Consider the following 288,358-nt stretch of genomic DNA (forward strand, 5'->3'; position numbering starts at 1 on the left):
ATATTGACCAAGTTTAATAAGATAGTTGAGAATTTGGTCCCAGTTTTGACTTAGGAGGCCTCTAGAGTTAAAAATCTTGATAAAATTAATTCAGGTTGGTATGACCAAGACTGTAGGGATGCAAAGAATAAGATAAGGGTCTGTATAAAGGTTCCGCAGGTAGTGGAAAAGCCACAACTGCAATCTTATAGAACGGACTATAAATCCATAGTTGCAAAGAAGAAAAAGACTTTGTAACTCAAAGATGGGAGACACTTTTAAAAGCCTTTGAGGAGGGGGATTAAAACTCCTATTGGAAATTGATTCTGGGCGAAGAGATTCATGGAGAAACAAGTCTTCATTGCTGCATTACGGCTGGAGCTTGGAAGTAGCATTTCACAAATGTATATGGTAAGCTCGGAGTTAACTAGAAAGTAACATTGAATTCTAGTATGATAAGTTTCCCTGGAAATGTTATCCTATTATTTGATATAGAGGAGGTCAGGAGGGATATTATAAGTGAAAAGAGTGGGAAAGCCCCCGGACCTGATGGGATACCACTTGATCTATATAAGGATGAGGCAACGTTTTGGGCCCCAACACTGTGTAAAATCTTTAATTCAATAATAAGATTGGGGAGAGTGCCAGCCTCTTGGAGAAATGCAGTGGTTGTTCCGCTACATAAAAAAGGAGGGAGGGACTCACCGGTCAAGTACTGATCTATTTCTCTCCTTGACAGTGTGGGGAAAGTATATGCTAAGGCAGTTTTGCTCTGCCTTCAATCCTGGGTCAAAAACAACATTATTAGCGGCCTACAGGCAGGGTTCCAAAAACATAAGAGAACTGTCGAGTTTTCGGCTGTTCCTATTGATCCAGAAGTGCAGCTCCTGAAAATGAAGTTCTATACTGTATTTATGGATGTCAGGACAGCGTTCAACAGTTTCTCAAGGGAAACCCTGTGGTGGATTATGAGTGAGATGGGGGTCCCTCCAAAATTGATTTCTGCCATTCGGCTTCTGTACACTGTTAATAAGGCAGTTGTCCACTTCGGATTAGCCGGAGAATTTACTGATCCGTTTGATGTAGAGAGGAGGGTAAGAGGCTGTGTCGGTGCACCCCTTCTCTGTAATATATATATATTTATATATATATATATATATATATATACATATATATATATATATATATATCGAAGAAGTAATCAGGTTATTAAGTCAGAGTTGTATGGACTGTCCAAAGATGCAGTGATATTGTCTACTTCACCACAGGAATTGAGAACGACTTTGGATATATTTTTAAATAAATATGAAACCATTGGATTACAACTGAACACAGATAAAACAAAGATGTTGGTGTTCAAACCCCAGTTTACAAAACAAATAAATGTGAATAAATGTATTACTACTGTTCAGGGAGAAAGGATAGCTCAGGGGCAATGCGTTTGTCTTGGATGCAAGACAACGCTGTGCGGAAGGATAGCTCAGGGGCAATGCGTTTGTCTTGAATGCACGACAACACTGCGCAAAACAGATTTGTATCCTGATCACGCGCTTAGAAACCCCTTGCTGGTGTTAAGCGCATAATAAAAGAACAATTATAATGTATATAAAAGAAGGCAAATTGGAACAGGCAGTGTTCTAAGATTATTTCGGCATCAGATATCATGAGAACTGTGGACAGTCTTCTCAATTCTCCAAAGCTTGTTCCAATCTGGGAAAGTTTAGTGGGGCTACCCATTCTTTCTTTTTAAAACATGGGAGAGGGGCAATTTCGCCTGCTTTGAAGTTATACCGAAAGCAGGCGATACTGGCTTCAACTTTTGGTTCACAAATTTGGGGTTATGGTAATATGGGAGTATTGGAGACAATGGAAAATAAGTTTCTTAAAAACATACTGTTATTGCCACAGAGCTCACCGTCAGCACTATTACATTTGGAAATGGATATCTGTCCTATAGGAGACTTATTAGCTGCAAACCCAGTGTATTAGTGGCTTAGCTTGTGGTGTTCAGATAGCATAGGGAAATATAGAGAAGCATTAAAACATCTATTGAATTTGGAGGGGGGCAATGTCTTCCATGGGTTGTACATTATCAGAAGCAACTAATAGGGCTGAATGAAGCTGTATTATGGAAAACCTCAGAAAAAATACATACATCTGTTTTACCTAGGATAAAAATAAAAATAAAAATGAGGAACAAAGAGTTGATGTTGGAAGCGGCTGGAAGTCTCAAATTGGAACTGCTTAAATTGAATTGGCTTTGAACATTACCTTGACCTCATACAAATACCATTTGAGAAATCTCTGTATATTCGGTTTAGGATTTGAATGCACCATTTAGCATTCATTACGAAATCTTGGGGTCAAGGTGGATTAGGCATGTGCCATTATGTGGCCTAGGCATGGAGAATGTTATCCATTTTTTGTTTATCTGTGTTAAATTGAAACATCTGAGAATTCAATACTTAAGATGACATTTTAAGGCAGCCAGGCTTCGATCATCTATCAAAGCAATGTAATTCTATATGTCTTACTGAGCACCATATTGTCTTTGCTGTAGCCCATTATATTCACAGGGCATGGTTGCTGAGGTTGAAATTAATGGATAAGGGTATGACCGTTGGGTGATAACATTATTTTATATAGAGTTCATACCTTGGCTTTTAGTGGTTGACCTAAATTTGGGGATTTTTGATGAGGCTGCGAGTATACTCTCCTTTTTCCTTTTTAAACTCTTTTAGAGACGAGTACATACAAATTGCTTTAAATTTGTAAGGTGACTTATTGTTCTATTTTATATTTATGTTTTTTGTTTTTCTGTTTTTATATGTACTTTATGGTTTATATACCGAATAAAATATTAAAGTAAAATATTTTTATGAATGTATTTTCATCTTAAGGGCTAATTGCACAGCTCTAGCCTTCAATCGAGTTATAATAGAAGTATTATTTGATGTCGCTCCGAAGTGAAAACCCAGGTAGTTCACATTCTTTATGGGAATTAAATTGGAATCATAAATGGACCAACTAAATCAATCCGGTTTTACAGCATTCCTATTAAAATGGATTTTATCCAATTTATCCACATTGATAATTAGGTCATTATTCACAGCATATTTTGCCACTGCATTCAAAAGTCTCTGAAGCCCCAAAGGCGTATGTTCGGCTACGATCAAGTTGTCGGCATACGCCAACCATGTTATCGGTACAATATGAATTTTGGGTCTTGCCAAGGAAGCATCAACCATATAATCACCCAAATCAGAAAGGTAAAGATTGAAAAGACAGGGTGCAAGTATAAACCCCTGTCGTAGTCCACGAAAAGAGGAAATCACCTTAGTAAGAGAACCCTGTCCGTTCAATCTTACCTGAAGGGATGTGCCCTCATGCAAGTGTCTAATTATCCCCAAGAAGGCTAGTGGAATGTCCCACTTTTTTATGTTTCCACATAATATCTGTTGATTGACCATATCGAAGGCTTGTGTAAGGCAAAATAAAGTGCTGCTGTATCTTTTTTCGCCATGCAGTTTCACATAGGCAGGCGATAACAATCCATTTACGACTGTGCTCATCTCCCTTGTGACGAATCTGAGGATGTCGTCCCTTCTCCCCTATGGGGAGACCTTTCCCATGGGGCCAGGGCGATGCATCCACAGTAGAATAATACCATCCCTCGGAGAGGAATAGCTGAAGCCAGACACAGAAGGTGAAGCGTGGAGGAAACAGAACACGCGACCGGCGAGAAGTCTCCTGCAAGAAGATGCCCAAATGCTACCAGAGCCTGCCTGAGGAACAAAACTGCCTGGGAACCGTCGGTACCGGCATGAAGGAAGCAAACAGGTAGGCAGGTTGCCCGGGAGCTGTGAGAGGTCCGGGGAAGCAAAGGGGTGAGCTCAGGAACTGCAGAGAGAGAGTCTGAGACCCTAAATCAAAAGAGAGACAGTTATATACGTGGCAGGAGAGTGAACCAAGCAGATGCAACACAAATGTGGGAGTCTGTGACCCACACCCAGGAGACAGATGGTCTGGGACCCTAAATAAAGGAGAGACTGTGTATACTTGGCAGGAGAGTGAACCAAGTAGATATAATGCAACTTTATGTGTCTGGGTCACCCATATGGGAAACCAAAGTTCAAAGCAAAAAGGGTATGGGATCCTAAAAGAAGAAAAGAGACACTACAGGAGAAAGCATTTGGTTGGGGCGGGGGGGGCGCACCAAGCTGTTTAAGTCTGGGACCCGGACCCATATGAGAGATTAAGGATAAAAGGGTCAAGAATCCTAAGACTGATAAGGAAAAGGAATCCTAAAATGGGTACTGAAGCATGCCAAGCTAACAGGATACAAAAACTGTGAAGTTAAGAAACTGTTCCTTTTGAATTGTACAGAGATGTAAAATAAGGAGAACTGTAGGGGAAAGGAACACCATTCTAGCATTGAGATCCTATGCCTGAGAGCGGAGCATAGCAAGCTGGTAGGTTACAGGAACAGAGAAGTCAAGCTACAGTTCCTCGTGAGTTTCCAGTAACTTAAGATAAAAGAACTCTAGGGGAAAGTACCCCCTGCCTATCCTTTGGAAGCGTGTATTTTGGAACATTATTTTCCAACACTTTATTACCAGCGACACTGGTAACCTTTCTGTTGTTGGAAAGTACAACAAATACTTTTTACTTTAGGAAACGAGCATCCTTGCACAATTATTTGAGATCGTTAGTCTTAGGGACAATAGTAGGTTTTGGAAACAACAGTGAAAGACCTTTTAATTTTGGACTTTCTGACAATTACACTAGGTTTCTTTGAGGCAGGGAAACCCCTCTTAGAATTAGGGAAAGACAGGCGTTTTTCCAACCCTTTTATTATTAATGAAAATCTATATCCAAAATTATACCACCAATGTGCCGAGCCTTACTTCTGCACCCTTACAAACTATGAATAGGATTTTTTTTAAAGTTGATTAGTAGCTATTGCCCACCCTTCAAGTACGTTTTGCAGCATCAAGAAGGGTGATAGGTCTATAATTCGCAGGATTAGTCCTATCGCAGTTCTTATGAATTGGAACAATGATAGACAACATCCACGAGAGGGGGTGCTCCTGGTAGACAACATTTCTCTAAACAGCATAGTTAAATAGTGGCCCACTGAGTCACATTACTGTTCAAGATGTGATTACTAATTCCATTAAGGACTGGTGCTCTTGATGCCGATGCTTTCATAGTACTTCTCTCTGCATCCAGAACATTGAATGTCAAGTTCCAAGGTACAATATGTGCAACAGTATTCTTTTCTTCTTGAGGACGCTTATATAGATTTAAAATTTGGGATTTCCACAAGCCCTCATTAACCCAATTGCTTTGCAGAATTTCGTGTGGAGAACCCAGCTGACTAATAAGCACCCAAAAGTTGCTGGAGATTTGGGTGATTACCTCACTCAACATATTCTCACCATCCTTTTGATTCAGCACTAAACTATAGGCTTTTGCCCAATTCCTATATTGCTGGTTTAATTTGAGGGCCTTGGCGATATGTCCAGCATCACCAAGATCCGCTTTCCTTAGAGATCTAAAACTACTACGCAGTTCTTCCTTTTTTATCTGCACAGATAGATAAAAACAGTGGTGGTGACACCGTTTTTAGAGTTTTTACTTCTATTGTCGTATTTGCCATTCCACAAAAAGATCATAAAATGTAATGCTGTAACCGCATCAGATTTCTCCTATATGGACGTGTTTGGAAAAATGTGTGCCCATACATTTGTTCAATCTTCCTGTATTGCCAAAAATCTTAGTCACACGATTACCCTGTTGCGATGCGACTACATTATTATGAGCAGAAAGGGTCTCAATCTTTAAATAAAAATCAAAAACTGCAGTCAGCTTATTGTGATCACTAAGGAAAGTTTCAATAATGTCAAACACAGTGCATATTTTTTTAAAAGTGGTCTAAAGCAGTTGTCGATGTTCGAACCCATAGAACAATTTTACCATGTACACCTATATTTTTAATTGCGCTCAATATTCCCATTGGCTATCATTAAGTTGCAATCACAAAAAAAGAGTTCCATATCCTGCCAGACTTCAAACCGGGGGCTGAGTTGGTTACAATCATTTCATTGCAATCAGAATTCAAATCCCCAGCCACCATAATATTTTTGACATCGCTTCATTTTTTCAAACACTTTCTATTGTTTTCGTTCGTAACATAACAAACCAGACAATACATCAATATGTCACCTTAGCATTATGCTTCATGTGGATCAACCCTTAGGCTCTTGCTAATACCCCAACAGCCACCACCCGCTCTAACCCAACAGGCTGTCTGTATTGTACTTGGTTCTGTTACATGAGCAATGTTTAATGTTACCCTGAGAATATCACAATTGACCGTTCCAAAGGGTACTAACTGTTTAGTGTGACCTCTGTGGAGGTGAACATAGCTTGTGTTAGTAGTCTCCAGGATTCAATATCTGCTCCGGTTTCCGTCTGACCCCGGCGGATTGCTTTTTGCCAGGCTGAAGTTTCTGCCATTGTCCATTTCTGTTGGTCACTCCACCACTGTTCTACCACAGGACCTTTTTGGGATTTCCATTCTATTGCTATTCTATGTTTTGCTAGCACATAAGCTAAGTCTTTCAGTCTGCTGATATGTCTCCTACTGGCGTAACAGGGGCCCCCGCAGCCCCCGCGGTGCGGGGGGCCCCACTAGCACATGTCCTGGGAGGGGGCCCCACTTGAAAAAAAATGAATTTTCTTTTTTTTAAATTTTGTTTTTTTTAATGTCTTTTTTAAATCACTTTGCCTTCATAAAGAAATTATTTCTGTAACAGAAATAATGTATTTATGAAGTCAGAGTGACTTGAAAAAGAAACAATCAGCCTCATTACAAGTTTGGCTGTAGCCTTGCCGGTAAAACCGCCAGGCTGCCGCCAAACTTGCGCTTTTTTCCAGCATCCGCGAATGGGCAATTACCGGGTCATTACGGCCCAGCCAGACCTGGTAATTACCCATTTGCGGGCGGCGGAAAAAAATGCTCCCCATTCCCATTTAATCCCCATAGGGTTCAATGGGAATGAGGAGATCGGATGCACCGGCACCATTTATAATGGTGCCGGTGCACCCGACATGCTCTGCTCACGGGTGCCCTGGCGGGCGGGAAGGCACCCTCGAGCAGAACTCATAGTTTGCCGGTCTGGTAACAACAGTACCGGCAAGCTTACCGGTACCGTTGTTACCGGACCGGCAAACTTATACTGAGGCCCAATTTCTTTTTGAAGTAATAGGGCTCCCATCAATCCCATGACGTGTGTCTGTGAGTGTATGGTGAAAGGGTGCACACAAATGTATGGGTGACTGGGTGTGCGTGTGTGCGTGTACGGTGAAAGGGTGCACACTTAAATGATTGGGTGGCTGGTGTGCATGCGTGTATATGGTGAATGGTGTTTGTGCTTGTGCTCAGGGGTGCAACAAAACCTACATTTCAGGGGGCTGATGCTTCAAATGTTGGGGGAGGCGCTAACTTCACGAGTGGTGGGGGAGGCAAACTTTTTTGTGTGGGGGCATATAACTTCTTTACGCATTTTAATGAGACTATTCTAGTGCAGCTTCAATGTTACAAGCAGTTAACTCTCTCCTTTAAGTGTGAAAGCACCCTCTTATGAACTGTTGTGAGAATGAAAGGTCTCCTGTTCCCTTTCTACACTTCCAATCACTTCCCTGCCATGAAAGTGCCAAACACACATCACAATTTCAATTGCCTAAAAAATGTGGCATTTGAATGCAGGTACTAACAGTGAAATGCTTTACGTTAGTAACTGCTTGGCCCTTGTTAACCCAGGTGCCGTTTAACATTGTTGTCCTGTTCTGTCGGGTAACTGCTCTGAAGGTCAGCCAGGTTGAGTCAACATAGCCCAAAATTACTGGGGGCGAGTGCTGCAGCCCAGTCAACTGAATATTGTTAAGACCCTACTTGTGTTTAATGCCTTAATTACTTATTGGTAATCGTTATTACTCCTAGTCCTATTCTTCCTTGTCCCTGTAATTGTGTATGAGGCAGTACTTGCCTCATACACAAGCACTGGGATGAGGTAGAGGTACATGGAGGAAATGCCTGACTTAGCTACCTGTATCGTTCATAACTCCTAATCCCACTCTTTCTCATCCCAGTACTTACCTATGAGGCCAGGAGCCTCAAACGTAAGCTCTAGGACAAGGAGGAGGGACGTTAAAGTAATTCTGGGCCAAGGAGCTGATTTTGGTGGTTGGGGTAGGGCATGGGGGGGAGGGGGCATGTGTGGGAGGTGGGATTGTGCGATAAATCATAATGGTTGTCCATGTCCAGGCTAAGCAGGCATGATATGTTGTATTAGTGGCCAGAGGGGCATTTTGGTGCAGCCAGTCTAGTTATTCCTCAAATTGGTATGACTTTTCTTTAACTGCGCATTTCTGATAAAGCAGTCCTGCTAAGTGTAATTACCTGGCTAGATTGGCATTTGGGTGCTGCCAGTTTAGCCATTTCTTACTGCAGCATTGTATATTTTTTTGAGCATCTGTGGTAAAATGATATGATAGAAGTCTGTTATAACACGCCTGTACAGAGGTGATTCTTGGCGCGACAAGCAATGGAGTGAAGATAGAGGGAGTGACAAGACAAATGATCTTACTAGGCATTGTGTCATTCAAATCGTGCAAGTGCGAGAACGAGAAATGCAAGGGGAAAGGGAGAGGGGAGTGCAAGGAAGAAGGGCGGGGAAAACAGGGCTGTAATGCTCTGAGTAAGTGCAGCCAGGACAGTGCAGCTCTGAGTAGTGCAAGGAGAACAAGGGACTGTAGGGTTACAGTTACAGTCCCTATGTGCTTGGTAGGCCATCGGCAGTGCAAGGGTGACTGATCAAGAAAGAGCCTGGACTCAGAGAGACTCTGAGGGTAGCCAAGCAACCAGTCGGTACAGCAGACAGGTAGGTCAGGTAGGTCAGCAGGGGAGGGAGAGAGCAAAAGCAGAGGAGAAGAGGAAAGTTTTGAGCTGCTTACGGACATCAGGTGGTCCGCTAAAGTTTGAGAGGGGCAGGGAGGCCATTCCAGAGGGAGGCATCTGCAGAGGAGAGAGATCTACCACCCCCACTCTCTGCCTGAAGAAGCATCTAGCCCCTAGAGAGTTGGAGGTAGCCGGTGGAAGGGCTAGAGAAAAAAGGTATTTTGGAAGAGAGCGTTGGTTGTAGTGTGGGCCCAATCCCAGAAAGCCTTGTGGACAATGCAAAGGGCCTTGAACTTTATTCTTGCAACCATCGAGAGCCAGTGGAGAGATTTCAGGGGTGTAGAGATGTGATCCCTGGGCTTGTGGCCAAGGACAATTCTCGCTGTCCTGTTCTGGATAAGTTGCAGAGGGCGGAGAGTAGAGGAAGGCAGCTTGAGAAAGAGGCTGTTGCAGTAGTCCAGCCTAGAGAGAAACAGGGCTCTGGAGACAGTGAGCTTCTGGGGGAAAGTGAGAAAGGGAAGAGTCGCTTTGAGGAGGAGTAGCTGGTAGGTAATGGGACCTCTTGGCGACGTCCGAGATGCGAGGAGAGAAAGAGAGAGTAGAGTCGAAGATGACACAAAAGTTTTTTTGCCTCGCAGGAAGGCGAAGGAAGAGGGCCCAAGGTGGGTGGCCAGAGTGAGAGAGGGAAAGCAGGGGAAGGGGTCCCAATGAGAAGGATCTCCATCGTAATGGCACTAATGTCGATATCGTTGGAGGTCCACCAATCCTGAATCACGGATAGACAGTCAGGAAGGAGCAAGAGATGAGAGGAGCCTGAAGGAAAGCTGAGTGCCATTCGCATAACAATGAAAGTTAGAGGAGAAGGTACAGATCAGGTGGGCCAAAGGGGCCAACTAGAGGTTGAAAAACCAGGGTGAGAGGATAGAGCCCTGGGGAATGCCACAGGAAGAGAGAGAGAGAGGTGATGGAAAAAAAGGGACCAAGTTGGACCTGGGAGGGGCAGTCCAAGAGGAAGGAGGTCAGCCACTCCAGACCCTGATCCGTGATGCCCAGGTTCTCACGTAGTCTATTGATCAGGGTGGCGTGGTTGACTGTGTCGAAAGTTGAGGAAAGCTCACGGAGGATTAGGACAGAAGGAATGCTGGAATCAAGGTTAGAGAGCAGATCATCACAGGTATTCAGGAGAGATGTTTCAGTGCCTCTGGCAGCTCTGGAGCTAGACTTATTGTCATGGAGACAACCAACAGATTCAAAGTGGAGAGTAAGCTGGGAGATGGCCAGCTTTTTTCCAAGAGTTTTCCCAGGAAAGGTGTGATGGAGATTGGGCGATAGTTTGCCAGACAGGTAGGATCGGCAGACTGCTTCTTGAGGAGTGGGTGCACAAGGGAGTGCTTAAGGGGAGAGGGGAACGTTACAGTGGTGAAAGAGTGATTACAGAAATTGGCCAAGGTGCAGCGAGGGTGTCAATATGGCCCTTGATGGTTCTGGAGGAGCAGGGGAGCACCTGTTTGGACGACACTTTCATGGATCGGACTTGTCTAGAAACCTTGTCAGGTGTTGTCAAAATGAAAGAGGAGAAAGGAGGAGGAGAGGTAGAGATGGCCAAAGGGGTGCCGAGAGAGGAAGAGGGAGAGGAAGAGGAGATAGTGGACAGGATGTCCTGAGTTTTAGCTGAGAAGTGAGAGGCCAGAGCCATGCAGAGGGCCTGGGAGGGAACCAGAGAGGTGGAGACCGCAACAGGATTGACCAGTTCCATGAAGATTTTAAAGAGTTTGGCCGTGTTCTTCGAGGCAGCAGAGACCCGGACTTCAATGTGTGCTCTCTTCTTGATGAGTGTTATTGCTTCGACTGGCATTTTTGTGCATCCAGTCTAGGTCTGTATAAATGTGGCCTGGCATGCTTTACTGTAATTTCGCGTCTACACTGGTCTACATTGTGCAGCCAGTGGGACATGTTTTCAATGTGGCATGGCATTTTTAATAGCAAAGCATTAATGTTCCTGTGCACCGTTGGTGACTTGCATATATTGGATTGGTGTTACCCTACAAAACAATTGCAAACACTCTGGCTTTTTGGCCAATTATTCTCAGAAAGTGTGCTGTATATTGCATTAAAACAGATATTTATATCTTTCTCCTAGTACAGTGTGCGGCATACCCTTCAGCAGCACGTTCATGCGTATTGTGCAAGCGTGATAATCTAGGCCGGCCCAGAGTGTGGCACAACCGTGATTTGTTGCCAAGATGGGGGGGCCCCCTCAGCATGGCTCGCAGGGAGGCCCCCACATTTTGTGTTACGCCACCGATGTCTCCTGTGTCTGGGACGTGGAAACACACCTAATAAACACGCTGCAGGAGATTGAATGTTTAGTGTCACATCTTTACTAGCCAGTTTGTGCGCTATTGCATCCCAATACTGTTGTATTGTTTGGCAGGCTCAGGACATATTTACATACCAGCGTTGTCCTGCTTACATTTGGGGCAGTGTTGTTTGTCAGAGCTGGTGAACCTAGAAATCCTCTAGGGAGTTAAATACGCCCTTTGTGTGATATATATTTGTATAAATTGCAGTTTTGCATTTCTAGAAACTCGTTTATGATATCTGAGCACATGCAGCCAAACGTCATTGGTGAAAGGATTACCCAGGTCCTTATCCCATGTTTGCCGTACCTTTAATTCAGAAGTGAAGTACTTGGAGATGAACAGGTCATGTAACCTAGGCACAACATGACCACCTTCGGACACATCATACAGAGTTTTGACAGTTACATTTGAGATTATTTGGTCACACAGTGTCAGCCAGTGCCGCTAAGTATACATCATAATGTTCTGTGCACTGCACCTCATGTATTCCCGTATGTTCTATCAGAGTAGGGAAGTCCATTAATGCACCATTTGTGCACAGATCACTAACAGTCACAACTCCATCGGACTCCCAATATCTGCTTATTTCTAAGCGTCCTTGTTGATTGCCTACCATCAGTGCCGCTATTGGGATCTGTGGGGAAAAGGGGGGGCTCTATGCCAAGAATTTTACAGGCTCTGTGCCATAATCATTTGCCCAAGACCAGTAGGTGTGGAAGGTGTTGTAAGTGAGAGTCCTGCACCCAGAATACCTCTGTCAAGTAAAAGGTTTTACAGGCAGTTTGTAACACTGAGGTGTCCAAAGTCCGTTCATCTAACAACCATCATGTGACAAATTGCAGTTGGGTAGCTAGGAAGTACAACTCAAACTGGGGTACTCTGATTCCCTATTCGTCATATGGCCTTTGGGGTGAGGCTACGGCAAGCCTGCACCTTTTGTTCTGCCATAATAATCTTCTACATGTCATGTTTAATTCAGTAAATAATCTCTTGGTATGTTATACAGGACATTAGTAAAGTAATGTAACAACCTTGGGGAACCACCATCTTCAGAAGAGCCTCTCTGACCATCAACGAGAGAGGCAACCGCCCCACAGAAGTCCATAGATTTCCCGACCACTTCTAATGCCTGTTGCGTGTTGTGGGTGTGTTCCACGTGTGGGTTGTGTTATATATTTATACCTAGATACCGAAATGTGCCTGTGTTCCAGCGTAGTGCAAGTGTGGGCAATGAGTCTTTGTTTATCCCTCTTAGACCAGCTACTGGAAATAAACACGCTTTCTCACGGCCTACCGTGATGCCAGAGAGTTCTGCAGATCTATCGACAATGTCCAGTATATATTGTAAGTTAATTTCTGGTTGTTGTATGTATAGTAGCCTGTCATCTGCATACATAGATAGTAGGTGAGTCGCACTGTAAATCCTTATGCCCGCCTCTGTGTATTCCTGTGTGAGAAATGCTGCAATTAGTTCTAGGGCAAAAATAAAAAGCATTGGGGACAGAGGGCGGCCCTGTCTGGTGCCCTTCTCCAATACCCAACTTTCTGAAAACTGCTGACCAGTCTGGACTCTGGCTACATGTTTGTTATATAACAATTGCACCCATCTAATATATCGCAGCCCTATACCAAATCGCTGCAAAGTGGATTGTAACCATGTCCATCTAATAGAATTGAATGATTTAACGGCATCTAGGGAAGCTACTGCATTATGATTGGTGCTATGTTTAGTGCAATCCATTATGTGGTTTAGTCTTCTTAGGTTGCATGTAGTATTCCTCCCTGGCACATATCCTGTTTGGTCTTGATGTATTAGATCTGTGATTACCTTTTTGAGACTGTCTGCCAATAATGTATTTTGCTGTCTTGGTTTAATAGGGATAGAGGCTTGTATGAGCCACAGATTGTTGCATGTTTTTTGGGCTTGAGGAGGGGTATAATTATAGATTCTCTCAATGATGTGGGGAGAGAGCCCACCTTGTATGCTTCGTTAACCCTGTCTAGTAAAGGGGGCGTCACTTCACATACAAATTCTTTATAAAACTCGCTCAGCGAACCATCTGCACATGGAGATTTGCCTGTGGCCAAAACTTTGATTGTATCTACTAGTTCTTCTATTGTGATGGGGGCCTCCAGCATCTCTGTAGTTGGAGCATCTAGACTAGGGAGTTTAATCTGGGCCAGAGCTTCTTGCAGTTCCCTGAGTGGGGAACTTCGGATACTTCTTTGTACAGGGAATGATAGTACTCGTGGAAGGTTCTGTTTATATGTATTTGCATTTTGTGTAAAGTGCCATAGATGTTCATAATGGAACAAATCATGTCACATTTACTGTTGCTTTTATAGAGCCACGCTAGTAGCCTTCCAGGTTTGTCACCGTCTGCATGTTGTTTTTCTATATATTTCATAAAATTAAGTTTGCCCAGCCTATCCCAGTGTTTCATAGATTCTTGTTTTACTTTTATCGTGTCTGGGGTGAGTGCACGTTCCCCCAACCACTTTTTGTATTTCTTCAATCTTGGTTCCATTTCGAGCAAATCCTCAAGTATTTTAGCTTGTATCCCACCTATCGCCCAGCTATCGCTTCCCCTCTGATTAGCACCTTGAAGGCTTCCCAGAGTATGCCGCCCTGGCAACACTACCAGTGTTGTGTTCGAAGTGTCTCCTAATACCTTCCCGCAGGGGGTTTGTAAACGTCTTATCCTGCTTAGATTCTCCTCTTAATCTCCAAGCGGGATACTCACCCTAGGTGGAACAGCCTGCCATGTGAGAAGGAGCAGGGCGTGATCTGATAGAACACGCCCTTTATATTCTGCTATGGTGAATTCAGCTACCGTTGCTTTGCCATAAAGAGGTAATCTATTCTAGTGTGTATGTCATGTAGAGCAGAGTAGTGTGAGTAACCCCGTGACTCTGGGTGGAGCACACTCCAGATATCAATCAAGTCAAAGGAACTTAATAAGGTATTCAATGTCTTGGCCGGGGGGCTGGGGTGCGTGAATTTGGTATCTGATCTGTCTAATATTGGATTTGCATACAGTTGAAGTCACCTCCCCATATTATGGCACTGTTTCTAAGTGGGCCCACTCTTGAATACATTGATATGAAGAAGGCCATAGCATTGTGATTGAGGGCATATGTATTGATTATACAAGTTTCCATATTTTCTAGGAACTCGTGCACTAGCATCATTCTGCCTTCGTTGTCTGCAATCATTTTCAGGATCTGAAGGGGCACGTAGGTGCCACCCAGATCAATACTCCTCTAGCATATGTTGAATATGTCGACCCCAATGTTGTGCAACTCCATTTCTTTTTTAGCATAATTTTTTTACGTCCTGTGAGATGTGTTTCTTGAAGTAATGCTATGTTGACTTTGTGTCTATGTAAGTACGTCATTAACCTATTTCTCTTTATATAATTATTGAGACCACGGACATTCCAGGTTATCACTTTAAGACCTCCTGTCATTTGTGGTAAATTTGGTGGAACATTGGGGTTTCATTGCTTTTTGTACCACATGTTAACTATAAATATATGTTGTACCTGTAATGTAATGTAAGGAGGCCTGCATTGAGTACGGGCCATTGAATAAACAAAGTATCAGCTTGTCATTTGTTCTTAAATACCAACACAGACGCTAGCAGAGGCTATACTATCAAATCCATAGAAAACTCCCACCTCCGCGGCCCAAACTAAACTGCCAACTGTTGCCCAGCTATACCTAGCATGCTCAGGAGTTCTCGCTGTTTACACAAGCACCACCCGGTCCAAGCTTGCAGTAGCAAGTGTGTAGCAGGTGGATACCATACAACTAGTATCTGAGAAGAGTAACTACAATGGGGTTCAAGCAGCTCTGTATCCCTGTTCCCAGTTTAGGAAGTCTTCGCAGTCTTTGAGTATAGTGCACAAGCTTGGGTAGTGTGTGATTGAGCTTTGTGCTATGTGTCTCACGGATTCCTTTTGGTGTGTCTACCAGTCCTCGCAGTCACACTGTTGGGAGTTTTCATATTTTCTACTTCACTGTATAGGCTTTAAATTATTTTCCTCGTCGATAGGCCTCTCAAGCCAAGCTACCTCCTCCCTGTAAATTCACCCCTTCTTGTATGTTGTGCCCACCTTCTGCTGTGATTAGTCGTTACACAGTACTTGACTTATTATACAAACCCCTTGTCGAATTTATGGGCACATATGTTCCTAGTTCTGTAGATTGCAGGAGGAGGTATTATGGTTTAGAGAGTGTCCCATAGTTGCTGCTCTCTGTTGCCTGCACAACAATGATGCGTCTCCACGGTTGAATTGCTTGCCAATGTACTACAGGGTTATATGATGTACCGGGGCTTGCACCACTGGATCATTTGCTACACTCGGTAGGGAAACTTGCATGTGACTGTTGGGTCCCGCACTGCCCTGGTCAGGTTGTTAGGCTGCTGTTTATATTCTGCACATTCCACACCATACCAGCCTTATCCCTATCCCAATGCTCCAGCAGCCCATATGGAATAAGTGGGCCCCACCTCCCCACTTCCATGCACAAAGGTAGCCTTAGTATTTCCTGAATCACGTGGTCTTGAAACTACAATGAGGCCTCCGTACGAGGATCCGTTGACACCCGTAGGCTTGATGCAGTGCTTCATACGCTATTACGATGAACGTTGCCGGTCGCAGAGTCGCCTATCACACATCTCATGAAAGGCATGTATTTGAGCCTATATTCCTCTCCCAGGCACGCTCCACTTTAGTTGCTTCCCTCAGCTGCAGTGGCTGAAGAAACTGCTTGGAGCGCCTCTTAACTGTGGTGGACCGTGTCAGTGCCGGCTCTGTGCTACTCACAGTTTGTCCCACGTCTCCGGTATGCCTACCGCAGTGTTCGATGTAGCTGCGGGGTGGGCGCTCAGTTGGTTGGGACTTCTGCGGGCTTGATTCGATGTCACAGAGGCTATTACAGGATCACGGGCTGGACCGCTACTGACGCTGTGTGCAAGGCTCCATCTTGATCATGCAGACTGCCTCCAGAGTTCTGACACAGCGGTCTACTGCTCAGTCGGACACTGGCGTTTCGCACCAATTACGTACCGGTGAGAACTTCAGTTGTTTACACAGTTTTACCGACCACTGCTGACCACCGGCATGCACGTTATATGTAGTTAAGGCCCAGATAGACTATCGAGCAGGAGCTGACAAAGGTGATTCTTCACAGCACGGCTGCTGGCCACCCCCAGCCCCAATACATTGGACAACATTGACAATCAGGAATGTCTCAAAACCCTTTTAAAGTGCCATTAAGAAATCATTAGTTAGGCTTAATGAACAGATGGCAAAAGAAATTCAACAACAGGGCATGACTTTGGTTTTCGTGAATAGCATTTGCAATCAATTTATGGGTGTAAAATCTTATCAGAATTTTACTCTGGTTTGGCCGATCCATAGAATGGCCAGGAAATAGTTACAGACCCCAGCCCCCTCATTTTCCTTACACTAATGTGTTATCTTTGGAAATCATGGAAGATACATTTGAAAAAGGCAATGAGGCCCATGGGTTTATTAACTGAATGATGGGCATCGAGGAGCCTGGGGCGTGCATAACCACCCTTCAAAAACACATCTAAAAAATAAAAACTCTAAAAAGGCACAAACTCAGAAGAACTGTTCTGTCTGAAGTGGGTGAGGCTGTCCCTGTAGCATGTGGGCAGGTAAATAGGGGCTACGTACATCAAAAACAGCCCGGGATTGAAGGAGGGCGAGGGGTCAATGAAATAAAGGAAAAGACACAGTGAAGATACCTGGGCCATGTGATGTCTGCGCCATGATCAGAACATGTGGGAATATATACCTAGTAGAAAGGGGGGGATCTGAAGCCCCCAAAGACATACACTCAATAGAGGTACCTGTGACAAATAATGTGTGTGCCATGGTCAAAATATAGGTGCAGGCTGGGGCAATAGAAGACATGCCCTGGCTGGGGCTAGGCTGGGGAGAGGATGAAAACAGACTCACAGGGGCCCCTGTCTGATCATGTGTATGGGCCAGCAAGTTGGGCCTCATTCAGACCCTTGGTGGTGGATTTTAACTTGAAAATCCACCATGACTCTTTGAAATTGAGGGTACTAGTGGCGTTGGTCGTGTCCAACACTTTGTCTGCCACCCACCATAAAAAGTTGTCCGGGCCATGCTGGAATTCAAGAAAATGAGATACTAAAGTTGCTGTATGTATTTTACACTGGATTCTTGGCCTATGTTCACCAATTCTTTTATTGATAGGTCTTGACGTCTGGCCCACATAACGAAGGCCACAAAGACATTCAATGACATAAATGGCATTGGATGATATACAATAGGATAAATGTCTCAGCTGCCATTCTTTGTTGTCTACAAGAAAGGAGTTAATTTTTTTTGTCAGTTTGCAAACAGTACAAGTACCGCAGGGATGATGACCCCAGATCTCCCTCATGTTCCACATGGCTGATCTTGTGGTTTTCTTCCCTGTTCTGGAATGAGTAAGCCTGTCTTTAAGGTTCTTAGACCACTTCAAAGCCATTCTCAATGTGGGCTCTGCTGGTAAGCTCAGTTGTACCAAGGGCCAGTACTTCTTAATGAGTCCCTTGAGTTTGATGGTAGTGGGACCGAATGCGGAGGCACATGTCATGATATTTTCCCAACATTTTCTGATCATGGCACAGACATCACGTGGCCCAGATATCTTCACTGTGTCTTTGCCTTTATTTCATTGACCCCCACCCTCCTACAAATATGGGCTGTTTTTGATGTCCCTATCTACCCACCCACATGCTACAGGGACATCCTCTCTTGTTTGTGAGGCAGCAGTGGTCGCCAGGCGAGCAACGGCGAATTCTGAATACTAGCTTTCTCTGGCTGTATACATTGCGCGTGCCGGCCCTCCCCATGATAACGGGATATGCACAGCAGCGTGCATGCGCCCCTCCCGGGTACACTGCTCCACCACACATGCGCAGTAGTGGGAGCAACACAGCTTTACGAGGGTGTGCTCTTTTTCAGCGCTGCTTCCACCGCGCTGCACCGTATCCGACGAATCCTTGTCTCTACGTTACACAAGGTAGGATACCTCTTTTATTTTACATTAGCGATCATATTCCGGGCCTTATTCTGCTCCACCGCCCACCAATTACTCACTCCACACACTTCCTTTTCTCACTTTAGGAGCTTGCTGCATGTATTCTTCGGCAGTTACCAACCACAAAGCTTCATACGTGTGTTTTTGACAGAAACAGCTGCATTCCACGCAGCGCTTCCAGTTCCGCACTTCCTTGTGTCCACTTGACTCAAGGTAGGAGACTTCATTTATTATGGTTTTCCAGACCCCACCCGGCTCCACCATATGAGAGCTATTTACTCAGTACATCTCCTCCTTTTACTCTAGGAGCCTGCCGCAGTTTTTCCCCACGGCTACCCATCATCTGAATTTGGATGCCTGGTCCTTGTTTGAGATTCCCCACAGCATCAGGTAACCTCCTAGGAGCTAGTATGTTTTAGATCCACTGACTGACGGACTTTGTTAGTGCTCATACAACCAGCCCCACATTTGACTCGCTTTCATTTCACTTCTTGTTCTTTCCACATCACAGTGACCTACTCCATTTGGGACACTCCAATTTCACCCTTCTGGTCCTAAAGCATCTCCCCTCCTATGCCAGAGGGCCCAGACCAAGGGACACACACATTCAAGGTCAGTGGCACACTGGACTTATGCTTACCACACTTAATATTATTATGTTTTATCCGTTGTCTTGCTGTGCACTTGTATATACTGCTATGTACCCAAGCTTATCATAGCTCAGTCCACTTACCCCTCTTTCTTACATGTCCCCCATTTAGGGAGACTTTTTTCCTGGCACTAGAAGAAGGCTTCTATCTCTTCAAGCCGAAACGTCTATGGACGCCGCAGTCCACCACAAGAACATTTTCCCATGATTTAACATCCAGACGTCCACCTACTAATAGGTCACCCTTCTGCCTGGCATTGGTAAACCTTTCCAAGTTTTCCACCTAGAAGTGTGATACTACACACACCCCTTGGGACTTTGATTATGTGTGCAACTGTGCGGCACATGTTGGGCTCTGCTCTGCTTCCTAGCCCTACTTCTGTCTCAAGGTTGTTTGCTCTGTACCGCTAATGTATGTCAAAAAATAAATATCTGCTACATAAAACTCTAATTCATGTATTCAGCAAAATTGTTAATCACTTATTGCTGAAATATGCTCTCACCGTTTTGTAATTTTTGTTTGCACACTGTATTTGTTGGATAAAGTCACAGAAGATTTGTTTGTGGACCCTAAAAGTCCCGCTTTTTGTGTTGTTTTGTACTAAAATAACTTTCTTATAGACTAACAGTTAAATAATTATAACTGTGCTCACTCAGGAAATTTTCCAATAACATAAAACAAAACATTTAAAGAAGATCAGCAGCCAAATAATAAAAGCTGTTCTGAATACCACTCAGTACAAGTGAGTATGTGAATGTTAAGCTTTGGTTATTAGCGATGCAAAGAGGTTCTTGTCTCAATTATACACTACAAAGGTAAAAGATGTTTGCATGAAATTATTGCATTTACTGAAATGTGTTGATAGGACATCCCCACCGTTTCAATCGTATTCCAGCCCATAGTCCTGTCAACTTACGGGCTGTCCCTCTTGTTACCACATCCCGCCCACTTTGGTCACTAAGATTGGGTCATAGTATTGACTGCATCCCTTGGACACAGAAGGGTTTTCTGACAACATCATCCACCCTCACATGTATTCTACTTGTGTTCTCATACTTTCCCCCCACAGCTTGGTCCCTTAATCACTCAGGAAATGAATCGCAAACGCATGGGCCTTCCTCTCATCAATTGGAAAGGTGATATTTCAGTACGTACATGTGGGGTGCCCCGATGTGCCTTCACCATTTCCTGCACCCCTTTTTTCCAGTGCAACCCATTTGCCTTGGACAACTGTATAGATTCCTTGATTATGCGTCTGATCCGTTCCACCAACCTGTTAGCTCTCGGGTTGCATAATGCTGTGCAGTGATTCACTATACCATGTTGTTCCAAATAGTGCCTCATCTGCTTCGACACTAACTGAACACCGTTGTCAGATATGATAATCTTGGGGTATACTTCTTGAGGAAAAAGTTTTTCTAGGTAATCAATCTCTATGCTAGTTGTGACTCACTCAACAAAGTCCACCTGGAAACATCGAGAGGCATAGTCCACCACGACTATGGCAAACCTATTCTCTCTCCCCAACATTGGCATGGGACACAAAGTCAATGGCAATTTTTTTCCCACGCGTTATCTGGAATTTCCACACTGCCGGTTTCCACCTTTAGGGTTTTTAAGGGACTTGTCACTCATAGAACATGGGATGCACTGCCCCACCTCAATGTCTACCATGGAGTCCATTCCTGGCCACCAAAATCTCGATCTTAATCTTGTTTTAGTTAAACCTTTTGCCATATGACCTGTATGTACGGGCATTGTCATTTCACCCCGTAATGGAAAAGGAGGTATCATGCTCTCCTCGCAGGCAAGTCCCCACTGAGAACTACTCAATTCATCTCTAAATCTATAGTAAGGACATTTTGACGACTCAACATACTTCCATCCTTGATTCATGTATGCCATAGCCGACCTCATCTCAAGGTCCTCACTGAGAGTGTCCAACCAAACCTTTTTGGAGGAAACATTGCTTACGGTATTATTTATTTGAGCTATCCACTCCTCTGATATGTCGTCCGTGGGATCATCATTGACAAGGGGGGGCCCTGGAAAGGCAGTCAACAACAGGATTATACTTCCCTGGAACATATTCTACGGTGAAGTTGTAATTATGTAGAGCTGCTAACCACCTGGCAATTCTAGAAGTTACCAACCCTGAACCTTTGGTGGTGAACAAATGAGCCAAAGGCTTATGATCACTCCTCACCTTGTAGGGTATGCCTTAAAATACAGAGAAGCTCAATAGCATGCCAGGTTTTCTTGCTAAATGATTGAATATCTGGATTCAATGTCAGTTAATGATTTGGAAGCAAAAGCCACTGGCACTTCCTTACCCCTCCTAATCTGACTCAACACAGCACCAATACCAGATACACATACATCAACTGATGCAATGGTTTCAGCGGCTGGATCGAACCTGTACAACATGGGAGCATTGGCTATTTCCCCTTTAAGACTCTGAAATGCACATTCTTGTACCAGCCCCCAATTGAACTCCATCATATCCTTTAACAAGGCACGTAAAGTCTCACTTTCTACTGCCAGATTCTTCACAAACTTGGAATAAAATTCAATTAGACCTAAAAATGTTTTTAGCTCATCTTTTTTGGAAGGTGACTTAACTTGTACAATAGCATCTACCATTTCAGGACGTGGTACCATTCCCTACTAGTAAGTTTGTGGCCCAAATAAGAAACTTGGTGTACTTTGAACTGGCACTTGGCTAACTTGACAGTCAATACTGCCTTTTTCAATCTTCATACACCCAGGCATTATGTTCACATTCATTCTTTGCCCCAATGAGGATATTGGGCCTCATTACATGGAAGGCGGTGAGGGTTAACGGTCACTGGTAATGGTACCGGTGACCGTTAACCCTTACCGCCTGATTACGAGGTCCCTTTGCGGGTTGGTACTTTAACACCTGCTTTTTAGCAGGCGTTAAAAACCAACCCGCAAAGGGACCAGGGTGCTAATTACGGTACCGCAATTTGCGGTACCGTAATTAGCACCTTCCCCATTCCCATTATGCCATATGGGGCAAAAATGAGAATGGGGAAGGGCAACGGGGGAAGGGGGAATTACCGCCCCGCCAACCTTGGAATAGGGCGGTAATTCCCCTTTCCTCCAAGGCGGTGCCGGTATTTTACCGGCATGGACCAAGGTGCTAATAGCACCTTGGTCCACCGCCTACCGTGTAATGAGGCCCATTGGGCCTCATTACAAGGTATGCCGGTAAGGCAAAAACGATGCCGGTATGGTAATACCGGCATCGTTTACCGTCCCGTCGCATTCCGACCCGCAAACCCGGTATTAGCGGCACACTAAACAACAGTGCCGGTAATAGCGGCATAGGCGCGTACACGCGCACCTTCAGAGAACAAATACCGGCATGCCGGTAATAGGAGGTAATTCCAACCCACGCATACATGCAAATACCGGCATTGCGAAGCCGGTAATCATGGGCTGCACGATGCCGGCCATACAGGCATCGCGGACCACCCGCAAACAGCAAGCAGTATATAAGGCAGCTGCCACAGGTGCACACAATCCCCACAGGTGGAGTCAATGGAGGCTGTGCCAGTATAAACTGAGCCCACCCACACACCACAACCCCCCCCCCACAGGTGTAGGCAATGTTGAGTGGCCCAGAACAAAAGGAGCACACCTACACACCACCCCCCTTCCTACACCAAAATGCTACCACTAGCAGTTGCAATCATGGCACTGGAGGACATGCCTATACTGCTACACCAACAGCAACAACAGTAACAACAACAACAACAACTACAGCAGCAACAACAGGCAGCACAGATGAGACGCAGGAGGAGAAGGAGGGTGAGACAGGCCCAGCAATTACCACCAGCGCAGCCAACAATACCTCGCACCAGACCCAGCCCATTCAACCTAACCCCTGAGCAGATCCACACCCTGTACCGGTTGGACCGTGACACCATCACCACCATAGTGGACATGATACAGAACGACATTGCCAGCCACATAGAAATACGCACTGCCATCCCCCCACTACTTAAGGTGGTGTCTGTGCTACACTTCCTGGCCACAGGCACCTACCAACACACAGTGGGCCAGCTGCATGGCATTTCACAACCACCATTCTCACGCATGCTGGACCACGTGCCTGGCTGCTCGGTGAGTTGCACAACAGGCCCATGGCCATGCTGTGGGGAACTGATGTGTGCGGATGCAGAAGGGGGGGTACCCGGGTGGGAAAGGGGGGGATAGTTCACCAGGGTGGGAAAGGGGGGGGGATAGTGCACCTGGGTGGCAATAGCCAGTGATTGGAGAATGCATGCAGATCTAAACACACCTCACCTGAACTAGCCAAACGGAACATGACACATTACTGGGCCACATATCCCAAATAATGCATATGGATAACTACAAGTAAGTGGCACAACCAGGGCACCATGGTGATGGTAAGCAATGCATGACTGAATAGGATGCCAACTGTGGCAATGCGGCTAGTATGTCCATGCATAGTAAAGAATACACATCATGAATTGGAGGCTAAACATTGTTACACTACCACTGCACATCTGCCAGAGCATGCATGATTACACCCTACATCATCTATTGAACTCCTTCCAGTGTACCACACCTCTTTAGAGTATACATTGCATATAGGTGACTATTTTGTACACGTACTGGGACATGTGCATACCCACACCAAATAGCTGCTGCCATGACTGTGCTCCCTGAAGGTGGCAGTTCAGAGTGACACACACCTAGTTGTATCTGCTTGCAGGTGATGGAGGATATCCCTTGAGGCCGTGGCTACTTACCCCTGTGCGGAAGCCGCAGAAGGAGCCTTGAAGAGGAGTTCAATCGTGTGCACACTCATACCCGTGTTGTGAATGAGCAGACCTTTGGCCTGTTGAAGGCGCGGTTCCGCTGCCTAAGCAGGTCTGGTGGGGCACTCCTATATAGGCCTGAGAAGGTGGCAAAGATCACCATGGCCTGTGTCATGCTGCACAACATGTGCGTCCAAAGGAATGTACCACTGCCACCTGACATTGACATGCATGGGCCGGGTGAAGATGAAGGGGATGGAGACGGAGGCGAAGGAGCCCCCCTGCCAGTACGTGATGCATGGGATGGCCATGCTGTACGCCAAGCACTAATTGACGAATACTTTTGAAACGCAGGGACCATGAAAGTAATGTGCCTGTGACCCACTGGCTGCATGTGGACATGCACACTTGTTTTGTCAGAAGTGCCCCACTGTACACCATCACACATTAAATGTACATGCACAAAAAGAAGTATGTCCAGCCAATGATTTTCTTGCACACAACGGGTGTATTTTCCAGACACGTGATAATGTGAACATAATCCCCTCACAACCCCCAGTAAACTCCCTCACCCACCCTACAAACCCCAAACATACCCAAGTAAACTCCCTCACCCACCCTACAAACCCCAAAAATACCCAAGTAAACTCCCTCACCCACCCTACAAACCCCCCCAATGTCCCCATATGTACAACAAACACTGGTCCCTTGACCAACGTACATTTTTCAAATGTCATTGGGCCTCATTACGACCCAGGCGGTAAGTTACCGCCTGGGTCGTACCTTTACCACCATGGCGTAAACTACGTTTACGCCATGGTGGTTGGCGGACTTACCGCCCCATTCCGAGGTTGGCGGGGCGGTAAGTCCCCAATCCCCATTTACCCTTCCCCATTCCCATTTTTGCCCCATAGGGCATAATGGGAGTGGGGAAGGCGTTAATTACGCCACCGTAAATTACGGTGGCGTAATTAACAACATGGTCCCTTAGCGCCATGGATTTTAACACCTGCTAAAAGCAGGTGTTAAATCCTCCATGGCGCTAAGGGACCTCGGAATCAGGCGGTAAGGGTCGGCGCTGTTTACGCCGCCGTAAACCCCTTACCGCCTGGGTCCTAATGAGGCCCATTGTCTGCCCACTCTATTTCTTTGTTTTTTTGGGATCCGGGGGTGCCATGGTCAAGCGCCGCGCACTCCTCCGCGTCATCCGCACAGGGCTCGATTGGGCCGAGGTAGAAGGGGTTGTGGCAGTGGAGGTGTCGATGGTCAGTCCCATGCCTGCCCCAAGGTGTGGGCGCTGCATATGAGGCAGGTTTGCAAGCAGGGCCTGCGTAAGTGCCCCCAGACACTCCCTCATGGCACTTGTGGATGCCTCAACAGCTGCAGTGTTGGCTGCGATGGCTGTGGCAATGGCCCTCATGGAGTCATTTCCATCTGATATTTGTTGCCGCATCAGTTCAAGCATCGACTCCTGTTGTGCCTCAATCCTTGACAGGCGAGCCTCGAAGGAGTCGTTGGCTGCAGGAGTGCTGGTGACCGGGGTGGTGGTAGGCAGGGTGGTGGTAGGCGGGGTGGTGGATGGCACTTGTGTGGTGCCCACGTCCAGGGCACACTCCTCTTTAAAGAGGCACATGTCTGACTCATCAAGGTCCGAGTCGTGGAGGCAGGGATCATACATGCTCTCTGCCTCTGTAGGGGTAGGGATGGTGGTAATGGGGCTTGGGGTGGGAGTGCCGGACATGATGTCACCCTCATTCTCCACCTCTGCATCCACAACGTCCGCGGTGGTTGGCGGAGCATGAATAGAAACGTCTCCCACTGTGGTGGGTGGCTGCTGCTGGACAGTGGGTGCAGGTGTTTCCTGCAGGGTTACTGCCCGGTGTGGCACACTGCCTGTTGCTGTGGGCAGTTTCTTGGGCTGGGTGGTGGCAGTGGCCCTGGTCCCTTGCCGTGCAGTGTATGAACTTGCACCCCTGTCCTGCATGCCATCTTCCTCATCGGTGCCTGGGGGATAGAAGAGATGCAGGTCATCAGTGATGGTGTCACATGGCAGCAATAATCCATTGCGCTGTGATATGTTCATACATTCATGCATCAAATTATTTTAGGGATGTGGCAGTTGGTTTTCTGAGGAGGCATGTGGGCAATCAATGCATGGCTGGTGGCATGGCATTGGTATGGTGGATGTGTGGTGAGTTCCATGGTCACGGTTGGGTCATGTTGCACTTGTGTTGGGATTGGGATTGGCACTCAGCATGCGTGTGTAGCAGGGTGTGCCACACATTCTTGACTGGATATGTTGATGTGGGCCTGGGACATGCATTGCCTTGGCTAGTCTCACTTCCACGTCACTTGTGCCACATCATGGTTTAGCCTACACGGATGTGATGGGTCACTTACCTTCTTCTGTGGATGATGCGGCGCCCACCTCCTGGTCTCCGATTCCCTCTATGGATTCAGGATCTATAAAGGTACTGGGTGTCTCCTCCGATGCCGTCAACTTCACTGGGGAGTGTGGGCCTCTGCCTGTCACCATTGCGGCCCTCCTGTTCTCCGACAGGATCTTCCTCACCGTGAGGCGGAGGTCATACCACCGCTTCCGACAGTCGCGCACACTCCTTGGGGTGGTTCCCACTGCCGACACCCTCTGTGCGACCTCCTGCCACACCTCCTTCTTTTTGGTCTGGGCCGCATGCTTCATGTCGGTGCTTCTGATGGTGTCCGCATGCTGGGCCAGGGTGTCAGCGAGCATACTTAGCTCAGCGTCTGAAAAACACTGTTTGCGCTTCCTGGGGGGTCGCCATCCTGGTAGCCTTGGACATCCTGCTTCTATTCTGCCACAGCACAACACAAAAGAACTGGTGGTTGGGGAGGATGGCAATGGATTGTGTTTTTAAAGATGGCCGCCGGCCCATTTCCCGTTCCTGCGCAATGACGTAATTTCCGGGTCATATTTTTGCGAACACTGTATTACCATGCCGGTATTACCATGCCGGCATTTAGGGGTTGGTATGAGGCGGTACCGCTAATGGCGGGTCCCACGATGCCGGTATAGGGGGGTTGGAGGGCTTTAGCGGCATGCCGGTATTACCATTACCGGCATGGGGAGTCGCGCGTGCTCACGCACTCGTAATCACCCGCTATTAGCGGGTTCATACGAGCATGGACCCGCTCTTACCGGCATGCCGGTAATGGACCCGTTTTTACCGGCCAACTCGTAATGAGGCCCATTGTCTTGGAAACACTGCACACCAGGTACATCCCTGAACAAATCTTCCCCAACTCTTTGTTATACTGCGGATGCAGATGCTAACCCAAACGGTATCCTTTTGAACTGGAAAGTGCCCATCAGGCGTTAAGGGCTTGATGAGAGATGTCGTTCTACTTTGTAAATTGCAGACAAAAGGTCCAGAGTAGTATACCATTCAGCCTCCCCTATGGTCATGAGCATTTCATTGATTTTGGGTAGGGGATGTCTATTTACCCAAATTGACCTGTTGAGGTCCCTCAGGTCAACACATAGGGCCTCATTCCGAGTACGGCGCTAACCAATGGCGCTATTAACGCCTTGGTTGACGCCGTACCCGGACCGGCACCGCCTTGGTGGATGGCGGAATCACCGCCCCATTCCAAGGTTGGCGGGGCGGTAATTCCCCATTCACCAAGGCTCTTCCCCATTCCCGAATGAGCCCCCATAGGGCTCAATGGGAATGGGGAAGATGCAAATAACGGTGACCGTTCATTACGGTCACCGTTATTGGCTTGGAGGCCCCTTTGCGCTCTCGACTTTAACACCTGCTCAAAGCAGGCGTTAAGGGCGAGGGCGCAGAGGGAACTCGGAGTATGGCGGTAAGGGATTACCGCCACCGGTCTCGTTACCGGTGGCCGCTATCCCTTAACGCCATACTCGGAATGAGGCCCATAATCTAATTCGGCTATCGCGTCATTGTGTTACAACAATTAGGGATAACCACTCACTGCTCTCAATAGGCTCAATGACGCCCTGTTCACATAACCCACGTAATTCTTCTCTCACCTTCTCTCTCACTCTCAAAGGAAGATTCCTTACTTTGTGTACACAGTTTTGGCATGTGATGACAATTCAATCTTGTGGCAAAATCCCTTCAATTTCTCAATGCCATGCCCAAACACACTCTTGAATCTTGAACTCACATCCTTAGCAAACTTTTCAGTCCTATTCTCCTCCACCAATCTCACTTGTAATTTCTTGCCAGGATGCAATTCAGTGCCCAACTTCCCTTGATGACGCCACCCCAGCAAGCAATCCCTTTTACTAGCCACGTAAATCTGTCCTCTTGTTATCCTGTCCCCACAGGCAATATCTCCCCACACACAACCGATAATGTCTATTTTCCCTCCACCGTATGCACGTGGGCTTATGTAAGTGTTGTGCAGCACATTACTTTTCTCACCCCAAAACTCTTTGTACTTGTTTTCCAAAATGATGGTGTAAGGAGATCCCGAGTCAGCTAGGGCTTTCATGGTAAATCCTGCCATAATGATTTCCGCTTTGGGGAGGAATGTATTCTCCTTCATCATCCACTTCAATCACCCCCACGATGTTAACAATCTTATTTGCCCACTCTCCCTTCTCCTCCCCCACAAACTGCACATTCCTATCCCCTTCATGGGCATTGTTATTAAATTTACATAACCTTACAAAATGCCCCATGATTCTACACCGTCTACATTTAACCCTCATAGCTGGGCACTCTTTCGCATTCATGGTGTGTTTTTCGAACCCAAACCTGGTACATTGTCCCTTGCGATTGTCACGTGCAATAGTATTGTTACCACTGGCATTAGTGGTCCACCCACCACCATTTGTACCCCTCCCAGGATCGTATGCTTTTTTCATGGCGCATACTGTTGTTTCTTCTGACCCACTTGTATTTTCACCAACCTTTTCTACAGTGGCCTGTAGCACCTCCTTATTACCTCTTGAATTTACCTCCTTAAGTCACATGCTAGTTAATTCCATTCCTTTGGAAATTTTCAAGGCCTCAATTAAGGGTGGATTCTTTGCCTGCCACAACCATTCCTGTATTTTAGGGTTTGATGTATGCATCCATAACTGGTCTCTAATTTACTCCTCCTCATTCCCTGTAAACTCACATGATGCCATTAATACCCTGAAATCCAGAGCTTAATCCACACCCTGTTTCCTTGGGAAGAACTTGTACCTTTCCAACACTATATTTGTTTGTTTTCCAAACTGTACCTGCAATGTTTTCGTTGCCATGACATATAAACCCTCACCATCCCCTCTATCACCCTCTATATCCCCATCATTGACTACATCAGGGCATTTTTTGATAATCCTCACTGCTTCTGCGTCCAAACAACACATAAGGGTAGAACATTTCCGTTCATCAGCATACCTTTCACCCCCAGATGCCACGAAGTAAAATTTAAATAAATCTCTCCAATCTTCCCACGGGATAGGTGGTCCACTGGGTGTTGCTAAAAACTTGGGTGTTGGCTCTAATTTCTGCATGGTTTATCACTACTCAGAAGATCTGACCCCTGCCCCAACTATCTTCAGACCGGAGTATGTCCCACTGTCGCTTCTGGATGTAACTGGGACAGTCAGACACAAAGTACTGGTGGTAAGAGTTAATTCCCAGGTGAGACAGTTAATAAGATTAGCCGCCTGCCCCCACAATCTTCAGACAGGAGTTTCTCCCACTATCACTTACGGATGGAGTAGGCACAGTCACACACAAAGTATCCAAATACTAAGAGTTAATTACGAGATGTGTCACATATATAAGATCTGCCACCAGCACCAGTAATCTTCAGACAGGGGTATCTCCCACTGCCACTTCCGGGTGGAGTTGGGACAGTCCACACAGAGTACCACAGGTAAGACTGTATGGGGTGTAATCTCTGTAGCTGGTGATGCAGTATACACAAAACACAGTGGCCCTCATTACGACCCTTGCGGAAATCGGAAAACGATGGCGGAAATGCAATACCGCCATCGAATAGCGCTCGGTGCGACTATGACCCGTCACCGCAAAGTACGAAGCCATTAGCGACACCGTAGTGAACGCCAACGCTAACTGCACCAAGCACGCGCGCGCGCGCCATGCGAAACCGCAAACACCACCATGGCGCAAGGGTACGCCAATTCCGACCCTAGCGGACATGTACCTAACGCCATCAGGCATGGCGTAATGTACCATTCCGCCATGGTGAGAAGTACGGCATCGCGAATCAACCGTAAACGGCCCCACTGAGTGCCTGTACACCGCTCCCTGCCCACAAAGTACAACTCCCCGTAGGTGCAATGAAGTCACAATGCAACCATTGAAATGTACAAGTCACCCATGCATGGCAACGAACAAAAGAAACACAAGAGGGGCCAATGGGAGCTGCAGGGCACAGATGGCACGAATACAGAAGCCATCCCAATGGACATGACCACAGTCCCCCACCAAGAAACGCACGCAAACACAGGCACCTGTGACCAGCAATATTCCGAGAATCACATCATTCCACCAGTCCACCTGGCTGACCGGCATCTGTTACACAAAACCCAATCCCCCGCCCCTGAGCATGACAACATTCAAACTGTCATATTGGCAGCCCCCATCCCTGACCTCACGGGCTTAGTAGGCAAACGCGCCCAGTACAGTACCACGCAACTAAACTCCGAAGCTGGAACCCAATGCAGATCTCCTCACAATACATCGCCCCCCAAATAGGCATATGCCACATCACTTGCAAAGAAAAACACTACACGGGCCAAATCAGAATAGAAATTTAATGCACATCAAAGTCACCAAGCCCATACAGCCATCAGGCCATGAACTCCTAAACACTAATCACCATTGTGGGCTGCATCCGCAAGAAATGACCAGCCACTACTTGTGTGTCGCCCTGTTCCCTCATGGTACACAGAGCCACATTCACGTACGAAAAGGCAACATGGAAGCGCACAGAACCGCAGGGCCGTCCCAATGGGGAGGCACTAGTCCAGCTGAAAGGCCGAAATGTTGCTCCGAGCCACCAGTACTGCGTAAGGGCATGTGGGCCATTGGCGATCGTCCCATAAGATCGTAATGCTGCTCCACTGATTAACACGAAGCAGCAGGTGTCGGGAGTAAAACCCATCTGCAGGAGTGGCATACAGATGGCAGTGGCAAAAGGGGAGGAGATACCTGTCAACCAAAAGAAAAGAAAAAGAACAGAATGGCCATCAGAACTACATTCCAACAACTCACTTCAATGATCACACGAAATCCACAGCCATATGCATGCTAGCCCACTCCAAAGGATCATCACCACCCCAAAACCACTTGCGACTCCTAACCATCTATATCGAGGTGCAAACACCATCACAAACGAGTGTACCTGTGCATGCGTCTGTCAAAACAGAATCCATCAGATGGGAATGTTAACGTGCATGGACACAAGTGTCTGAGGGCGCGTCGAGACAGGGAGGGCTCAACAAGGCCAGATAGACGATGGTCCCACCATGGCAGCCCTGCATCACATAGCGTAGGGGAGGCGGATAGATCCCAAGAAGCCCTGTACATGGCAAACTCTGTATCAAATCACCTGCCCATGCATCCATTCATCATTCCCTCATCCCGGAATCAAAATGCCTGAATAATTACTCACATAACATTAGAAACATCCATTGAGTCTGTGCGTTATGCAGCCTGCAAAATCCACAGTGCCCCAGCCCGTAATTCCAGTGTTGTGAAGTAACATGTATTTGGGAACGGCCGGCCTCATCGCCCACGTAGCAATTGCGCATCCCAAACTATTCATATCAATCATTGCTTCCTCGCCATGGGCCCTGTCTCAAGGACATTGAACAATAGAACGTTATATTTGCAGTCAGACCTGTGGGCATCTCCTCGCCGCTAGCTGGAAACCGAAAGCGCCGCCCTTCGAATTCCACATTTGCAACATCACGCCGAAAAGGCATCTGTGGCCATTTGAAATCACTAATTATTCCATCGAGTGCGGCTGTGTGTGAAAATGGCAACTGCCTTCACCCACAAATGGGACGCCCCGCCCGTCGTTGCAACTCGGTACAGTGATGCATGAGGGCCCACCGTTACTCGAGTACTACGTTCCACTGACCCTTCACAAGTCTGTTCGCGACTGCACAGATAGTATGTGCAACAATGGGACCACAGCAGAATGAACATGTCAACCAATGTTACACGGCCATCGGGTACAAATACATGATTGCAATAGCAAGATGCCATTCCCCGATATGCAGCGTTGTGCGTGGGACGTGCTCGGCCAAAGGGGAGAGCAGTTTGCACAGGTGGAATGAATCACCACAGGTGGAGGCCATACAGCCTGAAAACACATAAATTGCACACCCAGTCTCCTCCCACAACCACACCGAAATGCTACCGGCAGGACTCGCGATGTTGGCCCTGGGGGACCTGATAGCACTGCAAGTACTCCAACTCCAAGAAGAAGACGAACACCAACTACAACCGGCCGCACGGTGGAGACGCAGGAGGAGGAGGAGGCCAAGGCAGGGCCAGCAAGGGCCGCCAGCACAGCCACTACCACCACGCAGGCAGCCCGCAATCCCACGCCTCCGAGCACATCCGTTCAACCTCACTGATGAGCAGATCCACACCCTCTACCGTCTGGACCGGGACACCATAGCCGCCATTGTGGACATGACACAGGCTGACCTTGTCAGCATGATAGATAGCCCAACCGCCATCCCACCCCTACTGAAGGTGGTGTCTGTACTACACTTCCTGGCCACAGGCACCTACCAGCACACAGTCGGACAGTTGCATGGCATTTCTCAGCCACTGTTCTCACGGACACTATTGCAAGTGCTCGATGCCCTCCTGCAGCACGCAGACGACTACATCTCCCTACCACGCTCGGAGCAGGAAATTACGAACACAAAAGTGGGATTCCATGCACTTGCCGGCATACCGGGTTGCATTGGTGCCATCGACTGCACCCATGTGGAATTGGTCGTCCCACATGCCATGGAGGCCCAGTACCGCAACCGAAAACAATTTCATTCCCTGAATGTACAAATGGTGTGTGACTCCAACAGGATCATTACACATTGTTGTGCCCGATTCCCTGGATCAACCCATGATTCTATGGTCTTGAGGAACTCTACAATACCACGCTACATGGAGCGACACGCAGGGAACAGATCCTGGCTACTCGGTGAGTCTCATTACATGCATGATTATGTGGGGTATGTGATTTGGCAATGACCTGGCAGGAAGGGGGGGGGTGCGCGTACGTAGCAATGGCATTCCACATCATACGTTTCTCGTCCACATACAGGTGATGCTGGATATCCACTGAAGAGATGGCTCCTCACACCAGTCCGGAACCCACGGGACCAGCATGAGGAGGACTACAACCATGCCCACTCACGTACCCGTGTAGTCATTGAACAGGCATTCGGCCTACTGAAGACTCGTTTCCGCTGCCTCAGCAGGTCTGGCGGGGCACTCCTGTACCGCCATGAGAAGGTTGCAAAGATGGTCATGGCATGTGTCATGCTCCACAACATGTGCGTACGTAGAAATGTGCCCATGCCCCCTGACGCAGAACTGCAAGCACCTGATGATGGTCATGATGAGGGTGGGGATGTGGCAGCACCTCATGGAGTCTGCGAGGCACCGGAGGCCCGTGACATTCGTCAGCATCTCATTGATGTATGCTTCTAGCACTCACGCCTGGTGGCTGATACATGGACACGGGACTCGTGGCACTGCGTGTGTCTGGGACATGCACAATATGGACTGTACGCCTATGATGGCCTAGTACACAAAGATCAATGTCCACACATCTCATTGGTTGATCGTGCACTTTTTATGGCATATGTGATGTCATGTTGAACACCCTATCGACCCGCCACCCAAGTGAGCCCAACACACCCCCTCCACCCTCCTACCTCCCCCCCGAACACCAGTGTCCAAAGATGCTCATTGTCAGTGGGCTGTCGCTATTGCAAGCCCCCTCTGCGGGTATCAGGGGCACCCCTGCCTGTGGAGCGCAGGTTCCTTCCAGATCTACGTTGGGGGCTGCCCTGGACGGAACTTGCAACGGATGATGTGTCTGCCTGCTCACGTCCATGCATGTCCCTAAGGGTTTGCGAGAGCTCAGTGAGCACACGGCGCACTGCGGCAAGTTCGGCACATACGTCTTTGGACGTCGCATGCAGTTCCCCCCTCAGGCTCTCGGTGCTTCTCTCCATTTGGACTCTCAGGCTCTCGGTGCTACTCTCCATTTGTGCCCTTAGCGTCTCTGTACCTCTCTCCATTTCTGCCCTAAGTGTCTCAGTTGATGTTTCTATGTCTGCCTTAGTGCCCCCACATTCATCGGCATGGTCCTTGAGGAGTGTGGCCAGTTGCTGTTGTACGATTAACTGGTCGAGGGACTGTTGCCTCTGCTGGGCCACGGCCATTTGCGGGGGTGTCACAGAGGGGCTGTTGTCCTCATGTTGCCTTGCCACAGGGCTTGTGGGGGATGGCCAGTCGTCGTCTTGTGGGTGCCCCTGCGTGGTATCCTCATGTTGTACGGGATGGGACAGACAGGGGGATTGGGACAGGTCATGGATGGATCTGACTTCGACATCCCCGTTTTCTGTGTCCGAGCATGCTGCCATCAATGGGGTGTCACCTATGGTGCTGCTGCCACCAGAGGCAGTGCCTTCTGTGGCATCCATTGGGGGGACCTGTGGTGGTGGTGTTGTGGGCATGCTGGCTGCTGGGGTGCCTGTTGATGTTCCCTCCTCTGTGCTGCCACCTGATTTGTGCTGCTGCCGTGTCTTGATGCGTGCAGCTGAGGTGGAGGGTCTCTGGCCGTTGGTCTTGGCCCTCTTTGCAGGTGTGCTGGTAGGGGTGTCCTGTAGCTCGTCGTTTGGATCGGACCCTGTGGTGGAGTAAAGGAGGGCGAGGGTTAATGATGGGTCTGTGGGAATTGGAATGGCATTGTATCACATGCTTTGGGGTGGTACCTGAGGGTGATTTGGGTCGGGTCCTTGGAGGTGCTTTGATTTGTGTGTGGAGTGAGGGTGCAGTTGTTTGGCAGCCTGCAGTTAGGGTGTGCCTGCTGCACGTGTAGTGCGTGTATTAGGGGTTTTTAATTATTTATGTATTTATTGTGGGTTTTAACGTGCGCTATCAGGCCGATGTGTGTGGACGTTCTCCTGGACATGTGTTTCTGTTGCACTATGTGGACGCATGGTACTTCACATGGATGGACTGTGTGGATTTGGCATTGTTTTATCTGGCACACCTACCTGAATCTTCGGATGTCTGCACTCCTTTCTCCATCCCTCCGACTCCCTCTATGCTCTCCATTCCGATGGTGGAGGCACAGATTTCTTCCCAGGGGGTCAACTTGATGGGTGATTCAGGACCTCCCCCGGTGGCTGTGGCAATGTTGCGGTTGGCAGAGAGTATGCTGCGGACGCGTATCCGCAGGTCGTCCCATCGCTTGCGGCATTGCTGTGGGGTGCGGGGTGCGGTCCCCACCGCACTTACCCGCTGTGCCACCAGAGCCCATATGGTCTTCTTGTTTGCAAGTGCCGTTCTGGTCATTTGCGTGGAGAAGACGACGGCAGCATTCTCCTGGAGGGTCTCTGTTAGCACGGTGAGTTCCTCACGGGAGAAGTGGACCTGCCGCTTGCGGTCGCACGCTTTCTTCGCTACATTTCCCATTTGTCTTGGTTTCGCTAGGGTGGGTGACGGGTTGGGGTGTGTTTCAGGGTAGTGATTTTAGTGGTTGTGTGGTTTTAGTGGTTTTATAGGTGTACGCCGGGATGTTTCCCGTTCCGGGCCCATGTTTTTACTTCCGTTTCCGTATATTTCCGGTCACCGTACTTTCCGGTAGGCGCACACTGCGGTGACCGCTAAGAGGGGTGGCGGTATTGCACCTAGGGCGCCGTACGGCGGCGGTGTGGGCCGTTTTGGGGTCATTTCCGCCATCGCGGACTTTGCACTTCCGCCGTGGCGTGGTGCTCGTGCCCGATGGGTCGGAATGGGCCGCACTTTGCTCCTTCGTGAAATGGCGGAAACGCTATTTACGCTGTGGCGCTCCGGTCAGTCACTTTCCGCCAGGGTCGTAATGAGGGTCAGTGAATATTCCAGTTAAAACAGGGTTGCTGTAAGGTGAGCGTGCTACCGAAAAATACCAAACACCCCCCAGCCTGAAGGGTGTAAAGTTAATTTCAGTGTTTCAGGTAATTATTCTGCTCACCATCAGGCCCGAACACTAAAGGAACTGATACCCAAAGACTTGAATTGTCTTCCAAGATACATGTAGATAAATAATCGGGCTGTAATACCCTTAAACAGCCACCAGATGGTGCAAGCGTGACTTCAGGCTGGGAATGAATAATAAAAGCTTGCGCATGACATTACAGTCACAAGAAATCACCTCCTTCCTTCATGTTGTCAACATTATGCCTGATACGTGCCTCACTGCAGAATTCATAAGGCTGAAGACGTTCACACATCCGCTCCTGCCACACCACTTACAGCGCTGTAGATGTTCGCTCCAGCATGCAGGTAAGGAGGTTGCTCTACACAACTTTGTTGTGTCCGTTCACTGCTTCTGTGTACCCCCACAGGAGCTTCCCGCTCTAGGTACTTTCCCCGCACCTGGGGTCTTTTCTCCCTGAGTGATCCCTCCTCGTTGCCACTAATGAAGTAATCAATAAACATTGTGGTAGTAGAAAAGAAGTTTATTCCATATAAAGTGGTATTGACTAATACAAGACCCCAGTCAACATATAGCAGGGTCATCTGAATGACCATGTTGAAGGCAGTGGCAGTTGGTGACCTATGACGCATTATCACGTCACAGCCTCGGGTGCGCGAGGTGAGACAGAGCGTCCGTCTCGCTCACCCAAGATGTGCATTGGATACAACAAAAAGGCACACATCTAACACCCCAGAAACCCTGATCAGGGTAAAGATGGGGAACCCATTCTGACAACCCTTATGGATGACAACATTATTACAGTTGTGTCTTGGAATATGGCTGGGGCAAAGAAGAAAGTAAAGTTCCTGGACGGGATTGATTATTTTGACCAAGTAATCTAATTCTTCTGCAAGAAACTTGGTTAGCTAATAACCTAAATATCGATGGTTTTTATTCTTATCCAATTCTCACACAAAAAAACACTTGCGGGAGACATTTGGGGGGAATGACAATATTGGTGAAATCAAATTATGTGTGTCACCTGCTAATTTTATATCTTCCAGCCACATTTCTGTAGGCTTTGAAAATATGTGTGGACAATTCAAATGAACTATGGATAGCCCTCACAAACAATACAAGAACCAATGTTTAAATGACCTTAACTCAATTATGGATACATTGATACTGCAAATAGAAACAATACTTATATTGGGAGGGGACTCCACGTTGAACATTGGAAATGCCCCCCACTCCCTCCAGTATATTTGATGAAACAGAAGACAAGGTGGCTGATGTACTGGAACCTATCATGAGTGATCCATGCATGTGTTTAGTGGGCTTAAGATATGGATGTAGTTATATGAATGGGACCTATGCTCCATTAATGGCCGAGTATCGGAAGACAGCATACAGAAGTACACGTTCAGGGCAAAGCAGGGACATCCCTATATTGAGAACTTCTGTTTTCCAATAAAGCATTGGGGATTATTGGAAGAGGTTTATGCGGTTGAGGTTGTTCTTAGTGATCACCAACCAGTAGTATTAAAATGCAACTGGTTTAATAAACAAATGCTAATAATCCACATCTGTCAATGGCCAACTTGGCAACTTCGAAACAAAGACATAAATGGAATATGGTTGATCAAGTTGCGCTCCAAAAGAACATAATCATCTCATACCACCAGACAATTAATTCATTATTAGATGGCCCTGAATTACTACATGAAATAGTTTCTGAATGTAATGCCTTGATGTAGGATTTATCAAATTTCAGATGACTTTCTTGAGAAAGGGAAAGTTGGCACTGTGACGATCCTTTAGATAGTGTCACTTTTCCACAGGGGGAGACCCTTTCCACGAGGCTATGGAGGTGCGGCCGCTAACCTATAGTCCCCGTAGGGGTGTAAATATGCAGGAGGACCTCATGGAGAGGAACCCCCTCCTGGGGACAAGGACGTGAATCGAGGAACCTGCCCCTTTAAAACCCAACCCCATAAGGTACTAACATCACCCAGATCTCCTTTACCTGGGATCGTATCAGAGACCATCTGGGGGCTCGTGGACGAAAGTAAGACTGAGACAGAAAAGAGTCGATACAACACCCTGGCAAATGAAACAGATATCATTGGTGAGGCACCGGGAAAGCATCTTATCATTTGGCCGGGTGTCGGCCCAGCGGAAGGACGAAGAGTGTATCACGGTGGAGTGACCTGTAGTGGGTGGACCATGCAGTCCTACAACGACACCAAGACTGCTACCCTAAGCCTGTCGCAAGGGAGATGAAATAAGATTGGGGAAAATCCTGATTGGTGGTGTATGCCTGGCTGGTACAGAAGAGATAGTCGAGTCCGTTACCATCATCAGAGCAGTAAGCACTACAGAGCCTCAGAGACAAGCGTCCAGCCAGAGAAAATCTATACACTGCCACAATATTCTCCGGCAGAAATGATGAGACATCCCAAAGGAAAGAGCGGGTAATTGGAAATGTTAGAATCCCAGAGACAGCCAAGCGGAATATTAGGCAGAATCCTGTGCAGTTCCCTTGGGGAGCACTACAAAAAGATTAAGACTACAGGAGCAGCAGTAAACCCAATTAGTAGCAGTCTGCACCACCCAGATTTACCTGGTAGGTGTGGCTGAGCAGTCAGACTTCTCTCAAGAAGAGTAGGGCAGTATGCAGAGTATACACAATAGGGCCAAAACACAGTAGAGCAAACAAACACCGACCAGAGCTTTGCATAAAAAGTATATAATTATTTATTTAAAACACACTTTAGGCAATACACTAGCACTCTAAATGAAAAGTAAGTTAAAACACAGTCAGGTAAGTATACACACCTCCCTTGATAACTATCAGACAAGTCCGGGTTAAAGCACAACTATTTGTTAAAACAGAAGTGAGCGCTTAACCTAGATGGCACTCCAATAGTTTAGGTAAAAAAGGGAGAGAAAAGGCAGAGCATAAAATAAAACAGTTCCCAGCACTTTTAAGAGTTCAGAGCAAGGGGAGAAAGACAGGTTATAGTGTAGAGGCAAAGTTCATAGGCTAGGTCCACTTTAAATGGAGCAAAGCGAAATGTGCCCAGGATCACACGGTTTAAAGTGCACTGAAAGTCTTTGCAGAGTGTTCAAAAGAGGTTGGGGTGATTCAAAAGATATAGTTAGAAGGCCTGGAGCCAACCCAGTTTAGAAGCCAAAGATTTAAGGGTCACCTTTAGCAATCTGTAGAAAGGGAGGTCAGGCAGGACACAGTGCCTTAAAGAGAAAGGAAGCTCCAGCGGGGGCAGTTGTTCCTGGCAGTGGTTGAAGTTTGTGGTTCCGACCACGGAAAGAGAAGATCTCATCGAGGAGGAAACGTGGAGTTGTTGCACTGCACAGGGATGAAACCAGCCACGGAGTTCCAGATTAAAAGGTGCAGTCCTTTTCTTCGCGGTTAAAAGTGGTGACCTTGGCTATCCGGCCGCCGGGGTGCTTGGCACGGGCGATTCAACCAAGTGACGTCTTTGGAAGCAAAAAAGGGCGAACTGGTTGGTCCTGCCAGCTCAAAGGGAGAAGACTCTCCAGCAGAAGATCTTCTCTTGTTGTTGGAAAAGTGGTGAGTTTGTTGCAGCAGGGCTTCACCGGTGGTGTCGTCGGTTGCAGATGGCTCAGCTTCTTCCCTCTTCGGATTCTTAGGTCCTGTGGCGACTTCTGAAGTTCCAGTCCCAAAGGCCCTGCTTTTATGCAGAAAAACCCACATTCATCAGCCTAGCTGTCAATCACACATGCTAAGTGGTGAGCCGGGTGGCTCACCAGTGGGCCAATCAGAGTCGAGTGTGACTTGGGTTGCTAAGGCAACGCAGTCCAGGGTGCCAATTCCCCCCTCCACCCTTCCTATGGAACCCAGACAGAGTGGCACCATTTGGAGGGCTTCTGTGGAGAAGCACGCCAAAATAGTGGAACAAAGGGCTCGATCTTGGTCAGAGTTACAGAGACGGACACAAACGCCATTTTAGAATCAAGTTCTGGCAAAAAGACCCAATCGGTGATTTAATATTAAATAAATAAACCGGCGCTATCTTTAACATTGCACCAAAAAGTGGTGCGTTTAAAATCAATGGGAAAATCCCATAGAGAATATTCCGTAGGAATATTTCACGTGGTAACCACTGCCACCAACCAGAAACTCGACGAGGGGGGATGGGACAGTGCCCCCTCGAAAACAGACCCAGGGTCAATCGAATTACCCCTTACCAGTACTTCCACAATATAATGGTTTGTACTGGTTCTGTTCACAATTTTGGACTAGTAAAGCCAATGGTGACTTTACATGCCCTGGGAGACAGTAGTCAGATATGGAGTCTATGTTTGGGGGTCACTGTGACACCCCTGTGGTACTGCACTGAGGGTGCTGTGTACCACACATACAGAAAAACAGATGATACCCTATGGAGTAAAAAGAAACCCCATAGCCCATAAGCACATAACAAGTCAAAGACATACCTCAAATCATGTCTAAGAGTGGGAGTAAAAGAGTCTCACTCTTAGCAGGAGATAAAAACAAACCCCAAAAATCCAGCAAAGCTGCTGGGGGACTCACTAGGTTTGGGAAATTAGCCTTATAAGAGAATTCTCCCTAACACTCGTCGCCCCCAGACTAAGGGACAGGAGGATTCAATCCACTCCTGGATGAATCTCATACCTCTAGTCGGTTATAAACATCCTAGAGAGACCATCAGCATTTTGGTGGTGACACCCTGACCTGTGCTCAATGGTGAAAACAAACCCTTGAAGGCAGATTGACCATCTCAATAGTTTTGGGTTTTCCCCTTTCATTTGCATTAACCATCTCAAGGGTTGGTGGTCAGTCTGAATAACAAAAGTAGAACCATACAAGTATGGCCTAAACTTCTTCAGAGCCCACACAATAGCAAAACACTCTCTTTCAATGGTTGCCCACCTTGTTTCAGGATCCTTCCGTTTTCTACTGATGAAGCAAATGGGGTGTTCCCTACCTTTCTCATCCAGTTGGCTAAGGACTGCACCTATACCTGCATTAGAAGCATCAGTTTGTACAATGAAAGTTTGGTGGTAGTCAGGAGCTCTGAGAACTGGAGCTCGACAAAGGGCTATCTTCAGGTTTTCAAAGGCCTGATTGCACTCCTCATTCCATTTGACCTTTTTAGGGAACTTAGGAGAGGAAATCACATTCAGTGGAGAAGCTATGGTCCCATAGTTCTCTATGAAATTCCTGCAGTACCCAGTGAGGCCTAGGAAGGCTCTCACCTGGGTATGAGTAGTAGAAGTTGTCCAATTTTGCACAGCTTCAATCTTACTGGGCAAAGGCCTTATTTCCCCACCTCCTACCTCATGTCCAAGGTAGACCACTTTACTGGCACTTGTCTTTATGGTCAGATTGGCCTTTTCCAGAGCCTGCAAAACCTGTCCTAAGAGGTCAACATGCTCTTCCCAGGAGTGGCTGAACACTGCAATGTCATCCAAGTATGCCATGCAGAAGTCCTCCATCCCAGTCAGAACCTGATTTACCATCCTTTGGAAGGTAGCAGGTGCATTCTTCAGTCCACAAGGCATAACCTTAAATTGGTATAAGCCAACTGGGGTAGAAAATGCAGTTTTCTCCTTGGCATGGTCTGTCAGGGCTATTTGCCAATAGCCTGACGTCAGATCAAATGTGCTGAGGGACTTGGCTGCACCAAGTTTATCCACCAACTCATCTGTCCTTGGCAAAGGATGGGCATCAGTCTTGGTGACTGCATTAAGAGCTCTATAGTCCACACAGAATCTCAGTTCTTTGGATCCTGCCTTTGGTAGTAACACAACTGGGCTAGACCATGGACTAGTAGAGGGCTCTATTACCCCGAGGTCAAGCATCTTGCTGACCTCTCCCTTGATGTGGGTTCTTACATTCTCTGACATTCTGTATCCTCTGCTTTTTACTGGCAGACAATCACCAGTGAGTATATCATGCTGTCCCCAAGGGGTCAAGCCTGGTGAAAGTGAGAACAGGGAGGCAAACTGATTTAACATGGATTTGCACTCCTCCTGTTGTTCAGGTGTCAGATGTGAAGAGATATTAACTCCTTCAATCTTTTCATCCAAAGGTAAGCCTCTGAGAAGATCAGGGAGAGGTTCACTCTCTTCTTCCTCTGCTGCTGAAGCTAGAAGCAAAGCTCCTACTTCAGTCTAGAGACATAAGCCTTTAGTCTGTTGGTGTGGAAGACTCTGGGAGCCTCCTTGGGATTGCCCAAGTCCACCAGATAGTTGACCTCTCCAAGTTTTCCCACAATCTTGAAGGGTCCCATCCATTTGTCTTGCAAGGCCCTCTGCCTTGTTGGAATCATAACAAGAACTAGCTGGTCTTGAGCGAACTCAATCATGTTAGCCTTTTGATCATGCCAATGCTTGACCAAAGCTTGCCCAGTTATCACTAGCTTGAGCCATCATCTGTGACATTCTCCTCCGGAGTCCTATCACGTAGTCAGTCACTCTGACTGGCTTGGGGGAAGGGGCACTCTCCAACCCCTCCTTAATCAGGGCCAATGGACCTCTGACTGGATGGCCATAGAGAAGTTCAAAGGGACTATAGCCTACTCCCTCCCGAGGGACTTCTCTATAAGCAAAGAGAAGGCATGGTAGTAGAAGGTCCCACTTTCTTCTAAGGGGTTCTTCTAAAGTACCTATCATGCTCTTCATTGTTCTATTAAACCTTTTAACCAATCCATTTGTCTGTGGGTGGTAGGCGGTAGGTAACTCCACAGTTTTTCCACATGGCTTTCATGTAGTGGGACATAACATTTGACCACCTGTCAGAGACTACCTCCTTAGGAAACCCAACCCTGGTAAAAATAACAAGGAGGGCCTTAGCCACAGCCTGAGCTGTAACAGTCCTCATAGGAATTGCCTCAGGGTATCTAGTAGCATGGTCTACTACAACAAGGCTAAACCTGTTGCCTGAGGAGGTTGGAGGATCAAGGGGACCAACAATTTCAATCCCTACCCTCTCAAATGGGACTCCCACCACTGGGAGAGGCACTAAAGGTGCCACATTCTTGGAACCACTTTTGCCAGAAGTTTGTCAGGTGTGACAGCTCTTGCAGAACTTATCTACCTCAGTCCCCATCTTTGGCCAATAAAAGTAGAGTGAGAGTCTTTCCTTGGTCTTCTTGAAACTCAAGTGACCAGCCAAAGGAATCTCATGGGCTAGCTGCAAGAACTGAAGTCTGTTTTCTTGAGGGACTACAAGTCATTTGTAGTCTCCAGGTGCAGACTCAGTCAGTTCACTGTAGAAGAGGCCATCTTCCCAGTGTAACCTATACTTCCCAGGCTCTTGCCCAGCAGCCTGAGAAGCTGCCTGGTGGCGGAGACCTTCCAGAGTTGGACATTCTCCCTGGGCCTTACGGAAAGCTGATCTGCTGGGTCCACCTTCTGCCAGTAAAGACTGCAGCTCAGGATGGTCAGCAGGGTCCAGATCTTCAATAAGTTCTTGGCCTCCTACTAGCTCTTCTTCAGAGTCTAGTTCAACCACACAGGGTTGTACCTCCCTCTCAGCCTCAGCTGGAAGTGGAGTTACGGGTGTAACTTTGAACAACCTAGGGGAAGACCTTATTGGAATCACTGGAGTGCTTGCTGCTGGTTTCTTCTTAGAAGTCTTGGGTTGCCCCTTTGCTTCTGGTTGCTTAGAGATTGCAGTAAGTAGTTCCAGTGGGGTAGGAGTGATTTATTTTTCCATCATCTCCTGGGGAGAACCTCTCAAGGATTTCTCCCTGGCAGGTCTGGTTAGTTCCTGTAACCGTTTACTAGGAGGTCTGGGGGTATGTGACACAACTACAAGAGCTTTCAGGTCATTTCCCAACAGAACTCTTCCTGGTACATCACATTGTACACTGACAGGTATCTTCACAGTCATATCATTGCACTGGATGAGAGCTGGTAACTGGGTACACATCTGCACAGGCCCTCCAGCTAACTTGGTGAGGCATTTGGGTTCCCTAGCAACCTCCTCTCCCTTGAAAAAAGATTCATCCACCACAGTTATGCTGACCCCAGTGTCCCTAATGGCAGGAGTCTCCTGACCATTCACATGGGCACTGTCCTTATAATACTCTTTAGTATTATCTGGGATAGAATTATAGACATCTAAATTCTGTTGTTCCCACAACCCTAGGGACACTAAAGAAACACTGGCTGAGACTCCAATGGGATCATCAGCCAGTAGTAGAAAGTTTCCACTTGTCATTGGTACTTCCTCCTCTGGAGCGAAGGTTAGGGAGACAAGCTGGACCCTGTGATGCTGGAAATGCATCGGAGGGACAGGGCCTCCGTATCCTTGTCCTTTACTTCTTTTCATCGTGTTTTCTGTCGTGTTTTCCGTGCAGGAGTCCATGTGAGACTCCTGGCGGTGCAGCTCTCTCTCTTTTGGTTTGGTGAACGGACCCATGGGATGCCCTTATGGCACCCATGGGTGGGGGTGCAACCCTGTGCCCCTAGTGTATGTTTTTGGGCACCTGTGGGTGGCCCGCAGAGCAGGGTATGGGCTGGTGGCAGCTCCATGCTGAATTTGACAGGTGCGCGGAGTATCCTCCATTTTGGGATACCCCGGCCCTGCCATTGGGATCAGTTGATTCCGGATGGAAAACAAAATGGCCCCTGCGGCCGTTTGCTTTCTATTATCCATTACCTTGTTTTCCCAAAGTCCTGGGAAGCCCTGACTCTGTCCCTTCCCCCTGACTGGCTGTTGGATGGAAGTGCCATATATGGTGTTGTTGTGAAGGCCCGGCCAGACTAGCTGGAGCCTTCCCGGTGATGTATGCTGTGGGTACCTCCTGTGGGTCGGACCCGTGTGAATAGAGTGTGTGACGAATATGCATTCTGTGTTGTGGATGTCTAGTATCTTGTGGTTGACACAATGACTGAGACAGCCCTTCCCGAAACCGGTATGAATGCAGCTTGGAGTGTTGAATTGCTCGGTACTTGTCCCAATACACATAACTTGTTGTGAGTGTCTGGAGAGAAGTGAATGGCCTGAATACCTTGTGTGCCTGATTGGCTACCTGCCTGCATGAATGCCCTTAGTCGTGATTGGATGCTTGAGTGTGACCCAGCGGAATTAATGGGAGATCAACAGTATATCTGGGGACCTCTCACTGCTAGGAATCGTGTTCAGAAGCTGAAGTCCACTACGACGAGTAACTGGAGTAACTGAAGCTTGACCTTGAAGCCCTGCTGGACGAGAAGAATTGCTGTTGCTCTACTTCACAATCTGAAAGCTGCTGTGTCTCCAAGGACTGACCCAGAGAGGACCTGGTAAGGCGCCCTCTTCCCGAGCTACGAGGGACCATCATGCACAGCTGATCTTTGCCAATGCTCCCTGGTAGACAGACCTTCGACAGGCTGCCGACCCGAGACGGGGACTGCCGCGGAATCTCAAAGAGAAGCACTCGGACTGTTGTCCGACACTGTCGACGACCGCCGTCGCCGACCGGAGCCGCTGTGCTCCCGTTTGCCTAAGAACTTCATTTTGATCATCGGACACTCTCGTCTGCATCGTCGCCCGCTTTATCCCGCTGGAGAAGGCCCGACCGTTGACGCACTGAGGAGTATCCGCCGGTGGGTTTCCCGCCACCTAAGGACCATAGAGACGCCGACGACTCGACGCCCTTGCTGGGCCACAGTTCTTCATCATCTCTTTGGGGTCCAGAACTATCGTCACCGAGGTGCCCCGCATGCCTCTTCCTTGCAGGACGCCAACGCTCTGTCGTTGACGAGCACCGCTAGGAACGAAGCTGCCACTTCACTGCCGTAGTTCAACCTGTTCGCCGTTGGACGTTCGACGACCCGTGACTCCTGCCTTAAAGGGAGGGCACTCAAGAAGGGCCGTCGATTCCCCGACACCGAACGCCGAGTTCCTCGACGCCTCTCGACGATCCGTGGCTCCTGCTTTAAAGGGAGTCACTCAAGAAGGATCGGTCGACGTATCTTCGGAGGACTCTACTCCACCAGGTACATTGGGGGGATAAAACCTTAATAGGAGGAAATAAGACTATTGAACAATATATGGACTGGGCTTGTGCTATATATCTTTATTTACAGGTTGCCCAGGTGGGGGGATCTCCACGCAGAACTGTGCCTAGCGGTAGGGGTCAACATTCTGCCTATTGTTTCAACCATCTTGCGTTCCTTCCTATCTCTAGTGCTGGTTTCCTCGTTATTGATCTGTGTGACATTTTAACCGTACAGTTGATGCACTTTAATGAGATTTGATAACATTGGTGGTACCACTTTAGAATTGTATATATTTATCATTATTGACCTCCGAGTACAAAGTGCGTTATTATGATCGTGTACATACCTTTGAATATTAATTATATAAAGACTGTGTTTTCAGTAATACAGTGTGTGGACATTCCTTTGTGGGGGTTCGGGGACTACACTGTACTTAAGAACCAGCCTGCATCACCTCCTGAGAAGCTAGGCCTTTATTGCTCGACTATGTTACCAATAATAGAGAATCTTGGCTGGGGTCCTCTGTGCCTCTCCTCTACCATATAGAGAGCGGAAGTACAGACACCCCCTACCAGTCTTTACACTGGTGGCAGCGGTGGGATGCTTATGCTTTTAAGAATCAGTGTATAACCGTGCCACTTACAAAATATCTGCACTTTATTAAATTAAGGTTTGGTTGTGTACAAAATAACTGCACTACAAGCAATGGAGTCTATTGCAAATGGTAAATTGACTCGGATGAGCTTAGAGGCTCTCCAGAGTGCTTGTGAAGCCAGGGAGTTAGACTTTGTGGATAAGTCTAGGGCCGAGCTGATAGCTGCCCTGGTGGACTACCAGACCGATGGTGAAACTCTTGATGAGGGGGGGAATGCAACCAATGAGGACTCTGCCCCTGGGGTTTCTACTGATTCTGTTTCTGGGAATGCCGCCATTCCTGCTGCCTCTGTTCCGAACCCCAGCAATTCCTTGGAGCTTGAGTTATTAAGGATGAAATTGGCCTTTGACTATCGCAAGTTGGAAATAGATGCTGATCTTATGAAGGAGGAATTGGCTCAACAAGTTGAACTCAAGAATAGGGATCTTGAACTCAAAGACAAGGACACTGAATGTCAGAGAATCCAGCTAGAGAAAGCTAGAGTGGAGACTTCCGCGAAACCCAGTGAGAGTGTCAGGTCCCCAGCAACTAAATTTATGAAAGATTTGGTTGGTGTGTTTGTGGAGGGTTCTGATATCCTCCAATGGATTGAAGCATTTGAAATGGCTTGTGCAATTCATGATGTTGACAAAAGAGATTGGGCTAAGTGTTTAATAAGCAGAGTGCCTCAGACTGGGTATGACTGTATTCTGAAGCTGAGTGTGGAAGAAAGGGGTCAGTATGAGTTTATGAAATCTGCTTTGATTGCCAAGTTTGGCAAGACATCTACCCAATAGCTTAAAAGGTTCAGGGATTTTAAGAAAAGAGAGCATGTGTCTTGGGTTGACTAGGTGAGTGCTGCGCACATGAATATGATGGGGTGGATTGATGGTTACAAGGTGAAAACTTTTGTTGAATTGTCCCACCTGTTGTTTTTTGAGCATTTTTCTGAAGTCTGTTCACCAGAGCTGCGTCAGTATGTTGCTGACCAGAACATTTTGGATCCCTTTAAGCTGGCTAGGTTGGCTGACAAGTGGGTCTCCCACCGGGTGTCCCCTAAGGACTCCAGTGGGAAGGACAACAACAAAGAAAAGGGGGCCTCTCAGAAAGCTGAGGAGTCCCCAAAGCAGTCACAGTCGGGTAAACCCAAACCCTCCTCTCTGAAGACCCAAAAATCTAGTGGGGATAAGTCATCTGTGGGTGGGAATAAGAGTAGTGGTCCACCTGCTGCAAAGCAGGCTCTCGGTGGTTCCAGTACCGTACCCCGCACTCCCGGCACTTGTTGGGATTGTGGGGCTCTGGATCACAGAAGGGGTGTCTCCAAGTGTAAAGGTAAGGCACTTGGAGTACAGGCTGTCAGCCTGACCTACCCTTACCCCATGTCTGAGGTGGAGGCCACTGTCCTCCCCTCCTCTACAGGAATCACATTTGGTGCTCCTGTAGAGATTTCCTTAGTGTCCCTTGGGGCCTGGGACCAGTACGCAGAAGTACTGGCCACTATCCCACAGAACACCCGTAGGTTTTTGAGAAGTGTCCTCCTGAATGGCCAGCCTTCTACTGGTTTGAGAGACACTGGGGCAAGCATGACAGTGGTGGACAGGACCCTGCTCAAGCCAGAGGACTATGTAGGTGCTCCTCTGAGAACCACCAGGTTAGCTGGTGGGCCTCCCAAATTATCGCCTGTAGCCCGAGTCACACTCGTAATTGGAGACAAGACAGCATAGCTTCCTGTCCTGGTTCAGGACAATGTCCCTGCTAACATTCTGTTAGGAAATGATCTAGTCAAGTTGGGATTGATCGCGGATGGTCTTCCCATGACTGCTGCTGCGGTCACTAGGTCACAGGTGACACCGAGGTCTGGCTGTGAGTCAGGTACCCGAGCCGAAGGCACGGCCTAAGGCAAGACGAAGGAAGAGCAAGAAGGCCACCTCTGTGGAGGGGGCTCCTTCTCTTCCTGCTGTTCCTACAGCACCCATTGGGATCCATGCTCCGGACGGGCTGGGTCCAGTGATAAACCCCCTCTCAACTCCTGTGGGAGAAGAACCAGAAGACTCTCCTGTGGGAGAGGTTCTCAACCCGGAGGATCAACCCGACCTTCAATGCTTGTTAGCTGAAGGGGGACCCTCCCGGGCAGACTTCTGTAAAGGACAGAGAGAGTGTCACTCTCGAGGGTCTGAGGAAACAGTCCCTGTCCCAGGCACAAGGAGAAGTAGCTAGGACATTCCGGATTTATTGGGAGGGTGAGCTCCTTGTTAGTGAGCCCACTGAGCCTGAACCTGGTGCCCTCAAGAGGTTGGTGGTACCCCAGGTTTACAGGCCCTTCCTACTGCAGTTGGCGAATGAGGTGCCCTTGGCTGGTCATCTTGGTACCAAGAAGACTAAGCAGAGGCTCTCTGCCCATTTCTACTGGCCTCAGATGGGAGTAGAAGTGGAGTCCCACTGCAGGACCTGCCCAACTTGTCAGTTGTCTGGCAAGACTGGAGGCAGTGTCATTGCCCCACTGCAGCCATTGCCAGTGATTGGCACACCATTTGAGAGGGTGGGCATCGACATTGTCGGTCCCCTTGACCCTCCCACATCAGGTGGACATCGGTTCATCCTGGTTTTGGTAGATCATGCCACCAGGTACCCTGAGGCTATACCCCTTTGGACCGTTACTGCCAAGGTGGTTGCCAGGGCTCTCCTGGGCATTTTCACCTGTGTTGGATTCCCCAAGGAGGTTGTCTCGGACAGAGGATCCAACTTCATGTCTAGTTACATGAAAACCATGTGGAAAGAGTGCGGGGTAAACCTACAAGTTCTCCACCTCTTACCACCCCAGACCAATGGTCTGGTTGAGAGATTTAATAAAACTCTCAAGGGCATGCTAGGTGCTTTGGAAGAGCCCCTAAGGAGGAAATGGGATCTCCTCCTGCGATGCCTGTTGTTTGCTTACAGAGAGGTACCTCAAGAGGTTGTTAGTTTCAGCCCCTTTGAGTTACTCTTTCGACATCCCGTGAGGGGGCCCCTTGCCTTGATCAGAGAAGGTTTGGAAGCCACCCCTCCCGGTCCCGCCAAGCAAGTGGGGGACTATGTGTTAGGCCTCAGACGGAGGATGACACAGATAATGGGTCAAGCAACAGCGAATCTCAAGGCCAGCCAGAAATTGAACAAATACTGGCATGACCTTAAAGCATCGCAAGTGGATTGGACTCCGGGACAGGAGATCCTCGTGATGGAGCCTACCAAGCCTCGGGCATTGGCAGATAAGTGAACTGGACCCTTCAGGATAATCTCCAAGATGGGCAAGGTCAATTATCTGGTTGACATGGGAATCCCAGGGGTAGCCCCTCAGATATTCCATGTTAATAGGCTTAAGCCTTTCCACAGGCGAGCCGAAGTCTCATGTCTCTTGCTGGCTTCAGAGCAAGAAGAGGATTAGAGTGAGCCCCTTCCTGATTTGCTGCATAGCAACCCTCAGGATGGCTCAGTGGAGGGAGTGCATCTCTCTCCAGATTTGACAACCGAGCAGCAGCGGGCCTGCCGGACTTTGCTCCAGCAGTATGCCTCGCTGTTTTCGCTGACGCCAGGCCTTACACCGTGGTGTAAGCATGAGATTGACACTGGTGACAGCGTGTCTGTCAAGAGCAGGAGCTACCGAATGTCAGATACGGTTAAGAACCACATCCAGGCTGAAGTCGCCAAGATGTTGGATCTGGGTGTTATTGAACCCTCAACCAGTCCCTGGTCCAGTCCCATGGTCCTTGTCCCCAAGGCAAGTTCCTAGGCAGGTACCAAGGATTGGAGGTTCTGTGTGGACTACCGAGGAGTCAATGCCGTCACCAAAACTGACGCGCACCCATTGCCCAGGGCTGATGAGCTCGTGGACACCAAATTCATGAGCACCTTTGACCTCACCTCAGGCTATTGGCAAATAGCTCTGACAGACCATGCCAAGGAAAAGACGGCGTTCTCAACACCAGAGGGACTCTACCAGTTTAGGGTCATGCCTTTTGGGTTGAAGAATGCCCCTGCCACCTTCCAGAGATTGGTCAATCATGCTCTCAGTGGGCTGGAAGCCTTTTGTGTGGCTTATTTAGACGGCATTGCCGTCTACAGTTCCACTTGGGAAGAGCACTTGACACATCTGGGTAGAGTGTTGCAGGCCTTGATAAGGGCTAACCTCACTATCAAGGCCACCAAGTGCCAGATAGCTCAGGGGAAAGTCACGTATCTTAGTCATGAGGTAGTAGGGGGTCAAATCCAACCTCTCCCCAGTAAGGTAGAGGATGTACATGACTGGGAGACTCCCACTACTCAAACCCAGGTGAGAGCCTTTTTGGGCCTCACCGGGTATTATCGCAATTTCATGGCGGACTATGGAACCATAGCTGCACCTCTGACAGCTCTGACTTCACCCAAACATCCTAGGGAGGTTAATTGGACTGAAGACTGTCAGAGGGCCTTTGATGGCTTGAAAGAAAGTCTGTGTAGGGCACCCGTGTTGTGTGCGCCTTACTACAGCTGACCCTTTATCGTCCAGACGGATGCCTGCAACACCGGAATTGGAGCTGTCTTGTCCCAGTTAGATGACAAAGGGAGAGAACATCCTATCATATTCATCAGCAGACAACTCAAGGGTAGAGAACTTAGGTGGGCTACTGTTGAAAAGGAATGTTTTAGTATAGTTTGGAGCCTTAGGCGTTTTAGGCCCTACCTTCCGGGGTCTACCTTCAAGGTCCAAACAGATCATAAGCCCCTGAAGTGGCTTATGCAGATGAAGGGTGAGAACCCGAAACTGCTCAGGTGGTCCATTAGCCTGAAAGGGCTAGACTTCACCATAGAGCACAGACCAGGGAAGAGTCCCGATAATGCAGATGGCCTTTCCAGAAGGTATGTTGACCGTCTGGATGGGGGTGTCTATCCCGTGAGAGATTAGGCAACCTCCACCTCAGTCTGGGGGGGTGACTGTGATGCTGGAAATGCATCGGAGGGACAGGGCCTCCGTATCCTTGTCCTTTACTTCTTTTCATCGTGTGTTCTGTCGTGTTTTCCGTGCAGGAGTCCATGTGAGACTCCTGGTGGAGCAGCTCTCTCTCTTTTGGTTTGGTGAACGGACCCGTGGGATACCCTTATGGCACCCATGGGTGGGGGTGCAACCCTGTGCCCCTAGTGTATGTTTTTGGGCACCTGTGGGTGGCCCGCAGAGCAGGGTAGGGGCTGGTGGCAGCTCCATGATGAATTTGACAGGTGCGCGGAGTATCCTCCATTTTGGGATACCCCGGCCCTGCCATTGGGATCAGTTGATTCCGGATGGAAAACAAAATGGCCCCTGCGGCCGCTTGCTTTCTATTACCCATTACCTTGTTTTCCCAAAGTCCTGGGAAGCCCTGACTCTGTCCCTTCCCCCTGACTGGCTGTTGGATGGAAGTGCCATATATGGTGTTGTTGTGAAGGCCCGGCCAGACTAGCTGGAGCCTTCCCGGTGATGTATGTTGTGGGTACCTCCTGTGGGTGGGACCCGAGTGAATAGAGTGTGTGACGAATATGCATTCTGTGTTGTGGATGTCTAGTATCTGGTGGTTGACACAATGACTGAGACAGTCATGCCCGAAACCAGTATGAATGCAGCTTGGAGTGTTGAATGGCTCGGTACTTGTCCCAATATACATAACTTGTTGTGAATGTCTGGAGAGAAGTGAATGGCCTGAATACCTTGTGTGCCTGATTGGCTACCTGCCTGCCTGAATGCCCTTAGTCGTGATTGGATGCTTGAGTGTGTTAGGGAGAATTCTCTGTTTAGGCTGAATTTCCTAACCTAGTGAGTCCCCCAGCAGCTTTGCTGGATTTTTGGGTTTTCTTTTTTTTCTCTTGCCAAGAGTGAGAATCTTTTATCCTCACTCTTGGGCATGATTTGAGTGTGTTTCTTTGACTCTAGATGTGTTTAATGGGCTATAGGGTCTTTTACTCCATAGGGCTTCATGTGTTTTTGTGATGTGTGTTACACAGCACCCTCAGTGCAGTAACACAGGGGTGTCATAGTGACCCCCCAATATAGACTCCATACCCTGGGACTGACTACTGTCTCCCAGGGCATGTAAAGTCACCATTGACTTTACTAGTCTCAAATTCTGAACAGAAGCAGTACAAACCATCATATTGTGGACGTACTGGCCGGGGCAATTCCATTGCCCCGGGGTCTGTTAGTCGAGGGGGCACGTCTCCGTCCCCCCTGATCGAGTTTTGGCTGGTGGCAGTGGATACTACTTTTTATATTCGATCACGAATATATCTCTATGGGATTTCCCATTGTTCGAGGCTACCAACTTTAATTATTTAATTCCTATAGCCTCGAACATACCGCCAGTTTATTTATTTAATATTAATTCTCCGGTTGGTATTTTTTGCCAGAACTCGGTTCTAAAATGGCGTTTGTATTCGCTTCTGTGACTCCAACCCAAGTTGAGCCCTTTGTTCCACTTTTTGGCGGGCTTCTCCACAGAAGCCCTCCAAAGTGGTGCCACTCTGTCTGGGGTACTTAGGAGGGGTGGAGGGGGATTTAGGCACCCTGGACTGAGTTGCCTAGGCAACTCAAGTCGCACTCCATCCTGATTGGCCCAAGTGGTGAGCCGGCTGGCTCACCACTTAGCATGTTTGAGTGACAGCTAGGCTGAGTGAATGGGGGTTTTCTGCATAAAAGCAGGGCTTTGGGGACTGGAACTTTAGAAGTCGCCACAGGACCTAAGAATCTGACGAGGGAGAAGCTGAGCCGACCTGCTATGACGACACCACCGGTGGAGCCCTGCTGGACCGTCTCACCACTTTTCCCAACGACAGAGGAGATCTCCAGCCCGGAGGGTCTTCTTCCTTCGACTGGTGGGGATAACCAGTCTGCTTCCTTTTTCGCTTCCTGGAGCATCCCGTGGCCGCCTTGCCTGTGTCAAGCACCCCGGTAACCGGGATACCACGTTTTACCACTACCGCGAATCAATGGGTAATACCTTTAACCGGAAAACTCTGCGGCTGGTTTCTTCCCTGGCAGTGCAACGACCTTCATCTTTCCTCCATGTCGAGATCTTCTCTCCTCTGGACGACGCTGTGACTTGCACCCGCTGCTAGGGACAACTGCCCCCGCTGGAGGATCCTTTCCACATAAGGTACCGTGTTCCGCCTGGCTTCCCTTGCAACCGACTGTATGGGGTAGATTTAGCCCCCAGCTTTCGAACATGGGTTAGCCTGGGACACCCTGGCTAAACCTTTCTGAGCCTAACTAAAACCTTTCTGAACTCCCTGCAAGACTTTTTAAGCCTGTTGTCATTGTGTGATCTTGGGTGCATTTGTGCCCTGCTCTCTCCAAGAGTGGGCCCGGCCTATGGACTTTGGCTCACAAGTAACTTTTGACTTTCCTGCCTTGCTTAAAAGTTCCTAAAGATTAGTGTGGTGTATTTTCCTATATTCTGCCTTTTTCCCTCCCATTATCGTTAACTTATTGGAGTGCCATCTATAGTTAAGCGCTCACCTCTGTCTGGAAATAAGTGGTGTTAACCAAGACTTGTCTGATAAGGAATAAGAGATGTATATATAATAATAGTAACTGTGTTGAGAGTGATTTACAATAATAGTGCTGGAGTGTTTCAATCAGTGTGTTTTTAAATAAATAATTATATACCTTGATACCAAAGCCCTGGTCAGTGTTTGCTTGTGCTATTGTATCTGAGTGCCTATTGTGTATACTTTGCATACTGCCTAACTCTTCTTGAGGGACGTCTGACTGCTCAGCCACAGCTACCAAGTGAATCTGTGCGGTACAGACTGCTACCAAGTGGGTTTACTGCCAAACACCTGTAGTCTTAAATCTTTTGCAGTGGTCCCAGAGGGAACTGCACAGGTCTCTGCCTAACAGAGTGTGACCCAGCGGAATGAATGGGAGATCAACAGTATATCTGGGGACCTCTCACTGCTAGGAATCATGTTCAGAAGTTGAAGTCCACTACGACAAATAACTGGAGTAACTGAAGCTTGACCTCGAAGCCCTGCTGGACGAGAAGAATTGCTGTTGCTCTCCTTCACAATCTGAAAGCTGCTGTGTCTTCAAGGACTGACCCAGAGAGGATCTGGTTAGGCGCCCTCTTCCCGAGCTACGAGGGACCATCGTGCACAGCTGATCTTTGCCAACGCTCCCTGGTAGACAGACTTTCGACAGGCTGCCGACCCGAGCCGCTGTGCTCCCGTTTGCATAAGAACTTCATTTTGATCATCGGACGCTCTCGTCTGCATCGTCGCTCGCTTTATCCCGCTGGAGAAGGCCCGACCGTTGACGCGCCGAGGAGTATCCGCTGGTGGGTTTCCCACTACCTAAGGACCACAGAGACGCCGACGACTCGACGCCCTTGCTGGGCCACAGTTCTTCATCATCTCTTTGCGGTCCAGAACTATCGTCACCGAGGTGCCCCGCACGCCCCTTCCTTGCAGGATGCCAACGCTCTGTCGTCGACGAGCACCGCTAGGAACGAAGCTGCCACTTCACTGCTGTAGTTCAACCTGTTCGCCGTCGGACGTTCGATGACCCGTGACTCCTGCCTTAAAGGGAGGGCACTCAAGAAGGGCTGTTGATTCGCCGACACCGAACGCTGAGTTCCTCGACGCCTCTCGACGATCCGTGGCTCCTGCTTTAAAGGGAGTCACTCAAGAAGGATCGGTCGACGCATCGTCGTAGAACTCTACTCTACCAGGTACATTGGGGGGGTAAAACCTTTATAGAAAGAAATGAGACTATTGAACATATGGACTGGGCTTGTGCTATAAATCTTTATTTACAGGTTGCCCAGGTGGGGGGATCTCCACGCAGAACTGTGCCTAGCGGTAGGGGTCAACATTCTGCCTATTGTTTCAACCATCTTGCGTTCCTTCCTATCTCTATTGCTGGTTTCCTCGTTATTGATCTGTGTGACATTTTAACCGTACAGTTGATGCACTTTAATGGGATTCGATAACATTGGTGGTACCACTTTAGAATTGTATATATTTATCATTATTGACTTCCGAGTACAAAGTGCGTTATTGTGATCGTGTACATACCTTTGAATATTAATTATATAAAGACTGTGTTTTTAGTAATACAGTGTGTGGACATTCCTTTGTGGGGGTTCGGGGACTACACTGTACTTAAGAACCAGCCTGCATCACCTCCTGAGAAGCTAGGCCTTGATTGCTCGACCACGTACCAATAATAGAGAATCTTGGCTGGGGTCCTCTGTACCTCTCCTCTACCATATAGAGAGCGGAAGTACAGACACCCCCTACCAGTCTTTACACCCGCCTCGAAATACCATTATTTTGGCTGGCCCTGTTAGGGAGAATTCTCTGTTAAGGCTAATTTCCCAAACCTAGGCAATCCCAAGGAGGCTCCCAGAGTCTTCCACACCAACCGACTAAAGGCATATGTCTCCAGGCCTGAAGTAGGAGCCTTGCTTCTAGCTTAAACCGAAGTGGAAGAAGAGAGTGAAGTTCTCCCTGATCTCTCCAGAGGCTTACCCTTGGATGAAAAGATTGAAGGAGTAAATCTCTCTTCAAATCGGACACCTGAGCAACAAGAAGAGTGCAAATCTATGTTAAATCAGTTTGCCTCCTTGTTCTCAATTTCACCAGGCTTGACCCCTTGGGCCAGCATGATATACTCACTGGTGACTGCCAGTAAAAAGCAGAGGATATAGAATGTCAGAAAATGTAAGGACCCACATCAAAGGGGAGGTCAAGAAGATGCTTGATCTCGGGGTAATAGAGCCCTCTACTAGTCCATGGTCTAGCCCAGTTGTGTTAGTACCAAAGGCAGGATCCAAAGAATTGAGATTCTGTGTGGATTATAGAGCTCTTAATGCAGTCACCAAGACTGATGTCCACCCTTTGCCAAGGACAGATGAGTTGGTGGATAGACTTGGTTCAGCCAAGTTCCTCAGCACATTTTACCTTATGTCAGGCTATTGGCAAATAGCCCTGACAGACCATGCCAAGGGGAAGACTGCATTTTCTACCCCAGTTGGCTTATACCAATTTAAGATTATGCCTTTTGGACTGAAAAATGCACCTGCAACATTCCAAAGGATGGTAAATCAGGTTCTGGCTGGGATGGAGGACTTCTGCATGGCATACTTGGATGACATTGCAGTATTCAGCCAATCCTGGGAAGAGCATGTTAACCACCTAGGACATGGTTTGCAGACTCTTGGAGGGGCCAATATGACCATGAAGGCAAGTAAATGCCAGATTGGTCAGAGTAAGGTGGTCTACCTTGGGCATGAGGTAGGAGGTGGAGAAATAAGGCCTTTGCTCAGCAAGACTGAAGCTGTGCAAAATTGGACAACACCTACTACTCAAACCCAGGTGAGAGCCTTCCTAGGCCTCACTGGGTATTACAGGAATTTCATAGAGAACTATGGGACCGTAGCTTCTCCACTGAATGTAATCTTTCCAAAATTCCCTAAAAAGGTCAAATGAAATGAGGAGTGCAATCAGGCCTTTGAAAACCTGAAGAAAGCTCTATGCCAAACACCAGTATTGAGGGCTCCTGACTATCACCAAACTTTCATTGAGCAGACAGATGCTTCTAATGTAGGTAGAGGTGCAGTCCTTAGCCAACTGGATGAGAACGGTAGGGAGCACCCCATTTGCTTCATCGGCAGAAAGCTGAAGGATCCTGAGACAAGGTGGGCAACAATTGAAAGAGAATGTTTTGCTATTGTGTGGGCAGTGAAGAAGTTTAGGCCATACTTGTATGGTTCTACTTTTGTCATTCAGACTGACCAACAACCCTTGAGATGGTTGATGCAAATGAAGGGGGAAAACCCAAAACTACTGAGATGGTCAATCTGCCTGCAAGGGTTTGATTTCACCATTGAGCACAGGTCAGGGTGTCACCACCAAAATGCTGATGGTCTCTCTAGGATGTATGTCATCGACTAGAGGTATGAGATTCATCCAGGAGTGGATTAAATACTCCTGTCCCTTAGTCTGGGGGAGGGGGGCGAGTGTTAGGGAGAATTATCTGTTAAGGCTAATTTCGCAAACCTAGTGAATCCCCCAGCAGCTTTGCTGGATTTTTGGGGTTTATTTTTTTCTCCTGCTAAGAGTGAGACTCTTTTTCTCCCACTCTTAGACATGATTTGAGATATCCTTTGACTTTGTAATGTGTTTTATGGGCTATGGGGTCTTTTACTTCATAGGGTTTCATGTGGTTTTTGGTAAGTGTGTTACACAGCACCCTCAGTGCAGCAACACAGGGGTGTCATAGTGACCCCCAAACATAGACTCCATACCCTGGGACTGACTACTGTCTCCCAGGGCATGTAAAGTCACCATTGACTTTACTAGTCTTAAATTGGGAACAGAACCAGTACAAACCATCATACTGTGGAAATACTGGTAGGGGTAATTCGATTGCCCCTGAGACTGTTTTTCGAGGGGGCACTGTGCAGTCCATCCTCGTCGAGTTCCTGGCTGGTGGCAGTGGTTACCATGCAAAATATTCCACCAGAATATTTCTTATGGGATGTTCCCATTCATTTTAAACGCACCACTTTTTGGTGCAATGTTAAAGATACTGCTGGGTTATTTATTTAATATTTATTCCCCGGTTGGGTCTTTTTGCCAGGACTAGGTTTTAAAATGGCGTTTGTGTTCACCTCTGTAACTCCAACCCAAGTCGAGCCCTTTGTTCCACTTTTTGGCGGGCCTCTACACAGAAGCCTCCAAAAGTGGTGCCACTCTGTCTGGTTTCTACAGTATGTGTGGGAGGGGGTTTTAGGCACCCTGGACTGAGTTGCCTCGGCAACTCAAGTCACACTCTTGTATGATTGGCCCAGTGGTGAGCCGCTCGGCTCACCACTTAGCATGTTTGAGTGACAGCTAGGACTGATGAATGGGGGTTTTCTGCATAAAAGCAGGGCTTTGGGGACTGGATCTTCAGACGTCGCCACAGGACCTAAAGAATCCAAGGAGGGAGAAGCTGAGCCGACCTGCAATGATGACACCACCGGTGGAGCCCTGCTGAACCGTCTCACCACTTTTCCCGACGACAGAGAAGATCTTCATTCTGAGGAGTCTTCTTCCTTTGACTGGTGGGGATAACCAGTTTGCCTGCCTTTTTGCCTTACCGGATCATCTCGTGGCCGCCTTGCCTGTGCCAAGCACCCCGGCAACCGGGATACCATGATTTACCACTACCGCGAATAAAAGGGTAGTTCCTTTTAACCGGAGAACTCTGCGGCTGGTTTCTTCCCTGGCAGTGCAACAACCTTCAGCTTTCCTCCAGGTCAAGATCTTCTCTTCCTCTGGACGACGCCGTGACTTGCCACCTCTGCCAGGAACTACTGCCCGCGCTGGAGGATCCTCTTCATTTTAAAGGTACTGTGTCCGCCTAGCCTCCCTTGCAACGGTCTGTACGGGGTGTCTATTAAATCCTCGACTTACTACCTGGGCTGACCCTAGGCTGGCTAACTGAACTTTTCTAAGTTGAACTAATTCCTTTTTGAACTCTCTGCAAGACTTTTCAAGCCTTTTAAACTGTGTGATCTTGGGCGCATTGGTGTTCTACTCTCGCTAAGAGGGAGCCTGGCCTCTGAACTTTTTGCTCACAAGTAGACTTTGACTTTCCTTCCTTGCTGGGTGCTTCTAAAGTATTGTGTTGTGTGCTTTTCTAATTTCTGCCTTTTCCCTCCCTTTTTTGATAACTTATTGGAGTGCCATCTTTAGTTAAGCGCTCACTTCTGTCTGGAAATAAGTGGTTTTAACTAAGACTTGTCTAATAAGGAATAAGGGATGGATATATACTAATAGTGACTGTGTTTTGAACTTGCTTACAATAATAGTGCTGGAGTGTTTCTAAGTGTGTCTTTAAATAAATAATTATATACTTTGATACCAAAGCTCTGGTCAGTGTTTGCTTGTGCTACTGTATTTTGGTACCTATCTTGTATACTCTATATAATGTCTAACTCTTCTTGAGAGAAGTCTGGCTGCTCAGCCACAGCTACCTGGTAAATCTGGGTGGTACAGATTGCTACCAATTGGGTTTACTGCCAACACCTGTAGTCCTAAGCCTTTTGCAGTGGTCGCTAAGGGAACTGCACAGGTTTCTGCATAACAGGCCCCGCCTCCAATACCATGATTTTGGCTGGCCCCGCCTCCAGTAACATGGTTTTGGCTGGCCCCGCCTCCAATACCATGGTTTTGGCTGGCCCCGCCTCCAATACCATGGTTTTGGCTAACCCCCACCTCCAATACCATGGTTTTGGCTGGCCCCGCCTCCAGTTACATGGTTTTGGCTGGCCCCGCCTCCAGTTCCATGGATACAAGGTATTCCTTGGTTACGGCTGGCCCCGCCTCCAATACCATGGTTTTGGCTGGCCTTCCCTCCAGTTACATGGTTTTTGTTAGGCAGAAACCTGTGCAGTTGTCATGATGCCTGCCCCCGGAAGACCAGACCAGGCCCAGCAGCCCCGGAAGCAGGCATCATGCCACTTGGAGCATGCCCAAAAGCCCCAGTTAGGGGCTGTTTGGGTGCAGTCCTGGCGCCTATGGCGCCAGGCTCATAAAGATAAAGTCAGTCCTGGTGCCATGGGCGCCAGGCTCATTATTGATAACTTACCTGAAGCAGACTATGCTGCATACTCACCTGAGGCAGACCATGCTGCATGAAGACTCAAGCCAAATGAGGCTTAGGAGGGACTATTTTGTTACTTGGGTGGGGCTGTGGAAGAATACTTACCTGGATCTTCTTCCAAGGCTATTTAAACCACGCCCGGACAGCCACATGTGCTTCGTGTTATTCTGCTTGCTGCAGCGTAACGCTCACCGTGTTTTCAGCAGCTCCAGTCTTCAGCCACGCCCGCTTCAGTCCTGGGACTCCTGAAACAAGAAGAAAAGAAGGATAAAGGTTAGAACAGGAGTTTTAACTTTAATCCTTACCTGAATCCTGATCCATTTCGCCACAGAACTGAAAGACAGAAGTCTTTGAAGCATCGCTTCGCATTCCTACGGCGCCGCGCTGAACTCACCTGCTTGGCGGTACTTCAGCATTCCATCACGCTCTCTCCATCTCGCGGCCGTCGTCCGACACCTAAGGAGACAAAGACAGCAAGGTGAGCAAGGGGACTCTCTAAGGGTATACAAGCTACCCCCAAGGACTTACCTGATTTACCACGGGAGGTACTCACCTCATCTCGGGTCGGCGCAGTCAACTCTGCTTCATCGCCGTACCCCGGCCCCTAAGGGGAGAAAGCAAAGACAATACCAGTTACCCCCCACAAAACTTACCTGATTTACCACGGGGGTCTCACCTCATCTCGGGTCGGCACAGTCAACTCTGCTTCATCGCCGTACCCCGGCCCCTAAGGGGAAAACCACAATAGACTTACCTGAATCTTACCAAGTGCCATTTGGAAATCTTCGAGTGGATTAATCGGCAACCTGCAAGGAATCGGACAGAGTGAAGATCAGACATTTGAACTCGTATGAACAATTGGACTTTAGAGTCAATACTGGAACTCACCAATTCCTCTACGCCAGTGAAGTAACTGGTCATCTACGCGCCCCTGCGGTCGACGCAGGATGGAGAGCTCATCCTTCCAAACCATCAGGTGAGACTAAGGAGGGGACATCAAGAGTGATCTGTGGGAAGACAACGGGAGTGGGGAAGGTGGGTTGACACTCAATTCCAGGGGTGGTTAATTCCTCTTCTCCTTTGCAGAAGAATATTCTTGCGAGCCAGACAAACTAGGCTGAGCGGGCCAGTCCAGTCAGTCATCTCGGCGCTACACGTCACGCTGGTGGAAACAACAGCGGCCCAGTTCCGGTCGATGCCCCCGTGGGAACCAGGTGAGCGTAACAGAACGCGAAGCCTACCCACAAATACCCACCTGGGCGTCATGGAGACCTCGGAAACTGATCAGTTGGCCCAATTATTAGGGGAATTAAGGGCCGAAGTGCATTCCGCCCGCCAAGAAAACCAATGCCCTCAGGAGGGAACTGATAGTGTCAAAAGAACGAACTGATGAGTTGGCCAGACAACTATTACAGAGACAGGCTGGACAAACACCTCTACCAGGACTTGGGGCAAGTCCAGCTCCTGTACCATCGAGTAACCCGGTGCGGATAAATTTACCTGGAGCCCTTCCTTTGGCTCCGCCTGAACGCTTTGCCGGAGACCCAAAAGGGTTTGCAACATTCATGAATCAATGCCGCCTGCACTTTTTATGTAGACCTGGAGCTTTCCCAAACAATCAGGCCAAGGTAGCCTTTGTACTGTCATATCTCAGCGGCAGTGCGGCGGATTGGTCCATTCCACTAGTTAACCAGGATGACCCGATTCTTCGAGATTTCCAGGGTTTTCGAACAAGCATGCAAAGACTATTCGCCCAACACTCCCGAGGACAGGCTTTGGACAACAAACTTTTATCCCTACGTCAAGGTAACCAGGATCTTTTATCTTACATTGCAACTTTTAATAGATTAGTAGTGGAAACCGAATGGCCTGAAGCCAAGCGAATCACATTATTCCATCGAGGACTTCGGGGAGAACTCAAAGATGTTTTGGCCCAAATCGTGAATCCGCCTCAAGACTGTGCTGAATATATAGATCTAGTGGTCCAGCTCGATCACAGACTTCAAACCAGGAAGGCTGACCGAACCAAGTTTGAGAACAGGGTGTTGGTTAAAACCCATGTAAGCTCCAATGGAGTAGATGTCTCAGAACCTATGCAAATCGGGGGGGGGGTTAAAGGACCCTTAACCCAAAAGGAGAGAGATAGAAGATGGCAACTGCAATTATGTTTATATTGTGGAACTACTGGTCATTTTCTTCGGAACTGCCCTGTAAAACCACCCAAGAAAGTTATAGGAGCAGCAGACGAAAACCATGGGAAATCTGACTCGGGAAACGACCACGCCCGGCAAGCGTAGAGGTCCGCTTGCCGAGCTTAAAGAAGGACACTCTGACCTCGCATTTCACCATACCCATGGTCCTTGTAGATCCAGAGCAGCCATCACGCATGCACGCGGTAAAGGCGTACGTAGACAGTGGAGCCTTAGGAAATTACTTGGACTGGGAATTGGCTACCAGGATGAATCTATCTCTCACCCGCAAGACCACGGCCGATGTTGTCACCACTGTAGATGGAACGGAAATTGCCTCTGGACCCGTAACTCATTCCACTGCAGAGATGACATTGCTGAGTCAAGATGGGCATCGAGAGGCTATGATGTTTGACTTAATCAAGGCCCCACAGTTTCAGCTGATACTGGGGATACCTTGGTTGGAAAAACATAATCCCTGTATTGATAGGCGAGAGAAGAGACTAACCTTCCCAGAATGTGCTCACACCTGCTACCCAAGGAAAACTCAAAACTCAGTCCTGGCCCCAGTAATTCCAGTAGCCATACAATTACCTGTTGAATACCAAGACATTCAGGATGTCTTCGAAAAGGAACAGGCAAACACCTTACCACCTCACAGATCGTATGATTGTCAAATAGATCTTGTACCTGGAGCACAACCACCTTGCAGCAGAATCTATGCCCTTACGGAACCCGAAAATCTCCATTTGCGCCAGTACCTAGACCAGTACCTTGCTAATGGCTTCATTCGCCCGTCCAAGTCCCCTGCATCTTCAGCTTTGTTCTTTGTACCGAAAAAGCAAGGCGACCTTAGAACATGTATAGACTACCGCGCACTGAATCAGATAACCATCAAGAATCGATACCCACTGCCTTTGATCCCAGAACTACTAGACCAGGTGAAGGACGCTTGTATATACACGAAACTAGACCTTCGGGGGGCATATCATCTGGTACGTGTCAAAGAGGGTGACGAATAGAAGACTGCTTTTCGCACCAAGTACGGACTATTTGAGTACCAGATGATGCCCTTCGGACTATGCAATGCACCAGCAGCCTTCCAGTTCTTCATGAACGATGTCCTCCGAGAGCTTATCGACGTTTGTGTGGTCGTTTACATCGACGACATCTTAGTATACTCTTTATAAGAATCTGAGCATGTAAAACACGTCCGAGCAGTCCTAGAGAAGTTACGCCAGCATAAATTATATGCTAAACTGGAAAAGTGCATCTTCCACACTACGGAAGTGGAATTCCTTGGATTTATTCTGACCCCGAGAGGAATCCGGATGGATACACGAAAAGTGGATGCCATTCTTAATTGGCCTTCGCCAAGTTCAATCAAAGGAGTTCAAAGCATGCTTGGCTTTGCCAATTTCTACCGCAGGTTTATCCCGGACTTCTCGCACATTGTACATCCCATTACAACGCTATTGCGAAGAAACAAACGCTTTGTATGGACAGAGGAAGCTGAGAACGCCTTCCAAGAGTTAAAAGCTAAATTCACATCTGCTCCCATATTAAGACACCCGCGCCCCGAGCTTCCCTACATAGTGGAAACAGATGCATCCAGTTCAGCCATGGGAGCAGTCATTTCCCAAAAGGATCCCGAAACTAACCAGCTTCACCCAGTGGCGTTTTGGTCAAGAAAATTTTCAGCACCCGAATTAAACTATGCCATAACCGACAAGGAGCTGCTGGCCATCAAGTCCGCCTTCAAGGCTTGGCGGCACTATCTACTGGGTGCCAGACATACCATCACGGTCATCACCGATCACCGCAACTTACAATACCTAAAGACAGCCAAAGCCCAATCTTCGCGCCAACTCCGTTGGGCATTGTTCTTCACCGAGTTTGATTTTGTAATAACCTATCGACCAGGTTGTAAGAATGGTAAAGCAGACGCCTTGTCCCGGATTGGAATGGGAGAAGCAGAAATAACTTTAGAACCCGTACCCATAATTCCGGAACAGAGAATCCTTGGCCTGACATCCATACAGACACTGGAGGACAATCAAAACAAGATCCACCAACTCTTTGATTCCGTTGCCCTACAGGACTGGGCAAAGAAAGGTCCAGAGTACTCTGTCATCGATGATTTACCTTATTACCAAGGCCGGCTATTTTTACCGCAAAAGGAACTACAGGAACTTGTCATTTCCCATTACCATGATACCTTAATAGAAGGGCATCCGGGTATTGCAAAAACCGAAGCTAAGATTAGGAAGCAATTTTGGTGGCCCACCTGGCGAAAGGATGTCAAGCCATTTGTCATGTCTTGTGGCATTTGGGCACAAAATAAAGGGCAAAAGAAAAAACCTGCTGGATTATTGCAACCATTAGACATACCACCTACCCCTTGGCATACCTTGTCATTAGACTTCATCACAGATTTACCCCCGTACCAAGGTTACAATACCATTCTAGTTATTGTAGATCTTTTTTCTAAAATGGCCCACTTCAGTCCTTTAAAAGGGATACCTTCAGCTTCAATCCTGGCCAAGGAATTCCTTGAAAATGTTGTCCGCCTGCATGGCTTTCCTTCAGTGTTAATTTCAGATCGGGGCAGTCAATTCATTTCACATTTTTGGAGGAAATGCTGCCAACTGGCACAAATTGATGTTAGGCTTTCGACCAGTCACCACCCTCAGACCGACAGTCAAACGGAGAGGACCAACCAGACTCCTGAACAGTACCTCCGTTGTATGCTACATCAGTCTGAGGGGAATTGGAAAGACATTCTGTGGATCGCAGAGTATGCGTACAATAATTCCGTACACTCAGGAACTGGACAAAGTCCTTTGTTTACCATTTATGGGCACCATCCTCGAACCTCGGATTTGGACTCACCCCAGCATTTAGAGATGCCCGCACTGGACCATCTCCACGCTGTTATTACACAAGCCTTTAAAGAAGCAACCATCCATTTGCAAAAGGCTAAGGAAAAATACAAAAAGGATGCGGATCAGCACAGAAGTGAAGCTCCTCAACACTAAATAGGGGACCAAGTATGGTTAGCCACTAAGCACTTACCACTCAAGGGGACTCGGACCTTTAACCCCAGGTATTTGGGACCTTTTTCTGTCAAGGCAATTATTAACCCAGTGGCCGTCAAGTTGGACCTACCTGCTCGTATGCGAATCCATCCCGTCTTCCACGTGTCTCTTTTGAAGCCAGTGCAACCAGGAACTAGGCTAACCACTCCACCTGAACCTATCCTCATAGACGGGGAGCCCGAGTTCGAAGTCAAGAATATTTTGGACTCAAAAAGAGTAAGATCAAAACTCTTTTACCTAATTGACTGGAAAGGTTATGGTCCGCAGGAAAGGTCTTGGGAACCTAGTGACCACGTGCATGCACCTCTTTTAGTGAAGAGGTTCCATCGGGAATTTCCAGACAAACCACGGCCAAGGGGGAGAACGACTTTAGGAGGGGCCTCGAGGGGGAGAGCTGTCATGATGCCTGCCCCCGGAAGACCAGACCAGGCCCAGCAGCCCCGGAAGCAGGCATCATGCCACTTGGAGCATTCCCAAAAGCCCCAGTTAGGGGCTGTTTGGGTGCAGTCCTGGCGCCTATGGCGCCAGGCTCATAAAGATAAAGTCAGTCCTGGCGCCAAGGGCGCCAGGCTCATTATTGATAACTTACCTGAAGCAGACTATGCTGCATACTCACCTGAGGCAGACCATGCAGCATGAAGACTCAAGCCAAATGAGGCTTAGGAGGGACTATTTTACTGAAGGGACTATTTTGTTACTTGGGTGGGGCTGTGGAAGAATACTTACCTGGATCTTCTTCCAAGGCTATTTAAACCACGCCCGGACAGCCACACGTGCTTCGCGTTATTCTCCTTGCTGCAGCGTAACGCTTACCGTGTTTTCAGCAGCTCCAGTCTTCAGCCACGCCCGCTTCAGTCCTGGGACTCCTGAAACAAGAAGAAAAGAAGGATAAAGGTTAGAACAGGAGTTTTAACTTTAATCCTTACCTGAATCCTGATCCATTTCGCCACGGAACTGAAAGACAGAAGTCTTTGAAGCATCGCTTCGCATTCCTTCGGCGCCGCACTGAACTCACCTGCTTGGCGGTACTTCAGCATTCCATCACGCTCTCTCCATCTTGCGGCCGCCCTCCGACACCTAAGGAGACAAAGACAGCAAGGTGAGCAAGGGGACTCTCTAAGGGTATACAAGCTACCCCCAAGGACTTACCTGATTTACCACGGGAGGTACTCACCTCATCTCGGGTCGGCGCAGTCAACTCTGCTTCATCGCCGTACCCCGGCCCCTAAGGGGAGAAAGCAAAGACAATACCAGTTACCCCCCACAAAACTTACCTGATTTACCACGGGGGTCTCACCTCATCTCGGGTCGGCACAGTCAACTCTGCTTCATCGCCGTACCCCGGCCCTTAAGGGGAAAACCACAATAGACTTACCTGAATCTTACCAAGTGCCATTTGGAAAGCTTCGAGTGGATTAATCGGCAACCTGCAAGGAATCGGACAGAGTGAAGATCAGACATTTGAACTCTTATGAACAATTGGACTTTAGAGTCAATACTGGAACTCACCAATTCCTCTACGCCAGTGAAGTAACTGGTCATCAACGCGCCCCTGCGGTCGACGCAGGATGGAGAGCTCATCCTTCCAAACCATCAGGTGAGTCTAAGGAGGGGACATCAAGAGTGATCTGTGGGAAGACAACGGGAGTGGGCAAGGTGGGTTGACACTCAATTCCACCGGTGGTTAATTCCTCTTCTCCTTTGCAGAAGAATATTCTTGCGAGCCAGACAAACTAGGCTGAGCGGGCCAGTCCAGTCAGTCATCTCGGCGCTACACGTCACGCTGGTGGAAACAACAGCGGCCCAGTTCCGGTCGACGCCCCCGTGGGAACCAGGTGAGCGTAACAGCAGTTTCCTTAGGGACCACTGCAAAAGGCTTAAGACTACAGGTGTTGGCAGTAAACCCAATTGGTAGCAGTCTGTACCACCCAGATTTACCTGGTAGCTGTGGCTGAGCAGCCAGACTTCTCTCAAGAAGAGTTAGACAGTATATAGAGTATACAAGACAGGTACCAAAATACAGTAGCACAAGCAAACACTGACCAGAGCTTTGGTATCAAAGTATATAATTATTTATTTAAAGACACACTTAGAAACACTCCAGCACTATTATTGTAAGCAAGTTCAAAACACAGTCACTATTAATATATATACATCCCTTATTCCTTATTAGACAAGTCTTAGTTAACACCACTTATTTCCAGACACAGGTGATCGCTTAACTAAAGATGGCACTCCAATAAGTTATCAAACAAGGGAGGGAAAAGGCAGAAATTAGAAAAGCACACAACACAATACTTTAGAAGCACTCAGCAAGGCAGGAAAGTCAAAGTCTACTTGTGAGCAAAAAGTTCAGAGGCCCGGCTCCCTCTTAGAGAGAGTAAAACACCAATGCGCCCAAGATCACACAGTTTAAAAGGCTTGAAAAGTCTTGCAGAGAGTTTAAAAAGGAATCAGTTCAGCTCAGAAAAGTTCAGTTAGCCAGCCTAGGGCCAACCCAAGTGGTAAGTTGAGGATTTACGAGACACCCCACACAGACCGTTGCGATGGAGGCCAGGCGGACACAGTTCCTTGAAAGTGGGGAGAATCCTCCAGCGGGGGCAGTTGTTCCTGGCAGTGAGTGCAAGTCACGGCATCGCCCAGAGGAAGAGAAGATCTTGACGCGGAGGAAAGCTGAAGGTCGTTGCTCTGCCAGGGAAGAAACCAGCCTCGGGGTTCTCCGGTTAAAAGGTACTACCCTTTTATTCGCGGTAGTGGTAAACGTGGTATCCCGGTGGCCGGGGTGCTTGGCACAGGCAAGGCAGCCACGATATGGTCCAAGGAGGCGAAAAGGCGGGCAAACTGGTTATCCCCACCAGTCAAAGGAAGAAGACTCTTCGGGATGAAGATCTCCTCTGTCGTTGGAAGAAGTGGTAAGTCAGTTCAGCAGGGCTCCACCAGTGGTGTCGTTATTGCAGGTCGGCTCAGCTTCTCCCTCTTCGGATTCTTTGGTCCTGTGGCGACGTCTGAAGTCCCAGTTCCCAAAGCCCTGCCTTTATGCAGAAAACCCCCATTAATCAGTCCTAGCTGTCACTCAAACATGCTAAGTGGTGAGCCGGGCGGCTCACCACTGGACCAATCACAGAACAGTGCGACTTAAGTTGCCGAGGCAACTCAGTCCAGGGTGCCTAAACCCCCCTCCCACACATCCTGTATACCCAGACAGAGTGGCACCACTTTTGGAGGCTTCTGTGGAGAAGGGTTGGAGTTACAGAGGCGAACACAAACGCCATTTTAAAACCAAGTCCTGGCGAAAAGACCAAACCGGGGAATAAATATTAAATAAATAACCCGGCGGTATCTTTAACATTGCACCAAAAAGTGGTGCGTTTAAAATGAATGGGAAAATATTCTTAAGGAATAATTCGTGTGGTAACCAATGCCACCAGCCAAAAACTCGACCAGGGGGGACTGCACAGTGCCCCCTCGCAAACAGACCCGGGGTAATCTAATTAACCTCTTCCAGTACTTCCACAATATGATGGTTTGTACTGGTTCTGTTCACAAATTTGGACTAATAAAGCCAATGGTGACTTTACATGCCTTGGGAGACAGTAGTCAGTCCGAGGGTATGGAGCCTATGTTTGGGGATCACTATGACACCCCTGTGTTACTGCACTGAGGGTGCTGTGTAACACACTTACCAAAAACCACATGAAACCCTATGGGGTAAAGGAGCCCATAGCCCATAAAACACATTTCAAAGTCAAAGGATAACTCAAATCATGTCTAAGAGTGGGGAAAAAAGAGTCTCACTCTTAGCAGGAGAATAAAATAAACCCCAAAAATCCAGCAAAGCTGCTGGGGGACTCACTAGGTTTGGGAAATTAGCCTTAACAGAGAATTCTCCCGAACAGTTTTGGCTTGCCCCGCCTCCAATACCATGGTTTTGGCTGGCCCCGCCTCCAATACCACCGTTTTGGCTGGCTCTGCCTACAGTTACATGGTTTTGGCTGGCCCCGCCTCCAATACAATGGTGTTGGCTGGCTCCGCCTCCAGTTACATAGTTTGTGTGGGCCCCGCCTCCAGTTCCATGTATACAGCTGGCCCCGCCTCCAGTTACATGGTTTTGGCTGGCCCCGCCTCCAGTATCATGGTTTTGACTGACCCTGTATCCAATGCCATGGTGTTGGCTGGCCCCGCCTCCAATATCATGGTTTTGGCTGGCTCCGCCTCCAGTTACATGGTTTTGGTTGTCCCCGCCTCCAGTTACATGGTTTTGGTTGGCCCCGCCTCCAGTACTATGGTTTTGGCTGGCCCCTCCTCCAGTACTATGGTTTTGGCTAGCCCCGCCTCCAGTACTATGGTTTTGGCTGGCCCCTCCTCCAGTACTATAGTTTTGGCTAGCCCCGCCTCCAGTTCTATGGTGTTGGCTGGCCCCACCTCCAATATCATGGTTTTGGTTGGCTCCGCCTCCAGTTACATGGTTTTGGTAGGCCCTGCCTCCAGTTCCATGGATACGGCTGGCTCCGCCTCCAATAACATGCTTTTGGCTGGCCCCGCCACCAGTTACATGGTTTTGGCTGGCCCCGCCTCCAAACCCATGGTTTTAGCTGGCCCCGACTCCAGTTACATGATTTTGGCTGGCCCCACCTCCAATACCATGGTTTTGGCTGGCCCCCGCCTCCAAACCCATGGTTTTAGCTCACCCCGCCTCCACTTACATGGTTTTGGCTGGCCCCGCCTTCAATACCATGGTTTTGGCTGGCCCCGCCTCCAGTTACATGGTTTTGGCTGGCCCCACCTCCAATACCATGGTTTTGTCTGGCCCCACCTCCAATACCATGGTTTTGGCTAGCCCCGCCTCCAGTTACATGGTTTTGGCTGGCCCCGCCACCAAACCCATGGTTTTGGCTGGCCCCGCCTCCAGTTACATGGTTTTGGCTGGCCCCGTCTCCAATACCATGGTTTTGGCTGGCCTCGCCTCCAATACCATTGTTTTGGCTGGCCCCGCCTCCAATACCATGGTTTTGGCTGGCCCCACCTCCAAATCGAGTTTTGGCTGGCCCTGCATACAAACCCATGGTTTTGGCTGGCCCCGCCTCCAGTAACATGGTTTTGGCTAACCCCCGCCTCCAATACCATGGTTTTGGCTGGCCTTGCCTCCAGTTACATGGTTTTGGCTGGCCCCGCCTCCAATACCATGGTTTTGCCTGGCCCCACCTCCAATACCATGGTGTTGGCTGGCCCCCTCTCCAAACCCATGGTTTTGACTGGCCCCGCCTCCAATACCATGGTTTTGACTGGCCCCACCTCCAAACCCATGGTTTTGGCTGGCCCCCCTCCAGTTACATGGTTTTGGCTGGCCCCGCCTCCAAAACCATGCTTTTGGCTGGCCCCGCCTCCAGTTACATGGTTTTTTTCTGGCCCTGCCTCCAATACCATGGTTTTGACTGGCCCCACCTCCAATACCATGGTTTTGGCTAGCTCCGCCTCCAGTTACATGGTTTTGGCTGGCCCCTCCTCTAATACCATTGTTTTGGCTGGCCCCGCCTCCAATACCATGGTTTTGGCTAGCTCCGCCTCCCAACCCATGGTTTTGGCTGGCCCCACCTCCAATACCATGGTTTTGGCTGGCCCCGCCTCCAAACCCATGGTTTTGGCTGGCCCCGCCTCCAGTTCCATGGATACAGCTGGCCCCGCCTCCAGTTCCATGGTTTTGGCTTGCCCCGCCTCCAGTTCCATGGCTACAGCTGGCCCCGACCCCAGTTTCATGGATATGGCTGGCCCCGCCTCTAATTCCATGGATAAAGCTGGCCCCACCTCCAATACCATTGTTTCGGCTGGCCCCGCCTCCAATACCATTGTTTTGGCTGGCCCCGCCTCCAATACCATGGTTTTAGCTGGCTCCGCCTCCAGTTACATGGTTTTGGCTGGCCCCGCCTCCAATACCATGGTTTTGGCTGGCCTAGCCTCAAAACCCACGGTTTTGGATCGCCCAGCCTCCAATACCATGGTTTTGTCTGGCCCCGCCTCCAGTTCCATGGAATCGGCTAGCCCCGCCTCCAGTTCCATGGATAGGGCAGACCCTGCCTCCAGTTACATGGTTTTGGCTGGCCCCGCCTCCAAACCCATGGTTTTGGCTGGCCCCACCTGCAGTTACAGTGTTTTGGCTGCCCCCGCCTCCAATACCATGGTTTTGGCTGGCTCCGCCTCCCAACCCATGGTTTTGGCTGGCCCCACCTCCAATACCATGGTTTTGGCTAGCCCCGCCTCCAAACCCATGGTTTCGGCTGGCCCCGCCTCCAGTTCCATGGATACAGCTGGCCCCGCCTCCAGTTCCATGGTTATGGCTTGCCCCGCCTCCATTTCCATGACTACAGCTGGCCCCGCCTCCAGTTTCATGGATATGGCTGGCCCCGCCTCTAATTCCATGGATACAGCTGGCCCCACCTCCAATACCATTGTTTCGGCTGGCCCCGCCTCCAATACCATGGTTTTGGCTGGCCCCGCCTCCAATACCATGGTTTTAGCTGGCTCCGCCTCCAGTTACATGGTTTTGGCTGGCCCCGCCTCCAATACCATGGTTTTGCCTGGCCTAGCCTCAAAACCCACGGTTTTGGATCGCCCAGCCTCCAATACCATGGTTTTGGCTGGCCCCGCCTCCAGTTCCATGGAATCGGCTAGCCCCGCCTCCAGTTCCATGGATAGGGCAGACCCCGCCTCCAGTTACATGGTTTTGGCTGGCCCCGCCTCCAAGCCCATGGTTTTGGCTGGCCCCACCTGCAGTTACAGTGTTTTGGCTGGCCCCGCCTCCAATACCATGGTTTTGCTAACCCCCCCTCCAATACCATGGTTTTGGCTGGCCCCGCCTCCAGTTACATGGTTTTGGCTTGCCCCACCTCCAATACCATGGTTTTGGCCTGCTCCGCCTCCAATACCATTGTTTTGGCTGGCTCCGCCTCCAGTTACATGGTTTTGGCTGGCCCCGCCTCCAATACCATGGTGTTGGCTGGCTCCGCCTTCAGTTACATGGTTTTGGCTGGCTCCGCCTCCAGTTCCATGGATACAGCTGGCCCCGCCTCCAGTTACATGGTTTTGGCGGCCCCGTATCCAATGCCATGGTGCTGGCTGGCCCCGCCACCAATATCATGGTTTTGGCTGGCACTGCCTCCAGGAAATGGTTTTGGTCGTCCCGGCCTCCAGTTCCATCGATACGGCTGGTCCGCCTCCAATAACATGGTTTTGGCTGGCCCCGCCTCCAGTTACATGGTTTTGGCTGGCCCCGCCTCCAAACCCATGGTTTTAGCTAGCCCCGCCTCGAGTTACATGGTTTTGGCTGGCCCCGCCTCCAATACCATGGTTTAGGCTGGCCCCGCCTCCAAACCCATTATTTTAGCTCACCCCGCCTCCAGTTACATGGTTTTTGGCTGGCCCCGCCTTCAATACCATGGTTTTGGCTGGCCCCGCCTCCATTTACATGGTTTTGGCTGGCCCCACCTCCAATACCATGGTTTTGTCTGGCCCCGCCTCCAATACCATGGTTTTGGCTAGCCCCGCCTCCAGTTACATGGTTTTGGCTGGCCCCGCCCCCAAACCCATTGTTTTGGCTGGCCCCGCCTCCAGTTACATGGTTTTGGCTGGCCCCGCCTCCAATACCATGGTTTTGGCTGGCCCCGCCTCCAATACCATTGTTTTGGCTGGCCCCGCCTCCAATACCATGGTTTTTTCTGGCCCCGCCTCCAAACCCAGTTTTGGCTGGCCCTGCATACAAACCCATGGTTTTGGCTGGCCCCGCCTCTAGTAACATGGTTTTGCTGGCCCCACCTCCAATTCCATGGTTTTGGCTGGATCTGCCTCCTATGCCATGGTTTTGGCTAACCCCCGCCTCCAATACCATGGTTTTGGCTGGCCCCGCCTCCAGTTACATGGTTTTGGCTGGCCCTGCCTCCAATACCATGGTTTTGCCTGGTCCCACCTCCAATATCATTGTGTTGGCTGGCCCCCTCTCCAAACCCATGGTTTTGGCTAGCCCCGCCTCCAATACCATGGTTTTGACTGGCCCCACCTCCAAACCCATGGTTTTGGCTGGCCCCGCCTCCAGTTACATGGTTTTGGCTGGCCCCGCCTCCAATAGCATGATTTTGGCTGGCCCCGCCTCCAATACCATGGTTTTGGCTGGCCCCGCCTCCAGTTACATGGTTTTTGCTGGCCCTGCCTCCAATACCATGGTTTTGACTGGCCCCACCTCCAATACCATGGTTTTGTTTAGCTCTGCCTCCAGTTACATGGTTTTGGCTGCCCCTCCTCCAATACCATTGTTTTGGCTGGCCCCGCCTCCAATACCATGGTTTTGGCTAGCTCTGCCTCCCAACCCATGGTTTTGGCTGGCCCCACCTCCAATACCATGGTTTTGGCTGGCCCCGCCTCCAAACCCATGGTTTTGGCTGGCCCCGCCTCCAGTTCCATGGATACAGCTGGCCCCGCCTCCAGTTCCATGGTTATGGCTTGTCCCGCCTCCAGTTTCATGGCTACAGCTGGCCCCGCCTCCAGTTCCATGGATATGGCTGGCCCTGCCTCTAATTCCATGGATACAGCTGGCCCCACCTCCAATACCATTGTTTCGGCTGGCCCCGCCTCCAATACCATGGTTTTGGCTGGCCCTGCCTCCAATACCATGGTTTTAGCTGGCTCCGCCTCCAGTTACATGGTTTTGGCTGGCCCCGCCTCCTATACCATGATTTTGGCTGGCCCAGCCTGCAAACCCACGGTTTTGGATCGCCCAGCCTCCAATACCATGGTGTTGGCTAGCTCCGCCTCCAGTTACATGGTTTTGGTGGGCCCCGCCTCCAGTTCCATGGATACAGCTGGCCCCGCCTCCAGTTAGATGGTTTTGGCTGGTGCCCGCCTCCAGTACCATGGTTTTGGCTGACCCAGTATCCAATGCCATGGTGTTGGCTGGCCCCGCCACCAATATTATGGTTTTGGCTGGCTCTGCCTCCAGTTAAATGGTTTTAGTAGGCCCGGCCTCCAGTTCCATCGATACGGCTGGTCCGCCTCCAATAACATGGTTTTGGCTGGCTCCGACTCCAGTTACATGGTTTTGGCTGGCCCCGCCTCCAATACCATGGTTTTGGCTGGCCCAGTGTTAGGGAGAATTCTCTTTTAAGGCTAATTTCCCAAACCTAGTGAGTCCCCCAGCAGCTTTGCTGGATTTTTTGGGGTTTACTTTTTTTCTCCTGCTAAGAGTGAGAATCTTTTTCTCCCACTCTTAGACATGATTTCAGATATCCTTTGACTTTGTAATGTGTTTTATGGGCTATGGGGTCTTTTTACTCCATAGGGTTTCATGTGGTATTTGGTAAGTGTGTTACACAGCACCCTCAGTGCAGTAACACAGGGGTGTCATAGTGACCCCCAAACATAGACTCCACACCCTGGGACTGACTGTTAGGGAGAATTCTCTGTTTAGGCTGAATCTCCTAACCTAGTGAGACCCCCAGCAGCTTTGCTGGATTTCTGGAGTTTGTATTTTTCATCCTGCCAAGAGTGAGACTCTTTTCCTCCCACTCTTGGACATGATTGTGGTTGATTTCTTTGAATGTCAATGGCCCTCATTACGACCCTGGCGGAAAGTAACTGACCTGACCGCCATAGCGTAAATAGCGTTTCCGCCATTGCACGATGAAGTAAAGTGCGGCTAATTCTGACTCATCGAGCACGAGCATTACGCCATGGCGGAAGTGCAAAGTCCGCGATGGCGGAAATGTCCCCAAAACGCCCCTCACCGCCGTCGTACGGCACCCTAGGTGCAATTCCGCCACCCATCATAGCGGTCACCGTAATGAGCGGTAATCGCAAAATACGGTGACCGTAAATATACGGAAACAGAAGTAAAAACATGGGTCCGGAACGGGAAACAGCACGCCGTACACCTATAAAATCAGAATCCCAACACAACCATTAAAAATCCGACCCTGAGACACATCCCAACCCGTTAGCCACCCTAGTCAAAACAATCAAAATGGGAAAAGTTGCTAAAAAAGCGTGCGACCGCAAGCGGCAGGTCCACTTCTCCCATGAGGAACTCACCGTGCTCACAGAGACCCTCCAGGAGAATGCTGCCGTCGTCTTCTCGACGCAAATGACCAGGACGGCACTTGCGAACAAGAAGGCCATATGGGCCCTGGTGGCACAGCGGGTAAGTTCGGTGGGGACCGCACCCCGCAACCCACAGCAATGCAGAAAGCGATGGGACGACTTGCGGATACGCGTACGGAGCATACTATCAGCCAACCGTAACATTGCCACAGCTACCGGGGGAGGATCGGAATCACCCATCAAGTTGACCCCCTGGGAAGAAATCTGTGCCTCCACCATTGGAATGGAGAGTATAGAGGGAGTCGGAGGGATGGAGAAAGGAGTGCAGACATCCGAAGAATCAGGTAGGTGGGCCAAATAAAACAATGCTAAATCCACAATGACCAATCATGTGAAGTACCATGTGTCCACATAGTGCAACAGAAACACATGTCCAGGAGAACGTCCACATACATTGGCCTGATAGCGCACTTCAAAAGTCACATTAAATACATAAATAATTAAAAATCCTAAAAACACCCTCTACACGTGCAGCATGCACACCCTAACTGCAGGCTGCAAAACAACTGCATCCTCAATCCACACAAAAATGAAACCACCTCCAAGGCCCTGACCCAAATCACCCTCAGGTACCACCCCAATGCATGTGATACATTGCCATTCCAATTTCCACAGACCCATAAATAACGCTCGCCCTCCTTTACTCCACCACAGGGTCCGATTCAAACGACGAGCTTCAGGACACCCCTACCAGCACACCTGCAAAGAGGGCCAAGACCAACGGCCAAAGACCCTCCACCTCAGCTGCACGGATCAAGACACGGCAGCAGCACAAATCAAGTGGCAGCACACAGGAGGGGACTTCAACAGGCACCCCAGCAGCCAGCATGCCCACAACAGCAGCACCACAGGTCCCCCCAATGGATGCCACAGAAGGCACTGCTTCTGGTGGCAGCAGCACCATAGGTGACACTGCATTAATGCCAGCATGCTCCGACACAGAAAACGGTGCTGTCGATGTAGGACCCATCCATGACCTGTCTCAATCCCCCTGTTTGTTTCATCCCGTACACCATGAGGATACCACGCAGGGGCACCCACAAGACGACGACTGGCCATCCCCCACAAGCCCTGTGGCAAGGCAACATGAGGTGATCAGCCCCTCTGTGACACCACCGCAAATGGGCATGGCCCAGCAGAGGCAACAGTCCCTCGACCAGGTGATCGTGCAACAGCAGCAACTGGCCACGCTCCTCAAGGAGCATGCTGATGAATGTGGGGGTTCTAAGGCAGCCATAGAAACATCTACTGAGACACTTAGGGCACAAATGGAGCGAAGTACAGAGACACTAAGGGTACAAATGGAGAGAAGTACAGAGACACTAAGGGTACAAATGGAGAGAAGTACAGAGACACTAAGGGTACAAATGGAGAGAAGCACCGAGAGCCTGAGGGGGGAACTGCATGCGACGTCCAAAGACGTATGTGGTGAACTTGCCGCTGTGCGCCGTGTGCTCACTGAGCTCTCACAAACCCTTAGGGACATGCATGGACGTGAGCAGGCAGAGACATCATCTGTTGCAAGTTCCGTCCAGGGCAGCCCCCAACGTAGATCTGGGAGGAACCTGCGCTCCACAGGCAGGGGTGCCCCTGATACCCGGAGAGGGGGCTTGCAATAGCGTCTGCCCACTGACAATGAGCATCTTTGGACACTGGTGTTCGGGGGGGGAGGTAGGTGGGTGGAGGGGGGGTGTTGGGCTTTCTTGGGTGGCAGGTCGATGGGGTGTGTAATATAATTTCACACATGCTATAAACATTTCATAATCATCCAATGAGATGTGTGGACATTGATCTTTGTGTACGAGGCCTTTATAGGCGTACAGTCCACATTGTGCATGTTCCAGACACACACAGTGCCACAAGTCCCGTGTCCATGTATCAGCCACCAGGCGTGAGTGCTAGAAGCATGAATCTATGATATTCTGATGAATTTCACTGGCCTCCTGTGCCTCGCGGACTCCTTGAGGTGCTGCCACATCCCCACCCTCATCATGACCATCTTCAGGTGCTTGCAGTTCTGCGTCAGGGGGCATGGGCACATTTCTACGTACGCACATGTTGTGTAGCATGACACATGCCATGACCATCTTTGCAACCTTCTCATGGCGGTACAGGAGTGCCCCGCCAGACCTGCTGAGGCAGCGGAAACGAGCCTTCAGTAGGCCGAATGCCTGTTCTATGACTACACGGGTACGTGAGTGGGCATGGTTGTAGTCCTCCTCATGCTGGTTCTGTGGGTTCCGGAGTGGTGTAAGGAGCCATCTCTTCAGTGGATACCCGGCATCACCTGTATGTGGACAATAAAGGATGTTTGTGGAATGACATTGCTACGTACGCATCCCCCCCCCCCTTCCTGCCAGGTCATTGCCGCATCACATACCCCACATTATCATGCATGAAATGAGACTCACCGAGTAGCCAGGATCTGTTCCCTGCGTGTCGCTCCATGTAGCGTGGTATTGTAGAGTTCCTCAAGACCATAGAATCATGGGTTGATCCAGGAAATCGGGCACAACAATGTGTAAAGATCCTGTTGGAGTCACACACCATTTGTACATTAAGAGAATGATATTGTTTCCGGTTGCGGTACTGGACCTCCATGGCATGTGGGACAACCAATTCCACATGGGTGCAGTCGATGGCACCAATGCAACCCGGTATGCCGGCAAGTGCATGGAATCCCACTTTTGTGTTTGTAATCTCCTGCTCCGAACGTGGTAAAGAGATGTAGTCGTCTGCGTGCTTCAGGAGGGCATCGAGCACTTGCAATAGTGTCCGTGACAACAGTGGCTGTGAAATGCCATGCAACTGTCCGACTGTGTGCTGGTAGGTGCCTGTGGCCAGGAAGTGGAGTACAGACACCACCTTCAGTAGGGGTGGGATGGCGGTTGGGCTATCTATCATGCTGACAAGGTCAGCGTGTGTCATGTTCACAATGGCGGTTATGGTGTCCCGGTCCAAACGGTAGAGGGTGTGGATCTGCTCAGCAGTGAGGTTGAACGGATGAGCTCGGAGGCGTGGGATTGCGGGCTGCCTGCGTGGTGGTAGTGGCTGTGCTGGTGGGCCTTGCTGGCCCTGGCTTGCCCTCCTCCTCCTCCTGTGTCTCCTCTGTGCGGCCGGTTGTTGTAGTAGTTGGTGTTCGTCTTCTTCTTGAAGTTGGAGTACTTGCAGTGCTATCAGGTCCCCCAGGGCCAACATCGCTAGTCCTGCCGGTAGCATTTTGGAGTGGGTGTGGTTGTGGGAGGGGGTTGGGTGTGCAATTTATGTGTTTTCAGGCTGTATAGCCTCCACCTGTGGTGATTCATTCCACCTGTGCCAGCTGCAATCCCCTTTGGGCGAGCACGTCCCGCACACAACGCTGCAATGTGACGCATGGCATCTTGCTATTACAATCATGTATTTAATCCCGATGGCAGTGAAATATTGGTTTATATGTTCATTCTGCTATGGTCCCATTGTTTCACATACTATCTTTGCAGTCGCGAACAAACTTGTGAAGGGTCAGTGGAATGTAGTACTCGATTAACGGTGGACCCCCATGCAGCACTGTACCGAGGTTCACCGACGGGCTGGGCGTCCCATTTGTGAGTGAAGCCAGTTGCCATTTTCACACACTGCCGCACTACATGGATGAATTTGTGATTTCAAGCGGTCACAGATGCCTTTTCGACGTGATGTTGCAAATGAGGAATTCGAAGGACAGCGCTTTCGGTTTTCAGCTAGCGGCGAGGAGACGCCCACAGGTCTGACTGCAAATATAACGTTCTATTGTTTAATGTCCTTGGGACAGGGGCCATGGCGAGAATGCAATGATTGATATGAATAGTATGGGATGCGCAATAGCGTAGTGGACGATAAGGCAGGACGTTCCCAAATACATGTTACTTCACAACACTAGAATTCCGGGCTGGAGCACAGTGGATTTTGCAGACTGCATTACGCACAGACTCAATGGAAATTTCAAATGTTATGTGAGTAAATAATCAGGCGTTTTTATACCAGGATGAGGGAATGATGTATGGATGCATGGACAGATGATTTAATTGAGAGTTTGCCATGTACATGGCTTTTTGGAATCTATCCCCTTCCCCTGCGCTATGTGATGCAGAGCTGCCATAGTGGGAATATCGTCTATCTGCCCTTGTTGAACCCTCCCTGTCTCGACGCGCCTTCAAACACTTGTGTCTATGCACGTTACTAATCCCATCTAATGGATTCTGTTTTAACAGACGCATGCACACAAACACTCGTTTGTAATAGTGTTTTCACCTCGATTTATATAGTTATGATTCGCAAGTGATTTTTGGGTGGAAATAATCCTTTTGTGTGGGCTAGCATGCATATGGCTGTAGATTTAGTGTGATCATTGAAGTGAGTAATACAAATGAAGTTCTGATGCCCATACTATTCTTTTTCATTTCATTTGGGTGACAGGTATCTCCTCCCCTTTTGCCGCTGCCATCTGTATGCCACTCCTGCAGATGGCTTTTACTCCCGACACCTGCTGCTTCGAGTTAATCAGTGGAGCACCATTACGATCTTATGGGACGATCGCCAATGGGCCACATGCCCTTAAGCAGTACTAGTGGCTAGGAGCAACATATCAACCTTTCAGCTGGACTAGTGCCTACCTAATGGGACGGCCCTGCGGTTCTAGGCGCTTCCATGTTGCCTTTTTGAACGTGAATGTAGCCCCTGTGTACCATGAAGGAACAGGGCGTCACACAAGAAGAAGCTGGTCATTTATTGCGGATGCAGCCCACAGTAATGAAAAATATTTTGGAGTTTATGACCTAATAGCTGTATGGGCTTGGTGAATTTGATGTGCATTATAATTTTATTCTGATATTAACCGTGTAGCGTTATTCTTTGCAAGTAATGTAGCATATTCCTATTTGTGGAGCAATGTATTGTGAGAAGATCTGCATTGGGTTCCGCCTTCTGAGTATAGTTGCGTGGTACTGTACTGGCCGCGTTTGCCTACGAAGCCCAGTAAGGTCAGGGATAGGGGCTGCCATTATGACTGTTTTAATGATGTCATGCTCAGGGGCGGGGGATTAGCTTTTGTGTAACAGATGCCGGTCAGCCAGGTGGATTGGTGGAATGATGTGATTATCAGAAAATGGCTGGTCACAGGTGCCTGTGTTTGCGTGCGTTTCTTGGAGGGAGACTGAGGTCATGTCCATTGGAATAGCTTCTGTATTCGTGCCATCTGTGCCCTGCAGCTCCCATTGGCCCCTCTTGAGATGAGCCTGGCTGCTCAGTCACTCTGCCAACTTGTGTGGTACATGCTTATGCTGATGGTTGGTTTGTTTACTGGCAAGAGTACAGGGCTGGTGCAGTCTCCCTCAGGATATTGCTTTGAATGTTGCCTTACACTGGTGTCAAGCGATGGGGGCCTGTTGTTGTTTTGTCTCATATTTCAGTTCATATTGCTGTACTTGAACCTTCACGTGCCTGTGCTGCATCAGTACGGCAATGGTGACATACCAAATATGGATGGCCACTCACAAGGCACTTGGAGCCCCTACATTCATTTGTTCGTTGGCATGCATGGGTGACTTGTACATTTCACTGGTTGCATTGTGTAACTTCATTGCACCTACGAGGAGTTGTGCAATGTGGGCAGGGAGTGGTGTACAGGCACTCAGTAGGGCCATTTACGGTTGGTTCACGATGCCGTAATTCTCACCATGGCGGAATGGTACTTTCCGCCATGCTTGATGGCGTTAAGTAAATGTCCGCTAGGGTCAGAATTCGCGTACTGTTGCGCCATGGTGGTAATTACGGTTTTGCATGGCGCGCGTACTTGGTGCAGTTAGCGTTGGCGTTCACTATGGTGTCGCAAATGGCATCGTACTTTACGGTGACGGGTCATAATCGCACCGAGCGGTATTCGATGGCGGTATTACATTTCCGCCATCGTTTTTCGATTTCCGCCAGGGTCGTAATGAGGGCCAATGTGTTCCATGGGCTATGGGGTCTTTTACTCCATAGGGCCTCATGTGTTTTGTTATGTGTGTTACACCGCACCCTCCGTGCCGTAACACTGGGGTGTCCTAGAGGATCCCCACCATAGACTCCATACACTGGGACTGACTACTGTCTCCCAGGGCATGTAAAGTCACCATTGGCTTTACTAGACCTAAATTTACTAACAGAACTAGTACAAACCATCCTATTGTGGACGTACTGGTAGGGGTAATTCGATTACCCCTGGGTCTGTTGTTCGAGGGGGAACTGTCCCGTCCCCCTCGTCGAGTTTTGGCTGGTGGCAGTGGATACTACTTTTTATATTCGACCGCAAATATATTCCTATGGGATTCTTCCCATTGTTCGAGGCTAATACTTTTTCACGTTAGTCTCTAACATACCGCTGGTTTATTTGTCTTAAATAAATCCACCGGTTGGTATTTTCTGCCAGAACTCGGTTTTTAAAATGGCGTATGTGTTCGCCTCTGTAACTCCGAACCAAAGGTTGAGCCCTTTGTTCCACTTTTGGCGGGCTTCTGCACAGAAGCCCTCCAGAGTGGGGCCATTCTGTCTGGGTACCACAGGGGGTGTGGGAGGGGGTTTAAGCACCCTGGACTGAGTTGCCTTGCCAACTCAAGTCGCACTCTGGTGTGATTGGCCCGAGTGGTGAGCCGCCCCGCTCACCACTTAGCATGTTTGATTGACAGCCAGGCTGAATGAATGGGGTTTTTCTGCATAAAAGCAGGGCTTTTGGGACTGGAACTTCAGAAGTCGCCACATGACCTAAGAATCCGACAAGGGTAAAGCTGAGACGACCTGCAACGACGACACCTCCGGTGGAGCCCTGCTGAACCGACTCACCACTTCCCAACGACAGAGGTGATCTCCCTGATGGAGAGTCTTCTTCCACCATTGGTGGGAACAACCAGTCCCTTGCTTTTTCTTAGCTTCCAGGACGTCTAGTGGTCGAATTGCCCGTGCTGAGCACCCCGGCAACCGGATAGCCACTAACCACTGTACCGTAACCAAAAGGTGGTGCCTTGTGATTGAGCACTCCGCGGCTGGTCTCTTCCCTGGTGGTGCAACGATCTTCAACTTTCCTCGACAACAAGATCATCTCATCTTCTGGCAAAGCCCCGACTTGCATCCTCCACCAGGAACAACTGCCCCCGCCGGAGCTGCCTCTTCACTCTCAAGGTACTGTGTCCGCCTGGCTTCCCTTGAAACTGTTAGCGTGAGGTGTCTTAAATCCTTACCTTTCCACTGGGTCGCCTCCGGACATTCTTAAACTTTTGTTCTAAACTGGTCCAACCTTTCTGTGACATTTTGCTACAAAGACTTGAAGTGCATTTCCACTGTGGTACTTTTGGGACATACCGCCTTGCCTCTCTCCGAGTGAGCCTGGCCTCTGAAATTTGTGATTTACAGTAGACCCTGCCTTGCTTGCCTTGCATTTGTTTCGTAAAAGTGTTGGTACTGAGTTGGTTTCATACCCTGCCTTTTTCTCTCCTTTCCTAATGAATACTAGAGTGACATCTAGGTTAAAGCATTCACCTCTGTCTGCAAATAAGTGGTGCCGTTGAACCTAGACTTGTCGAAAATATTGTTATGGGATTGATATATACTTATAGTAACTGTGATTGAAGTTGTTTGCCATATTAGTGCCAGTGTGTTTTCCATAGATGTGTTTTTAAATAAATAATTATATATCTTTACACCCAAGCTCTGATCAGTGTCTGCTTGTTCTACTGTGTAAATTGCCCTATCCTGTATACTCCAAATACGGCCTAACTCGTCTTGAGAGAAGTCTGACTGCTCAGCCACAGCTACCAGGTAAATCTGGGTGGTGCAGACTGCTACCAATTGGGTTTACTGCTAACTCCTGTAGACTTAAACTTTTTGCAGTGGTCCCAGAGGGAACTGCACAGGTTTCTGCCTAACACTGGCGTACAGCGGTGGGATTTGTATCGAGTATACAGTTTAGAGTGCTTTTCAACACTTTAGGATAACTAACCACAAATCTTAGCACTAAAAAGTAACTTTCTAAAAACATGTCTACTATGGAAGTTTACAGTCAAGAGTCCTTGCCAGGTGAAAATACTGAGAGTTTGAGAGCTCGCTGTAGACAAGAGAATCTTCCTGTAAAAGGCAAGAAAATAGAACTAATAGCAAGATTGCTGGAAAACCAAAGTCTGGGTACTGGTTCAGAGGAACCAACTTCTCCAGCAAATGTAGATAACAGTAATGGTGTTGATCTAAATCAAAGTTCTGATGATAGTGATGAAGAGGCTGAAGAGGAGGGAGAGGCTAATGAAACTGTCTCCCCTGCTCCTCTGTCTGCCTTACCAGCTGTACCTACTGGGCCTATAGCAGGTCCCACACTAAGTCCTCAAGTCCTTGAACTAGAAAAAATGAAAATAGACCTGGAATTCAGAAGGATTACTGCTCAAACTGAACAGAAACACCAAGAAATGCAACAAATTCTTAGGCTCAGAGAAATGGAGCTCAAGCATGAGTTAGAAATGAAAAAGTTGTCTGTCGAAACTGCTTCTGTCTCTGGCTCCTCCAGAAGTTCCAGTCCCAAAAGACCCCGGATGCCTAAGGAATTAATTGGTATGTATGAACCAAAGTTGGATGTGTTGGATTGGCTGAGTTTTTTTTAGTACAATCATGGGCTCCAGAACATCACAGGTAATGAGCTATTTACCTGGTTGTTCTGTAGGCTCCCCCCTGTTGCAACTAATGTGGTAATGGAGTTGGGGGAGGAGGATAGGAAAGAGTATGAAAGTGTGAAACTAGCTTTGATAGCTAGATTTGGGAAGACCCCTTGCCAGTATCTTAAGAGGTTTAGATCCCTCAAAAAGCATGATGGTACCCCTTGGGCTACCTGGGTGAGTGAAGGGTTGAAAAACTTAGAGGGATGGATTAAGGGTTACAAGGTGAACACTTATGAGGGTATGAAGAATCTTTTTATGTTGGAGTCTATTTATGATGCCTGTTCTCCTGAGCTCAGACAGCACTTGGCTGATTTGAAGGAATTGGATTCCAGGAAGCTAGCTAAGGCTGCTGACTTGTGGGTTGCCAACAGGGCTACTCATAAGGATTCACGGGCAACTCAGAAAAAGGATGAGGGAAAACAGCCTAAAAAGACTCAAAAGAGAATTCTAATAACTCAAATTCCAAAGAGGGCCCCAAACAAAACCATAAGGGTAAGCCACAAGGAAAACCACAGCAGAATAGTGTACCTTCTGGTGCCAAACCAGAGGGAGGCCAGAACAAGCCACCATTCCAGAAAGCATTTGGAAAATGCTTTGTTTGTGGCTCTACTGACCATGTGAAAGGAGATCCCAGATGCAAGGGTAAACCTTCAGGGGTCCAGCTTGTCTCCTTAGCCTTCGCTCCAGAGGAGGAAGTCCAAATGGCAAGTGGAAACTTTCTACTGCTGGCTGATGAACCCATTGGAGTCTCAGCCAGTGTTTCTTTAGTGTTTCTGGGTTTGTGGGAACAACAGAATTTAGATGTCTATAATTCTATCCCAGATAATACCAAAGAGTATTATAAGGACAGTGTCCAGGTGAATGGCCAGGAGACTCCTGCCATTAGGGACACTGGAGCCAGCATAACTGTGGTGGATACATCTTTTTTTCAGGCTGAGGATGTTGCTAAGGCACCCAAACGCCTCACCAAGTTAGCTGGAGGGCCTGTGCAGATGCTTCCCCAATTACCAGTTCTCATCCAGTGTAATGACATGACTGTGAAGATACCTGTCAGCATACAAAGTGAGGTACCAGGACGAGTTCTGTTGGGTAACGATTTAAAAACTCTCTGAGTTGTGTCTCATACCCCCAGACCTCCTAGTAAACGGTTACAGGAGCTAACCAGACCTGCAAGGGAGAGAACCATGAGAGGTATTCCCCAGGAGATGATGAAGAAGGATATCACTCCTGCGCCACTGGAGTTGTCAGCTGCTGTCTCAAAGAAATCAGAAGCGAAAGGGAAACCTAAAAATTCTATACCGAAACCAGCAACCAGCACTTCAGTGCAGCCAACAAGGACTTCCCCTCGGTTGTCCACAGTTAGACCAGTAACTCCCCCTCTAGCTGAGGCTGAGAGGGTGGTACAACCCTGTGTGGTAGAATTAGACTCTGAAGAAGAGCTAATGGAAGGCCAGGAACTCATTGGAGATCTGGATCCTGTTGACCACCCTGAGCTGCAGTCTTTACTGGCAGAAGGTGGACCCAACAGGGCAGACTTCAGTAAGGGACAGAGAGAATGTCCAACTCTGGAAGGTCTTCACCAACAGGCAGCTTCTCAGGCTGATGGGCAAGAGCCTGGGAAGTATAGGTTGCACTGGGAAGATGGCCTCTTCTACAGTGAACCAACTGAGTCTGCACCTGGAGACTACAAGCGGCTTGTAATACCTCAAGAAAACAGACAACAGTTCTTGCAACTGGCCCATGAGATTCCTTTGGCTGGTCACTTGAGTTTCAAGAAGACCAAGGAAAGGCTCTCACTCTACTTTTATTGGCCAAAAATGGGGGCTGAGGTAGATAAGTTTTGCAAGAGCTGCCACACCTGCCAAACTTCTGGTAAGGTTGGCTCCAAGAATGTGGCATCTTTAGTGCCTCTCCCAGTTGTGGGAGTCCCATTTGAGAGAGTAGGGATTGACATTGTTGGTCCCCTTGATCCTCCAACCTCCTCAGGCAACAGGTTTATACTTGTTGTAGTAGACCATGCTACTAGGTATCCTGAGGCAATTCCTATGAGGACTGTTACAGCTCCGGCTGTGGCTAAGGCCCTCCTTGGTATTTTTACCAGGGTCGGGTTTCCTAAGGAAGTAATCTCTGACAGGGGGGTCAAACTTTATGTCCCACTACATGAAAGCCATGTGGAAAACCTGTGGAGTTACTTACAAGTTCTCAACAGTTTACCACCCACAAACCAATGGGTTGGTAGAAAGGTTCAACTGAACCATGAAGAGCATGATAGGTGCTTTAGAGGAACCCCTTAAACGGAAGTGGGACCTTCTACTGCCATGCCTTCTCTTTGCTTATAGAGAAATCCCTCAGGAGGGAGCAGGTTATTCTCCCTTTGAGCTTCTCTATGGTCATCCCGTCAGAGGTCCATTGGCCCTGATTAAGGAGGGGTTGGAGAGTGCTCCTTCCCCAAAGCCAGTCAGAGTGACTGACTACGTGATAGGTCTCTGGAGGAGAATGTCACACATGATGGCGGAAGCAAGTGATAACTTGAAAGCTGGACAAGCATTGGTCAAGCACTGGCATGATCAAAAGGCTAAAATGGTTGAGTTCACTCAAGACCGGCTAGTTCTCGTTATGATCCCAACAAGGCAGAGGGCCTTGCAAGACAAATGGATGGGACCCTTCAGAGTTGTGGGTAAACTTGGAGAGGTCAACTATCTGGTGGACTTGGGCAATCCCAAGGAGACTCCGACAGTCTTCCACACCAACAGACTCAAAGCGTATGTCTCGAGACCTGATGTAGGAACGTTGCTTCTAGCATCATCAGAGGAAGAAGGAGAGAGTGAAGCTCTTCCGGATCGCCTCAGAGGCTTACCTTTAGACAAAAAGATTCAAGGAGTAAATCTCTCTTCAAATCTGACACCTGAGCAACAAGAAGATTGCAAATCTATGTTGAATCAGTTTGCTTCTCTATTCTCACTTTCACCAGGCTTGACCCCTTGGGGCCAGCATGACATACTCACTGGTGACTGTCTGCCAGTCAAAAGCAGAGGATACAGAATGTCAGAAAGTGTAAGAACCTTCATCAAAGGTGAGGTCAGCAAGATGCTTGATCTCGGGGTAATAGAGCCCTCTACTAGTCCATGGTCTAGCCCAGTGGTGTTAGTATCCAAAGGCAGGATCTAAAGAACTTAGATTCTGTGTGGATTATAGAGCTCTTAATGCAGTCACCAAGACTGATGCCCACCCTTTGCCAAGAACAGATGAGTTGGTGGATAGACTTGGTTCAGCCAAGTTCCTCAGCACATTTGACTTGACGTCAGGCTATTGGCAAATAGCCCTGACAGACCATGCAAAGGAGAAAACTGCATTTTATACCCCCGCTGGCTTATACCAGTTTAAGGTAATGCCTTTTGGATTGAAAAATGCACCTGCTACATTTCAACGAATGGTAAACCAGGTTCTGAATGGGATGGAGGACTTCTGCATGGCATACTTGGATGACATAGCAGTGTTCAGCAATTCCTGGGAAGAACATGTAACCCACCTAAGAGATGTTTTGCAGGCTCTTGGATGAGCCAATCTGACCATAAAGGCGAGTAAATGCCAAATTGGACAGAGTAAGGTAGTCTATCTTGGACATGAGGTAGGAGGTGGAGAAATAAGGCCTTTGCTCAGTAAGATTGAAGCTGTGCAAAATTGGACAACACCTACTACTCAGACCCAGGTGAGAGCCTTCTTAGGTCTCACTGGGTATTACAGGAATTTCATTGAGAACTATGGGACCATAGATTCTCCTCTGAATGTCATCTCCTCTCCAAAATTCCCTAAGAAGGTTAGATGGACCGAGGAGTGCAATCAGGCCTTTGAAAACCTAAAAAAGGCTCTTTGCCAAGCCCCAGTACTCAGAGCTCCTGATTACCACCAAACTTGCATTGTGCAGACAGATGCTTCAAATGTAGGAATAGGTGCAGTACTCAGTCAACTGGATGGGAAAGGTAGGGAGCACCCCGTTTGCTTCATCAGCCGCAAGCTGAAGGATCCTGAAACAAGGTGGGAAACAATCGAAAGAGAATGCTTTGCTATCGTGTGGGCTCTGAAGAAGTTTAGGCCATACTTGCATGGTTCTACTTTTGTCATTCAGACTGACCACCAACCCTTGAGATGGTTAATGCAAATGATAGGGGAAAACCCAAAACTACTGAGATAGTCAATCTGCCTGCAAGGGTTTGATTTCACCATTGAGCACAGGTCAGGGTGTCACCACCAAAATGCTGATGGTCTCTCTAGGATGTATATCATCGACTAGAGGTATGAGATTCATCCAGGAGTGGATTAAATCCTCCTGTCCCTTAGTCTGGGGGGACGAGTGTTAGGGAGAATTCTCTGTTTAGGCTGAATTTCCTAACCTAGTGAGTCCCCCAGCAGCTTTGCTGGATTTCTGGAGTTTGTTTTTTTCATCCTGCCAAGAGTGAGACTCTTTTCCTCCCACTCTTGGACATGATTGTGGTTGATTTCTTTGAATGTCAATGTGTTCTATGGGCTGTGGGGTCTTTTACTCCATAGGGCCTCATGTGTTTTGCTCTGTGTGTTACACCGCACCCTCCGTGCCATAACACTGGGGTGTCCTAGAGGATCCCCACCATACACTCCATACCCTGGGACTGACTACTGTCTCCCAGGGCATGTAAAGCATCATTGGCTTTACTAGACCTACATTTACTAACAGAACTAGTACAAACCATCCTATTGTGGACGTACTGGTAGGGGTAATTCGATTACCCCTGGGTCTGTTGTTCGAGGGGGCACTGTCCCATCCCCCTCGTCGAGTTTTGGCTGTTGGCAGTGGATACTACTTTTTATATTCGACCGCGAATATATTCCTATGGGATTCTTCCCATTGTTCGAGGCTAATACTTTTTCACGTTAGTCGCTAACATACCGCTGGTTTATTTGTCTTAAATAAATCCACCGGTTGGTATTTTCTGCCAGAACTCGGTTTTTAAAATGGCGTATGTGTTCGCCTCTGTAACTCCGAACCAAAGGTTGAGCCCTTTGTTCCACTTTTGGCGGGCTTCTGCACAGAAGCCCTCCAGAGTGGTGCCATTCTGTCTGGGTACCACAGGGGGTGTGGGAGGGGGTTTAGGCACCCTGGACTGAGTTGCCTTGCCAACTCAAGTCGCACTCTGGTGTGATTGGCCCGAGTGGTGAGCCGCCCCGCTCACCACTTAGCATGTTTGATTGACAGCTAGGCTGAATGAATGGGGGTTTTCTGCATAAAAGCAGGGCTTTTGGGACTGGAACTTCAGAAGTCGCCACAGGACCTAAGAATCCGACGAGGGTAAAGCTGAGCCGACCTGCAACGACGACACCTCCGGTGGAGCCCTGCTGAACCGACTCACCACTTCCCAACGACAGAGGAGATCTCCCTGCTGGAGAGTCTTCTTCCCCTGACTGGTGGGAACAACCAGTCCCTTGCTTTTTCTTCGCTTCCAGGACGTCTAGTGGTCGAATTGCCCGTGCTGAGCACCCCGGCAACCGGATAGCCACTAACCACTGTACCGCGACCAAAAGGTGGTGCCTTGTGATTGAGCACTCCGCGGCTGGTCTCTTCCCTGGTGGTGCAACGATCTTCAACTTTCCTCGACGACGAGATCATCTCATCTTCTGGCAAAGCCCCGAAATGCATCCACCACCAGGAACAACTGCCCCTGCCAGAGCTGCCTCTTCACTCTCAAGGTACTGTGTCCGCCTGGCTTCCCTTGAAACTGTTAGCGTGAGGTGTCGTAAATCCTTACCTTTCCACTGGGTCGCCTCCAGACCTTCTTAAACTTTTGTTCTAAACTGGTCCAACCTTTCTGTGACATTTTGCTACAAAGACTTGAAGTGCATTTCCACTGTGGTACTTTTGGAACATACCGCCTTGCCTCTCTCCGAGTGGGCCTGGCCTCTGAACTTTTTATGATTTACAGTAGACCCTGCCTTGCTTGCCTTGCATTTGATTCGTAAAAGTGTTGGTACTGAGTTGGTTTTATACCCTGCCTTTTTGCCTCTCCCTGCCTAACGAATACTAGAGTGCCATCTAGGTTAAAGCATTCACCTCTGTCTGCAAATAAGTGGTGCCGTTGAACCTAGACTTGTCGAAATATTGTTATGGGATTGATATATACTTATAGTAACTGTGATTGAAGTTGTTTGCCATATTAGTGCCAGTGTGTTTTCCATAGATGTGTTTTTAAATAAATAATTATATATCTTTACACCCAAGCTCTGATCAGTGTCTGCTTGTTCTACTGTGTAAATTGCCCTATCCTGTATACTCCAAATACGGCCTAACTCGTCTTGAGAGAAGTCTGACTGCTCAGCCACAGCTACCAGGTAAATCTGGGTGGTGCAGACTGCTACCAATTGGGTTTACTGCTAACTCCTATAGACTTAAACTTTTTGCAGTGGTCCCAGAGGGAACTGCACAGGTTTCTGCCTGACACTGACTACTGTCTCCCAGGGCATGTAAAGTCACCATTGACTTTACTAGTCTTAAATTGGGAACAGAACCAGTACAAACCATCATATTGTGGAAGTTCTGGTAGGGGTAATTATATTGCCCCTGCGTCTGTTTTTCGTAGGGGCACTGTGCAGTCCCACCTCATCGAGTTTCTGGTTGGTGGCAGTGGTTACCATGCGAAATATTCCACCGGAATATTTCTTATGGGATGTTCCCATTCATTTTAAACGCACCACTTTTTGGTGCAATGTTAAAGATACCGCCGGGTTATTTATTTAATATTTATTCCCCGGTTGGGTCTTTTTGCCAGAACTCGGTTTTAAAATGGCGTTTGTGTTTGCCTCTGTAACTCCAACCCAAGTCAAGCCCTTTGTTCCACATTTTGGCGGGCTTCTACACAGAGGCCTCCAAAAGTGGTGCCACTCTGTCTGTGTCTACAGGATGTGTGGGAGGGGGTTTTAGGCACCCTGGACTGAGTTGCCTCGGCAACTCAAGTCGCACTCTTGTATGATTGGCCCAGTCCACTTAGCATGTTTGAGTGACAGCTAGGACTGATGAATGGGGGTTTTCTGCATAAAAGCAGGGCTTTGGGGACTGGAACTTCAGACGTCGCCACAGGACCTAAAGAATCCAAGGAGGGAGAAGCTGAGCCGACCTGCAATGACGACACCACCGGTGGAGCCCTGCTGAACCGTCTCACCACTTTTCCCGACGACAGAGAAGATCTTCATTCCGAGGAGTCTTCTTCCTTTGACTGGTGGGATAACCAGTTTGCCTGCCTTTCGCCTTCCCGGATCATCTCGTGGCCGCCTTGCCTGTGCCAAGCACCCCGGCAACCGGCATACCACGATTTACCACTACCGTGAATAAAAGGGTAGTACCTTTTAACCAGAGAACTCCGCGGCTGGTTTCTTCCCTGGCAGAGCAACGACCTTCAGCTTTCCTCCACGTCGAGATCTTCTGTTCCTCTGGACAACGCCGTGACTTGCACCCGCAGCCAGGAACTACTGCCCCCGCTGGAGGATCCTCTCCATTTCAAAGGTACTGTGTCCGCCTAGCCTCCCTTGCAACGGTCTGTACGGGGTGTCTATTAAATCCTCGACTTACTACCTGGGCTGACCCTAGGCTGGCTAACTGAACTTTTCTGAGCTGAACTAATTCCTTTTTGAACTCCCTGCAAGACTTTTTTGAGCCTCTTAAACTGTGCGATCTTTGGCGCATTGGTGCTCTGCTCTCTCCAAGAGGGAGCCTGGCCTCTGAACTTTTTGCTCACAAGTAGACTTTGACTTTCCTGCCTTGCTGGGTGCTTCTAAAGTATTAATGTTGTGTGCTTTCCTAATTTCTTCCTTTCCCCTCCCTTCTTTGATAACTTATTGGAGTGCCATCTTCAGTTAAGCACTCACCTCTGTCTGAAAATAAGTGGTGCTAATTAAGACTTGTCTAATAAGGAATAAGGGATGTATATATATTAATAGTGACTGTGTTTTGAACTTGCTTACAATTATAGTGCTGGAGTGTTTCTAAGTGTATATTTAAATAAATAATTATATACTTTGATACCAAAGCTCTGGGCAGTGTTTGCTTGGGCTACTGTATTTTGGTACCTATCTTGTATACTCTATATACTGTCTAACTCTTCTTGAGAGAGGTCTGGCTGCTCAGCCACAGCTACCAGGTAAATCTGGGTGGTACAGACTGCTATCAATTGGGTTTACTGCCAACATATGTAGTCTTAAGCCTTTTGCAGTGGTCCCTAAGGGAACTGCACAGGTTTCTGCCTAACAATAAGGACAGTGTCCAGGTGAATGGTCAGGAGACTCCTGCCATTAGGGACACTGGGGCCAGCATAACTGTGGTGGATAAATCATTTTTTCAGGCAGAGGATGTTGCTAAGGCACCCAAACGTCTCACCAAGTTAGCTGGAGGGCCTGTGCAGATGCTTCCACAGTTACCAGTTCTCATCCAGTGTAATGACATGACTGTGAAGATACCTGCCAGTATAGAAAGTGAGGTACCAGGAAGGGTTCTGTTGAGTAATGACCTGAAGACTCTTGGAGTAGTGTCACATACCCCGGGGCCTCCTAGTAAAAGGTTACAGGAGCTCACCAACCTGCAAGGGAGAGAACCATGAGAGATACTCCCAAGGAGATGATGAAGAAGGATATCACTCCTACTCCAATGGAGTTACAACTTGCTATCTCTGAACAACAAGAAGCAAAGGGGAAACCCAAGACTTCTAGGAAACAGCCAGCAGCAAGCACTCCAGTGCTTCCACCAAGGACTTCCCCTAGCTTGTCCAAAGTTACACCTGTAACTCCACCTCCAGCTGAGGCTGAGAGGGAGGTACAACCCTGTGTGGTTGAGCTAGACTCTGAAGAGGAGCTGGTGGAAGGCCAAGACTCATTGGAGATCTGGATCCTGTTTACCATCCTGAGCTGCAGTCTTTACTGGCAGAAGGTGGACCCAACAGGGCAGACAAACGGGTGGTAGAAAGGTTTCCTTAGGGACCACTGCAAAAGGCTTAAAGGGATGGTCTAATAAAAATGTTTATTTAAAAAATAGATAGGCAACATAAAAATAAATACTAGTATTCTCTGTTTTAAAACTTCCTATGTAAAATTTTGAGCTATTCAAGCTCAAAATTCGCAAAAGTAAGCACATGGGCGCATCCATTTTGTGAAATGGAGGCCCTCCTGTGCTGGCTTTTGCTTTTGCGGCACTAATGAAGGAAAAGCCAGCCAGCTGTAGTAAACAAAAGCTACCGCTGGGTGGCTTTCCCTTCATTAGTGCTGTAGGCGGAGGACGGGGACCGGAGACCAGAGCAGGCAAGCTGCAGCTGAATCTCGGTAAGTGCTATTTATTTTTATTTTTTTAAATAAGCACTAGCTACGGTTTTTTTTCTAGGTTTTCCGGGCTGGAGGAGCCCGGAAAACTTAGAAATAAAACCGCAGCTTTAAAAACGTTGTATTTATGTTTGCCGTCACTTTTGAAGCGACCGCAAACATAAATACAACGTTATTGTGTTGGAAAACGCTGCGGTTTTTCTTTCCAAGTTTCTCAGGCTCCTCCGGCTCGGAGGAGCCTGAGAAACTTGGAAAGAAAAACCGCAGCGTTTTCCAACACAACCGCGTGTGTTTCTGCCTGCTGTGGCTATCACTTTGGGTCTCCGGTTCTCCCAGGGGACCACCGGAGACCCCAAGTTGAAAGCCACAGCAGGCAGATACACAACGCGGTTATGTTTACATGCCGCGTAGTGTTTCTACCTGCAGCTGATTTCCCATTTGGGGCTTTCGGGCTCCCCGTGGGGAGCTCGAGAGATCCAAATGGAAAAGCAGATTCAGGCAGAAACAACGCAGTTGTTTTCTGCAATGCTGCGTTGTTTCTGCCTGAATCTGCCCCCGTGGGGAGCCCGAGAGCCCCAAATGGGAAAGCAGATTCAGGCAGAAACAACGCGGTTGTTTTCCGCAATGCCGCGTCGTTTCTGCCTGAATCTGCTTTCCCATTTGGGGCTCTCGGGCTCCCCGAGGACCCCAAATGGGAAAGCAGATTCAGGCAGAAACAACACGGTTGTGTTGGAAAACGCTGCGGTTTTTCTTTCCGAGTTTCTCAGGCTCCTCCGAGCCGGAGGAGCCTGAGAAACTTGGAAAGAAAAACCGCAGCGTTTTCCAACACAATAACGTTGTATTTATGTTTGCGGTCGCTTCAAAAGCGACCGCAAACATAAATACAACGTTTTTAAAGCTGCGGTTTTATTTCTAAGTTTTCCGGGCTCCTCCAGCCCGGAAAACTTAGAAAAAAAACGCAGCTAGTGCTTATTTTTTTAAAAAAAAATAGCACTTACCGAGATTCAGCTGCAGCTTTCCTGCTCTGGTCTCCGGTCCCCGTCCTCCGCCTACAGCACTAATGAAGGGAAAGACACCCAGCGGTAGCTTTTGTTTACTACAGCTGGCTGGCTTTTCCTTCATTAGTGCCGCAAAAGCAAAAGCCAGCACAGGAGGGCCTCCATTTCACAAAATGGATGCGCCCATGTGCTTGCTTTTGCAAATTTTGAGCTTGAATAGCTCAAAATTTTACATAGGAAGTTTTAAAACAGAGAATGCTAGTATTTTTTTTGTTATGTTGCCTATCTATTTTTTAAATACAAATTTTTACTAGACCATCCCTTTAAGACTACAGGTGTTGGCAGTAACCCCAATTGGTAGCAGTCTGTACCACCCAGATTTACCTGGTAGCTGTGGCTGAGCAGCCAGACTTCTCTCAAGAAGAGTTAGACAGTATATAGAGTATACAAGACAGGTACCAAAATACAGTAGCACAAGCAAACACTGACCAGAGCTTTGGTATCAAAGTATATAATTATTTATTTAAAGACACACTTAGAAACACTCCAGCACTATTATTGTAAGCAAGTTCAAAACACAGTCACTATTAATATATATACATCCCTTATTCCTTATTAGACAAGTCTTAGTTAACACCACTTATTTCCAGACAGAGGTGAGCGCTTAACTAAAGATGGCCCTCCAATAAGTTATCAAACAAGGGAGGGAAAAGGCAGAAATTAGAAAAGCACACAACACAATACTTTAGAAGCACTCAGCAAGGCAGGAAAGTCAAAGTGTACTTGTGAGCAAAAAGTTTAGAGGCCCGGCTCCCTCTTAGAGAGAGTAAAACACCAATGCGCCCAAGATCACACAGTTTAAAAGGCTTGAAAAGTCTTGCAGAGAGTTTAAAAAGGAATCAGTTCAGCTCAGAAAAGTTCAGTTAGCCAGCCTAGGGCCAACCCAAGTGGTAAGTTGAGGATTTACGAGACACCCCACACAGACCGTTGCGATGGAGGCCAAGTGGACACAGTTCCTTGAAAGTGGGGAGAATCCTCCAGCGGGGGCAGTTGTTCCTGGCAGTGAGTGCAAGTTGCGGCGTCGTCCAGAGGAAGAGAAGATCTCAACGTGGAGGAAAGCTGAAGGTCGTTGCTCTGCCAGGGAAGAAACCAGCCTCGGAGTTCTCCGGTTAAAAGGTATTACCCTTTTATTCGCGGTAGTGGTAAACGTGGAATCCCGGTTGCCGGGGTGCTTGGCACAGGCAAGGCAGCCACGATATGGTCCAGGGAGGCGAAAAGGTGGGCAAACTGGTTATCCCCACCAGGCTGGCCCCAGTTACATGCTTTTGGCTGGCCCCTTCTCCAATACCATGGTTTTGGCTGGCCCCGCCTCCAATACCATGGTTTTGGCTGGCCCCGCCTCCAATACCATGGTTTGGGCTGGCCCCGCCTCCAAACCCATGGTTTTGGCTGGCCCTGACTTCAGTTACATGGTTTTGGCTGGCCACGCCTCCAATACCATGGTTTTGGCTGCCCCGCCTCCAATACCATGGTTTTGGCTGGCCCCGCCTACAATACCATGGTTTTGGCTGGCTCCACATCCAGTTATATGGTTTTGGCTGGCCCCGCCTCCAATACCATGGTTTTGGCTGGCCCCGCCTCCAAACCCATGGTTTTGGCTGGCCCGCATCCAGTTCCATGGATACAGCTGGCCCTGCCTCTAGTTCCATGGTTATGGCTGACCCCGCCTCCAGTTCAATGTATACGGCTGGCCCGCCTCCAATTCCATGGATACAGCTGCCCCGCCTCCAGTTCCATGGATACAAGCTGTTCCTTGGTTACGGCTGGCTCCGCCTCCAATACCATGGTTTTGGCTGGCCCCACCTCCAGTTACATGGTTTTGGCTGGCCCCGCCTCCAATACCATCGTTTTGGCTGGCCCCGCCTCCAGTTACATTGTTTTGGCTGGCCCCAGATCCAATACCATGGTTTTGGATGGCTCTGCCTCCAGTTACATGGTTTTGGTGGGCCCCGCCTCCAGTTCCATGGATACAGCTGGCCCCACCTCCAGTTACATGGTTTTGGCTGGCCCCGCCTCCAATACCATGGTTTTGGCTGGCCCCGTATCCAATACCATGGTGTTGGCTGGCCCCGTCTCCAAACCCATGGTTTTGGCTGGCCCCACCTCCAGTTACATGGTTTTGGCTGGCCCCGCCTCCAATACCATGTTTTTTTCTAACCCTCGCCTCCAATACCATGGTTTTGGCTGGCCCCGCCTCCAGTTACATGGTTTTGGCTGGCCCCACCTCCAATACCATGGTTTTGGCTGGCCCCGCCTCCAATACCATGGTGTTGACTGGCCCCGCTGTTAGGGAGAATTCTCTGTTAAGGCTAATTTCCCAAACCTAGTGAGTCCCCCAGCAGCTTTTTGGGGTTTATTTTTTTCTCCTGCTAAGAGTGAGACTCTTTTTCTCCCACTCTTAGGCATGATTTGAGAAGGTCCTTTGACTTTGTAATGTGTTTTATGGGCTATGGGCTCTTTTACTCCATAGGGCTTCATGTGTTTTTGGTAAGTGTGTTACACAGCACCCTCAGTGCAGTAACATAGCAGGGTCATAGTGACCCCCAAACATAGACTCCATACCCTGGGACTGACTACTGTCTCCCAGGGCATGTAAAGTCACCATTGACTTTACTAGTCTTAAATTGTGAACAGAACCAGTACAAACCATCATATTGTGGAAGTACCGGTAGGGGTAATTAGATTGCCCCTGGGTCTGTTTTTTGAGGGGGCACTGTGCAGTTCCCCCTCATCGAGTTTCTGGCTGGTGGCAGTGGTTACCACGTGAAACATTCCACCGGAATATTTCCTATGGGATTTTCCCATTCATTTTAAACGCACCACTTTTTTGGTGCAATATTAAAGATACCGCCGGGTTATTTATTTAATATTTATTCCCCGGTTGGGTCTTTTTGACAGGACTCGGTTTTAAAATAGCGTTTGTGTTCGCCTCTGTAACTCCAACCCAAGTCGAGCCCTTTGTTCCACTTTTGGCGGGCTTCTGCACAGAAGCCTCCAAAAGTGGTGCCACTCTGTCTGGGTCTACAGGATGTGTGGGATGGGGGAATAGGCACCCTGGACTGAGTTGCCTCAGCAACTCAAGTCGCACTCTTGTGTGATTGGCGCAGTGGTGAGCCGCCCGGTTCACCACTTAGCATGTTTGAGTGACAGCTAGGACGGGTGAATGGGGGTTTTCTGCATAAAAGCAGGGCTTTGGGGACTGGAACTTCAGAAGTCGCCACAGGACCCAAAGAATCCGAAAAGAGGGAGAAGCTGAGCTGACCTGCAACGACGACACCACCGGTGGAGCCCAGCTGAACCGACTCACCACTTCCCAACGACAAAGAAGACCTTCTTCCTGGAGAGTCTTCTTCCTTTGAACTGGTGGGGTTAACCAGTTTGCCCTCTTTTCGCCTTCCTGGATCGTCTCGTGGTCGAATTGCCCGTGCCAAGCACCCCGGCGGCCGGATAGCCACGCTTCACCACTGCCGTGAATAAAAGGGTAGTACCTTTTAACCGGGAAACTCCGCGGCTGGTTTCTTCCCTGGCAGTGCAACGACCTCCAGCTTTCCTCCACGTCGAGATCTTCTCTTCCCCTGGACAAAGAAGCACCAACTTGCAACCGCTGCCAGAAACAACTGCCCCCGCTGGTGCTTTCTCACCATTTCAGGTACTGTGTCCTGCCTGGTCTCCCTTGCAACAGACTGTTCAAGGTGTCCCGTAAATCCTTGACTCTCTATCCTGGGATGACCTGGGACCTGTTAACTAACTTTTCTGAACTGATCCAACTCTTTTTGAACTATCTGCAAAGACTTTTAAAGTGTATTTCAACTGTGTGATATTGAGCACATTCCTCCTTGCTCTCTCCAAGAGTGGGCCTGGACTATGAACTTTTTTCTCTACAGAAGACTCTGCCTTTCTTGACTTGCTGTGGTTCTTTTAAAAGTGTTAGTATTGTGTGCTTTCCTAATTCTGCCTTTTCCCTCCCTTTTTAAATAATTATTGGAGTGCCATCTTGGTTAAGCGCTCACCTCTGCATTGATAATAAGTGGTGTTCTTTTCCTAAGACTTGTCGAATAATTAATCAGGGAGGTGTATATATTTCTAATGACTGTGTTTGAACTTGCTTGACATATTAGTGCCAGTGTATTTTTACAAGTGTGTTTTTAAATAAATAATTATATACTTTATACCAAAGCTCTGGTCAGTGTTTGCTTGTGCTACTGTATTTTTCTACCTAATGTGTACACTCTATATACTGCCTAACTCTTCTTGAGAGAAGTCTGACTGCTCAGCCACAGCTACCAGGTAAATCTGGGTGGTACAGACTGCTACCAATTGGGTTTACTGCCAACACCTGTAGTCCTAAGCCTTTTGCAGTGGTCCCTAAGGGAACTGCACAGGTGTCTGCCTAACACTGATGTACAGCGGTGGGATTTGTATTGAGTATACATTTTAGTGTGCTTATAGATACCTTAGTGCAACTAACCACAAAGCTTAGCACTAAAAAGTTTATTTTCTAACCTGTCATCTATGGAAAGTTATAGTCAAGAGTCCCTTGCTACAAAAACTGCTGATTGTTTAAGAGTTCTCTGTAAGCATAAGAATCTCCTGACTAAAGGCAAGAAAATGGAGTTAATAGAAAGATTGTTAGCAAACCAAAGTCTGGGCGATGGTTCAGAGGAACCCACTCTTCCAGAGAATGTAGATAACAGTAATGATATTGATATTGATCAAAGGATTGATAATCCTGAGGAAGAGTCAGAAGAGAAGGGTGAGGCTGCTATGACTGTCCCACCTAGGGCTCTGTCTGCTCTACCAGCTGTACCTACGGGACCTTTACCAGGTCCCACACTTAGTCCTCAATATCTTGAACTAGAAAAAATGAAGCTTGAATTAAAATTCAGGAAACTAACTGCCCAATCTGAAATAAGGCTCAAAGAAATGGAGCTCAAGCATGAGCTAGAGATGAAGAAATTGTCTGTTGAAAATGCTTCTCTCTCCGGATCCTCTAGGAGTTCCAGTCCCAAAAGACCCTGGATGCCTAAAGAGATTGTGGGTATGTATGGGCCTAAGTTGGATGTGGTGGATTGGTTGGCTATGTTTGAGTATAATCATGGGCTCCAGGACATCTCAGGGAATGAGTTACTTCCCTGGTTGTTCTCTAGGCTCCCCACTGTTGCATCTGATGTGGTAATGGAGTTGGGGGAGGTGGATAAGAAGGATTATGAATGTGTGAAGCTAGCTTTGATAGCTAGATTTGGGAAGACCCCTTCCCAGTACCTTAAGAGGTTCATGACCCTCAAAAAGCACGATGGTACCCCTTGGGCTACCTGCATGAGTGAAAGTTTGAAGAACTTAGATGGATGGATTAAGGGTTACAAGGTGAACACTTATGAGGGAATGAAGAATTGTGTGATGTTGGAGTCAATTTATGAGGCCTGCTCTCCTGAGCTCAGACAGCACTTGGCTGATTCAAAGGAATTAGATTCCAGAAAACTAGCTAGGGCTGCTGACTTGTGGGTTGCCAACAGGGCTACTCACAAGGACTCTGGGTCAACTCAGAAAAAGGATGAGGGGAAACAGCCTAAAAGGACTCCAAAGAGAATTCTAATAATTCCAATCCCAAAGAGGGCCCCAAACAAAACAATAAGGGTAAGCCACAAGGGAAACCGAATCAGGCTAGTGTACCTTCTGGTGCCAAACCAGAAGGAGGTCAGAGCAAGCCACCATTCCAGAAAGCATTTGGTAAATGCTATGTTTGTAGCTCGCCTGACCATGTGAAAGGGGATCCCAGATGTAAGGGTAAACCTTCAGGGGTCCACACTGTCTCCTTAGCCTTCGCTCCAGAGGAGGAAGTACAGATGGCCAGTGGAAACTTTGTACTACTGGCTGATGATCCCATTGGAGTCTCAGCCAGTGTTTCTTTAGTGTCTCTGGGGTTGTGGGAACAACAGAATTTAGATGTATATAATTCTATCCCAGATAATACTAAAGAGTATTATAAGGACAGTGTCCAGGTGAATGGTCAGGAGACTCCTGCCATTAGGGACACTGGGGCCAGCATAACTGTGGTGGATAAATCATTTTTTCAGGCAGAGGATGTTGCTAAGGCACCCAAATGCCTCACCAAGTTAGCTGGAGGGCCTGTGCAGATGCTTACCCAATTACCAGTTATCATCCAGTGTAATGACATGACGGTGAAGATACCTGTCAGTATACAAAGTGAGGTACCAGGAAGGGTTCTGTTGGGAAATGACCTGAAGACTCTTGGAGTAGTGTCACATACCCCCAGGCCTCCTAGTAAAAGGTTACAGGACCTCACCAGACCTGCAAGGGAGAGAACCATGAGAGGTACTCCCAAGGAGATGATGAAGAAGGATATCACTCCTACTCCACTGGAGTTACAACTTGCTATCTCTGAAGAACAAGAAGCAAAGGGGAAACCCAAGACTTCTAGGAAACAGCCAGCAGCAAGCACTCCAGTGCTTCCAACAAGGACTTCGCCCGGAGTCTGCTGCAGAGTCTTTTGGTCCAGTGGCAGTGCAGGACTCTATTTGCTTTGCTCCAGTTTACCTGAAGAACTTTCCAGTCCTCTTTCTATTACCATTGAATTTGCTCTCAAAATACCCAGGAAGCCGCGGAGCGGCCGCAGAGTCTGCTGCAGAGTCTTTTGGTCTTTAGGCTCTTAGGCTCTCAGACTCTGCCTGCTCCGTGCCGCTGCCCAGCTCATCCACCTAAGAAGACCAAGGGACTTCCGGGAAAGACTTCCTTGACGACTGCCTAGGACTGCCTACGAACAGCACATCAACCAAACCGTCTTTGCGGTGAGCGACCCTTCCCCCCCCTCCGCTCCCCTCTACCCCTACCTCCTTCCAATGAGTGATAGCACCCCTTCCCCCCCGCCCGCCGCCCTTCCCTTCAGATTTTGGATGCAACCAGTGTGCCCCTCCCGTGTTTTCGGCACCCGGCCACCAGCTCTTACCGTGCTCAGAGGACCGCCTTGCGGCGTGTCCCCGTAGGTTCCCTCGTCTGCGCACGCCAGGACCGGGGGCTCCGCTCGAATCGACTGAGCTTCGATCCACGATCCCGCTCCCGTGCCTACCCGCTGCTGAGCCCGTCCGCGCATCTGCATGCTACACGCTGCAGAGCGCCCCATGCAGACACCCCGTGAACGTCTGCTCTGGTAGTCTAAAACACTTGTATATAAAGCACAGCAACCGTAGTGGACAGAAAGTAATACCAAGCGCAGCTGACCGCATCTAAACCCCTGGAAGGACTCCAACGGCGTGAACACCAAGCCCCCTCTGGAATCATTTGTGGTTTGGACTCCTTCACTGCAACACTGTCAACATTGCAGACCCTGTGTTAAATCCCTCGTTACTCATTGACCGTAAGACTTCATATCCGAATTTTCCTTTGTGCCCATAGAAATAACACTGTATCCTGCACCAAGAAAGATCCATTGCAACTTAGGCAGGAGATTACCGAGGTCCCCTGACCCTGCACCTTACCACTGTCACACCAAGAAACCCCGAAACCATTACAATAATACAGAGAGCTCTCTCCCCATGACCCTCCCTAGCATCTAGGACTACACCGTGCTGTAAGAACAGTCCAAATATTGATAACACAGTAAACTGCAGAAGCTCACCACCCCACCCATGGGGTTTTGGGGTGCCGAACTAATCCTCACTTGAAATATACATAAGATAGGAGACTGCAAGAGCCCCCTGCTCTCTGATCCTATATTTCAACTGGCATTTCCCCATCCTGGTCAAACGAAAGCTCCTTCACTGAAAGAACACCACAACCAACCAAAACAAAAGAGACCAAAGAGATCTCCTCCATCTCAATCCTATCCAGAACATTGTGCTGCACCGCATTGCTCAAAGCGAAGATCCCAAACAACCGAATCACAGGAGACTGCAGGGGCTTGCTCCCCTTTGATCCTGTCCCAGGTGCTCCAACAAGTACCGGCCAATGTGAACACCTGAAACAACTGGAACACAGGAGACTGCAGGGGCTTGTTCCCCTTTGATCCTGAACAGAACACTCTGTTCCACCGTACTGGCCAATGCGAACATCTGAATCAACCGGAATACAGGAGACTGCAGGGGCCTGCTCCCCTTTGATCCTGATCAGAACATTCTGCTTCACCACACTGGCCAACACAAACACCTGAAACAACTGGAATACAGGAGACTGCAGGGGCTTGCTCCCCTTTGATCCTGTCCTTGATCCTACACCAAGAAATTGTGAAACTTCCACAACACAGGAAACCGCAGGGGCCCCACCCCCTTTGATCCTGCCCAGCACATTGTGCAGCACTGTAACACCAAAAGTGCCGACTTTGATCTTGAACCTACTCGAAAACAGGAGATTTCAGGGACTTGCACCGCTCCGATCCTACCCAAGATGCTGCAAAACCCCTAGAGACGTCAAGAATCCATGTGTCTGCCTCATCGCATTAAAAACAGACAGTACGGCCAAACACAAGGCTCAGAGGAAAGCTTCATCTAGACGCCTCACAAACAACAATGGAACAAGCATTCCAAAAGAAGAACTCAAACAAACATCCTTCCGAATATCGATCCCCCCAAAGCAATCCTGAAACACAGACACCAGATCTTGAAACAATCAAACAATTAGAAGATCTGGAACAAAACACTGCAGGAAATCTAGGTGAACCCTCACCCCAACCGGAACCTGCACAAACCATATGCCCAACTGAAATAAATCAAGAGAAACAAACCATCCAAGACCAACAGATCCCAAACAGCTGGGAACCAACTGAAAATCAACAAATCACAAAAATAAACGACCTAACCAACCAATCAACCACTGAGGTGCAGGCTGAAGAAAGCGAGAACCCCCAAGCCAACATACAACTGGAAATGCAACACGATTTGACGGGCTCAACCAAACGGAGTGAGATAGCTACAGATCCAACTCTCACAGAATTCCAGCCCAAAACACCAATGAACATTGCTCATAATCTGACCAGAGAAAGTCAATCAAACATAACTCAAACATCGACGAACACCCAACACCAAACAGAAAATGAGGAATTATCTAAACAACTAACCCAAACGAAAACTCCGGGACCGCTGATGGCTGGGATGACCAAAAAAGAAAATGCAAAACAGGCAACTACAAACCCATGCTGCGCAAAAACTACTAAAAGAACCTCTCAACCCTGCCTCGAATACAGTATCAAGCAAAGCAGCCCGTCTATCCCCAGACATCACTGAGATAGAATCAATCATGAAGAGTGCAGAAAGAAGAAAAGAAATTTTCGGCGATCCAACACAAACAGCAACATCGCCCTGCACTTCGACGCCACTACCAAACAAACCGAACCAGCGGAACTGCGAACCTCACGAAAAACAAAGATCCCATAAAGAACCACCACATCATCCACATCTCAAAATAAAAAAGGAACAAAAAAGAACGCAATTCGAGTATGATGTCAAAGAATCTTTTCATACGCCAGCGCAAGGAAATGATACAAATCACCCAACCACAATAACTGGCGACAGAGAAAGAGACTCTCCACAGAATGACTAGAACGAAAATCAGAGACTCCCAACGACAATGCTAGAACTGCAAAATATGCTGCTAGCAGTGGTCTCTCAATCTATGGTACCCTTCCTCAAACTACATGAAGCAATAAAAGACAGTATAGGATATCAAGCCACTCTGTTGGCTATGATTCATACCAAACAAATACACACAGAAGATTTCATAAACACAATAGGAAAATGCCTAGATTCTGAAGCAGAACAATCGCGAATTTGGCAACAAAGACTTTTCAAGATAGCACGAAACGACAAAGAAGAAAAGATTCAGCTTTCCAAAGAACTCATGACCTTGCTCAAAAATCAACAGCAACAAATCCTCATATTTCAGAATATAGAAAAAGAAAACATACCAGCCTGTATGATATCAGAAAAACTGAACCTTGACCAACACAGATCAACACCAGATGAACCTTCAGCATCCTCACCGACTCAAAAAACAAACCCATTGAACGCATGCAAAGTGAAATTAAAACCGACAAACGACCTAATAACTACAACCGGCAATGACACCTTCGAGATCTTTGGCCCGACTAGAAAACTGACAAAGAAACAACAAGGAAACCCACTAAACAAACGCAAAAGCAAACGGGTTCACAAGCCTTTCTCCGAAACTTGTCAATACCAAAGCCGGTCCCGGAAAAAACAGCCAAAAACTCAACCACAGAAAAAACATCAAAAAATCAACCCAAGGAAACTACATTGAAACAACCGGAATCACCAATACAAAATCAAAGCAAAAAACCACCAGTTGCAACTGCGACAACATATAAGGAACGAAACTTGGAAATAGACGACCTACTAAACCTAACGACGCACGAGGAGCCATCCACACAAGAAAAACTGAACACGAAAAAAGAACTGAACGACCTAAGTCTAATAGTCATTGATGAATATCAACCAAGCTACCCTGCCAGTCACGTGATCTCGTGCGAAGAAATCTCTGATAGATCACTGAGCAATTCAACGTATATCTCAATCCACCAGTCAGCATATGACGAAATCTCCTCAACCTCCCTAGTCAATGAAACAAGACGTAACACCGAAACCATCCATTCAACAACCAATTAAACGCAAGAAAATTCGGGAACCCAACACCCGAGAGTGTTCACAGATCTACTGAATCCAATGTTCCTGAACCCTTTTCAGTCAACGGAGAATTACACGGTGCAAATAGAAAATATCACCAACAGATCGACCAAACTGGTTCTAAACAGAGCAAACATCTTAATATTGTTTCAAGCAATTCCAAACTTGAATCAACTTCGCTCCAGAGATATCGACCTACTCACCTTTACCGATGAGAACTCCAACGACAAAATATCGCTGAAATTATACAATAAAAAAACCATGGACCAAATCTTAAGAGCAAGAGATGCATTACACAAACTTGGTTTTAGCTGCACGTCCAACAACCAAACAAGAAACGGAGAAAATGACCTCGCAACAATGAGCAACTACTTCAAGAAGACCACGGACTACACCTCCAAACGAGAACAAATTGAGGCAACACGCAACGATGATGATCGCCAATTTGGACGCCAATATACCCGGGAGAACGGTACAACCAAACAAGATGAAACAAGGTTGAGCTATAACAACGACCGTCCGATCAGACAGCAGTATCGATCAGTAGACAGACTAACTTACTCAGACGACACTGAACTGAGCAACATCTCATAACCACCAACCAACACAATAAATACCTGGTCCCTGTGCTCATGGAACACACGGGGAAATTCCCACTTGTTCAACGACTCATCACCAGAATTTGACTCATACCAGATCATCTGTTTCCAAGAAACTTGGCTCTCCATCACTCCATGCTGTGACGGATTTCTAGCCTTTCTCAACCCAGCTCCACCAAGAATCAAAGGTAGACTGACTTCAGGTCTCCTAACATTAATCAAGATCGCCCTCACATGGTCTATATTGGAAACCACAAACATCAACCCGTGGATACAAAACACAATCATAAAAATAACAACAAGAAAAAGTCCAGATTCCGACCTGTCTACAATTCACCACGAAAGGAAAATTTCAATAATGAACTTGTACTGGAACCCAACGGCAATTACCGACGAAGCTTTCTTGGACGGTGTCTTCATAAAAATTGACAACCTCTCCTGCAAATATCCAGGAATCCAATTCATAACATGCGGAGACCTAAATCTCCACTTATGGCAAAGGGACGGACAATTTATTCCTGATAGAAACCTAACAATCCGTGCAAAAAAATGGACAAAAGAAATTAACATACGCAATCTTCTACTGATCGATTATCCCACAGATGAAACAAATAGACCTCTACTTACCTGGTCCCGGGGCAAAACATCTGCCATAATCGACTATATCTATCTTTCGAAAAATCTGAGAGCCACAGCACAAACAGCAAACATAATGACAACGACAAGAAGCGACCATAATTAAATAGTCGTACATGGACAAGACATCCCGCACCGATCACAGCCAAATCGACCTACCCAGCTCAAAGTCTGCACAGCTGGGAAAAAACTATGCATACCCCAACAAGCAATAACCTCACTTACAAGCCAATTCATACAAACCGCATTACCTGAAGACCAGAAATTAAACTACCAATGGCTACTACAACCCTTTTACAAGCCAACCATACAACAAACTTCACAACCTCATTGGCACTCCTACAATAAGGAGGTTACCGAAAGGAAAAGGGCACTGAGGAAAACTGTGCGACAACTTACGAAAGCAAAAGAATACGAATCGCTTACCAGAATAAAAGTGGCAAAACAAAACTACAACAATTGGATCAAAACGCATCGCATGATGATACTTCAAGCAGATGCAGAAGCAATCTTACAAACCTACAAAACACACAACCTCAGTGACCTATGGAACCTGCTGAACAACAACTCAGCACATCAACACAAACTGATAGGAAATGTGACAGAACAACAATGGATCGAACATTACACCAATACATACAAAGCCCGTCCATCAGAAATTGAAGTCAAAGCAAAGAGTCAGAACATAAAATGGACAGTAATCAACTAGCAAGACATCTCTGAAATTATACAAAAACTCAACATCTCCCATGCCCCAGGTCCTGACGGGACATCGAATGCAATGTTAAAGAAAGATCCGCAATCATGGGCCAACCTAATGAGGAACATCATGACACTCATAAACAAGCTCAACCGGATACCAACATCATAGAAAACTGCCACCATCGTACCCATACACAAACAAGGACCGAGAGATGATCCGACAAACTTTCGCCCAATTGCACTACTCGACCCCCTAGGAAAGCTGTTTGCGTCGATCCTACTAAAAAAACTCAATCAGTGGGCAACCGAGACACATCGCTTCTCTGCAAGACAAACTGGCTTTACCCCAAATGTCGGGACAAACATCAACTTACCCCTTCTAAACCTGATAAAACACGAAGCAATATACAACAAAACAAAAATCTACACAGCTTTCATAGACTTACACATGATATTTGATGGGCTCTCTCGGCAAAAACTCTGGAACAAACTTGAAAAATGGAAATGCCCAAATGACATCCTAGGGCCAATCAGACAACTCTATTCAAATACATCAACAACAATAAGACTCACATGAGAAGGTCACACAACTCCGAAAATATCAACTGAAAATGGACTCAAACAAGGATGCCCCCTCGCAGCAACACTCTACAACCTTTTCACTGCAGACATCGAGATTCACCTACAACCTGACGTCCTCAACCTGCCCAAGATTAATTCAACACCGGTCAAAATCATGACCTATGCGGATGACATCATTCTCCTGGATAAAACACCTTCAGATCTGCAAAACAGTCTCAGTCAACTAAGCAACTACATGACCCTTAACAAACTCACCATCAACACAAAGAAGACAAAAATCATGCAACTGACCTAATCGATCAAGACCAACGAGAAGCAATTAAAAATCTATCTTAATCACAATCAGCTTGAAGAAGTAACAACATTCAAATAGCTGGGAATCCACATAAATCAATCCAAATCCAAAAAAGAGTGGACTAGAAACTAGAACAAAAGATCCAATCTCTAGCTAGACAAGGCTGCGTGATCCACCAAAAATTTGGGAAATTTTCTTGTAAACCCATAACCACATATTACAAACAAAAGGTGATTCCAACGATAGCCTATGGAACAGAAGCTATGATAAACGCAATGGACTATGACTGGACAAAACTAGAAGCTTCCTTCTGGCGCAAGATCCTGCAGTTGCCACCCTCTTTCCCCGTGCCCAGGATCAGGCACGAAGTAGCAGTACAGTCCATTAGCTCAATCATCCTATGGAAACAACTAGATCTATACCACAAACTCCTCACCAATGAAAAAACACTGGCAATTCAAATACTCAAGACCCATGACGAAGCAATGAACAATACAATACTTGCCAAATGGAAAAAGCAATCTCGAGCAACACATGAAAACAGAAGAAATTTCCCACGAAATGCTCATGTTACGCCCACAACATGCCAAAACAAAAAAAATGAAAAACGATTGGATAAAAACCCTGTAAGAGAAAACAAAATACATCCTCAATCTACAATGCAAGATAGATATCAGATCCATCAATGAGCTATCAACCTACCTGACCATCTTCCCCGACGCCAAAACGCGAGCAATATACTTGAAAATTCGTATGAACACAATACCAACCCGCTTCTATCTAGCCAAAACTAGACAAATTCCTGCAACAGAACACTTGTGCCGCTTTTGCTCCAATTCTCAACAACCAGAAACGCTCTTCCACCTACTAATGGAATGTAACAAACTTTCTGGACAAAGAACCAGAATCGGCGCCTACTACAGGATTGGGGAACAGACGATGGAGACAGAAGAGAGATGGACAATGATGCTTAACGGCAGATCGCACAAACTCATTTTCACAATATGCCAATTTCTACAAGAAATTCTTAATCTTGGCAAACCTGTAATGAGTTAAAACTATACCTTGGAAAACTGGAGACAAATGAAAAGTTAAAAAAATTAAACTATAACATTTTAAATAAAAAAATAAAAAATAAAAACAAGGACTTCCCCTAGCTTGTCCAAAGTTACACCTGTAACTCCACCTCCAGCTGAGGCTGAGAGGGAGGTACAACCCTGTGTGGTTGAGCTAGACTCTGAAGAGGAGCTAGTGGAAGGCCAAGAACTCATTGGAACTCTGGATCCTGTTGACCATCCTGAGCTGCAGTCTTTACTGGCAGAAGGTGGACCCAACAGGGCAGACTTCAGTAAAGGACAGAGAGAATGTCAAACTCTGAAAGGTCTTCGCCAACAGGCAACTTCTCAAGCTGATGGGCAAGAGCCTGGGATGTATAGGCTGCACTGGGAAGATGGCCTCTTCTACAGTGAACCGACTGAGTCTGCACCTGGAGACTACAAGCGGCTTGTAGTACTTCAAGAAAACAGACAACAGTTCTTGCAACTAGCCCATGAGATTCCTTTGGCTGGTCACTTGAGTTTCAAGAAGACCAAGGAAAGGCTCTCACTCTACTTTTATTGGTCAAAGATGGGGCCTGAGGTAGATACGTTTTGCAAGAGCTGCCACACCTGCCAAACGTCTGGTACGGTTGGTTCCAAGAATGTGGCACCTTTAGTGCCTCTCCCAGTAGTGGGAGTCCCATTTGAGAGGGTAGGGATTGACATTGTTGGTCCCCTTGATCCTCCAACCTCCTCAGGCAACAGGTTTATCCTTGTTGTAGTAGACCATGCTACTAGATACCCTGAGGCAATTCCTATGAGGACTGTTACAGCTCAGGCTGTGGCTAAGGCCATCCTTGGTATTCTTACCAGGGTTGGGTTTCCTAAGGAAGTAATCTCTGACAGGGGGTCAAATCTTATGTCCCACTACATGAAAGCCATGTGGAAAACCTGTGGAGTTACTTACAAGTTCTCAACCGCATACCACCCTCAGACAAACGGGTTGGTAGAAAGGTTCAACAGAACCATGAAGAGCATGATAGGTGCTTTGGAAGATCCCCTTAAAAGAAAGTGGGACCTTCTAAGGCCATGCCTTCTCTTTGCTTATAGAGAAGTCCCTCAGGAGGGAGTAGGTTATTCTCCCTTTGAACTTCTTTATGGCCATCCAGTCAGAGGTCCATTGGCCCTGATTAAGGAGGGGTTGGGGAGTGCTCCTTCCCCAGAGCCAGTCAGAGTGACTGACTATGTGATAGGTCTCCGGAGGAGAATGTCACAAATGATGGCAGAAACTAGTAATAACCTGAAAGCTGGGCAAGCTTTGGTCAAGCATTGGCATGATCAAAAGTCTAACATGGTTGAGTTCACTCAAGACCAGCTAGTTCTAGTTATGATCCCAACAAGGCAGAGGGCCTTGCAAGATAAATGGATGGGACCCTTCAAGGTTGTGGGTAAACTTGGAGAGGTGAACTATCTGGTGGACTTGGGCAATCCCAAGGAGGCTCCCAGAGTCTTCCACACCAACAGACTAAAGGCGTATGTCTCCAGGCCTGAAGTAGGAGCCTTGCTTCTAGCTTCAACAGAAGAGGAAGAAGAGAGTGAGCTCTCCCTGATCTCCTCAGAGGTTTAACATTGGATGAAAAGATTGAAGAAGTAAATCTCTCTTCAAATCTGACACCTGAGCAACAAGAGGAGTGCAAATCCATGTTAAATCAGTTTGCCTCCCTGTTCTCACTTTCACCAGGATTGACCCCTTGGGGCCAGCATGATATACTCACTGGTGACTGTCTGCCAGTCAAAAGCAGAGGATACAGAATGTCAGAAAATGTGAGATCCCACATCAAAGGGGAGATCAGCAAGATGCTTCACCTCGGGGTAATAGAGCCCTCTACTAGTCCATGGTCTAGCCCAGTTGTGTTAGTACCAAAGGCAGGATCCAAAGAATTGAGATTCTGTGTGGATTATAGAGCTCTTAATGCAGTCACCAAGAGCGATGCCCACCCTTTGCCTAGAACAGATGAGTTGGTGGATAGACCTGGTGCAGCCAAGTTCCTCAGCACATTTGATCTAACATCAGGCTATTGGCAAATAGCCCTGACAGACCATGCCAAGGAGAAAACTGCATTTTCTACCCCAGTTGGATTATACCAATATAAGGTTATGCCTTTTGGGTTGAAAAATGCACCTGCAACATTCCAAAGGATGGTAAATCAGGTTCTTGCTGGGATGGAGGACTTCTGCATGGCATACTTGGATGACATTGCAATGTTCAGCCACTCCTGGGAAGAGCATGTTAACCACCTAGGACATGTTTTGCAGGCTCTTGGAAAGGCCAACCTGACCATAAAGGCGAGCAAATGCCAGATTGGACAGAGTAAGGTGGTCTACCTTGGGCATGAGGTAGGAGGTGGAGAAATAAGGCCTTTGCTCAGTAAGATTGAAGCTGTGCAAAATTGGACAACACCTACTACTCAAACCCAGGTGAGAGCCTTCCTAGGCCTCACTGGGTATTACAGGAATTTCATTGAGAACTATGGGACCATAGCTTCTCCACTGAATGTAATCTCCTCTCCAAAATTCCCTAAGAAGGTCGGATGGAATCAGGAGTGCAATCAGGCCTTTGAAAACCTGAAGAAAGCTCTTTGCCAAGCACCAGTACTGAGAGCTCCTGACTACCACCAAACTTTCATTGTACAGACAGATGCTTGTAATGTAGGTATAGGTGCAGTCCTTAGCCAACTGGATGAGAAAGGTAGGGGGGAGCACCCCATTTGCTTCATCAGCAGAAAGCTGAAGGATCCTGAGACAAGGTGGGCAACAATTGAAAGAGAATGTTTTGCCATTGTGTGGGCACTGAAGAAGTTTAGGCCATACTTGTATGGTTCTACTTTTGTCATTCAGACTGACCACAAACCCTTGAGATGGTTGATGCAAATGAAGGGGGAAACCCCAAAACTATTGAGATGGTCAATCTGCTTTCAAGGGTTTGATTTCACCATTGAGCACAGGTCAGGGTGTCACCACCAAAATGCTGATGGTCTCTCTAGGATGTATGTCATCGACTAGAGGTATGAGATTCATCCAGGAGTGGATTAAATCCTCCTGTCCCTTAGTCTGGGGGGAGAGGGGTGGCGAGTGTTAGGGAGAATTCTCTGTTAAGGCTAATTACCCAAACCTAGTGAGTCCCCCAGCAGCTTTGCTGGATTTTTGGGTTTATTTTTTTTCTCCTGCTAAGAGTGAGACTCATTTTCTCCCACTCTTAGGCATGATTTCAGAAAGTCCTTTGACTTTGTAATGTGTTTTATGGGCTATGGGGTCTTTTACTCCATAGGGCTTTGTGTGTTTTTGGTAAGTCTGTTACACAGCACCCTCAGTGCAGTAACACAGGGGTGTCATAGTGACCCCCAAACATAGACTCCATACCCTGAGACTGACTACTGTCTCCCAGGGCATGTAAATTCACCATTGACTTTACTAGTCTTAAATTGTGAACAGAACCAGTACAAACCATCATATTGTGGAAGTACTGGTAGGGGTAATTAGATTGCCCCTGGTTCTGTTTTTCGAGGGGGCACTGTGCAGTCCCCCCTCGTCGACTTTCTGGCTGGTGGCAGTGGTTACCACATGAAAAATTCCACCAGAATATTTCCTATGGGATTTTCCCATTCATTTTAAACGCACCACATTTTTGGTGCAATGTTAAAGATACCGCCGGGTTATTTATTTAATATTTAGTCCCCGGTTGGGTCTTTTTGCCAGGACTCGGTTTTAAAATGGCGTTTGTGTTCGCTTCTGTAACTCCAACCCAAGTCGAGCCCTTTGTTCCACTTTTGGCGGGCTTCTGCACAGAAGCCTCCAAAAGTGGTGCCACTCTGTCTGGGTCTACAGGATGTGTGGGAGGGGGGAATAGGCACCCTGGACTGAGTTGCCTCGGCAACTCAAGTTGCACTCTTGTGTGATTGGCCCAGTGGTGAGCCGCCCGGCTCACCACTTAGCATGTTTGAGTGACAGCTAGGACTGGTGAATGGGGGTTTTCTGCATAAAAGCAGGCCTTTAGGGACTGGAACTTCAGAAGTCGCCACAGGACCTAAAAAATCCGAAGAGGGAGAAGCTGAGCTGACCTGCAACGACGACACCACCGGTGCAGCCCTGCTGAACTGACTCACCACTTCCCATCGACAGAGAAGATCTTCTTCCTGGAGAGTCTTCTTCCTTTGAACTGGTGGGGTTAACCAGTTCGCGCTCTTTTCGCCTTCCTGGATCATCTCATGGTCGAATCGCCCGTGCCAAGCACCCCGGCGGCCGGATAGCCACGCTTCACCACTACCGCGAATAAAAGGGTAGTACCTTTTAACCGGGAAACTCTGCGTCTGGTTTCTTCCCTAGCAGTGCAACGACCTCCAGCTTTCCTCCACGTCGACATCTTCTCTTCCCCTGGATGAAACACCGACTTGAAACCGCTGCCAGGAACAACTGCCCCCACTGGAGCTTTCTCACCATTTCAGGGACTGTGTCCCGCCTGGTCTCCCTTGCAACAAACTGTTCAAGGTGTCCCGTAAATCCTTGACTCTCTATCCTGGCGTGACCTGGGACCTCTTAACTAACTTTTCTGAACTGATCCAACTCCTTTTGAACTATCTGCAAAGACTTTTAAAGTGTACTTCAACTGTGTGATCTTGGGCACATTCCGCTTTGCTCTCTCCAAGAGTGGGCCTGGCCTATGAACTTTTTTCTCTACAGTACCCTCTGCCTTTCTTGACTTGCTGTGGTTCTTTTAAAAGTGTTGGTATTGTGTGCTTTCCTAATTCTGCCTTTTCCCTCCCTTTTTAAATAATTATTGTAGTGCATTCTTGGTTAAGCGCTCACCTCTGTATTGATAATAAGTGGTGTTCTTTTCCTAAGACTTGTCGAATAATGAATCAGGGAGGTGTATATATTTCTAATGAATGTGTTTGAACTTGCTTGACATATTAGTGCCAGTGTATTTTTACAAGTGTGTTTTTAAATAAATAATTATATACTTTTATACCAAAGCTCTGATCAGTGTTTGCTTGTGCTACTGTATTTTTGTACCTAATGTGTATACTCTATATACTGCCTTACTCTTCTTGAGAGAAGTCTGACTGCTCAGCCACAGCTACCAGGTAAATCTGGGTGGTACAGACTGATACCAATTGGGTTTACTGCCAACACCTGTAGTCTTAAACTTTTTGCATTGGTCCCTAAGGGAACTGCACAGGTTTCTGCCTAACTCCCACCTCCAAACCCATGGTTTTGGCTAGCCCCGCATCCAATACCATGGTTTTGGCTGGCCCCGCCTCCAAACCCATAGTTTTGGCGGGCCCCCCCTCCAGTTCCATGGATACAAAGTGTTCCTTGTTTACGGCTGGCCCCGCCTCCAATACCATGGTTTTGGCTGGCCCAACCTCCAGTTACATGGATTTGGCTGTCCCCGCCTCCAATACCATGGGTTTGGCTGGCCCTGCCTCCAATACCATTGTTTTGGCTGGCTCCACCTCCAGTTACATGTTTTTGGCTGGCCCTGCCTCCAATACCATGGTGTTGGCTGGCTCTGCCTCCAGTTACATGGTTTTGGTGGGCCCCACCTCTAGTTCCATAGATGCAGCTGGCCCCGCCTCCAGTACCATGGTTTTGGCTGAACCCGTATCCAATGCCATGGTGTTGGCTGGCCCCGCCTCCAATATCATGGTTTTGGCTAGCTCCGCCTCCAGTTACATGGTTTTGGTAGGCCCTGCCTCCAGTTCCATGGATACGGCTGGCCCCGCCTCCAATAACATGGTTTTGGCTGGCCCCGCCTCCAGTTACATGGTTTTGGCTGGCCCCACCTCCAATACCATGGTTTTGGCTGGCCCCGCCTCCACTACCATGGTTTTGGCTGGCCCCACCTCCAATACCATGGCTTTGGCTGGCCCCGCCTCCAAACCCATGGTTTTGGCTGGCCCCGCCTCCAGTTCCATGGATACGGCTGGCCCCGCCTCTAATTCCATGGTTATGGCTGGCCCCGCCTCCAGTTCCATGGGTACGGCTGGCTCCGCCTCCAATTCCATGGATACAGCTGCCCCGCCTCCAGTTCCATGGATACAAGGTGTTCCTTGGTTACAGCTGGCCCCGCCTCCAATACCATGGTTTTGGCTGGCTCTGCCTCCAGTTAGATGGTTTTGTCTGGCCCCGCCTCCAATACCGTGGTCTTGACTGTCACCGCCTCCATTTACATGGTTTTGGTGGGCTCTGCCTCCAGTTCCATGGATACAGCTGGCCCTCCCTCCAGTTACATGGTTTTGGCTGGCCCCGCCTCCAGTACCATCGTTTTGGCTGGCCCCGTATCCAATACCATGGTGTTGGCTGGCCCCGCCTCCAATATCATGGTTTTGGCTGGCTCTGCCTCCAGTTACATGGATTTGGCTGTCCCCGTCTCCAATACCATGGGTTTGGCTGTCCCTGCCTCCAATACCATCGTTTAGGCTGTCTCCACCTCCAGTTACATGTTTTTGGCTGGCCCTGCCTCCAATACCATGGTGTTGGCTGGCTCTGCCTCCAGTTACATGGTTTTGGCTGGCCCCGCCTCCAGTTACATGGTTTTGGCTTGCCCCGCCTCCAATACCATGGTTTTGGCTGGCCCCGCCTCCAAACCCATGGTTTTGGATGGCCCCGCCTCCAGTTACATGGTTTTGGCTGTCCCCGCCTTCAATACCATGGTTTTGGCTGGCCCCGCCTCCAGTACCATGGTTTTGGCTGGCGCTGTATCCAATACCATGGTGTTGGCTGGCCTCGCCTCCAATACCATGGTTTTGGCTGGCCCCGCCTCCAATACCATGGTTTTGGCTGGCCCCGCCTCCAATACCATGGTTTTGACTGGCCCCGCCTCCAATACCATCGTTTTGGCTGGCTCAGCCTCCAGTTACATGGTTTTGGTAGGCCCGGCTCCATTACCATGCTTTTGGCTGCCCCACTCCAAACCCATGGTTTTGGCTGGCCCTGCATACAATACCATGGTTTTGGCTGGCCCTGCCTCCAGTTACATGGTTTTGGCTGGCCCCACCTCCAATACCATGGTTTTGGCTAGCCCCGCCTCCAATACCATGGTTTTGGCTGGCCCTGCCTCCAAACCCATGGTTTTGGCTGGCCCTGCCTACAGTTACATGGTTTGGGCTGGCCCCGCCTCAAAACCCATGGTTTTGGCTAGCCCTGCCTCCAGTTACATGGTTTTGGCTGGCCCCGCCTCCAATACCATGGTTTTGGCTGGCCCCGCCTCCAATACCATGGTTTTGGCTGGCCCGCCTGCAATCCCATGGTTACAAGGTGTTCCTTGGTTACGGGTGGCCCCGCCTCCAGTACCATCATTTTAGCTGGCACTGCCTCCAGTTACATGGTTTTGGTGGGCCCCACCTCCAGTTCCGTGGATACAGCTGGCCCCGCCTCCAATACCATGGTTTTGGCTGGCCCCGCCTCCAATACCATGGATACAAGGTGTTCCAGTACCATCGTTTTGGCTGGCTCCGCCTCCAGTTACAAGGTTTTGGCTGGCCCCGCCTCCAATACCATGGTTTTGGCTTGCCCCACCTCCAGTACCATCATTTTAGCTGGCACCGCCTCCAGTTACATGGTTTTGGTGTGCCCCTCCTCCAGTTCTGTGGATACAGCTGGCCCCGCCTCCAATACCATGGTTTTGGCTGGCCCCGCCTCCAATACCATGGATACAAGGTGTTCCTTGTTTACGGCTGGCCCCGCCTCCAATACCATGGTTTTGGCTAGCCCCGCCTCCAATTACATGGTTTTGGCTGGCCCCGCCTCCAATACCATGGTTTTGGCTGGCCCCACCTCCAGTACCATCGTTTTGGCTGGCTCTGTCTCCAGTTAAATGGTTTTAGCTGGTCCCGCCTCCAATACCATGGTTTTGGCTGGCTCTGCCTCCAGTTACATGGTTTTGGTGGGCACCGCCTCCAGTTCCATGGATACAGCTGGCCCCGCCTCCAGTACCATGGTTTTGGCTGGCCCTGCCTCCAATACCATGGTTACAAGGTGTTCCTTGGTTACGGGTGGCCCCGCCTCCAATTCCATGGTTTTGGCTGGCCCCGCCTCCAGTACCATGGTTTTGGCTGGCGCTGTATCCAATACCATGGTGTTGGCTGGCCTCGCCTCCAATACCATGGTTTTGGCTGGCCCCGCCTCCAATACCATGGTTTTGGCTGGCCCCGCCTCCAATACCAAGGTTTTGACTGGCCCCGCCTCCAATACCATCGTTTTGGCTGGCTCAGCCTCCAGTTACATGGTTTTGGTAGGCCCGGCTCCATTACCATGCTTTTGGCTGCCCCACTCCAAACCCATGGTTTTGGCTAGCCCTGCATACAATACCATGCTTTTGGCTGGCCCTGCCTCCAGTTACATGGTTTTGGCTGGCCCCACCTCCAATACCATGGTTTTGGCTAGCCCCGCCTCCAATACCATGGTTTTGGCTGGCCCTGCCTCCAAACCCATGGTTTTGGCTGGCCCTGCCTACAGTTACATGGTTTGGGCTTGCCCCGCCTCAAAACCCATGGTTTTGGCTAACCCTGCCTCCAGTTACATGGTTTTGGCTGGCCCCGCATCCAATACCATGGTTTTGGCTGGCCCCGCCTCCAATACCATGGTTTTGGCTGGCCCCACCTGCAATCCCATGGTTACAAGGTGCTCCTTGGTTATGGGTGGCCCCGCCTCCAATTCCATGGTTTTGGCTGGCCCCGCCTCCAGTACCATGGTTTTGGCTGGCTCTGCCTTCAGTTACATGGTTTTGGTGGGCCCCGCCTCCAATTCTATGGATATAGCTGGCCCCGCCTCCAATACCATGGTTTTGGCTGGTCCCACCTCCAATGCCATGGTTACAAGGTGTTCCTTGGTTACGGGTGGCCCCGCCTCCAATTCCATGGTTTTGGCTGGCCCCGCCTCCAATACCATGGTTTTGGCTGGCCAGCCTGCAATCCCATGGTTACAAGGTGTTCCTTGGTTACGGGTGGCCCCGCCTCCAGTACCATCATTTTAGCTGGCACTGCCTCCAGTTACATGGTTTTGGTGGGCCCCACCTCCAGTTCCGTGGATACAGCTGGCCCCGCCTCCAATACCATGGTTTTGGCTGGCCCCGCCTCCAATACCATGGATACAAGGTGTTCCAGTACCATCGTTTTGGCTGGCTCCGCCTCCAGTTACAAGGTTTTGGCTGGCCCCGCCTCCAATACCATGGTTTTGGCTTGCCCCACCTCCAGTACCATCATTTTAGCTGGCACCGCCTCCAGTTACATGGTTTTGGTGTGCCCCTCCTCCAGTTCTGTGGATACAGCTGGCCCCGCCTCCAATACCATGGTTTTGGCTGGCCCCGCCTCCAATACCATGGATACAAGGTGTTCCTTGTTTACGGCTGGCCCCGCCTCCAATACCATGGTTTTGGCTAGCCCCGCCTCCAATTACATGGTTTTGGCTGGCCCCGCCTCCAATACCATGGTTTTGGCTGGCCCCACCTCCAGTACCATCGTTTTGGCTGGCTCTGTCTCCAGTTAAATGGTTTTAGCTGGTCCCGCCTCCAATACCATGGTTTTGGCTGGCTCTGCCTCCAGTTACATGGTTTTGGTGGGCACCGCCTCCAGTTCCATGGATACAGCTGGCCCCGCCTCCAGTACCATGGTTTTGGCTGGCCCTGCCTCCAATACCATGGTTACAAGGTGTTCCTTGGTTACGGGTGGCCCCGCCTCCAATTCCATGGTTTTGGCTGGCCCCGCCTCCAGTACCATGGTTTTGGCTGGCGCTGTATCCAATACCATGGTGTTGGCTGGCCTCGCCTCCAATACCATGGTTTTGGCTGGCCCCGCCTCCAATACCATGGTTTTGGCTGGCCCCGCCTCCAATACCAAGGTTTTGACTGGCCCCGCCTCCAATACCATCGTTTTGGCTGGCTCAGCCTCCAGTTACATGGTTTTGGTAGGCCCGGCTCCATTACCATGCTTTTGGCTGCCCCACTCCAAACCCATGGTTTTGGCTAGCCCTGCATACAATACCATGGTTTTGGCTGGCCCTGCCTCCAGTTACATGGTTTTGGCTGGCCCCACCTCCAATACCATGGTTTTGGCTAGCCCCGCCTCCAATACCATGGTTTTGGCTGGCCCTGCCTCCAAACCCATGGTTTTGGCTGGCCCTGCCTACAGTTACATGGTTTGGGCTTGCCCCGCCTCAAAACCCATGGTTTTGGCTAACCCTGCCTCCAGTTACATGGTTTTGGCTGGCCCCGCATCCAATACCATGGTTTTGGCTGGCCCCGCCTCCAATACCATGGTTTTGGCTGGCCCCACCTGCAATCCCATGGTTACAAGGTGTTCCTTGGTTATGGGTGGCCCCGCCTCCAATTCCATGGTTTTGGCTGGCCCCGCCTCCAGTACCATGGTTTTGGCTGGCTCTGCCTTCAGTTACATGGTTTTGGTGGGCCCCGCCTCCAATTCCATGGATATAGCTGGCCCCGCCTCCAATACCATGGTTTTGGCTGGTCCCACCTCCAATGCCATGGTTACAAGGTGTTCCTTGGTTACGGGTGGCCCCGCCTCCAATTCCATGGTTTTGGCTGGCCCCGCCTCCAGTACCATGGTTTTGGCTTGCGCTGTATCCAATACCATGGTGTTGGCTGGCCCCTCCTCCAAACCCATGGTTTTGGCTGGCCCCGCCTCCAATACCATGGTTTTGGCTGGCCCCGTCTCTAAAACCATGGTTTTGGCTGGCCCTGCCTCCAATACCATGGTTTTGACTGGCCCCGCCTCCAATACCATCATTTTGGCTGGCTCAGCCTCCAGTTACATGGTTTTGGTAGGCCCCGGCTCCATTACCATGCTTTTGGCTGCCCCACTCCAAACCCATGGTTTTGGCTGGCCCTGCCTCCAATACCATGGTTTTGGCTGGCCCTGCCTCCAGTTACATGGTTTTGGCTGGCCCCACCTCCAATACCATGGTTTTGGCTGGCCCCGCCTCCAATACCATGGTTTTGGCTGGCCCCGCCTCCAATACCATGGTTTTGGCTAGCCCCGCCTCCAATACCATGGTTTTGGCTGGCCCTGCCTCCAAACCCATGGTTTTGGCTGGCACTGCCTACAGTTACATGGTTTTGGCTGGCCCTGCCTCCAAACCCATGGTTTTGGCTAACCCTGCCTACAGTTACATGGTTTTGGCTGGCCCCGCCTCCAATACCATGGTTTTGGCTGGCCCTGCCTGCAATACCATGGTTTTGGCTGGCCCCGCCTCCAATAACATGGTTTTGGCTTGCCCCACCTCCAGTACCATCATTTTAGCTGGCACCGCCTCCAGTTACATGGTTTTGGTGTGCCCCGCCTCCAGTTCCGTGGATACAGCTGGCCCCGCCTCCAATACCATGGTTTTGGCTGGCCCCGCCTCCAATACCATGGATACAAGGTGTTCCTTGGTTACGGCTGGCCCCGCCTCCAATACCATGGTTTTGGCTAGCCCCGCCTCCAATTACATGGTTTTGGCTGGCCCCGCCTCCAATACCATGGTTTTGGCTGGCCCCACCTCCAGTACCATTGTTTTGGCTGGCTCCGTCTCCAGTTAAATGGTTTTAGCTGGTCCCGCCTCCAATACCATGGTTTTGGCTGGCCCCGCCTCCAGTACCATGGTTTTGGCTAGCCCTGCATACAATACCATGGTTTTGGCTGGCCCTGCCTCCAGTTACATGGTTTTGGCTGGCCCCACCTCCAATACCATGGTTTTGGCTAGCCCCGCCTCCAATACCATGGTTTTGGCTGGCCCTGCCTCCAAACCCATGGTTTTAGCTGGCCCTGCCTACAGTTACATGGTTTGGGCTGGCCCCGCCTCAAAACCCATGGTTTTGGCTAACCCTGCCTCCAGTTACATGGTTTTGGCTGGCCCCGCATCCAATACCATGGTTTTGGCTGGCCCCGCCTCCAATACCATGGTTTTGGCTGGCCCCACCTGCAATCCCATGGTTACAAGGTGTTCCTTGGTTATGGGTGGCCCCGCCTCCAATTCCAGGGTTTTGGCTGGCCCCGCCTCCAGTACCATGGTTTTGGCTGGCTCTGCCTTCAGTTACATGGTTTTGGTGGGCCCTGCCTCCAATTCCATGGATATAGCTGGCCCCGCCTCCAATACCATGGTTTTGGCTGGTCCCGCCTCCAATGCCATGGTTACAAGGTGTTCCTTGGTTACGGGTGGCCCCGCCTCCAATTCCATGGTTTTGGCTGGCCCCGCCTCCAGTACCATGGTTTTGGCTGGCGCTGTATCCAATACCATGGTGTTGGCTGGCCCCTCCTCCAAACCCATGGTTTTGGCTGGCCCCACCTCCAATACCATGCTTTTGGCTGGCCCCGCCTCCAATACCATGGTTTTGGCTGGCCCCGTCTCTAAAACCATGGTTTTGGCTGGCCCTGCCTCCAATACCATGGTTTTGACTGGCCCCGCCTCCAATACCATCATTTTGGCTGGCTCAGCCTCCAGTTACATGGTTTTGGTAGGCCCCGGCTCCATTACCATGCTTTTGGCTGCCCCACTGCAAACCCATGGTTTTGGCTGGCCCTGCCTCCAATACCATGGTTTTGGCTGGCCCTGCCTCCAGTTACATGGTTTTGGCTGGCCCCACCTCCAATACCATGGTTTTGGCTGGCCCCGCCTCCAATCCCATGGTTTTGGCTAGCCCCGCCTCCAATACCATGGTTTTGGCTGGCCCTGCCTCCAAACCCATGGTTTTGGCTGGCACTGCCTACAGTTACATGGTTTTGGCTGGCCCTGCCTCCAAACCCCTGGTTTTGGCTAACCCTGCCTACAGTTACATGGTTTTGGCTGGCCCCGCCTCCAATACCATGGTTTTGGCTGGCCCTGCCTGCAATACCATGGTTTTGGCTGGCCCCGCCTCCAATAACATTGTTTTGGCTTGCCCCACCTCCAGTACCATCACTTTAGCTGGCACCGCCTCCAGTTACATGGTTTTGGTGTGCCCCGCCTCCAGTTCCGTGGATACAGCTGGCCCTGCCTCCAATACCATGGTTTTGGCTGGCCCCGCCTCCAATACCATGGATACAAGGTGTTCCTTGGTTACGGCTGGCCCCGCCTCCAATACCATGGTTTTGGCTAGCCCTGCCTCCAATTACATGGTTTTGGCTGGCCCCGCCTCCAATACCATGGTTTTGGCTGGCCCCACCTCCAGAACCATCGTTTTGGCTGGCTCCGTCTCCAGTTAAATGGTTTTAGCTGGTCCCGCCTCCAATACCATGGTTTTGGCTGGCTCTGCCTCCAGTTACATGGTTTTGGTGGGCACCGCCTCCAGTTCCATGGATACAGCTGGCCCCGCCTCCGGTACCATGGTTTTGGGTGGCCCTGCCTCCAGTACCATGGTTTTATCTGGCGCTGTATCCAATATCATGGTGTTGGCTGGCCTCGCCTCCAATACCATGGTTTTGGCTGGCCCTGCCTCCAATACCATGGTTTTGGCTGGCCCCGCTTCCAATACCATGGTTTTGACTGGCCCCGCCTCCAATACCATCGTTTTGGCTGGCTCAGCCTCCAGTTACATGGTTTTGGTAGGCCCGGCTCCATTACCATGCTTTTGGCTGCCCCACTCCAAACCCATGGTTTTGGCTAGCCCTGCATACAATACCATGGTTTTGGCTGGCCCTGCCTCCAGTTACATGGTTTTGGCTGGCCCCACCTCCAATACCAGGGTTTTAGCTAGCCCCGCCTCCAATACCATGGTTTTGGCTGGCCCTGCCTCCAAACCCATGGTTTTGGCTGGCCCTGCCTACAGTTACATGGTTTGGGCTGGCCCCGCCTCAAAACCCATGGTTTTGGCTAACCCTACCTCCAGTTACATGGTTTTGGCTGGCCCCGCATCCAATACCATGGTTTTGGCTGGCCCCGCCTCCAATACCATGGTTTTGGCTGGCCCCACCTGCAATCCCATGGTTACAAGGTGTTCCTTGGTTATGGGTGGCCCCGCCTCCAATTCCATGGTTTTGGCTGGCCCCGCCTCCAGTACCATGGTTTTGGCTGGCTCTGCCATAAGTTACATGGTTTTGGTGGGCCCCGCCTCCAATTCCATGGATTTAGCTAGCCCCGCCTCCAATACCATGGTTTTGGCTGGTCCCGCCTCCAATGCCATGGTTACAAGGTGTTCCTTGGTTACGGGTGGCCCCGCCTCCAATTCCATGGTTTTGGCTGGCCCCGCCTCCAGTACCATGGTTTTGGCTTGCGCTGTATCCAATACCATGGTGTTGGCTGGCCCCTCCTCCAAACCCATGGTTTTGGCTGGCCCCACCTCCAATACCATGCTTTTGGCTGGCCCCGCCTCCAATACCATGGTTTTGGCTGGCCCCGTCTCTAAAACCATGGTTTTGGCTGGCCCTGCCTCCAATACCATGGTTTTGACTGGCCCCGCCTCCAATACCATCATTTTGGCTGGCTCAGCCTCCAGTTACATGGTTTTGGTAGGCTCCGGCTCCAATACCATGCTTTTGGCTGCCCCACTCCAAACCCATGGTTTTGGCTGGCCCTGCCTCCAATACCATGGTTTTGGCTGGCCCTGCCTCCAGTTAGATGGTTTTGGCTGGCCCCACCTCCAATACCATGGTTTTGGCTGGCCCCGCCTCCAATCCCATGGTTTTGGCTAGCCCCGCCTCCAATACCATGGTTTTGGCTGGCCCTGCCTCCAAACCCATGGTTTTGGCTGGCACCGCCTACAGTTACATGGTTTTGGCTGGCCCTGCCTCCAAACCCATGGTTTTGGCTAACCCTGCCTACAGTTACATGGTTTTGGCTGGCCCCGCCTCCAATACCATGGTTTTGGCTGGCCCTGCCTGCAATACCATGGTTTTGGCTGGCCCCGCCTCAAATAACATGGTTTTGGCTTGCCCCACCTCCAGTACCATCATTTTAGCTGGCACCGCCTCCAGTTACATGGTTTTGGTGTGCCCCGCCTCCAGTTCCGTGGATACAGCTGGCCCTGCCTCCAATTCCATGGATACAGCTGGCCCTGCCTTCAATTCCATGGATACAGCTGGCCCCACCTCCAGTTCCATGGATACAAGGTGTTCCTTGGTTATGGCTGGTCCCGCCTCCAATACCATGGTTTTGGCTAGCCCCGCCTCCAATTACATGGTTTTGGCTGGCCCCGCCTCCAATACCATGGTTTTGGCTGGCCCCACCTCCAGTACCATCGTTTTGGCTGGCTCCGTCTCCAGTTAAATGGTTTTAGCTGGTCCCGCCTCCAATACCATGGTTTTGGCTGGCCCCGCTTCCAATACCATGGTTTTGACTGGCCCCGCCTCCAATACCATCGTTTTGGCTGGCTCAGCCTCCAGTTACATGGTTTTGGTAGGCCCGGCTCCATTACCATGCTTTTGGCTGCCCCACTCCAAACCCATGGTTTTGGCTAGCCCTGCATACAATACCATGGTTTTGGCTGGCCCTGCCTCCAGTTACATGGTTTTGGCTGGCCCCACCTCCAATACCAGGGTTTTAGCTAGCCCCGCCTCCAATACCATGGTTTTGGCTGGCCCTGCCTCCAAACCCATGGTTTTGGCTGGCCCTGCCTACAGTTACATGGTTTGGGCTGGCCCCGCCTCAAAACCCATGGTTTTGGCTAACCCTACCTCCAGTTACATGGTTTTGGCTGGCCCCGCATCCAATACCATGGTTTTGGCTGGCCCCGCCTCCAATACCATGGTTTTGGCTGGCCCCACCTGCAATCCCATGGTTACAAGGTGTTCCTTGGTTATGGGTGGCCCCGCCTCCAATTCCATGGTTTTGGCTGGCCCCGCCTCCAGTACCATGGTTTTGGCTGGCTCTGCCATAAGTTACATGGTTTTGGTGGGCCCCGCCTCCAATTCCATGGATTTAGCTAGCCCCGCCTCCAATACCATGGTTTTGGCTGGTCCCGCCTCCAATGCCATGGTTACAAGGTGTTCCTTGGTTACGGGTGGCCCCGCCTCCAATTCCATGGTTTTGGCTGGCCCCGCCTCCAGTACCATGGTTTTGGCTGGCGCTGTATCCAATACCATGGTGTTGGCTGGCCCCTCCTCCAAACCCATGGTTTTGGCTGGCCCCACCTCCAATACCATGCTTTTGGCTGGCCCCGCCTCCAATACCATGGTTTTGGCTGGCCCCGTCTCTAAAACCATGGTTTTGGCTGGCCCTGCCTCCAATACCATGGTTTTGACTGGCCCCGCCTCCAATACCATCATTTTGGCTGGCTCAGCCTCCAGTTACATGGTTTTGGTAGGCTCCGGCTCCAAAACCATGCTTTTGGCTGCCCCACTCCAAACCCATGGTTTTGGCTGGCCCTGCCTCCAATACCATGGTTTTGGCTGGCCCTGCCTCCAGTTAGATGGTTTTGGCTGGCCCCACCTCCAATACCATGGTTTTGGCTGGCCCCGCCTCCAATCCCATGGTTTTGGCTAGCCCCGCCTCCAATACCATGGTTTTGGCTGGCCCTGCCTCCAAACCCATGGTTTTGGCTGGCACCGCCTACAGTTACATGGTTTTGGCTGGCCCTGCCTCCAAACCCATGGTTTTGGCTAACCCTGCCTACAGTTACATGGTTTTGGCTGGCCCCGCCTCCAATACCATGGTTTTGGCTGGCCCTGCCTGCAATACCATGGTTTTGGCTGGCCCCGCCTCAAATAACATGGTTTTGGCTTGCCCCACCTCCAGTACCATCATTTTAGCTGGCACCGCCTCCAGTTACATGGTTTTGGTGTGCCCCGCCTCCAGTTCCGTGGATACAGCTGGCCCTGCCTCCAATTCCATGGATACAGCTGGCCCTGCCTTCAATTCCATGGATACAGCTGGCCCCACCTCCAGTTCCATGGATACAAGGTGTTCCTTGGTTATGGCTGGTCCCGCCTCCAATACCATGGTTTTGGCTAGCCCCGCCTCCAATTACATGGTTTTGGCTGGCCCCGCCTCCAATACCATGGTTTTGGCTGGCCCCACCTCCAGTACCATCGTTTTGGCTGGCTCCGTCTCCAGTTAAATGGTTTTAGCTGGTCCCGCCTCCAATACCATGGTTTTGGCTGGCTCTGCCTCCAGTTACATGGTTTTGGTGGACACCGCCTCCAGTTCCATGGATACAGCTGGCCCCGCCTCCAGTACCATGGTTTTGGCTGGCCCTGCCTCCAATACCATGGTTACAAGGTGTTCCTTGGTTACGGGTGGCCCCGCCTCCAATTCCATGGTTTTGGCTGGCCCCGCCTCCAGTACCATGGTTTTGGCTGGCGCTGTATCCAATACCATGGTGTTGGCTGGCCTCGCCTCCAATACCATCGTTTTGGCTGGCTCAGCCTCCAGTTACATGGTTTTGGTAGGCCCGGCTCCATTACCATGCTTTTGGCTGCCCCACTCCAAACCCATGGTTTTGGCTAGCCCTGCATACAATACCATGGTTTTGGCTGGCCCTGCCTCCAGTTACATGGTTTTGGCTGGCGCCACCTCCAATACCATGGTTTTGGCTAGCCCCGCCTCCAATACCATGGTTTTGGCTGGCCCTGCCTCCAAACCCATGGTTTTGGCTGGCCCTGCCTACAGTTACATGGTTTGGGCTGGCCCCGCCTAAAAACCCATGGTTTTGGCTAACCCTGCCTCCAGTTACATGGTTTTGGCTGGCCCCGCATCCAATACCATGGTTTTGGCTGGCCCCGCCTCCAATACCATGGTTTTGGCTGGCCCCACCTGCAATCCCATGGTTACAAGGTGTTCCTTGGTTATGGGTGGCCCCGCCTCCAAATCCATGGTTTTGGCTGGCCCCGCCTCCAGTACCATGGTTTTGGCTGGCTCTGCCCCCAGTTACATGGTTTTGGTGGGCCCCGCCTCCAATTCCATGGATACAGCTGACCCCGCCTCCAGTTACATGGTTTTGGCTGGCCCTGCCTCCAGTACCATGGTTACAAGGTGTTCCTTGGTTACGGGTGGCCCCGCCTCCAATTCCATGGTTTTGGCTGGCCCCGCCTCCAGTACCATGGTTTTGGCTGGCGCTGTATCCAATACCATGGTGTTGGCTGGCCTCGCCTCCAATACCATCGTTTTGGCTGGCTCAGCCTCCAGTTACATGGTTTTGGTAGGCCCGGCTCCATTACCATGCTTTTGGCTGCCCCACTCCAAACCCATGGTTTTGGCTAGCCCTGCATACAATACCATGGTTTTGGCTGGCCCTGCCTCCAGTTACATGGTTTTGGCTGGCGCCACCTCCAATACCATGGTTTTGGCTAGCCCCGCCTCCAATACCATGGTTTTGGCTGGCCCTGCCTCCAAACCCATGGTTTTGGCTGGCCCTGCCTACAGTTACATGGTTTGGGCTGGCCCCGCCTAAAAACCCATGGTTTTGGCTAACCCTGCCTCCAGTTACATGGTTTTGGCTGGCCCCGCATCCAATACCATGGTTTTGGCTGGCCCCGCCTCCAATACCATGGTTTTGGCTGGCCCCACCTGCAATCCCATGGTTACAAGGTGTTCCTTGGTTATGGGTGGCCCCGCCTCCAAATCCATGGTTTTGGCTGGCCCCGCCTCCAGTACCATGGTTTTGGCTGGCTCTGCCTTCAGTTACATGGTTTTGGTGGGCCCCGCCTCCAATTCCATGGATATAGCTGGCCCCGCCTCCAATACCATGGTTTTGGCTGGTCCCGCCTCCAATGCCATGGTTACAAGGTGTTCCTTGGTTACGGGTGGCCCCGCCTCCAATTCCATGGTTTTGGCTGGCCCCGCCTCCAGTACCATGGTTTTGGCTGGCGCTGTATCCAATACCATGGTGTTGGCTGGCCCCTCCTCCAAACCCATGGTTTTGGCTGGCCCCACCTCCAATACCATGCTTTTGGCTGGCCCCGCCTCCAATACCATGGTTTTGGCTGGCCCCGCCTCCAGTACCATGGTTTTGGCTGGCCTCGCCTCTTAGGCAGAAACCTGTGCAGTTCCCTTAGGGACCACTGCAAGAGATTTAAGACTACAGGTGTTTGGCAGTAAACCCACTTGGTAGCAGTCTGTACCACACAGATTCACTTGGTAGCTGTGGCTGAGCAGTCAGACTTCCCTCAAGAATAGTTAGGCAGTATGCAGAGTATACACAATAGGTACAGAGACACAGTAGCACAAACAAACACTGACCAGATATTTGGTGTAAAAGTATATAATTATTTATTTAAAAACACACTTGTGATTTACACTAGCAAAAACGAGGTAAGTAAATTCAACACACAGTCACTATCATATATATATACAACCCTATTCACTTATGAGACAAGTCTGAGTGAGAAACACCACTTATTTTCAGACAGAGGTGAGCGCTTAACATAAGATGACACTCTAATAAGTTGTAAAGAAAGGGAGGGAAAAAGGCAGAGTTAAAGAAGCACACAAGTTTCAATACTTTTTCAAAGAACCACAGTAAGGCAGGATAGGCAGAGTTCTACTGGAGAGCAAGGAAGTCAATTGCAAGGCCCACTCTTGGAGAGAGCAAGCAGAAGGGGTCCAGGTTCACCAGGGGGTTATGCCCAAAGAGTCTTTGTAGATAGTTCGCACAAAAAGGATGAAATTAAAGTCAGGAAACGTCAGCTAGGTTGCCCCAGGCCAGGCCAGGTTAGAAAGTCGAGGCTTTACTGTCACCCCGAACGATCTGTTGCAAGGGAAGCCAGGCGGGACACAGTACCTTAAGTGTGAAGGAAGCTCCAGCGGGGGCAGTTGTTCCTGGCAGCAGGTGCAAGTCGGTGTTTCGTCCAGAGGAAGAAGAGGTCTCACCGTGGAGGAAAGGTGAAGGTCGTTGCACTGCCAGGGAAGAAACCAGACGCGGAGTTCTCCGGTTAAAAGGCACTACCCTTCTCTTCGCTGTAGTGGTAAAGCGTGGTATTCCGGTTGCCAGGGTACTTGGCACAGGCAAGGCGGCCACGAGATGCTCCAGGAAGGTGAAAAGAAGGCAAAACTGGTTATCCCCACCAGTCAAAGGAAGAAGACTCTCCGGACTGGAGATCTCCTTTGTCATCAGGAAAAGTGGTGAGACGGTTCAGCAGGGCTCCACCGGTGGTGTCGTTGTTGCAGGTTGGCTCAACTTCTCTCTCCTCGGATTCTTAGGTCCTGTGGCGACTTCTGAAGTTCCAGTCCCCAAAGCCCTGCTTTTATGCAGCACACCCCCATTCACTCAGCCTAGCTGTCAATCAAACATGCAAAGTGGTGAGCCGGCCGGCTCACCACTTGGGCCAATCACACAAGAGTGCGACTTAAGTTACCATGGTAACTCAGTCCAGGGTGCCTAAACCCCCTCCCACACCCCCTGTGGTACCCAGACAGAGTGGCACCACTTTTGGAGGCTTCTGTGGAGAAGTCTGCCAAAAAGTGGAACAAAGGGCTCGACTTGGGTTGGAGTCACAGAAGAGAACACAAACGCCATTTTAGAATCGAGTTCTGGCAAAAAATACCAACCGGTGAATTAATATTAAATAAATAAACCGGCGGTATGTTCGAGGCTATAAGAATTAAATAATTAAAGTTGGTAGCCTCTAACAATGGGAAAATCCCATAGAGATATATTCGCAGTCGAATATGAAAAGTAGTATCCACTGCCACCAGCCAAAACTCGATCAGGGGGGACGGAGACGTGCCCCCTCGAACAACAGACCCCGGGGCAATCGAATTGCCCCGACCAGTACGTCCACAATATGATGGTTTGTACTGGTTTCTGTTCATAATATGGGACTATTAAAGCCAATGGTGACTTTACATGCCCTGGGAGACAGTAGTCAGTCTAAGGGTATGGAGTCTATGTTTGGGGGTCACTATGACACCCCTGTGTTACTGCACTGAGGGTGCTGTGTAACCCACATCAAAAAAACACATGAGACCCTATGGAGTAAAATACCCCATAGCCCATAAAACACATGGGAAGCTAAAGGAACACCACAAAGCATGTCTAAGAGTGGGAGCAAAAGAATCTCACTCTTAGCAGGAGAGAAAAAAATAATCCAGCAAAGCTGCTGGGGGGCTCACTAGGTTTGGGAAATTAGCCTTACAGAGAATTCTCCCTAACACCACCTCCAAACCCATGTTTTGGATGGCCCCGCCTCCAGTATGCCTCCAATACCATGGTTTTGGCTGGTCCCTCCTCCAATACCATGGATTTGGCTGGCCCCGCCTCCAGTTCCATGGCTACAGCTGGCCCCACCTCCAGTTCCATGGATATGGCTGGCCCCGCCTCCAATTCCATGGATACAGCTGGCCCTGCCTCCAATACCATGGTTTTGGCTGGCCCCGCCTCCAATACCATGGTTTTGGCTCGCCCTCCGTCCGATACCATGGTTTTGGCTGGCTCGGACTCCAGTTACATGGTTTTGACTGGCCCCGCCTCCAGTACCATGGTTTTGGCTGGCCCAGCCTCCAAACCCATGGTTTTGGCTGGCCCCGCCTCCAGTTCCATGGATACGGCTGGCCCTGCCTCCAGTTCCATGGATTCGCCTGGCCCCGCCTCCAGTTCCATGGATACGGCTGGCCCTGCCTCCAGTTACATGGTTTTGGCTGGCCCCGCCTCCAAACCCATGGTTTTGGCTGGCCCCGCCTCCAAGCCCATGGTTTTGGCTGGCCCCGCCTCCAGTTACATGGTTTTGGCTAGCCCCGCCTCTAATACCATGGTTTTGGCTGGCCACACCTCCAATACCATGGTGTTGGCTGGTCCCCCCTACAAACCCATGGTTTTAGCTGGCCCCGCCTCCAATACCATGGTTTTGGCTGGCCCCGCCTCCAGTTACATGGTTTTGGCCGGCCCCGCCTACAATACCATGGTTATGGCTGGCCGCGCCTCCAAAACCATGCTGTTGGCTGGTCCCACCTCCAATACCATGGTTTTGGCTAACCCCGCCTCCAATACTATGGTTTTGGCTAACCCCGCCTCCAATACTATGGTTTTGGCTGGCCCCGCCTGCAGTTACATGGTTTTGGCTGGCCCCGCCTCCAATACCATGGTTTTGGCTCGCCACGCCTCCAAAACCATGGTTTTGGCTGGCCCCGCCTCCAGTACCATGGTTTTGGCTGGCCCTGCCTCCAGTTACATGGTTTTGGCTGGCCCCGCCTCCAATACCATGGTTTTGGCTGGCCCCGCCTCCAATGCCATGGTTTTGGCTGGCCCTGCCTCCAATACCATGGTTTTGGCAGGCCCCGCCTCCAATACCATGGATACGGCTGACCCCGCCTCCAGTTCCATGTATACGGCTGGCCCTGCCTCCAATTCCATGGATACAGCTGGCCCCACCTCCAGTTCCATGGATACAAGGTGTTCCTTGGTTACGGCTGGCCCTCCTCCAATACCATGGTTTTGTCTGGCCCCACCTCCAGTTACATGGTTTTGGCTGGCCCAGCCTCCAATACCATGGTTTTGGCTGGCTCCGCCTCTTGGTACATGGTTTTGGCTGGCCCCGGATCCAATACCATGGTTTTGGATGGCTCTGCCCCCAGTTACATGGTTTTGGTGGGCCCCGCCTCCACTTCCATGGATACAGCTGACCCCGCCTCCAGTTACATGGTTTTGGCTGGCCCTGCCTCCAGTACCATGGTTTTGACTGGCCCTATATCCAATACCATGGTTTTGGCTTGCCCCGCCTCCAATACCATTGATACAAGGTGTTCCTTCTTACGGCTGGCCCTGCCTCTAATACCATAGTTTTGGATGGCCCTGCCTCCAATTACATGGTTTTGGCTGGCCTCGCCTCCAATACCATGGTTTTGGCTGGCCCCGCCTCCAGTACCATCGTTTTGGCTGGCTCCGCCTCCAGTTACATGGTTTTGCCTGGCCCCGCCTCCAATACCATGGTTTTGGCTTGCCCCGCCTCCAATACCATCATTTTAGCTGGCATTGCCTCCAGTTACATGGTTTTGGTGGGCCCGGCCTCCAGTTCCGTGGATATAGCTGGCCCCACCTCCAATACCATGGTTTTGGCTGGCCCCTCCTCCAATACCTTGGATACAAGGTGTTCCTTGGTTATGGCTGGCCCCGCCTCCAATAACATGGTTTTGACTGGCCCCGCCTCCAATTACATGGTTTTGGCTGGCCCCGCCTCCAATACCATGGTTTTGGCTGGCCCCGCCTCCAGTACCATCGTTTTGGCTGGCTCCGTCTCCAGTTAAATGGTTTTGGCTGGTCCCGCCTCCAATACCATGGTTTTGGCTGGCTCTGCCTCCAGTTACATGGTTTTGGTGGGCCCCGCCTCCAGTTCCATGGATACAGCTGGCCCCGCCTCCAATACCATGGTTTTGGCTGGCCCCGCCTCCAATACCATGGTTTTGGCTAGCTCTGCCTCCAGTTACATGGTTTTGGATGGCCCCACCTCCAATACCATGGTTTTGGCTGGCCCCGCCTCCAATACCATGGTTTTGGCTGGCCCGCCTCCAATTCCATGGTTTTGGCTGGCTCCACCTATAGTTGCATGGTTTTGGCTGGCAATGCCTCCAAACCCATGGTTTTGGCTGGCACCGCCTCCAGTATACCTCCAATACCATGGCTTTGGCTGGCCCCTCCTCCAATACCATGGTTTTAGCTGGCTCTGCCTCCCAACCCATGGTTTTGGCTGGCCCCACCTCCAATATCATGGTTTTGGCTGGCCCCGCCTCCAGTTCCATGGATATGGCTGGCCTTGCCTCCAATTCCATGGATACACCTGGCCCCACCACCAATACCATGGTTTTGGCTGGCCCCGCCTCCAATACCATGGTTTTGGCTGGCCCCGCCTCCAATACCATGGTTTTGGCTGGCCCAGCCTCCAAACCCATGGTTTTGGCTCGCCCCGCCTCCAATACCAATGTTTTGGCTGGCCCAGCCTCCAAACCCATGGTTTTGGCTGGCCCCACCTCCAGTTCCATGGATACGGCGGGCCCCGCCTCCTGTTCCATGGATTCGGCTGGCCCCGCCTCCAGTTCCATGGATACAGCTGGCCCCGCCTCCAGTTACATGGTTTTGGCTGGCCCCGCCTCCAAACCCATGGTTTTGGCTGGCCCCACCTCCAGTTACATGGTTTTGGCTGGCCCCGCCTTTAATAACATGGTTTTGGCAGGCCACACCTCCAATACCATGGTTTTGGCTGGCTCCACCTCCAATACCATGTTTTTGGCTGGCCCCGCCTCCAATACCATGGTTTTGGCTAGCCCCGCCTCCAAACCCATGGTTTTGGCTGGCCCTGCCTCCAATACCATGGTTTTGGCTGGCCCCGCCTCCAATTACATGGTTTTGCCTGGCCCCGCCTCCAATACCATGGTTTTGGATGGCCCCGCCTCCAGTTACGGCCCCGCCTCAAAAACCATGGTTTTGGCTGGCCACGTCTCCATTAGCATGGTTTTGGCTAACCCCGCCTCCAATACTATGGTTTTGGCTGGCCCCGCCTCCAGTTACATGGTTTTGGCGGGCCCCGCCTCCAATACCATGGTTTTGGCTGGCCCTGCCTACAATACCATGGTTTTGGCTGGCCCCGCCTCCAATAACATGGTTTTGGCTGGCCCCGCCTCCAAACCCATGGTTTTGGCTGGCCCCGCCTCCGGTTACATGGTTTTGGCTGGCACCACCTCCAATACCATTGTTTTGGCTGGCCCCGCCTCCAATAGCATTGTTTTGGCTGGCCCCGCCTCCAATACCATGGTTTGGGCTGGCCCCGCCTCCAATACCATGGATACGACTGACCCCGCCTCCAGTTCCATGTATACGGCTGGCCCTGCCTCCATTCCATGGATACATCTGGCACCGCCTCCAGTTCCAAGGATACAAGGTGTTCCTTGGTTACGGCTGCCCCGCCTCCAATACCATGGTTTTGGCTGGCCCCGTATCCAATACCATGGTTTTGGCTTGCCCCACCTCCAATACCATGGATACAAGGTGTTCCTTCGTTACTGGCCCCGCCTCTAATACCATGGTTTTGGCTGGCCCTGCCTCCAATTACATGGTTTTGGCTGGCCTCGCCTCCAATACCATGGTTTTGGCTGGCCCCGCCTCCAGTACCATCATTTTAGCTGGCTCCACCTCCAGTTAGATGGTTTTCGTGGGCCCTGCCTCCAGTTCCTTGGATACAGCTGGCCCCGCCTCCAACACCATGGATACAAGGTGTTCCTTGGTTACGGCTGGCCCCGCCTCCAATACCATGGTTTTGGCTGGCCCCACCTCCAATTACATGGTTTTGGCTGGCCCCGCCTCCAATACCATGGTTTTGGCTGGCCCCGCCTCCAGTACCATCATTTTGGCTGGCTCCGTCTCCAGTTAAATGGTTTTGGCTGGCCCCGCCTCCAATACCACGGTTTTGGCTGGCTCCGCCTCCAGTTACATAGTTTTGGTGGGCCCCGCCTCCAGTTCCATGGATACAGCTGGCCCCGCCTCCAATACCATGGTTTTGGCTGGCCCGGCCTCCAATACCATGGATACAAGGTGTTCTTTGGTTAGGGCTGGCCCCGCCTCCAATTCCATGGTTTTGGCTGGTCCCGCCTCCAATTCCATGGTTTTGGCTTGCCCCACCTCCAATACCATGGTTTTGGCTGGCCCCACCTCCAATATCATGCTTTTGGCTGGTCCCGCCTCCAGTTACATGGTTTTGGCTGGCCCCGCCTCCAATACCATGGTTTTGCCTGGCCCCGCCTCCAGTACCATGGTTTTGGCTGGCCCCGCCTCCAAACCCATGGTTTTGGCTGGCCCGCCTTCAGTTCCATAGATACAGCTGGCGGCGCCTCTAGTTCCATGGTTATGGCTGGCCCCGCCTCCAGTTCCATGGATATGGCTGGCCCCGCCTCCAATTCCATGGATACAGCTGGCCCTGCCTCCAGTTCCATGGATACAAGGTGTTCCTTGGTTACGGCTGGCCCCGCCTCCAATTACATGGTTTTGCCTGGCCCCGCCTCAAATACCATGGTTTTGGCTGGCCACGTCTCCAAAACCATGCTGTTGGCTGGCCCCACCTCCATTAGCATGGTTTTGGCTAACCCCGCCTCCAATACTATGGTTTTGGCTGGCCCTGCCTCCAGTTACAGGGTTTTGGCTGGCCCCGCCTCCAATACCGTGGTTTTGGCTGGCCCCGCCTCCAATACCAATGTTTTGGCTGGCCCAGCCTCCAAACCCATGGTTTTGGCTGGCCCCACCTCCAGTTCCATGGATACGGCGGGCCCCGCCTCCTGTTCCATGGATTCGGCTGGCCCCGCCTCCAGTTCCATGGATACAGCTGGCCCCGCCTCCAGTTACATGGTTTTGGCTGGCCCCGCCTCCAAACCCATGGTTTTGGCTGGCCCCACCTCCAGTTACATGGTTTTGGCTGGCCCCGCCTCTAATAACATGGTTTTGGCAGGCCACACCTCCAATACCATGGTTTTGGCTGGCTCCACCTCCAATACCATGTTTTTGGCTGGCCCCGCCTCCAATACCATGGTTTTGGCTGGCCCCGCCTCCAATACCATGGTTTTGGCTGGCCCCGCCTCCAAACCCATGGTTTTGGCTGGCCCCGCCTCCAGTTACATGGTTTTGGCTGGCACCACCTCCAATACCATTGTTTTGGCTGGCCCCGCCTCCAATACCATTGTTTTGGCTGGCCCCGCCTCCAATACCATGGTTTTGGCTAGCCCGCCTCCAATACCATGGATGCGACTGACCCCGCCTCCAGTTCCATGTATACGGCTGGCCCTGCCTCCAATTCCATGGATACATCTGGCACCGCCTCCAGTTCCAAGGATACAAGGTGTTCCTTGGTTACGGCTGCCCCGCCTCCAATACCATGGTTTTGGCTGGCCCCGTATCCAATACCATGGTTTTGGCTTGCCCCACCTCCAATACCATGGATACAAGGTGTTCCTTCGTTACTGGCCCCGCCTCTAATACCATGGTTTTGGCTGGCCCTGCCTCCAATTACATGGTTTTGGCTGGCCTCGCCTCCAATACCATGGTTTTGGCTGGCCCCGCCTCCAGTACCATCATTTTAGCTGGCTCCACCTCCAGTTACATGGTTTTCGTGGGCCCCGCCTCCAGTTCCTTGGATACAGCTGGCCCCGCCTCCAACACCATGGATACAAGGTGTTCCTTGGTTACGGCTGGCCCCGCCTCCAATACCATGGTTTTGGCTGGCCCCGCCTCCAATTACATGGTTTTGGCTGGCCCCGCCTCCAATACCATGGTTTTGGCTGGCCCGCCTCCAGTACCATCATTTTGGCTGGCTCCGTCTCCAGTTAAATGGTTTTGGCTGGCCCCGCCTCCAATACCACGGTTTTGGCTGGCTCCGCCTCCAGTTACATAGTTTTGGTGGGTCCCGCCTCCAGTTCCATGGATACAGCTGGCCCCGCCTCCAATGCCATGGTTTTGGCTGGCCCCGCCTCCAATACCATAGATACAAGGTGTTCTTTGGTTAGGGCTGGCCCCGCCTCCAATTCCATGGTTTTGGCTGGCCCCGCCTCCAATTCCATGGTTTTGGCTGGCTCCACCTCCAGTTACATGGTTTTCGTGGGCCTCGCCTCCAGTTCCTTGGATACAGCTGGCCCCGCCTCCAACACCATGGATACAAGGTGTTCCTTGGTTACGGCTGGCCCCGCCTCCAATACCATGGTTTTGGCTGGGCCCGCCTCCAATTACATGGTTTTGGCTGGCCCCGCCTCCAATACCATGGTTTTGGCTGGCCCCGCCTCCAGTACCATCGTTTTGTCTGGCTCCGTCTCCAGTTAAATGGTTTTGGCTGGCCCCGCCTCCAATACCACGGTTTTGGCTGGCTCCGCCTCCAGTTACATAGTTTTGGTGGGCCCTGCCTCCAGTTCCATGGATACAGCTGGCCCCGCCTCCAATGCCATGGTTTTGGCTGGCCCCGCCTCCAATACCATAGATACAAGGTGTTCTTTGGCTAGGGCTGGCCCCGCCTCCGATTCCATGGTTTTGGCTGGCCCCGCCTCCAATTCCATGGTTTTGGCTGGCCCCACCTCCAATACCATGGTTTTGACTGGCCCCACCTCCAATATCATGCTTTTGGCTGGCCCGCCTCCAGTTACATGGTTTTGGCTGGCCCCGCCTCCAATACCATGGTTTTGCCTGGCCCCGCCTCCAGTACCATGGTTTTGGCTGGCCGCCTCCAAACCCATGGTTTTGGCTGGCCTGCCTTCAGTTCGATAGATACAGCTGGCGGCGCCTCTAGTTCCATGGTTATGGCTGGCCCCGCCTCCAGTTCCATGGATATGGCTGGCCCCGCCTCCAATTCCATGGATACAGCTGGCCCTGCCTCCAGTTCCATGAATACAAGGTGTTCCTTGGTTACGGCTGGCCCCGCCTCCAATTACATGGTTTTGCCTGGCCCCGCCTCCAATACCATGGTTTTGGCTGGCCCCGCCTCCAGTTACGGCCCCGCCTCAAATACCATGGTTTTGGCTGGCCACGTCTCCAAAACCATGCTGTTGGCTGGCCCCACCTCCATTAGCATGGTTTTGGCTAACCCCGCCTCCAATACTATGGTTTTGGCTGGCTGTTAGGGAGAATTCTCTGTTTGGGCTGAATTTCCCTACCTAGTGAGTCCCCCAGCGGCTTTGCTGGATTTCTGGGGTTTCTTTTTTTCTCCTGCCAAGAGTGAGACTCTTTTACCCTCACTCTTGGACCTGTTGAAGTGTGTTTTCTTGGTTAAACCTTGTGTTGAATGGGCTATGGGGTCTTTTACTCCATAGGGCCTCATGTATTTTTGTGATGTGGGTCACACAGCACCCTCTGTGCCGTGACCCAGGGGTGTCCTAGGGACTCCCCAACATAGACTCCATACCCTGGGACTGACTACTGTCTCCTAGGGCATGTAAAGTCACCAAAGACTTTGCTAGTCTTGAATCCTGAACAGAACCAGTACAAACCATCATATTGTGGACGTACTGGCTGGGGCAATTCGATTGCCCCAGGGTCTGTTAGTCGAGGGGGCACGTCTCCGTCCCCCCTGATCGAGTTTTGGCTGGTGGCAGTGGAAACTACTTTTTATATTCGACCGCGAATATTTCCCTATGGGATTTCCCATTGTTTTAGGCTAACACATTTAATTATTTATTTACGGTAGCCTTAAACATACCGCCGGTTTATATATTTATTATTATAAATCCGGTTGGGACTTTTTGCCAAAACTTGATTCTAAAATGGCGTTGGCGTTCGCCTCTGTAACTCTGACCCAAAGTGGAGCCCTTTGTTCCACTTTTGGCGGGCTTCTCCACAGAAGCCCTCCAAAGTGGTGCCACTCTGTCTGGGGTACTTAGGAGGGGTGGAGGGGGATTTAGGCACCCTGGACTGAGTTACCTTGGTAACTCAAGTCGCACTCCGTCCTGATTGGCCCAAGTGGTGAGCCGGCCGGCTCACCACTTAGCATGTTTGAGTGACAGCTAGGCTGGGTGAATGGGGGTTTACTGCATAAAAGCAGGGCTTTGGGGACTGGAACTTCAGAAGTCGCCACAGGACCAAGAATCCGACGAGGGAAGAGCTGAGCCGACCTGCTTCGACGACACCACCCGGTGGAGCCCTGCTGAACCGTCTCACCACTTTTTCCGACGACCGAGGAGAACTCTTAACGGAGTGGCTCCTTCCCTTGACTGGTGGGGACAACCAGTTTTCACCTTCTTTCCGCTTCTCGAGGTATCTCGTGGCCGCCTTGCCCGTGCCAAGCACCCCGGCAACCGGAATACCACACTTTTACCCCTAACCGCGAAAGTTGGTACAACCCTTTAACCGGAGGACTCCGCGGCTGGTTTCTTCCCGGGCAGTGCAACGACCTTCTTCTTCTGCTCTTCAGCGAGAACTTCTTCTCCCCGGACCGACGTCGAGCCTTGCTGCCACTGCCTGGAACAACTGCCACCGCTGGAGGATCCTTTCCGCTTAAGGTACCGTGTTCCGCCTGGCTTCCCTTGCCACCGACTGTACGGGGTAGATTTAGCCCCCGGCTTTCGAACCTGGGAGTGCCTGGGACACCCTGGCTAAACTTTCTAAGCCACTCTAAACCCTTTCTAACTCTTTGCAAGACTTTGAATCCCTACTAACAGTGTGATCTTGGGCACATTTTCACTCCGGCTACTCTAAGAGTGGGCCCTGCCTAGTGACTTTTGCTCACCTGTGACTTTGTACTTCTTTGAGCCTATTGCAAGTGTTCTGGACCTTAGAGTGGTGTGTTTAACCTATTTCTGTTTCTTTTATCCCTTTCTTGAACCTACTAGAGTGTCATCTAACGTTAAGCACTCACCTCTGTTCGAATTATGTGGTGTTAACCTAGAGTTGTCTAGATAGGAGTAAGGGTTGAAACTGCTTTCATTATAACTGTGTTTGAAGTGTTTTTACTATATTTTTGCTAGAGTGATTTCAACTTATGTGTGTTTAATAAATAAATAACTATATACTTTTGAAACCAAGCTCTGGTCAGTGTTTGCTTGTGCTATTGTATTTGAGTACCTATGGTGTATACTTTACATACTGCCTAACTCTTCTTGAGGGAAGTCTGACTGCTCAGCCACAGCTACCAAGTAAATCTGGGTGGTGCAGACTGCTACCAAGTGGGTTTACTGCTATACCTGTAGTCTTAAATCTTTTGCAGTGTTCCCCAAGGGAACTGCACAGGTTTCTGCCTAACACTGGTGTACAGCGGTGGGATTTGTATTGAGTATACATTTTATTGTGCTTTGAATACCTTCGTGCAACTAACCACAAAGCTTAGCACTATAAAAGTAAACCTCTAACATGTCAGTTATAGAAAGCTATAGTCAAGAGTCCCTTGCAGCCAAAACTGCTGATTGTTTAAGAGTGCTCTGTAAACATAAGGATCTCCTGACTAAGGGCAAGAAAATGGAGCTGATTGAAAGATTGTTAGCTAACCAAAGTCTGGGTGATGGTTCAGAGGAACCTATCACTCCAGCAACTGTAGATGACAGTATTGAAGTTAACATGGAGCAAAATGTTGATGATTCTGAGGAAGAGTCAGAAGAGGAGGGTGAGGCTGTTGTGACTGTCCCCCCTAGGCCTCTGCCTGCTCTACCTGCTGTACCTACTGGACCTTTACCAGGTCCCACATTTAGTCCTCAGTACTTTGAACTAGAGAAAATGAAACTAGAATTGGAGTATAAGAAACTTAATGCTCAAACTGACAAAGAACTAAGGCTAAGGGAAATGGAGCTCAAGTATGACTTAGAAATGAAGAAATTATCTGTTGAGAATGTTTCTCTCTCTGGCTCCTCTAGAAGTTCCAGTCCTAAAAGACCCCGGATGCCTAAAGAATTGATTGGTATGTATGAGCCTAAGTTGGATGTGTTGGATTGGTTGTCTCTGTTTGAATATAATCATGGGCTCCAGAACATCACAGGAAATGACTTACTCACCTGGTTGTTCTCTAGGCTTCCCCCTGTTGCAACTGATGTGGTGATGGAGATGGGGGAGGAGGATAGGAAGGACTATGAATGTGTGAAACTAGCTTTGATAGCTAGGTTTGGGAAGACCCCTTCCCAGTATCTTAAGAGGTTTAGGAGCCTCAAAAAGCATGATGGTACCCCTTGGGCTACCTGGGTGAGTGAATGTTTGAAAAACTTAGAGGGATGGATTAAGGGTTACAAGGTGAACACTTATGAAGGTATGAAGAATTTGTTTATGTTGGAGACTATTTATGATGCCTGCTCTCCTGAGCTCAGACAACACTTGGCTGATTCCAGGGAATTAGATTCCCGGAAACTAGCTAAGGCTGCTGACTTGTGGGTTGCCAACAGGGCCACTCACAAGGATTCTGGGGTAACTCAGAAGAAGGATGGGGAGAAACAGCCTAAAAAAGACTCCAAAGAGAATTCTAATAATTCCTATCCCAAAGAGGGCCCCAAACCACAAAATAACCAGGGTAAGCCACAAGGGAAACCTAGTCAGGCTACTGTACCTTCTGGCCACAAGCCAGAAGGAGGTCAGAACAAGCCACCCTTCCAGAGAGCATTTGGACAATGCTATGTCTGTCAGGGTACTGACCATATCAAAGGAGATCCCAAGTGCAAGGGTAAACCTGCAGGGATCAGCACAGTCTCCTTAGCCTTCACTCCTGAGGATGAAGTACAGATGGCTAGTGCCCACTTTGAACTCTTTGCTGAAGAACCCTTGGGTCTACAAGCAACTGTAAACTTAGAGCCTATGGGTCTGGTTAGACCCCAGAATAGGGTTGTGTATAACTCCCTACCTGTGAACTCTAAGGTGTATTATGTGGACAATGTTCTTGTCAGTGGCCAGGATACTCCTGCCAGGAGAGACACTGGGGCCAGCAGAACAGTAGTGGATGAAAGCTTCTTTCAACCTGAGGATGTGGCCAAAGCACCCAAAGGTCCCACTAAGATGTCTGGAGGCCCTGTCCAAATGGTTCCTATTCTACCAGCCCTCATTCAGTGTAACAACATGACAGTGAGGATCCCTGTCAGTGTTCAGACTGAGGTACCTGGGAAGGTCCTGTTGGGGAATGACCTAAGAACTCTAGGAGTAGTGTCACATACCCCCAGGCCTCCCAGTATGGAGAAGCAGAACTTAACCAAATTGGCTAGAAAGGCTACCTTGAAGGACCCTTCTAAGCCTGTGGGACCCTCTACTGAGAACCCCACTACAAGCCCTGGTTTTAGTAAGTTGACCTCTAACCCAGGCACAGTTCAGGATAGTATGCTAGGAACATGGGAGCCCCAACCAAGCTCCACCCTTGTTCCCCTAGTTTCAGAGTCTCTGACCCCCCCTGCTTCTGAGGAAGAGGTGGATAGACCAACTAGGCCCCTATCTGAACCTGAGAGAACTGGTAATTCTCAGTGCTGGTGGAAAACCAGAAAAGAAAAGTCTAAGGCCAGAAACCTTCAGACTGTTGGACCTTCTACTGAAGACCCCAACTCAAATCCTAATATTAGGGGGGAAACTCCTAAAATAGGTAAGGGTAGATCTAAGAGGAAGGGGAAGCAGGTACATTGCCTAACCCCAACCCCTCCAACCAAGAGGCCTAAGACCCAACCTGCTCCCACAAGAGAGGTGGTGAGGAACCTTGGAGGCCCCTCTAGATCTAAGGGAATCCTTTATAAGGACCCCTTGAAAAAGCCTAACATAGGTTCAGAAGTTGTACCAACTTCTGAGGGACTGGTCAACCAGATCCCCTATAACAAAAAGACTGATGTTCCTCAAAGGGTCTGTAGGTCCGTTAGCTTGCAAAAGAAAACCTTTGAGTTCTCCGTTGAACATAGGTCAAGGTGTCACCATCAAAATGCTGATGGACTCTCTAGGATGTATATCATCGACTAGAGGTATGAGGTTCATCCAGGAGTGGATTAAATCCTCCTGTCCCTTAGTCTGGGGGGGGCGAGTGTTAGGGAGAATTCTCTGTTTGGGCTGAATTTCCCTACCTAGTGAGTCCCCCAGCGGCTTTGCTGGATTTCTGGGGTTTCTTTTTTTCTCCTGCCAAGAGTGAGACTCTTTTACCCTCACTCTTGGACCTGTTGAAGTGTGTTTTCTTGGTTAAACCTTGTGTTGAATGGGCTATGGGGTCTTTTACTCCATAGGGCCTCATGTATTTTTGTGATGTGGGTCACACAGCACCCTCTGTGCCGTGACCCAGGGGTGTCCTAGGGACTCCCCAACATAGACTCCATACCCTGGGACTGACTACTGTCTCCCAGGGCATGTAAAGTCACCAAAGACTTTGCTAGTCTTGAATCCTGAACAGAACCAGTACAAACCATCATATTGTGGACGTACTGGCTGGGGCAATTCGATTCCCCCAGGGTCTGTTAGTCGAGGGGGCACGTCTCCGTCCCCCCTGATCGAGTTTTGGCTGGTGGCAGTGGAAACTACTTTTTATATTCGACCGCGAATATTTCCCTATGGGATTTCCCATTGTTTTAGGCTAACACATTTAATTATTTATTTACGGTAGCCTTAAACATACCGCCGGTTTATATATTTATTATTATAAATCCGGTTGGGACTTTTTGCCAAAACTTGATTCTAAAATGGCGTTGGCGTTCGCCTCTGTAACTCTGACCCAAAGTGGAGCCCTTTGTTCCACTTTTGGCGGGCTTCTCCACAGAAGCCCTCCAAAGTGGTGCCACTCTGTCTGGGGTACTTAGGAGGGGTGGAGGGGGATTTAGGCACCCTGGACTGAGTTACCTTGGTAACTCAAGTCGCACTCCGTCCTGATTGGCCCAAGTGGTGAGCCGGCCGGCTCACCACTTAGCATGTTTGAGTGACAGCTAGGCTGGTGAATGGGGGTTTACTGCATAAAAGCAGGGCTTTGGGGACTGGAACTTCAGAAGTCGCCACAGGACCAAGAATCCGACGAGGGAAGAGCTGAGCCGACCTGCTTCGACGACACCACCCGGTGGAGCCCTGCTGAACCGTCTCACCACTTTTTCCGACGACCGAGGAGAACTCTTAACGGAGTGGCTCCTTCCCTTGACTGGTGGGGACAACCAGTTTTCACCTTCTTTCCGCTTCTCGAGGTATCTCGTGGCCGCCTTGCCCGTGCCAAGCACCCCGGCAACCGGAATACCACACTTTTACCCCTAACCGCGAAAGTCGGTACAACCCTTTAACCGGAGGACTCCGCGGCTGGTTTCTTCCCGGGCAGTGCAACGACCTTCTTCTTCTGCTCTTCAGCGGGAACTTCTTCTCCCCGGACCGACGTCGAGCCTTGCTGCCACTGCCTGGAACAACTGCCACCGCTGGAGGATCCTTTCCGCTTAAGGTACCGTGTTCCGCCTGGCTTCCCTTGCCACCGACTGTACGGGGTAGATTTAGCCCCCGGCTTTCGAACCTGGGAGTGCCTGGGACACCCTGGCTAAACTTTCTAAGCCACTCTAAACCCTTTCTAACTCTTTGCAAGACTTTGAATCCCTACTAACAGTGTGATCTTGGGCACATTTTCGCTCCGGCTACTCTAAGAGTGGGCCCTGCCTAGTGACTTTTGCTCACCTGTGACTTTGTACTTCTTTGAGCCTATTGCAAGTGTTCTGGACCTTAGAGTGGTGTGTTTAACCTATTTCTGTTTCTTTTATCCCTTTCTTGAACCTACTAGAGTGTCATCTAACGTTAAGCACTCACCTCTGTTCGAATTATGTGGTGTTAACCTAGAGTTGTCTAGATAGGAGTAAGGGTTGAAACTGCTTTCATTATAACTGTGTTTGAAGTGTTTTTACTATATTTTTGCTAGAGTGATTTCAACTTATGTGTGTTTAATAAATAAATAACTATATACTTTTGAAACCAAGCTCTGGTCAGTGTTTGCTTGTGCTATTGTATTTGAGTACCTATGGTGTATACTTTACATACTGCCTAACTCTTCTTGAGGGAAGTCTGACTGCTCAGCCACAGCTACCAAGTAAATCTGGGTGGTGCAGACTGCTACCAAGTGGGTTTACTGCTATACCTGTAGTCTTAAATCTTTTGCAGTGTTCCCCAAGGGAACTGCACAGGTTTCTGCCTAACACTGGCCCCGCCTCCAGTTACATGGTTTTGGCTGGCCCCGCCTCCAATACCGTGGTTTTGGCTGGCCCTGCCTCCAATACCATGGTTTTGTCTGGCCCCGCCTCCAAAACCATCTTTTTGGCTGGCTCAGCCTCCAGTTACATGGTTTTGGTGGGCCCCGCCTCCATTACCATGCTTTTGGCTGTCCCACTCCAAACCCATGGTTTTGGCTGGCCCTGCCTCCAATACCATGGTTTTGGCTGGCCCTGCCTCCAGTTACATGGTTTCGGCTGGCCCCGCCTCCAATCCCATGGTTTTGGCTAGCCCCACCTCCAATACCATGGTTTTGTCTGGCCCTGCCTCCAAACCCATGGTTTTGGCTGGCCCTGCCTACAGTTACATTGTTTGGGCTGGCCCAGCCTCCAAACCCATAGTTTTGGCTAGCCCTGCCTCCAGTTACATGGTTTTGGCTGGCCCCGCCTCCAATACCATGGTTTAGGCTGGCCCCGCCTGCAATACCATGGTTTTGGCTGGCCCCGCCTCCAATACATGGTTTTGGCTAGCTCCGCCTCCAGTTACATGGTTTTGGATGGACCCACCTCCAATACCATGGTTTTGGCTGGCCCCGCCTCCAATTCCATGGTTTTGGCTGGCTCCACCTCCAGTTGCATGGTTTTGGCTAACCCTGCCTCCAGTTACATGGTTTTGGCTGGCCCCGCCTCCAATACCATGGTTTTGGCTGGCCCCGCCTGCAATACCATGGTTTTGGCTGGCCCCGCCTCCAATGCCATGGTTTTGGCTGGCCCCACCTCCAATACCATGGTTTTGGCTGGCCCTGCCTGGAATCCCATGGTTTTGGCTGGCCCCGCCTCCAATACCATGGTTTTGGCTAGCTCCGCCTCCAATACCATGGTTTTGGCTAGCTCTGCCTCCAGTTACATGGTTTTGGCTGGCCCGCCTCCAATTCCATGGTTTTGGCTGGCTCTGCCTCCAGTTACATGGTTTTGGCTGGCTCTGCCTTCAGTTACATGGTTTTGGTGGGCCCCGCCTTCAATTCCATGGATATAGCTCGCCCCGCCTCCAATACCATGGTTTTGGCTGGCCCTGCCTCCAATGCCATGGTTACAAGGTGTTCCTTGGTTACGGGTGGCCCCGTCTCCAATTCCATGGTTTTGGCTGGCCCCGCCTCCAGTACCATGGTTTTGGCTGGCGCTGTATCCAATACCATGGTGTTGGCTGGCCCCTCCTCCAAATCCATGGTTTTGGCTGGCCCCAATACCATGCTTTTGCCTGGCCCCGCCTCCAATACCATGGTTTTGGCTGGCCCCGTCTCTAAAACGATGGTTTTGGCTGGCCCTGCCTCCAATACCATGGTTTTGACTGGCCCCGCCTCCAATACCATCATTTTGGCTGGCTCAGCCTCCAGTTACATGGTTTTGGTAGGCCCCGGCTCCATTACCATGCTTTTGGCTGTCCCACTCCAAACCCATGGTTTTGGCTGGCCCTGCCTCCAATACCATGGTTTTGGCTGGCCCTGCCTCCAAACCCATGGTTTTGGCTGGCCCTGCCTACAGTTACATGGTTTTGGCTGGCCCTGCCTCCAAACCCATGGTTTTGGCTAACTCTGCCTCCAGTTACATGGTTTTGGCTGGCCCGCCTCCAATACCATGGTTTTGGCTGGCCCTGCCTGCAATAGCATGGTTTTGGCTGGCCCCGCCTCCAATACCATGGTTTTGGCTGGCCCCGCCTCCAATACCATGGTTTTGGCTGGCCCCGCCTGCAATCCCTTGGTGTTGGCTGGCCCCGCCTCCAATAGCCTGGTTTTGGCTAGCTCTGCCTCCAATACCATGGTTTTGGCTAGCTCTGCCTCCAGTTACATGGTTTTTGCTGGCCCGCCTCCAATTCCATGGTTTTGGCTGGCTCTGCCTCCAGTTACATGGTTTTGGCTGGCTCTGCCTCCAGTTACATGGTTTTGGTGGGCTCCGCCTCCAGTTCCATGGATACAGCTGGCCCCGCCTCCAATACCATGGTTTTGGCTGGCCCCGCCTCCAATACAATGGTTACAAGGTGTTCCTTGGTTACGGGTGGCCCCGCCTCCAATTCCATGGTTTTGGCTGGCCCCGCCTCCAGTACCATGGTTTTGGCTGGCGCTGTATCCAATACCATGGTGTTGGCTGGCCCCTCCTCCAAACCCATGGTTTTGGCTGGCCCCACCTCCAATACCATGCTTTTGGCTGGCCCCGCCTCCAATACCATGGTTTTCGCTGGCTCCGCCTCCAATACCATGGTTTTGGCTGGCCCCGCCTCCAATAAGATGGTTTTGACTGGCCCCGCCTCCAATACCATTGTTTTGGCTGGCTCAGCCTCCAGTTACATGGTTTTGGTAGGCCCCGGCTCCATTACCATGCTTTTGGCTGCCCCACTCCAAACCCATGGTTTTGGCTGGCCCCGCCTCTAATACCATGGTTTTGGCTGGCCCTGCCTTCAGTTACATGGTTTTGGCTGGCCACGCCTCCAATACCATGGTTTTGGCAGGCCCCCCCTCCAGTTACATGGTTTTGGCTGGTCCCGCCTCCAATACCATGGTTTTGGCAGGCCCCGCCTCCAATACCATGGTTTTGGCTGGCCCTGCCTACAGTACCATGGTTTTGGCTGGCCCCGCCTCCAATACCATGGTTTTGGCTGGCCCCGCCTCCAATAGTATGGTTTTGGCTATCTCCGCCTCCAATACCATGGTTTTGGCTAGCTCTGCCTCCAATACCATGGTTTTGGCTGGCTCTGCCTCCAGTTACATGGTTTTGGCTGGCCCCGCCTCCAATACCATGGTTTTGGCTGGCCCCGCCTCCAATACCATATTGTTGGCTGGCCCCGCCTCCAATAGTATGGTTTTGGCTAGCTCCGCCTCCAATACCATGGTTTTGGCTAGCTCTGCCTCCAATACCATGGTTTTGGCTGGCCCGCCTCCAATTCCATGGTTTTGGCTGGCTCTGCCTCCAGTTACATGGTTTTGGCTGGCCCCGCCTCCAATACCATGGTTTTGGCTGGCCCCGCCTCCAATACCATGGTTTTGGCTGGCCCCGCCTCCAATACCATGGTTTTGGCTGGCCCCGCCTCCAATACCATGGTTTTGGCTGGCCCCGCCTCCAATACCATGGTTTTGGCTGGCCCCGCCAGCCAGCTGTAGTAAACAAAAGCTACCGCTGGGTGGCTTTCCCTTCATTAGTTCTGGTAGGGGTAATTATATTGCCCCTGCGTCTGTTTTTTGTAGGGGCACTGTGCAGTCCCACCTCGTCGAGTTTCTGGCTGGTGGCAGTGGTTACCACGTGAAACATTCCACCGGAATATTTCCTATGGGATTTTCCCATTCATTTTAAACGCACCATTTTTTTGGTGCAATATTAAAGATACCGCCGGGTTATTTATTTAATATTTATTCCCCGGTTGGGTCTTTTTGACAGGACTCGGTTTTAAAATAGCGTTTGTGTTCGCCTCTGTAACTCCAACCCAAGTCGAGCCCTTTGTTCCACTTTTGGCGGGCTTCTGCACAGAAGCCTCCAAAAGTGGTGCCACTCTGTCTGGGTCTACAGGATGTGTGGGATGGGGGAATAGGCACCCTGGACTGAGTTGCCTCAGCAACTCAAGTCGCACTCTTGTGTGATTGGCGCAGTGGTGAGCCGCCCGGTTCACCACTTAGCATGTTTGAGTGACAGCTAGGACGGGTGAATGGGGGTTTTCTGCATAAAAGCAGGGCTTTGGGGACTGGAACTTCAGAAGTCGCCACAGGACCTAAAGAATCCGAAAAGAGGGAGAAGCTGAGCTGACCTGCAACGACGACACCACCGGTGGAGCCCGGCTGAACCGACTCACCACTTCCCAACGACAAAGAAGACCTTCTTCCTGGAGAGTCTTCTTCCTTTGAACTGGTGGGGTTAACCAGTTTGCCCTCTTTTCGCCTTCCTGGATCGTCTCGTGGTCGAATTGCCCGTGCCAAGCACCCCGGCGGCCGGATAGCCACGCTTCACCACTGCCGCGAATAAAAGGGTAGTACCTTTTAACCGGGAAGCTCCGCGGCTGGTTTCTTCCGTGGCAGTGCAACGATCTCCAGCTTTCCTCCACGTCGAGATCTTCTCTTCCCCTGGACAAAGAAGCACCAACTTGCAACCGCTGCCAGAAACAACTGCCCCCGCTGGTGCTTTCTCACCATTTCAGGTACTGTGTCCTGCCTGGTCTTCCTTGCAACAGACTGTTCAAGGTGTCCCGTAAATCCTTGACTCTCTATCCTGGGATGACCTGGGACCTGTTAACTAACTTTTCTGAACTGATCCAACTCCTTTTGAACTATCTGCAAAGACTTTTAAAGTGTATTTCAACTGTGTGATCTTGAGCACATTCCGCCTTGCTCTCTCCAAGAGTGGGCCTGGCCTATGAACTTTTTTCTCTACAGAAGACTCTGCCTTTCTTGACTTGCTGTGGTTCTTTTAAAAGTGTTAGTATTGTGTGCTTTCCTAATTCTGCCTTTTCCCTCCCTTTTTAAATAATTATTGGAGTGCCATCTTGGTTAAGCGCTCACCTCTGTATTGATAATAAGTGGTGTTCTTTTCCTAAGACTTGTCGAATAATTAATCAGGGAGGTGCATATATTTCTAATGACTGTGTTTGAACTTGCTTGACATATTAGTGCCAGTGTATTTTTACAGGTGTGTTTTTAAATAAATAATTATATACTTTATACCAAAGCTCTGGTCAGTGTTTGCTTGTGCTACTGTATTTTTCTACCCAATGTGTACACTCTATATACTGCCTAACTCTTCTTGAGAGAAGTCTGACTGCTCAGCCACAGCTACCAGGTAAATCTGGGGCAATTGGCAATTGGGTTTACTGCCAACACCTGTAGTCCTAAGCCTTTTGCAGTGGTCCCTAAGGGAACTGCACAGGTGTCTGCCTAACACTGATGTACAGCGGTGGGATTTGTATTGAGTATACATTTTAGTGTGCTTATAGATACCTTAGTGCAACTAACCACAAAGCTTAGCACTAAAAAGTTTATTTTCTAACCTGTCATCTATGGAAAGTTATAGTCAAGAGTCCCTTGCTACTAAAACTGCTGATTGTTTAAGAGTTCTCTGTAAGCATAAGAATCTCCTGACTAAAGGCAAGAAAATGGAGTTAATAGAAAGATTGTTAGCAAACCAAAGTCTGGGTGATGGTTCAGAGGAACCCACTCTCCCAGAGAATGTAGATAACAGTAATGATATTGATATTGATCAAAGGATTGATAATCCTGAGGAAGAGTCAGAAGAGAAGGGTGAGGCTGCTATGACTGTCCCCCCTAGGGCTCTGTCTGCTCTACCAGCTGTACCTACTGGACCTTTACCAGGTCCCACACTTAGGGCCTCATTACACGGAAGGCGGTGAGCCATGGCGCTATTAGCGCCATGGCTCATGCCGGTAAAATACCGGCACCGCCTTGGCGGAAAGGGGATTTACCGCCCCATTCCAAGGTTTGAGGGGCGGTAAATCCCCCTTCCGCCATTGCCCTTCCCCATTCCCATTTCTGCCCCATAGGGCTCTATGGGAATGGGGAAGGCGCTAATTACGGCACCGCAATTTTGCGGTGCCGTAATTAGCTCCGAGGTCCCTTAGCGGGTTGGTTTTTAACGCCTGCAAAAAGCAGGCGTTAAAGCACCAACCCGCTAAGGGACCTCGTAGTAAGGTGGTAATGGTTAACGGTCACCGTTACCATTAACGGTGGCCGTTAACCATTACCTCCTTCCGTGTAATGAGGCCCTTAGTCCTCAATATCTTGAACTAGAAAAAATGAAGCTTGAATTAAAATTCAGGAAACTAACTGCCCAATCTGAAATAAGGCTCAAAGAAATGGAGCTCAAGCATGAGCTAGAGATGAAGAAATTGTCTGTTGAAAATGCTTCTCTCTCCGGATCCTCTAGGAGTTCCAGTCCCAAAAGACCCCGGATGCCTAAAGAGATTGTGTGTATGTATGGGCCTAAGTTGGATGTGGTGGATTGGTTGGCTATGTTTGAGTATAATCATGGGCTCCAGGACATCTCAGGGAATGAGTTACTTCCCTGGTTGTTCTCTAGGCTCCCCACTGTTGCATCTGATGTGGTAATGGAGTTGGGGGAGGTGGATAAGAAGGATCATGAATGTGTGAAGCTAGCTTTGATAGCTAGATTTGGGAAGACCCCTTCCCAGTACCTTAAGAGGTTCATGACCCTCAAAAAGCACGATGGTACCCCTTGGGCTACCTGCGTGAGTGAAAGTTTGAAGAACTTAGATGGATGGATTAAGGGTTACAAGGTGAACACTTATGAGGGAATGAAGAATCGTGTGATGTTGGAGTTTATGATGCCTGCTCTCCTGAGCTCAGACAGCACTTGGCTGATTCAAAGGAATTAGATTCCAGAAAACTAGCTAGGGCTGCTGACTTGTGGGTTGCCAACAGGGCTACTCACAAGGACTCTGGGTCAACTCAGAAAAAGGATGAGGGGAAACAGCCTAAAAAGGACTCCAAAGAGAATTCTAATACCAATCCCAAAGAGGGCCCCAAACAAAACAATAAGGGTAAGCCACAAGGGAAACCGAATCAGGCTAGTGTACCTTCTGGTGCCAAACCAGAAGGAGGTCAGAGCAAGCCACCATTCCAGAAAGCATTTGGTAAATGCTATGTTTGTAGCTCGCCTGACCATGTGAAAGGGGATCCCAGATGTAAGGGTAAACCTTCAGGGGTCCACACTGTCTCCTTAGCCTTCGCTCCAGAGGAGGAAGTACAGATGGCCAGCGGAAACTTTCTACTACTGGCTGATGATCCCATTGGAGTCTCAGCCAGTGCTTCTTTAGTGTCTCTGGGGTTGTGGGAACAACAGAATTTAGATGTATATAATTCTATCCCAGATAATACTAAAGAGTATTATAAGGACAGTGTCCAGGTGAATGGTCAGGAGACTCCTGCCATTAGGGACACTGGGGCCAGCATAACTGTGGTGGATAAATCATTTTTTCAGGCAGAGGATGTTGCTAAGGCACCCAAATGCCTCACCAAGTTAGCTGGAGGGCCTGTGCAGATGCTTACCCAATTACCAGTTATCATCCAGTGTAATGACATGACGGTGAAGATACCTGTCAGTATACAAAGTGAGGTACCAGGAAGGGTTCTGTTGGGAAATGACCTGAAGACTCTTGGAGTAGTGTCACATACCCCCAGGCCTCCTAGTAAAAGGTTACAGGACCTCACCAGACCTGCAAGGGAGAGAACCATGAGAGGTACTCCCAAGGAGATGATGAAGAAGGATATCACTCCTACTCCACTGGAGTTACAACTTCCTATCTCTGAACAACAAGAAGCAAAGGGGAAACCCAAGACTTCTAGGAAACAGCCAGCAGCAAGTACTCCAGTGCTTCCAACAAGGACTTCCCCCGGAGTCTGCTGCAGAGTCTTTTGGTCCAGTGACAGTGCAGGACTCTATTTGCTTTGCTCCAGTTTACCTGAAGAACTTTCCAGTCCTCTTTCTATTACCATTGAATTTGCTCTCAAAATACCCAGGAAGCCGCGGAGCGGCCGCAGAGTCTGCTGCAGAGTCTTTTGGTCTTTAGGCTCTTAGGCTCTCAGACTCTGCCTGCTCCGTGCCGCTGCCCAGCTCATCCGCCTAAGAAGACCGAGGGACTTCCGGGAAAGACTTCCTTGACGACTGCCTAGGACTGCCTACGAACAGCACATCAACCAAACCGTCTTTGCAGTGAGCGACCCTTCCCCCCCTCCGCTCCCCTCTACCCCTACCTCCTTCCAGTGAGTGATAGCACCCCTTCCCCCCCGCCCGCCGCCCTTCCCTTCAGATTTTGGATGCAACCAGTGTGCCCCTCCCGTGTTTTCGGCGCCCGGCCACCAGCTCTTACCGTGCTCAGAGGACCGCCTCGCGGCGTGTCCCCGTAGGTTCCCTCGTCTGCGCACGTCAGGACCGGGGGCTCCGCTCGGATCTACTGAGCTTTGATCCACGATCCCGCTCCCGTGCCTACCCGCTGCTGAGCCCGTCCGCGCATCTGCATGCTACACGCTGCAGAGCGCCCCATGCAGACACCCCGTGAACGTCTGCTCTGGTAGTCTAAAACACTTGTATATAAAGCACAGCAACCGTAGTGGACAGAAAGTAATACCAAGCGCAGCTGACCGCATCTAAACCCCTGGAAGGACTCCAACGGCGTGAACACCAAGCCCCCTCTGGAATCATTTGTGGGTTGGACTCCTTCACTGCAACACTGTCAACATTGCAGACCCTGTGCTAAATCCCTCATTACTCATTGACCGTAAGACTTCATATCCAAATTTTCCTTTGTGCCCATAGAAATAACACTGTATCCTGCACCAAGAAAGATCCATTGCAACTTAGGCAGGAGATTACCGAGGTCCCCTGACCCTGCACCTTACCACTGTCACACCAAGAAACCCCGAAACCATTACAATAATACAGAGAGCTCTCTCCCCCAGACTGTTCAAGGTGTCCCGTAAATCCTTGACTCTCTATCCTGGGATGACCTGGGACCTGTTAACTAACTTTTCTGAACTGATCCAACTCCTTTTGAACTATCTGCAAAGACTTTTAAAGTGTATTTCAACTGTGTGATCTTGAGCACATTCCGCCTTGCTCTCTCCAAGAGTGGGCCTGGCCTATGAACTTTTTTCTCTACAGAAGACTCTGCCTTTCTTGACTTGCTGTGGTTCTTTTAAAAGTGTTAGTATTGTGTGCTTTCCTAGTTCTGCCTTTTCCCTCCCTTTTTAAATAATTATTGGAGTGCCATCTTGGTTAAGCGCTCACCTCTGTATTGATAATAAGTGGTGTTCTTTTCCTAAGACTTGTCGAATAATTAATCAGGGAGGTGCATATATTTCTAATGACTGTGTTTGAACTTGCTTGACATATTAGTGCCAGTGTATTTTTACAGGTGTGTTTTTAAATAAATAATTATATACTTTATACCAAAGCTCTGGTCAGTGTTTGCTTGTGCTACTGTATTTTTCTACCCAATGTGTACACTCTATATACTGCCTAACTCTTCTTGAGAGAAGTCTGACTGCTCAGCCACAGCTACCAGGTAAATCTGGGGCAATTGGCAATTGGGTTTACTGCCAACACCTGTAGTCCTAAGCCTTTTGCAGTGGTCCCTAAGGGAACTGCACAGGTGTCTGCCTAACACTGATGTACAGCGGTGGGATTTGTATTGAGTATACATTTTAGTGTGCTTATAGATACCTTAGTGCAACTAACCACAAAGCTTAGCACTAAAAGTTTATTTTCTAACCTGTCATCTACGGAAAGTTATAGTCAAGAGTCCCTTGCTACAAAAACTGCTGATTGTTTAAGAGTTCTCTGTAAGCATAAGAATCTCCTGACTAAAGGCAAGAAAATGGAGTTAATAGAAAGATTGTTAGCAAACCAAAGTCTGGGTGATGGTTCAGAGGAACCCACTCTCCCAGAGAATGTAGATAACAGTAATGATATTGATATTGATCAAAGGATTGATAATCCTGAGGAAGAGTCAGAAGAGAAGGGTGAGGCTGCTATGACTGTCCCCCCTAGGGCTCTGTCTGCTCTACCAGCTGTACCTACTGGACCTTTACCAGGTCCCACACTTAGGGCCTCATTACACGGAAGGCGGTGAGCCATGGCGCTATTAGCGCCATGGCTCATGCCGGTAAAATACCGGCACCGCCTTGGCGGAAAGGGGATTTACCGCCCCATTCCAAGGTTTGAGGGGCGGTAAATCCCCCTTCCGCCATTGCCCTTCCCCATTCCCATTTCTGCCCCATAGGGCTCTATGGGAATGGGGAAGGCGCTAATTACGGCACCGCAATTTTGCGGTGCCGTAATTAGCTCCGAGGTCCCTTAGCAGGTTGGTTTTTAACGCCTGCAAAAAGCAGGCGTTAAAGCACCAACCCGCTAAGGGACCTCGTAGTAAGGCGGTAATGGTTAACGGTCACCGTTACCATTAACGGTGGCCGTTAACCATTACCGCCTTCCGTGTAATGAGGCCCTTAGTCCTCAATATCTTGAACTAGAAAAAATGAAGCTTAAATTAAAATTCAGGAAACTAACTGCCCAATCTGAAATAAGGCTCAAAGAAATGGAGCTCAAGCATGAGCTAGAGATGAAGAAATTGTCTGTTGAAAATGCTTCTCTCTCCGGATCCTCTAGGAGTTCCAGTCCCAAAAGACCCCGGATGCCTGAAGAGATTGTGTGTATGTATGGGCCTAAGTTGGATGTGGTGGATTGGTTGGCTATGTTTGAGTATAATCATGGGCTCCAGGACATCTCAGGGAATGAGTTACTTCCCTGGTTGTTCTCTAGGCTCCCCACTGTTGCATCTGATGTGGTAATGGAGTTGGGGGAGGTGGATAAGAAGGATCATGAATGTGTGAAGCTAGCTTTGATAGCTAGATTTGGGAAGACCCCTTCCCAGTACCTTAAGAGGTTCATGACCCTCAAAAAGCACGATGGTACCCCTTGGGCTACCTGCGTGAGTGAAAGTTTGAAGAACTTAGATGGATGGATTAAGGGTTACAAGGTGAACACTTATGAGGGAATGAAGAAACGTGTGATGTTGGAGTCAATTTATGATGCCTGCTCTCCTGAGCTCAGACAGCACTTGGCTGATTCAAAGGAATTAGATTCCAGAAAACTAGCTAGGGGTGCTGACTTGTGGGTTGCCAACAGGGCTACTCACAAGGACTCTGGGTCAACTCAGAAAAAGGATGAGGGAAAACAGCCTAAAAAGGACTCCAAAGAGAATTCTAATACCAATCCCAAAGAGGGCCCCAAACAAAACAATAAGGGTAAGCCACAAGGGAAACCGAATCAGGCTAGTGTACCTTCTGGTGCCAAACCAGAAGGAGGTCAGAGCAAGCCACCATTCCAGAAAGCATTTGGTAAATGCTATGTTTGTAGCTCGCCTGACCATGTGAAAGGGGATCCCAGATGTAAGGGTAAACCTTCAGGGGTCCACACTGTCTCCTTAGCCTTCGCTCCAGAGGAGGAAGTACAGATGGCCAGCGGAAACTTTCTACTACTGGCTGATGATCCCATTGGAGTCTCAGCCAGTGCTTCTTTAGTGTCTCTGGGGTTGTGGGAACAACAGAATTTAGATGTATATAATTCTATCCCAGATAATACTAAAGAGTATTATAAGGACAGTGTCCAGGTGAATGGTCAGGAGACTCCTGCCATTAGGGACACTGGGGCCAGCATAACTGTGGTGGATAAATCATTTTTTCAGGCAGAGGATGTTGCTAAGGCACCCAAATGCCTCACCAAGTTAGCTGGAGGGCCTGTGCAGATGCTTACCCAATTACCAGTTATCATCCAGTGTAATGACATGACGGTGAAGATACCTGTCAGTATACAAAGTGAGGTACCAGGAAGGGTTCTGTTGGGAAATGACCTGAAGACTCTTGGAGTAGTGTCACATACCCCCAGGCCTCCTAGTAAAAGGTTACAGGACCTCACCAGACCTGCAAGGGAGAGAACCATGAGAGGTACTCCCAAGGAGATGATGAAGAAGGATATCACTCCTACTCCACTGGAGTTACAACTTCCTATCTCTGAACAACAAGAAGCAAAGGGGAAACCCAAGACTTCTAGGAAACAGCCAGCAGCAAGCACTCCAGTGCTTCCAACAAGGACTTCCCCCGGAGTCTGCTGCAGAGTCTTTTGGTCCAGTGACAGTGCAGGACTCTATTTGCTTTGCTCCAGTTTACCTGAAGAACTTTCCAGTCCTCTTTCTATTACCATTGAATTTGCTCTCAAAATACCCAGGAAGCCGCGGAGCGGCCGCAGAGTCTGCTGCAGAGTCTTTTGGTCTTTAGGCTCTTAGGCTCTCAGACTCTGCCTGCTCCGTGCCGCTGCCCTGCTCATCCGCCTAAGAAGACCGAGGGACTTCCGGGAAAGACTTCCTTGACGACTGCCTAGGACTGCCTACGAACAGCACATCAACCAAACCGTCTTTGCAGTGAGCGACCCTTCCCCCCCTCCGCTCTCCTCTACCCCTACCTCCTTCCAGTGAGTGATAGCACCCCTTCCCCCCCGCCCGCCGCCCTTCCCTTCAGATTTTGGATGCAACCAGTGTGCCCCTCCCGTGTTTTCGGCACCCGGCCACCAGCTCTTACCGTGCTCAGAGGACCGCCTCGCGGCGTGTCCCCATAGGTTCCCTCGTCTGCGCACGTCAGGACCGGGGGCTCCGCTCGGATCTACTGAGCTTTGATCCACGATCCCGCTCCTGTGCCTACCCGCTGCTGAGCGCCCCATGCAGACACCCCGTGAACGTCTGCTCTGGTAGTCTAAAACACTTGTATATAAAGCACAGCAACCGTAGTGAACCAAGCGCAGCTGACCGCATCTAAACCCCTGGAAGGACTCCAACGGCGTGAACACCAAGCCCCCTCTGGAATCATTTGTGGGTTGGACTCCCTCACTGCAACACTGTCAACATTGCAGACCCTGTGCTAAATCCCTCGTTACTCATTGACCGTAAGACTTCATATCCGAATTTTCCTTTGTGCCCATAGAAATAACACTGTATCCTGCACCAAGAAAGATCCATTGCAACTTAGGCAGGAGATTACCGAGGTCCCCTGACCCTGCACCTTACCACTGTCACACCAAGAAACCCCGAAACCATTACAATAATACAGAGAGCTCTCTCCCCCTGACCCTCCCTAGCATCTAGGACTACAATGTGCTGTAAGAACAGTCCAAATATTGATAACACAGTAAACTGAAGAAGCTCACCACCCCACCCATGGGGTTTTGGGGTGCCGAACTAATCCTCACATCAAATATACATAAGATAGGAGACTGCAGGAGCCCCCTGCTCTCTGATCCTATATTTCAACTGGCATTTCCCCATCCTGGTCAAACGAAAGCTCCTTCACTGAAAGAACACCACAACCAACCAAAACAAAAGAGACCAAAGAGATCTCCTCCATCTCAATCCTATCCAGAACATTGTGCTGCACCGCATTGCTCAAAGCGAAGATCCCAAACAACCGAATCACAGGAGACTGCAGGGGCTTGCTCCCCTTTGATCCTGTCCCAGGTGCTCCAACAAGTACCGGCCAATGTGAACACCTGAAACAACTGGAACACAGGAGACTGCAGGGGCTTGTTCCCTTTGATCCTGAACAGAAAACTCTGTTCCACCGTACTGGCCAATGCGAACATCTGAAACAACCGGAATACAGGAGACTGCAGGGGCCTGCTCCCCTTTGATCCTGATCAGAACATTCTGCTTCACTGCACTGGCCAACACGAACACCTGAAACAACTGGAATACAGGAGACTGCAGGGGCTTGCTCCCCTTTGATCCTGTCCTTGATCCTACGCCAAGAAATTGTGAAACTTCCACAACACAGGAAACCGCAGGGGCCCCACCCCCTTTGATCCTGCCCAGCACATTGTTCAGCACTGTAACACCAAAAGTGCCGACTTTGATCTTGAACCTACTCGAACACAGGAGATTTCCGGGACTTGCACCGCTCCGATCCTACCCAAGATGCTGCAAAACCCCTAGAGACTTCAAGAATCCATGTGTCTGCCTCATCGCAAAAAAAACAGACAGTACGGCCAAACACAAGGCTCAGAGGAAAGCTTCATCTAGACGCCTCACAAACAACAATGGAACAAGCATTCCAAAAGAAGAACTCAAACAAACATCCTTCCGAAAATCGATCCCCCCAAAGCAATCCTGAAACACAGACACCAGATCTTGAAACAATCAAACAATTAGAAGATCTGGAACAAAACACTGCAGGAAATCTAGGTGAACCCTCACCCCAACCGGAACCTGCACAAACCATATGCCCAACTGAAATAAATCAAGAGAAACAAACCATCCAAGACCAACAGATCCCAATCAGCTGGGAACCAACTGAAAATCAACAAATCACAGAAAAAAATGACCAAACCAACCAACCAACCACTGAGGTGCAGGCTGAAGAAAGCGAGAACGCCCAAGCCAACATACAACTGGAAATGCAACACGATTTGACGGGCTCAACCAAACGGAGTGAGATAGCTACAGATCCAACCCTCACAGAATTCCAGCCCAAAACACCAATGAACATTGCTCATAATCTGACCAGAGAAAGTCAATAAAACATAACTCAAACATCGACGAACACCCATCACCAAACAGAAAATGAGGAATTATCTAAACAACTAACCCAAACGAAAACTCCGGGACCGCTGATGGCTGGGATGACCAAAAAAGAAAATGCAAAACAGGCAACTACAAACCCATGCTGCGCAAAAACTACTAAAAGAACCTCTCAACCCTGCCTCGAATACAGTATCAAGCAAAGCAGCCCGTCTATCCCCAGACATCACTGAGATAGAATCAATCATGAAGAGTGCAGAAAGAAGAAAAGAAATTTTCGGCGATCCAACACAAACAGCAACATCGCCCTGCACTTCGACGCCACTACCAAACAAACCGAACCAGCGGAACTGCGAACCTCACGAAAAACAAAGATCCCATAAAGACCCACCACATCATCCACATCTGAAAATAAAAAAGGAACAAAAAAGAATGCAATTCGAGTATGATGTCAAAGAATCTTTTCATACGCCAGCGCAAGGAAATGATACAAATCACCCAACCACAATAACTGGCGACAGAGAAAGAGACTCTCCACAGAATGACTAGAACGAAAATCAGAGCCTCCCAACGACAATGCTAGAACTGCAAAATATGCTGCTAGCAGTGGTCTCCCAATCTATGGTACCCTTCCTCAAACTACATGAAGCAATAAAAGAGGGTTTATAGTCATAATGTCGACAACAAAATTGTCGACAGTCGAAAAAAAAATGTCGAAAAAAAAAATGTCGACTTTTTTTTTCAATGCTGGGGGGGTTCCCCCCCCCCCCCCCCCCCCCAGCCCCCCTTTTTTTTATTTTTTTTTATTTTTCCCTTTTTTTTTACTCCCGAACCCCTAAAATAAATATATAATTAAAAAAAACGAAAGTCGACATTTTTTTTTTCGACATTATTTTGTCGACATTTTTGTCTGTCGACATTTTTTTTTCGACATTATGACTCCCCACCATAAAAGACAGTATACGAGATCAAGCCACTCTGTTGGCTATGATTCATACCAAACAAATACACACAGAAGATTTCATAAACACAATAGGAAAATGCCTAGATTCTGAAGCAGAACAATCGCGAATTTGGCAACAAAGACTTTTCAAGATAGCACGAAACGACAAAGAAGAAAAGATTCAGCTTTCCAAAGAACTCATGACCTTGCTCAAAAATCAACAGCAACAAATCCTCATATTTCAGAATATAGAAAAAGAAAACATACCAGCCTGTATGATACCAGAAAAACTGAACCTTAACCAACACAGATCAACACCAGATGAACCTTCAGCATCCTCACCGACTCAAAAAACAAACCCATTGAATGCATGCAAAGTGAAATTAAAACCGGCAAACGACCTAATAACTACAACCGGCAATGACACCTTCGAGATCTTTGGCCCGACTAGAAAACTGACAAAGAAACAACAAGGAAACCCACTAAACAAACGCAAAAGCAAACGGGTTCACAAGCCTTTCTCCGAAACTTGTCAATACCAAAGCCGGTCCCGGAAAAAACAGCCAAAAACTCAACCACAGAAAAAACATCAGAAAATCAACCCAAGGAAACTACATTGAAACAACCGGAATCACCAATACAAAATCAAAGCAAAAAACCACCAGTTGCAACTGCGACAACATATAAGGAACGAAACTTGGAAATAGACGACCTACTAAACCTAACGACGCAGGAGGAGCCATCCACACAAGAAAAACTGAACACGAAAAAAGAACTGAACGACCTAAGTCTAATAGTCATTGATGAATATCAACCAAGCTACTCTGCCAGTCACGTGATCTCGTGCGAAGAAATCTCTAATAGATCACTGAGCAATTCAACGTATATCTCAATCCACCAGTCAGCATATGACGAAATCTCCTCAACCTCCCTAGTCAATGAAACAAGACGTAGCACCGAAACCATCCATTCAACAACCAATTAAACGCAAGAAAATTCGGGAACCCAACACCCGAGAGTGTTCACAGATCTACCGCAGCCAATATTCCTGAACCCTTTTCAGTCAACGGAGAATTACACGGTGCAAATAGAAAATATCACCAACAGATCGACCAAACTGGTTCTAAACAGAGCAAACATCTTAATATTGTTTCAAGCAATTCCAAACTTGAATCAACTTCGCTCCAGAGATATCGACCTACTCACCTTTACCGATGAGAACTCCAACGACAAAATATCGCTGAAATTATACAATAAAAAAACCATGGACCAAATCTTAAGAGCAAGAGATGCATTACACAAACTTGGTTTTAGCTGCACGTCCAACAACCAAACAAGAAACGGAGAAAATGACCTCGCAACAATGAGCAACTACTTCAAGAAGACCACGGACTACACCTCCGAACGAGAACAAATTCAGGCAACACGCAACGATGATGATCGCCAATTTGGACGCCAATATACCCGGGAGAACGGTACAACCAAACAAGATGAAACAAGGTTGAGCTATAACAACGACCGTCCGATCAGACAGCAGTATCGATCAGTAGACAGACTAACTTACTCAGACGACACTGAACTGAGCAACATCTCATAACCACCAACCAACACAATAAACACCTGGTCCCTGTGCTCATGGAACACACAGGGAAATTCCCACTTGTTCAACGACTCATCACCAGAATTTGACTCATACCAGATCATGTTTCCAAGAAACTTGGCTCTCCATCACTCCATGCTGTGACGGATTTCTAGCCTTTCTCAACCCAGCTCCACCAAGCATCAAAGGTAGACCGACTTCAGGTCTCCTAACATTAATCAAGATCGACCTCACATGGTCTATATTGGAAACCACAAACATCAACCCGTGGATACAAAACACAATCATAAAAATAACAACAAGAAAAAGTCCAGATTCCGACCTGTCTACAATTCACCACGAAAGGAAAATTTCAATAATGAACTTGTACTGGAACCCAACGGCAATTACCGACGAAGCTTTCTTGGACGGTGTCTTCATAAAAATTGACAACCTCTCCTGCAAATATCCAGGAATCCAATTCATAATATGCGGAGACCTAAATCTCCACTTATGGCAAAGGGACGGACAATTTATTCCTGATAGAAACCTAACAATCCGTGCAAAAAAATGGACAAAAGAAATTAACATACGCAATCTTCTACTGATCGATTATCCCACAGATGAAACAAATAGACCTCTACCTACCTGGTCCCGAGGCAAAACATCTGCCATAATCGACTATATCTATCTTTCGAAAAATCTGAGAGCCACAGCACAAACAGCAAACATAATGACAACGACAAGAAGCAACCATAATTAAATAGTCGTACATGGACAAGACATCCCGCACCGATCACAGCCAAATCGACCTACCCAGCTCAAAGTCTGCACAGCTGGGAAAAAACTATGCATACCCCAACAAGCAATAACCTCACTTACAAGCCAATTCATACAAACCGCATTACCTGAAGACCAGAAATTAAACTACCAATGGCTACTACAACCCTTTTACAAGCCAACCATACAACAAACTTCACAACCTCATTGGCACTCCTACAATAAGGAGGTTACCGAAAGGAAAAGGGCACTGAGGAAAACTGTGCGACAACTTACGAAAGCAAAAGAATACGAATCGCTTACCAGAATAAAAGTGGCAAAACAAAACTACACCAATTGGATCAAAACGCATCGCATGATGATACTTCAAGCAGATGCAGAAGCAATCTTACAAACCTACAAAACACACAACCTCAGTGACCTATGGAACCTGCTGAACAACAACTCAGCACATCAACACAAACTGATAGGAAATGTGACAGAACAACAATGGATCGAACATTACACCAATATATACAAAGCCCGTCCATCAGAAATTGAAGTCAAAGCAAAGAGACAGAACATAAAATGTACAGTAATCTTCAACTATCAAGACATCTCTGAAATTATACAAAAACTCAACATCTCCCATGCCCCAGGTCCTGACGGGACATCGAATGCAATGTTAACGAAAGATCCGCAATCATGGGCCAACCTAATGAGGAACATCATGACACTCATAAACAAGCTCAACCGGATACCAACATCATGGAAAACTGCCACCATCGTACCCATACACAAACAAGGACCGAGAGATGATCCGACAAACTTTCGCCCAATTGCACTACTCGACCCCCTAGGAAAGCTGTTTGCGTCGATCCTACTAAAAAAACTCAATCAGTGGGCAACCGAGACACATCGCTTCTCTGCAAGACAAACTGGCTTTACCCCAAATGTCGGGACAAACATCAACTTACCCCTTCTAAACCTGATAAAACACGAAGCAATATACAACAAAACAAAAATCTACACAGCTTTCATAGACTTACACATGATATTTGATGGGCTCTCTCGGCAAAAACTCTGGAACAAACTTGAAAAATGGAAATGCCCAAATGACATCCTGGGGCCAATCAGACAACTCTATTCAAATACATCTATAACAATAAGACTCACACGAGAAGGTCACACAACTCCGAAAATATCAACTGAAAATGGACTCAAACAAGGATGCCCCCTCGCAGCAACACTCTACAACCTTTTCACTGCAGACATCGAGATTCACCTACAACCTGACGTCCTCAACCTGCCCAAGATTAATTCAACACCGGTCAAAATCATGACCTATGCGGATGACATCATTCTCCTGGATAAAACACCTTCAGATCTGCAAAACAGTCTCAGTCAACTAAGCAACTACATGACCCTTAACAAACTCACCATCAACACAAAGAAGACAAAAATCATGCAACTGACCTAATCGATCAAGACCAACGAAAAGCAATTAAAAATCTATCTTAATCACAATCAGCTTGAAGAAGTAACAACATTCAAATAGCTGGGAATCCACATAAATCAATCCAAATCCGAAAAAGAGTGGACCTTGAAACTAGAACAAAAGATCCAATCTCTAGCTAGACAAGGCTGCGTGATCCAGCGAAAATTTGGGAAATTTTCTTGTAAACCCATAACCACATATTACAAACAAAAGGTGATTCCAACGATAGCCTATGGAACAGAAGCTATGATAAACGCAATGGACTATGACTGGACAAAACTAGAAGCTTCCTTCTGGCGTAAGATCCTGCAGTTGCCACCCTCTTTCCCCATGCCCAGGATCAGGCACAAAGTAGCAGTACAGTCCATTAGCTCAATCATCCTATGGAAACAACTAGATCTATACCACAAACTCCTCACCAATGAAAAAACACTGGCAATTCAAATACTCAAGACCCATGACGAAGCAATGAACAATACAATACTTGCCAAATGGAAAAAGCAATCTCGAGCAACACATGAAAACAGAAGAAATTTCCCACGAAATGCTCACGTTACGCCCACAACATGCCAAAACAAAAAAAAAAAGAAAAACGATTGGATAAAAACCCTGTAAGAGAAAACAAAATACATCCTCAATCTACAATGCAAGATAGATATCAGATCCATCAATGAGCTATCAACCTACCTGACCATCTTCCCCGACGCCAAAATGCGAGCAATATACTTGAAAATTCGTATGAACACAATACCAACCCGCTTCTATCTAGCCAAAACTAGACAAATTCCTGCAACTGAACACTTGTGCCGCTTTTGCTCCAATACTCAACAACCAGAAACGCTCTTCCACCTAGTAATGGAATGTAACAAACTTTCTGGACAAAGAACCAGAATCGGCGCCTACTACAGGATTGGGGAACAGACGATGGAGACAGAAGAGAGATGGACAATGATGCTTAACGGCAGATCGCACAAACTCATTTTCACAATATGCCAATTTCTACAAGAAATTCTTAATCTTGGCAAACCTGTAATGAGTTAAAACTATACCTTGGAAAACTGGAGACAAATGAAAAGTTAAAAAAATTAAACTATAACATTTTAAATAAAAAAATAAAAAATAAAAACAAGGACTTCCCCTAGGTTGTCCAAAGTTACACCTGTAACTCCACCTCCAGCTGAGGCTGAGAGGGAGGTACAACCTTGTGTGGTTGAGCTAGACTCTGAAGAGGAGCTAGTGGAAGGCCAAGAACTCATTGGAACTCTGGATTCTGTTGACCATCCTGAGCTGCAGTCTTTACTGGCAGAAGGTGGACCCAACAGGGCAGACTTCACTAAAGGACAGAGAGAATGTCCAACTCTGAAAGGTCTTCGCCAACAGGCAACTTCTCAAGCTGATGGGCAAGAGCTTGGGATGTATAGGCTGCACTGGGAAGATGGCCTCTTCTACAGTGAACCGACTGAGTCTGCACCTGGAGACTACAAGCGGCTTGTAGTACTTCAAGAAAACAGACAACAGTTCTTGCAACTAGCCCATGAGATTCCTTTGGCTGGTCACTTGAGTTTCAAGAAGACCAAGGAAAGGCTCTCACTCTACTTTTATTGGCCAAAGATGGGGCCTGAGGTAGATACGTTTTGCAAGAGCTGCCACACCTGCCAAACGTCTGGTATGGTTGGTTCCAAGAATGTGGCACCTTTAGTGCCTCTCCCAGTAGTGGGAGTCCCATTTGAGAGGGTAGGGATTGACATTGTTGGTCCCCTTGATCCTCCAACCTCCTCAGGCAACAGGTTTATCCTTGTTGTAGTAGACCATGCTACTAGATACCCTGAGGCAATTCCTATGAGGACTGTTACAGCTCAGGCTGTGGCTAAGGTCATCCTTGGTATTCTTACCAGGGTTGGGTTTCCTAAGGAAGTAATCTCTGACAGGGGGTCAAATCTTATGTCCCACTACATGAAAGCCATGTGGAAAACCTGTGGAGTTACTTACAAGTTCTCAACCGCATACCACCCTCAGACAAATGGGTTAGTAGAAAGGTTCAACAGAACCATGAAGAGCATGATAGGTGCTTTGGAAGATCCCCTTAAAAGAAAGTGGGACCTTCTAAGGCCATGCCTTCTCTTTGCTTATAGAGAAGTCCCTCAGGAGGGAGCAGGTTATTCTCCCTTTGAACTTCTTTATGGCCATCCAGTCAGAGGTCCATTGGCCCTGATTAAGGAGGGGTTGGGGAGTGCTCCTTCCCCAGAGCCAGTCAGAGTGACTGACTATGTGATAGGTCTCCGGAGGAGAATGTCACACATGATGGCAGAAACTAGTAATAACCTGAAAGCTGGGCAAGCTTTGGTCAAGCATTGGCATGATCAAAAGTCTAACATGGTTGAGTTCACTCAAGACCAGCTAGTTCTAGTTATGATCCCAACAAGGCAGAGGGCCTTGCAAGATAAATGGATGGGACCCTTCAAGGTTGTGGGTAAACTTGGAAAGGTGAACTATCTGGTGGACTTGGGCAATCCCAAGGAGGCTCCCAGAGTCTTCCACACCAACAGACTAAAGGCGTATGTCTCCAGGCCTGAAGTAGGAGCCTTGCTTCTAGCTTCAACAGAAGAGGAAGAAGAGAGTGAGCTCTCCCTGATCTCCTCAGAGGCTTAACATTGGATGAAAAGATTGAAGAAGTAAATCTCTCTTCAAATCTGACACCTGAGCAACAAGAGGAGTGCAAATCCATGTTAAATCAGTTTGCCTCCCTGTTCTCACTTTCACCAGGATTGACCCCTTGGGGCCAGCATGATATACTCACTGGTGACTGTCTGCCAGTCAAAAGCAGAGGATACAGAATGTCAGAAAATGTGAGATCCCACATCAAAGGGGAGATCAGCAAGATGCTTCACCTCGGGGTAATAGAGCCCTCTACTAGTCCATGGTCTAGCCCAGTTGTGTTAGTACCAAAGGCAGGATCCAAAGAATTGAGATTCTGTGTGGATTATAGAGCTCTTAATGCAGTCACCAAGAGTGATGCCCACCCTTTGCCTAGAACAGATGAGTTGGTGGATAGACTTGGTGCAGCCAAGTTCCTCAGCACATTTGATCTAACATCAGGCTATTGGCAAATAGCCCTGACAGACCATGCCAAGGAGAAAACTGCATTTTCTACCCCAGTTGGCTTATAGCAATATAAGGTTATGCCTTTTGGGCTGAAAAATGCACCTGCAACATTCCAAAGGATGGTAAATCAGGTTCTTGCTGGGATGGAGGACTTCTGCATGGCATACTTGGATGACATTGCTATGTTCAGCCACTCCTGGGAAGAGCATGTTAACCACCTAGGACATGTTTTGCAGGCTCTTGGAAAGGCCAACCTGACCATAAAGGCGAGCAAATGCCAGATTGGACAGAGTAAGGTGGTCTACCTTGGGCATGAGGTAGGAGGTGGAGAAATAAGGCCTTTGCTCAGTAAGATTGAAGCTGTGCAAAATTGGACAACACCTACTACTCAAACCCAGGTGAGAGCCTTCCTAGGCCTCACTGGGTATTACAGGAATTTCATTGAGAGCTATGGGACCGTAGATTCTCCACTGAATGTAATCTCCTCTCCAAAATTCCCTAAGAAGGTCAGATGGAATCAGGAGTGCAATCAGGCCTTTGAAAACCTGAAGAAAGCTCTTTGCCAAGCAGCAGTACTGAGAGCTCCTGACTACCACCAAACTTTCATTGTACAGATAGATGCTTGTAATGTAGGTATAGGTGCAGTCCTTAGCCAACTGGATGAGAAAGGTAGGGGGGAGCACCCCATTTGCTTCATCAGCAGAAAGCTGAAGGATCCTGAGACAAGGTGGGCAACAATTGAAAGAGAATGTTTTGCCATTGTGTGGGCACTGAAGAAGTTTAGGCCATACTTGTATGGTTCTACTTTTGTCATTCAGACTGACCACAAACCCTTGAGATGGTTGATGCAAATGAAGGGGGAAAACCCAAAACTATTGAGATGGTCAATCTGCTTTCAAGGGTTTGATTTCACCATTGAGCACAGGTCAGGGTGTCACCACCAAAATGCTGATGGTCTCTCTAGGATGTATGTCATCGACTAGAGGTATGAGATTCATCCAGGAGTGGATTAAATCCTCCTGTCCCTTAGTCTGGGGGGAGAGGGGTGGCGAGTGTTAGGGAGAATTCTCTGTTAAGGCTAATTTCCCAAACCTAGTGAGTCCCCCAGCAGCTTTGCTGGATTTTTGGGGTTTATTTTTTTTCTCCTGCTAAGAGTGAGACTCATTTTCTCCCACTCTTAGGCATGATTTGAGAAAGTCCTTTGACTTTGTAATGTGTTTTATGGGCTATGGGGTCTTTTACTCCATAGGGCTTTGTGTGTTTTTGGTAAGTCTGTTACACAGCACCCTCAGTGCAGTAACACAGGGGTGTCATAGTGACCCCCAAACATAGACTCCATACCCTGAGACTGACTACTGTCTCCCAGGGCATGTAAAGTCACCATTGACTTTACTAGTCTTAAATTGTGAACAGAACCAGTACAAACCATCATATTGTGGAAGTACTGGTAGGGGTAATTAGATTGCCCCTGGTTCTGTTTTTCGAGGGGGCACTGTGCAGTCCCCCCTCGTCGACTTTCTGGCTGGTGGCAGTGGTTACCACACGAAGAATTCCACCAGAATATTTCCTATGGGATTTTCCCATTCATTTTAAACGCACCACATTTTTGGTGCAATGTTAAAGATACCGCCGGGTTATTTATTTAATATTTAGTCCCCGGTTGGGTCTTTTTGCCAGGACTCGGTTTTAAAATGGCGTTTGTGTTCGCCTCTGTAACTCCAACCCAAGTCGAGACCTTTGTTCCACTTTTGGCGGGCTTCTGCACAGAAGTCTCCAAAAGTGGTGCCACTCTGTCTGGGTCTACAGGATGTGTGGGAGGGGGGAATAGGCACCCTGGACTGAGTTGCCTCGGCAACTCAAGTTGCACTCTTGTGTGATTGGCCCAGTGGTGAGCCGCCCGGCTCACCACTTAGCATGTTTGAGTGACAGCTAGGACTGGTGAATGGGGGTTTTCTGCATAAAAGCAGGGCTTTAGGGACTGGAACTTCAGAAGTCGCCACAGGACCTAAAAAATCCGAAGAGGGAGAAGCTGAGCTGACCTGCAACGACGACACCACCGGCGCAGCCCTGCTGAACTGACTCACCACTTCCCATCGACAGAGAAGATCTTCTTCCTGGAGAGTCTTCTTCCTTTGAACTGGTGGGGTTAACCAGTTCGCGCTCTTTTCGCCTTCCTGGATCATCTCATGGTCGAATCGCCCGTGCCAAGCACCCCGGCGGCCGGATAGCCACGCTTCACCACTACCGCGAATAAAAGGGTAGTACCTTTTAACCGGGAAACTCTGCGTCTGGTTTCTTCCCTAGCAGTGCAACGACCTCCAGCTTTCCTCCACGTCGACATCTTCTCTTCCCCTGGATGAAACACCGACTTGAAACCGCTGCCAGGAACAACTGCCCCCACTGGAGCTTTCTCACCATTTCAGGGACTGTGTCCCGCCTGGTCTCCCTTGCAACAAACTGTTCAAGGTGTCCCGTAAATCCTTGACTCTCTATCCTGGCGTGACCTGGGACCTCTTAACTAACTTTTCTGAACTGATCCAACTCCTTTTGAACTATCTGCAAAGACTTTTAAAGTGTACTTCAACTGTGTGATCTTGGGCACATTCCGCCTTGCTCTCTCCAAGAGTGGGCCTGGCCTATGAAGTTTTTTCTCTACAGTAGCCTCTGCCTTTCTTGACTTGCTGTGGTTCTTTTAAAAGTGTTGGTATTGTGTGCTTTCCTAATTCTGCCTTTTCCCTCCCTTTTTAAATAATTATTGTAGTGCCATCTTGGTTAAGCGCTCACCTCTGTATTGATAATAAGTGGTGTTCTTTTCCTAAGACTTGTCGAATAATGAATCAGGGAGGTGTATATATTTCTAATGAATGTGTTTGAACTTGCTTGACATATTAGTGCCAGTGTATTTTTACAAGTGTGTTTTTAAATAAATAATTATATACTTTGATACCAAAGCTCTGATCAGTGTTTGCTTGTGCTACTGTATTTTTGTACCTAATGTGTATACTCTATATACTGCCTTACTCTTCTTGGGAGAAGTCTGACTGCTCAGCCACAGCTACCAGGTAAATCTGGGTGGTACAGACTGCTACCAATTGGGTTTACTGCCAACACCTGTAGTCTTAAACTTTTTGCAATGGTCCCTAAGGGAACTGCACAGGTTTCTGCCTAACACCCACCTCCAAACCCATGGTTTTGGCTAGCCCCGCATCCAATACCATGGTTTTGGCTGGCCCCGCCTCCAAACCCATAGTTTTTGCTGGCCCCCCCTCCAGTTCCATGGATACAAAGTGTTCCTTGGTTACGGCTGGCCCCGCCTCCAATACCATGGTTTTGGCTGGCCCAACCTCCAGTTACATGGATTTGGCTGTCCCCGCCTCCAATACCATGGGTTTGGCTGGCCCTGCCTCCAATACCATCGTTTTGGCTGGCTCCACCTCCAGTTACATGTTTTTGGCTGGCCCTGCCTCCAATACCATGGTGTTGGCTGGCTCTGCCTCCAGTTACATGGTTTTGGTGGGCCCCACCTCTAGTTCCATGGATACAGCTGGCCCCGCCTCCAGTTACATGGTTTTGGCTGGCCACGCCTCCAGTACCATTGTTTTAGCTGAACCCGTATCCAATGCCATGGTGTTGGCTGGCCCCGCCTCCAATATCATGGTTTTGGCTAGCTCCGCCTCCAGTTACATGGTTTTGGTAGGCCCTGCCTCCAGTTCCATGGATACGGCTGGCCCCGCCTCCAATAACATGGTTTTGGCTGGCCCCGCCTCCAGTTACATGGTTTTGGCTGGCCCACCTCCAATACCATGGTTTTGGCTGGCCCCGCCTCCAATACCATGGTTTTGGCTGGCCCCGCCTCCAATACCATGGCTTTGGCTGGCTCCGCCTCCAGTTACATGGTTTTGGCTGGCCCCGCCTCCAATACCATGGTTTTGGCTGGCCTTGCCTCCAAACTCATGGTTTTGGCTGGCCCCGCCTCCAGTTCCATGGATACGGCTGGCCCCGCCTCTAGTTCCATGGTTATGGCTGGCCCCGTCTCCAGTTCCATGGATACGGCTGGCTCCGACTCCAATTCCATGGATACAGCTGCCCCGCCTCCAGTTCCATGGATACAAGGTGTTCCTTGGTTACAGCTGGCCCTGCCTCCAATACCATGGTTTTGGCTGGCCCCGCCTCCAGTTACAAGGTTTTGGCTGGCCCCGCCTCCAATACCATGGTTTTGGCTGGCCCCGCCTCCAATACCATGGTTTTGGCTGGCCCCGCCTCCAATACCATGGCTTTGGCTGGCTCCGCCTCCAGTTACATGGTTTTGGCTGGCCCCGCCTCCAATACCATGGTTTTGGCTGGCCCCGCCTCCAAAACCATGGTTTTGGCTGGCCCCGCCTCCAGTTCCATGGATACTGCTGGCCCCGCCTCTAGTTCCATGGTTATGGCTGGCCCCGCCTCCAGTTCCATGGATACGGCTGGCTCCGCCTCCAATTCCATGGATACAGCTGCCCCACCTCCAGTTCCATGGATACAAGGTATTCCTTGGTTACAGCTGGCCCTGCCTCCAATACCATGGTTTTGGCTGGCTCTGCCTCCAGTTACATGGTTTTGGCTGGCCCCGCTCCAATACCGTGGTCTTGGCTGTCACCGCCTCCATTTACATGGTTTTGGTGGGCTCTGCCTCCAGTTCCATGGATACAGCTGGCCCTGCCTCCAGTTACATGGTTTTGGCTGGCCCCGCCTCCAGTACCATCGTTTTGGCTGGCCCCGTATCCAATACCATGGTGTTGGCTGGCCCCGCCTCCAATATCATGGTTTTGGCTGGCTCTGCCTCCAGTTACATGGATTTGGCTGTCCCCGTCTCCAATACCATGGGTTTGGCTGGCCCTGCCTCCAATACCATCGTTTTGGCTGGCTCCACCTCCAGTTACATGTTTTTGGCTGGCCCTGCCTCCAATACCATGGTGTTGGCTGGCTCTGCCTCCAGTTACATAGTTTTGGCTGGCCCCGCCTCCAGTTACATGGTTTTGGCTTGCCCCGCCTCCAATACCATGGTTTTGGCTGGCCCCGCCTCCAGTTATATGGTTTTGGCTGTCCCCGCCTTCAATACCATGGTTTTGGCTGGCCCCGCCTCCAGTACCATGGTTTTGGCTGGCGCTGTATCCAATTCCATGGTGTTGGCTGGCCTCGCCTCCAATACAATGGTTTTGGCTGGCCCCGCCTCCAATACCATGGTTTTGGCTGTCCCCGCCTCCAATTACATGGTTTTGGTAGGCCCGGCTCCATTACCATGCTTTTGGCTGCCCCACTCCAAACCCATGGTTTTGGCTGGCCCTGCATACAATACCATGGTTTTGGCTGGCCCTGCCTCCAGTTACATGGTTTTGGCTGGCCCCACCTCCAATACCATGGTTTTGGCTAGCCCCGCCTCCAATACCATGGTTTTGGCTGGCCCTGCCTACAGTACCATGGTTTTGGCTGGCCCCGCCTCCAATACCGTGGTCTTGGCTGTCACCGCCTCCATTTACATGCTTTTGGTGGGCTCTGCCTCCAGTTTCATGGATACAGCTGGCCCTGCCTCCAGTTACATGGTTTTGGCTGGCCCCGCCTCCAGTACCATCGTTTTGGCTGGCCCCGTATCCAATACCATGGTGTTGGCTGGCCCCGCCTCCAATATCATGGTTTTGGCTGGCTCCGCCTCCAGTTACATGGATTTGGCTGTCCCCGTCTCCAATACCATGGGTTTGGCTGGCCCTGCCTCCAATACCATCGTTTTGGCTGGCTCCACCTCCAGTTACATGTTTTTGATTGGCCCTGCCTCCAATACCATGGTGTTGGCTGGCTCTGCCTCCAGTTACATGGTTTTGGCTGGCCCCGCCTCCAGTTACATGGTTTTGGCTTGCCCCGCCTCCAATACCATGGTTTTGGCTGGCCCCGCCTCCAAACCCATGGTTTTGAATGGCCCCGCCTCCAGTTACATGGTTTTGGCTGTCCCCGCCTTCAATACCATGGTTTTGGCTGGCCCCGCCTCCAGTACCATGGTTTTGGTTGGCGCTGTATCCAATACCATGGTGTTGGCTGGCCTCGCCTCCAATACAATGGTTTTGGCTGGCCCCGCCTCCAATACCATGGTTTTGGCTGGCCCCGCCTCCAATACCATGGTTTTGACTGGCCCCGCCTCCAATACCATCGTTTTGGCTGGCTCAGCCTCCAGTTACATGTTTTTGGTAGGCCCAGCTCCATTACCATGCTTTTGGCTGCCCCACTCCAAACCCATGATTTTGGCTGGCCCTGCATACAATACCATGGTTTTGGCTGGCCCTGCCTCCAGTTACATGGTTTTGGCTGGCCCCACCTCCAATACCATGGTTTTGGCTAGCCCCGCCTCCAATACCATGGTTTTGGCTGGCCCTGCCTCCAAACCCATGGTTTTGGCTGGCCCTGCCTACAGTTACATGGTTTGGGCTGGCCCCGCCACAAAACCCATGGTTTTGGCTAACCCTGCCTCCAGTTACATGGTTTTGGCTGGCCCCGCCTCCAATACCATGGTTTTGTCTGGCCCCGCCTCCAATACCATGGTTTTGGCTGGCCCCGCCTGCAATCCCATGGTTACAAGGTGTTCCTTGGTTACGGGTGGCCCCGCCTCCAGTACCATCATTTTAGCTGGCACTTCCTCCAGTTACATGGTTTTGGTGGGCCCCGCCTCCAGTTCGTGGATACTGCTGGACCCGCCTCCAATACCATGGTTTGGCTGGCCCCGCCTCCAATACCAAGGATACAAGGTGTTCCAGTACCATCGTTTTGGCTGGCTCCGCCTCCAGTTACAAGGTTTTGGCTGGCCCCGCCTCCAATACCATGGTTTTGGCTTGCCCCACCTCCAGTACCATCATTTTAGCTAGCACCGCCTCCAGTTACATGGTTTTGGTGGGCCCCACCTCCAATTCCGTGGATACAGCTGGCCCCGCCTCCAATACCATGGTTTTGGCTGGCCCCGCCTCCAATGCCATGGATACAAGGTGTTCCTTGGTTACGGCTGGTCCCGCCTCCAATACCATGGTTTTGGCTAGCCCCACCTCCAATTACATGGTTTTGGCTGGCCCCGCCTCCAATACCATGGTTTTGGCTGGCCCCACCTCCAGTACCATCGTTTTGGCTGGCTCCGTCTCCAGTTAAATGGTTTTAGCTGGTCCCGCCTCCAATACCATGGTTTTGGCTAGCCCCGCCTCCAATACCATGGTTTTGGCTGGCCCTGCCTCCAAACCCATGGTTTTGGCTGGCCCTGCCTACAGTTACATGGTTTGGGCTGGCCCCGCCTCAAAACCCATGGTTTTGGCTAACCCTGCCTCCAGTTACATGGTTTTGGCTGGCCCCGCCTCCAATAGCATGGTTTTGGCTGGCCCCGCCTCCAATACCATGGTTTTGGCTGGCCCCACCTGCAATCCCATGGTTACAAGGTGTTCCTTGGTTACGGGTGGCCCCGCCTCCAATTCCATGTTTTGGCTGGCCCCGCTTCCAGTACCATGGTTTTGGCTGGCTCTGCCTTCAGTTACATGGTTTTTGTGGGCCCCGCCTCCAATTCCATGGATATAGCTGGCCCTGCCTCCAATACCATGGTTTTGGCTGGCCCCGCCTCCAATGCCATGGTTACAAGGTGTTCCTTGGTTACGGGTGGCCCCGCCTCCAATTCCATGGTTTTGGCTGGCCCCACCTCCAGCACCATGGTTTTGGCTGGCGCTGGATCCAATACCATGGTGTTGGCTGGCCCCTCCTCCAAACCCATGGTTTTGGCTGGCCCCACCTCCAATACCATGCTTTTGGCTGGCCCCGCCTCCAATACCATGGTTTTGGCTGGCCCCGTCTCTAAAACCATGGTTTTGGCTGGCCCTGCCTCCAATACCATGGTTTTGACTGGCCCCGCCTCCAATACCATCATTTTGGCTGGCTCAGCCTCCAGTTACATGGTTTTGGTAGGCCCCGGCTCCATTACCATGCTTTTGGCTGCCCCACTCCAAACCCATGGTTTTGGCTTGCCCTGCCTCCAATACCATGGTTTTGGCTGGCCCTGCCTCCAGTTACATGGTTTTGGCTGGCCCCACCTCCAATACCATGGTTTTGGCTGGCCCTGCCTCCAATCCCATGGTTTTGGCTAGCCCCGCCTCCAATACCATGGTTTTGGCTGGCCCTGCCTCCAAACCCATGGTTTTGGCTGGCCCCGCCTCCAAACCCATGGTTTTGGCTAACCCTGCCTACAGTTGCATGGTTTTGGCTGGCCCCGCCTCCAATACCATGGTTTTGGCTGGCCCTGCCTGCAATACCATGGTTTTGGCTGGCCCCGCCTCCAATACCATGGTTTTGGCTGGCCCCGCCTCCAATACCAAGGTTTTGGCTGGCCCCGCCTGCAATCGCATGGTTTTGGCTGGCCCTGCCTCCAATAGCATGGTTTTGGCTAGCTCCGCCTCCAATACCATGGTTTTGGCTAGCTCTGCCTCCAGTTACATGGTTTTGGCTGGCCCTGCCTCCAAACCCATGGTTTTGGCTAACCCTGCCTACAGTTGCATGGTTTTGGCTGGCCCGCCTCCAATACCATGGTTTTGGCTGGCCCTGCCTGCAATACCATGGTTTTGGCTGGCCCCGCCTCCAATACCATGGTTTTGGCTGGCCCCGCCTCCAATACCAAGGTTTTGGCTGGCCCCGCCTGCAATCCCATGGTTTTGGCTGGCCCTGCCTCCAACAGCATGGTTTTGGCTAGCTCCGCCTCCAATACCATGGTTTTGGCTAGCTCTGCCTCCAGTTACATGGTTTTGGCTGGCCCGCCTCCAATTCCATGGTTTTGGCTGGCTCTGCCTCCAGTTACATGGTTTTGGCTGGCTCTGCCTCCAGTTACATGGTTTTGGTGGGCCCTGCCTCCAGTTCCATGGATACAGCTGGCCCCGCCTCCAATACCATGGTTTTGCTGGCCCCGCCTCCAATACCATGGTTACAAGGTGTTCCTTGGTTACAGGTGGCCCGCCTCCAATTCCATGGTTTTGGCTGGCCCCGCCTCCAGTACCATGGTTTTGGCTGGCCCCGCCTCCAGTACCATGGTTTTGGCTGGCGCTGTATCCAATACCATGGTGTTGGCTGGCCCCTCCTCCAAACCCATGGTTTTGGCTGGCCCCACCTCCAATACCATGCTTTTGGCTGGCCCCGCCTCCAATACCATGGTTTTGGCTGGCCCCGCCTCCATTAACATTGTTTTGGCTGGCTCAGCCTCCAGTTACATGGTTTTGGTAGGCCCCGGCTCCATTACCATGCTTTTGGCTTCCCCACTCCAAACCCATGGTTTTGGCTGGCCCCGCCTCTAATACCATGGTTTTGGCTGGCCCTGCCTTCAGTTGCATGGTTTGGGCTGACCCCGCCTCCGAACCCATGGTTTTGGCTAGCCCTGCCTCCAGTTACATGGTTTTGGCTGGCCCCGCCTCCAATACCATGGTTTTGGATGGCCCCGCCTCCAATACCATGGTTTTGGCTGGCCCCACCTGCAATCCCATGGTTTTGGCTGGCCCCGCCTCCAATAGTATGGTTTTGGCTAGCTCCGCCTCCAATACCATGGTTTTGGCTAGCTCTGCCTCCAATACCATGGTTTTGGCTGGCCCGCCTCCAATTCCATGGTTTTGGCTGGCCCCGCCTCCAATACCATGGTTTTGGCTGGCCCCGCCTGTTAGGCAGAAACCTGTGCAGTTCCCTTAGGGACCACTGCAAGAGATTTAAGACTACAGGTGTTTGGCAGTAAACCCACTTGGTAGCAGTCTGTACCACACAGATTCACTTGGTAGCTGTGGCTGAGCAGTCAGACTTCCCTAAAGAATAGTTAGGCAGTATGCAGAGTATACACAATAGGTACAGAGACACAGTAGCACAAACAAACACTGACCAGATATTTGGTGTAAAAGTATATAATTATTTATTTAAAAACACACTTGTGATTTACACTAGCAAAAACGAGGTAAGTAAATTCAACACACAGCCACTATCATATATATACAACCCTATTCACTTATTAGACAAGTCTGCGTGAGAAACACCACTTATTTTCAGACAGAGGTGAGCGCTTAACATAAGATGACACTCTAATAAGTTGTAAAGAAAGGGAGGGAAAAAGGCAGAGTTAAAGAAGCACACAAGTTTCAATACTTTTTCAAAGAACCACAGTAAGGCAGGATAGGCAGAGTTCTACTGGAGAGCAAGGAAGTCAATTGCAAGGCCCACTCTTGGAGAGAGCAAGCAGAAGGGGTCCAGGTTCACCAGGGGGTTATGCCCAAAGAGTCTTTGTAGATAGTTCGCACAAAAAGGATGAAATTAAAGTCAGGAAACGTTAGCTCGGTTGCCCCAGGCCAGCCCAGGTTAGAAAGTCGAGGCTTTAGTGTCACCCCGAACGATCTCTTGCAAGGGAAGCCAGGCGGGACACAGTACCTTAAGTGTGAAGGAAGATCCAGCGGGGGCAGTTGTTCCTGGCAGCAGGTGCAAGTCGGTGTTTCGTCCAGAGGAACAAGAGGTCTCACCGTGGAGGAAAGGTGAAGGTCGTTGCACTGCCAGGGAAGAAACCAGCCGCGGAGTTCTCCGGTTAAAAGGCACTACCCTTCTCTTCGCTGTAGTGGTAAAGCGTGGTATTCCGGTTGCCAGGGTGCTTGGCACAGGCAAGGCGGCCACGAGATGCTCCAGGAAGGTGAAAAGAAGGCAAAACTGGTTATCCCCACCAGTCAAAGGAAGAAGACACTCCGGACTGGAGATCTCCTTTGTCATCGGGAAAAGTGGTGAGACGGTTCAGCAGGGCTCCACCGGTGGTGTCGTTGTTGCAGGTTGGCTCAGCTTCTCTCTTCTCAGATTCTTAGGTTCTGTGGCGACTTCTGAAGTTCCAGTCCCCAAAGCCCTGCTTTTATGCAGCACACCCCCATTCACTCAGCCTAGCTGTCAATCAAACATGCAAAGTGGTGAGCCGGCCGGCTCACCACTTGGGCCAATCACACAAGAGTGCGACTTAAGTTACCAAGGTAACTCAGTCCAGGGTGCCTAAACCCCCTTCCACACCCCCTGTGGTACCCAGACAGAGTGGCACCACTTTTGGAGGGCTTCTGTGGAGAAGTCCGCCAAAAAGTGGAACAAAGGGCTCGACTTGGGTTGGAGTCACAGAAGAGAACACAAACGCCATTTTAGAATCGAGTTCTGGCAAAAAATACCAACCGGTGAATTAATATTAAATAAATAAACCGGCGGTATGTTCGAGGCTATAAGAATTAAATAATTAAAGTTGGTAGCCTCTAACAATGGGAAAATCCCATAGAGATATATTCACAGTCGAATATAAAAAGTAGTATCCACTGCCACCAGCCAAAACTCGATCAGGGGGGACGGAGACGTGCCCCCTCGAACAATAGACCCCGGGGCAATCGAATTGCCCCGACCAGTACGTCCACAATATGATGGTTTGTACTGGTTTCTGTTCATAATTTGGGACTATTAAAGCCAATGGTGGCTTTACATGCCCTGGGAGACAGTAGTCAGTCTAAGGGTATGGCGTCTATGTTTGGGGGTCACTATGACACCCCTGTGTTACTGCACTGAGGGTGCTGTGTAACCCACATCAAAAAACACATGAGACCCTATGGAGTAAAATACCCCATAGCCCATAAAACACATGGAAAGTTAAAGGAACACCACAAATCATGTCTAAGAGTGGGAGCAAAAGAATCTCACTCTTAGCAGAGAGAAAAAAATAATCCAGCAAAGCTGCTGGGGGGCTCACTAGGTTTGGGAAATTAGCCTTACAGAGAATTCTCCCTAACACCACCTCCAAACCCATGTTTTGGATGGCCCTGCCTCCAGTATGCCTCCAATACCATGGTTTTGGCTGGTCCCTCCTCCAATACCATGGATTTGGCTGGCCCCGCCTCCAGTTCCATGGCTACAGCTGGCCCCACCTCCAGTTCCATGGATATGGCTGGCCCCGCCTCCAATTCCATGGATACAGCTGGCCCTGCCTCCAATACCATGGTTTTGGCTGGCCCCGCCTACAATACCATGGTTTTGGCTGGTCCTGCGTCCAAGACCATGGTTTTGGCTGGCTCGGACTCCAGTTACATGGTTTTGGCTGGCCCCGCCTCTAATACCATGGTTTTGGCTGGCCACACCTCCAATACCATGGTTTTGGCTGGCTCCACCTCCAATACCATGGTTTTGGCTGGCCCCGCCTCCAATACCATGGTGTTGGCTGGCCCCGCCTACAAACCCATGGTTTTGGCTGGCCCCGCTTCCAATACCATGGTTTTGGCTGGCCCCGCCTCCAGTTACATGGTTTTGGCTGGCCCCGCCTACAATACCATGGTTATGGCTGGCCGTGCCTCCAAAACCATGCTTTTGGCTGGTCCCACCTCCAATACCATGGTTTTGGCTAACCCCGCCTCCAATACTATGGTTTTGGCTGGCCCCGCCTCCAGTTACATGGTTTTGGCTGGCCCCGCCTCCAATACCATGGTTTTGGCTGGCCACGCCTCCAAAACCATGGTTTTGGCTGGCCCCGCCTCCAGTACAATGGTTTTGGCTGGCCCTGCCTCCAGTTACATGGTTTTGGCTGGCCCCGCCTCCAATACCATGGTTTGTGCTGGCCCCGCCTCCAATACCATGGTTTTGGCTGGCCCTGCCTCCAATACCATGGTTTTGGCTGGCCCCGCCTCCAATACCATGGATACGGCTGACCCCGCCTCCAGTTCCATGTATACGGCTGGCCCTGCCTCCAATTCCATGGATACAGCTGGCCCCACCTCCAGTTCCATGGATACAAGGTGTTCCTTGGTTACGGCTGGCCCCGCCTCCAATACCATGGTTTTGTCTGGCCCCACCTCCAGTTACATGGTTTTGGCTGGCCCTGCCTCCAATACCATGGTTTTGGCTGGCTCCGCCTCTTGGTACATGTATTTGGCTGGCCCCGGATCCAATACCATGGTTTTGGATGGCTCTGCCCCCAGTTACATGGTTTTGGTGGGCCCCGCCTCCACTTCCATGGATACAGCTGACCCCGCCTCCAGTTACATGGTTTTGGCTGGCCCTGTCTCCAGTACCATGGTTTTGGCTGGCCCTATATCTAATACCATGGTTTTGGCTTGCCCCGCCTCCAATACCATTGATACAAGGTGTTCCTTCTTATGGCTGGCCCTGCCTCTAATACCATAGTTTTGGATGGCCCTGCCTCCAATTACATGGTTTTGGCTGGCCTCGCCTCCAATACCATGGTTTTGGCTGGCCCCGCCTCCAGTACCATCGTTTTGGCTGGCTCCGCCTCCAGTTACATGGTTTTGCCTGGCCCCGCCTCCAATACCATGGTTTTGGCTTGCCCCGCCTCCAATACCATCATTTTAGCTGGCTCTGCCTCCAGTTACATGGTTTTGGTGGGCCCCGCCTCCAGTTCCATGGATATAGCTGGCCCCGCCTCCAATACCATGGTTTTGGCTGGCCCCGCCTCCAATACCGTGGATACAAGGTGTTCCTTGGTTACGGCTGGCCCCGCCTCCAATTACTTGGTTTTGGCTGGCCCTGCCACCAATACCATGGTTTTGGCTGGCCCCGCCTCCAATACCATGGTTTTGGCTGGCCCCGCCTCCAGTACCATCGTTTTGGCTGGCTCCGTCTCCAGTTAAATGGTTTTGGCTGGCCCCGCCTCCAATACCATGGTTTTGGCTGGCTCTGCCTCCAGTTACATGGTTTTGGTGGGCCCCGCCTCCAGTTCCATGGATACAGCTGGCCCCGCCTCCAATACCATGGATACAAGGTGTTCCTTGATTACGGCTGGCCCCGCCTCCAATTCCATGGTTTTGGCTGGCCCCGCCTCCAGTTACATGGTTTTGGCTGGCCCCGCTTCCAATACCATGGTTTTGGCTGGCCCCGCCTCCAATACCATGGTTTTGGCTGGCCCCGCCTCCAATACCATGGTTTTGACTGCCCCACATCCAATACCATGCTTTTGGCTGGCCCCGCCTCCAGTTACATGGTTTTGGCTGGCCCCGCCTCCAATACCGTGGTTTTGGCTGGCCCCGCCTCCAATACCATGGTTTTGGCTGGCCCCGCCTCCAAAACCATCATTTTGGTTGGCTCAGCCTCCAGTTACATGGTTTTGGTGGGCCCCGCCTCCATTACCATGCTTTTGGCTGCCCCAATCCAAACCCATGGTTTTGGCTGGCCCTGCCTCCAATACCATGGTTTTGGCTGGCCCTGCCTCCAGTTACATGGTTTCGGCTGGCCCCGCCTCCAATCCCATGGATACAGCTGGCCCCACCTCCAGTTCCATGGATACAAGGTGTTCCTTGGTTACGGCTGGCCCCGCCTCCAATACCATGGTTTTGTCTGGCCCCACCTCCAGTTACATGGTTTTGGCTGGCCCTGCCTCCAATACCATGGTTTTGGCTGGCTCCGCCTCTTGGTACATGTATTTGGCTGGCCCCGGATCCAATACCATGGTTTTGGATGGCTCTGCCCCCAGTTACATGGTTTTGGTGGGCCCCGCCTCCACTTCCATGGATACAGCTGACCCCGCCTCCAGTTACATGGTTTTGGCTGGCCCTGTCTCCAGTACCATGGTTTTGGCTGGCCCTATATCTAATACCATGGTTTTGGCTTGCCCCGCCTCCAATACCATTGATACAAGGTGTTCCTTCTTATGGCTGGCCCTGCCTCTAATACCATAGTTTTGGATGGCCCTGCCTCCAATTACATGGTTTTGGCTGGCCTCGCCTCCAATACCATGGTTTTGGCTGGCCCCGCCTCCAGTACCATCGTTTTGGCTGGCTCCGCCTCCAGTTACATGGTTTTGCCTGGCCCCGCCTCCAATACCATGGTTTTGGCTTGCCCCGCCTCCAATACCATCATTTTAGCTGGCTCTGCCTCCAGTTACATGGTTTTGGTGGGCCCCGCTTCCAGTTCCATGGATATAGCTGGCCCCGCCTCCAATACCATGGTTTTGGCTGGCCCCGCCTCCAATACCGTGGATACAAGGTGTTCCTTGGTTACGGCTGGCCCCGCCTCCAATTACTTGGTTTTGGCTGGCCCTGCCACCAATACCATGGTTTTGGCTGGCCCCGCCTCCAATACCATGGTTTTGGCTGGCCCCGCCTCCAGTACCATCGTTTTGGCTGGCTCCGTCTCCAGTTAAATGGTTTTGGCTGGCCCCGCCTCCAATACCATGGTTTTGGCTGGCTCTGCCTCCAGTTACATGGTTTTGGTGGGCCCCGCCTCCAGTTCCATGGATACAGCTGGCCCCGCCTCCAATACCATGGATACAAGGTGTTCCTTGATTACGGCTGGCCCCGCCTCCAATTCCATGGTTTTGGCTGGCCCCGCCTCCAGTTACATGGTTTTGGCTGGCCCCGCTTCCAATACCATGGTTTTGGCTGGCCCCGCCTCCAATACCATGGTTTTGGCTGGCCCCGCCTCCAATACCATGGTTTTGACTGCCCCACATCCAATACCATGCTTTTGGCTGGCCCCGCCTCCAGTTACATGGTTTTGGCTGGCCCCGCCTCCAATACCGTGGTTTTGGCTGGCCCCGCCTCCAATACCATGGTTTTGGCTGGCCCCGCCTCCAAAACCATCATTTTGGTTGGCTCAGCCTCCAGTTACATGGTTTTGGTGGGCCCCGCCTCCATTACCATGCTTTTGGCTGCCCCAATCCAAACCCATGGTTTTGGCTGGCCCTGCCTCCAATACCATGGTTTTGGCTGGCCCTGCCTCCAGTTACATGGTTTCGGCTGGCCCCGCCTCCAATCCCATGGTTTTGGCTAGCCCCACCTCCAATACCATGGTTTTGGCTGGCCCTGCCTCCAAACCCATGGTTTTGGCTGGCCCTGCCTACAGTTACATGGTTTGGGCTGGCCCAGCCTCCAAACCCATGGTTTTGGCTAGCCCTGCCTCCAGTTACATGGTTTTGGCTGGCCTCGCCTCCAATACCATGGTTTTGGCTGGCCCCGCCTGCAATACCATGGTTTTGGCTGGCCACGCCTCCAAACCCATGGTTTTGGCCGGCACCACCTCCAGTATGCCTCCAATACCATGGCTTTGGCTGGCCCCTCCTCCAATACCATGGTTTTGGCTGGCTCTGCCTCCCAACCCATGGTTTTGGCTGGCCCCACCTCCAATATCATGGTTTTGGCTGGTCCCGCCTCCAGTTCCATGGCTACAGCTGGCCCCGCCTCCAGTTCCATGGATATGGCTGGCCTTGCCTCCAATTCCATGGATACAGCTGGCCCCGCCTCCAATACCATGCTGTTGGCTGGCCACGCCTACAAACCCATGGTTTTGGCTGGCCCCGCTTCCAATACCATGGTTTTGGCTGGCCCCGCCTCCAGTTACATGGTTTTGGCTGGCCCTGCCTACAATACCATGGTTATGGCTGGCCGTGCCTCCAAAACCATGCTGTTGGCTGGTCCCACCTCCAATACCATGGTTTTGGCTAACCCCGCCTCCAATACTATGGTTTTGGCTGGCCCCGCCTCCAGTTACATGGTTTTGGCTGGCCCCGCCTCCAATACCATGGTTTTGGCTGGCCACGCCTCCAAAACCATGGTTTTGGCTGGCCCCGCCTCCAATACCATGGTTTTGGCTGGCCCTGCCTCCAGTTACATGGTTTTGGCTGGCCCCGCCTCCAATACCATGGTTTGTGCTGGCCCCGCCTCCAATACTATGGTTTTGGCTGGCCCTGCCTCCAATACCATGGTTTTGGCTGGCTCCGCCTCCAATACCATGGATACGGCTGACCCCGCCTCCAGTTCCATGTATACGGCTGGCCCTGCCTCCAATTCCATGGATACAGCTGGCCCCACCTCCAGTTCCATGGATACAAGGTGTTCCTTGGTTACGGCTGGCCCCGCCTCCAATACCATGGTTTTGTCTGGCCCCACCTCCAGTTACATGGTTTTGGCTGGCCCAGCCTCCAATACCATGGTTTTGGCTGGCTCCGCCTCTTGGTACATGTATTTGGCTGGCCCCGGATCCAATACCATGGTTTTGGATGGCTCTGCCCCCAGTTACATGGTTTTGGTGGGCCCCGCCTCCACTTCCATGGATACAGCTGACCCCGCCTTCAGTTACATGGTTTTGGCTGGCCCTGTCTCCAGTACCATGGTTTTGGCTGGCCCTATATCTAATACCATGGTTTTGGCTTGCCCCGCCTCCAATACCATTGATACAAGGTGTTCCTTCTTACGGCTGGCCCTGCCTCTAATACCATAGTTTTGGATGGCCCTGCCTCCAATTACATGGTTTTGGCTGGCCTCGCCTCCAATACCATGGTTTTGGCTGGCCCCGCCTCCAGTACCATCGTTTTGGCTGGCTCCGCCTCCAGTTACATGGTTTTGCCTGGCCCCGCCTCCAATACCATGGTTTTGGCTTGCCCCGCCTCCAATACCATCATTTTAGCTGGCTCTGCCTCCAGTTACATGGTTTTGGTGGGCCCCGCCTCCAGTTCCATGGATGTGCTGGCCCCGCCTCCAATACCATGGTTTTGGCTGGCCCCGCCTCCAATACCGTGGATACAAGGTGTTCCTTGGTTATGGCTGGCCCCGCCTCCAATTACTTGGTTTTGGCTGGCCCCGCCACCAATACCATGGTTTTGGCTGGCCCCGCCTCCAATACCATGGTTTTGGCTGGCCCCGCCTCCAGTACCATCGTTTTGGCTGGCTCCGTCTCCAGTTAAATGGTTTTGGCTGGCCCCGCCTCCAATACCATGGTTTTGGCTGTCTCTGCCTCCAGTTAAATGGTTTTGGTGGGCCCCGCCTCCAGTTCCATGGATACAGCTGGCCCCGCCTCCAATACCATGGATACAAGGTGTTCCTTGATTTCGGCTGGCCCCGCCTCCATTTCCATGGTTTTGGCTGGCCCCGCCTCCAGTTACATGGTTTTGGCTGGCCCCGCTTCCAATACCATGGTTTTGGCTGGCCCCGCCTCCAATACCATGGATACGGCTGACCCCGCCTCCAGTTCCATGTATACGGCTGGCCCTGCCTCCAATTCCATGGATACAGCTGGCCCCACCTCCAGTTCCATGGATACAAGGTGTTCCTTGGTTACGGCTGGCCCCACCTCCAATACCATGGTTTTGTCTGGCCCCACCTCCAGTTACATGGTTTTGGCTGGCCCAGCCTCCAATACCATGGTTTTGGCTGGCTCCGCCTCTTGGTACATGTATTTGGCTGGCCCCGGATCCAATACCATGGTTTTGGATGGCTCTGCCCCCAGTTACATGGTTTTGGTGGGCCCCGCCTCCACTTCCATGGATACAGCTGACCCCGCCTCCAGTTACATGGTTTTGGCTGGCCCTGTCTCCAGTACCATGGTTTTGGCTGGCCCTATATCTAATACCATGGTTTTGGCTTGCCCCGCCTCCAATACCATTGATACAAGGTGTTCCTTCTTACGGCTGGCCCTGCCTCTAATACCATAGTTTTGGATGGCCCTGCCTCCAATTACATGGTTTTGGCTGGCCTCGCCTCCAATACCATGGTTTTGGCTGGCCCCGCCTCCAGTACCATCGTTTTGGCTGGCTCCGCCTCCAGTTACATGGTTTTGGCTGGCCCTGCCTCCAATACCATGGTTTTGGCTGGCTCTGCCTCCAGTTACATGGTTTTGGTGGGCCCCGCCTCCAGTTCCATGGATACAGCTGGCCCCGCCTCCAATACCATGGATACAAGGTGTTCCTTGATAACGGCTGGCCCCGCCTCCAATTCCATGGTTTTGGCTGGCCCCGCCTCCAGTTACATGGTTTTGGCTGGCCCCGCCACCAATACATTGGTTTTGGCTGGCCCCGCCTCCAATACCATGGTTTTGGCTGGCCCCGCCTCCAGTACCATCGTTTAGGCTGGCTCCGTCTCCAGTTAAATGGTTTTGGCTGGCCCTGCCTCCAATACCATGGTTTTGGCTGGCTCTGCCTCCAGTTACATGGTTTTGGTGGGCCCCGCCTCCAGTTCCATGGATACAGCTGGCCCCGCCTCCAATACCATGGTTACAAGGTGTTCCTTGATTACGGCTGGCCCGCCTCCAATTCCATGGTTTTGGCTGGCCCCGCCTCCAGTTACATGGTTTTGTCTGGCCCCGCTTCCAATACCATGGTTTTGGCTGGCACCGCCTCCAATACCATGGTTTTGGCTGGCCCCGCCTCCAATACCATGGTTTTGACTGCCCCACATCCAATACCATGCTTTTGGCTGGCCCCGCCTCCAGTTACATGGTTTTGGCTGGCCCCGCCTCCAATACCGTGGTTTTGGCTGGCCCCGCCTCCAATACCATGGTTTTGGCTGGCCCCGCCTCCAAAACCATCATTTTGGTTGGCTCAGCCTCCAGTTACATGGTTTTGGTGGGCCCCGCCTCCATTACCATGCTTTTGGCTGCCCCACTCCAAACCCATGGTTTTGGCTGGCCCTGCCTCCAATACCATGGTTTTGGCTGGCCCTGCCTCCAGTTACATGGTTTCGGCTGGCCCCGCCTCCAATCCCATGGTTTTGGCTAGCCCCACCTCCAATACCATGGTTTTGGCTGGCCCTGCCTCCAAACCCATGGTTTTGGCTGGCCCTGCCTACAGTTACATGGTTTGGGCTGGCCCAGCCTCCAAACCCATGGTTTTGGCTAGCCCTGCCTCCAGTTACATGGTTTTGGCTGGCCCCGCCTCCAATACCATGGTTTTGGCTGGCCCCGCCTCCAAACCCATGGTTTTGGCTGGCCACGCCTCCAAACCCATGGTTTTGGCTGGCACCGCCTCCAGTATGCCTCCAATACCATGGCTTTGGCTGGCCCCTCCTCCAATACCATGGTTTTGGCTGGCTCTGCCTCCCAACCCATGGTTTTGGCTGGCCCCACCTCCAATATCATGGTTTTGGCTGGTCCCGCCTCCAGTTCCATGGCTACAGCTGGCCCCGCCTCCAGTTCCATGGATATGGCTGGCCTTGCCTCCAATTCCATGGATACAGCTGGCCCCACCTCCAATACCATGGTTTTGGCTGGCCCCGCCTCCAATACCATGGTTTTGGCTGGCCCCGCCTCCAATACCATGGTTTTGGCTGGCCCAGCCTCCAAACCCATGGTTTTGGCTCGCCCCGCCTCCAATACCAATGTTTTGGCTGGCCCAGCCTCCAAACCCATGGTTTTGGCTGGCCCCACCTCCAGTTCCATGGATACGACGGGCCCCGCCTCTTGTTCCATGGATTCGGCTGGCCCCGCCTCCAGTTCCATGGATACAGCTGGCCCTGCCTCCAGTTACATGGTTTTGGCTGGCCCTGCCTCCAAACCCATGGTTTTGGCTGGCCCCACCTCCAGTTACATGGTTTTGGCTGGCCACGCCTCTAATATCATGGTTTTGGCAGGCCACACCTCCAATACCATGTTTTGGCTGGCTCCACCTCCAATACCATGGTTTTGCCTGGCCCCGCCTCCAATACCATGGTTTTGGCTGGCCCCGCCTCCAGTTACGGCCCGCCTCAAATACCATGGTTTTGGCTGGCCACGTCTTCAAAACCATGCTGTTGGCTGGCCCCACCTCCATTAGCATGGTTTTGGCTAACCCCGCCTCCAATACTATGGTTTTGGCTAGCCCCGCCTCCAGTTACATGGTTTTGGCTGGCCCCGCCTCCAATACCATGGTTTTGGCTGGCCCTGCCTAGAATACCATGGTTTTGGCTGGCCCCGCCTCCAATACCATGGTTTTGGCTGGCCCTGCCTCCAAACCCATGGTTTTGGCTGGCCCTGCCTCCAGTTACATGGTTTTGGCTGGCACCACCTCCAATACCATTGTTTTGGCTGGCCCCGCCTCCAATACCATTGTTTTGGCTGGCCCCGCCTCCAATACCATGGTTTTGGCTGGCCCCGCCTCCAATACCATGGATACGACTGACCCCGCCTCCAGTTACATGTATACGGCTGGCCCTGCCTCCAATTCCATGGATACAGCTGGCACCGCCTCCAGTTCCATGGATACAAGGTGTTCCTTGGTTACGGCTGCCCAGCCTCCAATACCATGGTTTTGGCTGGCCCGTATCCAATACCATGGTTTTGGCTTGCCCCACCTCCAATACCATGGATACAAGGTGTTCCTTCGTAACTGGCCCCGCCTCTAATACCATGGTTTTGGCTGGCCCTGCCTCCAATTACATGGTTTTGGCTGGCCTCGCCTCCAATACCATGGTTTTGGCTGGCCCCGCCTCCAGTACCATCATTTTAGCTGGCTCCACCTCCAGTTACATGGTTTTTGTGGGCCCCGCCTCCAGTTCCTTGGATACAGCTGGCCCCGCCTCCAATACGGTGGATACAAGGTGTTCCTTGGTTACGGCTGGCCCCTCCTCCAATACCATGGTTTTGGCAGGCCCCGCCTCCAATTACATGGTTTTGGCTGGCCCCGCCTCCAATACCATGGTTTTGGCTGGCCCCGCCTCCAGTACCATCGTTTTGGCTGTCTCCGTCTCCAGTTAAATGGTTTTGGCTGGCCCCGCCTCCAATGCCATGGTTTTGGCTGGCTCCGCCTCAAGTTACATAGTTTTGGTGGGCCCCGCCTCGAGTTCCATGGATACAGCTGGCCCCGCCTCCAATACCATGGTTTTGGCTGGCCCCGCCTCCAATACCATGTATACAAGGTGTTCTTTGGTTAGGGCTGGCCCCGCCTCCAATTCCATGGTTTTGGCTGGCCCCGCCTCCAATTCCATGGTTTTGGCTGGCCCCACCTCCAATACCATGGTTTTGGCTGGCCCCACCTCCAATATCATGCTTTTGGCTGGTCCCGCCTCCAGTTACATGGTTTTGGCTGGCCCCGCCTCCAATACCATGGTTTTGCCTGGCCCCGCCTCCAATACCATGGTTTTGGCTGGCCCCGCCTCCAAACCCATGATTTTGGCTGGCCCGCCTTCAGTTCCATAGATACAGCTGGCGGCGCCTCTAGTTCCATGGTTATGGCTGGCCCCGCCTCCAGCTCCATGGATACGGCTGGCCCCGCCTCCAATTCCATGGATACAGCTGTCTCCGCCTCCAGTTCCATGGATACAAGGTGTTCCTTGGTTATGGCTGGCCCCGCCTCCAATTACATGGTTTTGCCTGGCCCCGCCTCCAATACCATGGTTTTGGCTGGCCCCGCCTCCAGTTACAGCCCCGCCTCCAATACCGTGGTTTTGGCTGGCCCCGCCTCCAATACCATGGTTTTGGCTGGCCCCGCCTCCAAAACCATCATTTTGGCTGGCTCAGCCTCCAGTTACATGGTTTTGGTGGGCCCCGCCTCCATTACCATGCTTTTGGCTGCCCCACTCCAAACCCATGGTTTTGGCTGGCCCTGCCTCCAAACCCATGGTTTTGGCTGGCCCTGCCTACAGTTACATGATTTGGGCTGGCCCAGCCTCCAAACCCATGGTTTTGGCTAGCCCTGCCTCCAGTTACATGGTTTTGGCTGGCCCCGCCTCCATTACCATGGTTTTGGCTGGCCCCACCTGCAATACCATGGTTTTGGCTGGCCCCGCCTCTAATATCATGGTTTTGGCTAGCTCCGCCTCCAGTTACATGGTTTTGGATGGACCCACCTCCAATACCATGGTTTTGGCTGGCCCCGCGCTTCCAATACCATGGTTTTGGCTGGCCCGCCTCCAATCCATGGTTTTGGCTGGCTCCACCTCCAATGGCATGGTTTTGGCTGGCCACGCCTCCAAACCCATGGTTTTGGCTGGCATCGCCTCCAGTATGCCTCCAATACCATGCCTTTGGCTGGCCCCTCCTCCAATACCATGGTTTTGGCTGGCCCTGCCTCCAATACCATGGTTTTGGCTGGTCCCGCCTCCAATATCATGGTTTTGGCTGGTCCCGCCTCCAGTTCCATGGCTACAGCTGGCCCCGCCTCCAGTTCAATGGATATGGCTGGCCTTGCCTCCAATTCCATGGATACAGCTGGCCCCACCTCCAATACCATGGTTTTGGCTGGCCCCGCCTCCAATACCATGGTTTTGGCTGGCTCGGACTCCAGTTACATGGTTTTGGCTCGCCCCGCCTCCAATACCAATGTTTTGGCTGGCCCAGCCTCCAAACCCATGGTTTTGGCTGGCCCCACCTCCAGTTCCATGGATACAGCTGGCCCCGCCTCCAGTTACATGGTTTTGGCTGGCCCCGCCTCCAAACCCATGGTTTTGGCAGGCCCCACCTCCAGTTACATGGTTTTGGCTGGCCCCGCCTCTAATAACATGGTTTTGGCAGGCCACACCTCCAATACCATGGTTTTGGCTGGCTCCGCCTCCAATTACATGGTTTTGGCTGGCCCCGCCTCCAAACCCATGGTTTTGGCTAACCCTGCCTACAGTTGCATGGTTTTGGCTGGCCCCGCCTCCAATACCATGGATACAAGGTGTTCCTTCGTTACTGGCCCCGCCTCTAATACCATGGTTTTGGCTGGCCCTGCCTCCAATTACATGGTTTTGGCTGGCCTCGCCTCCAATACCATGGTTTTGGCTGGCCCCGCCTCCAGTACCATCATTTTAGCTGGCTCCACCTCCAGTTACATGGTTTTTGTGGGCCCCGCCTCCCGTTCCTTGGATACAGCTGGCCCCGCCTCCAATACGGTGGATACAAGGTGTTCCTTGGTTACGGCTGGCCCCTCCTCCAATACCATGGTTTTGGCAGGCCCCGCCTCCAATTACATGGTTTTGGCTGGCCCCGCCTCCAATACCATGGTTTTGGCTGGCCCCGCCTCCAGTACCATCGTTTTGGCTGTCTCCGTCTCCAGTTAAATGGTTTTGGCTGGCCCCGCCTCCAATGCCATGGTTTTGGCTGGCTCCGCCTCCAGTTACATAGTTTTGGTGGGCCCCGCCTCCAGTTCCATGGATACAGCTGGCCCCGCCTCCAATACCATGGTTTTGGCTGGCCCCGCCTCCAATACCATGTATACAAGGTGTTCTTTGGTTAGGGCTGGCCCCGCCTCCAATTCCATGGTTTTGGCTGGCCCCGCCTCCAATTCCATGGTTTTGGCTGGCCCTACCTCCAATACCATGGTTTTGGCTGGCCCCACCTCCAATATCATGCTTTTGGCTGGTCCCGCCTCCAGTTACATGGTTTTGGCTGGCCCCGCCTCCAATACCATGGTTTTGCCTGGCCCCGCCTCCAATACCATGGTTTTGGCTGGCCCCGCCTCCAAACCCATGGTTTTGGCTGGCCCGCCTTCAGTTCCATAGATACAGCTGGCGGCGCCTCTAGTTCCATGGTTATGGCTGGCCCCGCCTCCAGCTCCATGGATACGGCTGGCCCCGCCTCCAATTCCATGGATACAGCTGTCTCCGCCTCCAGTTCCATGGATACAAGGTGTTCCTTGGTTATGGCTGGCCCCGCCTCCAATTACATGGTTTTGCCTGGCCCCGCCTCCAATACCATGGTTTTGGCTGGCCCCGCCTCCAGTTACGGCCCCGCCTCCAATACCGTGGTTTTGGCTGGCCCCGCCTCCAATACCATGGTTTTGGCTGGCCCCGCCTCCAAAACCATCATTTTGGCTGGCTCAGCCTCCAGTTACATGGTTTTGGTGGGCCCCGCCTCCATTACCATGCTTTTGGCTGCCCCACTCCAAACCCATGGTTTTGGCTGGCCCTGCCTCCAAACCCATGGTTTTGGCTGGCCCTGCCTACAGTTACATGATTTGGGCTGGCCCAGCCTCCAAACCCATGGTTTTGGCTAGCCCTGCCTCCAGTTACATGGTTTTGGCTGGCCCCGCCTCCATTACCATGGTTTTGGCTGGCCCCACCTGCAATACCATGGTTTTGGCTGGCCCCGCCTCCAATATCATGGTTTTGGCTAGCTCCGCCTCCAGTTACATGGTTTTGGATGGACCCACCTCCAATACCATGGTTTTGGCTGGCCCCGTGCTTCCAATACCATGGTTTTGGCTGGCCCGCCTCCAATCCATGGTTTTGGCTGGCTCCACCTCCAGTGGCATGGTTTTGGCTGGCCACGCCTCCAAACCCATGGTTTTGGCTGGCATCGCCTCCAGTATGCCTCCAATACCATGCCTTTGGCTGGCCCCTCCTCCAATACCATGGTTTTGGCTGGCCCTGCCTCCAATACCATGGTTTTGGCTGGTCCCGCCTCCAATATCATGGTTTTGGCTGGTCCCGCCTCCAGTTCCATGGCTACAGCTGGCCCCGCCTCCAGTTCAATGGCTATGGCTGGCCTTGCCTCCAATTCCATGGATACAGCTGGCCCCACCTCCAATACCATGGTTTTGGCTGGCCCCGCCTCCAATACCATGGTTTTGGCTGGCCCCGCCTCCAATACCATGGTTTTGGCTGGCTCGGACTCCAGTTACATGGTTTTGGCTCGCCCCGCCTCCAATACCAATGTTTTGGCTGGCCCAGCCTCCAAACCCATGGTTTTGGCTGGCCCCACCGCCAGTTCCATGGATACAGCTGGCCCCGCCTCCAGTTACATGGTTTTGGCTGGCCCCGCCTCCAAACCCATGGTTTTGGCTGGCCCCACCTCCAGTTACATGGTTTTGGCTGGCCCCGCCTCTAATAACATGGTTTTGGCAGGCCACACCTCCAATACCATGGTTTTGGCTGGCTCCGCCTCCAATTACATGGTTTTGGCTGGCCCCGCCTCCAATACCATGGTTTTGGCTGGCCCCACCTCCAGTACCATCGTTTTGGCTGGCTCCGTCTCCAGTTAAATGGTTTTAGCTGGCCCCGCCTCCAATACCATGGTTTTGGCTGGCTCCGCCTCCAGTTACATGCTTTTGGTGGGCCCCGCCTCCAGTTCCATGGATACAGCTGGCCCCGCCTCCAGTACCATGGTTTTGGCTGGCCCTGCCTCCAATACCATGGTTACAAGGTGTTCCTTGGTTACGGGTGGCCCCGCCTCCAATTCCATGGTTTTGGCTGGCCCCGCCTCCAGTACCATGGTTTTGGCTGGCGCTGTATCCAATACCATGGTGTTGGCTGGCCTCGCCTCCAATACCATGGTTTTGGCTGGCCCCGCCTCCAATACCATGGTTTTGACTGGCCCCGCCTCCAATACCATCGTTTTGGCTGGCTCAGCCTCCAGTTACATGGTTTTGGTAGGCCCGGCTCCATTACCATGCTTTTGGCTGCCCCACTCCAAACTCATGGTTTTGGCTGGCCCCGCATACAATACCATGGTTTTGGCTTGCCCTGCCTCCAGTTACATGGTTTTGGCTGGCCCCACCTCCAATACCATGGTTTTGGCTAGCCCCGCCTCCAACACCATGGTTTTGGCTGGCCCTGCCTCCAAACCCATGATTTTGGCTGGCCCTGCCTACAGTTACATGGTTTGGGCTGGCCCCGCCTCAAAACCCATGGTTTTGGCTAAACCTGCCTCCAATACCATGGTTTTGGCTGGCCCCGCCTCCAATACCATGGTTTTGGCTGGCCCCGCCTCCAATACCATGGTTTTGGCTGGCTCGGACTCCAGTTACATGGTTTTGGCTGGCCCCGCCTCCAATACCATGGTTTTGGCTAGCTCTGCCTCCATTACCATGGTTTTGGCTGGCCCGCCTCCAATTCCATGGTTTTGGCTGGCTCTGCCTCCAGTTACATGGTTTTGGCTGGTCCCGCCTCCAATACCATGGTTTTGGCTGGCCCTGCCTCCAATACCATGGTTTTGGCTGGCCCCGCCTGTTAGGCAGAAACCTGTGCAGTTCCCTTAGGGACCACTGCAAGAGATTTAAGACTACAGGTGTTTGGCAGTAAACCCACTTGGTAGCAGTCTGTACCACACAGATTCACTTGGTAGCTGTGGCTGAGCAGTCAGACTTCCCTCAAGAATAGTTAGGCAGTATGCAGAGTATACACAATAGGTACAGAGACACAGTAGCACAAACAAACACTGACCAGATATTTGGTGTAACAGTATATAATTATTTATTTAAAAACACACTTGTGATTTACACTAGCAAAAACGAGGTAAGTAAATTCAACACACAGTCACTATCATATATATACAACCCTATTCACTTATTAGACAAGTCTGAGTGAGAAACACCACTTATTTTCAGACAGAGGTGAGCGCTTAACATAAGATGACACTCTAATAAGTTGTAAAGAAAGGGAGGGAAAAGGCAGAGTTAAAGAAGCACACAAGTTTCAATACTTTTTCAAAGAACCACAGTAAGGCAGGATATGCAGAGTTCTACTGGAGAGCAAGGAAGTCAATTGCAAGGCCCACTCTTGGAGAGAACAAGCAGAAGGGGTCCAGGTTCACCAGGGGTTTATGCCCAAAGAGTCTTTGTAGATAGTTCGCACAAAAAGGATGAAATTAAAGTCAGGAAACGTTAGCTAGGTTGCCCCAGGCCAGCCCAGGTTAGAAAGTCGAGGCTTTACTGTCACCCCGAACGATCTGTTGCAAGGGAAGCCAGGCGGGACACAGTACCTTAAATGTGAAGGAAGCTCCAGCAGGGGCAGATGTTCCGGGCAGCAGGTGCAAGTCGGTGTTTGGTCCAGAGGAAGAAGAGGTCTCACCGTGGAGGAAAGGTGAAGGTCGTTGCACTGCCAGGGAAGAAACCAGCCGCGGAGTTCTCCGGTTAAAAGGCACTACCCTTCTCTTCGCGGTAGTGGTTAAGCGTGGTACTCCGGTTGCCAGGGTGCTTGGCACAGGCAAGGCGGCCATGAGATGCTCCAGGAAGGTGAAAAGAAGGCAAAACTGGTTATCCCCACCAGTCAAAGGAAGAAGACTCTCCGGACTGGAGATCTCCTTTGTCATCGGGAAAAGTGGTGAGACGGTTCAGCAGGGCTCCACCGGTGGTGTCGTTGTTGCAGGTTGGCTCAGCTTCTCTCTCCTCGGATTCTTAGGTCCTGTGGCGACTTCTGAAGTTCCAGTCCCCAAAGCCCTGCTTTTATGCAGCACACCCCCATTCACTCAGCCTAGCTGTCAATCAAACATGCTAAGTGGTGAGCCGGCCGGCTCACCACTTGGGCCAATCACACAAGAGTGAGACTGAAGTTACCAAGGTAACTCAGTCCAGGGTGCCTAAACCCCCTCCCACACCCCCTGTGGTACCCAGACAGAGTGGCACCACTTTTGGAGGCTTCTGTGGAGAAGTCCGCCAAAAATTGGTACAAGGGGCTCGACTTGGGTTGGAGTCACAGAAGAGAACACAAACGCCATTTTAGAATCGAGTTCTGGCAAAAAATACCAACCGGTGAATTAATATTAAATAAATAAACTGGCGGTATGTTCGAGGCTATAAGAATTAAATAATTAAAGTTGGTAGCCTCTAACAATGGAAAAATCCCATAGAGATATATTCGCAGTCGAATATGAAAAGTAGTATCCACTGCCACCAGCCAAAACTCGATCAGGGGGGACGGAGACGTGCCCCCTCGAACAACAGACCCCGGGGCAATCGAATTGCCCCGACCAGTACGTCCACAATATGATGGTTTGTACTGGTTTCTGTTCATAATTTGGGACTATTAAAGCCAATGGTGACTTTACATGCCCTGGGAGACAGTAGTCAGTCTCAGGGTATGGAGTCTATGTTTGGGGGTCACTATGACACCCCTGTGTTACTGCACTGAGGGTGCTGTGTAACCCACATCAAAAAAACACATGAGACCCTATGGAGTAAAATATCCCATAGCCCATAAAACACATGGAAAGTTAAAGGAACACCACAAATCATGTCTAAGAGTGGGAGCAAAAGAATCTCACTCTTAGCAGGAGAGAAAAAAATAATCCAGCAAAGCTGCTGGGGGGCTCACTAGGTTTGGGAAATTAGCCTTACAGAGAATTCTCCCTAACACCGCCTCCAAACCCATGTTTTGGATGGCCCCGCCTCCAGTATGCCTCCAATACCATGGTTTTGGCTGGTCCCTCCTCCAATACCATGGATTTGGCTGGCCCTGCCTCCAGTTCCATGGCTACAGCTGGCCCCACCTCCAGTTCCATGGATATGGCTGGCCCCGCCTCCAATTCCATGGATACAGCTGGCCCTGCCTCCAATACCATGGTTTTGGCTGGCCCCGCCTCCAATACCATGGTTTTGGCTGCCCCTGCGTCCAATACCATGGTTTTGGCTGGCTCGGACTCCAGTTACATGGTTTTGACTGGCCCCGCCTCCAGTACCATGGTTTTGGCTGGCCCAGGCTCCAAACCCATGGTTTTGGCTGGCCCCGCCTCCAGTTCCATGGATACGGCTGGCCCCGCTTCCAGTTCCATGGATTCGGCTGGCCCCGCCTCCAGTTCCATGGATACGGCTGGCCCTGCCTCCAGTTACATGGTTTTGGCTGGCCCCGCCTCCAAACCCATGGTTTTGGCTGGCCCCGCCTCCAAACCCATGGTTTTGGCTGGCCCCTCCTCCAGTTACATGGTTTTGGCTGGCCCCGCCTCTAATACCATTGTTTTTGGCTGGCCACACCTCCAATACCATGGTGTTGGCTGGCTCCACCTCCAATACCATGGTTTTGGCTGGCCCCGCCTCCAATACCATGGTGTTGGCTGGCCCCGCCTACAAACCCATGGTTTTTGCTGGCCCCGCCTCCAATACCATGGTTTTGGCTGGCCCCGCCTCCAGTTACATGGTTTTGGCTTGCCCCGCCTACAATACCATGGTTATGGCTGGCCGCGCCTCCAAAACCATGCTGTTGGCTGGTCCCACCTCCAATACCATGGTTTTGGCTAACCCCACCTCCAATACTATGGTTTTGGCTGGCCCCGCCTCCAGTTACATGGTTTTGGCTGGCCCCGCCTCCAATACCATGGTTTTGGCTGGCCATGCCTCCAAAACCATGGTTTTGGCTGGCCCTGCCTCCAGTTACATGGTTTTGGCTGGCCCCGCCTCCAATACCATGGTTTTGGCTGGCCCCACCTCCAATACCATGGTTTTGGCTGGCCCCACCTCCAATACCATGGTTTTGGCAGGCCCCGCCTCCAATACCATGGATACGGATGACCCCGCCTCCAGTTCCATGTATACGGCTGGCCCTGCCTGCAATTCCATGGATACAGCTGGCCCCACCTCCAGTTCCATGGATACAAGGTGTTCCTTGGTTACAGCTGGCTCCGCCTCCAATACCATGGTTTTGTCTGGCCCCACCTCCAGTTACATGGTTTTGGCTGGCCCAGCCTCCAATACCATGGTTTTGGCTGGCTCTGCCTCTTGGTACATGGTTTTGGCTGGCCCCGGATCCAATACCATGGTTTTGGATGGCTCTGCCCCCAGTTACATGGTTTTGGTGGGCCCCGCCTCCAGTTCCATGGATACAGCTGACCCCGCCCCCAGTTACATGGTTTTGGTGGGCACCGACCCCAGTTCCATGGATACAGCTGACCCCGCCTCCAGTTACATGGTTTTGGCCTGCCCCGCCTCCAGTACCATTGTTTTGGCTGGCCCCGCCTCCAGTACCATTGTTTTGGCTGGCCCCGCCTCCAGTTACATGGTTTTGGCTGGCCCTGCCTCCAATGCCATGGTTTTGGCTGGCCCCGCCTCCAATCCCATGGTTTTGGCTAGCCCTGCATCCAATACCGTGGTGTTGGCTGCCCCGCCTCCAAAACCATGGTTTTGGTCGGCCCCACCTCCAATTCCATGGTTTTGGCTGCCCCCCCTCCAGTTACATGCTTTTGACTTGCCCTGCCTCCAATACCATGGTTTTGGCTGGCCCTGCCTCCAATACCATGGTTTTGGCTGGCCCCGCCTCCAGTTCCATGGCTACAGCTGGCCCCGCCTCCAGTTCCATTGCTACAGCTGGCCCCGCCTCCAGTTCCATGGATATGGCTGGCCCCACCTCCAATTCCATGGATACAGCTGGCCCCACCTCCAATACCATGGTTTTGGCTGGCCCCGCCTCCAATACCATGGTTTTGGCTGGCCTGCCTCCAATGCCATGGTTTTGGCTGGCCCCACCTCCAGTTACATGGTTTTGGCTGGCCCCGCCTCCAATACCATGGTTTTGGCTGGCTCCGCCTCTTGTTACATGGTTTTGGCTGGCCCCGGATCCAGTACCATGGTTTTGGATGGCTCTGCCCCCAGTTACATGGTTTTGGTGGGCCCCGCCTCCAGTTCCATGGATACAGCTGACCCCGCCGCCAGTTCCATAGATACAGCTGACCCCGCCTCCAGTTACATGGTTTTGGCTGGCCCACCTCCAGTACCATTGTTTTGGCTGGCCCCGCCTCCAGTTACATGGTTTTGGCTGGCCCCGCCTCCAATACCATGATTTTGGCTGGCCCCGCCTCCAATCCCATGGTTTTGGCTAGCCCTGCATCCAATACCATGGTTTTAGCTGGCCCTGCCTCCAATACCATGGTTTTGGCTGGCCCTGCCTCCAATACTATGGTTTTGGCTGGCCCCGCCTCCAATGCCATCGTTTTGGCTGGCTCTGCCTCCCAACCCATGGTTTTGGCTGGCCCCACCTCCAATACCATGGTTTTGGTTGGCCCCGCCTCCAGTTCCATGGCTACAGTTGGCCCCTCCTCCAGTTCCATGGATATGGCTGGCCCCGCCTCCAATACCATGGTTTTGGCGGCTCGGACTCCAGTTACATGGCTTTGGCTGGCCCCGCCTCCAGTACCATGGTTTTGGCTGGCCCCGCCTCCAAACCCATGGTTTTGGCTGGCCCCACCTCCAGTTACATGGTTTTGGCTGGCCCTGCCTCTAATACCATGGTTTTGGCAGGCCACACCTCCAATACCATGGTTTTGGCTGGCCCCGCCTCCAAACCCATGGTTTTGGCTGGCCCTGCCTCCAGTTACATGTTTTTGGCTGGCCCTGCCACCAATACCATGGTTTTGGCTGGCCCCACCTCCAATACCATGGTTTTGGCTGGCCCCGCCTCCAATACCATGGATACAGCTGACCCCGCCTCCAGTTCCATGTATACCGCTGGCCCTGCCTCCAATTCCATGGATACAGCTGGCACCGCCTCCAGTTCCATGGATACAAGGTGTTCCTTGGTTACGGCTGGCCCCGCCTCCAATACCATGGTTTTGGCTGGCCTCACCTCCAATTACATGGTTTTGGCTGGCCCTGCCTCTAATACCATGGTTTTGGCTGGCTCTGCCTCTTGTTACATGGTTTTGGCTGGCCCCAGATCCAATACCATGGTTTTGGAGGGCTCTGCCCCCAGTTACATGGTTTTGGTGGGCCCCGCCTCCAGTTCCATGGATACAGCTAACCCCGCCTCCAGTTATATGGTTTTGGCTGGCCCCGCCTCCAGTACCATGGTTTTGGCTGGCCCTGTATCCAATACCATGGTGTTGGCTGGCCCAGCCTCCAAACCCATGGTTTTGGCTCGCCCCACGTCCAACACCATGGTTTTGGCTGGCCCTGCATCCAGTTACATGGTTTTGGCTGGCCCCGCCACCAGTCCATGGATTCGGCTGCCCCGCCTCCAATACCATTGTTTTGGCTGGCCCCACCTCCAGTTACATGGTTTTGGCTGGCCCCGCCTCCAATACCATGGTTTTGGCTGGCCCCGCCTCCAATCCCATGGTTTTGGCTAGCCCTGCATCCAATACCATGGTGTTGGCTGCCCCGGCTCCAAAACCATGGTTTTGGCTGGCCCCGCCTCCAATACCATGGTTTTGGCTGGCCCCGCCTCCAATGCCATCGTTTTGGCTGGCTCTGCCTCCAGTTACATGGTTTTGGTGGGCCCTGCCTCCAGTTCCATGGATTCAGCTGCCCCACCTCCAATACCATGGTTTCCGCTGGCCCCGCCTCCAAACCCATGGTTTTGGCTGGCCCCGCCTCCAATACCATGGTTTTGGCTGGCCCCGCCTCCAGTTACATGGATTTGGCTGGCCCCGCCTCCAATACCATGGTTTTGTCTAGCCCCGCCTCCAATCCCATAGTTTTGGTGAGCCCTGCATCCAATACCATAGTTTTGGCTGGCCCCGCCTCCGAACCCATGGTTTTGGCTGGCCCCGCCTCCAGTTACATGGTTTTGGCTGGCCCCGCCTCCAAACCCATGGTTTTGGCTGGCCGCGCCTCCAGTTACATGGTTTTGGCTGGCCCCGCCTCCAATAACATGGTTTTGGCTGGCCCTGCCTCCAATTGCATGGTTTTGGCTGGCCCTGCTTCCAATACCATGGTTTTGGCTGGCCCCGCCTCCAAAACCATGGTTTTGGCTGGCTCTGCCTCCATTTAGATACTTTTGGCTGGCCCTGCCTCCAGTACCATGGTTTCGGCTGGCCCAGCCTCCAAACCCATGGTTTTGGCTGGCCCAGCCTCCAAACCCACGGTTTTGGCTGGCCCCGCCTCCAGTTCCATGGATACGGCTGGCCCCACCTCCAGTTCCACAGTTATGCCTGCCCCGCCTCCAGTTCCATGGATTCAGCTGGCCCCGCATCCAGTTCAGTGGATACGGCTGGCCCCGTCTCCAGTTACATGGTTTTGGCTGGTGTATGGGAGCGAGGGGCCCCCAGTCCGCCTCGCGCCATACACTCCTCAGTACGGGACTTGGACCACGTGCCTCCAGTAGTGGGGTTTCCCCTTGCCCTTATGTAAAGTTAGCCATGGTTGACCGCTACATAGATGGGACTACTGAGCAGGACACGGGGCATCCATCTTTTGTGCCCCCTTCCGACTCCATCTTGGGTAAACAGGCCTCACTGCGATAGTACAGCAAGGCTCAGCTCCCCCTTCCACCGCAACAGCCAAGGACAGAGACACACACAAGGCGCGCAGGCAGCTGGCTGGCCCCCTCCCTTGCACTCCCCCTGCGAAGGAAAGCTCCAGCCTCCCATTCTCACGCTGAAGCTGGAGAAAGTTGCAACAACCAATATGATACAGTTTTCTTCCTCTGAGATCACTGCCAGCATGAGAACAAGCATGTGAACCAGGATGAGCTAAGCACTTTTTGCTCGTTCGTCCCCATAAACGTGCAAGCCACCCACCCCCATTTAGAGTAATTTATTGCCATCCTGACCCTGCGCTCCCTGTAAGGTATTTCTTTCAAGTGCCAGACTCTCGCCTGCGCTGCGAAACCCACCCAACACACCCACTACTAACCTTAAGCACTTTGCCACAATATATGTTTTTACTTATACTAACACAGTTTGACTCTTTTTACATGCACAATAAAGGTCAAGGCATCCAATTAAAGCTACGAATGACCCAATTGTACTGACAATAAATACTATGTGTGATTTGTGTAGAAATATGAAAAGAAGTATAAAATGTTTAGATAATTTGTTATTTAGTGTTTTACGAATGCAACATATTAGTTTAGGTAGTGACCACAGTGACCGGACCCTGACCTGCGTGGAGCACAAGATATTTGACGTCCATCATCTCATCAGCCACTCAGCCAATCAGAAGGAAGAGATGCCACCCACAACTACAGCACCACAACGCCTGGCCAATCGGGTCCATCTAGTATTTTTTGTTAGTGTTACCTTAATTGATATATATATGAGTGATGATGTAAATGAGGTGGGCATTTTTTGGGTTATTTCCTAGCTGGAGAAATAAACCATCCTTTGAACTCTTGCAACCGGTTCTCAGTGCCTCCTTCCCCGACAGGGTTTGTCTTGGTTATTTTATTTTCTTTTACACGTAGTAAGCCGGGGAAAGGCACCTACATTTTTGGTGACCCCCGCGACGTGATTTAGAGAGGTGCCTCGAGGCCTGCACCGCCCGGCAGCGAGATCCAGGACGCCCCCGGCAAGACCATCGCCTCCGCCCGCGGTTGACTAGACTGTGCACATCTAGAAGAAAGGGTCAAGGGTTCCCGGTTGACGAATACCTGATCGAAAAGGCTGCTCGCCAAGGCAGGCCACGGCTTGGTTGGGGGACGGACCTGAGCGAGGTCCGGCCTTGAGAGGTGACCCTGGGAGTACCTGACTGAACACATGGAGTCCTGGTTGCAAAGACCCCAAAGGAAGGTAAGGGGAAATACGGGAAGAAGGGAATTAGCAAACAAAGGGAAGGTAGTTAAGAATAGGGTCTGTGTGAGTGACAGCGAGGCTTTTCTGATCTATCCTTTATGTGGCCATTAGGTGTGTAAGAAGTGAGAAGAAGAGAAGTGGTATCCTAGCCCATACGGGCTAGAAGGCGGCACCGCGTAGCATTTGTCCCGGCCAAGTGCAGAATAGAGATAAAGAAAAAATAGTAGGGGTCTCGTATATTGAGTAGACTCGGAGTAGTTTTAGAATATTCTTTTTCCGTGGAGGTAAGAAATCTTTAGACATAATAAAGGTGAACGAGGTGGGGAGTGAATGCGAAATAGTAGGTAGAATAGGGAAGAAGAAAAACCGGGGACAGTAACAGGAATAGGGAAAGAACAAACGCGCGCAGGCAGTGCATGTGTATGTTGCATGATTATATGTTTGTTGGTCTGGTTTTTGTATATGTCCTGTTGAACACGCCAAAGTATTTCAGTACAAGTAACTTGTTGATTAATGAATAATAAGCAAAGAAATAAATTGTGAGAGGTGACCAGGTAACACCTCTCAAGAAGAACAACTAATGTGACATACCATAATTGCGAGCATTGATAAAGAACGTATTTTCACTTCTCCAGCATGGGGTCTGGCATGGATTCACATGCTCATGAATATTCCCCGTCGTCAGGCTGGGAATCCTCAGTAAAGAAAAAACCAGTATCAGTTTCGTTTCTGATCTGTCTTTCGTAGCAATAACCAATCACTGGTCTCTGCGTCATACTGACCACAGCCAATGACTGCCCTCTACCTAAGCACCGCCTCTGGCAGCCATCTTCAGATTTTTACCGCACGTTCATGTGTTGGGATCCTCGTGCTATTGCTCTCGAGCGTTAGTGCTATTTTTTCACGTTTTTTCACAAAAACTTCGTTTTTTTCGGTCAAAAGAGCCTCAAGCTCCACCGACTATCCATCCGATCAACGGGGACCCGTGTCGGATTCGTCTGCGCCCCTCAAGGGTGAAGATTTCGTCGAGCTACGCTTTTGGAGGACTCCAGAAGTTTCTCAGGCCCGGACATGGCCCAGGAGAAGGGAAGCTCGACGCCCGGAAAGCTGTTCAGGATCTGCCCTGGATGCCAGCTGCAGAACGTCTTTAAGGAGGACGAACACTCCTTTTGTCTCTACTGCTTACATGAGGACAAGACGCACGTGGAGAAGGACTGTGCGTTTTGCGGCAACATGTCGGAGCGGACCATGAAGGACCGCCATCAACGTCTCGCCAACTGGCTGGAAGGGAAGAGCCCGTCAGGCGAGAAGAAGAGGAAGAAATCCGAGCGGTCTTCTAAGACCTTTGAGGACGCCCCGGCGACGGGGGTCCAACACAAGGCCAAGCACCGCGAGTCCGCTGGCACCGGGAGCGCCGAACGGTCGGGCTCTACAGGCGCCAGGCAGGGCGCACCCTCCCCGGCACCTTCAGCCACGAGCCAACGCTCTGGGTCGGGTAAGAGGAAGGGCGAGCACCCGGCGAAACTCCTGGAGAGGCCCCGGTCGAGCTCGAAGGCCCCATCGGAGGGGGAGCGAGGCAGTGTCCCCCCCTCAAGGATAAGGCGGTGAGCACACCTAAGGTGGTGAAGGCCTTAATCCATCCGGCCAAGCCCTCTATCGATACTGTCGCGGCGGCCCTGGCTCAGCCTGTGGAGGCTACACCAGTGGTGGCGACCTCGGGGCTCAGAGTCTCCCTGCCACCTCGGAGGGAGTCCTCTTTTGTGCCCATCGATAGGACTCCCGTGAAATCCCCGGCAGGGAAGAAAAAGGGGGGGCAGGGCGTCATCGTAGATTCGGCCTCAACCTCGGAGGAGGAGCTGATTGAGGTCTTAAGCCACGGCCTTGGCGTGGAAGAAGACCGGCCCGTCGGGATGGATCCCGACGCAGGCGACGACGACATCGTCGAGGGTGCCGACGGGGCCCCTGATCGCCCGTCGGATTCCCCTCTGCCAGCGCCGCAAGACAACTCAGCGGCCATTTTGTTGGCTATACAGTCCTTATGTTCAGAGATAAGGACGAGACTACCGTTGCCGACGGAGGAACCTCTCCCGTCGGGGGATCCGGGACCTTCTGGTGTTCCCCCGCCCAAGAAAAGAAGGATTCACCCTCCACCTCCTTTTCAGCCGTCGCGCCCCGTCCAGCCCTCCTCCCCGTCCACCCGAGGGGATGATACGGGGACTGACACGGCAGCGACGGGTACGGACGACGAGGTATACGACGAGGATCTACCATCGTCACCTCCCACAAGGGCTTCTCCACCCGACGAGATTGGATCGTTCCACTCCATGATCGCCAGGGCAGCCGAGCTTTTCCAACTCTGCCCTGAGGAGAAGAAAAAGGAAGGATTCCTTTATCAACGGCGCGAGGCCAAGAGGAAGACTGTCCTTGCGGTGCCTCTACTGGACGACATTTGGGATGAGGGCCTCGCCCTCCTCAAGAACCCTTCCACGATGCCAGCTAGAAGAGACCGGTACGAGAAGAAGTACCGGGTCCCGGACGCGGCCCCCCTGTGCCTCCGGGCGCAGCCTACCCCGGACTCCGTCGTCTCCGCGGCGGCCAGGAAGAAAGCGGGGGGGGTGCGGCCTCCACATCGACTTCCCCACCGGACGGCGAGGGAAAGAAATTGGACGCTATGGGACGCAGGGTCATCTCGTCTGCAGCGACGACGATTAAAGCGGCCAACGCCTTGGCTATCGTGGCCCGCTACGACAGGGAGCTATGGTACAAACTGGCTCCCCTGCTGGACTTCCTACCGGACGACAAGAGGGCGGATGCCCTAGAGATCCTACAGGAAGGTGAGGTGGCGTCGGACCACGCCATCACTATTGTGACGGACATCGCCGACACTGGGTTTCGCCAGTTGGGCAACGGCGTGTGCCTTAGGCGGCGTGGATGGCTCAAGGCTACGGACTTCTGTCAAGACGTACAGACCAGAGTCCTGGACATGCTGTTCGATGGGAACAACCTGTTTGGGAAAACAGTGGACGATTCCCTTCAGGCCATTAAAGCGGACACTGAGACGGCCCGGGCCCTTGGGGTTCTGCAGCAACGACGGACGCCCTTTCGGAGCAGCGGAGGCAAGGGCGCCTCCAAAGGTTCCGGCGGCGGTTTCTCCACCTACCGTCAAGCGGCCCGCTCGTCGTCTCAGGAGGCCTACAGAGGACGAGGCAAGTCTGGCGGACCCCGCCGTCGTCGCCAAGGAGGTCAAGGAGGCAAAGCCTCGTCGAAACAGGATTGAACCGGCCGTGGGGTCCGGCCCCCACCGAAGCACCCCGGTGGGAGGCCGGCTAGCGAGCTTCGTCAGCGTGTGGGAGTCCATCTCCACCGACCGTTGGGTGCTGGACGCCTTAGCCCGGGGCCACACGCTCGAGTTTCAAAGAAGGTGCCCGCGCGTCCCCCCGTGGCCAGGAAAGAGCTTCACGTCCCTCAGCTTCTCCTGGAGGTAAAGGCGATGCTCAGGAAGGGCGCCATCGAACTCGTCCCAAAGAGGCTTCAGGGCTCCGGAGTTTACTCGAGATACTTCCTCGTGAAGAAGAAGACGGGAGGATGGCGCCCCATCCTAGACCTGCGACGTCTGAACAAGTTCATCAAGGCGCAGAAGTTCCGGATGGTCACACTCCAGCACGTCCTGGGTCAGCTGGAGGAAGGAGACTTCCTGTCGTCGTTGGATTTGGAGGATGCCTACTTCCATATTCCCATCCTAAAGGGGCACCGAAAATTCCTCAGGTTTGTGGTCCAAGGGCGTCACTACCAGTTCAAAGCCCTCCCCTTCGGACTACGGTCGGCACCCAGGGTATTCACCAAGTGCCTTGCACCGGTGGCGGCGCAGCTGCGCCGCGAGGGGATCCACGTCTACCCCTACCTGGACGACTGGCTCATCCGAGCCAAGACGAAGGAGCTCGCCGTGGAGCACACGGCAAGGACCGTCCAACTTCTCACGGACCTGGGATTCTCAGTGAACTACGCCAAGTCCCACCTGGTACCCGCGCAAAACCCACTGTTTCTGGGAGCGAAGCTCGACACAGTGTCCCTTCTGGCCTCCCCGTCGGAGGAAAGGACCAGGTCCATCCTGGGCAAGGTACAGCGGATGTTGGTTTCCGACGCGGCCAAGGTGAGGTCCATCAAGTCCCTCCTCGGAATGATGTCTTCCTGCATCTACCTCATTCCCATGTGCAGGCTCCGGATGCGCCCGTTGCAGGAGTTCCTGGACGCGCGCTGGATCCAAACGACGGGCAGCTTCGAGGAGAGGATCACACTCGACGAGAGTTTCCGCCGAGCGGTCCGGTGGTGGGGCAACCGCGCGCATCTGACGGCGGGCATGGACTTCCAGACCCCAGACCACCAGGAGACAGTGACCCCGGATGCCTCCCTGGAAGGGTGGGGAGCGCACACCGAAAATCTGCACGCGAGAGGCCTTTGGCTCCCGACGGAGAAGTCCCTCCATATCAACGTCCTGGAGCTCCGTGCAGTGTTCTGGGCCCTCAGGTCCTTCCTCCCGTCCCTCAAGGGCAAGGTGGTGAGGATCTTCACCGACAACACCACAACCATGTTTTACATCAGGAAACAGGGCGGAACCAGGTCCCCAGCGCTGTCCAAGGAGGCGCAGGACCTGTGGCATTGGGCCGTCGCCCAAAGGATGTTTCTGGTGCTGTTTCATCTGGCAGGGATAAAAAACACCATCGCCGACTCACTCAGCAGGGTGCTGCGCTCGTGCCACGAGTGGGAACTACGGCAGGATCTAGTGGATCGCCTCTTCCGACGGTGGGGCACACCCCAGATCGACCTGTTCGCGACGGCGACGAACTCCAAGTGCCGGAGGTTCGCCAGCAGGTTTCCCCAGGCGAGGAGCATGGGCGATGCTTTCTCGTTCCCCTGGGAGGGCCTGTTCCTCTACGCGTTCCCTCCTTTGCCACTGCTAATCCGGCTCGTCAACCAGCTCAAGAGGTCACGGTGCAGGATGATCCTCGTCGCACCTGCGTGGCCGAGGCAGATATGGTTCCCGGACCTTCTGGACTTGTCAGCGTCCCCGCCAATCAAGCTGCCGGTGGACGCGGATCTACTCTCCAGGGAAGGAGGTGCCATCCTCCACCACGACCCGAAATCGCTGAACTTGCAGGCCTGGCTCCTGCAGCGCTAGAGTTTGGAGGATACGACATACCGGCCGACTGCAGAGAGGTTCTTGCAAAGGCCAGGGCGTCCTCGACTCTTAAATGCTACGGACACACATGGAAGAGGTTCTCTGTCTGGTGCCACGCACAGAAGATTAACCCTCTACGGATTACGGCTCCCCAGGTACTGCCGTACCTGCTGACGCTGGCCAAAGCTGGACTGGCACACGCGTCCATCAAGATTCATCTTGCTGCGATCTCCCGATACACCAGAACCACGGGCCGGACGTCCTTGTGGTCTCATCGTCTGGTGAAAGAGTTCATGAAGGGACTGTTCAGATCGTTCCCGCCGGTGAAGGCTCCGGCCCCGGCGTGGGAGCTCAACGTGGTGCTGACCAAGCTCATGGGACCTCCGTTCGAGCCTCTGCACTCGGCCCCGTTGAAGTTTCTGTCGTGGAAAACAGCGTTTCTTGTGGCCATCACCTCCGCACGACGGGTGGGAGAGATCCAGGCCCTTTCATGCAAGGCCCCGTACTTGACTTTTCACGACACAAGGGTAGTGCTCAGGACGCACCCCTCCTTCATGCCCAAGGTACCGTCGGACTTCCATCTCAACGAACCCTTGGTGTTGCCTGTGTTCTTCCCGTCGCCTTCGTCGCCGGCTGAGAGGACTTTGCACTCGCTGGATGTGGCTAGAGCGCTGAAGTTCTACGTGGACCGCACGAAGTGTTTTCGGAAGACGTCACAACTCTTTTTGAACTTTGGACCTGTCAATCAGGGGAAGGCTCTCTCGAAGGCTTCCATTTCCAGATGGCTCTCCGGCTGTATCATGTACTGTCATCGGTTGGCAAACCGACCGCTGCCTGGCCGTCCGAGAGCCCATTCCACCAGAGCGATCGCAGCTACCGCGGCGTTCCTTTTTGGTGTGCCCCTGCTGGACATATGCAGGGCTGCTACGTGGAGGTCGACGCACACCTTCACGAAATTCTACTGCGTCGATCGGGATTCCAGGGAGGAGTCCAGGGTCGGCCAAGCAGTGCTGCGCAAACTGTTCGCCTGAGGTGAGCCTGGTGAGGAGGTAAGATGCTTAATGTTGAGTTTGATGTACTGCTTAATGTTGAGCCTTTGCCACCTCCCGTGGTTGTGCATGTGTGTACTGCTATGTATTCTTTATTCATGAGCATGTGAATCCATGCCAGACCCCATGCTGGAGAAGGAACAAGTTACTTACCTGTAACTGTTGTTCTCCAGCATGGGTCTGGCATGGATTCACATGCGAACCCTCCCGCCTACCCCTCTGCGGCTCTTCACTTGGTCATACTGCCACTTCACGTGCTTCCAAATCTGAAGATGGCTGCCAGAGGCGGTGCTTAGGTAGAGGGCAGTCATTGGCTGTGGTCAGTATGACGCAGAGACCAGTGATTGGTTATTGCTACGAAAGACAGATCAGAAACGAAACTGATACTGGTTTTTTCTTTACCGAGGATTCCCAGCCTGACGACGGGGAATATTCATGAGCATGTGAATCCATGCCAGACCCATGCTGGAGAACAACAGTTACAGGTAAGTAACTTGTTCCATATTGTAACTGACATACCAAGTGAGAGTAGAGAAGGGACTCAAGGGTACCAGAACACACAAGGAAGGAAAAGAAGCATTGCCATGGGGGGAGTAACGCCGCTGGCACATATTTGCCAGCACCTTCCACTATATAGCGACAGGATACAGAAGTATCACGATCAGTGGATCACTGAGATAAAAGGAGATGGGGTTATACCAATTTGGCCAGAAGGAGGGTCATTCGACAAAAGAGTGTTGGACTTAGTATCAACACATTTGCTAGCACGATACAAAGGGGAACAGTTACAGAACCGGAGAGAGGTGTTAGATTTATGGCGAATGTTCGAGGAAGTTACCCCCACGGCAGAGGTAGGTACAAGCCGAATGATAGAAAAGCAGAAAATACCCGAAGAAGTAAGCGGGACACCAAAAGGGGAGTGCTCAACAACTACAACCGAGAACGAAGTAACAAAAATCTATCCCTTAATGACCAGGCCAGCAGCAGGGTTTAGTGAGCCCATGTATATACCACCCACCCCCACTGCTTCGTGCGGGGCAACAGCCCCTGAACCCCCACCATATGACAAAGGAGGCCTGTACGGCCCCACGAGCGCACCTCCTGTGAACTTAGCACGTTTAACAGGTGATTTAAATCGCCAGCTAGCACACGCACAAATGGAAATAACACAGTTAAGAGCTCTATGCGACAAAGGGCAAATGCTGCCAGGGGGAGGGGAGGTACCCCCGCTGTCACTGGCAGAACACAAACCCTGATAGGGGCAGTAAGCAATGCAACCCCAGCAGTCTCAGTATCAGGGCAATCTATAGCATCACAAGGGCCGTCATCACAGCAAAGACAAGAACAAGAGTGGCAGTCAGGACAGTTCCTGTTCCAATTGAATAACAAGCCAGTGAGAATTATACGCCCAGATACACCAGAGAGTCAACAAAGTGGAGATCAGGGTGAAAGACAAGGAAGTGAATCCAAGGAAAACTGGGAGGATAATAATGAGCCAGAGTCAGAAATAGAAGAAGTATGGGATGATTTAGATGAATACGAAGAGGCAGCTGCCGCAGAGGGTTCCTCACTGCCAAACTGCCGTTACCCAGACACACTATCACCAACATTATGGCAGGGTAGATTAAGACAACGAACAGGGAGGACAGGGAACATACTGGTAAGTAAAACGAAAAAAAGAGAGAACAAGCAAAACAGGAAAGAAACAGAAACTACAAATGCCACTAATACATAAAGGAGCAGGTAGGCCAAACTATATCCCGTGGGCCCAAATGGACAAAAACAACCTGTTAAAACTCCTCCCCCCGCTGACGGGAGGAGCAGGTAAGTGGATACATGTATTTGAGAAGAACACGGCAGGCGTGCCGTTAGCTATAGGTGATGTGAAAAGCTTATTAGTATCAGCAATCAGGGACCAAGCAGACACAATCTGGGAAAGGGCAGGGTTCCCAGGATTAACAATGAGCTGTGATCGCCACGATGGATCACCATTCAACAATTTTCGAGCACAAGTGTGGGATGCATTGCGGCGTGCATTTCCAGACGTTCCAGGCTTACATGCAGTGATGCAGTGCACGATGGAGGAGAGCGAGGATCCTGCGCAATTCATTTTGCGAGTGCAAGACTTATGGAGAAGTGAAACTGGCACGGCATGGAATCAATCAACAGCCTTATTTTATTTTATCATTAAAAAGAGGTTGCCGAAAGAGGTGCAGAAGGCCTTGGACAAAATAGCTGGGATCGAAGCCAAAGGGTGGCCTGAAATTCAGAGCATAATTGTACACCATTGGAGGAGGATCACAGAGAAGGAAAAAGAGGTCACACAAAAGAGGCTGGCCGACGAAGCAAAACTAGTGCAGACAAAATGAGTGAATGTCGCTGCCATTACTGCCAGTGTAACCGCAGACAGAGTAAACGAAGGAGAGGAAAACGCGGGGGAAGGCCCTTTGGGATAGCAGCGCAGTGTGTTGGAGAGGACCAAGGACAGTGGAACGGAGAGGAATAGCCATGCCAAGGATCACAGTGGCAGAACAGGCCGGCCCAAGGAAGAGGTGGGTACCGTGGGCAGAGGGGAGGATACGGAGGAATGGGAAACAGAGGGTATGGTGGGCAAGGACCAAGAGGAGGACAACAGGGGTCATGTTGGAATTGTGGAAGGTGGGGACGTTATTCACGAGATTGTAGAATACGGCCATCAGGGTATTTTCAGGGGCAGCAGCAGCCCATGAACAATGAACAGGGGTGGGGCTGCCACACCCAGGTGGCCCTTGTGGAGCTCCAATGGGGAGGGGGGGACAACAAGATCAGTACTGCTATGACCCCCAAATGCAACAAAGACAGCCAGCCCCACAACAGCAGCAACAGCAGCAGCCACAACAGCAAAACGCACTACAGCCCATGGCAAGACAAAACTCAGTAGGGAACATAAACAATAACCCTTTTGCAGCGGCTGCAAACGGTGCCCTTGCACCATTCCGTGGCATAACAGTCGTAGGTGACAACGTTTTTTCAGTGCCAGGTCAGCAAAAATACCAAGACTAGGACAGCCCACAGGGAGTACATGCGTGTCCAGTCCTATCCACCACACAAAGTGGAAATGAGGAACCACTAGTGGCGGCAGAGATAGGAAACAAGCAGTTTATCTTTATGGTAGACTCTGGAGCAGAAAGATCATGTCTCACAGAAGGGCGGTTTCAGCTCTCAGGAAGAAATTTGGAAACGCAGGGGTTCTCTGGGGCTATTTTAAAAGTTCCTTACACAAAAGATCTTGATGTAACAGTAGGGGGAAAAACAGTGCGCGCACCCTTATTGTATTACGAAGATGCGCCAATCAATTTAATGGGACGAGACTTGCTCAGTAAGTTAAACATGACCATAGTTTTACTGAAAGAGGGATAGTGTGCTCGACGCCAGGGGTATGCCCAGTACGAGCACCCCTGATAATAAGCACGATTACAAAGGAAGTTGCAGTAAGAGGGATCCCCATTGACATGGACATGTTCGTCTATGGAATACAGGTATTAGCCCGAGTAGTGCCTGAAATAACACAAAAAGAGTGGAGAATACCATCAGACTTCATATTCCGCCCAATCACACCAACAGATGTAGTGGCAGGCACAATTATATCTATAGACATTGAGGCAGTTCAAGTTTCCAACAGACGCATTGTGGTCATAGGCCTGGATGCGCAGGGACGCGAGGGAGAAGTGTACTATGCATAGAGCCGAACATAATGCTAAAAGATATAACTGATGAAGAATTGTTTACCGATTACAAGGGGGATGGAGAAATAATAATGGAAATAAGCATACCATGTGACATTATGATCCAATACAGAGAAATACACAACCCACTCATGGCTAACATAAAGGCCCCACTGACAATATTTGACGAAGACATGGCCAGGGTAGCACCTGAAATTTGGACTACAGGGCCACACGATGTGGGATTGTTGCATGAGGTGACTCCCATAAAGATAAAACTGAAACCAGGTGCCCTCCCACCCAGAGTGAAACAATACCCAATATCCAAAGAAGCAGAGGAAGGTATTAGAGAAACAGTGAATGCACTCCTAAGCCAAGGTATCTTAGTGCCATCAACTTCCCCATGCAACACAGCAATTTTTCTGATTAAAAAAGTGAAAGGAGGGGCGTGGAGAATGGTCCAGGATCTCCACCCACTCAATGACGTCATCCAAAAAGAGTTTCCATTAGTGCCTAACCCGGCATCAATATTGTGCAGTATACCAAAAGAGGCAACTTGCTTCACTGTCATTGATTTGAAAAATGCCTTTTTCTCTGTGCCACTTGCACCAGAATCGCAGTACCTTACAGCCTTTACATTAGGAAACAGCAGATATTAACACCGCAGACTCCCACAGGGGTATTGCGAGAGCCCAAGCATTTTTAACAGGGTACTACGAGAAGACATCGGCAACATAGATGTAGGGAGCACCATTATACAGTACGTAGACGATTTACTCGTCTGCAGCAAAACAAAAGAAGAGTGTAGAGAAGACTCGATAACACTGCTTAATGTATTGGCTGCCAAGGGATACAAAGTGGACAAAGGAAAGTTACAATACTGCCTTGCAGACGTTGTATATCTCGGCCAGCAAATATCTAAAGATGGGAAAAGAATACTACCAGACAGAGCAGCGGCCATTCGACACATTATCATACCAAAAACAGTGAAGGACATGCAGAAATTTCTTGGCATATGTAACTATTGCCGAGCATGGATCCTCGATTATGCATCATACACACGGCCAATGCTACAAGCACTGAAGGAAGCACAGAAGAACAGGGCCCCAATAAAATGGACACATGAGACAATTGCCCAATTCTCCCGATTAAAAGACCTTATTGCAGACGCCCCAGTCCTTGCAAATCCAGATTATGAAAGGGAATTTTTCCTGTTTTCACACAGCAATGGAACATTGATGACAGCAGTATTGACACAAAAGACATCGCTAGGCCACAAACCATTAGCATACTACAGTGGAATATTAGACACAGTAATGCAGGGACATTTCGCTTGCGAACAGGCCCTCGCTGCAGCGGCCTTTGCCATTGAGAAAAGTGCCACGATCATAATGGGATGTTCAGTGACGCTATATGTGGAACACTCATTATTTGCTATCCTGGAAAGATCAAAATCTACTCTCACAAAACAGAGGGCATATGCTTATGAAATAATAATATCCAGTCCAAATGTACACGTTGTCAGATGCAAGACAGTGAACCCAGCCACATTCATTTCAGAGCCATGCACAACTGAAGATTTACAGGAACACGATTGTAGCACGTATGAGGGAGAGGAAGATGACATTCGCAAAGCAAGAGAAAATGCCCTTACAGAAGGAGAAATCTATTTCATAGACGGGTCAGCATCCATAAACTCAGAGACAGGAGAGAAACATGTGGAAGACACATACGAAGTGATTGTTCAAAAGCGCCTCCCCCCACACTACTCTGCACAAGCAGCCGAACTGACTGCACTAATCAGCACGTTACACACAGCCAATGATTGTGCAGTAACAATATATTCAGACTCAGCTTACGCCACCACCACAGTTCACTCAGGGCTATCACGTTGGCGAAGGAGAGGGTTCAGAAGAGCAGACGGGTCCCTCGTACAACATCCCACGTTGCTAAATGAACTAATAGAAGCTTTAGCAGAGCCATCGGTAGTGGCAGTGATTAAATGCCAAGCCCATACAAATAACACAGACGCTGTCTCATTGGGGAACACGGCAGCCGACACAGCAGCGAAGGAAGCCTCGTATTTCAATAAGACACCAACATCAGAGTACTTTGTAAAAACAGCCACAGCAGAACAACCAGCAGAAGCATACAGTAACACGCCCATAGCACAATTGATAGAACTCCAGAGAAGGGCCCCACCGGAAGAGCAGGAGTTGTGGGACAAACGAGGGTGTAAACAATCAGCCACAGATCTCATTTGGAGACAGGAAACGACAGGCAAGGTAGTGATGCCTGTAGAATTATTAGAAGTAGCGTTCCAACAACTGCACTTCCCAGCTCACGTTGCAAAACAACACATCGCCTCAGATATTCAGGAGGATTGGTTTGTTCCCAATCTGCACGAATACTTGTCTAAATTTGTGATTGAATGTACTACATGCCAAACTTACAATTCAGGAATGACATTACGAACTCTGCGTGGCACTTTGCCACGCCCTACAGGTCCATTCAGAGAACTACATATCGACTATGCCGATATGGGAGAAAGATGTAATGGAGCGAGATACTTGATTGTGGTGGTATGCCCTTTTTCACGGTGGGTGGAAGCGGGCCCCTGCCCCCATCCTGATGCAAAATGTGCTGCCAAGTTCCTTGTGCGAGAAGTATTCTCGCGGTGGGGAATCTGTGACGTGATCCGTTCAGACAACGGCACGCACTTTGTGAATGATCTTTTCAAAGAAGTAACCTCCCTTCTTGGGGTGAAACATAAACTATGTTCGATTTATCATCCAATGGCCAAAGGAGTTGTGGAGAGGATCAACGGGCTGCTCAAAAGCAATTTACCAAAATTATGCAGCACGTTGAAAAAAAATTGGATATATTGTCTGCCCCTAGCACTGTTCCAACTCAGAAATCAACCATGCAAGGATCACCATTTGAACCCCCACAAAATCGTGACGGGGAGAAGAATGCACACGCCGCCCTCTCCTGTTAGGAGGGCGACGGATGCACACAGGGCAGCCACAGTGCTGGGGGCAGAGTTTAAGGAATGCCTAGCACAGCTAACGCGCGCAGTACGCAGCAGAGCAAAACAAATTGCTCCGCCATTTACTGAAGATGTAGCAACAGACACATCCATGCCAGCAGCAGATAGCCCGGAGGGGCCATTAATGCCAGGGGAACACATCTATGTTAGAAGCTTTGTAAGAAGGTGGAATTCACCAAGATTTCATGGTCCATACACATGGTGTACAGCACAAAAACTGCAGTTAAAGTGAAGGGACTGAAATACTGGGTGCACCTCTCGGACGTGAGAAGGGCGTGCAGTGTCGCACTCCCCCAAAATGAAACAGACTGTGTGGATGGCATTGCTAACACAGTCTGACATGACGAAAACTGCAACTAATAGAGGAAAAGTATAGTAGAAAAGCAAAATGTTTTTTTTTAATATATTCTGTTTGTCTCTCTCTCTCCCTTTTTTTCTCTCTTACTCTCATATGAATTGTGTTATTTCTCCTATTTTTCCTCATTGTTGTATGATAAATGGAAAGAAATTGTTAAATGCCTAACTAAGCAAAAAGATGAAAAAGAATGAACAATTGCAAATATGTTTCTTTTCATGATGACTTAACAAATTTGTCTCGCCCAAATAGGTTCAACATGAGCCAATGCGATGAAACGGCTGAGCAGGCTGAAATGTTAGATAGAAATAGGGATGCCACTAGGGCCAGTAGATTGAGCAATGTGGAATGCGTTATAAAATATGCTGCCATACTATTTGCAATAATGATGTTTTATTTTATTTGGTATAACGTTGCTTTATTTGTGGCAAAGGAAATTAACAAAGGGGGGAGCGGGGCTAACATGATAAAACCAGAGTCTAAACTAATATGGACTGGAGTAACAACCATTTGGAAGGACACTTATAACATTGAATCGAATAGTATAAATGCAACGCCACCCTATAACCAATTGCATGTAAACAAAACTGCTATCCCATTGTTGAGTAATACTATGGCCAAGGAAATAGAGCCTGGATGGGATGTAAATGGCGGTTACTATTGGTTGTCTAACTCCAGAAATACAAGCATGCACACACACACGGCACCAGAAACCACTACAACAACATTGATGATGCATGGTCCAGAATATTCCCGCTGCAATATCAACGAGTTGGTACCCAATTAAAAAACAAAAGAGAGAGGAGAAAAAGGGGGGCGGGAAAAAACAGATATGATATTTATCATAACCTGGGGTTAGATGAAATGGAGGACCCCCGACACCCTGACCAATCAAATAAATGGTATTCAGACATTAGCACCACAGCAAAGCAAGCAAGTGATGAAAGTTGCTACGTGTGCTCACTTATTCCTCATGCAACTGGAACCCCAAAAATGTTAATTCCACAGTGAGTACCCTTGTATGAGGCCCAATGTTTGATTCATCTGATGCTGTGTAGAATAAAAAAGACATTTCAGGCACACACAGTCACCATGGAAAAATTGGAAAACGAACAAACATGCACCAGCAGACGACAAGGAGTAATTTGCCTCCAAGAGCCATTTTTCATCATAAAAGGGACAAGGTATGCAGACACCAAGTGGCATGATGAAACGATTGAATGCAAAGCTGAGGGGCTTCGAGGGCTGCCAGACGAAACATATGAGTGGGCAAAACAAACGTGCATCCCCATCTGGTCACAGCATATCACCAAGCTGACATGGGTCACACCACTGGAGAGACCCATAAAGATTCAAAAGGAAATACCGCACGAACTTTGCTTCCATGGAGAAGGGAAGGTGAATATGGGAAACGTGCAGCAGTGCAATAAGACTTTAATAATACCATATATGAAAAAAGGCACTGCCGCATTAATGGACATATACTGGATCTGTGGCAAACAAGCTTACCTGGATCTCCCAGCATCCTGGAGAGGAACTTGTGCCCTAGCCACAATTCACTCAGCACTAATGGTGATACCAGAGAGCCACGTTCAGTTTACATCAATGCCTTCGGCTGACGGTTCGAAAGCAGGCCAATCGGCTGACATATCGGCAGCAGGGCAATCGGCTGAACCATTGACAGCGCCCGATGAGACAATCACGGAGCCCCCAGCATACAAACTATTGTCAGAAGAAACATTGAGAACCAAGTTGTCACGCAGCAAAAGATCCAATTATATTTCGTCCAAATCGTCAGAACTCCTTGCTGAAATCCCACAGCAGTACAAGCTTTTCTCATCTGCAGAGAGATTTTTTGCATCATTTCTAGCACCAGGTGTTCAAGCCAGCACAAACGCGAAATGGCTGCAGATAACACACTGGGAGCTCATCCAGATGGCTAACGACACTGAAGAAGGATTCAACATCATAAAAATAGAGCTCCGTGCACTGCGCCTGATGACGATGCAAAACAGATATGTCTTAGATCTTATCACGGCGATGGACGGCAGTGTTTGCAAATAAATTTGGGGGGGCGTGCTGCACGTTCATACCAACTTCAGATGCTGATAACGGGACACTGTCACACGTGATAACAGCAGTGCATAATTTAGGAGAAAGAATGAGAACGGAAGGTGGAACAGACAACAGCACGTGGTTTGACAATCTGTTCAGCTGGATACCATCATGGGTGAACATAGCAGCGAAGATACTCATTCCCATTATTGACTTTCTTCTCCTAATATTCTGTGTGTGCCAACTGGGACTAAGATGCTGTGAAAATAATATGCCTAATTCAGCGATGATGATGGTAACAGTGGGCCGACAGACAACGGTGGCTACCATGATAGATGCCCAAGTACAAACTGGAGAATATACCACACCGCAGTATAGAATGACTGCCATCTATAGGCAGTATGGGGACATGGTCGATAATCTACATCACACTACCATTAAAGAACCAAAGAACTTGCTGTGGTATAACGAGGTTTGGATAGATTTGGATGGGGATGCTGGGATATACTTAATGGTCACCCCAGAAGAATATGCAAGAAGGGGTAACAGCTTAAGAAGTGTGTGCAAAGCATGGATGCCCATAAAGGGTACACCTGCTTGGGATGAGGCTGTGGCCGAAGCTGAGGGCTACCGAAGGGAGAACGGAATGAACGAGATAAGTCGTTTGTTACTTTAGATGTAACGAAAGGGCGGAATGTATGGGAGCGAGGGGCCCCCTCGCTCCGCACACTCCTCAGTACGGGACTTGGACCATGTGCCTCCAGTAGTGGGGTTGCCCCTTGCCCTTATGTAAAGTTAACCACGGTTGACTGCTACATAGATGGGACTACTGAGCAGGACACGGGGCATCCATCTTTTGTGCCCCCTTTCGACTCGATCTTGGGTAAACAGGCCTCACTGCGATAGTACAGCAAGGCTCAGCTCCCCCTTCCACCGCAACAGCCAAGGACAGAGACACACACAAGGCGCGCAGGCAGCTGGCTGGCCCCCACCCTTGCACTCCCCCTGCGAAGGAAAGCTCTGCGCTCCCATTCTCACGCTGAAGCTGGAGAAAGTTGCAACAACCAATATGACACAGTTTTCTTCCTCTGAGATCACTGCCAGCATGAGAACCAGCATGTGAACCTGGATGAGCTAAGCACTTTTTGCTCGTTCGTCCCCATAAACGTGCAAGCCACCCACCCCCATTTAGAGTAATTTATTCCCATCCTGACCCTGCACTCCCTGTAAGGTATTTCTTTCAAGTGCCAGACCCTCTCCTGCGCTGCGAAACCCACCCAACACACCCACTACTAACCTTAAGCACTTTGCCACAATATATGTTTTTACTTATACTAATAGGTCTCAAACTTAGGAGATATGTGAAACACAGCTTGACTCTTTTTACATGCACAATAAAGGTCAAGGCCTCCAATTAAAGCTACAAATGACACAATTGTACTGACAATAAATACTATGTGTGATTTGTGTAGAAATATGAAAAGAAGTATAAAATGTTTAGATAATTTGTTATTTAGTGTTTTACGAATGCAACATATTAGTTTAGGTAGTGACCACAGTGACCGGACCCTGACCTGCGTGGAGCACAAGATATTTGACGTCCATCATCTCATCAGCCACTCAGCCAATCAGAAGGAAGAGATGCCACCCACACCTACAGCACCACACCGCCTGGCCAATCGGGTCCATCTAGTATTTTTTGTTAGAGTTACTTTAATTGCTATATATATGAGTGATGATGTAAATGGGGTGGGCATTTTTTAGGTTATTTCCTAGCTGGAGAAATAAACCATCCTTTGGACTCTTGCAACCGATTCTCAGTGCCTCCTTCCCCGACAGGGGTTGTGTTGGTTATTTATTTTCTCTTACACGTAGTAAGCCGGGGAAAGACACCTACACTGGCCCCGCCTCCAAACCCATGGTTTTTGCTGGCCCCGCCTCCAGTTACATGGTTTTTGCTGGCCCCGTCGCCAATACCATGGTTTTGGCTGGCCACACCTCCAATACCATGGTTTTGGCTGGCCCCACCTCCAATACCATGGTTTTGGCTGGCTCCGCCTCCAGTTACATGGTTTTGGTGGGCCCCGCCTCCAGTTACATGGATACAGCTGGCCCCGCCTCCAATAACATGGATACAGTGGGCCCCGCCTCCAATACCATGGATACAAGGTGTTCCTTGGTTGTGGCTGGTCCCGCCTCCAATACCATGGTTTTGGCTGGCCCTGCCTCCATTTACATGGTTTTGGCTGGCCCCGCCTCCAATACCATGGTTTTGGCTGGCCCCGCCTCCAATACCATGATTTTGGCTGCCCCCGGCTCCAGTTACATGGTTTTGGCTGGCCCCGCCTCCAATACCATTGTTTTGGCTGTCTCCACCTCCAGTTACATGGTTTTGGTGGGCCCCGCCTCCAGTTCCATGGTTTCTACTGGCCCCGCCTCCAACACCATGGTTTTGGCTGGCCCCGCCTCCCATACCATGGTTTTGGCTGGCCCCGCCTCCAATACCATAGTTTTGGCTGTCTCCGCCTCCAGTTACATGGTTTTGGTGGGCCCCGTCTCCAGTTCCATGGATTCTGCTGGCCCCGCCTCCAATACCATGGTTTTGGATGGCCCTGCCTCCAATACCATGGTTTTGACTGGCCCCGCCTACAGTTATATGGTTTTGGCTGCCCCACCTCCAATCCCATGGTTTTGGTTAGCCCCGCCTCCAATATCATGGTTTTGGCAAGCCCTGCCTCCAAACCCATGGTTTTGGCTGGCCCCGCCTACAGTTACATGGTTTGGGCTGGTACCGCCTCCAAACCCATGGTTTTGGCTGGCCCCGCCTCCAATACCATGGTTTTGACTGGCCCCGCCTCCAATACCATGGTTTTGGCTGGCCCCGCCTCCAATCCCATGGTTTTGGCTGGCCCTGCCTCCAGTTACATGGTTTTTGCTGGCCCCACCGCCATTACCATGGTTTTGGCTGGCCCCGCCTCCAATACCATGGTACAGCTGGCCCCGCCTCCAATACCATGGATACAAGGTGTTCCTTTGTTGTGGCTGGTCCCGCCTCCAATACCATGGTTTTGGCTGGCCCCGCCTCCAATACCATGGTGTTGGCTGGCCCCGCCTCCAATGCCATGGTTTTGGCAGGCCCCGCCTCCAGTTACATGGTTTTGGCTGACCCCGCCTCCAATACCATGGTTTTGGCTGGCCCTGCCTCCAATACCATCGTTTTGGCTGTCTCCGCCTCCAGTTACATGGTTTTGGTGGGCCCCGCCTCCAGTTCCGTGGATTCTGCTGGCCCCGCCTCCAATACCATGGTTTTGGCTGGCCCCGCCTCTAATACCATGGTTTTGGCTGGCCCCGCCTCCAATACCATGGTTTTGGCTGGCCCCGCCTCCAATACCATGGTTTTGGCTGGCCCCGCCTCCAGTTACATGGTTTTGGTGGGCCCGTCTCCAGTTCCATAGATTCTGCTGGCCCAGCCTCCAATACCATGGTTTTGGCTGGCCCCGCCTCCAATACCATGGTTTTGGCTGGCTCCGCCTCCAGTTACATGGTTTTGGCTGCCCCACCTCCAATACCATGGTTTTGGCTGGCCCCGCCTCCAATCCCATGGTTTTGGTTAGCCCCGCCTCCAATACCATGGTTTTGGCTAGCCCTGCCTCCAAACCCATGGTTTTGGCTGGCCCTGCCTACAGTTACATGGTTTGGGATGGTACCGCCTCCAATACCATGGTTTTGGCTAGCTCCGCCTCCAGTTACATGGTTATGGCTGGCCCCGCCACCAATACCATGGTTTTGACTGGCCCCGCCTCTAATTCCATGGTTTTGGCTGGCTCCACCTCCAGTTACATGGTTTTGGCTGGCCCCGCCTCCAATACCATGGTTTTGGCTGGCCCCGCCTCCAATACCATGGTTTTGGTTAGCTCCGCCTCCAGTTACATGGTTATGGCTGGCCCCGCCACCAATACCATGGTTTTGACTGGCCCCGCCTCTAATTCCATGGTTTTGGCTGGCTCCACCTCCAGTTACATGGTTTTAGCTGGCCCTGCCTCCAATACCATGGTTTTGGCTGGCCCCGCCTCCAATACCATGGTTTTGGCTGGCCCCGCCTCCAGTTACATGGTTTTTGCTGGCCCCGCCGCCAATACCATGGTTTTGGCTGGCCACACCTCCAATACCATGGTTTTGGCTGGCCCCGCCTCCAATACCATGGTTTTGGCGGGCCCCGCCTCCAGTTACATGGTTTTGGTGGGCCCCGCCTCCAGTTACATGGATACAGCTAGCCCTGCCTCCAATACCATGGATACAGCTGGCCCTGCCTCCAATACCATGGATACAAGGTGTTCCTTGGTTGTGGCTGGTCCCGCCTCCAATACCATGGTTTTGGCTGGCCCCGCCTCCATTTACATGGTTTTTGTTGGCCCCGCCTCCAATACCATGGTTTTGGCTGGCCCCGCCTCCAATACCATGGTTTTGGCTGTCTCCGCCTCAAGTTACATGGTTTTGGTGGGCCCGTCTCCAGTTCCATGGATTCTGCTGGCCCCGCCTCCAATACCATGGTTTTGGCTGGCCCCGCCTCCAATACCATGGTTTTGGCTGGCCCCGCCTCGAGTTGGCTGCCCCACCTCCAATACCATGGTTTTGGCTGGCCCCGCCTCCAATACCATGGTTTTGGCTAGCCCTGCCTCCAAACCCATGGTTTTGGCTGGCCCTGCCTACAGTTACATGGTTTTTGCTGGCCCCGCTGCCAATACCATGGTTTTGGCTGGCCACACCTCCAATACCATGGTTTTGGCTGGCCCCGCCTCCAATACCATGGTTTTGGCTGGCTCCGCCTCCAATTACATGGTTTTGGTGGGCCCCGCCTCCAGTTACATGGATACAGCTGGCCCCACCTCCAATATCATGGATACAGCGGGCCCCGCCTCCAATACCATGGTACAAGGTGTTCCTTGGTTGTGGCTGGTCCCGCCTCCAATACCATGGTTTTGGCTGGCCCTGCCTCCATTTACATGGTTTTGGCTGGCCCCGCCTCCAATACCATGGTTTTGGCTGGCCCCGTCTCCAATACCATGGTTTTGGCTGGCCCCGCCTCCAGTTACATGGTTTTGGTGGGCCCCGCCTCCAGTTCCATGGATTCTGCTGGCCTCGCCTCCAACACCATGGTTTTGGCTGGCCCCGCCTCCAATACCATGGTTTTGGCTGGCCCGCCTCCAATACCATCGTTTTGGCTGTCTCCGCCTTCAGTTTCATGGTTTTGGTGGGCCCCGCCTCCAGTTCCATGGATTCTGCTGGCCTCGCCTCCAACACCATGGTTTTGGCTGGCCCCGCCTCCAATACCATGGTTTTGGCTGGCCCGCCTCCAATACCATCGTTTTGGCTGTCTCCGCCTCCAGTTACATGGTTTTGGTGGGCCCCGTCTCCAGTTCCATGGATTCTGCTGGCCCCGCCTCCAATACCATGGTTTGGGATGGCCCCGCCTCCAATACCATGGTTTTGACTGGCCCCGCCTACAGTTACATGGTTTTGGCTGCCCCACCTCCAATCCCATGGTTTTGGTTAGCCCCGCCTCCAATACCATGGTTTTGGCTAGCCCTGCCTCCAAACCCATGGTTTTGGCTGGCCCCGCCTACAGTTACATGGTTTGGGCCCGTACCGCATCCAAACCCATGGTTTTGGCTGGCCCCGCCTCCAATACAATGGTTTTGGCTGGCCCCGCCTCCAGTTACATGGTTTTTGCTGGCCCCGCCGCCAATACCATGGTTTTGGCTGGCCACACCTCCAATACCATGGTTTTGGCTGTCCCTGCCTCCAATACCATGGTTTTGGCTGGCTCTGCCTCCAGTTACATGGTTTTGGGGGGCCCCGCCTCCAGTTTCATGGATACAGCTGGCCCCGCCTCCAATACCATGGATACAGCTGGCCCCGCCTCCAATATCATGGATACAAGGTGTTCCTTGGTTGTGGCTGGTCCCGCCTCCAATACCATGGTTTTGGCAGGCCCCGCCTCCATTTACATGCTTTTGGCCGGCCCCGCCTCCAATACCATGGTTTTGGCTGGCCCAGCCTCCAGTCACATGGTTTTCGCTGACCCCGCCTCCAATACCATGGTTTTGGCTGGCCCCGCCTCCAATACCATCGTTTTGGCTGTCTCCGCCTCCAGTTACATGGTTTTGGTGGGCCCCGCCTCCAGTTACATGGATTCTGCTGGCCCTGCCTCCAATACCATGGTTTTGGCTGGCCCCGCCTCCAATACCATGGTTTTGGCTGGCCTCGCCTCCAATACCATCATTTTGGCTGTCTCTGCCTCCAGTTACATGGTTTTGGTGGGCCCGTCTCCAGTTCCATGGATTCTGCTGGCCCCGCCTCCAATACCATGGTTTTGGCTGGCCCCGCCTCCAATACCATGGTTTTGGCTGCCCCACCTCCAATACCATGGTTTTGGCTGCCCCGCCTCCAATCCCATGGTTTTGGTTAGCCCCGCCTCCAATACCATGGTTTTGGCTAGCCCTGCCTCCAGTTACATGTTTTTAGCTGGCCCTGCCTCCAATGCCATGGTTTTGGCTGGCCCCGCCTCCAACACCATGGTTTTGGCCGGCCCTGCCTCCAATACCATGGTTTTGGCTGGCCCCGCCTCCAATACCATGGTTTTGGCTAGCTCCGCCTCCAGTTACATGGTTATGGCTGGCCCCGCCTCCAATACCATGGTTTTGACTGGCCCCGCCTCCAATTCCATGGTTTTGGCTGGCTCTGCCTCCAGTTACATGGTTTTAGCTGGCCCCGCCTCCAATACCATGGTTTTGTCTGGCCCCGCCTCCAATACCATCGTTTTGGCTGTCTCCGCCTCCAGTTCCATGGATTCTGCTGGCCCCGCCTCCAATACCATGGTTTTGGCTGGCCCCGCCTCCAATACCATGGTTTTGGCTGGCCCCGCCTCCAGTTACATGGTTTTGGCTGCCCCAACTCCAATACCATGGTTTTGGCTGCCCCGCCTCCAATCCCATGGTTTTGGTTAGCCCCGCCTCCAATACCATGGTTTTGGCTAGCCCTGCCTCCAAACCCATGGTTTTGGCTGGCCCCGCCTACAGTTACATGGTTTGGGCAGGTACCGCCTCCAAACCCATGGTTTTGGCTGGCCCCGTCTCCAATACCATGGTTTTGGCTGGCCCCGCCTCCAATACCATGGTTTTGGCTACCTCCGCCTCCAGTTACATAGTTATGGCTGGCCCCGCCTCCAATACCATGGTTTTGACTGGCCCCGCCTCCAATTCCATGGTTTTGGCTGGCTCTGCCTCCAGTTACATGGTTTTAGCTGGCCCCGCCTCCAATACCATGGTTTTGGCTGGCCCTGCCTCCAATGCCATGGTTTTGGCTGGCCCCGCCTCCAGTTACATGGTTTTTGCTGGCCCCGCCGCCAACACCATGGTTTTGGCTGGCTCCGCCTCCAGTTACATGGTTTTGGTGGGCCCCGCCTCCAGTTACATGGATACAGCTGGCCCCGCCTCCAATACCATGGATACAAGGTGTTCCTTGGTTGTGGCTGGTCCCGCCTCCAATACCATAGTTTTGGCTGGCCCCGCCTCCAATACCATGGTTTTGGCTGGCCCCGCCTCCAATACCATGGTTTTGGCTGGCCCGCCTCCAGTTACATGGTTTTGGCTGACCCTGCCTCCAATAACATGGTTTTGGCTGGCCCCGCCTCCAATACCATGGTTTTGGTGGGCCCCGCCTCCAGTTCCATGGTTTTGGCTGACCCCGCCTCCAATACCATGGTTTGCTCTTCTGCCTTGCTAAAAGTGTTTCTAAATCTTAGAGTGGTGTATCTTCCCATATTCTGTCTTTTTCCCTCCCTTCTTCATGAACTTATTGGAGTGCCATCTATAGTTAAGCGCTCACCTCTGTCTGGAAATAAGTGGTGTTAACTAAGACTTGTCTGATAAGGAATAAGGGTTGTATATATTATAATAGTAACAGTGTTTAGAGTGTTTTACAATAAGAGTGCTGGAGTGTTTAAAGCAGTGTGTTTTTACAAACCTAATTATATACTTTGATACCAAAGCTCTGGTCAGTGTTTGCTTGTGCTATTGTGTCCGAGTACCTATTGTGTATACTTTGCATACTGCCTAACTCTTCTTGAGGGAAGTCTGACTGCTCGGCCACAGCTACCAGATAAATCTGGGTGGTACAGACTGCAACCAAGTGGGTTTACTCCTAACACCTGTAGTCCTAAATCTTTTGCAGTGTTCCCAAAGGGAACTGCACAGGTTTCTGCCTAACACTGGTGTACAGCGGTGGGATTTGTATTGAGTATACATTTTAGAGTGCTTTAAGATACCTTAGTGCAACTAACCACAAAGCTTAGCACTGAAAAAGTAATCTTTCTAACATGTTAACTATGGAAAGTTATAGTCAAGAGTCCCTTGCTACAAAAACTGCTGATTGTTTAAGAGTTCTCTGTAAGCATAAGAATCTCCTGACTAAAGGCAAGAAAATGGAGCTAATAGAAAGGTTGTTAGCTAACCAAAGCCTGGATGATGGTTCAGAGGAACCTACCACTCCAGCAACTGTAGATAACAGTATTGAGATTGAAACTGAACCAAATGTTGATGATCTTGAGGAAGAGTCAGAAGAGGAGGGTGAGGCTGCTGGGACTGTCCCCCCCCAGGCCTCTGTCTGCTCTACCTGCTGTACCTACTGGACCTTTACCAAGTCCCACACTTAGTCCTCAATATCTTGAACTAGAGAAGATGAAACTTGAATTAGAGTTTAAAAAACTTAATACTCAGGCTGAACAAAGACACCAGGAACTGAACCAAGAACTAAGGCTAAGGGAAATGGAGCTCAAGCATGAGCTAGAAATGAAGAAATGGTCTGTTGAAAATGCTTCTCTCTCTGGCTCCTCTAGAAGTTCCAGTCCTAAAAGACCCAGGATGCCTAAAGAATTGGTTGGTATGTATGAGCCTAAGTTGGATGTGTTGGATTGGTTGTCTCTGTTTGAGTATAATCAGGGGCTCCAGAACATCACAGGAAATTACTTACTCACCTGGTTGTTCTCTAGGCTTCCCCCTGTTGCAAGTGATGTGGTAATGGAGTTGGGGGAGGAAGATAGGAAATAGTATGAATGTGTGAAACTAGCTCTGATAGCTAGATTTGGGAAGACCCCTTCCCAGTATCTTAAGAGGTTTAGAACCCTCAAAAAGCATGATGGTACCCCTTGGGCTACCTTGGTGAGTGAAGGGTTGAAAAACTTAGAGGGATGGATTAAGGGTTACAAGGTGAACACTTATGAAGGTATGAGAATCTTTTTATGTTGGAGTCAATTTATGATGCCTGCTCTTCTGAGCTCAGACAGCACTTGGCTGATTCAAAGGAATTAGATTCCAGAAAGCTAGCTAAGGCTGCTGACTTGTGGGTTGCCAACAGGGCCACTCACAATGATTCTGGGGTAACTCAGAAGAAGGATGAGGGGAAACAGCCTAAAAAAGACTCCAAAGAGAATTCTAATACTGCAAATTCCAAAGAGGGCCCCAAACAAAACCATAAGGGCAAGCCACAGGGAAAACCACAGCAGAATAGTGTACCTTCTGGTGCCAAACCAGAGGGAGGCCAGAACAAGCCACCATTCCAGAAAGCATTCGGTAAATGCTTTGTTTGTGGCTCTACTGACCATGTGAAAGGAGATCCCAGATGCAAGGGTAAACCTTCAGGGATCCAGCTTGCCTCCTTAGCCTTCGCTCCAGAAGAGGAAGTCCCAATGGCAAGTGGAAACTTTCTACTGCTGGGTGATGAACCCCTTGGTGTCTCAGCCAGTGTCTCTTTAGTCTCTCTGGGGTTGTGGGAACAACACAATTTAGATGTGTATAATTCTATCCCAGATAATACTAAAGGGTATTATAAAGACAGCGTCCAGGTGAATGGTCAGGAGACTCCTGCCATTAGGGACACTGGGGCCAGCATAACTGTGGTGGAGAATCATTTTTCAAGGCAGAGGATGTTGCTAAGGCACCCAAATGCCTCACCAAGTTAGCTGGAGGGCCTGTGCAGATGTGTCCCCAGTTACCAGTTCTCATCCAGTGTAATGATATGGCTGTACAAATACCTGTCAGTATACAATGTGAAGTACCAGGTAGGGTTCTGTTGGGTAATGACCTAAAAGCTCTTGGAGTTGTGTCACATACCCCCAGACCTCCTAGTAAAAGGTTACAGGAGCTCACAAAACCTGCAAGAGAGAAAACCCTGCGAGGGTTATCTCAGGAGATGATGACAGATCACTCCTCTCCCACTGGAGCAACTTACTGCAGTAACTACCAGATCAGGAGCAAAGGGGCAACCCAAGAGTCCTAGGAAAAAGCCAGCAGCAAGCACTCCAGTGCTTCCAACAAGGACTTCCCCTCGGTTGTCCACAGTTACACCCGTAACTCCACCTCCAGCTGAGGCTGAGAGGGAGGTACAACCCTGTGTGGTTGAACTAGACTCTGAAGAAGAGCTAGTAGGAGGCCAAGAACTTATTGGAGATCTGGACCCTGAGGACCATCGTGAGCTGCAGTCTTTACTGGCAGAAGGTGGGCCGAGCAGGGCAGCTTTTCGTAAGGGACAAAGAGAATGTCCAACTCTTGAGGGTCTCCGCCACCAGGCAGCTTCTCAGGCTGATGGGCAAGAGCCTGGGAAGTATAGGTTGCACTGGGAAGATGGCCTCTTCTACAGTGAACCAACTGAGTCTGAACCTGGAGACTACAAGCGCCTTGTAGTACCTTAAGAAAGCAGACAACAGTTCTTGCACTTAGCCCACGAGATTCCTTTGGCTGGTCACTTGAGTTTCAAGAAGACCAAGGAAAGGCTCTCACTCTACTTCTATTGGCCAAAAATGGGGGCTGAAGTAGATAAGTTTTGCAAGAGCTGCCATACCTGTCAAACTTCTGGTAAGGTTGGCTCCAAGAATGTGGCACCTTTAGTGCCTCTCCCAGTTGTGGGAGTCCCATTTGAGAGGGTAGGGATTGACATTGTTGGTCCCCTTGATCCCCCAACCTCCTCAGGCAACAGGTTTATCCTTGTTGTAGTAGACCATGCTACTAGGTACCCTGAGGCAATGCCTATGAGGACTGTTACAGCTCCGGCTGTGGTTAAGGCCCTCCTTGGTATTTTTACCAGGGTTGGGTTTCCTAAGGAAGTAATATCCGACAGGGGTCAAACTTTATGTCCCACTACATGAAAGCCATGTGGACAACCTGTGGAGTTACTTACAAGTTCTCAACCGCATACCACCCCCAGACAAATGGGTTGGTAGAAAGGTTTAACAGAACCATGAAGAGCATGATAGGTGCTTTAGAGGAACCTCTGAAAAGAAAGTGGGACCTTCTACTGCCATGCCTTCTCTTTGCTTATAGAGAAGTCCCTCAGGAGGGAGTAGGTTATTCTCCCTTTGAACTTCTCTATGGCCATCCAGTCAGAGGTCCGTTGGCCCTGATTAAGGAGGGATTGGAAGGTGCTCCTCCCCTCAAGCCAGTCAGAGTGACTGACTATGTGATAGGTCTCCGGAGGAGAATCTCACACATGATGGCAGAAGCTAGTGATAACTTGAAAGCTGGACAAGCTTTGGTCAAGCATTGGCATGATCAAAAGGCTAACATGGTTGAGTTCACTCAAGACCAGCTAGTTCTCGTTATGCTCCCAACAAGGCAGAGGGCCTTGCAAGACAAATGGATGGGACCCTTCAAAGTTGTGGGAAAACTTGGGGAGGTCAACTATCTGGTGGATCTGGGCAGACCCAGGGAAGCTCCTAGAGTCTTCCACACCAACCGACTGAAAGCGTACGCCTCCAGACCTGAAGTAGGAGCCTTGCTTCTAGCTTCAGCAGCAGAGGAAGAAGAGTGTGAATCTCTCCCTGATCTCTTCAGAGGTGTACCTTTAGATGAGAAAATTGAAGGAGTCAATCTCTCTTCAGATCTGACACCTGAGCAACAAGAGGAGTGCAAATCTATGTTAAATCAGTTTGCCTCCCTGTTCTCACTTTCACCAGGCTTGACCCCTTGGGGACAGCATGAGATACTCACTGGTGACTGTCAGCCAGTCAAAAGCAGAGGATACAGAATGTCAGAAAATGTGAGAACCCATATCAAAGAGGAGGTCAAGAAGATGCTTAATCTCGGGGTAATAGAGCCCTCTACTAGTCCATGGTCTAGCCCAGTTGTGTTAGTACCAAAGGCAGGATCCAAAGAATTGAGATTCTGTGTGGACTATAGAGCTCTTAATGCAGTCACTAAGATTGATGCCCACCCTTTGCCAAGGACAGATGAGTTGGTGGATAAACTTGGTGCAGCCAAGTACCTCAGCACATTTGACCTTACGTCAGGCTATTGGCAAATAGCCTTGACAGACCATGCCAAGGAGAAAACTGCATTTTCAACCCCCGTTGGCTTGTACCTGTTTAATGTCATGCCTTTGGATTAAAAAATGCACCTGCTACATTCCAAAGGATGGCGAATCAAGTTCTAGCTGGGATGGAGGACTTCTGCATGGCATTCTTGGATGACATTGCAGTCTTCAGCCACTCCTGGGAGGAACATGTGAACCACCTAGGACATGTTTTGCAGGCTCTTGAGCAGGCCAATTTGACTATTAAGGCAAGTAAATGCCAGATTGGTCAAAGTAAAATGGTCTACCTTGGGCATGAGGTAGGAGGTGGAGAAATAAGGCCTTTGCTCAGCAAAATTGAAGCTGTGCAAAATTGGACAACACCTACTACTCAAACCCAGGTGAGAGCCTTCCTAGGCCTCACTGGGTATTACAGGAATTTCATTGAGAACTATGGGACCATAGCTTCTCCACTGAATGTAATCTCCTCTCCAAAATTCCCCAAAAAGGTCAAATGGAATGAGGAGTGCAATCAGGCCTTTGAAAAACTGAAGAAAGCTCTTTGCCAAACTCCAGAACTGAGAGCTCCTGACTACCACCAAACTTTCATTGTACAAACTGATGCGTCCAATGTAGTTATAGGTGCAGTTCTAAGCCAACTGGATGAGAAGGGTAGGGAGCACCCCATCTGCTTCATCAGCCATAAGCTGAAGGATCCTGAGACAAGGTGGGCAACAATCGAAAGAGAATTATGTGCTATTTTGTGGGCACTGAAGAAGTTTAGGCCATACTTGTATGGTTCTACTTTTGTCATTCAGACTGACCACCAACCCTTGAGATGGTTAATGCAAATGAAGGGAGAAAATCCAAAACTATTGAGATGGTCAATCTGCCCGCAAGGGTTTGATTTCACCATTGAGCATAGGTCAGGGTGTCACCATCAAAATGCTGATGGACTCTCTTGGATGTATGTCATCGACTAGAGGTATGAGGTTCATCCAGGAGTGGATTAAATCTTCCTGTACTTTAGTCTGGGGGTGGGGCGAGTGGTAGGGAGAATTCTCTGTTTAGGCTGAATTTCCTAACCTAGTGAGTCCCCCAGCAGCTTTGCTGGATTTTTGGTGTTTATCTTTTTCTCCTGCCAAGAATGAGACACTTTTACCCTCACTCTTGGACATGATTTGTGTGTGTTCCTTTGACTCTAGATGTGTTTAATGGGCTATGGGGTCTTTTACTCCATAGGGCTTCATGTGTTTTTGTGATGTGTGTTACACAGCACCCTCAGTGCAGTAACACAGGGGTGTCATAGTGACCCCCCAGTAAAGACTCCATGCCCTGGGACGGACTACTGTCTCCCAGGGCATGTAAAGTCACCATTGACTTTACTAGTCTTGAATTCTGAACAGAACCTGTACAAACCATCATATTGTGGACGTACTGGCTGGGGCAATTCGATTGCCCCGGGGTCTGTTAGTCGAGGGGGCACATCTCCGTCCCCCCTGATCGAGTTTTGGCTGGTGGCAGTGGATACTACTTTTTATATTCAACCGCAAATATTTCTCTATGGGATTTTCCCATTGTTCGAGGCTACTATCTTTATTTATTTAATTACGATAGCCTCGAACATACAGCCGGTTTATTTAATTATTATTAATTCTCCGGTTGATATTTTTTGCCAAAACTCGGTTCTAAAATGGCGTTTGTGTTCTCTTCTGTGACTCCAACCCAAGTCGAGCCCTTTGTTCCACGTTTTGGCGGGCATCTCCACAGAAGCCCTCCAAAGTGGTGCCACTCTGTCTGGGGTACTTAGGAGGGGTGGAGGGGGAGGCACCCTGGACTGAGTTTCCTAGGCAACTCAAGTCGCACTCTGTCCTGATTAGCCCAAGTGGTGAGCCGGCCGGCTCACCACTTAGCATGTTTGAGTGACAGCTAGGCTGAGTGAATGGGGGTTTTCTGCATAAAAGCAGGGCTTTGGGGACTGGAACTTCAGAAGTCGCCACAGGACCTAAGAATCCAACGAGGGAGAAGCTGAGCCGGCCTGCCATGATGACACCACCGGTGGAGCCCTGCTGGACCGTCTCACCACTTTTCCGAACGACAGAGGAGATCTCCCGTCGGAGAGTCTTCTTCCTTTGACTGGTGGGGATAACCAGTTTCATCTCGTCGCTGCCTTGCCTGTGCCAAGCACCCCAGCAGCTGGAATACCACATTTTACCACGACTGCGAAATAAAGGGTAATACCTTTAACCGGAAAACTCTGCGGCTGGTTTTTTCCCTGGCAGTGCAACGACCTTCATCTTTCCTCCAATTCGAGATCTTCTTTTCCCCTGGACGACGCTGAGACTTGCACCCGCTGCCAGGAACAACTGCCACCGCTGGAGGATCTTTCCCACTTAAGGTAACGTGTTCCGCCTGGCTTCCCTTGCCACCGACTGTACGGGGTAGATTTAGCCCCCGGATTTCAAACCTGGGTTAGCCTGGGACACCCTGGCTAAACTTTTCTGAGCCTCTCTAAACTCTTTTCGAACTCTCTGCAAGACTTTCAAAGCCTAGTGTAACTGTGTGATCTTGTGCGCATTTGTGCTCTGCTCTCTCTAAGAGTGGGCCCAGCCTATGGACTTTGGCTCACAAGTGACTTTTGCTCTTCTGCCTTGCTAAAAGTGCTCCTAAATCTTAGAGTGGTGTATCTTCCCATATTCTGTCTTTTTCTCTCCCTTCTTCATGAACTAATTGGAGTGCCATCTAAAATTAAGCGCTCACCTCTGTCTGGAAATAAGTGGTGTTAACTAAGACTTGTCTGATAAGGAATAAGGGTTGTATATATTATAATAGTAACAGTGTTTAGAGTGTTTTACAATAAGAGTGCTGGAGTGTTTCAAACAGTGTGTTTTTAAATAAATAATTATATACTTTGATACCAAAGCTCTGGTCAGTGTTTGCTTGTGCTATTGTGTCTGAGTACCTATTGTGTATACTTTTCATACTGCCTAACTCTTCTTGAGGGAAGTCTGACTGCTCAGCCACAGCACCAGGTAAATCTGGGTGGTACAGACTGCTACCAAGTGGGTTTACTGCTAACACCTGTAGTCCTAAATCCTTTGCAGTGTTCCCAAAGGGAACTGCACAGGTTTCTGCCTAACAGTCTGCTCTGCCAGCTGTACCTACTAGACCTTTGCCAGGTCCCACACTTAGTCCTCAATATCTTGAGCTAGAGAGAATGAAACTTGAATTAGAGTTCAAGAGACTGAATACTCAGGCTGAATAAAGACACCAGGAACTGAACCAAGAACTCAGGCTAAGGGAAATGGAGCTCAAGCATGAGCTAGAAATGAAGAAATTATCTGTAGACAATGCTTCTCTCTCTGACTCCTCTAGAAGTTCCAGTCCTAAAAGACCCCGGATGCCTAAGGAATTGATTGGTATGTATGAGCCTAAGTTGGATGTGTTGGATTGGTTGTCTCTGTTTGAATATAATCATGGGCTCCAGAACATCAAAGGAAATGACTTACTCACCTGGTTGTTCTCTAGGCTTCCCCCTGTTGCAACTGATGTGTTAATGGAGTTGGGGGAGGAGGATAAGAAGGATTATGAATGTGTGAAACTAGCTTTGATAGCTAGATTTGGGAAAACCCCTTCCCAGTATCTTAAGAGGTTTAGAACCCTCAAAAAGCATGATGGTACACCTTGGGCTACCTGGGTGAGTGAAGGGTTGAAAAACTTAGAGGGATGGATTAAGGGTTACAAAGTGAACACTTATGAAGGTATGAGAAATCTGTTTGTGTTGGAGTCCATTTATGATGCCTGCTCTCCTGAGCTCAGACAGCACTTGGCTGGTTCAAAGGAATTAGATTCCAGAAAACTAGCTAAGGCTGCTGGCTTGTGGGTTGCCAACAAGGCTACTCACAAGGATTCTGGGGTAACTCAGAAAAAGGATGAGGGGGAATAGCCTAAAAAGGACTCCAAACAGAATTCTAATACTGCAAATTCCAAAAAGGGCCCAAAACAACACCATAAGGGTAAGCCACAAGGGAAACCAAGTCAGGCTAGTGTACCTTCTGGTCCCAGACCAGAAGGAGGTCAGAACAAGCCTCCATTGCAGAGAGCCTTTGGCTCTTGTTATGTTTGTAAGGCCACTGACCATGTGAAAGGAGATCCCAGATGTAAGGGCAAACCTCCAGGTATCCAGCTTGCCTCCTTAGCCTTCGCTCAAGAAGAGGAAGTCCCAATGGCAAGTGGAAACTTTCTACTGCTGGCTGATGAACCCAGGGGAGTCTCAGCCAGTGTTTATTTAGTCTCTCTGGGGTTGTGGGAACAACAGAATTTAGATGTGTATAATTCTATCCCAGATAATACTAAAGAGTATTATAAGGACAGTGTCCAGGTGAATGGTCAGGAGACTCCTACCATTAGGGACATTGGGGCCAGCATAACTGTGGTGGATGAATCATTTTCCAAGGCAGAGGATGTTGCTAAGGCACCCAAATGCCTCACCAAGTTAGCTGGAGGGCCTGTGCAGATGTGTCCCCAGTTACCAGTTCTCATCCAGTGCAATGATATTACTGTAAAGATACCTGTCAGGGTACAATGCGAGGTGCCAGGAAGGGTTCTGTTGGGTAATGACCTGCAAGCTCTTGGAGTTGTGTCACATACCCCCAGACCTCCTAGTAAAAGGTTACATGAGCTCACTAAACCTGCAAGAGAGAAAACCCTGCGAGGGTCATCTCAGGAGATGATGCCAGAGATCACTCCTCTCCCCTTGGAGCAACTTACTGCAGTGACTACCAGATCAGGAGCCAAGGGGCAACCCAGGACTCCAAGGAAAAAGCCAGCAGCAAGCACTCCAGTGCTTCCAACAAGGACTTCCCCTAGGTTGTCCAAAGTAACACCAGTAACTTCCCCTCCAGCTGAGGCTGAGAGGGTGGTTGAACCCTGTCTGGTTGAACTAGACTCTGAAGAAGAGCTAGTAGGAGGCCAAGACCTTAGTGGAGATTTAGATCCAGCTGACCATCCTGAGCTGCAGTCTTTACTGGCAGAAGGTGGACCCAACAGATCAGCTTTCCGTAAGACTCAAAGAGAATGTCCAACTCTGGAAGGTCTCCGCCACCAGGCAGCTTCTCAGGCTGATGGGCAAGAGCCTGGGAAGTACAGGTTACACTGGGAAGATGGCCTCTTCTACAGTGAACCAACAGAGTCTGAACCTGGAGACAACAAGTGGCTCGTTGTACCAAAGGAAAACAGACAACAGTTCTTACAACTAGCAAATGAGATACCTTTGGCTGGTCACTTGAGTTTCAAGAAGACCAAGGAAAGGCTCTCTCTCTACTTTTATTGGCCAAAGATGGGGGCTGAAGTAGATAAGTATTGTAAGAGCTGCCATACCTGCCACACTTCTGGTAAGGTGGGTTCAAAGAATGTGGCACCTTTAGTGCCTCTCCCAGTTGTGGGAGTCCCATTTGAGAGGGTAGGGATTGACATTGTTGGTCCCCTTGATCCCCCAACCTCCTCAGGCAACAGGGTTATCCTGGTTGTAGTAGACCATGCTACTAGGTACCCTGAGGCAATTCCTATATGGACTGTTACAGCCCAGGCTGTAACTAAGGCCCTCCTTGGTATTTTTACCAGGGTTGGGTTTCCTAAGGAAGTAATCTCCGACAGAGGATCAAATTGTATGTCCAACTACATGAAGGCCATGTGGAAAACCTGTGGAGTTACTTACAAGTTCTCAACTGCATACCACCCACAGACAAATGGGTTGGTGGAAAGGTTCAACAGAACCATGAAGAACATGATAGGTGCTTTAGAAGAACCCCTGAAAAGAAAGTGGGGCCTTCTACTGCCATGCCTTCTCTTTGCTTATAGAGAAGTCCCTCAGGAGGGAGTGGGTTATTCTCCCTTTGAACTTCTTTCTGGCCATCCGGTCAGAGGTCCATTGGCCCTGATCAAGGAGGGGTTGGAGAGTGCTCCTTCCCCCAAGCCAGTCCGAGTAACTGACTATGTGATAGGTCTCCGAAGGAGAATGTCACACATGATGGCAGAAGCAAGTGACAACTTGAAAGCTGGACAAGCTCTGGTCAAACATTGGCATGATCAATTCATTTTGCGAGTGCAAGACTTATGGAGAAGTGAAACTGGTACGGCATGGAATCAATCAAGAGCCTTATTTTATTTTATCATTAAAAAGGGGTTGCCGAAAGAGGTGCAGAAGGCCTTGGACAAAATAGCTGGGATCGAAGCCAAAGGGTGGCCTGAAATTCAGAGCATAATTGTAAACCATTGGAGGAGGATCAAAGAGAAGGAAAAGGAGGTCACACAAAAGAGGCTGGCCGACGAAGCAAAACTAGTGCAGACAAAATGAGTGAATGTCGCTGCCATTACTGCCAGTGTAACCGCAGACAGAGTAAACGAAGGAGAGGAAAACGCGGGGGAAGGCCCGTTGGGATAGCAGCGCAGTGTGTTGGAGAGGACCAAGGACAGTGGAACGGAGAGGAATAGCCATGCCAAGGATCACAGTGGCAGAACAGGCCGGCCCAAGGAAGAGGTGGGTACTGTGGGCAGAGGGGAGGATACGGAGGAATGGGAACCAGAGGGTATGGTGGGCAAGGACCAAGAGGAGGACAACAGGGGTCATGTTGGAATTGTGGAAGGTGGGGACATTATTCACGAGATTGTAGAATACGGCCATCAGGGTATTTTCAGGGGCAGCAGCAGCCCATGAACAATGAACAGGGGTGGGGCTGCCACACCCAGGTGGCCCTTGTGGAGCTCCAATGGGGAGGGGGGGACAACAAGATCAGTACTGCTATGACCCCCGAATGCAACAAAGACAGCCAGCCCCACAACAGCAGCAACAGCAACAGCCACAACAGCAAAACGCACTACAGCCCATGGCAAGACAAAACTCAGTAGGGAACATAAACAATAACCCTTTTGCAGCGGCTGCAAACGGTGCCCTTGCACCATTCCGTGGCATAACAGTCGTAGGTGACAACGTTTTTTCAGTGCCAGGTCAGCAAAAATACCAAGACTAGGACAGCCCACAGGGAGTACTTGCGTGTCCAGTCCTATCCACCACACAAAGTGCAAATGAGGAACCACTAGTGGCGGCAGAGATAGGAAACAAGCAGTTTATCTTTATGGTAGACTCTGGAGCAGAAAGATCATGTCTCACAGAAGGGCGGTTTCAGCTCTCGGGAAGAAATTTGGAAACGCAGGGGTTCTCTGGGGCTATTTTAAAAGTTCCTTACACAAAAGATCTTGATGTAACAGTAGGGGGAAAAACAGTGCGCGCACCCTTATTGTATTACGAAGATGCGCCAATCAATTTAATGGGACGAGACTTGCTCAGTAAGTTAAACATGACCATAGTTTTACTGAAAGAGGGATAGTGTGCTCGACGCCAGGGGTATGCCCAGTACGAGCACCCCTGATAATAAGCACGATTACAAAGGAAGTTGCAGTAAGAGGGATCCCCATTGACATGGACATGTTCGTCTATGGAATACAGGTATTAGCCCGAGTAGTGCCTGAAATAACACAAAAAGAGTGGAGAATACCATCAGACTTCATATTCCGCCCAATCACACCAACAGATGTAGTGGCAGGCACAATTATATCTATAGACATTGAGGCAGTTCAAGTTTCCAACAGACGCATTGTGGTCATAGGCCTGGATGCGCAGGGACGCGAGGGAGAAGTGTACTATGCATAGAGCCGAACATAATGCTAAAAGATATAACTGATGAAGAATTGTTTACCGATTACAAGGGGGATGGAGAAATAATAATGGAAATAAGCATACCATGTGACATTATGATCCAATACAGAGAAATACACAACTCACTCATGGCTAACATAAAGGCCCCACTGACAATATTTGACGAAGACATGGCCAGGGTAGCACCTGAAATTTGGACTACAGGGCCACACGATGTGGGATTGTTGCATGAGGTGACTCCCATAAAGATAAAACTGAAACCAGGTGCCCTCCCACCCAGAGTGAAACAATACCCAATATCCAAAGAAGCAGAGGAAGGTATTAGAGAAACAGTGAATGCACTCCTAAGCCAAGGTATCTTAGTGCCATCAACTTCCCCATGCAACACAGCAATTTTTCTGATTAAAAAAGCGAAAGGAGGGGCGTGGAGAATGGTCCAGGATCTCCACCCACTCAATGACGTCATCCAAAAAGAGTTTCCATTAGTGCCTAACCCGGCATCAATATTGTGCAGTATACCAAAAGAGGCAACTTGCTTCACTGTCATTGATTTGAAAAATGCCTTTTTCTCTGTGCCACTTGCACCAGAATCGCAGTACCTTACAGCCTTTACATTAGGAAACAGCAGATATTAACACCGCAGACTCCCACAGGGGTATTGCGAGAGCCCAAGCATTTTTAACAGGGTACTACGAGAAGACATCGGCAACATAGATGTAGGGAGCACCATTATACAGTACGTAGACGATTTACTCGTCTGCAGCAAAACAAAAGAAGAGTGTAGAGAAGACTCGATAACACTGCTTAATGTATTGGCTGCCAAGGGATACAAAGTGGACAAAGGAAAGTTACAATACTGCCTTGCAGACGTTGTATATCTCGGCCAGCAAATATCTAAAGATGGGAAAAGAATACTACCAGACAGAGCAGCGGCCATTCGACACATTATCATACCAAAAACAGTGAAGGACATGCAGAAATTTCTTGGCATATGTAACTATTGCCGAGCATGGATCCTCGATTATGCAGCATACACACGGCCAATGCTACAAGCACTGAAGGAAGCACAGAAGAACAGGGCCCCAATAAAATGGACACATGAGACAATTGCCCAATTCTCCCGATTAAAAGACCTTATTGCAGACGCCCCAGTCCTTGCAAATCCAGATTATGAAAGGGAATTTTTCCTGTTTTCACACAGCAATGGAACATTGATGACAGCAGTATTGACACAAAAGACATCGCTAGGCCACAAACCATTAGCATACTACAGTGGAATATTAGACCCAGTAATGCAGGGACATTTCGCTTGCGAACAGGCCCTCGCTGCAGCGGCCTTCGCCATTGAGAAAAGTGCCACGATCGTAATGGGATGTTCAGTGACGCTATATGTGGAACACTCATTATTTGCTATCCTGGAAAGATCAAAATCTACTCTCACAACACAGAGGGCATCTGCTTATGAAATAATAATATCCAGTCCAAATGTACACGTTGTCAGATGCAAGACAGTGAACCCAGCCACATTCATTACAGAGCCATGCACAACTGAAGATTTACAGGAACACGATTGTAGCACGTATGAGGGAGAGGAAGATGACATTCCCAAAGCAAGAGAAAATGCCCTTACAGAAGGAGAAATCTATTTCATAGACGGGTCAGCATCCATAAACTCAGAGACAGGAGAGAAACATGTGGAAGACACATACGAAGTGATTGTTCAAAAGCGCCTTCCCTCACACTACTCTGCACAAGCAGCCGAACTGACTGCACTAATCAGCACGTTACACACAGCCAATGATTGTGCAGTAACAATATATTCAGACTCAGCTTACGCCACCACCACAGTTCACTCAGGGCTATCACGTTGGCGAAGGAGAGGGTTCAGAAGAGCAGACGGGTCCCCCGTACAACATCCCACGTTGCTAAATGAACTAATAGAAGCTTTAGCAGAGCCATCGGTAGTGGCAGTGGTTAAATGCCAAGCCCATACCAATAACACAGACGCTGTCTCATTGGCGAACGCGGCAGCCGACACAGCAGCGAAGGAAGCCTCGTATTTCAATAAGACACCAACATCAGAGTACTTTGTAAAAACAGCCACAGCAGAACAACCAGCAGAAGCACACAGTAACACACCCATAGCACAATTGATAGAACTCCAGAGAAGGGCCCCACCGGAAGAGCAGGAGTTGTGGGGCAAACAAAGGTGTAAACAATCAGCCACAGATCTCATTTGGAGACAGGAAACGACAGGCAAGGTAGTGATGCCTGGAGAATTATTAGAAATAGCGTTCCAACAACTGCACTTCCCAGCTCACGTTGCAAAACAACACATCGCCTCAGATATTCAGGAGGATTGGTTTGTTCCCAATCTGCACGAATACTTGTCTAAATTTGTGATTGAATGTACTACATGCCAAACTTACAATTCAGGAATGACATTACGAACTCTGCGTGGCACTTTGCCACGCCCTACAGGTCCATTCAGAGAACTACATATCGACTATGCCGATATGGGAGAAAGATGTAATGGAGCGAGATACTTGATTGTGGTGGTATGCCCTTTTTCACGGTGGGTGGAAGCGGGTCCTTGCCCCCATCCTGATGCAAAATGTGCTGCCAAGTTCCTTGTGCGAGAAGTATTCTCGCGGTCGGGAATCTGTGACGTGATCCGTTCAGACAACGGCACGCACTTTGTGAATGATCTTTTCAAAGAAGTAACCTCCCTTCTTGGGGTGAAACATAAACTATGTTCGATTTATCATCCAATGGCCAAAGGAGTTGTGGAGAGGATCAACGGGCTGCTCAAAAGCAATTTACCAAAATTATGCAGCACGTTGAAAAAAAATTGGATATATTGTCTGCCCCTAGCACTGTTCCAACTCAGAAATCAACCATGCAAGGATCACCATTTGAACCCCCACAAAATCGTGATGGGGAGAAGAATGCACACGCCGCCCTCTCCTGTTAGGAGGGCGTCGGATGCACACAGGGCAGCCACAGTGCTGGGGGCAGAGTTTAAGGAATACCTAGCACAGCTAACGCGCGCAGTACGCAGCATAGCAAAACAAATTGCTCCGCCATTTACTGAAGATGTTGCAACAGACACCTCCATGCCAGCAGCAGATAGCCCGGAGGGGCCATTAATGCCAGGGGAACACATCTATGTTAGAAGCTTTGTAAGAAGGTGGAATTCACCAAGATTTCATGGTCCATACACAGTGGTGTACAGCACACCAACTGCAGTTAAAGTGAAGGGACTGAAATACTGGGTGCACCTCTCGGACGTGAGAAGGGCGTGCAGTGTTGCACTCCCCCAAAATGAAACAGACTGTGTGGATGGCATTGCTAACACAGTCTGACATGATGAAAACTGCAACTAATAGAGGAAAAGTATAGTAGAAAAGCAAAATGTTTTTGTTAATATATTCTGTTTGTCTCTCTCTCTCCCTTTTTTTCTCTCTTACTCTCATATGAATTGTGTTATTTCTCCTATTTTTCCTCATTGTTGTATGATAAATGGAAAGAAATTGTTAAATGCCTAACTAAGCAAAAAGATGAAAAAGAATGAACAATTGCAAATATGTTTCTTTTCATGATGACTTAACGAATTTGTCTCGCCCAAATAGGTTCAACATGAGCCAATGCGATGAAACGGCTGAGCAGGCTGAAATGTTAGATAGAAATAGGGATGCCACTAGGGCCAGTAGATTGAGCAATGTGGAATGCGTTATAAAATATGCTGCCATACTATTTGCAATAATGATGTTTTATTTTATTTGGTATAACGTTGCTTTATTTGTGGCAAATGAAATTAACAAAGGGGGGAGCGGGGCTAACATGATAAAACCAGAGTCTAAACTAATATGGACTGGAGTAACAACCATTTGGAAGGACACTTATAACATTGAATCGAATAGTATAAATGCAACGCCACCCTATAACCAATTGCATGTAAACAAAACTGCTATCCCATTGTTGAGTAATACTATGGCCAAGGAAATAGAGCCTGGATGGGATGTAAATGGCGGTTACTATTGGTTGACTAACTCCAGAAATACAAGCATGCACACACACACGGCACCAGAAACCACTACAACAACATTGATGATGCATGGTCCAGAATATTCCCGCTGCAATATCAACGAGTTGGTACCCAATTAAAAAACAAAAGAGAGAGGAGAAAAAGGGGGGCGGGAAAAAACAGATATGATATTTATCATAACCTGGGGTTAGATGAAATGGAGGACCCCCGACACCCTGACCAATCAAATAAATGGTATTCAGACATGAGCACCACAGCAAAGCAAGCGAGTAATGAAAGTTGCTACGTGTGCTCACTTATTCCTCATGCAACTGGAACCCCAAAAATGTTAATTCCACAGAGAGTACCCTTGTATGAGGCCCAATGTTTGATTCATCTGATGCTGTGTAGAATAAAAAAGACGTTTCAGGCACACACAGTCACCATGGAAAAAATGGAAAACGAACAAACATGCACCAGCAGACGACAAGGAGTAATTTGCCTCCAAGAGCCATTTTTCATCATAAAAGGGACAAGGTATGCAGACAACAAGTGGCATGATGAAACGATTGAATGCAAAGCTGAGGGGCTTCGAGGGCTGCAAGACGAAACATATGAGTGGGCAAAAGAAACGTGCATCCCCATCTGGTCACAGCATATCACCAAGCTGACATGGGTCACACCACTGGAGAGACCCATAAAGATTCAAAAGGAAATACCGCACGAACTTTGCTTCCATGGAGAAGGGAAGGTGAATATGGGAAACGTGCAGCAGTACAAGAAGACTTTAATAATACCATATATGAAAAAAGGCACTGCCGCATTAATGGACATATACTGGATCTGTGGCAAACAAGCTTACCTGCATCTCCCAGCATCCTGGAGAGGAACTTGTGCCCTAGCCACACTTCACTCAGCACTAATGGTGATACCAGAGAGCCACGTTCAGTTTACATCAATGCCTTCGGCTGACGGTTCGAAAGCAGGCCAATCGGCTGACATATCGGCAGCAGGGCAATGGGCTGAACCATTGACAGCGCCCGATGAGACAATCACGGAGCCCCCAGCATACAAACTATTGTCAGAAGAAACATTGAGAACCAAGTTGTCACGCAGCAAAAGATCCAATTATATTTCGTCCAAATCGTCAGAACTCCTTGCTGAAATCCCACAGCAGTACAAGCTTTTCTCATCTGCAGAGACATTTTTTGCATCATTTCTAGCACCAGGTGTTCAAGCCAGCACAAACGCGAAATGGCTGCAGATAACACACTGGGAGCTCATCCAGCTGGCTAACGACACTGAAGAAGGATTCAACATCATAAAATAGAGCTCCGTGCACTGCGCCTGATGACGATGCAAAACAGATATGCCTTAGATCTTATCACGGCGATGGACGGCAGTGTTTGCAAAAAAATTTGGGGGGGCGTGCTGCACGTTCGTACCAACTTCAGATGTTGATAACGGGACACTGTCACACGTGATAACAGCAGTGCATAATTTAGGAGAAAGAATGAGAACGGAAGGTGGAACAGACAACAGCACGTGGTTTGACAATCTGTTCAGCTGGATACCATCATGGGTGAACATAGCATGAAGATACTCATTCCCATTATTGACTTTCTTCTCCTAATATTCTGTGTGTGCCAACTGGGACTAAGATGCTGTGAAAATAATATGCCTAATTCAGCGATGATGATGGTAACAGTGGGCCGACAGACAACGGTGGCTACCATGATAGATGCCCAAGTACAAACTGGAGAATATACCACACCGCAGTATAGAATGACTGCCATCTATAGGCAGTATGGGGACATGGTCGATAACCTACATCACACTACCATTAAAGAACCAAAGGACTTGCTGTGGTATAACGAGGTTTGGATAGATTTGGATGGGGATGGTGGGATATACTTAATGGTCACCCCAGAAGAATATGCAAGAAGGGGTAACAGCTTAAGAAGTGTGTGCAAAGCATGGATGCCCATAAAGGGTACACCTGCTTGGGATGAGGCTGTGGCCGAAGCTGAGCGCTACCGAAGGGAGAACGGAATGAACGAGATAAGTAGTTTGTTACTTTAGATGTAACGAAAGGGGGGAATGTATGGGAGCGAGGGGCCCCTAGGCCCCCTCGCTCCGCACACTCCTCAGTACGGGACTTGGACCATGTGCCTCCAGTAGTGGGGTTGCCCCTTGCCCTTATGTAAAGTTAACCACGGTTGACTGCTACATAGATGGGACTACTGAGCAGGACACGGGGCATCCATCTTTTGTTCCTCCTTTCGACTCGATCTTGGGTAAACAGGCCTCACTGCGATAGTACAGCAAGGCTCAGCTCCCCCTTCCACCACAACAGCCAAGGACAGAGACACACACAAGGCGCGCAGGCAGCTGGCTGGCCCCCACCCTTGCACTCCCCCTGCGAAGGAAAGCTCTGCGCTCCCATTCTCACGCTGAAGCTGGAGAAAGTTGCAACAACCAATATGACACAGTTTTCTTCCTCTGAGATCACTGCCAGCATGAGAACCAGCATGTGACCCTGGATGAGCTAAGCACTTTTTGCTCGTTCGTCCCCATAAACGTGCAAGCCACCCACCCCCATTTAGAGTAATTTATTCCCATCCTGACCCTGCACTCCCTGTAAGGTATTTCTTTCAAGTGCCAGACCCTCTCCTGCGCTGCGAAACCCACCCAACACACCCACTACTAACCTTAAGCACTTTGCCACAATATATGTTTTTACTTATACTAATAGGTCTAAAACTTAGGAGATATGTGGAACACAGCTTGACTCTTTTTACATGCACAATAAAGGTCAAGGCCTCCAATTAAAGCTACGAATGACGCAATTGTACTGACAATAAATACTATGTGTGATTTGTGTAGAAATATGAAAAGAAGTATAAAATGTTTAGATAATTTGTTATTTAGTGTTTTACGAATGCAACATATTAGTTTAGGTAGTGACCACAGTGACCGGACCCTGACCTGCGTGGAGCACAAGATATTTGACGTCCATCATCTCATCAGCCACTCAGCCAATCAGAAGGAAGAGATGCCACCCACACCTACAGCACCACACCGCCTGGCCAATCGGGTCCATCTAGTATTTTTTGTTAGAGTTACTTTAATTGCTATATATATGAGTGATGATGTAAATGGGGTGGGCATTTTTTAGGTTATTTCCTAGCTGGAGAAATAAACCATCCTTTGAACTCTTGCAACCGATTCTCAGTGCCTCCTTCCCCGACAGGGGTTGTGTTGGTTATTTATTTTCTCTTACACGTAGTAAGCCAGGGAAAGGCACCTACACTGACCCCGCCTCCAAACCCATGGTTTTTGCTGGCCCCGCCTCAAGTTACATGGTTTTTGCTGGCCCCGCCGCCAATACCATGGTTTTGGCTGGCCACACCTCCAATACCATGGTTTTGGCTGGCCCCGCCTCCAATACCATGGTTTTGGCTGGCTCCGCCTCCAGTTACATGGTTTTGGTGGGCCCCGCCTCCAGTTACATGGATACAGCTGGCCCCGCCTCCAATAACATGGATACAGTGGGCCCCGCCTCCAATACCATGGATACAAGGTGTTCCTTGGTTGTGGCTGGTCCCGCCTCCAATACCATGGTTTTGGCTGGCCCCGCCTCCATTTATGATATGATATGGCATTTGTAACGTGCCTATACACAGGTGTTTCAAGGCGCGACGGAGCAGGGAGGGGAGGAACAAGGGGAGACAGACAACGATCCTACTAGGCCAGGTGTCATTCAGATCGCGCAAGTGCAGGGGTGGGGGAGGGGGAAAAGTGCAAGGGGAAGGGGAGGGGGGGAAGTGCAGTACAAGGTAAGTGGCGTAAAGTAATAAATAAATAGGGCCAGCTGGTGGCAAGTGCAAGGTAAGTGCAGAACAAGTGCTGGGAAAGGGGGGGGCTGTAGGGATACAGAGACAGTCCCGCAGAGCAGAGGGGTTCCAGTGCATCAGTGCAAGTGGAGAGTGGCTGGGCCCAGGACCGAGGCCGTTAAGAGTGGTCCAGTTGCAGAATCAGTGCAGTTTCAGTGAAGGATATTAGCTGTTCAGCAGGGGAGAGGGAGAGAGAAAGCAGAAGCAAAGAGGAAGGTTTTGAGGTGCTTCCGGAACCGGAGATGGTTCTCCTCAAGTTTCAGGGAGGCAGGAAGGCTGTTCCAGAGGGAGGCCCCTGCCGCGGAGAGAGATCTACCCCCAGCTCGTTGCTTCGAGAAGCGGCTGACCCTGAGGGAGTTGGAGGCGGATGAGCGAAGGGCTCGGGAAGGAAGATATTTGGGAAGAGAGAGTTGAAGGTATTTAGGACCCAGGCCCCAGAAGGCCTTGTGGACAATGCAGAGGGTTTTGAACTTTATCCTCGCAGCCACTGGGAGCCAGTGTAGAGATTTCAGTCCTGGAGAGATACGGTCCCTGGGCTTGAGGCCAAGGACAAGTCTCGCAGTTCTGTTCTGGATGAGTTGCAGAGGGCGGAGAGTGGAGGCAGGCAGATTAAGATAGAGGCTGTTACAGTAATCCAGCTTCGAGAGAACCAGGGCTCGGGAGACAGTGAGCTTCTGGGGGAAGGAGAGGAAGGGAAGAATACCTCTGAGGAGGTGCAGCTGGTAGTGTGACTTCTTAGCAACGTCAGAAATATGAGGAGAGAAGGAGAGTGTGGAGTCGAAGATGACCCCAAGGTTTTTTGCCTTGCAGGTAGGAGCAGGGAGGGGGCCAAGGGAGGCAGGCCAGAGAGCTGCAGGGAAGGAGGGAGTGGGTGTACCGATGAGTAGAATCTCAGTCTTACTGGCATTAAGGCAGAGGACATTGGCGGCACACCATTCCTGGATAGCAGACAGACAGTCAGAGATGAGGGAAGGAGAGGGGGAGGCTGAGGGTAGCCTGAAAATGAGCTGGGTATCGTCCGCATAGCACTGGAAATTAGGGCAGAAACCGGCGATGCGGTGGGCAAGGAGTGCCAGATACTGGTTGAACAGCCAGGGAGAGAGATTAGATCCCTGGGGGACACCACAGGTGGAGAAAAAGATGTCGGAGAGGAAGGACCCCAGTTGGACCTGGGAGGGTCGATTTGAAAGGAAAGAGGTCAGCCACGCCAGAGCCTGACCAGTGATACCCAGGTTTTCACGGAGACGGTTGAGCAGGATGGCATGGTTGACAGTGCCAAAGGCAGAGGAGAGATCGAGCAGAATGAGAACACACAGAGTGTTGGAATCGAGGTTCAAGAGCAGGTCTTCACGGATGTTCAGGAGAGCAGTTTCCGTGCTTCTGGCAGCTCTGAAGCCAGATTGATGGTCATGAAGACTACCAACAGATTCAGCATGGAGGTTAAGCTGGGAGATGGCCAGTTTCTCCAGGAGCTTGCCCAGGAAGGAAGTGATGGAGATAGGGCGATAGTTAGCCGGGCAGGAGGGGTCGGAAGAGGGTTTCTTGAGAAGCGGGTGCACAAGGGAGTGCTTGAGGGGGGAAGGGAAGACTCCAGAGGCGAAGGAGTGATTGCAAAAGTCAGCCAGGGCAGGAGCCAGGGAGTCGATGTGGTCCTTGATAGTTTTGGAGGAACAGGGGTGAACCTGTTTAGACGAGACTTTCATAGATCGGACTTGTCTGGAAACCTCGTCAGCAGAGAAAAGTGGAAAGGCAGAGAAAGAGGGAGGAGGGGTGACTGCAGAAGGGCCATAGGAAGAGCCGGGAAGGGAGGGAGGGAGGTGAAAGGAGGAGAGCGAGGACAGGATGTCCTGAGTTTTAGAGATGAAGTGAGAGGCCAGTGCAGTGCAGAGGGCCTGGGAGGGGACAGGAGAGGTAGAGACTGCAACAGGGTTGGCCAGCTCCTTGCAGATTTTAAAGAGTTCGGAGTTGTTAGATGCCGCAGAGATGCGGGCTTGGATAAGGGCTCTCTTCTTGGTGAGAACGGAGAGCCGGTACTGCCTTTGGAGCAGGCGGCAGGCCAGTTTGTCAGAGGAGGAACATGAAGCACGCCATTTCCTCTCTGCAACCCTGCACTTGCGTTTTAGGGTGACGAGATCCGAGTCATACCAGGAGTTACATTTGGCTTTGGGCTTCAGGCGGATTCTCATGACGGGGGCAAGGATATCAAGAGTAACAGATATAGCAGAGTGGTTTTGGCTGGCCCCGCCTCCAATACCATGGTTTTGGCTGGCCCCGCCTCCAATACCATGTTTTTGGCTGCCCCCGCCTCCAGTTACATGGTTTTGGCGGACCCCGCCTCCAATACCATGGTTTTGGCTGGCCCCGCCTCCAATACCATTGTTTTGGCTATCTCCACCTCCAGTTACATGGTTTTGGTGGGCCCCGCCTCCAACACCATGGTTTTGGCTGGCCCGCCTACCATACCATGGTTTTGGCTGGCCCCGCCTCCAATACCATAGTTTTGGCTGTCTCCGCCTCCAGTTACATGGTTTTGGTGGGCCCCGTCTCCAGTTCCATGGATTCTGCTGGCCCCGCCTCCAATACCATGGTTTTGGATGGCCCCGCCTCCAATACCATGGTTTTGACTGGCCCCGCCTACAGTTACATGGTTTTGGCTGCCCCACCTCCAATCCCATGGTTTTGGTTAGCCCCGCCTCCAATATCATGGTTTTGGCAAGCCCTGCCTCCAAACCCATGGTTTTGGCTGGCCCCGCCTACAGTTACATGGTTTGGGCTGGTACCGCCTCCAAACCCATGGTTTTGGCTGGCCCCGCCTCCAATACCATGGTTTTGGCTGGCCCTGCCTCCAGTTACATGGTTTTTGCTGGCCCCGCCGCCATTACCATGGTTTTGGCAGGCCCTGCCTCCAATACCATGGTTTTGTCTGGCCCCGCCTCCAATACCATGGTTTTGGCTGGCCCCGCCTCCAGTACAATGGTTTTGGCTGGCCCTGCCTCCAGTTACATGTTTTTTGCTGGCCCCGCCACCATTACCATGGTTTTGGCTGGCCACACCTCCAATACCATGGTTTTGGCTGGCCCCGCCTCCAATACCATGGTTTTGGCTGGCCTCACCTCCAATACCATCGTTTTGGCTGTCTCCGCCTCCAGTTACATGGTTTTGGTGGGCCCCGCCTCCAGTTCCATGGATTCTGCTGGCCCCGCCTCCAATACCATGGTTTTGGCTGGCCCCGCCTCCAATACCATGGTTTTGGCTGGCCCCGCCTCCAATACCATGGTTTTGGCTGGCCCTGCCTCCAATACCATGGTTTTGGCTGTCTCCGCCTCAAGTTACATGGTTTTGGTGGGCCCGTCTCCAGTTCCATGGATTCTGCTGGCCCCGCCTCCAATACCATGGTTTTGGCTGGCCCCGCCTCCAATACCATGGTTTTGGCTGGCCCCGTCTCCAGTTGGCTGCCCCACCTCCAATACCATGGTTTTGGCTGGCCCCGTCTCCAATCCCATGGTTTTGGTTAGCCCCGCCTCCAATACAATGGTTTTGGCTAGCCCTGCCTCCAACCCCATGGTTTTGGCTGGCCCTGCCTACAGTTACATGGTTTTTGCTGGCCCTGCTGCCAATACCATGGTTTTGGCTGGCAACACCTCCAATACCATGGTTTTGGCTGGCCCCGCCTCCAATACCATGGTTTTGGCTGGCTCCGCCTCCAGTTACATGGTTTTGGTGGGGCCTGTCTCCAGTAACATGGATACAGCTGGCCCCACCTCCAATATCATGGATACAGCGGGCCCCGCCTCCAATACCATGGATACAAGGTGTTCCTTGGTTGTGGCTGGTCCCGCCTCCAATACCATGGTTTTGGCTGGCCCTGCCTCCATTTACATGGTTTTGGCTGGCCCCGCCTCCAATACCATGGTTTTGGCTGGCCCCGCCTCCAATACCATGGTTTTGGCTGGCCCCGCCTCCAGTTACATGGTTTTGGCTGACCCCGCCTCCAATACCATGGTTTTGGCTGGCCCCGCCTCCAGTTACATGGTTTTGGCGGACCCCGCCTCCAATACCATGGTTTTGGCTGGCCCCGCCTCCAATACCATCGTTTTGGCTGTCTCCGCCTCCAGTTACATGGTTTTGGTGGGCCCTGCCTCCAGTTCCATGGATTCTGCTGGCCCCGCCTCCAATACCATGGTTTTGGCTGGCCCCGCCTCCAATACCATCCTTTTGGCTGTCTCTGCCTCCAGTTACATGGTTTTGGTGGGCCCGTCTCCAGTTCCATGGATTCTGCTGGCCCCGCCTCCAATACCATGGTTTTGGCTGGCCCCGCCTCCAATACCATGGTTTTGGCTGCCCCACCTCCAATACCATGGTTTTGGCTGCCCCGCCTCCAATCCCATGGTTTTGGTTAGCCCCGCCTCCAATACCATGGTTTTGGCTACCCTGCCTCCAAACCCATGGTTTTGGCTGGCCCCGCCTACAGTTACATGGTATGGGCAGGTACCGCCTCCAAACCCATGGTTTTGGCAGGCCCCGCCTCCAATACCATGGTTTTGGCTGGCCCCGCCTCCAATACCATGGTTTTGGCTAGCTCCGCCTCCAGTTACATGGTTATGGCTGGCCCGCCTCCAATACCATGGTTTTGACTGGCCCCGCCTCCAATTCCATGGTTTTGGCTGGTTCCGCCTCCAGTTACATGGTTTTAGCTGACCCCGCCTCCAATACCATGGTTTTGGCTGGCCCCGCCTCCAATACCATGGTTTTGGCTGGCCCCGCCTCCAATACCATGGTTTTGGCTGTCCCCGCCTCCAGTTACATGGTTTTGGCTGACCCCGCCTCCAATACCATGGTTTTGGCTGGCCCCGCCTCCAATACCATCGTTTTGGCTGTCTCTGCCTCCAGTTCCATGTTTTTGGTGGGCCCCGCATCCAGTTCCATGGATTCTGCTGGCCCCGCCTCCAATACCATGGTTTTGGCTGGCCCCGCCTCCAATACCATGGTTTTGGCTGGCTCCGCCTCCAATACCATTGTTTTGGCTGTCTCCGCCTCCAGTTACATGTTTTTGGTGGGCCCGTCTCCAGTTCCATGGATTCTGCTGGCCCCGCCTCCAATACCATGGTTTTGGCTGGCCCCGCCTCCAATACCATGGTTTTGGCTGGCCCCGCCTCCAGTTACATGGTTTTGGCTGCCCCACCTCCAATACCATGGTTTTGGCTGCCCCGCCTCCAATCCCATGGTTTTGGTTAGCCCTGCCTCCAATACCATGGTTTTGGATAGCCCTGCCTCCAAACCCATGGTTTTGGCTGGCCCCGCCTCCAATACCATGGTTTTGGCTGGCCCCGCCTCCAATACCATGGTTTTGGCTAGCTCCGCCTCCAGTTACATGGTTATGGCTGGCCCCGCCTCCAATACCATGGTTTTGACTGGCCCCGCCTCCAATTCCATGGTTTTGGCTGGCTCCGCCTCCAGTTACATGGTTTTAGCTGGCCCCGCCTCCAATACCATGGTTTTGGCTGGCCCTGCCTCCAATACCATGGTTTTGGCTGGCCCCGCCTCCAGTTACATGGTTTTTGCTGGCCCCGCCGCCAACACCATGGTTTTGGCTGGCTCCGCCTCCAGTTACATGGTTTTGGTGGGCCCCGCCTCCAGTTACATGGATACAGCTGGCCCCGCCTCCAATACCATGGATACAGCTGGCCCCGCCTCCAATACCATGGATACAAGGTGTTCCTTGGTTGTGGCTGGTCCCGCCTCCAATACCATGGTTTTGGCTGGCCCCGCCTCCAATACCATGGTTTTGGCTGGCCCTGCCTCCAATACCATGGTTTTGGCTGGCCCGCCTCCAGTTACATGGTTTTGGCTGACCCTGCCTCCAATACCATGGTTTTGGCTGGCCCCGCCTCCAATACCATGGTTTTGGTGGGCCCCGCCTCCAGTTCCATGGTTTTGGCTGACCCCGCCTCCAATACCATGGTTTGCTCTTCTGTCTTGCTAAAAGTGTTTCTAAATCTTAGAGTGGTGTATCTTCCCATATTCTGTCTTTTTCCCTCCCTTCTTCATGAACTTATTGGAGTGCCATCTATAGTTAAGCGCTCACCTCTGTCTGGAAATAAGTGGTGTTAACTAAGACTTGTCTGATAAGGAATAAGGGTTGTATATATTATAATAGTAACGGTGTTTAGAGTGTTTTACAATAAGAGTGCTGGAGTGTTTCAAGCAGTGTGTTTTTAAATAAATAATTATATACTTTGATACCAAAGCTCTGGTCAGTGTTTGCTTGTGCTATTGTGTCCGAGTACCTATTGTGTATACTTTGCATACTGCCTAACTCTTCTTGAGGGAAGTCTGACTGCTCAGCCACAGCTACCAGGTAAATCAGGGTGCTACAGAATGCTACCAAGTGGGTTTACTCCTAACACCTGTAGTCCTAAATCTTTTGCAGTGTTCCCAAAGGGAACTGCACAGGTTTCTGCCTAACACTGGTGTACAACGGTGGGATTTGTATTGAGTATACATTTTAGAGTGCTTTAAGATACCTTAGTGCAACTAACCACAAAGCTTAGCACTGAAAAAGTAATCTTTCTAACATGTTAACTATGGAAAGTTATAGTCAAGAGTCCCTTGCTACAAAAACTGCTGATTGTTTAAGAGTTCTCTGTAAGCATAAGAATCTCCTGACTAAAGGCAAGAAAATGGAGCTAATAGAAAGGTTGTTAGCTAACCAAAGCCTGGATGATGGTTCAGAGGAACCTACCACTCCAACAACTGTAGATAACAGTATTGAGATTGAAACTGAACCAAATGTTGATGATCTTGAGGAAGAGTCAGAAGAGGAGGGTGAGGCTGCTGGGACTGTCCCCCCCCCCCAGGCCTCTGTCTGCTCTACCTGCTGTACCTACTGGACCTTTACCAAGTCCCACACTTAGTCCTCAATATCTTGAACTAGAGAAGATGAAACTGAAATTAGAGTTTAAAAAACTTAATACTCAGGCTGAACAAAGACACCAGGAACTGAACCAAGAACTAAGGCTAAGGGAAATGGAGCTCAAGCATGAGCTAGAAATGAAGAAATTGTCTGTTGAAAATGCTTCTCTCTCTGGCTCCTCTAGAAGTTCCAGTCCTAAAAGACCCCGGATGCCTAAATAATTGGTTGGTATGTATGAGCCTAAGTTGGATGTGTTGGATTGGTTGTCTATGTTTGAGTATAATCAGGGGCTCCAGAACATCACAGGAAATTACTTACTCACCTGGTTGTTCTCTAGGCTTCCCCCTGTTGCAACTGATGTGGTAATGGAGTTGGGGGGAGGAAGATAGGAAAGAGTATGAATGTGTGAAACTAGCTCTGATAGCTAGATTTGGGAAGACCCCTTCCCAGTATCTTAAGAGGTTTAGAACCCTCAAAAAGCATGATGGTACCCCTTGGGCTACCTGGGTGAGTGAAGGGTTGAAAAACTTAGAGGGATGGATTAAGGGTTACATGGTGAACACTTATGAAGGTATGAAGAATCTTTTTATGTTGGAGTCAATTTATGATGCCTGCTCTCCTGAGCTCAGACAGCACTTGGCTGATTCAAAGGAATTAGATTCCAGAAAGCTAGCTAAGGCTGCTGACTTGTGGGTTGCCAACAGGGCCACTCACAATGATTCTGGGGTAACTCAGAAGAAGGATGAGGGGAAACAGCCTAAAAAAGACTCCAAAGAGAATTCTAATACTGCAAATTCCAGAGGGGGCCCCAAACAAAACCATAAGGGCAAGCCACAGGGAAAACCACAGCAGAATAGTGTACCTTCTGGTGCCAAACCAGAGGGAGGCCAGAACAAGCTACCATTCCAGAAAGCATTCGGTAAATGCTTTGTTTGTGGCTCTACTGACCATGTGAAAGGAGATCCCAGATGCAAGGGTAAACCTTCAGGGATCCAGCTTGCCTCCTTAGCCTTCGCTCCAGAAGAGGAAGTCCCAATGGCAAGTGGAAACTTTCTACTGCTGGGTGATGAACCCCTTGGTGTCTCAGCCAGTGTTTCTTTAGTCTCTCTGGGGTTGTGGGAACAACAGAATTTAGATGTGTATAATTCTATCCCAGATAATACTAAAGAGTATTATAAAGACAGTGTCCAGGTGAATGGTCAGGAGACTCCTGCCATTAGGGACACTGGGGCCAGCATAACTGTGGTGGATGAATCATTTTTCAAGGCAGAGGATGTTGCTAAGGCACCCAAATGCCTCACCAAGTTAGCTGGAGGGCCTGTGCAGATGTGTCCCAAGTTACCAGTTCTCATCCAGTGTAATGATATGGCTGTAAAAATACCTGTCAGTATACAATGTGAAGTACCAGGTAGGGTTCTGTTGGGTAATGACCTAAAAGCTCTTGGAGTTGTGTCACATACCCCCAGACCTCCTAGTAAAAGGTTACAGGAGCTCACAAAACCTGCAAGAGAGAAAACCCTGCGAGGGTTATCTCAGGAGATGATGACAGATCACTCCTCTCCCACTGGAGCAACTTACTGCAGTAACTACCAGATCAGGAGCAAAGGGGCAACCCAAGAGTCCTAGGAAAAAGCCAGCAGCAAGCACTTCAGTGCTTCCAACAAGGACTTCCCCTCGGTTGTCCACAGTTACACCCGTAACTCCACCTCCAGCTGAGGCTGAGAGGGAGGTACAACCCTGTGTGGTTGAACTAGACTCTGAAGAAGAGCCGGTAGGAGGCCAAGAACTTATTGGAGATCTGGACCGTGAGGACCATCGTGAGCTGCAGTCTTTACTGGCAGAAGGTGGGCCCAGCAGGGCAGCTTTTCGTAAGGGACAAAGAGAATGTCCAACTCTGGAGGGTCTCCGCCACCAGGCAGCTTCTCAGGCTGATGGGCAAGAGCCTGGGAAGTATAGGTTGCACTGGGAAGATGGCCTCTTCTACAGTGAACCAACTGAGTCTGAACCTGGAGACTACAAGCGCCTTGTAGTACCTCAAGATAACAGACAACAGTTCTTGCACTTAGCCCACGAGATTCCTTTGGCTGGTCACTTGAGTTTCAAGAAGACCAAGGAAAGGCTCTCACTCTACTTCTACTGGCCAAAAATGGGGGCTGAAGTAGATAAGTTTTGCAAGAGCTGCCATACCTGTCAAACTTCTGGTAAGGTTGGCTCCAAGAATGTGGCACCTTTAGTACCTCTCCCAGTTGTGGGAGTCCCATTTGAGAGGGTAGGGATTGACATTGTTGGTCCCCTTGATCCCCCAACCTCCTCAGGCAACAGGTTTATCCTTGTTGTAGTAGACCATGCTACTAGGTACCCTGAGGCAATTCCTATGAGGACTGTTACAGCTCCGGCTGTGGCTAAGGCCCTCCTTGGTATTTTTACCAGGGTTGGGTTTCCTAAGGAAGTAATATCCGACAGGGGTCAAACTTTATGTCCCACTACATGAAAGCCATGTGGAAAACCTGTGGAGTTACTTACAAGTTCTCAACCGCATACCACCCCCAGACAAATGGGTTGGTAGAAAGGTTTAACAGAACCATGAAGAGCATGATAGGTGCTTTAGAGGAACCTCTGAAAAGAAAGTGGGACCTTTTACTGCCATGCCTTCTCTTTGCTTATAGAGAAGTCCCTCAGGAGGGAGTAGGTTATTCTCCCTTTGAACTTCTCTATGGCCATCCAGTCAGAGGTCCGTTGGCCCTGATTAAGGAGGGATTGGAAGGTGCTCCTCCCCTCAAGCCAGTCAGAGTGACTGACTATGTGATAGGTCTCCGGAGGAGAATGTCACACATGATGGCAGAAGCTAGTGATAACCTGAAAGCTGGACAAGCTTTGGTCAAGCATTGGCATGATCAAAAGGCTAACATGGTTGAGTTCACTCAAGACCAGCTAGTTCTCGTTATGCTCCCAACAAGGCAGAGGGCCTTGCAAGACAAATGGATGGGACCCTTCAAAGTTGTGGGAAAACTTGGGGAGGTCAACTATCTGGTTGATCTGGGCAGACCCAGGGAAGCTCCTAGAGTCTTCCACACCAACCGACTGAAAGCGTACGTCTCCAGACCTGAAGTAGGAGCCTTGCGTCTAGCTTCAGCAGCAGAGGAAGAAGAGAGTGAATCTCTCCCTGATCTCCTCAGAGGTGCACCTTTAGATGAGAAAATTGAAGGAGTCAATCTCTCTTCAGATCTGACACCTGAGCAACAAGAGGAGTGCAAATCTATGTTAAATCAGTTTGCCTCCCTGTTCTCACTTTCACCAGGCTTGACCCCTTGGGGACAGCATAAGATACTCACTGGTGACTGTCAGCCAGTCAAAAGCAGAGGATACAGAATGTCAGAAAATGTGAGAACCCATATCAAAGAGGAGGTCAAGAAGATGCTTAATCTCGGGGTAATAGAGCCCTCTACTAGTCCATGGTCTAGCCCAGTTGTGTTAGTACCAAAGGCAGGATCCAAAGAATTGAGATTCTGTGTGGACTATAGAGCTCTTAATGCAGTCACTAAGATTGATGCCCAACCTTTGCCAAGGACAGATGAGTTGGTGGATAAACTTGGTGCAGCCAAGTACCTCAGCACATTTGACCTTACGTCAGGCTATTGGCAAATAGCCTTGACAGACCATGCCAAGGAGAAAACTGCATTTTCAACCCCCGTTGGCTTGTACCTGTTTATTGTCATGCCTTTGGATTAAAAAATGCACCTGCTACATTCGAAAGGATGGTGAATCAAGTTCTAGCTGGGATGGAGGACTTCTGCATGGCATACGTGGATGACATTGCAGTCTTCAGCCACTCCTGGGAGGAACATGTGAACCACCTAGGACATGTTTTGCAGGCTCTTGAGCAGGCCACTTTGACTATTAAGGCAAGTAAATGCCAGATTGGTCAAAGTAAAATGGTCTACCTTGGGCATGAGGTAGGAGGTGGAGAAATAAGGCCTTTGCTCAGCAAAATTGAAGCTGTGCAAAATTGGACAACACCTACTACTCAAACCCAGGTGAGAGCCTTCCTAGGCCTCACTGGGTATTACAGGAATTTCATTGAGAACTATGGGACCATAGCTTCTCCACTGAATGTAATCTCCTCTCCAAAATTCCCCAAAAAGGTCAAATGGAATGAGGAGTGCAATCAGGCCTTTGAAAAACTGAAGAAAGCTCTTTGCCAAACTCCAGAACTGAGAGCTCCTGACTACCACCAAACTTTCATTGTACAAACTGATGCTTCCAATGTAGGTATAGGTGCAGTTCTAAGCCAACTGGATGAGAAGGGTAGGGAGCACCCCATCTGCTTCATCAGCCATAAGCTGAAGGATCCTGAGACAAGGTGGGCAACAATCGAAAGAGAATTATGTGCTATTTTGTGGGCACTGAAGAAGTTTAGGCCATGCTTGTATGGTTCTACTTTTGTCATTCAGACTGACCACCAACCCTTGAGATGGTTAATGCAAATGAAGGGAGAAAATCCAAAACTATTGAGATGGTCAATCTGCCCGCAAGGGTTTGATTTCACCATTGAGCACAGGTCAGGGTGTCACCATCAAAATGCTGATGGACTCTCTTGGATGTATGTCATCGACTAGAGGTATGAGGTTCATCCAGGAGTGGATTAAATCCTCCTGTACTTTAGTCTGGGGGGGGGCGAGTGCTAGGGAGAATTCTCTGTTTAGGCTGAATTTCCTAACCTAGTGAGTCCCCCAGCAGCTTTGCTGGATTTTTGTTTTTTATCTTTTTCTCCTGCCAAGAATGAGACACTTTTACCCTCACTCTTGGACATGATTTGAGTGTGTTCCTTTGACTCTAGATGTGTTTAATGGGCTATGGGGCCTTTTACTCCATAGGGCTTCATGTGTTTTTGTGATGTGTGTTACACAGCACCCTCAGTGCAGTAACACAGGGGTGTCATAGTGACGCCCCAGTAAAGACTCCATGCCCTGGGACGGACTACTGTCTCCCAGGGCATGTAAAGTCACCATTGACTTTACTATTCTTGAATTCTGAACAGAACCCGTACAAACCATCATATTGTGGATGTACTGGCTGGGGCAATTCGATTGCCCCGGGGTCTGTTAGTCGAGGGGGCACGTCTCCGTCCCCCCTGATCGAGTTTTGGCTGGTGGCAGTGGATACTACTTTTTATATTCAACCGCAAATATTTCTCTATGGGATTTTCCCATTGTTCGAGGCTACTATCTTTATTTATTTAATTACGATAGCCTCGAACATACAGCCGGTTTATTTAATTATTATTAATTCTCCGGTTGATATTTTTTGCCAAAACTCGGTTCTAAAATGGCGCTTGTGTTCTCTTCTGTGACTCCAACCCAAGTCGAGCACTTTGTTCCACTTTTTGGCGGGCTTCTCCACAGAAGCCCTCCAAAGTGGTGCCACTCTGTCTGGGGTACTTAGGAGGGGTGGAGGGGGATTTAGGCACCCTGGACTGAGTTTCCTAGGCAACTTAAGTCGCACTCCGTCCTGATTAGCCCAAGTGGTGAGCCGGCCGGCTCACCACTTAGCATGTTTGAGTGACAGCTAGGCTGAGTGAATGGGGGTTTTCTGCATAAAAGCAGGGCTTTGGGGACTGGAACTTCAGAAGTCGCCACAGGACCTAAGAATCCGACGAGGCAGAAGCTGAGCCGACCTGCCACGACGACACCACCGGTGGAGCCCTGCTGGACCGTCTCACCACTTTTCCGAACGACAGAGGAGATCTCCCGTCGGAGAGTCTTCTTCCTTTGACTGGTGGGGATAACCAGTTTCATCTCGTCGCCGCCTTGCCTGTGCCAAGCACCCCAGCAGCTGGAATACCACGTTTTACCACGACTGCGAAATAAAGGGTAATACCTTTAACCGGAAAACTCTGAGGTTGGTTTTTTCCCTGGCAGTGCAACGACCTTCATCTTTCCTCCAATTCGAGATCTTCTCTTCCCCTGGACGACGCTGAGACTTGCACCCGCTGCCAGGAACAACTGCCACCGCTGGAGGATCTTTCCCACTTAAGGTAACGTGTTCCGCCTGGCTTCCCTTGCCACCGACTGTACGTGGTAGATTTAGCCCCCGGATTTCAAACCTGGGTTAGCCTGGGACACCCTGGCTAAACTTTTCTGAGCCTCTCTAAACTCTTTTCGAACTTTCTGCAAGACTTTCAAAGCCTAGTGTAACTGTGTGATCTTGGGCGCATTTGTGCTCTGCTCTCTCTAAGAGTGGGCCCAGCCTATGGACTTTGGCTCACAAGTGACTTTTGCTCTTCTGCCTTGCTAAAAGTGCTCCTAAATCTTAGAGTGGTGTATCTTCCCATATTCTGTCTTTTTCCCTCCGTTCTTCATGAACTTATTGGAGTGCCATCTAAAATTAAGCGCTCACCTCTGTCTGGAAATAAGTGGTGTTAACTAAGACTTGTCTGATAAGGAATAAGGGTTGTATATATTATAATAGTAACAGTGTTTAGAGTGTTTTACAATAAGAGTGCTGGAGTGTTTCAAACAGTGTGTTTTTAAATAAATAATTATATACTTTGATACCAAAGCTCTGGTCAGTGTTTGCTTGTGCTATTGTGTCTGAGTACCTATTGTGTATACTTTTCATACTGCCTAACTCTTCTTGAGGGAAGTCTGACTGCTCAGCCACAACTACCAGGTAAATCTGGGTGGTACAGACTGCTACCAAGTGGGTTTACTGCTAACACCTGTAGTCCTAAATCTTTTGCAGTGTTCCCAAAGGGAACTGCACGGGTTTCTGCCTAACAGTCTGCTCTGCCAGCTGTACCTACTAGACCTTTGCCAGGTCCCACACTTAGTCCTCAATATCTTGAGCTAGAGAAAATGAAACTTGAATTAGAGTTCAAGAGACTGAATACTCAGGCTGAACAAAGACACCAGGAACTGAACCAAGAACTCAGGCTAAGGGAAATGGAGCTCAAGCATGAGCTAGAAATGAAGACATTATCTGTAGACAATGCTTCTCGCTCTGGCTCCTCTAGAAGTTCCAGTCCTAAAAGACCCCAGATGCCTAAGGAATTGATTGGTATGTATGAGCCTAAGTTGGATGTGTTGGATTGGTTGTCTCTGTTTGAATTTAATCATGGGCTCCAGAACATCAAAGGAAATGACTTACTCACCTGGTTGTTCTCTAGGCTTCCCCCTGTTGCAACTGATGTGTTAATGGAGTTGGGGGAGGAGGATAAGAAGGATTATGAATGTGTGAAACTAGCTTTGATAGCTAGATTTGGGAAGACCCCTTCCCAGTATCTTAAGAGGTTTAGAACCCTCAAAAAGCATGATGGTACACCTTGGGCTACCTGGGTGAGTGAAAGGTTGAAAAACTTAGAGGGATGGATTAAGGGTTACAAAGTGAACACTTATGAAGGTATGAGAAATCTGTTTATGTTGGAGTCAATTTATGATGCCTGCTCTCCTGAGCTCAGACAGCACTTGGCTGATTCAAAGGAATTAGTTCCAGAAAACTAGCTAAGGCTGCTGGCTTGTGGGATGCCAACAAGGCTACTCACAAGGATTCTGGGGTAACCCAGAAAAAGGATGAGAGGAAATAGCCTAAAAAGGACTCCAAACAGAATTCTAATACTGCAAATTCCAAAGAGGGCCCAAAACAACACCATAAGGGTAAGCCACAAGGGAAACCAAGTCAGGCTAGTGTACCTTCTGGTCCCAGACCAGAAGGAGGTCAGAACAAGCCTCCATTCCAGAGAGCCTTTGGCTCTTGTTATGTTTGTAAGGCCACTGACCATGTGAAAGGAGATCCCAGATGTAAGGGCAAACCTCCAGGGATCCAGCTTGCCTCCTTAGCCTTCGCTCAAGAAGAGGAAGTCCCAATGGCAAGTGGAAACTTTCTACTGCTGGCTGATGAACCCAGGGGAGTCTCAGCCAGTGTTTATTTAGTCTCTCTGGGGTTGTGGGAACAACAGCATTTAGATGTGTATAATTCTATCCCAGATAATACTAAAGAGTATTATAAGGACAGTGTCCAGGTGAATGGTCAGGAGACTCCTACCATTAGGGACATTGGGGCCAGCATAACTGTGGTGGATGAATCATTTTCCAAGGCAGAGGATGTTGCTAAGGCACCCAAATGCCTCACCAAGTTAGCTGGAGGGCCTGTGCAGATGTGTCCCCAGTTACCAGTTCTCATCCAGTGCAATGATATTACTGTAAAGATACCTGTCAGGGTACAATGCGAGGTGCCAGGAAGGGTTCTGTTGGGTAATGACCTGCAAGCTCTTGGAGTTGTGTCACATACCCCCAGACCTCCTAGTAAAAGGTTACATGAGCTCACTAAACCTGCAAGAGAGAAAACCCTGCGAGGGTCATCTCAGGATATGATGACAGAGATCACTCCTCTCCCCTTGGAGCAACTTACTGCAGTGACTACCAGATCAGGAGCCAAGGGGCAACCCAGGACTCCAAGGAAAAAGCCAGCATCAAGCACTCCAGTGCTTCCAACAAGGACTTCCCCTAGGTTGTCCAAAGTAACACCAGTAACTTCCCCTCCAGCTGAGGCTGAGAGGGTGGTTGAACCCTGTGTGGTTGAACTAGACTCTGAAGAAGAGCTAGTAGAAGGCCAAGACCTTAGTGGAGATTTAGATCCAGCTGACCATCCCGAGCTGCAGTCTTTACTGGCAGAAGGTGGACCCAACAGATCAGCTTTCCGTAAGGGACAAAGAGAATGTCCAACTCTGGAAGGTCTCCGCCACCAGGCAGCTTCTCAGGCTGATGGGCAAGAGCCTGTGAAGTACAGGTTACACTGGGAAGATGGCCTCTTCTACAGTGAACCAACAGAGTCTGAACCTGGAGACAACAAGTGGCTTGTTGTACCAAAGGAAAACAGACGACAGTTCTTACAACTAGCAAATGATATACCTTTGGCTGGTCACTTCAGTTTCAAGAAGACCAAGGAAAGGCTCTCTCTCTACTTTTATTGGCCAAAGATGGGGGCTGAAGTAGATAAGTATTGTAAGAGCTGCCATACCTGCCAGACTTCTGGTAAGGTGGGTTCCAAGAATATCACACCTTTAGTGCCTCTCCCAGTTGTGGGAGTCCCATTTGAGAGGGTAGGGATTGACATTGTTGGTCCCCTTGATCCCCCAACCTCCTCAGGCAACAGGTTTATCCTGGTTGTAGTAGACCATGCTACTAGGTACCCTGAGGCAATTCCTATGAGGACTGTTACAGCCCCGGCTGTAGCTAAGGCCCTCCTTGGTATTTTTACCAGGGTTGGGTTTCCTAAGGAAGTAATCTCCGACAGAGGATCAAATTGTATGTCCAACTACATGAAGGCCATGTGGAAAACCTGTGGAGTTACTTACAAGTTCTCAACTGCATACCACCCACAGACAAATGGGTTGGTGGAAAGGTCCAACAGAACCATGAAGAACATGATAGGTGCTTTAGAAGAACCCCTGAAAAGAAAGTGGAGCCTTCTACTGCCATGCCTTCTCTTTGCCTATAGAGAAGTCCCTCAGGAGGGAGTGGGTTATTCTCCCTTTGAACTTCTTTCTGGCCATCCGGTCAGAGGTCCATTGGCCCTGATCAAGGAGGGGTTGGAGAGTGCTCCTTCCCCCAAGCCAGTCCGAGTAACTGACTATGTGATAGGTCTCCGAAGGAGAATGTCACACATGATGGCAGAAGCAAGTGACAACTTGAAAGCTGGACAAGCTCTGGTCAAACATTGGCATGATCAGAAGGCTAACATGGTTGAGTTCACTCAAGACCAGCTAGTTCTAGTTATGCTTCCAACAAGGCAGAGGGCCTTGCAAGACACATGGATGGGACCCTTCAAGGTTGTGGGAAGACTTGGAGAGGTCAACTATCTGGTGGATCTGGGCAAACCCAGGGAAGCTCCCAGAGTCTTTCACACCAACCGCCTCAAAGCCTATGTCTCTAGACCTGAAGTAGGAGCCTTGCTTCTAGCTTCATCAGAAGAGGAGGAGGAGAGTGAAGCTCTACCTGACCTCCTTAGAGGCTTACCTTTGGACGAAAAGGTTGAAGGAATCAATTTCTCTTCAGATCTGACACCTGAGCAACAAGAGGAGTGCAAATCTATGTTAAATCAGTTTGCCTCCCTGTTCTCACTTTCACCAGGCTTGACCCCTTGGGGCCAGCATGATATTCTCACTGGTGACTGTCTGCCAGTCAAAAGCAGAGGGTACAGAATGTCAGAACATGTCAGAACCCACATCAAAGGTGCGGTCAAGAAGATGCTTGATCTCGGGGTAATAGAGCCCTCTACTAGTCCATGCTCTAGCCCAGTTGTGTTAGTACCAAAGGCAGGATCCAAAGAGTTGAGATTCTGTGTGGACTCTAGAGCTCTTAATGCAGTCACTAAGACTGATGCCCACCCTTTGCCAAGGACAGATGAGTTGGTGGATAGACTTGGCTCAGCCAAGTACCTCAGCACATTTGACCTTACGCCATGCTATTGGCAAATAGCCCTGACAGACCATGCGAAGGAGAAAACTGCATTTTCTACCCCAGTTGGCTTATACCAATTCAAGGTTATGCCTTTCGCACTGAAAAATGCACCTGCTACATTTCAAAGGATGGTAAACCAAGTTCTAGCTGGGATGGAGGACTTCTGCATGGCATACTTGGATGACATTGCAGTTTTCAGCCACTCCTGGGAGGAACATGTGAACCACCTAGGACATGTTTTGCAGGCTCTTGAGCAGGCCGATCTGACCATAAAGCCAAGTAAATGCCAAATTGGACAGAGTAAAGTGGTCTACTTTGGGCATGAGGTAGGAGGTGGAGAAATAAGGCCTCTGCTCAGCAAGACTGAAGCTGTGCAAAATTGGACAACACCTACTGCTCAAACCCAGGTGAGAGCCTTCCTAGGCCTCACTGGGTATTACAGGAATTTCATAGAGAACTATGGGACCATAGCTTCTACACTGAATGTAATCTCCTCTCCAAAATTCCCTAAAAAGGTAAAATGGAATGAGGAGTGCAATCAGGCATTTGAAAACCTGAAGAAAGCTCTGTGCCAAGCACCAGTACTGAGAGCTCCTGACTACCACCAAACTTTCATTGTACAGACTGATGCTTCCAATGTAGGTATCGGTGCAGTCCTTAGCCAACTGGATGAGAAGGGTACGGAGCACCCCATTTGCTTCATCAGCCGTAAGCTGAAGGATCCTGAGACAAGGTGGGCAACAATTGAAAGAGAATGTTTTGCCATTGTGTGGGCACTGAAGAAGTTTAGGCCATACTTGTATGGTTCTACTTTTGTCATTCAGACTGACCACCAACCCTTGAGATGGTTGATGCAAATGAAAGGGGAAAATCCAAAACTATTGAGATGGTCAATCTGCCTTCAAGGGTTTGATTTCACCATTGAGCACAGGTCAGGGTGTCACCATCAAAATGCTGATGGACTCTCTAGGATGTATGTCATCGACTAGAGGTATGAGGTTCATCCAGGAGTGGATTAAATCCTCCTGTCCCTTAGTCTGCGGTGGGGGGGTGAGTGTTAGGGAGAATTCTCTGTAAAGGCTAATTTCCCAAACCTAGTGAGTCCCCCAGCAGCTTTGCTGTATTTTTGGGGTTTATTTTTTTCTCCTGCCAAGAGTGAGACTCTTTAACCCTCACTCTTGGACATGATTTGAGTGTGTTTCTTTGACTATACGTGTTCTATGGGCTATGGGGTCTTTTACTCCATAAGCCTTCATGTGTTTTTGTGATGTATGTTACACAGCACCCTCAGTGCAGTAACACAGGGGACAGGGGCGTCATAGTGACCCCCAAACATAGACTCCATACCCTGGGACTGACTACTGTCTCCCAGGGCATGTAAAGTCACCATTGACTTTACTAGTCGCAAATTCTGAACAGAACCAGTACAAACGATCATATTGTGGACGTACTGGTCGGGGCAATTCGCTTGCCCCGGGGTCTGTTGTTCGAGGGGGCACATCTCCGTCCCCCCTGATCGAGTTTTGGCTGGTGACAGTGGAAACTACTTTTTATATTCAACCGCGAATATATCCCTATGGGATTTTCCCATTGTTCGAGGCTACCACTTTTTAATATAGCCTCGAACATACCGCCGGTTTATTAAATTATTATAAAATCGCCGGTTGGTATATTTTGCTGAAACTCGGTTCCAAAATGGCGTTTGTGTTCGCTTCTGTGACCCCAACCCAATTCGAGCCCTTTGTTCCACCTTTTTGGTGGGCTTCTCCACAGAAGCCCTCCAAGTGGTGCCACTCTGTCTGGGGTACTTAGAAGGGGTGGAGGGGGATTTAGGCACCCTGCACTGCATTGCCTTGGCAACCCAAGTCGCACTCTTCTCTGCGTGGCCCAGTGGTGAGCCGCCCGGCTCACCACTTAGCATGTTTGAGTGACAGCTAGGACTGATGAATGGGGGTTTGCTGCATAAAAGCAGGGTCTTCAGAAGTCGCCACAGGACCTAACAATTTGAAGAGGGAGAAGCTGAGCCGACCTGCAAAGACGACACCACCGGTGGAGCCCTGCTGAACCGTCTCACCACTTCCCAACGACAGAGGAGATCTCCAATCCGGAGAGTCTTCTTCCTTTGAACTGGTGGGGTTAACCAGTTTGCCCTCTTTTCGCCTTCCTGGATCGTCTCTTGGTCGAATCGCCCATGCCAAGCACCCCGGCGGCCGGATACCACGTTTTCCCAGAACCACGAAACAAAGGGTGGTACCAGAAAACTCTGCGGCGGGTTTCTTCCCTGGCAGTGCAATGACCTTCATCTTTCCTCCACGTCGAGATCTTCTCTTCCTCTTGGACGATGCCGCAACTTGCACCCGCTGCCAGGAACAACTTCCCCCGCTGGAGGATCCTTTCCACATAAGGTACCGTGTTCCGCCTGGCTTCCCTTGCAACCGACTGTACGGGGTAGATTTAGCCCCCGGCTTTCAAACCTGGGTTAGCCTGGGACACTCTGGCTAAACTTTTCTGAGCCTAACTAAAACCTTCCTGTACTCCCTGCAAGACTTTCTAAGCCTGTTGTCATTGTGTGATCTTGGGTGCATTTGTGCCCTGCTCTCTCCAAGAGTGGGCCCGGCCTATGGACTTTGGCTCACAAGTAACTTTTGACTTGCCTGCCTTGCTTAAGAGTTCCTAAGTATTAGTCTGTGTATTTTCCTACATTCTGCCTTTTTCCCTCCCTTTTTCGTGAACTTATTGGAGTGCCATCTATAGTTAAGCGCTCATCTCTGTCTGGAAATAAGTGGTGTTAACTAAGACTTGTCTGATAAGGAATAAGGGATGTATATAGATCTTTTTGCTCTCTGCCTTGCTAATAGTGTTCCTGAATCTTAGAGTGGTGTACCTTTTCATATTCTGTCTTTTTCCCTCCCTTTCTCACAAACTTATTAGAGTGCAATCTAGTTAAGCGCTCACCTCTGTATGAAAATAAGTGGTGTTTTACTGTGATTCATCTAATAGGGAAAAAGGGGTGTATATATTATAATAGAAACTGTGTTTAGAATATTTTACAATAAGAGTGCTGGAGTGTTTCAACAAGTGTGTCTTTAAATAAATAATTATATACCTTGATACCAAAGCTCTGGTCAGTGTTTGCTTGTGCTATTGTGTCTGAGTGCCTATTGTGTATACTTTACATACTGCCTAACTCTTCTTGAGGGAAGTCTGACTGCTCAGCCACAGCTACCAGGTAAATCTGGGTGGTGCAGGCTGCTACCAAGTGGGTTTACTGCCAACACCTGTAGTCCTAAATCTTTTGCAGTTCCATGGATACAAGGTGTTCCTTGGTTACGGCTGGCCCGCCTCCAATACCATGGTTTTGGCTGGCCCCACCTCCATTTACATGGTTTTGGCTGGCACTGCCTCCAATACCATCGTTTTGGCTGGCTACGCCTCCACTTACATGGTTGTGACTGGCCCCGCATCCAATGCCATGGTTTTGGCTTGCTCCGTCTCCAGTTACATGGTTTTGGTGGGCCCCGTATCCAATACCATGGTGTTGGCTGGCCCCGCCTCCAAACCCATGGTTATGGCTGGCCCTGCCTCCAATGCCATGATTTTGGCTGGCTCTGCCTCCAGTTACATGGTTTTGGTGGGCCCTGCCACCATTTCCATGGATACAGCTGGCCCTGCCTCAAGTTGACAGTCTCCAGGTACAGCAGTCCCATAGAAGTCGCAGCCAAAGGGCCTAACCACATCTGCACCAGCGACGGAAGAAAATGGAACCTAGAAAGGGTGGCCATGTACCGCCGCAAAGAACCTTGTGTACAGCCACCTTGGGTAACCGGAGGAGACCAAGACCCTCCAGAGCCACCTGAAAGTCCCTGCCAGCCAGAAAGGGATGAGACACCATTTCATTGTCAGTGTTTAAGCCGAGGACTGTAGAGTTCAGTTTACAGATTGTTCTCACCTCTGCTTGTCTCAGTTTCTTTTCCTTATTGCCTCCTCTTTTACCTAAAGTGACTTTCTGGAGGCCTATGAAGTTTATGTCCGCCTTATTGTCCATCTGATGTTTCTCTTGCCAATGGCATGCCAGTGGTAATCTTGGGTCTTGACTGCCGATTTTAGCTAAGTGTTCTTTGACCCAAATCCTTAATTCCCTGATCGTGCTACCAATATAAACCAAGTAACATACACATATAATTCCATAAACTACATGTTTTGACCTACAGTTGATAGATTGTAAAATTTTTAGAGTTCTGTTGTTAGTGCCAGTAAATATGTCCATTTTATCATGCGCATATTTGCACATTGTGCATGACCCACACTTCTTAAATCCATTTGTTGTTGCTTTTAACCAGGTCGATAGTTCCTCGCCAGGTAGGTCTGGTAAGTTAGAGGGACTTAGTTTATTCTTCAGAGTCTGTGCTTTTCTATAGATGATCCTAGGTTCATCGTCCACATTCATTGCTATGTTCTCATCAAGCTTGAGGAGATACCATTGCTTGGCTAGGATTCTGTATAGAGTTCTGTGATCACTGCTGAATTTGGTGATAAAACCAATCTTGGGTTGTTCTGTCACTTTTTTCCTGGATGTTAATGTTTGTTCTTGAGTAGTAGCTAAGCTTTTGTCCAGAGCTCTTTTGACACATTGTTCTGTATAGCCCCTTGCCAGGAATCTAGATGTTAGAAGTGTATATTCATTCTCAAAGTTGTCCATTGTCTGACAATTTCGCCTGGCTCTTAGAAATTCCTCTGAGGGTATGTTGAGAATGGTGGGTCTGTAGTAGCAACTTCCGGCATGTAAAGTCGAGTTTACTTCCGTGGGCTTCCTACTCATTACAAATATGCCAGTCTGTAAGCTTACCAGCACTGTTGTTTCTGCAACGGCATATTAGAGCTCTGTGGGCAGTTGCCGTACCACCTGGCAGGTCAGACCTGCCGGGCAGAATGGCCCCCACCCGCAGAGTTTTCATGGAAGCACTGGCACCGTTATTAACAGTGCCGGTGCTTCCGTGGTCCCCATTCCCATAGACTCTAGGGAAATTGGGATTTACCATTTGCCGGGAAGTTGGGCACCAGTAAATCATTACGGGTCCGATGGCAACCTGCCGGTAGCACGGGCACGGTTACCGCCAAACCCGTAATGAGGCCCTCTGACTTCATAAAGAATTGATTTCCGTTAAGGACCAAACCATAACGGAAATAATTTCTTTGTGAAGGCAGAGTGACTTCAAAAATAAACAATTTCTTTTTGAAGTCATAGGGCTCACCCCACCCCATGACATGGAAGCCTCGAGCCTAGCGTCTTCCATGCCATGGGGAGGGCAGAGCCGTCGGACTTCAAAAATAAATTTTCTTTTTGTAGTCACTCTGCCTTCATAAAGAAATTATTTCTGTTATGAATGAAGACTGAATTAAAAAAAAAAAAAATTATTTTGGAAAAAAAAAATACCTTTTATTCTCCAGGTGGGCCCCCTCCTAGGACATGTGCTGGTGGGACCCCCGCACCTTGGGGGCTGCGGGGGCCCCTGTTACGCCATGGCTCAGCAAATGGTGCAGATCTTCCTGCTGCAGGCCTTCGTTATGGCCTGTTTTTGCTTTTTTTTCATATTCGGACCAATCTGGGCTTGGGAGGCGGGCTCAAAGGGAAGCAGGAAGCGGGCAGACATGGGCAGAGGAACCACGCGCCGAATGCGCTCCAGGTGCTTTTAAGCACAATTTAGGCATTTTTAGGTGGAAATTATGCAGGTGAGGGTCAGGAGACTCTTACTTCGGGCAGGGTGGCTCAGCAAAATAAAGAAACTATCATCCAAGGCCAGTACACCTAATACTTCATCTGCAAGTTCAGAAGGAGAATCTGATAATGATAAGGAACTCCAAGATGATGATCAAAGAGAGACGGAAACCCGACAGGAGGGGGCAGGTTTTCTAAACCAAATTAGATGGTATAAAAAAGGCACCAGGAACATAAATGTAAAAAAAGCCCATTTTCAACTATCACAAGCAACCAACCAAAACCCACTTATACAAGGAGGAGAGGAAGTAGCGGGGGTTGTCGACGATAGAAACCCAGATGCACTGGAGGACTATCAATGCCTAACAAGAGCGAGTGCCCGCAAAGCAGCCAACAAGAAGAAACAAACAACCTTGTGATTAACATATCAAAAAGAGTCCTAACTAAGGATGAATTCTCACTGCTTAATAAAGGTATATCCTTTGCACCATCCATTTGCTTTGATCCTATCGACATTCAGATTGACTTATTCAAATTAGTTCGAAAGTTAAAACTAAAAATGTTCTTTACCACACAAATAGAACACAGGGAGAAGGTACATGAGACCAAACAGAAGAGCCAACTGACCAGTGACGATATTGGGCCTCATTACAAGTTTGAGGTAGCCATGCCCTTAACAAGGGCATGGCTACCCCCAAACCCGGGTCCGGGTTCCCTGAATGGGGAAATACCAGGCCATTCCGACCTTGGAGGGCCTGGTATTTCCCCATTCAGGGAACCCAGACTCGGTCCATCCCCATTCCCATTTGAGCCCCCATAGAGCTCAATGGGAATGGGGAGCATGCTAACAACAGGCCTGTTAATGACGGGCCCATTGTTAGCATGCTGGGCCACTCGCGGGACCCGCTAAGGGTGTCTGGTAAAAGCAGGCGTCCTGAGCGGGTCCCGCGAGCGGACCTCAAAATGGGGCGGTAAGGGGTTAATGGCTCCAGCACCTTTACCAGAGCTGTTAACCCCTTACCGCCCTCCTCGTAATGAGGCCCATTGAAAATATCCACTTGTTAACAAGTTTACAGGACAGAGAGACAACAGAGATGCATACCACCTTGAATTAACTACACATAAGACCAATATGCCCTATAGAAGAAGAACTCGGACCCAAGTCCAGGTTTACACCGCAATTCTCACTTAAAAATGTAATTGAAGTATTCTTCCGAGCAACATCAAGGGACATACATGTACTATGCAACAGAAATAAGACAATGAAGAATAATAAGCTGAGGAACAATCTAAACCCTAAGGAACTAATCACATTGAAAAATCTCAGAAAAGACAAAAATATTGTTATAAAAGAAGCTGATAAAGGCGGAAATTTTATTATGGATAGACTGGATTATCTGAAGATGGCCTAAAACCATTTGTCAACACCTCAATGTTATGAGCAAATACTATCAAACCCAATTCAGGAAGCTTTATTGGAAATCGAGGAAAGGATCGCGAGTTGGAACCGTAAGGGACTGATCACCGATGAGGAAAAGACAGCATTACTAATTAAACACCGAACAATACCAACAATATATTTTCTCCTGAAGGTTCAAAAGCCTTCACTGACATCCCGGAAGGGCGCCCTATCATAAGCGGCATAGGATGGGCCACTGAAAAGATGTCAGAATATCTAGACAACTTCTTAAGACCTTGTGTACCAAGTTTGAAAGCATATATTAAAGATACTACTCATACCATCATAATTATTGAGAAAGTGGTTTGGAAATGTACATAATGGCTTGCTACATGGGACGTTCGGGCATTAAACACCATCATCAAACATGATGCAGCTCTACGAACCATAGATTATACATTTAAGGACGACTCAGCTTCCAATTACCATTTTGTTGAAATTATTAAAGAAATGCTAACCGTGACACTAGAACAAAACCTATTTCTTTTTGACAACAACTTTTTTCGCCAGAAATGTGGCATTGCAATGGGCACAAAATATGCACCGGCATTGGCTAACTTATTTATGGGACTGTACGAGGAGGAACATGTTTATAAAGACGAAGCATATGCAAGAGACAGTGGGCCTCATTACAACCCTGGCGTTGGACCATGGTGCTATTAGCTATTAGCACCATGGTCCATGCCGGATTCCCCCATGGTGGATGGCGGATTTACCGCCCCATTCCAAGGTTGGCGGGGCGGTAAATCCCCATTCACCATGGCCCCTTCCCCATTCCCATTTTTGGCCCATAGGGCTCAATGGGAATGGGGAAGGCGCTAATTACGGCACTGTAAATTACGGTGGCGTAATTAGCACCAAGGTCCCTTAGCGGGTTGGACTTTAACGCCTGCAAAAAGCAGGCGTTAAAGTGTGAATCGGGCGTTAAGGATTTAACGGCGCTGCAGCCTTTTACGGAGCCGTTAACCCCTTAACGCCAGGGTTGTAATGAGGCCCAGTGTACTGTGGGCAAGATACATTGATGATGTTCTTATAATTTGGCACAACACACCGGAGGAACTGGAACAATTCAGATTACGGATGAACAACAATGAACAAGGCATAGAATTTACTGGACTAGCTAGGAAATCATCAATACATTTTTTGGACTTAACCATATACATACAAAATGGGAAACTAATGACCAAAACCTATAGGAAAGAAACTGAAGTGAATTCCACATTGCACGCAGCCAGCTGTCACAATAGACCGGTGAAGTGGAATGTTCCAATGGGAGAATTTATAAAGGCCAGATGTAACTGTCAGGAAAACGAGACATTTGCAGCAGAATGTGATCTCTTGGAGAAAAGATGTAAGCAAAGAGGTTACTCACAATCATGCATAAGTGCTGCAAAAGGGAAAGCAGTAGGTGAACGTCATTACTACATACTGTACCGACAATGCCGACTTGGGGAAGATCCTTAGAAAAAGCTGGCACCTCCTTAAACTAGACCCACATCTCAATAAATACATTGATAAGCAACCAAAAATCATCTACAAGAAAGCTAAAACATTAAATTTAAAAATTCACCTTACTCCTTCATTGCTTTCAGAAAATCTGCAAGAGAAAACAAGGACATGGCTTCATCAACAAACTGTGGGATTCAGGAAATGTGGGACATGCACGCTTTGTCAATATGCACACACGAGTACGAAGATCTTCCAAGATGACAGAGGTACAAGAATAAAGATCAGTGAAAATATTAATTGTAGATCGAAATATGTTGTATATTTCATCATCTGTATCTGCTAGCATCTGTATATTGGAAGTACAATACGTGAGGTCAGGATCAGAATAAGAGAACATCTTTCAACAATAGGAAGTCAAGATGGGACATTACCATTAGCAATGAATTGGCAAGAGGAGTACCAGAAGCAAAACAAGCAAAATCTGCGATTTATAGGCCTGCAGAAACCAACATTGGGAAGAAGAGCAGGAAACGTGGAACGTTTACTGCGGCAAGCAAAAAACAAAACTTATCTGCAAGTTTTGAAGTATTGAATATGGTTTGAACAAATATAACGAGATGGTTCATTTCTTGTAAACAATACAATATATGTATACAAGGGGCAACTAAGTATATTGCATGTTTGTGAATCAACTTGGACTAGTAATGGAACCGTTACATATGAGATGCGAACAAATGTGTGCATGTATGTCACGACTTCTATAGCGCCCTCTCCAACCCACTCACATATAAGCACCCCTGCACTCTCTCATTGGGCTCATAGGGCTTCACGAGGCATTCCAAAATGGAGAACTAAGAACTAAGAAACAATCCAGTTGGTCCAGGGCATGGCATACTTGGCATCGGTTGCTTATACCAACAGAGCTAAACACCAACATGGAGGAACATTATTCCAGAGGAACAAATGGGAGCAGTGTAGTCGCTGGGTGTGGCTGACTATATAAGCCACACCCATACAGAACTCCATGCTTAGCGTTATTTTGCCCCGAGGCAACAGCACGCTCACTGCAGCTCCGGAGCAGCACCAGTAGTACCTAGACTTCCTGCTGCTCTCTAATCTCCCGAGCCTCTCTCCTGGAGGCTCCTGATTCCCTCCAAGCTCATTACCTACCTGTTTCCAGCCTCGGCATCATCCACAGCTTCTCCAGGCGCTTCAGTGCGCACACGGGCCGTCGGCTCGCCCTCCGCTCCTCCAGGCGCTTCAGTGCGCACACGGGCCATCGGCTCGCCCTCAACTCCTCCAGGCGCTTCAGTGTGCACACGGCCGTCGGCTCGCCCTCAGCTCCTCCTGCCGCTCCAGTGCGCACACGGGCCGCCGACTCCTGCTCCTGCTGCGTTCCAGCTCCACCGCTGGCACACACGACTCGGCAACTTCCAGCCTTCAGGTTGGCGCGCTCGAGGAGCCCTCCTCTGCCGGCACTCCAGATCCTACAGAAAAATAAACAAAAACAAGCGTAAGTCAAAGCACAGACTTTTAAAGGCATATGCAGTATTTTAGTCAAAACTACAGATCAGGCTGCAGTTGAGAGAAGATCATATTTAACGGAAAGGAAAGCACTTACAGAGAAGGAAAACCACAAAGACAGTTTTGAGAGAAGATCATACATACCGGAAAGAAAAGTACTTACAGAGAAGGAAAACTACAAAGACAGTTATAAGGTGTGTACTAAAACCAAAGACTACAACCCATAAGGCCAAGCAAGTCACATCCAACCAGGGGTGAAAGCAAGGGATTGGACTTTTGTAAAGCAATCCAACGCCTCAGTATCATCAGTGAAGTAACTGCTGGACTATTGTGCCCCTTCTAAGAAAGAGAGAGCAGGACGGAGAGCTCACCAACTATTCACTTAAGGTGAGCAAACACACGGCGAGAGGTTACCGAAGGGTGGGTTAGAGGGGCAGTTCACATATCCCAAAATACTCACAGTTGCCCTCTGTTCTTGATTCCTGATTCAGACGCAGTCATTCAGAAAGAGGCGGCCGAAGAACAGACCCAGCACAGAGGATCCAGATACCCCCGCAGAGCTAAGGTGAGCATGACAGAATGCTAAACCAGCTTTGAAAACTCTGCCCAAGTATCATGGAGACCTCCGATACTGATCAGTTAGCACAGTTATTAGGAGAGCAGCGAGCCGAGGTTCATGCCGCTCGCAGAGAGAAATTGTTGTGAATAGAGACCGAACTGAGGAATTAGCACGGCAAGTGCTACAGCATCAACCAGGGCAGTCCCCATTACCTGGTAGTCAGCCTTCTGTCACACCCCCGGTAGCCCCGGTGCAGGTGGTCCTTCCAGGTGCGGTTCCATTGGCTCCCCCCGAGCGTTTTTCCGGAGACCCTAAAATATTTGCCGTTTTCATGAAACAATGTTGTCTGCATTTCCTGTGCAGACCGGGGGCTTTTCCCAATGAGCAGTCCCGAGTAGTGTTCGTTTTGTCCTACTTGGGGGGAATGCAGCAGATTTGTCCATTCCTCTGGTGAATCTGGGCGACCCATTGTTTCAAAACTTTGCAGGTTTTCAGCGAGAGTTGGAAAAACTGTTTGCCCGTCACACCAGGGGCCAAACCTTAGACAATGAACTCCTGTCGTTGCAGCAAGGGAACCAGGACTTGTTAACATACATTGCCACATTCAACAGACTGGTGGCAGAGACCAACTGGCCAGAGAAAAAAAGAACCACTCTCTTTCATCGAGGTCTACGAGGAGAGTTAAAATATGTTTTGGCCCAAGTGGTGAATCCACCCGACGATTGTGCAGAGTTTATCAACCTTGTGGTATGACTTGATCACAGACTACAGGATCAGAAGACCGACCAAGCACGCTCTGAGAGTACAGCAATGTTTGTACGCACGAGAGAAGCACAGTCTCGCCAGCCAGAGAACCAACCTGAGCCCGTGCAGATTGGCGGCATATGGAGTCCACTCACTAAAGCTGAACGGGAAAGGAGGCAACAACAGCAGTTGTGTTTGTATTATGGTAAAGCTGGGCATTTCCTGCGTGATTGCCCGCTGAAGCCACCGGGAAAAGGTTTAGGAGCATTGGATAGAGAAGATCCCAAGCCCGATTTGGAAAACTCCAACGCTCGGAAAACGTAGAGGTCCGTTTGTCGAGCAGGAAGAAGGATTCACCTCTCACTTCATCGTCTCAGTGATCCTGATCAGTCGGCAACAGCCCTCTTGGATGCATGCCCTTGAGGCGTACATAGATAGTGGGGCAATAAGCAATTACATTGATCAGGGCCTGGCGAGGCAAATAGGTCTCCTCTCACACTCAAAAGCAAGGTCGGAGAATGTTATGGCAGTCAATGGCACACAGTTGTCCTCTGGACCAGTGACCCACTGCACTGAAACTGTAATGCTCCTTTGCCAGAATGGCCACAGAGAAGACATCGCCTTCAACTTGATAAGTGCTCCCTAGTTTCGACTGATCCTGGGAATCCCATGGTTGGAGGCTCATAACCCGTTAATTGATTGGCGTACAAGAGAATTTGCCTTCTCCAAGGACTGCACCCGTTCCTGTTATAAGAACGCCAATACTCAGGAACCACAGACTCAAGCCACCCCAAGGAGGGATTCGGTACTCGGCCTATTAGGTGTTCTACCCTAGGCATATGCAGATTTCCAGGACGTATTTCAAAAGGAACAGGCTAACATAATGCCACCACATCGGGCGTATGACTGCCAGATAGACCTCATCCCCGGTGGCCATACCCCATGCAGCTGCATTTACGCGCTAACTGATCAAGAGAACACCCATCTAAAGGCATACCTGGAGCAGTACCTGGCAAGCGGGTTTATCCGACCCTCAAAATCCCCGGCAGCCTCTCCTCTCTTCTTCGTTCCGAAGAAAGAGCGGAACCTTAGGGCCTGCATCGATTATCGGTTACTGAACCAGATAACGATTAAGAACCTACCCTCTGCCACTCATTCCGGAGCTGCTAGACCAGATGAAAGACGCATGGATTTTTACCAAGTTAGATCTACGAGGGGCATACCACCTGGTGTGAATCAAAAGAAGAGATGAGTGTAAAACAGCATTCCGAACAAAATACAGACTTTATGAGTACCATGTGATGCCCTTCGGGTTAGGCAATGCCCCGGCTGTCTTTCAGAACTTTATAAATGATGTGTTAAGGGATCTACTCGATGTCTGTGCCATCGTTTACATCGACGATATTCTGGTGTATTCCACTACCGAACAGGAACACATCAACCATGTGCGAGCTGTCCTAGACAGACTCCGGCATCATCGACTATACGCTAAACTGGAAAAATGTTCCTTTCATGTGTCAGAAGTAGAGTTCTTGGGATTCATTCTGTCACCTCAGGGAATTAGAATGGACAACAGGAAGGTGGACGCAATCGTGAACTAGCCGTCTCCCACCTCCATCAAAGTAATCCAGAGTTTCCTAGGCTTTGCAAATTTCTATCGCCGCTTCATACATGTCTTCTCCCAGGTTGTTCACCCGATTACGTCCTTGCTACGGAAAAACAAACGATTCCACTGGCCTGAAGAGGCAGAAATCGCCTTCCAGGCCCTGAACTCTAGATTCACTTCAGCTCCAATATTACGCCACCCAAAACCTGACCTTCCTTACATAGTGGAATCCGATGCCTCCAGCACAGCCATGGGAGCGGTTCTCTCACAAAGGGACCCTGACACTGGCCAATTACATCCGGTCGCATTCTGGTCGAAGACCTTTCCTCCAGCTGAAAAGAACTACGCAATTACCGATAAGGAGGTTCTTGCCATCAAGCCTGCCTTCAAAGAATGGAGATATTATCTATTAGGGGCCCAATACACGGTCACAGTCATCACAGACCATCGTAATCGTCAGTACCTAAAGACAGCAAAAGCACAATCGTCACGTCAGCTTCGATGGGCATTATTCTTTGCAGAGTATGATTACGTCATTACGTATCGCCCGGGGGTATGCAACGGCAAAGCCGACACTTTGTCGCGACTAGGAAGCGAAAGCAAGGTCTATGAGAAAACCAAACCTATTGCCATAATACCTGAAAGCAGACTCTTAAGTGTCGTAACCATTGCTTCATTACATGAACTGAAGTCCGATGTACTACATCATATGAGCAAAGAAGAACTCCAGACATGGGACACTAAGAGCAGTCAACACACCTTAATCAAAGGCTTACCATATTTCCAGGGCCGATTATATCTTCCGACTGAAAACCAACAGGAAAAAGTAATCACCTCCTATCACGATACGCTAGTCGAAGGACATCCTGGGGTGGCAAAGGCTCTGGCCAAAGTTCAAAGAAATTACTGGTGGCCCACCTGGCGAAAAGACAGCACCCAATTTGTTCTCTCATGCGGCACATGTGCGCAAAACAAATCCCAAAAACAGAAAGCAGAAGGTCTCCTACGACCCCTGGCTGTTCCGCCGAAGTCATGGCACACACTATCCCTCGATTTTATTACAGATCTACCTCCCTGTAATGGGTACAATACGATACTGGTTGTTGTGGACCTGTTCTTGAAGATGGCCCATTTCATTCCTCTGAAAGGTTTACCAACGGTGCTCGCCTTAGCGAAGGTCTTCTTAGAGCAGATAGTCAGACTGCATGGCTTCCCTTCAATCTTAGTGTCCGACCGAGGCAGTCAATCATCTCCAAATTCTGGTGAAAAAGCTGTGAACTAGCTCAAGTGGATGTACGCCTGTCTACCAGTCACCATCCTCAAACCGATGGCCAAACAGAGCGAACCAACCCAACGCTAGAGCAATACCTCAGATGTCTACTTCACCAGTCGGAAAAAACCTGGAAAGACGTTCTCTGGATCGCAGAATACGCTTACAATAACTCGCAGCATTCCACTATGGGACAAAGCCCATTCCACGTTTTATGTGGACGACATCCATGAACTTCCACTTTTGACCCTCCAGAGGAGGTGGAAATGCCAGCAGTAAAGACCTTGCACGCGACCATCAGACAAGCATTTAAGGAAGCCACAGAACACTTGACAAAAGCAGAAGGAGAGACATAAAAAATTTGCAGACAGGCATCGGAAAGTATCCCCGACCTATCAAGTCGGAGACACTGTATGGTTAGCCTCAAAGTACATCCAAATTAAGGGGCCTCGAACATTTCACCCAAGAAATATAGGCCCATACACCATAGAATCAATCATCAATCCGGTGGCAGTAAAGCTAACCTTACCGAAAAGAATGCAAATCCACCCGGTATTCCATGTTTCACTCCTGAAACCAGTTCTCCCTGGTACCCGCGTACAAGCACCTCCGCTGCCTACAATCATAGATGGAGAATTAGAAAGCGAGGTCAAGGACATACTAGACTCGAAACTTGTGAAGTCCAAGCTGTATTATCTAATAGAATGGAAAGGGTATGGCCCGCAAGACGCATCCTGGGAACCCAGTGAATACGTCCACGCTCCTCGACTAGTTAAAAAATTCCATCATGTACATCCAACTAAACCTGGACCCGGGGGTTCTGTTTTAGGGGGGGTTTTGGGGGGGAGTACTGTCATGACTTCTATAGCACCCGCCTCTCCAACCCACTCACACTCACATATAAGCACTACTAATGGAGGATGGGATGGTAATGTGCTCTGCACCATTAAAGTAATGATAGTTATTACAAGAAAAAAAAAATGTATTTGTAGATTTAATCTGGTCATGTTCATGACCAAATTAAATCTACAAATACATTTGTTTTTCTTGTAATAACTATCATTACTTTAATGGTGCAGAGCGCATTACCATCCCATTCTCCATTAGCATATTTTATTAATACCAACCAGGGTGGATTGGTTGGCGGGATTAGAGTGATTGCTGCTTGCACACTTCCTATTTATATAACCTGACTATAGTTAGACTATTCAACTATAATTTTACCAGTGATTACTAGCGCACGGATATCCAGTTTCGAATCCACTAGCCAATCCTCACAAATAAGCACCCCTGCACTCTCTCATTGGGCTCATAGGGATTCACGAGGCATTCCAAAATGCAGAACTAAGAAACAATCTAGTTAGTCCAGGGCATGGCATACTTGGCATCAGCTGCTTATACCAACAGAGCTGAACACCAACATGGAGGAACATTATTCCAGAGGAACAAATGGGAGCAGTCTAGTCACTGGGTGTGGCTGACTATATTAGGCAAACCCAGACAGAACTCCATACTTAGCGTTACTTTGCCCCGAGGCAACAGAACGCTTACTGCAGCTCCGGAGTGGCACCAGTAGTACCTGGACTTCCCGCTGCTCTCTAATCTTCCGTTCGGGCTCCTGATTCCCTCCGAGCCCATTACCTACCTGTTTCGTGCCTCTGCATCATACACAGCTTCTCCAGGCGCCTCAGTGCGCACACGGGCCGTCGGCTTGCCCTCAGCTCCTCCAGGCACTTCAGTGTGCACACGGACCGTCGGTTCGCCCTCGGCTCCTCCAGGCGCTCCAGGGCGCACACGGGCCGCCGTCTCCTTCTCCCGCGGCGTTCCAGCTCCACCCCGGCACACGCGACTTGGCAACTTCCAGCCTTCAGGTTGGCGCGCTCGAGGAACCATCCTCTGCCGGCACTCCGGACCCTACAGAAAAATAAACAAAAACACACGTAAGGCAAAGCACAGAGTTTTAAAGGCATATGCAGTATTTTAGTCAAAACTACAGATCAGGCTGCAGTTGAGAGAAGATCATATTTAACGGAAAGGAAAGCACTTACAGAGAAGGAAAACTACAAAGACAGTTATAAGATGTGTACTAAAACCAAAGACTACAACCCATAAGGCCAAGCAAGTCACATCCAACCAGGGGTGAAAGCAAGGGATTGGACTTTTGTAAATCAATCCAACGCCTCAGTGCCATCAGTGAAGTAACTGCTGGACTACTGCGCCCCTGCTAAGAAAGAGAGAGCAGGACGGAGAGCCCACCAACTATTCACTTAATTAATTTTTTTAATCAAAATTTTGTTTTTGATGCATACGCATCTTTACAAAATTATAGCATTGTTCATAAAAGTTACATCTGATAACATCTTTACATCTTTGTAAAATTTAGTACATTCAGTTCATTCCCAAAATTACATAAACAACAATATCATAATTCTTTATCAATTCACAGAATTAAAACAGAATTTAAAAAGGACCAAAAACAGAACGGCAAATTACAGATATCGTATATAAAATCATGTAATACTTTTTTTTTTTTTTTTTGAATTTTTAAAAGACATAATGTAGGGCAAAGAAAGTGAACATATAAAAGAAAACTTAGTGATCACCACAGATAAATATATACATACATATATAGATACACACATATATGCATGGATATAGTCTTGACCTAAACACCAAAAGTTGTGACTCAATGGCGAGCAGTCTCTAAGCTCGATGATAGTGCCTCCTCAATGATTTTCAATAAGCGTACTGTCGCTAGGATGATAGCATTTGAAGAACCCCACATACAACGTGACCAAACTAATTCTCTTGCTAAACTCGAGTCTGTCAAGTTGAAAGATTTAATCGTTTTCACTCTTTCGGTTTCAAAGAATGGACATACTAGAAAAAGATGTTTTAAAGTTTCGATTGCTTCCAATTTATTGCAGAATCTGCAGCTGATACTGTAAGTATTATTAGCATTCCTCTCCCAATGTTTCGTTCTTGATTTCGTGTGTAATAGATCTAGACGGAATCGCATATAGAGGGTTCTAGTTTCAGCACAAGGGCAGAGTATCAAGTATGGTAACTTTGGTGATTGCTTGTGACGGAATTTTGCATATTCGGTGAACGATTTGTAAACCGCAATTTGCGAACAGATAACCGCCCAGTCATTCTCGAACAGTCGTTTATGTGCTTTAAGTAATTTAGATGGAAAAGCTTCAGCAGAAATGTTTATGCTCGCTAAAATAGAAAGCATACGCTTGTAGAAAGTTCTAATCTATATGGGATAAGCTTCCTGCAACATGATTTTAAAGTCCTCATAGATAGAATTTTCAATCGGAGTGCACATTTTTGCAAAGTTCTTTAAAGTGCGCCAGTCATGACGCACTGCCAAAGAATTCAGCCCTAATTCATGTAGTAATATTGAATTAGGAAGATAATTCGGAAGACCTAATGTGGCCTTCCACAGTTTTGCTTGAAGTTTATTTAGAAAGACTATTCACTTAAGGTGAGCATACACACGGCGGGAGGTTACAGAAGGGTGGGTTAGAGGGGCAGTTCACAGATCCCAAAATACTCACAGTTGCCCTATGTTCTTGATTCCTGATTCAGACGCAGTCATTAAGAAAGAGGCGGCCCAAGAACAGACCCAGCACAGAGGATCCTGATACTCCCACAGAGCTAAGGTGAGCGTGACAATGTATCACAAATCATCTGAATCAGTAGCAAAAATTATGTATGTGGTGCTATTATAAGTGTCCAAACCAGCCAGGGCATGAATAACTGTAAAACTGCTAAACTATTACCTGTACATAGCATGCCTGTAATATCAAGTTAGACCAGTTATGGAACAATCACATATGAGATGCAAACATGTTGGTGCATGCATCTCAAATCTTTTAAATTAGTAGCAAAAACGATATATGCAGCATTATTGTAATTGTGTAAACCAGTTAAGGCAAAATTTCACTTGTAAAACTATTTGTGCAAGGAATCACTTGATGTTGGAATGCTTAGAGGTACATTGTTAAAAAAGGAGAGTATAGAATCAGCTTACACTAATATTATCACATCCTCAAAGGAAGCATAAAATAGCGACTCCATACATTTTTAAATGCGAAGAACAAGTCTTAATGCATCTATTATCACTACGATGGAATTGCCATCAAGAGATATAATACAGTAGAGACGAAGGCTAGTAACAGCATAGAAATGTGCGCTAATGGAGGAAAGGACGGTAACATGTACAATGTATAAAATAAAGCAACACGTGTACTTTAAGAGGAGAATGCCGACAAATATACCACTGTACACTCAAGACTTGCTAATAATGGCATTACATTTATTTGATATATATAATGAACTGTGGAATACCAATATTAGAAGTAAGCGCTTCGAAATGACACTTATAAATATACATAAATGCACCTTTCCAAAATGGCGAGCTGCTAATCCACATGTAGGAAGTAGATAATAGAGAAAGGACTATATGCGTTACCACGGTAACACAAGAGTATACACTGAAGCCTTGCCTCGTGCTCGCAGTTAGTGAAGAAGCGAGGCCGACGCGTGTGACTCCATTAGAGCTATGGATTGAGGTGAGATTAACACATTTTGAGAGTCCCTTGCGCTCGGTAGCGCGCTGTACTAAACCAATTAAGATATGCTCTAATATATGCAGAATAGGACATAACGAAATGTATACGGTTAAAACGAGACAGCCGATTCACTGATGAAAAACAACTGAATTGTATTCTATATATATGCAATGTACAAAAAACAAAACCATGAGTTTTTCGAAAGCAATAATCGCTTGAGTCATATTCTAGATTTACAGCTACCGATTCAAAACTGAATGAGAGGGGAATAATTACACGATAACGAAACCTATGGGAGGTGCACAATACGAATGTGAGATTGGTGTATATATGTATATAAAGCAAACACATCGCAAACTCGTGATTAATATATTGCAGAAGGGATTTAACCCAAAACCTGTGCAGTACCCTAAATGAAACTATCTTGGACAAGACAAGATCATGGCTAAGAAATGAACATAACACAATCTGGTAAGGAATCCTGAAGGATAATACAGGGAGGTCCACCAATATGTAAAGAAATGTAAACGAGGTGTTATTTTTCTAACATAAGCGCACATGGTATCTAGATCTAAATGACTACATAGAACCAGGAGGTATTAACCAATGCACAATACTGAACATAGGACCATAAGTATATATATCTAAGGGGCACTATGAATAAGTTACCAATTGTTTGAGTATCTTAACACCAATATTACAGTAATCTTTGTTTTAAATTTAAATGTCCTAACTCATATCCACATTTTCTCATTTTGAATTTTCCTAAACATTTTTTTTCTTTTTTCTTTATAAACCATCTGATCCAACCCTTTCCCCGCCCTTATTTCTCTGTCTTTAAAATATGTGTCTATTTCATAACTGATGAACATATATCATCAAATATCGTACATGTTGAAATGAAAAACATTTTTAAAGACATGGGGATAAAGTAATATATGCCCTTTTGTTTTGAAAAAGGCTGAATCTAAAGCCGAAACATGTGTCAATATTTTAGGGCAACCATATGAGTATATAATTTGCAAATACAAGTTTGTTTGAAAACCTAACATTTTGTGGCGCATTTTCATTGTGTGAAACAAGTACCCAGCATACAAAAACACATTTGTTAAAAGAAAAGGATAAGAAAAGTGGGTACTTCACTTGTAAGAAACAGGAATGTTATTTATTTTAAAAATGTTCTAATCTTGAGTCTTCTCAAATCCTTTGAGAAGTATGAAATTAGTTCAAGACATGTGGTGAAGGGTTTTTTGCAACAAAGTATTTAAAGGAATCATCACAAAAGCTTTTCATTGATAGAGAATCGTTCATTTTAGTGTTGAACAAATTAATTAATATCACCAAACCATTCAATAAAAAAGTTCAAACAGTTTGTGTATTTACACAACACAACTTGTGTGATGTGTTTGATGGAGAGTGGCGACACTTCTCTTTAGCAAAGAGAGTTACATTCAACAATGTAATGCAACTCTTGCTTTTTCCAAGAGTGGAGATGGCTATGAAGTAAAAAATAACGTGATTCCTGCTATAGAAGAAATCCAAAAGGAAATAACTAGTGAAGAAGAAATATTAAGAGTGCGTGTAATGCAAGGTAAAAGAACAAACTGTGGAGTGGGCTTGTAATTCTTTCTGGAATATTGACAAGTAGAGTCCTAAATGTTATCTTGAAAATATTACACAAAGATGATAATGTACAGAGACAAATTAAGAGGCTTCAGAGAACAGATGACTGAAGTTTGTGAGCAAAATGTAGACTTCTGGGTCACTCTCTAGCTTGCCTTGACAAATGCAGATGTCTGTTTCATCACATTCACATGCTGCTGCACACCATAATAAAATCTCCTTGTTAAACTGTCCCAGTGCAAAACACCATTTATGTCACTTGTACTGTTTAATAAAACATTAGATACTGGAACTGTAGAAAGTTTACTTTCTACACTTCAGATGATAACTACTAATTGAAATGATTACATATATGTAGAAACAACTATAAACTAGTAAAACAAGTGTACATTGAGCAAAAAGCAAAAGACTCAGTAGAAGATGTTTGGACGGACCTTTATCAATATTGGTTTGTAGAACAGCGATTTGATACAAGTGAAGCACTATTTCTTTGCAAACATTGCTTCAGTTTTTTCCAACAAAACTCTATTTGTGCAAGAAGTGCCGTGGATGAAATGGTGGTGCCTGAAATTCCTGTCGTGCTTCAAAATGTGAACATGTTTTAAGTGATTGCATTGCAAACTGTTCATTTGGTCCAGGTTATTGTTAGATCACAAAGATGTAAAAACTGCCTAAAAAGTAATTAGTGCCAGTTGGGAAAGTCAAAGTTGTGCATTTGCCTCTCAATTCACAAAATATGTGAACACTATACGAGTGATATGTGAGATTAAAGATTCTTTATTTTAGTAAATGGTGTTCCCACAAAGGACAAACAAGTTTGGCAACACCTTACTGATATCAGAAAGGTAAAAGAAGCCTTACAGTTTCTAATGAAGCACAATGATTTGTATAAAGATAGTCGAACTGTACCAGACTTGTCTATACTGAAGGTTGAATCAATAAACAAGAGCAGTGAAGGTCAGTTCCAATGTCTAACTGTTGAAGAAGGGAATAGTCTGTATGAACATTACACAATTCATCCACTACACTCATGAGAGGAGGTGTTAATTCACGCAGATTATTGACTTTACCAGTGGAGCATGATAATAAACTGGAATATCAAAAACTTGCATGAAATCCAGCACAGGAAGTAGGGGGACTTCTAAGAAAATTAAATGCCTTGATTGTGGATGAAGTGAGCATGGTGTCTAACTTGATGCTAGCTTTCATTCACTGCAATCCAAGGTATTGAGAACTATGGTGTTTTGTCTGGAGGTAAACATGTCCTGTGGAGAGAAGGGCTGACAAACTGTTTTGCTGTGGTGCATCACTTGAATCATTTGAATCATTTACATCATATGCAGTTGGAAGCTGAAAGGCAGCTACGGGACCTGAGCGAGTAGCTGTACCTTTAAGGAATTCACTGCTGTCGGATCGCGGGAGCACGCTGACGTGTCCATTGAAATTCGACCGTAGTATGCCCTTGCAGCGCTATGCCCTGTGGAGCGAAGGGCTGACAAACTGTTTTGCTGTTTGGCAGGAGGGCAGTTGCAAGGAGGTCACATCGAGGAACACTCATTAGTTCCTGCATATTCGCCGTCTGGTGAAAGGAGACACGAGAGCACGCGACCGTCAAAACACTGAGAGCTGCGCTAACACCCTGACCAAGCCAACAGTAAGAATAGAGGGTTAATAGACCTGAGGGAGGAGGATCGCACGGTGCGCTGAGTTACATTCAGGGAAAAGAGACTGCTCAGGTTGCAAAACAACAGATCATTACTTCCATACACTCATTGCAAACCTTTTTAGAAATATGAGCCAAATAGTGAACGGAATGGCGGGCGAACGCGCCGACGCAGGAGGCATGGCGGGCACCGCCCCTTAGTGGGGGTTGCCCAGCCAACCTCCTCCCCCTCCCCCGAAGGTGGGGGGCGGGACCAAGGAGGGAAGGGCCCCCCGGCATAATGGGAGGGTCAACACAGGAAGCAGGAATGGGAGCAGGGTACCAAGCGAGGGGGAGGGCTTATATATAAGCCCCAGACAAACAAACACTGTCCTCTCTCCCTCGCGGAATCCTGTTCCTAAGGGATCTCTTGTGTGCAGCGTTTGTGTGGGATGTCCTGCGTCCAGCGTGGCTCCTGTTTTGGTGATCGTGTTGGTGTGGCGTGAGTTCAAGTGGAGGTCGGGCTGCATTGTCCAGACAAGGATGTTCCAGAAGTTTCCAGTGTTGTGGCGTGTCAAAGGTTTATAGGCTCGAGTTGAAAGGCGGCCGATCTGAGGAGGCGAAGGTAGGGGTTCGAGGGGTTTAATGTATGGGTCTGTGGGGCCTTAGGGTTTGTCGTAGAGTAGGCTGGACTGCGGTAAATTTAGGCGGAGAGAGTGCAAGGCTCATACGGGCGGTTAAAGCAGCACGTCGGGCAATGCGCATAAAGGTTTTACATGGGTAGGCGGGTCTACGCCGGGTAAGACATCCAGCAGCCGCGAGAATGCCCCTGTGCTGTGCCAGAATCATCTACAAGTACAAAAGTCTGCTATTGAATGTCTACTTGGGCCCGCACGAACAACGGTTGCAGCAAGGGTGCTAAAGAGCAGCACAGGCAAAGACTGAATGCAAGCCTGTAGTGTGCGGTTTTGCAGCAGTGGCGGTGGGTTAAAAGAGGGCAGCAACTGGGGACCTTCACTACAAAAGGCCAAGGGCAGGTCAAGGTGGTAGTGGTAGGGAGCGGGAAACACGGGCCATGGTTAGTGCGAAGGAGCAAGGGGATTGAGTGCAATTCGAAGGAAGATGGGAACACCCCGGGGTTATCAGCAGCTGGGGGCACGTGTGTGTCGAGCGGGGGTGAAAGGAACATGGTTCAAGGGATGCAATGAGGCTTGGAGGCAAAGCAAGCACTGGGTGGGTAACATGGTTTGCCGTTGGGGGTTTGCTAGGGTTTGGCTCCAGGTTTATGGGGGGCACGCGGTGGGCGAGGGAGTTCAGAAGGGGTTCCAAAGATACCCTTGGTGGTAGGGATGCACGCGCTAAGGACATGTGTGGGCACAGCTGAGATTTCGGGTAAGGGTGTAATGCAAAGATCATGATGTGAGAGGGAAGCGGGCTGTTGTATAGTCGCCGGAAAGGATAACACACAACAGTAATTAATACACGGTTCAAAGCGCATTTAATGGGAAGTGGTTTGGCTTGCTAAAGAAGATGTTGAGTGATGTACAGTGGTTATGTCTTTTATTGTTGCAAGGTAATGGCATGTTCGGGAACAGGGGTTGTGCCAGAGACTAGTTAGGATACCGGCCAGCATGCTTGGGTACAGTAGTATGGTCTATAGCGTTTGTGAGCCTCACCCGGGGGCGCTAGCTGATTGGGTTAAGTACGCCTGGCCTTGATAGTGGACGAGTTTGTTGGCCGCGTTTTACCGGAAACAGTAAAGGGGAGCAGGGCGGGGCGCTGTCTTCCTTGAGGTGGAGTGTTAGCGTCAAGCTTTGCTTGAACACGGCAAAGGGGATCAGTGTTTATGGACCTGCCACAGCATCAGCACCAAAACAGGAGAATTACAGATGTCGGGAGAACAATGATTTAGGATGGGCAAGAAATTGTGTGAACCCAACGAAACAGATAGCAATATTGAAAGGTACGTGGCTTACATGGGCGCAGGGCGAGCAATCTTCATGCACGCGGGGCAAGTTAGGGAATTGCCCAGGCAGGGTTAGGTGGCCGGTTTTGGGATGCTGAAATGCAGCGCGGTACCCTATACAGCGCAGTTGGAGGAACGGGGCTTCTGCTATGTTGACTGAAGCGGCCGGCGGCTATTTTCAGGTGTAGCGTATAGGGGCAATGTCGAACACTTTGTGCCCTGCCGTTGCGGTATGACATTTGGGGTGTGGTGGTTAGGCAGGGGGTTTTAAAACAGTTTTGCTTGTTTGGTGCGGGCGTGAGACAGGCGGTAGGTGCGTCGGAGTGCGGGACAAGGGGGCAAGGGCAATTGTGGCGCTGGCCCTTTAAAGGCACGCACGCGACATGGTGACGTTCACTCTGTCGCGTGCGCCGTATAAATAAACTGGGTGTTCCCGGAGGCCGCAGAGCCACCGGGGAGCCCACACGAGCAACATCACGTCTCCGTGTCAGTGTGTGTATGCGAGCGGGGGGCTCACGGTAATGCAGTCCGAGTGACTGCCAACAGTGGCACGAAGGATCGGACCCATCCCCGGGACAGGCGGTGATATTTGCATAATGCGCGGATGATCCGAAGTGAGTGTATTTTGCAAAATAATGCCGCGGAGAGGGGTATGAGACACGCGGTCGGCGGCCATTTTGTTGAACAGGCCCTGGGTGGTCACGGCTTCATAACGAAGTGCCAGTAAGCCATCCAAGCCTAATTTTTAGATGATCCAGTGGCGGATAGCCACTAGAAGCAGCACGTGTCATTTTGATAATGATTCATTGACATTTTCACAGTTTTTCACCGAGTATATGGGTGAGGCACCTAGAGAGGCCTGCTGGATGCACGTTTTGGGGCCCACCCTGCTAAATTTTTGGATCCTCCACTTCTGCCTCGTTACCTAATCTACAACTCGTGGAACTGCCTATGCCTGGCTGTCATCAGAGGAACATTGGCATCAGTGGGCTGCCTGTGGCCACATTTAAGGAGCCATCCACTGCGGAAGAACACTGTTGTGTGGGGTGGTGAGTTGCGGCCCCATTATTTGTACATCCCTGAGGTGCCTGTGCGCTTACCACCATGAGCCAAGCTGCGGCGGCTGTGGCTGCCGCTCAACAACCGGCTGCTCCTGCACCACAGCCACCACCCATCCTGCCGCCAAGACCTTTGTTCAAGCCACCTCTTGCCCTACAACTAATGCCTGAGTTTGATGTCTCGGGCACGCCATCAAATCTGGGCCCAAGGTGGAAGATGTGGATGGACAGACTTGAGATGTACTTCAGGGCCACTATGGGGACTAGTGATGACAGTAAGTTGGCCACCCTCCTATACTCTGCAGGCCCTGCGGTACATGAGATATTCCTGTCCCTACAACCAGCGGATGGGTCATTTGCGGCAGCGAAGGATGCGCTCCACAACCATTTTCTGCCAATGGCGAATGCAGATTATGAACGCTTCCTCATGGGGGCTGCGCGACAAAAGGATGATGAGACTCTTGATCTCTTCTATGGGAGGCTGCGCAGACTGGTGGTGCCATGTGCATGGAATGACCCAGACACCATGATTCGTAACCAACTCATACAAGGGTGTGCGTCTGGCAAGCTGCTGCGCCAGACCCTGCGAGAGCCTGGCATCACCCTTCCCCGCATCCTAGAACTTGGCAGGTGCCATGAGGTATCCGAGCTTCGGGCAACTAGAATGGAGGCCGGAGTGCCCCCCAGCAAGGTGGAAGATGTCTGCGCAGTCGGCAAAGGCTGTGGTGTGAGACGCCCAGCGAGTGGCCAGGGACCAAGAGTGCAATCAGGCAACAACTCGTGCCTGAAATGTG

At 49.5% G+C, this 288,358-nt stretch overlaps 1 protein-coding gene across 1 annotated transcript; it reads left to right on the forward strand.

Annotated features, from left to right (window-relative positions):
• The first annotated feature begins 36,295 nt into the window (after window positions 1–36,295).
• Window positions 36,296–218,825, forward strand: LOC138580615 (uncharacterized). The gene is made up of 2 exons (XM_069651285.1): window positions 36,296–36,420; window positions 215,217–218,825. Exon 2 carries the CDS (start codon window positions 216,012–216,014, stop codon window positions 217,026–217,028), a length of 1,017 nt encoding a protein of 338 aa, XP_069507386.1. The 5' UTR covers window positions 36,296–36,420; window positions 215,217–216,011; the 3' UTR covers window positions 217,029–218,825.
• The last annotated feature ends 69,533 nt before the right edge of the window (window positions 218,826–288,358 follow it).

Source organism: Ambystoma mexicanum, chromosome 3p, assembly GCF_040938575.1.
Source record: "Ambystoma mexicanum isolate Mex_15411 chromosome 3p, UKY_AmexF1_1, whole genome shotgun sequence".
NCBI classification, from domain to species: Eukaryota; Metazoa; Chordata; class Amphibia; order Caudata; family Ambystomatidae; genus Ambystoma; species Ambystoma mexicanum.

What these genes read in the sequence shown, in the direction of transcription:
- LOC138580615 (XM_069651285.1), top strand. Translation starts at nt 216,012, where the DNA reads ATGCTGTGTAGAATAAAAAAGACATTTCAGGCACACACAGTCACCATG.